Source organism: Polistes fuscatus, unplaced genomic scaffold (assembly GCF_010416935.1).
Source record: "Polistes fuscatus isolate 324 unplaced genomic scaffold, CU_Pfus_HIC Scaffold5, whole genome shotgun sequence".
Lineage (NCBI taxonomy): Eukaryota > Metazoa > Arthropoda > Insecta > Hymenoptera > Vespidae > Polistes > Polistes fuscatus.
The window spans coordinates 6,658,314-6,890,904 of NW_025113129.1; the positions used below are offsets into that span (position 1 = coordinate 6,658,314).

General features: G+C 30.2%; 18 protein-coding genes, 3 long non-coding RNA genes and 1 pseudogene across 46 annotated transcripts in view; 14 read left to right on the forward strand and 8 right to left on the reverse strand.

Annotated features, from left to right (window-relative positions):
* The window catches only part of LOC122522427 (fasciclin-3), a 240,718-nt gene extending 199,652 nt beyond the window's left edge, over positions 1-41,066 (forward strand). Inside the window, exons 2-12 of one of the 5 annotated variants that reach the window (XM_043643517.1) lie at positions 23,907-24,230; positions 24,346-24,480; positions 24,572-24,763; positions 24,854-25,038; positions 26,435-26,576; positions 27,156-27,176; positions 29,125-29,238; positions 37,319-37,349; positions 37,715-37,801; positions 38,617-38,791; positions 39,791-41,066. In XM_043643517.1, the coding sequence (XP_043499452.1) occupies positions 23,907-24,230; positions 24,346-24,480; positions 24,572-24,763; positions 24,854-25,038; positions 26,435-26,576; positions 27,156-27,176; positions 29,125-29,238; positions 37,319-37,349; positions 37,715-37,801; positions 38,617-38,791; positions 39,791-40,009 (1,625 nt within the window). In that variant the 3' untranslated portion in view covers positions 40,010-41,066. Of the gene's footprint in view, positions 1-23,906; positions 24,231-24,345; positions 24,481-24,571; positions 24,764-24,853; positions 25,039-26,434; positions 26,577-27,155; positions 27,177-29,124; positions 29,239-32,262; positions 33,133-37,318; positions 37,350-37,714; positions 37,802-38,616; positions 38,792-39,175; positions 39,415-39,790 lie in introns of those variants that run through there. The other 4 variants (XM_043643521.1, XM_043643519.1, XM_043643518.1 and 1 more) reach the window with 4 other exon arrangements.
* A 10,342-nt stretch (positions 41,067-51,408) lies between these two features.
* LOC122522203 lies at positions 51,409-52,318 on the forward strand. The gene is made up of 2 exons (XM_043643049.1): positions 51,409-51,801; positions 52,212-52,318. The coding sequence occupies exons 1-2, from the start codon at positions 51,546-51,548 to the stop codon at positions 52,286-52,288; spliced, it is 333 nt and encodes a 110-aa protein (XP_043498984.1). The 5' UTR covers positions 51,409-51,545; the 3' UTR covers positions 52,289-52,318.
* Positions 52,319-52,648: 330 nt separating this feature from the next.
* On the forward strand, positions 52,649-72,578 carry LOC122522104 (scavenger receptor class B member 1-like). The gene is made up of 9 exons (XM_043642909.1): positions 52,649-52,839; positions 53,438-53,590; positions 67,269-67,524; positions 67,747-67,888; positions 69,932-70,132; positions 70,498-70,722; positions 71,263-71,425; positions 71,843-72,087; positions 72,264-72,578. Exons 1-9 carry the CDS (start codon positions 52,809-52,811, stop codon positions 72,576-72,578), a joined length of 1,731 nt encoding a protein of 576 aa, XP_043498844.1. The 5' UTR covers positions 52,649-52,808.
* Positions 72,579-74,658: 2,080 nt separating this feature from the next.
* On the reverse strand, positions 74,659-78,563 carry LOC122521945 (ATP-dependent DNA helicase Q5-like). Its single transcript, XM_043642695.1, has 13 exons — positions 78,317-78,563; positions 78,017-78,141; positions 77,765-77,929; positions 77,502-77,678; positions 77,255-77,434; positions 77,064-77,169; positions 76,772-76,883; positions 76,442-76,669; positions 76,149-76,346; positions 75,928-76,045; positions 75,777-75,866; positions 75,507-75,689; positions 74,659-75,413 (listed from the first exon to the last, which is right to left on the reverse strand). The coding sequence occupies exons 1-13, from the start codon at positions 78,402-78,404 to the stop codon at positions 74,667-74,669; spliced, it is 2,517 nt and encodes an 838-aa protein (XP_043498630.1). The 5' UTR covers positions 78,405-78,563; the 3' UTR covers positions 74,659-74,666.
* Positions 78,564-78,921: 358 nt separating this feature from the next.
* Positions 78,922-80,757, forward strand: LOC122521946 (aldehyde dehydrogenase, mitochondrial). Its single transcript, XM_043642697.1, has one exon. It carries the CDS (start codon positions 79,188-79,190, stop codon positions 80,718-80,720), a length of 1,533 nt encoding a protein of 510 aa, XP_043498632.1. The 5' UTR covers positions 78,922-79,187; the 3' UTR covers positions 80,721-80,757.
* Positions 80,758-81,331: 574 nt separating this feature from the next.
* On the forward strand, positions 81,332-108,016 carry LOC122521853 (transmembrane protein KIAA1109). Its single transcript, XM_043642558.1, has 51 exons — positions 81,332-81,605; positions 82,542-82,851; positions 82,927-83,070; positions 83,155-83,474; positions 83,557-85,835; positions 85,945-86,231; positions 86,310-86,613; positions 88,950-89,141; positions 89,229-89,595; positions 89,671-90,174; positions 90,285-90,543; positions 90,616-90,960; positions 91,051-91,127; positions 91,218-91,554; positions 91,656-91,837; positions 91,925-92,150; positions 92,251-92,639; positions 92,706-92,867; positions 92,972-93,097; positions 94,263-94,401; positions 95,246-95,488; positions 95,938-96,197; positions 96,319-96,348; positions 96,536-96,839; positions 96,911-97,303; positions 97,643-98,149; positions 98,222-98,637; positions 98,743-99,181; positions 99,273-99,520; positions 99,608-100,305; positions 100,383-100,543; positions 100,625-100,833; positions 101,054-101,283; positions 101,371-101,589; positions 101,720-101,791; positions 101,881-102,036; positions 102,161-102,340; positions 102,409-102,610; positions 102,699-103,081; positions 103,191-103,603; positions 103,694-104,023; positions 104,116-104,427; positions 104,510-104,702; positions 104,789-105,018; positions 105,102-105,383; positions 105,460-105,648; positions 105,733-105,942; positions 106,203-106,226; positions 106,777-106,907; positions 106,978-107,192; positions 107,284-108,016. Exons 2-51 carry the CDS (start codon positions 82,599-82,601, stop codon positions 107,504-107,506), a joined length of 14,994 nt encoding a protein of 4,997 aa, XP_043498493.1. The 5' UTR covers positions 81,332-81,605; positions 82,542-82,598; the 3' UTR covers positions 107,507-108,016.
* Positions 108,017-111,486: 3,470 nt separating this feature from the next.
* LOC122522209 (geminin-like) lies at positions 111,487-113,138 on the forward strand. 3 transcript variants are annotated; one of them, XM_043643051.1, is made up of 5 exons: positions 111,487-111,828; positions 112,248-112,363; positions 112,454-112,587; positions 112,681-112,853; positions 112,964-113,138. In XM_043643051.1, the coding sequence occupies exons 1-5, from the start codon at positions 111,775-111,777 to the stop codon at positions 113,021-113,023; spliced, it is 537 nt and encodes a 178-aa protein (XP_043498986.1). In that variant the 5' UTR covers positions 111,487-111,774; the 3' UTR covers positions 113,024-113,138. The 3 variants fall into 3 exon arrangements, with proteins under 3 accessions (XP_043498986.1, XP_043498985.1, XP_043498987.1); XM_043643050.1 differs by having other exon boundaries at positions 111,488-111,834; XM_043643052.1 differs by having other exon boundaries at positions 111,818-111,900.
* An 826-nt stretch (positions 113,139-113,964) lies between these two features.
* Positions 113,965-114,084, forward strand: LOC122522679 (annotated as a pseudogene).
* A 4,269-nt stretch (positions 114,085-118,353) lies between these two features.
* Positions 118,354-143,591, reverse strand: LOC122522210 (myelin regulatory factor-like protein). Of its 7 annotated transcripts, XM_043643059.1 has the most exons (19): positions 143,363-143,591; positions 125,919-126,012; positions 123,948-124,163; positions 123,745-123,836; positions 123,603-123,644; positions 123,331-123,488; positions 122,953-123,228; positions 122,702-122,880; positions 122,251-122,467; positions 121,942-122,100; positions 121,505-121,834; positions 121,150-121,409; positions 120,728-121,078; positions 120,483-120,657; positions 120,309-120,384; positions 120,108-120,220; positions 119,744-119,997; positions 119,439-119,658; positions 118,354-119,359 (listed from the first exon to the last, which is right to left on the reverse strand). In XM_043643059.1, the coding sequence occupies exons 1-19, from the start codon at positions 143,409-143,411 to the stop codon at positions 119,285-119,287; spliced, it is 3,336 nt and encodes a 1,111-aa protein (XP_043498994.1). In that variant the 5' UTR covers positions 143,412-143,591; the 3' UTR covers positions 118,354-119,284. The 7 variants fall into 7 exon arrangements, with proteins under 7 accessions (XP_043498994.1, XP_043498990.1, XP_043498991.1 ...); XM_043643055.1 differs by having other exon boundaries at positions 122,953-123,216; positions 123,331-123,644; XM_043643056.1 differs by having other exon boundaries at positions 122,251-122,455; positions 123,331-123,644.
* Positions 124,290-125,107, reverse strand: LOC122522212. Its single transcript, XR_006305011.1, has 2 exons — positions 124,836-125,107; positions 124,290-124,341 (listed from the first exon to the last, which is right to left on the reverse strand). It is a non-coding gene; the product is annotated as an uncharacterized LOC122522212 (long non-coding RNA).
* Positions 143,592-144,816: 1,225 nt separating the features above from the next.
* LOC122522215 (U3 small nucleolar RNA-associated protein 15 homolog) lies at positions 144,817-147,077 on the forward strand. The gene is made up of 5 exons (XM_043643065.1): positions 144,817-145,178; positions 145,268-145,850; positions 145,929-146,149; positions 146,245-146,680; positions 146,759-147,077. Exons 1-5 carry the CDS (start codon positions 145,089-145,091, stop codon positions 146,992-146,994), a joined length of 1,566 nt encoding a protein of 521 aa, XP_043499000.1. The 5' UTR covers positions 144,817-145,088; the 3' UTR covers positions 146,995-147,077.
* Positions 147,078-147,107: 30 nt separating this feature from the next.
* Positions 147,108-148,481, reverse strand: LOC122522217. Its single transcript, XM_043643067.1, has 3 exons — positions 147,698-148,481; positions 147,416-147,617; positions 147,108-147,340 (listed from the first exon to the last, which is right to left on the reverse strand). Exons 1-3 carry the CDS (start codon positions 148,479-148,481, stop codon positions 147,217-147,219), a joined length of 1,110 nt encoding a protein of 369 aa, XP_043499002.1. The 3' UTR covers positions 147,108-147,216.
* A 54-nt stretch (positions 148,482-148,535) lies between these two features.
* Positions 148,536-149,617, reverse strand: LOC122522219 (tubulin-specific chaperone A). Its single transcript, XM_043643070.1, has 2 exons — positions 149,127-149,617; positions 148,536-148,925 (listed from the first exon to the last, which is right to left on the reverse strand). The coding sequence occupies exons 1-2, from the start codon at positions 149,254-149,256 to the stop codon at positions 148,699-148,701; spliced, it is 357 nt and encodes a 118-aa protein (XP_043499005.1). The 5' UTR covers positions 149,257-149,617; the 3' UTR covers positions 148,536-148,698.
* A 131-nt stretch (positions 149,618-149,748) lies between these two features.
* LOC122522216 lies at positions 149,749-153,277 on the forward strand. Its single transcript, XM_043643066.1, has 2 exons — positions 149,749-149,970; positions 151,005-153,277. Exons 1-2 carry the CDS (start codon positions 149,894-149,896, stop codon positions 152,359-152,361), a joined length of 1,434 nt encoding a protein of 477 aa, XP_043499001.1. The 5' UTR covers positions 149,749-149,893; the 3' UTR covers positions 152,362-153,277.
* Positions 153,278-154,871: 1,594 nt separating this feature from the next.
* Positions 154,872-190,488, forward strand: LOC122522214 (GRAM domain-containing protein 2B-like). Of its 4 annotated transcripts, none has more exons than XM_043643063.1 (8): positions 154,872-155,848; positions 160,424-160,733; positions 164,573-164,764; positions 184,425-184,607; positions 186,574-186,727; positions 188,366-188,895; positions 189,349-189,616; positions 189,713-190,488. In XM_043643063.1, exons 1-8 carry the CDS (start codon positions 155,734-155,736, stop codon positions 189,827-189,829), a joined length of 1,869 nt encoding a protein of 622 aa, XP_043498998.1. In that variant the 5' UTR covers positions 154,872-155,733; the 3' UTR covers positions 189,830-190,488. The 4 variants fall into 4 exon arrangements, 3 of the variants coding, with proteins under 3 accessions (XP_043498998.1, XP_043498997.1, XP_043498999.1); XM_043643062.1 differs by having other exon boundaries at positions 154,874-155,848; positions 188,345-188,895; XM_043643064.1 differs by lacking the exon at positions 154,872-155,848 and adding an exon at positions 159,738-159,826 and having other exon boundaries at positions 188,345-188,895.
* On the reverse strand, positions 158,827-159,516 carry LOC122522220. The gene is made up of 2 exons (XR_006305013.1): positions 159,335-159,516; positions 158,827-159,254 (listed from the first exon to the last, which is right to left on the reverse strand). It is a non-coding gene; the product is annotated as an uncharacterized LOC122522220 (long non-coding RNA).
* LOC122522221 lies at positions 171,575-174,431 on the forward strand. Its single transcript, XR_006305014.1, has 2 exons — positions 171,575-171,652; positions 173,873-174,431. It is a non-coding gene; the product is annotated as an uncharacterized LOC122522221 (long non-coding RNA).
* A 3,936-nt stretch (positions 190,489-194,424) lies between the features above and the next one.
* LOC122522213 (hemocyte protein-glutamine gamma-glutamyltransferase-like) lies at positions 194,425-198,821 on the forward strand. The gene is made up of 8 exons (XM_043643060.1): positions 194,425-194,761; positions 195,907-196,381; positions 196,455-196,681; positions 196,739-197,340; positions 197,454-197,551; positions 197,628-197,918; positions 198,221-198,381; positions 198,471-198,821. Exons 2-8 carry the CDS (start codon positions 195,907-195,909, stop codon positions 198,753-198,755), a joined length of 2,139 nt encoding a protein of 712 aa, XP_043498995.1. The 5' UTR covers positions 194,425-194,761; the 3' UTR covers positions 198,756-198,821.
* Positions 198,822-199,214: 393 nt separating this feature from the next.
* Positions 199,215-206,414, reverse strand: LOC122522105 (uncharacterized protein PF11_0213-like). Its single transcript, XM_043642911.1, has 7 exons — positions 204,463-206,414; positions 204,230-204,381; positions 203,735-203,814; positions 203,465-203,661; positions 202,269-202,835; positions 202,045-202,161; positions 199,215-201,960 (listed from the first exon to the last, which is right to left on the reverse strand). Exons 1-7 carry the CDS (start codon positions 205,815-205,817, stop codon positions 199,215-199,217), a joined length of 5,214 nt encoding a protein of 1,737 aa, XP_043498846.1. The 5' UTR covers positions 205,818-206,414.
* Positions 206,415-206,509: 95 nt separating this feature from the next.
* On the reverse strand, positions 206,510-208,230 carry LOC122522218 (40S ribosomal protein S6-like). The gene is made up of 5 exons (XM_043643068.1): positions 208,146-208,230; positions 207,542-207,746; positions 207,309-207,454; positions 206,843-207,043; positions 206,510-206,753 (listed from the first exon to the last, which is right to left on the reverse strand). Exons 1-5 carry the CDS (start codon positions 208,149-208,151, stop codon positions 206,553-206,555), a joined length of 759 nt encoding a protein of 252 aa, XP_043499003.1. The 5' UTR covers positions 208,152-208,230; the 3' UTR covers positions 206,510-206,552.
* Positions 208,231-208,723: 493 nt separating this feature from the next.
* On the forward strand, positions 208,724-214,396 carry LOC122522222 (importin-11). 3 transcript variants are annotated; one of them, XM_043643073.1, is made up of 18 exons: positions 208,724-208,819; positions 209,422-209,553; positions 209,701-209,801; positions 209,955-210,068; positions 210,146-210,552; positions 210,634-210,897; positions 210,990-211,145; positions 211,232-211,272; positions 211,357-211,539; positions 211,659-211,770; positions 211,887-212,107; positions 212,206-212,370; positions 212,454-212,646; positions 212,760-212,997; positions 213,091-213,187; positions 213,301-213,563; positions 213,660-213,801; positions 213,930-214,396. In XM_043643073.1, the coding sequence occupies exons 2-18, from the start codon at positions 209,431-209,433 to the stop codon at positions 214,047-214,049; spliced, it is 2,940 nt and encodes a 979-aa protein (XP_043499008.1). In that variant the 5' UTR covers positions 208,724-208,819; positions 209,422-209,430; the 3' UTR covers positions 214,050-214,396. The 3 variants fall into 3 exon arrangements, with proteins under 3 accessions (XP_043499008.1, XP_043499006.1, XP_043499007.1); XM_043643071.1 differs by lacking the exon at positions 208,724-208,819 and adding an exon at positions 208,831-209,114; XM_043643072.1 differs by lacking the exon at positions 208,724-208,819 and adding an exon at positions 208,831-209,015.
* A 164-nt stretch (positions 214,397-214,560) lies between these two features.
* LOC122522224 (endophilin-A) lies at positions 214,561-230,753 on the forward strand. Of its 9 annotated transcripts, none has more exons than XM_043643075.1 (13): positions 214,561-214,778; positions 220,416-220,510; positions 223,162-223,230; positions 223,542-223,758; positions 224,267-224,400; positions 224,499-224,565; positions 225,003-225,065; positions 225,578-225,663; positions 225,735-225,838; positions 225,948-226,066; positions 226,608-226,700; positions 227,482-227,597; positions 227,718-230,753. In XM_043643075.1, exons 2-13 carry the CDS (start codon positions 220,466-220,468, stop codon positions 227,835-227,837), a joined length of 1,233 nt encoding a protein of 410 aa, XP_043499010.1. In that variant the 5' UTR covers positions 214,561-214,778; positions 220,416-220,465; the 3' UTR covers positions 227,838-230,753. The 9 variants fall into 9 exon arrangements, with proteins under 9 accessions (XP_043499010.1, XP_043499012.1, XP_043499009.1 ...); XM_043643077.1 differs by having other exon boundaries at positions 220,421-220,510; XM_043643074.1 differs by lacking the exon at positions 214,561-214,778 and adding an exon at positions 219,519-219,621.
* The last annotated feature ends 1,838 nt before the right edge of the window (positions 230,754-232,591 follow it).

A 232,591-nucleotide genomic window follows, 5' to 3' on the forward strand; every position in this document is an offset into this window, starting at 1 on the left:
TTGCGAAAGTTCTCGTGGGAAATTCTGCGAACTCGGTGCGATAATACAGGAGAGAAAGGAAATCGTGAATCTCACTGTCGCGAACGTCCTGGTTGGTGAACACGTAAAATAGCTAGAGATGTGAATTTGTGTATATGTATGTGTATCATCGTTAGCAACGTTCATCTATAAAATTGTCCATCTCAGCGTTGATAGAAGCTCTTCGTAACAACCGTTAGTTCGGTCGGATATTATTTGTAATATAATCTCCTTAAATTCTAAAACTTATAAGAGTCATTTTGTTGGATAAGAAAGAGAAGGAGAGAAATCTTATATTTCAACAATAAAGAGAGTAAAGAGTAATCGATCCTCGAAGCTTACATAATAAAAATATTGTTTACCAATAAAATTACGAGGAAATCTGATTCGATCCTAATTATTTCTTCATTTCTTATTATTTCTTATATTCATTCGAAGAAATATTATAATATAGGATAATGAATGGATGGAAATATACCGAAAATATCTTATTATTATTAAACACAAAATTGTTGAAAAAATTAATAAGCATTGATTTTTTCTATTCTTTCGAAGTTTGATTTTGTCAAAAATTAAGAAAAGAAATATTGGAGAATAAGCGAGAAAGTTTAGGAACGTCAGGGATTTCGCGTGGAAAGCGTTCAAATTTGTATGAGATGAAGGAGGATTAAAAAGTTAGTCGTTAGTAAGTTTAGTGTCGCCTTTTGTGCGCTAATTACATGGATTATAGAAGAAAGACGTTGATAGCTTATAAAAAGGACATATCTCCCTCTTTCTTTCTCTTCTCGTGTTGGTGTGAAAACGCGAGTTTGCAAAAAATTGCCTCATGAATATGTAGAAAACACGCCTACATCGAAGTTAGCACTCTTGTATTCTAAAGTTAATATTATACATCATAGAAACTGACTTTTATATGTTTCGAGTATGACGTAGATTTACATCCATGCACGCAGCCGTTAAAAATGTTCTCATTTTAATTAAAAAAAAAATATTAAATTTGTTCAGTAATATAATACTTTCAGTAATCAAATTATTGTATATATAATTTATGTTAATCGTAAAATGTATTGTATTTTTCCAATACTTTATTCATTAGAATAGTTTCTAACAAATTCTTTTATTTTTTTGTTTCAGGTAATGACAACACAGTCAATAATGCAGTAATCAGCAGAGTTGATCTAGTAGGAGGAAACGGTGGGATGATTATTTGTAAGACGATTAACAATTTTGAGAGAGAAAGGTATGCAAGGGATATAAACCTCGCGTTTAATCGAGCTGTCCGCTATGAACGCGAAACGTTTGCAATTTGAGAAATGTAGTAGAGAAACCCTCAAGAGCTTATAATCCGTTGAACTTAGCTGACATAACGCGTTGGACGTGTTACACCTATATAAATAACGAAAACGAATTCTCTTTGATTATGTGGAATTCTCATGAATTCCTCAATTATAATTCTATTGCATAGTTATAAAGGTCAGAAATCGATTTAATTAGAATATTTTTATAATAAAATCCATTCTTTTTTCAATTAATATACATACCTATTTGTAAAAAGAAAATAATTGGATAATCTCTTAGGTATACGTTTACGTTCATTTATTTTTTCTCATTGTAAATACATAGGATAAGATTAATTGAATCGAATGTTTCCTGCAAACGATAAAAAGAACGTTTCTCCGCAATTGAATAGCACCTCTGGAAGGATATTTAAAAGGCACCATTTCCTTCTCTGTTACGATGTCCATTCCGATTCCCAACGAATTACAATAATGGTCTATCGAACGATGCACTTCTCTATAGAAGGGAGGAGATGTGTTGGAAGGGTGAGAAAGGGTGAGAAAACGCGTCGAGCGGTGTTTTTCCACTGAAGAAACGGCAATTCTCGGATGGTTCGGACCCGGGCACGTATCCTTTACTACCACATACATACATACATACATAAATGCACGCATATATATGTAGTGTACACTCTTGGCTATTAGAAAGTCAAAAATGAAAGAAAAAACGAAATGGGAAAGAAGAAAAAAAATTATAACAACAGGAGTGTAATCGAGCGGGAAGAAAGATCCTCGAAGGTTTTCAAGAATACGAAATAAAACTTTAATTAAACATAACCGTGATTATTATCCTTGAAAAAAAGGAAAAAAAAGAATTATCACCGACAAAGAAAAAAAAATAAAGAGAAAAAAGATAATAGTCCAACGTTATCAGTGGTCATTCTCGAAAGATCGAGAAAGACGACGAAACTCCGGGTTGTTACCAACGTTAAAAACTTTTACTTCGTCATTCGAAGTACCCTATTCTCTCTCGCGAAGTATGAATTATTCATGCGTTATACTACGTCGAGGATAGAAAAAGAACGGAGAGAGGTGAAATATAAATCCGGGTATTGAAATTTTTCACATTCTTCCTACCGAAGAGACTTAACTTTCTGCCAGATCAAACATCTGTCGCTCTTTCCAACCTTCTCTCTCTTTCTCTCTCTCTCTCTCTCTCTCGCTCTCTCTGTCTGTCTTTCTAACGAAAAGTTACATTTATCGTTTTACTTTGTTTCAACGAAGAATAATTATATTCAGCAGGGATCAGTTTTAAGAGATCGCGTCTCTTTCGAGAGAGCAGTGTCAAATAAAAACTTTTTGACCTAATAAAGTATTTGTTTTCTAGAATAGACTTATGCAAATCTCCCTGACGAAAAGATGTCAGAGTATATATTATATTACGTAGAAAAGAGATGATATGACGTATGATTATAATAATAATGCAATATTCAAATAATACAAATTTAAACTTTACACGCGCGTTCATTCATAAATTCTTCCAATTATTTTAAGCCTCAAATTAGTGATATTAAACGCAGTTCTTGATTATAAAATGAATAATCTAACGTTTAAATAATAAGCTATATTCTTCAATTAACTTCATCCTTTTATGATTTCTATGCTATCAAATATTTGTTCTTTATTATCGATATGCTCTTTCAATATAGATCCTTATTTACTGACACAACTACCAATCAAAAAACATGTCACTAATGTAAGCGTTGAAATATTATGTACATACATACATATGTATGAACACATATATAAAACAAGTATGTACAAGGTTCCTTTGCTTTTCCGAATCTCTCTTCAGAGTCAACAACACTCGTTGTGTCGTTCCGACTACTACAAACAGTCAAGATCGGCAGCTGTGATTGGATTTCTTTTTGATGTGGGCGTATATAACGTATTTACGTTTCCGTACACGAACGAGAATCTGTGGAAAATACAATCGATCTAACAAAACAATTTGCCACACCTTCCATCGTAGGTACAAATTCATTTACGAAAACACTCCTGTCAATCGATCTAAAGAAAGGTAGAGAGAGAAAGAGAACACCATCGACTAATTGAATTTTCTTAAAACTATCGCTTTCATGTGTGTTTGAACATTCTTGAAATACATAGATCGTTTCTGTAACAAACAAATTGAAATAGAAGAAAAATAAATTTTTCTTGTTTTTTTTCTTTAAAAAATAATTTATTATCTATTCTTTTATCTGAAGGGAAAGAAAGAGAAAGATAAAAATAGCAAATATAAAAGGATAGAAATAGCTTCTAAAAAGATAATCAAATTCTTATATGAAGAAATATGATATTCATTAGTAAAGGAAAGTCTTAGAATATCTTAATGTATTTTGATGAGCTTCTATCCTTTAAACTATGTATATAATTCTCTTTCTCTCTCTATCTCTCTCTCTCTCTCTCTCTCTCTCTCTGCATATATATTTATATAGATATGTATATTCTTGTTTCTGCACTCTACTAGTCACTCCGTTACATCGATATTGTCACGCAGCAATGCTCAAAGTACGAGTCTTGTCATCCTCATTGTATATGTACGTCTATCCATCTATCTATGTAGTCATATGTACGTGTGTAGATTACAAATAAGCCAGTCCTAACTATTCTCTGTCTCTCTCTGTCTCTCTCTCTGTCTCTCTCTCTCTCTCTCTCTCTCTCTCTCTCTCTTTCTTTCTATCTATCTATCTATCTATCTATCTATCTATCTATCTATCTATCTATCTTTGTTCGAGAGATTACTATGCCACATTCACTTATAATTATAGGAACTTTCGTAAAGCAAAACCAAGCTATGAATTGTAAAAGGCATTTCTTAGTCCGTATATCCATAGATAATTTGACATCAACGAGAATAGCTGCTATTTTTGTTAAGTATGTTGTACGTGGGTGATAATATTGGATAAAAATCGATAATCGAAAATCGTTATTTAGCTCAAACCTAAATTGGAAGTTGCTATTGTCAATAATACGAAATTAGACTGATTAGTTTCTTGCCAAACAGACATGACGTTCGATTATCGATTAGGGAGTAACAGTAGGGAGAAGCAATACCTTTGATGAATTACAAGCCATAGTTGGGGTGACAACCAAAGATTTATCTATTTTGATTTCACGGATAGGCATTGGTGTGTCGGAATAGTAAAGCTTAAGGCGTAGATTTACTATAATTTTATAATTGGAAATGAAATAAGCAAATTCTTGTAACAAAATTGAAAGAGTTTATTGAAAAATCTATTAGAATGAATATTATTGTTTAATCTTAAAAATAAAATGATTATATATAATATATAATGTATTTTCTCACCATGATGAAATCTCTAGGAACTCTAATTTCAAATTCGATCGTATTATCACGGTAGACTGATTCGTGAGAATCTTGTAATGGAAGATCGTTTAAGAGGAAGTTGCGAATATCGTGACGAGTAAGTTCCCTTCACGGTGCTCGACGAGAAGCGCGACCGAGAAAATGAAATAAATCGAAGAAGTTTACCTTGAATACTCCTTCCCAGTGGGCACGTACCTATCGAAGTAGAACGAGCCAAGCTTCAAGTCTACTTTCATGATTATTCGACATCTTAATCTATCTGACGAAGGTATCTAAGAGTTTCTCCTTTCGAAGGGATTCAATTGAGAACGCAAAAAAAAAAGAGAGAGAGAGAGAGATAGTGATAGATAGATATTGAAGCTTGACAAATTGCGATTAGATGACTTCTGACAGAAAAGAAATCTAAATATTCTCTCTCTCTCTCTCTCTCTCTCTCTTTCTTTCTCTCTTTTCTTTTCCTTCTTACCTATCTTATTTTCTTTATACTCCTTTGTTTGTTCTATTCTTATATTTTTGTTCTCATTTTATATTTTAGTTGTAACAAAATTACAAAGCTACAAAAGTATAGTTTGAAAGGAAGGAACAAAGAATTCAAGAATATTTTCATATCTCTTCTTTCATTTCTCACGTCTATTTTGTCAGATTTGCTTTGGAAAATATGACGTAATCTAAGCTACGAAACGATGTCAGATAAGATGCAATTTCAATCGATCAAGTTATATGTAGGTAGACCACGACGGTAGACCAATAGATGCAACATAACGTCAAATATTGTGTATACGCTACGTTTTCCTTCTTCATTCGATGGTTTTTTATCGATCAATCTTGAAGATTCTCTTGAAATTGACGATTCGACAAACGTCTTACATAGATGATATTCGAATTTCAATTTGACGTGATTAATTTATTCTTCGAAAGAAAAAGATAAGATAAAAAAGAAAGGAAAAAAAGGAAATAATAAAAAAAGAATACGTAAGCTTCTTCGAATCAGTCGCTCCGTTGAAGAAGAAGGTCGTCCAACCTAAATAAGGTTTCCTTCGTCTGGGTCTTCGAACGGATTCTTCTTCTTTCATACTTTCTTTCCCTCTCCCATTCCCTCTCTCTCCCATTCCCTTTCTCTCTTTCTCATTCTCTCTCCTTCTCGGATTACAAATAACATGGAAATAGGTATGAGTATTCTTCGGTAGATTCCTATTTCTTTATTTTATATTCACTTCGTTTTTATTCGACCACATTGTTATTTTAAGTCAGTGAAATCGTATAAATATCTCTCTTTAACATCGAAATCAGAGAGAGAAAGAGAGGAAATTTTTATTGTTGTGCTTATATAAATTGAGAAATCGTTAAATTTGATTAAATCTACAGGTTTTAAAGTTATTTATTAATTGCATTGTTTTAATTCAAATGTAAGTATTTCGTTTCATTTGAAATAATTACATACTTTATGAAAGCTGATTTATTTGTCGGCACGAGTTAAATTCGATCGAATTTCATTCCGGAGGAATATAACAGTTTAGAAATAATTTTCATGAAAATTTAAATAGAAATATAACCGAGGGGCAGGTAGCAAAACAAATTCGTTCGTTGCTTTATAGTTTCCAGCGGTTTTCGAATATAACGTTTAAACGTTAGGCTGTTACGTTAAATGGAGCCTATCTATTAAATAGAACCCACTAAATCCATCAGAGAACGCAATCAAAGTTCTCTGGGAAAAGTTGTCGCGTACGCTACATGAACTTTCGTTTTAGCGTCATAATTTCAAACGAGAGAGAAAGAAGCAAAAAGAGAAAGAGAAAGAGAGAGAGAAGAGAACCAACTCGTTCGATCGAGAACAAAATTTCCATCAGGAGAGGGAGAGAGAGAGAGAGAGAGAGAGGAAGAGAGAGAAGAGAACTCTGCGAAAAGTCGTCTGCACCTACCGCATCGAAAATTCTAATTGAAATTTAATTAAACGCTGAGAAGCGAGCAATAATTGCGAAAACGTACGAACGATGTCGAGCGTGAAATAATGCATTTTATATAAATATTATAAATTAAAAATGAACAAGAGAAAAACATCGAAATCAATTTAATAACTGAATCATTACAAGATTTTCAATTTCTTTTTGATATCATGCGGTAAGTTTCCTGCAATTTCATGGAGATTAAAGATAACCGATAATATTGTACTTATTACTTATCTATCGACGATATCTCAACAATGAAATAATACATAGGAAACGCTTGGAATTTAATATCTTTTGATATTCATGCGCAATCCTCCGGCATAGTTATTACGTGTTTCTCTCGGATTAGCAAGCTAGGTTACCAAGACATGTACCTTTGCATCTCAACGTTGACGCTAAACAAGGAAACCCGTTTATCCAGAGTCACACTGAAAATTCAATTATCTTCTTGGTAACACTGGTTGCCTGCTTCCTAACGCGTTTTTCGAATATATGCCATAAATTCTATGTATATGTATACATACATATGTATATCTATCTATATTTGCAACTAGGTACCATAACAAGTGGAACTTTGAACTCGTGATCAGAATTCGATTATTATCTTTCATCTTGTATCTCAGGGAAAAAAGAGAAAAAATTGAGAGCTAAAAATACACGGAAAACTGTGCAAATTTCTTCTTTGGTAAAAGTTTAAAATAGTATAGATACTCGGTTGAAAAACCAAATAAAATATTTACGATTAAAATGGAAACAGCAGGTTTACTATTGTTTTTCCTTTTTTTTTTTAATTTCTTTCTGTCTTTTTTATTTTTCCCACGAAGGATAGACTCTTAATTAAATCCATTCGAATCGAAGTGGAGCCAGTTGAATTGGCGCACACAATGATTCGTTAACGTTTTTCACCTGAATGCTACGTCGACGAAAAAATAAAAAAAAAAAATAAAAAAAGCAAGGGAATACCGAAAAAGAGAAACCTAGTGTGAAACCCAGTTCGAACAATTGTTGTTGTTAGCATTCTATCTTAATTCCTGATTATTTAGAAGTCAAGAAAGGATTTGCTGGCCAGGCTGACCAATCTAAAAAAAATTTAATTTCCTTTTCTATCTCTGTTTCTCTCAAGCAACAGGTTCGATTTCTGTCTCTCGTTCTTTCATGTTCCATTGTTTCGAAGCAGAACGTGTAAAGAATTACTTTCAGTGTAATGAAAAAGTCTTTTTCTTACGAGCTCTTCGTTTGCCAGAAATTCAATTATTGGTCTTTTATATTAAACTTATTATATTTACCACTGTTCATTTACTTGACCATGAAAATCCTCGGAACGTTAATTTTCTTTTTGCAATTATCGCACATATATGCATGCACTGTCATATATATAAAAAAAGACAATAATTTGCCAATGATAATTATGAAAGACTTATTACACAAAAACAAAGTCGGAAACAAATGTTTCATTAAAAATAATAGTAAGATATGGACATGGACAAAGTCGATATCATCCAAGCATTGTAAATGCATTCACTTTTCGAATCCATTGATGTAGATATTGCCGTCGTCTTGGAACGATCGCTGCCACGAATGCAGCAGCCCTTTATTATGCTAATATCATTCGGGCTCGTGACGTTGATATCCGCAATCCGCTTTCAATTCGCATTGAAATAAGCTCCGATCTGACTTGCAGCAAAAAAAACGAAAAATAAAAGACTAAGAGAGAGAGAGAGAGAGAGAGAGAGAAGAAAGCTTGTGCTTCTTCTTCATCGTACTTCTCCCTCACTTTCTATGTAGACACGTAGAAAACGTGTATTTCAACGAATGAAGAATCGTCGTCGTACGTTGGAAGGAACACGTATTGTTGACGAAGCTTTCACTGCAAAAATAAATTTTCCTCTACTACCAACTATGATTTATTATTTGACGTTATACACACCGTGAAATTAAAATCCGTTGTAAATGATTTCTCTTTTCATAATTGGAATAAAACGATTTTTAAATTGATAAATAATAATAAAAAAACGAAAAAAAAAACGATAGAAAATTTTATGCACGAACGAACTAATCGTTGATTTAAATTCTTTGGAAATTTTTTTTTTTCTTTTTTCTTTTTAACTTCTCAGGCCAGATTTAAAAAGCGTTAATAATCTTCTCTTCGTTTGTTTATTTTCTACGATCATTCGTAATTTAGTAGTTTGAAATTTATGTAAAATAAATCGCTATGAATTTTTCATTACATCTAAGGTATCTAACGATGTTAGAATGTGTAACTTCAGCTACCAAAGATAAGACTCTAATGATGTTTCGTTGAAATATGCAAAAGTCTAGTGGCAAGGATCGTTGGATAAAAGCATACTCGACGCTTCTGAACATCGTGAAAAGTATAGTACTTTTTCTCTTTTATCTTTCATACGAATATGTACTTCTTTTTTTTCTTTTTTTTTCTTTATTTTCGATATTTAATGAGGAGTCAAGAAAATAACCTGAAAGTCATTCCCCCTTTACTATAGTTTTCTATTTTTATTTATTATTATTATTATATTATAATATAACATATCTAAATCATGACAACATTTTTCTAAACATTTTCAAACTTCATTGTATAATATTAAATGCGTGCAAGATCGCGTTGTCTATCGACAAGGAACGATCAAAAAAAATGTTTCTTATTATATTATAATAGATTTCACTTGTAAGTAACGCTACGAGGTGCATAAATAATAAGAGGCATCCATCCATCCGTTAATTATATTTACTATGTTAAAAGTATGAGAAAAAAGTCTATTGAAAGATGGAGAGTAGAGTAAGTTTCTTTGCTATATCTCGATATCCGTGTCTTATTTTTTTTCTTCCCCTCTCCAGTCACATAATAGGAAGACAGAGTGTGAGTATATATATATATATACCTATATATATATTTCTAACGTTCGAGATGCTGTGCAGCAGTACAAGTTTTAATTATGCCGGATAGTCTGGCGGGCGGATCCTCTCGTTTGCCGTTTCAAGCTGCATCTGGCGGTGCGATGATAACATTCACCGACCTGCATCTCTCTTTCTCTCTTACTCTTGCATCGTGTGCCACCTTCTGATTCAAAAGCCGCAAAGAGAGAAAGAAAAAGAAAGAGAAAGAGAGAGAGAATGAACGAGAGAAGGATGGAAAAAATGGTTGAGGCGAGGCTCAGAGATTGGCGAGAGTCGGGTAGTAGAAGGGAGCATATATATACGAGAGAGAAAACGAGGATCTATAGGAGAGTGAAAGAGAGAGAGAGAGATAAAGAGAGAGAAGGGTTGGAACGGATAGTAGAGACGTAGGAAGAAAAGAAAAAGCCGCCCTCATTAGGAGACTAACCCAGACTGTGAGAGAACTCTGGTGCCGTGTTCAAATGAGATCCACAGCCGGTCGTAATGGCGTACGTCGAGATTTTTGAGGTGTCGTCCTTTTCGTCGTCATCGTAGTCGTCGTAACTGTAGTCATCGTCGTAGTGCCACTCTCATCGGATCTAGGAAAATCAGGGCACGGTGTAAATTTAAAAAGGCAAATCCCTGGTGGCGCTGCCAATGCTATCTGACGAAAAACTTGAGAAAGAGAGGAAAAAGAGGATACTGATTCGATCGAGCGTAAAGTAATCCCTTTGAATCCTTTTGACGAGAAACGATGGAAAATGAACCTCATCCTATCGTTTTAATAAATCGAACCAAGCAAGTACCGGATAAAAGGCGATCGAAATCGTTTCACCAAAAGTCGGATTCTTCTTCTTCTTCTTTTACTTTACCTTCTCTTTTACCTTCTTCTTTACCTTCTCCTTTACCTTCGTCCTGTACCTTCCCACCTCTCTTTCTTCTTCTTAGCCTTAATTAAAATTCTACCTTTTTTTTTCGAAAGGTAAGCTACTGCTGCTTACCTTATTATTTTTCACTTCGTCGAGAGTTACGTAAATTCTATTGCTCGAGGCGTTATATAAGTTTTATTTTATTTATTTATTTATTTTTTTACCTTCTCTTTACTCGAAACCAATTACTTTGACTACGAAGTTCTAGTTAGATTTATATATATATATCAACGTTAAATTGTATAATATAATTCGTAAGAAGTGAATAGTTAAAGTATAAAATTGAAATTTTATCCTAAATATTTATAAGAAAAATATTGTACGATTTCATTTCAATACCTACGTATACTACGCACCGTTGTAAATCCAGAGACAGAAATTATGTTTCTTCATTTTAAGGCATTTCAAGCAAAAGTTATCTAATTTCGAGATTTCGTTGAAAAGGTTGTGAGGCTTTCGTCCAGTATACAAAATTATTATTTTTATTTTTATTGTCAGTCTTTTTCGAACACCGAAATATATAAAAACAATATATCAAAAAAGTATCAAATTTATTTCACGTATACGTGTGCGTGTTTTGTTGCTATGTAAATGATATATGTATAAATATATGTGTGCGAATATTTATACTACTGGCGAATAATTTATCGTATATGTACATACGTGTATATGTAAGCGTTAAATTGTATAATTCAGTTAAATCGTAAAAACCCTAGGTTTCACCTGAAGTAACTAGAAGTTTTTGGTAAAACATAAACAAAATTTGATTATATATTACACTATTGTAAAACTAGTAGTTTTAGAAAATAACGATATTATAAATAAATTCGCAAGAGACGAGTAGTTAAAGTATACGAGATTGAAATTTGATAAAAATATAGGCACGTACTATATGAGAAGAGAGAAACACGTCTGAATTCCAAAGCAACAACAATGAAGGTAACGAACCGAAGACATAGGATGCACTCGCAACGTGAGTCTATAATGCCGAGATTCGGTTTGGCATATGTACCAGGCTCTGCTTTCGTTTGTGTATGTGCGTCCGTATGCATGTGTGTTGTTAGTGTATTATAAGCCTATGTACCACTACTATATCTGTCTTATGTATGTCCCTCTGCATAATAACCGTGTGTCACTTTGTAACACACAAACGCACCGATACTAGAATCAAGCTAGTATAGTAGAATATCTATACACCTATCTCTACCTACCGGAAGGTTCAAAGCAAAGACTAGAATTAACGCCTCGTAGTTCGCTTCAGTATTTCGCGACAGGAGAATTAGAAACAAGAGTAAAGGAAGAGAAACCTGAATTCGCTTAATATTTCCGTTTACTATGTTTTCCAAACACTCGATCGCTATATCCTACATTCCTGTCGATATATGTATATAATGATTGTTGTTATTTATTGTATAGGAAAAATAATAGATTATATATTATTATTATATAATAGATTATTATTTTTCTCTTTGTTAATTATTCTTAAATTAAATTTAACGCGTAAAAGATTGGAGATATTATAATCTAAGCAGATAAATAAATTCTATTGTTACATTATAGATATATGTAAGAAACGTGTATAACAAAAGAGAAAGGGATAAAGGGAAAAAAATAATAATCAAAGCAGGCAATCGTAAATATTACATCTGTTTGGAAAATGTCACATGTATAATATATATTTAGTTTTATCGTATTTGCGAGATTGCAGCATGGAAACCGAAAAAGTGAGAAATAGAAATGGAGAGAGAAAGACATAACGTCGAGTCACAACGTCGCCGTGGCTCAACGTAACGTTTGTAAAATATAATTTAATTAACAGTTTCTGACACGCTTGCATTTCGTGTTAGCTTGGCCAGTAACTCGACGACGTGTAACTTTCCATCTGCCGAGGTCTGGACGTATTTCCTCTCGTTTATTGGCCAGAAAAAAAAGGGAAGATCATTTTTATACGTACGAGTGTGCACATAAGAGGGAGAAAGAAAGAAAGAGAGAGAGAGAGAGAGAGAGAGAGAGACCATACATAGCTTATATTAATTTAATTAACGTTAGTCGACACGCGCTCGCATGTTGTCGAGTACAGTTTAAAAAAGAAGAAAGAAAAAAAATGTATACAAAATTGTTGGGACGTAAAAATTAAAATCAAGTGGGGGGTAAGGATAGAAATATTCTAGGTTGTCGAGATGTCTACGTATATAGATATTATATTTATTTCAAGTGTGCACTCTTTGACTATACATTTTACTTGTTCACTTAAAAAACACCGACGTTAATATATACATGTAACCATTTCGCTCTTTGCTCTTCGTATGGGGTATATCTCATGTATTCACGTATGCATGCATCCATTCGTATAAACCTTTTTACTCGCTTACATGAGACTTTTAAGCTGATTTCATTCGTTCAGTTTTCATCTAATTTTCTCCCTTTTACAACTGTTTAACATATATACTTTGTCTCTTAGATTCTCATGTTTTGCTTTTATAATTCTAATTACCTTTCTTCAAATCGCGTTTTATAAGATAAATGAATAGCATTTGAATAAGATTAGCTTCTATTCGAATTAGTTATATTAATTATTTTGTTGAGAACAAAATACTTTTGGAGAATATTTCGAATAAAATCAATCCGATGTCACGTTGAAGATAAAATTATTAATTAAATAAATAGAAAAAGTATTTTAAGGTAGATGCACATCCATCGATCCCATGTTTCGAGAATGTTTAAGAAGACGTCGTAAAGAAAAGTCGATCGTCTAGATATCAAAGTTAGAGAGTCTTCTTGTAAAAAGCCTCTTCTCTTGATTGTGAGATGTGGAAGGATGAAAATGAAAGTCTCTGTGACCGCAGCTGCAACGGCAAGACTAACGGTTACGTGAAATGGCCCGTCGAGATATATACGACGATATTCCTCTAACCCTTTTCCTTCTTTTCTCCCTTTTAGAAAGCTTTCTAAAAGTCTAGAAAATCCTGTCGTCTTAATGGAACTTCCGTTCAAACTTTCTACACCATTTCCTATAAAAATACTTATTTTCTATGATAGACTTTCAAATTTGTACTATTTCAAAATTATTATTATGCAAAGTAAAATGTAATTGATCTTAAATATCATCATCTAGAAACATTTTACCTTCGCTCCTATATTTATTTATTTCGCAATAAAACATTCTAACGTTTTTGCTACGAGATAGTTTAAGGCATTACAAAATTTATATATTTAAAGGATACTTCTCTTAAAAAAATCTTTCAATTCAAAAAACTAAGAGACTTTAAGAAAACAATCGACAATTTTGGGTATAGCGAATAAGGTAGTAAAAGAGATAGAAAACAGGAGTAATCCTTTGTAACAGGATAGATTAACCAAGAGGATTTTGGGCCAGTATTGTCTTTGTCTGGTTAATAAGATGGAAGTGGGTTGGCAGTAGATCTTAACTGGAATCTAAAGGGGAAGAAAAGAAACTTTTATCCGGATCTCTCGATCGTGAACCTGGATAATCTTCTTAGTATGCAGATGCGTCTTGTCGAATAAGATGTCGACTGATTTTCATATTCCACTCACCCTCTACTTTCTTTAATACTCTTAATTAACTTCTTTCTTTATCAATCATGAATAATTATAAAAGTAACTTTATTCAGAATTTTGTATATCCGATTATTCGGATAGACATTATTTATTGACCAAACGAATAAAACATTTAGGAAACAAATAGTAGAATATTGAACAGAAGAAATGACATTTAGAAATTCTTGTATATAGAAGTGTGTTGATAGGAACATTAAGGGACAATTTATCTCATTCAATGAGGTAACACGTTCGACGTCCCATGTCAAAGGGATCGTCAATATCACGATCATCGGAAAAAGCACGCTTAGCTCTAGCGAGCTTCGAAAGGTAGAGAAGAGTGGGATGAGAGTAGCTGAGGGAAGGGAGAAAGAGGAGGGCATGTGTAGAGAAAGGCATGGAGGATGTGTCAGTGGAAGCGGTTAAAACCGCATCAGGGTTTGTTCCCGTAAGAGGTGCCGCTGTCCTGCATCCAGCAGGCATCGAAAACCCATCGCGTGCTGCTCGACCACGCCTTCCTAATGCTGCTGCCAGCACCAAAAGCTCTTCAACCGCACCTACAGCAAGGACACCGATTCAATATCCTCACCTCTTCCACCTCCCTCTAACGCCCTTCCTCTCCTATCTCGTTTCCTCCCCTTTCTCTCGCCATTTAAAGTTACCCTTGTGTTCTTCCTCTCTTTTCTTTCTTTCTTTCTCTCGCCATTTCAACTTGCTTGCTCTTTCTCGTTTTTTGCGATTGTACCTAACTTCTATACTAGAACTTTCTTTCGAACGGTAATAAAAGCCTTTTTACAATATCGATAATAAATTGAACGTTAATAAATCGTGTTACTTTAGAAACAAATAACGACTGGCAATTCTTTTTGAATAATAACAATAATAATAGTCTAATTGATTAATTAGAAAATTCGATCGATTTATTTTCTTCTGACTTTATATTGGCTCCTTTCTTTTCTTTTCCTTTCTTTTCTTTTCTTTTTCTTTTTTCATTAGTTTTTTATATAAAAAAAAATTCTTAATCAAGTTTCATAATGGAATATATCCTTGAGCCTGATAGAGTCTCAAGTATCATCCCCTAAATCGAGTTAAGAGGATCGTTCGCTTGTACCTAACCCTTTTCTTCGTTGAGTGAAGAGAACACTTCTTATTCTCCAACATCTTTTCGAACACCATTCTTTTCTCTCTTTCTATCTATCTATTCTTTTTATTCCCACCATTCTTCTCTCTACATTCTCTCGCGTTTACTTTCTTCCTTTCTTCCTTTCTTCCTTTCTTCCTTTCTTTCTTTCTTTCTTTATTCCGTTTTGCTTGCTTTTTTTTCTCGTCATTTAATGATTTTTTTTCACTTCCCAACCACGGGAGACACTCCAACGAGAAGTACACTCGTGAACCCCTTTTCTTTCTATTATAAGGACCATCCATTAGAACCGTCGAATGAAGAAACAGAAAGAAAGAAAGAAGACAAATTTTGTTCTACTAATTGTAAGATTACATACTCTTAGGTCATACTCCCTTTTCGGGCCGATTATGCTTTTTGTTTTCTGATTAATTGGATCATAACAGACGTTTATTAATATACAAATTGTTGAATCATATGATTGATAATTGAATCATGCATTTACTGTAAACAAAAATCCTCAATTAAAACCTTTCTCTCTAGCTCTCCTCTCTTTCACTTTCCTTCTTTTTCTTTAAAGAGAAAATTTCTTTGTTAAATATTCGAAATCAATCGTGTACAGGATATTTGTAAACTGACGAGCGCAACGTTCGTGCTCATTAATTCCGTTTATCGATGCAACCCTCTCCTCACACTATGTAATTATGTAGTTTGATAGTAATGTAACGATTGGCAAACGTGTTCCTCTGATATCAAACAAGCTATTGGTACTTTGCACTCGATACATATTCATTTATTATTAGAAACTTCGTTACTTTTCAATGAAATTAATAATAAATCAACAAAAATTATTTTTTTATCTTATTAGAATTAAAAAAAACATAATAATAAAAAATTAATGAATTAATGAACTCTTTTTTTCATTAAAATTTGAATAAATCAAAAGTGTTTGATATGGAACAGAACGTTTTTATACGACGTAGGTAGTAAAGTAATAAAATCGATGATAAATGATACATTTTATCTGAAAATATATGAATACTGACACGATTAATATAAGCTCCCGAATTATTTATTGTCTCGAAAAACCAACACTGGTCGAAGTTTGTGGACGGAAGCGGATTATTAACTAACGAGTCATACTTTAACAATATATATTGAATTTATATAATATCATTGATTAAAATACTGGTATAGAAATACAGATATAGAGAAAGAGAGAGAGAGAGAGAGAAAGAAAGGGAAGAGAGTATAAAGTTTTATCCAAGTATATTAATTAAATCGTTAGAAAATCTTTATTTTGAATTTAATAACTTGAATTAACGTTAAATACCTTTTAACGAATAATTGAAATCGAGATCAATGTAAATGCATAATTGTTTGTTTTAATCAGTTCTGATGATAAAGTTGTGTTCAAAGCAAATTTAATATAGGCAAGCTATTTGAAAGATGTTTTATATATCTATAGTATATAATAAGTACTCTTCAAATATCTATTATTCTTTTATATTTATACCGTTATTTGTATGAAATTTTGAATTAATATGAGAACAATTATTCAGAAATAGAAACACGAAATTGCTATTATTTCATACAAATGTATTTTGTCCTACTAAGTTCTTTTATACTTTATATATATTACCGGAATAGTGGGAAATCAGGCAATGTTAGCAATTCCTCGGTATTGTCTTCAATGCAAAGCATTCTTCGTCAACGTCGGAAAGTAATTCATATCTCTCACATTTCCTAAAAATTCTTGACAATGACAAATGAGAAACTAAATATAAAATATAAGAAACTAAAATATTTCCTTCTAAACCCGTTTATCTTCCGATACGGTAAGGAACGAAAGATACAGATTTTCCATGAAAATCTCTATGAATACCGGTCTAAACGTAATATAATCTTCTTCTACGATAAGTAACAGTAGGCAATACATAATAACACACCAGCATTGACTAAGTTTCATTTTATAAAGGTACGTATAGTATAGCAGCACGCACAGTCTTGACAACTTGCTCCATGCTCGCTTTTTTGTGTGTGTGTTGATTGTGGGTGGGAGGGGGGTGTATGCTGTACGTGCCTGTTGCCTAATATTCTTTTCAATATTGCCTAAATAGCATTTGGTGTTCCATAGAATGTCTAAGTATTATGTTCAGTGCTTAGGAAAAGTCCGTAAAAATTCTTCTCTTTCCGACTTTATCAAAAAACGCTTTGCACTGAAGATAATGCTGGGGTATTACTAACATTGCTGGATTTTCCACTATTTCGGTAGCATATATATATATATCCAGTATTTCTGAACATATTTTAATACAACATATAATTTCAGTATTACAATTATTAACGATACAAATATTACTAAAACAATTTCTAAGCATTTACATTGATTCTTATCGTATCTTAAGTCTAGTAGAGCTTTAGACTCCAGACTATTTCGTAATTTTAATAGCAAAGCTCGTTAGAAATGTAAGATCTTTCGTGTGAAAAGCATTTACTCGAAATCGTTGATAAGCAATAATATAGAAACTTGTAGAATCTCAGGCATTTAATTGTCACGATTTAACGAACTGTATGTGATGTGTATGGGTACTTGGCTTTTGTTGTTTCGAAATGTTCTCTTCTTCTTCTTCTTCTTCTTTGTCGTCGTAGTCGTCGTTGTTGCCGACTTCGACGTCAGCCATATAAGACAAAGTTGTCGAGAATAATTAAGAGGAAGCGTCACTGCGAACATCGGAGTCGTTATAAAGCATCACTATTGTATACCAGGCTCGATAACGCGGATCGTACGTATAATACGATAACAGCCTTTTGATTTTCGAGAAAGCGTAGTTACTTATACAGGGTGATTCACTAACTCTTGCCACCAAGATAGCTCTGAAAATATGAATAACATGAAAAAATCGGGAGTATAATACGACGTCAGGTGTTTTGGTATTTATTTTCTGGTAACGGCTGTCGTGGCGAATCCAACGATGTGCAATATTAAATATAGTAAATATTTATTAAATACGGAGGAATTCATCAAACCTGATTGTTCCGTCCTTTGTCGGACACCTAAAGGATGACGCAACCCTGACGCACGCACGACGCAAGCACGACGCGGAGGAGCTGTATCGTGGTTGGCTGGTTCACCAGAATTGACCTTTTTTGATCTACAAATACCTTAATTTTGCACATTGTTGGATTCGCCATGACAGCTGCTATCAGAAAATAATTACCAAAATATAGTATTCTATTTAAAAAAACAAACTTGACCTTTAAATCTCGGAAGCGACTAAACCTAGCAAAAAAGAAACTGACGTCATATTATACTCCCAAATTTTTCATGCAACTTTTGTTTTATAAACTTCTCTGCTACTATCATACTTTCGGAACTATTTTGATGGCAAGAGTTAGTGAATCACCCTGTTTATTACATATATATATGTACCGTTAAAGACTGAAATTGGAGAATGTTAGATTCACACGGTCGCTTGGTATATGTTCAAAATATTAACATATAAGAATATACCCAAATATTCGGTCGTTCACCGTCGTATTTGGTATGTGTTGACATTCAACCATGTGAATTTTGATTTAATTTTTTTCTTTCATGGTAACATATATATCTTGTATTTTTACGATGACAAATATTACAACAAATATATATTTTTTTTTCATTATCAATGGATTATCATTATCAGACGTGAAAGCGTTTGGAAATCAATGCAAGTAATAGATACTTACTAATTCCAATATTTATTTCTCGGTAATATAATTGCAAAGAAAGTTGGTTATTATAGATCGGAAAAATGAAATTCGATTGCATTTCTATATATTGATTAATTTTCTATGATTTAATATAAAACAATTAGTGCGGAACTTTCAAGTTAAATGCTATATTATAAGGTAATTTTCATTTAATATTACAAAGTATATATGTATTTAATGCATATATTCACTTTGATTTAAATCGTTTAAATTCAGGTTAATTCGCGATCATTTATTTTCGAGATTAAATTCATAATCTATTTCGTGTAACTCAATTTTAGTGTCATCATCGGCATGAGCAAAAGTGATTTGGTCTGGTACTTGACGTCGTTTGTTGAAATCACCCAGAAATCGAGGCCTTTCCTATCCTTCGGTATATTTAGAGTAAAGATGAAGTTTAAGAGAGAGAAATAGAGATAGATAGAGAGAGAGAGAGAGAGAGAGAGAGAGAGAGAGAGATCGAAAGTGGAAAATCACGCGGATGTTGCAACTACGACGAAGGAGAGTTGATTTAGCGTTTCGTGTAAACCTGACTCTATACCTTCTACAAGATTTGTGGGCTGTCTCAGCGAAACTGTTAAACCAACTACGAAATGCGACGTTCCAGGCAGAAAGATAGAGCTCTGGTGAACTATAGGAGGGGAAGAAAAGTAACTATGATTTTCTCTGTCCGCTCGACGAATCACCCTGACCATTATTTGCCTCACAAACGAACACTTTACCGATCCAATATTATGTTATATTTGAAAAAGATTTGGAAGATAATATTTTTGGAAATTATGTTACAAAAAATTGTTATTCTTTATCTATTATTTTTTGAACAAATTTGATGAGAATAAATAAACACACGAGAAAGATTTCCTCGTCCCATATGTGCAACCATTAAGAGACAATTTAATGGATATTACAGTTAAAGAGAGAGAGAGAGAGAAAAAAAATGAAAACCCCTAATGTGGAAAATTTGATAGCTTTGAATTTCATTTGAACAATAAAAAGATCATTCGTTTCAGAGAAAAGAAGCGAGAAATAATGAAATAATAAAAAAACATAAAACAATAAAAAAAAAGAGTAATAAAAATAAAATTGGTTGGCAACGGTCCGATTCCATTGGGAAGACACTAGAGAGAAATATATAACATAGATGAAATATATGTATAGTATAAACTTGCCATCGGCGATATTTTTGCTCCGTTTCGAATTTCACGGGCGAGTGGTGCGATAACGAGTGAGGTAATTAAAATGAAAAATCAGTTCTGTCTCTTCTTTTATTATTCCAACGTTTTGTAATTATTAATGTTAGCGTTCGACTTTTCATCGAACTTATTATTATATTTCATTTTCGAGGTTCGTTATTAAAATTTCATATTTTAAAAAATTAATCTATCCTGATTAAGTACATATTCGAATTGTTTTTTCATCTTATCAAATATCTTATCAAATCTAATATTTCACTATTTTTCGTAAATCATTTTATAATTTATTTCTCTCGTTAAAATACCGTGCAATATAGATTATTATGATAATCCACGAAATTTCATCTTCATTATATTTTTAATAATTTCTTAATTTCAAATAAATCCCAGGACGAGAATGTTAATTTTGGAAAAGTAGAAACTCTATTTCCATCGTCGTAGCTTGACCATTTCGGTGTTTCACAGATAAAAAAAAAAAGAAAGGAAGAAACAGATTTGAAAGGGCCAGAGTGTAGGACTCTCTCGTGAAATTAGTAACGTTAGAGAATATTATCCAATAGTAGAAAAGGGTAAGAGAAAGAGAGGAAGAGAGATCCGACTGGGATTAGTATCTCCCGTTGCATCGTGCAGCTTGCACATGCAAAGCTGACCACAGTGGTTTGCACTCGCTTCCTCTTTCCTATTATACACCACCGTACGAGAGGGAAATAGATGGAAGAAGGTTATAAAGGGAGAAACAGAGAGAGAGAGAGAGAAAGAGAGAGAGAGAGAGAGTGCAACTCGAATGCTGCAGAGCACAGTGAGAAGGTGTCGTTACTGAGAGAAAATTAGATATCACATGGGAAAATTACTCTTTCTGATTACATATAATAAACATTTTACTACAAATGCCTACTATTGTAATAAAAAATAAATACAGTTTCTCGTTAAACAAATTTCACTCTTAATAAAACAAAACAAAGATTATTCTATAACGTATGATTTTGATCGATTGAAAGAGATTGAACAGAACGATGACGCTTTTCTAGATGCCCTTTTCCAACATATCCTTCTTTTTACTATATATATATATATTTTTTTTCCTCTTTCCTGTCGTGGCTTTTTCGACTTATTTCTACATTTTTCGTAGAGACTCTTATTTCACGAAAAATGTGAATCCCCGAAGAGAGTCGCGTGTCAAGTATAGAAGTGTGTCACGGACTGTGCAAGTTCCTCGCGAATTCGATATTTCTTTTTACCTTGTGTGCAGAGATTGCCAAAGAAGACATCGATGTGTCATCCTTCCAAAAAGATACGTCCTTGACGCGTTAGGACGTATATACGTGTATGTCAGATGTTGGTCTTATTTTAAATTCGTGTTTTCTTTTTAATATACAAATTGAGAAAAAAATTGAAAAATGAATTACTTGAAATATTTTTTTTTAAGAGAATCATTTCTTTCGTGAAATTTCAAGTTCCAAGAAACATAAACTATTCGTATTTGAATGCAAATTAGGACTTTCCTTGGGTAGGGCGGCATTAATTTTGGAAGCTCACTGATGCACGCTACTGTCCACAAATCATCGCATCTGTTGCTGTGGTTTTCGTGATGCGCAACGCCGATGGTAACGGCGGAAAGGAGAGGAGAGGAGAGGTGAGAAAGGAAGACAGAGGGGGGGGATTTTGAGGGAGGAGGGAGAGTGAGAGGGAGCAGGATTTGCTTTGGTATTCTACCCCCTGTATACGGGCAAATTAGATCGTGACGTCATCCGTATAACAAATTGATGGCTGGAAAATCAAATAGGATTTATGGCTTTGCGATAGTTTCAAACAGCACCTCTAGGGGAGAGAGAGAGAGAGAAAAGGATAGAAAGAGAAAGTAAGAGTACATCACGACGTTGCTATTGAATATCATTCTATTAACAATCATTTTTATATGCTATTATTAAATTTAACAACGTTGTAACAAAATTTCATATATCCGTAAAATTCAAATTTAAATTGAATTCACATCTATCACTTCCTATTATCACTTTTACATTTAAAAATAAATGTCGACAAATAACGTGTAACATATTTATAAATGATATTTTTCTCGCTTCAAAAGTGTGTCATGAAAATGTAAAAAAAAAATAAAGAATAATAGAAGATAGTGATCTATGTTCGTCCATATGTGTCAATGTGATAACAGCTGGTCCAACATCTGTCATGTTCTAATCTCATCATATTCGAAACTATTCTGATATTATAGAGTAAACGAATGATCGTATTAAAATATTAATTTAATTTGAAAAATAAAATGATTAAAGAATTAAGGATCGATATAAAAAATTAAAGGGAACATAATACTTTCTTTTTATGTACGTTTATACTAGGTATACATATAGGTATTATATTTTACAATAAACATGACACCAAAAGCAAGAACGTATTCATCGAACGAGAAATACTTTGCCCAACAGTTTGTGATGATACCACTCTAGTTTCTCTTTGACCCGTCAAACAATCCTGCAATCACGAGTTTACTTTTGTATCGAATAAAATTCGAGTTAAATAGTTGCCATGTTTAACATCGTGCATACCTAATACTATTTTGGACTCTCTCATGCTTTGACGATTCAAACAAACGAGTTAAACTACAACTACATACATATTAAGGATATTGTGCTCACATATGTATATACATACTTATGCCGAATACGAAACTGATATATATGTATATATATATATATATTTTTTTTTTAATTGCGCATTTACTTTTATATAGATCTAAAATTTCAATTAGAATATTTACTTTTATTAGTTTCTCGTACAAAATTTATGATTAATTCTATGAGAAAAAGAGAACAAAAGCATTTATTTATTTTATTTTATTATCTCAAAGAAACAGGTATCGTTAATTGTCGATCGATCAATGTTCCTTGTAATTAAATAAGCAACTAAAGACAAACATTTTTCTAACCCGAAGTAGCTCGAAGAATTTCGTTAAAAGACGATTGTCTTTCTATTTCTTTCTCTTTTTCTTTCTTACGTAATTTACTGGTGTTCTTCAAAGAAATCTCTTTCGTCTTTCTCTCTCTCTCTCTCTTTCTTGTTCATTGAAAGAGAAAAAGAGATCACAATCGACCTTCTTGAATTAAAGAGGATATTTAATTAGTTACAAATAAATACAACACAGATAAAAAAGAAATAAAAACCGAGTATCGACTCTGTTCATCTTTTTCCTTTATCTTTAAAACAGCTAGACTGAAATGTCTATTTATTTAAAATTACTATGTATAGAATTTGAGATACAATATTAGATATATAAAGTAGTTAACTCAAATGAAATACAAATTATAAAAAAAAAAAAAATTAGAAATTATTTCATTGTCGATGGAAAACAAGGATATTTTCGAAACTAATAAGTCAACAACGAGTGGTTATCCGTACGTCAACGAGTACGTGCCAGGTGAAATATGATAATCGTTGGCTGGAGCACGTTCGATTTATCATATTCCTTATGGTGCATTATCATAATAGCATCGAGCACGATATTCCATATTCTACATCGTCTCGACTTGACACGCTAATTCACGAAAGATCGATGCGAGTTTTCGATGTATTATATTGTCTATATACATATATATATATCAATTTCATAAGCAACGTAAAATGAAAATTTTTATCTTCAAATCTTTAATTAACAATTATAATAATAATAATAATAACAATAATAATAATTATTATTATTATAATTATAATAATAATAATAATAATAACAATAATAATAATAATAATAATAATGAAATAAAATAATCAAATGTACCAATTTGACAATATTATTAATAATGTAATATTATATTCGCAGCTGCCACAAAGCCACCAACGGTCGACATCGAACCAAAGGGTCAAGTTGTGGTACGTTTGGAAGATAGTCTAAGGATCATGTGTACGATGGGTTCGCCATTGCAAATCTGTCGTGTTGAGATCCAAGGTGAAAGCAGCACTATTCTCTCGTTAAATCAAACAGCAGAGGATGGTATAAAGTATTACGGCGAAGGTACTCATAAAGGTCAATGCGGAGTCCACATCTTCAAAGTGAAGGAGAAACACAACGGAATCTTCAAGTGTGCTTTAACACCAGTAGATGGTCGTACAGAAAGCTATGCCAGCGTTGACATCGTCATTGCTAGTAAGCATCATTCATTGTCAATCTTATCTTCCAATTATTCTCACTCACCAATCGAAATTCATCTCGAATGTATTTGAACATATATTTTTTATTTTATTTCATTTTTCATATACAGAACCGCCGAACAATCCAGAACTTCAAACGAGTCAAGGACACTATGGCAGAAACGAATACCAAAAAGGAGAAAAATTAGAAATCAGTTGTAGTGCCTCTGGTGGACGACCGCCTGCGAACATCTCTCTCTATCTCGGTTTGTAGAGAATATTATTTTTAATTAAATGTAAAATAATCTTCAAATTTTTTCTCGAATTCGATATAATTTCGATACGACGAATCCACAGATGACGAACTCCTTGGCAACGACGAGAGACCATCGACATATGACGATTTGAAGACGAACGAAGCATCCGTCGCAATACAAAATGCCTCGCGTAGTTTGGATTGGACTGATAACAGCAAGACTTTAAGATGCGTAACCAGTCACATTGCTTTGGACCAACCCAAAGAGAGAAAAATGCAGCTTCATGTTTATTGTAAGTTTGATTTATTTCTTTTCTTTTTTCTTCTTCAATCGCGTATATAATCTTATATTAACTAAACATTATGTACCGTTATCCATTTAGATCCACCTCAACCGCAACTAACCATCGAACGTTTTGGATACGTCATCGGCCGACAGGGTACAGTAAACGTAACAGTTTATGCTAATCCGAAACCTCGTTTCTTATGGCGAGTAGACGGCGAGAAAATCGAAGAAGGTCGTCCAGATGAAAGCAATCGTCTTGAAACTTCCACTGCCGTAGACCTGGTAAAAAGAACTGCTGCCCTTCCTTTTGCACCATTAATACAAAAAAAATCAGCAAGCAGCTAATTTCTTTGCGGTTTGAATTTTATTAAAACAAAAATATCGATCGAAGAACAAAACGATCCGGATTGTTGATAAAGATAAGGAAATACCTAGAAGGAAAAGTTTGGTGGTGGCGAATGGTGGTATGAGAGAACGAAGAGACTTGACTCTGGAGAAGAGAAGAGAAGAGAGGAGAGGAGGCGAGGAAGGTAGAACAGAAATCCAATATTGCTTTGCGCGCCAGTCAGCCTCGATTTACTGTTCATTCGGCGCGCGTTCTACATGCATCTGTGTGACTCGAAAGTTAACCACCAAGCGAGCATTCTGCAGCGACGTAATGAAATTCCATCGAACTCAGATGCTTAGACACTCAGAACTGGAAGCAACGACGCGTGCTACCACTAGAATATATGCTACCTCTCTCTCTCTCTCTCTCTCTCTCTCTTTATATATTTTTTATGACGGAGGTGTCTCAACTTTTCTTAGACAATTCTTTTCTTAGATATACCGATAAATTTATTAGCTTAAACGTGTCATAATTTTCTATTAATGGATATTTCAAACTTTGAATAAGAGTTGAATTAAATATTGTCGGGGGTTACGCTCAGTTAAAGTGGTTGCGTATATAGCTTGTCCTTTTTTTTGTTTTGTTAATCGTTTAGAAATACTTTCCAATCTAAATTATTAGAGAAGAAAATCAGATTTATTTTAATTATGAAAAATAGAACTTATTTTCGTTGTTTTATATTTCTATATTTATCTATCTATCTATCTATCTTTCTCTCTCTGTTGTTCTCATTCAACGAATATTTGATACTTCTACTAGCAGAGGGATATTTCGATGGTGAATGGTACTCGACGGATTCCGCGGAAAGTTCCAAAGCGCGATGCTCGTATCCCCCTCCCCTTAACGTGGGATGCAACGCTCTGGAACAACACTCCGCGTGCAAGAACCAATAAAGCTCTGGTTGAAATTGCCCGAACTGAGCTTTTGTGTATAAATGGCTTTCGATCTGACGAAGCTTCGCCGGCAAGCGACTCGTTGACTCTCTCCCTCCCCCCTCTTCCTCTCCCCCACCATTCCCCGATCTACCTTTCCATGAATACGCAGAATCAGCCTTTATTGAAAACGCAATTACGAAGTAGAAGAAAATTTGCAAAGAGTTATTAAAAAGTAACGCGCGTGTTGAAATACTCTTATTTTTATTTTAAATATTGTTCCACGCTTATCTTTATATTATTTTTTGGATCGATCGTTTGTTCGTTCGAACGATGTTGTTGATTTTTCTCCTCTTCGATCATTATTTCTTCGTATAAAAAAATCCAATAATTGTTATTTTTTTTTGTTCATTTATAGGGTAACGGCGCGTGGCTTGTTGTTTTAACCATCGATAGTGTTCAAAAGTCTGACACGGAGAAGGAATACATATTGGAAGCTCATAACATAGAAGGAGCTTACGAGTACCGTATTGTTTTGTCAACGTCTCCAGAACCAGCAGGTAACTTAACGATTATACATTTTTAACCCAAAACTATTCTCTTCTTTTATCAACAACATTCATCTCACCGTCGTCATATATATATCTACATATAAATACATTCAATTTACATACAAAAATTTGTATAACAACAAAGAAACATTAACTTCTTCCTAAGAGGTAATATAAAAAAGAAAAAAGAAATAAAGCGTAAAAAACTTATTGTTCAAATTGAGAAGGTTTTAAACTTGGTAGATATATCATCTTCCTTGCACTTTGTTCGTTTGTCACCGTCATTTTCATTCATTCAAAACTGTTCTCTCTTCTCACATGCTTAACACCGACCTTCGTCACGATCATTATCACACCTTTCTACTTATGTACATCACGATCGATCGATCATCATTATCTTTCCATGACGATCGACACACACACACACACACACACACACACACACACACACATATACACGATTTCTTTATAACTAAGTCTACTACTATTACTACTATCTATAACACATGTCACATAATATCTTTCCATGTGTGTATGTGTGTACGTTTTTCTCTAACCATATCGATCCTTCACCGCATGCTCATGCAGGAGCGTTCAGTCACTTCTATGGTAAGCTCTCCGAACACATGCACGCACTAGGTAATGTCATTTTTTCAAATTATTATACGTAAGCCTGTAGTATTCAAAAAAATAAAAACTCTCATTCGTCATTGTAAAAAAAAATAACGTGTTCAAGTGTTCGTCATCCTTTTTTCTAACACCGATCTAATGGTAATGAACGTACAATTTTTCTAATTGCATCTACAATTACTCCTATAGATTTTCTATATCTTTTTGTCGATATTTTCAATACTCCATGTAACATTGACTAAACCGCGAATATTAACTTTCGTAACACATATATATATATATTATGTTGAAAGAATTACGATACTAATTTAACGTTGCCATTAGCTTTGGTTGTATTACTCTTTTTATTATTAACCTTATAATATATCAAAGCAATGATCGAATCCAATTCATTACCATTATTTACTTGTGTTGGATGGCAAACAATGATATATATTAACAAAGAAAAAAAGAATGAATTCAAAATAAACGATTGATTAACAATTTTAATGTCAATTTTCTAATGAATCAAATTTTATTTTGGATTCATTATTTAATGTTTACGAATGAAACGAACAAATATTATTAGAAATTAATTAGATTTGGGAGTGTAATCTTTGATATTGTTTAAATATATTATTGAAATTAATAATATTCGTTCTATGAGAATTAATTTATTAAAAGAAAATACATCTACGAAATATTTCGGTGTATTTTCTTTTATTTCTTTATAGTTTTTGATGTATAGTCGATAGAATTTTTACAAAGATTTTCCATAGGAGATCTCCACTCTGGTTAAAATAAATAAATATATTATAATATGATTCCCCCCCCCAAAAAAATATTTAAAATATAATAAACGATTTAAGATCGAAGTATGATCCATATGGAACTTTGTATTTTAGTATTCATGGTTTATGTAGAAAGTTACTCGTTGTTAATTTCAAAAGAAGAAACGTATCATCTTTTGCAAGAATACGATCGAAATATATTTTTCTGATCATTATATTGTATATGTTACAGGCAAATTATATCTTTTAGAATAAACAAAAATATATATATAATAATTTATTAAGAAAAAAACATCGGGTAACCCGTGAACATTTTCATCATTTGATGCATCGCCTACATATATAAATATATATCTTATGTAATCAAATTTATTAATTTCATTCAGATATGGGCGATGAATGAAAGGTGAAAACATGAAAAAATACAAATGGAAAAATACAATTTGAAATTAATTTCCTTTGCACAACCTTTATAACTGTCACGCCCACGCATATTCGGAATTGCAGCGGAAAAAGTCACCGATTACGTGGAACTTGTAAAACAACGTTTTTCCGTTGAGTCCAACTTGAACAGTATGCATCGTGTAATTTGTAATAACATTAAAGTAGAGGACCTATGTGGCACCCTATATTTATATATACTATATGCATATTGTAAATCCTAGAAAATCATTTAGTATTGTACCCCTTTCATTACTTACATTACCTGTAACATATACGAAGTACATTATATAGCCCATTGTAGGAAAGTTTTCAATTGAGTGCAAACATCTAATCTAATCTCATTATACGTAAGCATGATTCGCGAATATTTACTTTGATTTTTCATTTAAAAAAGCTTGGACATAAATATTATGCAAACGATTAAGCCGTTGAAAATACAACAACGAAAGATGAATCAGTTTTGTTGTATTTTCCTTGATATTTAATCGATATAAATTTAATGTCACAATCCATGTAGTATAAGTGCACCGCTTTTTGTTGCAACCTTTAATCGAATAAATTCAAATGAAGAAAAAAATATAAATAAATAAATAAGAGTTAAATATATATATATAAACGAACGAAAGAAATAAATAATTGTATCATAAATATATACATATATAAATATACATATATATATATATATATACATTTTTTGTTATCAACGATCATAGGTGTCGATCTTGATGCTGGATCAATCATCGGTATCGTTGTTGGTGCTTTGGTACTCATTCTCATCGTGTTCTTGGTGATTTTCGCTCGAGCAACCGGTCGCTGGTGCTTCGCAGGTGAGTTAGAATATAACTAGAAGCAAAAAACAAAAAAAAACAAAAGATAAAATAAGAAATTTCATTATTAGTTCATTAATATTTTTGATTCCGTGTATTATACTATCCATACTATGTACCATGTTCGTTTTACAGCAAGGTAAATTTTGTTCTCCCCTATGTATCCTCGATGGAAGAATTTTCCATTTGTCTATTATTCGAACATACAGTCATTTTCGTCCACATGGTAGAAAGTGAAATTAGTTGGCTATTGTGAGAAAAGCGAGAGCAACGATATATACATACATATATACCTATACATATAGGCGAAACTCATCGATACGAAAGATAAAAAGAAAGAAAGATAGATAGATGGATAGATAGATAGATAGATAGATAGACAGATAGATAGATAGATAGATAAATAGGAGGAAAAAAAAGAAAGAGAAGAGAAAGAAGAGAAGAGCAACGAAAAGAATTCGTATTTTGCCAAGTTTTTAGATGGAGGCTAGTCCTAACGAGTTTCATTGTCCGTTGCCAAGTTTATCCGGGCCCTCGATGAACGAACGGCGGTCTCTAATGTCGGGGGTATATTCTGCTAATTCCGTATCTTTCCATTTTTTCTAGACTACAAACGAAACTTATTGGGAAAATGTAACAGTGTGTATAGGAAAATAGAAAAAAATAAAAAAGAACAGAAAATATCGGCTGAGCTATTTAAATTTTTTATTTTTTTTTTTTATTTCTTCCGATTAGACTTTTACGAATTTCAATCGATGAAATAATATAATGCTCGATATATAGTACACATACTACACACATATACAAAATATGTGTACATACCTACCATACACGCGCATATACATATATATCTGTATAGAGAGTTAGGTATATGTATACAAAAAAAAATGTGTATATAGTGATAGCACGCAAAACGAGAAAGGCGTGTATTTTGAAATTTTTTTTGCGTAGCTAACGATTCCTCTTTTTCTACACGATCTCATCAGCCAAGTTATTTATCAGAGCTACTACTATTCCTCTATTTACTACTACCTATCTTTACTTTATATTATTATGTACGTATACAAATGTCTTGTGTGTTGTGCCGCTATTGATAGGACAGCATGCAAGTCGGGCCAAGTAAAGAATACGGAGATACACCAACAATAACCGTGCGATTCCGTACTCTAGGCATGATACTGTCCAGGGGTAAGTCACCTCAGACAGCAAACAAAACCCCCATCAACAAACCTTTATTTTTTTCTAATCAAAAAAGTGCTCGTCTTGTTTTTCATCATCTCAGACTCTCGTCTCTCTCTCTCTCTCTCTCTCTCTATCTCTCTGTTATCCGTCATTATTTTCTCAACAAATTCATTTATTATTTTTATCAATTATCTATTGCATTCTCATAATATGCATTTGCATTTTTCCACGAAGTCAATTTGCACGTTGATCATTAAATTAGAGAAAAATATTAAAGTAAAACAAAAAAGAAATGAAAAAAATTATTAAACAGATTATAAAATCCATCTTTGTATTATTCACGAATGATACTTTTACCGAAACTTAATAAAATCATTTCTTACTTTTTTTTCCCAACGAGCTGAAAAAAGAAATGAGCATGGTGTCGAGAGTTGATAAATTGATATTTCACAAAAAAGAAAACAAAACAAATAAATATATATATTACAAATGCAGGAGATTAATACTACTATACTCACGTACTATTCGCACGAATATTTCTAAATATCTTCTCATAATTCTTGGTTTCGTTTATCGTAGATCCTTCCCCATCTAATTTTTCCTATCTCGTTAGTCATCAGAATTCTGTTGCCCGAATAAACAAAAAATAAAAGAAAAAACATTATATTATATTGAAATAGAAAAGAAAAAAAGTGTTATGCATGCACTTCGTGCTTACAATTATTATTGCTCATTACTGCATGTGTCAACATAGTTAGATACTTGTTACGTATGTATTATTAGCCTTCTCTTTCTATCTTTCCCTCTTTCTCTTTCTCTCTCTCTCCCCCCTTTTTCACATATATAATATTAATAATTATTATTCGCGCAAAAAAATTATTAACAACTTAGAGACGAATAAAAGACTCTAAGTCGTTTTGCGACAAGCAACGGCAATGGAATCGGCAAAGGCAAGTGCGATGAAACTCAATTAATTTGATTTGTTCATTAATCAAACGTTTTCGTGGTGTCGCAAAAACGTTCCGAAAATAAAAGAAAAGTAATAATAATAATAATAATAATAATAATAATATAAATTAGTCCTTATTTGTTAATTACTACTATTCTTATTATTATTATTATTATTCCCTGATAGATTGTTCAAGCATGTTTGTACGTTTTCTCTCCCTTATTTTTTTATACATATCTTTCTATATATATACATATATAGATACATAGACATTCGTTACATTTGTTAATAAATATATATCGTATAATCTTTGTTATAGTTCGTAATTATTAGAAAGTATATACACTTGTCTTGATACACATATTTTTTGTACCAGTCAAATAAAAATAATTAATAATTAGTTAATATATTATGCATATATAAAGATAAATAAGATGTACTATAGAAAAACAATGGACGAAAAAAAACAATGATAAATCATAAAAAGAAAGAAAAAGAAAGAAAGAGAGAAATGTGGGCGAGATATTAAAAAATCAGCACACAAATATGCACTTTTTAAAAAAGAACACGCATACGTACTTACATATTTTATTTGACCACATTTCATATAAATGTCTAGTAATTTAAAAGAAGGAAAAAAAAATCTTTTAGAATTTCTTGAACATTTTACATACGTACATACATGCATACATACATACAAACAATCATATATACATATATACATACACACATACAAATAATTATATATACATATATACATGCATACATACATATGCTTAAACAAGGACACGTAATAAATACAATAAACAATATGAGAAAAATATGAGACAAAAAAGGGTGTACCAACGCGCATAGGGGTTTGCCTTGACCGATCGTGGCGTTGCTTGTTGCAGCGAGGCGGCGGGGCGACGAGGAAGCTGCCGATGGTGTCGGCGCTGGAAGTGAGGCACACATAACGCCTGCCGATGACGAGGATGAAGATCAAGAAGACCCAAGGATCATCGATGAAAAAATACCGCAAGGTGGCCAGGAAAACCCGATCCATGCGAGCACCGAGTACGTCAATGGTCGTACCAACGATTATAAGGATACGAAAAAGGATGAGAAAACGGATACACCTGTCTAATAATATTTCTAATTCTCCTCGAAATTTGCGATGCCCTTTTCAAGGACACTCCCTCGATCGCCGGACGCTCGATCCTAAAAAAAAACACACGCGACACATATACATATACACAAACCTCTTCCCCTCTCCCTCACCCTCGGACTCACCCTCTCACCTTTTCACACTCCTTCTTTTTTTTATTCTCCTCATTCCCTCCCAACTCCCTACCGACCCTTTCTCCTTCTCCTTCTCCTCCATCTTTTCTCTACTTTCAACAACAAAAATAATATAATCAGGCGCTTTTGTTTCACAAGAAATTCTCTCTTTTGTAATAATAATTAGTAAATTAAACGGACCTAGCGATTGTAGGATTTAGGTACATTTATAAATGTCGAAAATATCGAACGAAACTTAATGTTTGCTCTATGCACTTTGTTCTATTTATCTTTTTTTTTTGTTTTATTATAATAAATCAAGGCTGGGACGACGAATAAACAGGCCTTTTTTTGCCTATTGGCTTTTTTTGAAAATTGTTTTTGCTCTTAGCTTTTTGACGTACGCATTATACATACTCGTATATATATATACGACGATTAATCTATTAGTATTGTTCTAACGCCGAGCAGCCTCAATTTTTACATTTTTCTATGATGTTTAAGAAAAAAAAAAGAAAGATAAAAAATACTTATACATTTTATCAATAGATCGATATTAAACAGTAGATTTTTGACATTTATATTTATTTCATAATATAGTTCAAGATACTCTTAATGTCGAAATATTGTCAAGACTAATATTTGAAATTAGGGAATTCATTAGAAACGAAGTTGAGCAAAGAAAACACGTTCGATTTTTTTAATTGCATTTGTTATGCAATTGTTGTTCATTCTAGATTTTTTCTTACGAAAGAGTAAGTATATATATATATATACCAAGTAATAATAAGGAAAAAAGCAAAACAAAAAAACATTGCAATTACAGATCGTTTTATAATACAAATTTGTCCTTGTAAGAAAGAGAGAGAAAAAGAGAAGGAAGTAAGGAGGGAGGAAGTGAGAGAGAAAGAGAGAGAGAGAGAGAGGGAGAGAAAGAGAGAGGTATTCGCCGGCGACGGTCCTGATTAACTCTACGTGTGTTGTATATATTAAAAATATACATATACATATTAAATATAAATAATTACGCGATATGAGATAATTGAAATAATAGCGGTTGAATATATATATATATATATATAGAATATATATATAGATATATATATTTCTGCATCGAAGCAGTTGGCATGCAACTCGAAAATATAAAATCGATGATATACTTATTTATCTATTTGCAATCCAATTGCCGATGACACATCGTTATACCATCGATTTGAGACAAAAATTATTGGCCAGAGTATTATAATGATAAGATTTACTTAAAGGTATATATAATAATGTAAAAAAAAAAACTAGAAAGAAATATTCAAAGAACGAGATTAGAGAATATAAAAAAAAAAAAATAAGGAAAAGATTAAGGAGATGATGTTGATGAATTATAATGATGATAACGATGATGGAAGAAGGAGTAAATGGAAAATTTTTGATGACACGTGATCATCGAAAAACTACTTGAAAATAATACATCCTGTCTATGTGGATCGAGATTAGAAAGAAAATGAAAAAAAAAGTAAGATTATTATACATACATATATAAGTACGTCGATGTATGTTGCCAATAGGTACTTTGTATCGTGTTCGCGATGTCAAAACGTTGTTTGAGCCATTACAGAGGCTGAAGCTCTCACACTTTCTTCTGGATATATCACAATTTTATTAGTTTAATATCTGTAGGTAATAGAATTTCTTGGAAATAAATATTAAATGCATCTCTCCGGTCACTCGTCTACTTTCGACGATAGATATGCATCTCAACAATGATTTATTTACAAAAGAACAATATTCGAGTGCAAGAGTGAGAAAATGAGAGAATAGGGAAAAGAATGAAAATAAGAAAGAGAAAGAGAAAGAGGGAAAGAGAAAGAGAAAGAGAAAGATAGAGAGAGAGAGAGAGAGAGAGAGAGAATGAATGTAAATAAACGTAAAAAAAATTTCCCTATCCGTAGACAAAATGAACGAAATGAATGAATGAATGAAAAAGTTTTTTGATGATTTGTTTTCTCTTTTTCTCCTCTCCGCTCTCCCTCTCTCTCTCTCTTTCTCTCTCTCTCTGTCTCTCTCTCTCTCTCCTCGCTAATCTTCTTTTAAAATGCGTGGACACTGAAATAAGACAATTGATTTCATACAAATTTCATTTGATTTTCCTTTGATTATTAATTTACTCGGCGAAGTAGATGCGTGACGAGATTTATAAGACTAAAAGAAAAATCAGTTCAAACAGGTCCAACTACGCAGTAATGATTTTCACGGATCACTGCCAAAGTATATACATTGAAAAAAAAACAAACAAAAATATATATAGATATTATACATATATACAGAATTTACCAGAATAAAAAAAATAAAAGAATAAAAAGAATTTAAAAAAAAAAATAAAATAAACTATACACACACACACAAGCGGATTAAACATCCACATACACATATGCCATTTAAAATCTTAAAAGAAAAAAGAAAAAAAAGAGTAAACTGTGACTTCTGCTATCCCTACGACGATGATTTTTGCTAGATCACCGAGATTATACTTTAATCCGATTAGTAAATAAATTTTAGGATTAATGTTTAATAAAAATAAAATGTAATTGTAACTATTTAAAACATCGAACGATATTGATAAAACAATTGATATATTGCAAAAGAAAATGAAAGAGATTTTAGCCACTTTACGTGGTTAATATTAATCTGGGACAGTGGAAATGTTCATGGTTGTTAAAAAAAAAAAAAATTTGTTCTCACCGTACAATGTTCGACAACTATTGTTCTCAGCTTGTTGTAGCAACTGAAATCATTAAGTACGAATTTACGCTTATGGACTAACATAAAGAAAAGGGATATTTGCGTATGAATACGTTTAATGTGTACATTCGTTGTGGTTCATTCATAGTTCTAGCGACAACTTACTATTATAATACTTATTCTCGTAATTGATTTTTATCTATGGATATATTATTATGTATTATTATATATTATTATTAATATTATTATTATAATTATTAATTATTCGTAATGCTAATTACTTAAATTCTCTCAATGATCATGCTACGAGGAAAAGGACTGTATAGATTGTATACTTTTTGTATACTTTGTACTTTTGATATTAACAAATTCGCGTCAATTCATTTTTAATATCGCTCTTTTTCTCTCTCTTACTCTCTCACTTTCGCTTTTTTTCTTCTCTTTCTCTCTCTCGCTCTTTCTCTCTCTCTCTCTCTCTCTCTCTCTCTCTCTTTCAATCTATCTATCTATCTATGTTTTCTATCGCAGAAAAAAGAAATAAAAAAAAAATTAAGATATACTCGATGCTCGCAGTTCTAAACATGAATTAATATGAAAAAATATTTGTGAAACATCGTATTAAACAGATTATTACTATAATGATAATAACTATAAGAAGCATGATCGTTGGCCATACAATGGAATATATATAGATATATTATATATATATTTATGTTAATATATAAGACTCTAGCTAATATAAAAGAAAAAAAAATTAAAAAGAAAAAAAAAATAATACAAGAAAATAAAGAAGACGACCGACGACGATGACGACGACGATCGACAATGATTACGATCAATACCTGAAACTGGTTTTCTTCTCTACAAAAAATTTTTTAAGAGATCCGGAAACGAAATAATGTTTTGCCAAATGATGTCATTTATATTAATTTATAAATTTTTAAAATATAATTCAAGAGAATAAATCCAGTATGTGAGTACATTTAAATACAAATGTCAGGAATCGAGCAAAGATCGAAAATATTTAATTCATTTCACTATTTTTTGTTATTATCTTCTCCTTTAAATACAAATTTAAGAAAAAAAGAAAAATAAAAAACGCTCGATCACATTCCGAGTGAAAAGAGGGCCCAAAAAATATGTAAAACGGCATTTAATTAAAAGAAAACGCATTTAAAAAAAAGAAAAGAAGAACACTTTCAGAGATCGTTAACTTAATTCTTTAAAAGTAATAATAATAATAATAATAATAATAATTGCAAAACGAAACGAAATGAAATTAAATAAAAGAAGAATTTATAAAAAATTACAAAAAGGGGAAAAAAGGATAAATACAATAAACAAGTTTTAATGTTATATCGTGGTCGATTAAACGATACGAGGACAGCACACATAGACAGACATGCATACACATAAATACCTATACCCATAAACTAAAAAAAGACCATCTCTAATGACGGAAATATTTAGATTGTAAGAACACACATTTTGTATCTGTACTTGTAGATACAATGCAAGAGTAGGCAAGAGTAAAACAAAAATCTAACTAAGAATTCAAATGATATTAATATATAGAGATCTGTATGTATAATTTAATCGTAAGTTCATTCTCATCGCTATATTATAACTTAGATATATATATATATATATATATATATATATATATATATATATATATATATATATATATGATTATATGATTTTTGAAATAAAACATTTGTTTTAAATACATGTCCATGATAATATACGTTAAGAAACATGTGGTCTTTCCTGATTTTGAAGTTCCGTCGATTTTTAATAATAGTTTTTATTTTTACCACGTATAAACATGTTGACATGTTTACGTATAAAGAAAGAAATTATTAATTAATGAATTACCAATGATTGATTGATTTATTTTAGTATTAAAAAAAATATTGAGAATAAATAGAAATATTTTTCGATTATTTACAGGTAGTTCAACGACAAGGAACCTTGGCGAATCGTGAGTATTTAGCTATTTTAATACATAACAAATTTTAAAGGCTAGCATTCACTTTTTGCACTATAAATAAATTTTGCACTATTCTCCTTATACTTCCCCCTTTTGGATAAATTTTGTTTATTTCTGCTATGGTCGTAACTAATGCACACATGCGCCTATCTTTCGCTACATTAAAATATGCCTGTTTTATTGAAAGAAAAAAAAAAAGAAAGGAAATATAAAGGGATGCTTCAAATGGAAAAATGTTCCTCTACTACTACTACTATGAGCTTTTCGAAGAAGAAAATATTTATAGATGAAAAAAGAAAACAAACGCAAAATATTTAATGTTCACTAGATTGCAAGCATGATGCACATATTTTCAGAGACTTACTAGCAGATCCAGGAGCGGCTGTTACTCTTCTTCATTTTGGAAATTCGGAAACTACAAACAATGCCAATAAAAGGCAAAGGCAAGAAGTAGTAATTATATTTTTGACAGATTTTTATTTATTTGTTCATTTTTTTTTACTTTAATTCATTCACATCTGTCCTTGAGAAGCTTCATCGTTATTTTTGTCTCTTCATTTTATCGTTTGACATATTTCTAACCCATATTCGATATAAAGGAAAAAAAGGAATTTTCATCCAGTTACATATAAGTTTACTTATTTACACAGACGAGATTTATATATATATATATATATATATATTTATTTTTTCTGATAAGTATAATTTGATTAGAATTAATCTAAGCAAAATTGGAGTAATTCTAAGATTGGACTTTGAAGTATTCTATTATGTATATATGTATTTTAATCGTTTACGATAAAGTAGCATTTTACTCTTACAAACTTTAACCTAACTAAACTTTCCTTATTGCGGTGTTGGTAATATTTTCTAATAAACGTACACACAGCGGTGATGGTATGTATAGTCGTATATGTTTAATAAATATAATTTAGATCATATATAAAACACTGAAAATATGCCACGTGAGAAAAATATCTCTCATCTCTTATCTTTTAATATAAAGCATATGTTTACGTAAAATTATTGAAGTATCACGTGTATTGCTATTGCTTTTCAATAATTTCAATAACAACGTTCACATTTGTTATCTATCTGTGAAATACATCGTAAATAGATTCTCATGTAGATCGATCAATAAGAGTTAAACGTGTGCTGCGTTGTTTTGTTATATGATCTTTTGAGATACCTGCATATATAGTAATATAGAAGTAGCTACGTATATGTTAACAATAGTAAGTAAACTTTTTGTCTTTAGTAGCGACACGGAAAGTGCAGGCAGATATTCAAGGACAGAAGTAGATACTGCTTCTTCAGGACGAGGACGTAAACCAAAACTTAGTATTATTCAACTATTCCGACGTAACAAGGATAAAGTATCTGGTGCTGATACCGATACTATGAGAACTGTCGTTACAGTTGACGACGAAAAGGTAATTAATTAATCAAATTAAGATATTTTTAAAAAAGAAATAAAAAAATTTTATAATTTACGTATATTTATAATTTCTTTATAAAAAAAAAATGAAATTGTATATTATAATTTTATATCGAAAATTTAAAAAAAAAAATTTTACAATAAATACAATTGTACGTTATTTTTATAAACTAATACACACATCTAATATGTCATCGTTATTAAACACAAAAAAAATATTAGTAAGAGATAAACTAAATTTAAATAAAAAAGTTTTCTTTTTATAGATTCAGATTTATATATTACTGGTGTGAAATGGTCTTTCAATTTTTTTTTCATTCCCCCTCTTTATCTCTCTTACTACTGACATGAGATTTAATTGGAAAATTATTTCTGACAGGCCACAATTTCGAAGGCTATTACATAAATTTCCTCACCTTCGTCGAGTTGTCTGGGAAAACGTAAATAAGTCTCCAAAGCTTTCCAACTTTTCCGCCTTAAAACTTTCGAGACTCATTAATACCAAGGAATATTTTCCCAGAATTTTACTATCATAATCAGATCCTAGCAATTAGTATGGATAAAATCAATTTTTAATATTGCTATGCAATTAACATATATATATATATTATATTTTATAAATGAAGAAATAAATCTATGTATTAAAAAAATCTGTATATTAAGAAAAATTTACACTAATGAGCTATAATTTTTATAACGGTGAAGGTTTCAATACTCGTAAGCAATGCAAAACTGAATACAATCGATTGGAGGATACAAAAAGGATATGAAAAAAGGGTATAAAAAATAAAAAAGAAACATTACAAGGTCTTGAAAAATAACATATAAACAACTCATTGGTCGTAGTACAAGCGTTGTGTATCTTAATTAATGTAAATAAAAATTAAACAAAGTAAAAATTGTACAAAGTGTGTTCAGATTTGCTTCTCATCACTGTATATGATTAATGATTACTATAATTGATAATTATTTTGAATTGTGTGAACCATTTTAGCTTCAACCATGTGAACAACAACAGCAACAACAATCATCACCACAAGATAGTAGAATAAATCCAGCAAGCATAGAAGGTGGAATAGTTTACGCGGAGTTGGATTTAACTCAACAGCAACAAGGCGGAACTCCACGGCGTTTGAACGAAGATAAAACTGAATACGCAGAAATCTTGTATACAAAACCAGAAACAACTGACGAGGAAACCCCAGATAAATAATTTCACGTACAAATTAAGAACGTTCAAATCTCAACTTGTTATAAATAAAAAGAAAATCAATCTATTCGTATTAATGTTGCTTAATATGATTATGCGGCATTTCGTGTACTTATCGACAAATTATCTTTAAGAGAGTAGTAGTTTAATGTTATTCTATATTTAGATAGTATACGGAGGTCAAAAAAATGTTTTTACTCTTTTTTTATTATCTTTATTAATCCTTATCGGTTGTTAGCTTTTTTCATACGATTCTCATTAGATTGTAGCTAATTTCAGTTTGTATGCATATACATATTTCGTTTGTCACTTTTATTGTTTCTCACACGAAGCCTATATGCAAGGAAGACGATCGCAGTGTTATAAACGTGTTACGATATACACAATGAGAGGAAAATTTCTATTGCCACTAGAGAGCGCGTCGATTCCCTTGATCTGATTTTTCAAATATGTAAAAACCTACCTTTAACTTAGGAAAAAAATAGATAAATAAATCGACGAAGTAAATAAAAAATTATAAACTAAAAAAAATGGAATAATTGGTTATGATATCACAAAGTCAAGAAAAAACAACAATAGCATGAAAAAAATGTCGATAAATCATCCTATATATCTGTAAAAAAATTGTGAGATGGAATCAATTTATCTTTAACTCAATTAATATAAAAATGAATAATACTGCATGTAAAATGCAAAAAAACATCAAAAAGAACTATTTGTTTCATTTGTTTATTTATAAAATCACACGTACTTAAATCTGAACTTCTGATACCACCGCAACCATTGTGGACAATTATCGTACTCGGTATTTAGTTATTTTCAACAACACAAATTCGACGAAAACACGTATCTCGATCGTCTTCCTTGTATATAGCTTCTTTGTTTCTCATGTGAAAGGTGAAAAACGCCCCATAAGGGTAATTTTTTTTCTCTTTTTCTGTTTTCTCTTCTTTTTTTTCTTTTCAATTAATTTCTAGTCATACTTAATAATGTTTCGAGTATGCATTCGTGAAAGATCGCGAATAAGAAGTAACAAAATAAAGATAAAACTGCTGAAAAATATGACAATTGTTTTAAGACTATACTAGTATGTACAGTAAAACCTCCTATAACGCTCTATTCTCTTGGCGCGATATCCATATAACGCGGTACGAATTAATCGCGTTATAGGAGGTTTTACTATATATACTATCTAAATATTAATCTTTATGTATCGTATTCGAGCACGTACATATGTACTTAACTGAGTACAAGATGCTTCTTCTTTTTATTTTTCTAAACATACTTTTTTAACTTATCATTGTTATTCGATAAAAAAAGGAAAAACATTTCGACTAATCGTTCATATATTCTTAACAAAAAAGTATCATGCTACTCTTTTTGTATGTCAATGATTTTATTTTTTAAACTTTAATAATAATTCCATTAGTTATACGTAATCATTTTTTAATAATAATTTGTACAAATGTATCGAAAACGTCCATATATGAAAGTAATAATTTGTACACACGTTAAGAAAATAATCAATAAATTTTATCTATTTATTGAAATCATAATAATTGATTAGTAATCTCTTATATATATATATATATTAATTTCCAATTTCAATGAAACAACAATTAGTCTAATGATCCACACTCGAATTATTAGTTTTATTAATTTAAACGAAACGTATGTGTATAAATTAAAACATTCATAATAATTAAGTTTTATAAGTTCGTCTAATGAATTCCAATTAACGTACAACATTAAATAAAATTAGTTCGTTTTGTATACCTGCCTTTAATAAATAAATATGAAATTATTAAAGAAAGATATTTTTTAAATCTCAAAAAATAAGAAAATTTAATGTGTATAATATAAGTTTTCTAATTCCATAAATACCAATAATTGTAAAGGAGATTTAAAAGTGAAATTTGTTTTAATTGTTTTTCATATATTATTCATCATCTGTCATAGTTTCGTCCATTATAGTAGTATCAGTTTCTTCTTCCATTATAGTAGTATCAGTTTCTTCTTCACCTTCTTGATAAATCGTCTCTTCATCCGTTTCATCTTCGAAATCATTCTCTTTCAAGAAATCGTCCTCGACGATATCTTCCTTTTCATCACGAGGTACACGATGTTGATAAGTTTTATAAATTTCATCGGTCATATCGGCTGTCAATTTATTAAATTCAATACGACTATCATCTAAAATAAAACTACGTGGCTTGGAACAATCCAATGGTCTACTAATCATCGAAGTGCCTGCACTAGAATTCGGATCGATTTTTGGAATGATCGTAGATTTGCTCAAATGACTCATAAAATCAATTTCATTAGGATAATCATCGCAAACTTTAAGTCTATCAGAGATCGACATTTTCGGAGGATAACGTGCTTTGAAAGTAGCAACCATCTTCTTTTCGCATTCTTCAGAAACGTGTTCTAAGTATTTAGGATCAAATAGTGGATAAGATTTCTTTATACGTTTGGATTGGCCTAGATTAAGATGCCACGTAGTACTAACAAGCATGCTATTCAAATTTTCCTTTTTCAATTGAGGAGCTAAAGAGGGTAATTGAGGATTTTCAAATTCATGGGCTTTTCCCATGCCAAGACCTAGATTCCTACGATACCATAAATAAGAATCAACGTCAGTTACAGTTTGACCTCCTGGAATTGATACGTCACAACCTTCTACTTTTCCTGGAGTAGTTTGTATAGATTCGAAAAGTATCTTCCTTCTTGCGGCATGTCCTTTGCTACCGTTCAACTTAAAGTTCTCTTGTTCGAACGTAAATATCACAGGTGTTATAAAAAATTCTAATCTTTGATTAGTGTTCAAAATTTTCGTAACGGCATAAACAAAAGAGTTTAGATTTTTACAACGTAAAACATAAATAGCACCACGATCTTTATTAAATAATGGTGGACCGATCCAACAAGGATCACCTACGTAATATCCATCTTTAGAGAGCAAAGCACCTAATGTGATTTTGTTACACTCGATTAAAATATTTGGTGCGTCGTCGAATGCACTTTTCAAAGCATTGGCTAGAGTTGATCTGTTACGACCACCATAAAGAATACCGCAAATAGGTTTTGAAAAATTGATCGTCCAAACGTGGGGAAATATTTTGAAACAATGCTGTAAATTGAATCTATTTAAATGTTTCGAACATTTTTTTATTGAACTCTTCAAACTTTCGGTATAATAAGAATCTCCGCATATAACTGCTGAATCTAAGACAGCAGGATTCCATCTCGATGGATGACTTAAATATTGCATAGCTAATACAGCTACGCAAATAGCTGCTTGATTTTTACCAGCACGATTACCAAACCTAGAATCATAGCAACCAATCGTACCCCAAATCGAATATATTAAATCTGTTACTTCTATAGCATAATTGTTCCAATATAATTTCATTGGTTTCTCTTTTTCTTCCTCGTTATTGTAACGTTTCTTCTTTTGTCTCCTTTTCGAAGATTTCTTATCAATTTTAATTATTTCTGGAGCATGATCAAAAGTCCAATGATAATCTAAATAAATCCACATTGGATCTTCTTGAAATTCGATTGATGGGGACACGTTAACTGAATCAACGTGAAGTCGATGAATAAAAAATCCTGTTGACTCTTCTATTTGATTGAAACACATGTTTTTGACCATTTGACAAATATTTGAAAAAATACACAAACAAGCCACGCCATTGGTCGATACTTTTCTTCCTTTATCGTTGCATTGATAAGGATCTAAGTAGTAATAGGAATTTGTTGATCTTGAATACCAAAATCCATAGCAACAATTAGTAAATTGTATGATACCACTACTATATTTTACAAAGTGTTTCTTTAAATATTTCCTTACCTAAAAAATAATATATACTTTATAATCAAGTGATCTAAGTATCTTATTAAAACTTAATCGTATTAGCTTACTTGAACATAGAAATCATTTCGGTCGGTACGAGGATCAATAGTAAGTGGTACCAAACAAGATGCACAATCTCGAAGATCAAAAATTCTATTCATCAAAGTAATGTTCCTCAAAATGTGTTCGGTATGAAATTTTGGTTCGTGATACTCCCTGTAAAGACTTTCAGCTACTTCAATTATTTTATCGATCATTCCTGGAAGAGGACTCTGAACGATATCCCTTTTAAACATGACAGCTAAAATTGCTACGAAATAGCAACGTTTTACTCTAGGCTCTTTAATAGTTTCTCGATCGCTTAGAGCAACGGTTCCTATTATGAAAATTGGTTTGGTTTCTGGAACAGTAGGTTTGAATATTGCTTCTAAGTCATATGGCTCTGCTTCCATTTTGTGTATTTCAGCTAAAGATGTCGTAGGAATAACAAATTCGTGTAATCCTTTAACATCGCTGCAATCAGGATCTAGCTTTTTTGCATAGGAAATTGTTACGACTCTCATAACAAATTGGATCTCTTCAGCTTGATTGATCTCCTTTATGATAATCCTCAAAAATTCCTTTATATTCGTTGAAGTGACTATTCGTAATATTTTAGTTTTTTTGATTACCCACCAAGCAAAATAATTATCGTTAGTCCTGGTAACACCTATGTGACTATCTTCACAAACGATAATTGCACCGGTATAAGCAGGACTATCAAAGACGTATTTTAAAGACATTGCTAAATTCCATCCCTCGATGGCATAAAGAGTTCCATAATGTAAAGGTACAAATACGGGACGAAATACATAATTAGCAATCTCAAATTCAGGTAAAAGACCATCAGACATGTTACTGACAGTCGAATCTTCTGTCGCCAATATACTGTCAAACGTATAATCGCAACTAGCTTCGAACAAGCCTCTGATAATTCGTACAGACCATAGTACAGGATCATGGATCAATGACCAAGCCATTATGCAAAGATCTATAGGTGTAATAACTGAAACGTGTTCCTTAAATTTCCTATCGTATGGTTTTCTTCTTATCATTAATTTAACCAATTCGTATGGATCAATATTCTCATTTACATATCTTTCAATATTTGTTTTAAACGGTGCTAATAATGGCCTGGTTATTTCATCTTCTAATACGATTACGTCTAACATCGAAGCATCGTAGTATCGAATAGGGGAGAATCCTGGTATAGTCATGTTATGTACAACGTCCAATTTACGTTCTGCTGTGATCCATTCTATCGATTCGATTAATGACGTTTCTGAATCACTTTTTCTTATTTCTTCTAAATCAGTTAACTCCTCCTGAGGTACTTCTTCCTTAACTTTTTCGATACAATATTGAGTTTTCTTTTTCTTCTTCCTTTTTCGACGTTTCGTTTCCATATGTGAGATAAACATGGTATATAATCGATAAGGTTGATCTATAGATCCTCCTACATTTTCTTCGATCCTATCTAACATCGACGATAAATCACAAAATTCCATCAAACAAGCATATCCTTCTTCATTGGATTTACCATTCTCGTCACAAGCATAAGGATCGAAAAGATAATATCGATCATTATCTTTCCAAAAACCATAAGAAATATTTGATGTCACCAATATACCAGATTCATTATTTTCCATAAAACTTTCCATAGCATTTTTAAGTTTATCAGCTTCACAGTTTTCAGGATCGGCATATACAGCTTGTTTCATAATTACAGTATACTTTGTGTCGAGTATTTCAAAATTATGGAACCATCTGAGAGGTTTATATCGAAGTTTACCTACGCGTTGATAAATTTTGTTAGCCATATAAATAAATTCATCTAAATTCATTCCACGAAACTGATCAATGTTCAATCGAATTTTTCCTAATAAACACAATATAGCAGCAAAATAACAAGCCTTGAAGTGACAAGATTCGATCTCAGCACGATTTTCAAGACGCATATTCGACCGAAGTATAGCAATGTTATCGTTGACCACCTTTAAATAATATAGAAATAAAAGTTTTAATATTAAAAAAAAAAAGAACGGTAAAAATTAGTTATCACCTTAAATCCTTCATCTTCCTTTTCAAAAAGTACTTTTTCTTTGTGATCTTTCGTTTTTTCAAATGCTTTGGTTTCTATTTTGTCTTCAATATCTATTTGTGGTTTTAGTATTTTATCTTCCTACATATAACAAAATTATTTTGAAATATATTCAAATCTTTCTATATAGAAAATGATTAATTATTAACCTATAAAAAATAACTAACTTGATCAAACGCTTTAAAATTCGGAAACATCATTTCAAGGAGTACATTTTCAGTATCACAAATTATTTTTTTCATGATAGGTTCTTCTTTTTCCATTTTCGACAATAGACACTTACGTTTCTTCTTTTCGATACAAAAAATTGATTTTTTAACATAAGTCGGTGTTTTAATAGTAGGACCAAGTGGTATTAATTCAGGCATTATACGAATTCCTATTGGTATTTCAGGAATTTGTTTCAAATCGAAACCATCACCTTGATCTTTGTATATCAAAGAATCATCTTTTTCTAAATCGACATTTTGAATATATTTATCATTTATAGCTCTAAGTGGCATCAAATAAATTGGTAAAACACGCGAATAAAGATATCTGCTGTCGTTAAGTTTGATCATTTTAGCTGGCTTAACTTCTTTTTCCGAAACAGATAATATAAGAGATTTATTTTGTAAATATATCGCAGAAAGACCAATTTTCTTCTTAACTTCTAATCTAGAATCGATTGAAAACCTAGAGACCAAAGAGTGAACAGATCTTTTAGCACGTTTTGCTTCGAGAAGGATACCAAGTGTTGCTTTTGATGGCATCACGTAAGGAGGTGGATGAGTGTATTTCAATTTTTCTAAAATTCTTTCTGGATGTACGATCTTTTGAATAAGTTCAACGTCAGTTTGTACTTTAACGCTGCCAGTTAACAAAGTTAAATTCAAACGATAAGGAGCATCAGGTTGATCCTTTTCTTCAGTTATCAATAATGGACAAATAATAGGTTTCTTTTCAGCTTCTGCCAGAGCCCTTAAATGAGCTTCGACTTTGTCTTCCTCTTCATCTTCATCTTCTTCCTCTTCTTCTTCTTCTTCTTCTTCTTCCTCACCTTCTTCCTCTCCTCTTTTCTCATCATCCGGTAACACGGTATCTCTCTCAAATGGAACTTCAGTTAGTGTTGGTTTATCATCTTTCTCTAATTGTAATAGATCTTCATCGGTAATCGGTAAGAATTTGGTTTGGAACTTTTTGACCATAGTATCATCTGGAATTTCAATTGGTTCGGAGATCGCATATTTACCAGGTTGGATCGAATCCAATACGACAAAATGAATAATAAAATCATTGTCGTTATATTCTAATACACCATAAAGAACATCAGTAAGTTCGTTAAGTGTGTCAACAACTACGAATGATACAGGATAATTTAAAAGTCTCCAGCCTTCTTCATCACTTCCATAAGGATTAAATAAAAAGTATTTATCACTATCTTTCCATATACCGTACATTAATTTATTATTTTCCAAAACCAATTCCGTATAATCAGCGAAATAACATTCTAATGCTTCGGCTAAATTCGCCAAAGGATGAGCTTCGCCGATTAGCAAATTCATTCTTGATTTAAAAATCACGTCGTTTTCGGCGAATTTTAATTTAACCGGTAGCATTGATAAATCTAGATGACTTGGCGCTGGTAACATTTTTAAAATTCTTTCAGCTTCTTCATCTTCGTCTTTTTCTTCCTCCTCTTCAACAACATCGGTATCCGTGTCTTTCTCTTCTTCATCTTCTACTTCTTCTCCTTCTATCTCTTTTTTCTCACCTTTTAATCTACCTTCCTTTATCCAATCAATAACATCCTCGTAAGTTTTGTTACCTATATCTATAATCTGATCAAGATCAATGTTTCTCCATAATGATGGATTTTTTAATTTTCTGTATGCCAAAGCCACCAATGCAATGATCAAACCTTGTCTTCCTCTATAACGAGCTTTATAATTAGGATGCAAACAATTTTTTGTACCCTGTACTATCAACCGATGAGGATTGATGACATTGTAACCTGTAATTTGTTTTATTTTAGAATCTAAAATCGATTCTTCTTCTTCATCTTTTTGAATACCAAATCGTTTTTCTTCTTCTTCATTTTCTTGAATATCATTTCGTCTGTCTTCATCTTCATCTTCTTTTTCTACTTTTTCTACTTCTTCCTCTTCGATAGTTGTCTTAGTTTCTTTTGATTCAAGGGTCGTAGCTATTAAAAACGTTCTTGGCTCATCATCCGTAAACATATACTGATTTATATTTCTCATTAAATCTGGAAACTGTGTTTCGACATCTTGACATTCGTCTAATTCTAATCGTATTGTAGGTGTCATGTCTAACTTTTTTTCTCCAGTTTCTTTAGAAAGTTGAGTCAATGACGCAGAAGGTCTACGATTAGTACCTTTATCACGATATATCACTTTTTCAAATGGACCATAGCGTACCATTCCAGTTTTCACGTAAAGTACTTTTATACCATGAATCAAAAATGGATCTCTGTCTTTGCTAAGAGTATTTTCTAAAATAGTTTCGACCAATTGATTGATAGAACTATTCATAGTAACGCATGCGGCATCTCTAGCACCATAAACCTTCTGTCGTTCTTCGCTATAATTTATTCGAAATCCTTCCTCGTCGCAAGCAAATGGATCCATGAAATAATATGTGTCATCTTCCTTCCAGATGGCATAATAGCATTTTTTAATATCTAATATACCTACAGTTTGAGTTTCGAAGAATTCACGTATTCCACTATCTATAGCAAGTTTACCTTTTTTTTTACCAGAACCAGGAATTACATTTGGACGTAATTTGATTTTGGCCGAGTAAACACCTAAAATTAGATCACCCATGACATCGTCCAAACGTAATTCAAATTCTTCGTCCTCTAGATTTTTCTCTAATACTCTAACGAGGTCGATTAGATATATATTAGATTGATTAAAGATCAAATCGATCAAAGCGGTAGTCCACTTGTTGCCACTGACCAAACAAGAGTAAACTATAGCGGCAAGTGCTATTATAAGATGCCCACGGCCACGAAGTAATTCAGGTATGGCAGGATGCATCAAATGATAAGATCCTTGTACGACAGCTCGAAATTTTTCTTGAATTTTATATCCACTTGGTCGTCTTTGTGGTTTGCCTAATGATTTTTCAGGTTCGTCTGGATCATCGGCTAAAGAAAATGCTTCAACGCCACTGATCAATATTGGATAAAGTACAAATGGTTCGTTTTTAACGTTACTCTTTTCAAGAATTATAAAATAAACACCTATCAAATCTTTGACTAAAAATAATTTAGCCGAACCATCTTCCCCATCTTTAGCTGGCTCGCAAGTCTCTTTCCTAGCTTGACCATCAAATATATTAAAATATCTTGGTTCTTTCCAAATAGCCAAGTTCAGGATTGACGAGGTCAAAATTCCAGAATTGTGTCTTTTAAAAAACAGTTCCAAAGCTTTGACTAAATGCAATTCTGTTGGATCTTGCGAACGAAATTTGCCTGCGTAAGATGGATCCTTGATCGTTACGTTAACGTTTAATTTATTTTGAACAAATATGTCTCTTTTTAAATCCAAAATCGATAAACGTCGACGATCATCCGTTTTTATATCTGCATAAGATTCACAATAAAACGTATCACCGTCTTCGATTATTTGATCTATTACAGATTCGTTCCAACATCTTGATTTGTATACTGCTGTTGTTGCAAACGCAGTGACTGCTATAGCTCCACCCTAATTTTAAAATCGTCAGTTTTTATAACTTGAATGCAAATGAGCTATCAAATAATTCACGATGCATTTTAAAGCCTGTACCTGATGACCTCGAGAAAGTGGTGAAAATTTGGGCATATTCAGATGAGTAAGACCAGAACGTATGCCATACTTTACGCAAGCTGGTAATTCCGGTTTTATTGCAGTAAGCGAATAAGTGTCGTCAGGTAAGTCGAGAATATCGTTTAGATTTTGATATTCCTCTTCGAGATCCTCATCTAATTCATCACTACTCGGTGCATTGCCATCAGCAGCAACAACATCCTCTGTTACTTGACCAATTGCATTTATCGTTTCAACTGAGACTATCTTGTCGCATTCACCAAGTTGTTTAAGTTTCTTTCGTAATTCTTGTCTTTTTTCTCTTTCTATTTCGGTTACCGATTTTTCCTTCTTTGAAGCTTGATCCATTTTCTTTTATTCCTATAAATTTATTAGATTTATTTACATAACCTTTGTTATAGGTTGTGTGCTATTAGATTGAATTCATTAATTTATAGTAAATTCGTTGCTTGCTTTTTTTAATAATTTAACTTTTCTTCGAAATTATATTCACATTTCTCGATTGATTTTATATAACATATTTATATTCTTACATATATATATACTAGGAATTTTGACATTTGATATTACAAAGATTATTATAATATCGAAGTGAATTTTGACATATTCAACGTACTCAACATATTCTTTGATAAATTGAACGTTTCGTTTATTTCGAAATTTCGTTCATCGTGTTTCAAAACTAAACATGTTTTCATTCAAACTGGACAAATCAAAATTCTAACATGCAATTTTACGAAATTCTAAAGTAATGTAATATTTTAATTATCCAAAAATGCTAACATTTAATGATAAAACATTAATTAATCGATTCAAAATCATGGCAAGATTAGATAAAAATTTATTAAAATGCAGCAAACAATAATATTACGAAAGTAATATATTGAATTAGTATATTTTATTTAATATACTCTAACTAATTCGAATTTCTTATAACCAAACGAGTCAATTAATTAACAAACCCAAAAGAATCATGATAAACATAAAGAATTGTGAAAGATATAAACGATGGAAAAAAGAGCAAGAACCTTTAAATGATCCGAAAAAGCAGGAGATAAAAAAGCGTAAACAAGAAATAACAGATTGTATCGAGGAAGAAAAAAGAACTGTGCCCAAAACTATTACCAAAATTCGTTACCGTAAATGTAAGAAAGAAGAGAAAACTAAAGGAGTGATTTTTAAACCAAAGCTCGTTTCTTCTATCGATTTGTTATTAAAAAGAATTCAACCCTCATTAGAAGTTAGATATAAATTGGTAGATCATCGACACATTAATTGCTTTATCGAAAACGTAATTGCTCTGAAAGAAACTGCGATGCGTCAAGAAAGTAAGATTCATAGCAATTATTTCTATATGAATGAACATCAATGTCATGATAAGTTAATAAAAAGAAATTTAATTCATTATTTATCAACCCATTAATATTATCTATTGGTACATCATTATAATAAGGCTTAAATGTTAAAAATTATCAAAAGCATAGGTTAATTAATTACTGATTGACATTGATCATTAATTTCTTTATACATATTATTGTACGTATACTCATCAATTATAAACTATTATTAACTATTTTTTGCTGACGTTCTAAGACTAATTTATGTTTACATTATCATTAAACTCGCTTTTAAATATTACTTATTGCAGAAAAGAGAATTGCGAAAAGGGATTTCGAAAAAAAGAAGATAAAACGAAAGAAAAAAATTTCTAAAAAAGAGAAAATGGTGAATCTTGAAATAGAAAATGAAGAAAATGCAGCAACAGCTGATCTAGAGAGAAAAAATGCAATTGCCGAGGAAATTACTGAAAATGGAGAAAAGGACGATGAGAATAAAGTTCAACGAAAGAAGACTATAAAAAAAGACAAATTTTGGTGCAAAAAAATAGAAAAAAAAACTGAATCTGAATCTAAATCTGAATCGGAAGTTAGCGAATGCGAAAGTATTTGTTCATTCGACAGTGAAATCTGTCTTAAAAGTAAAATATAATACATGGGTATTTTTTTTCTGATATATTTCCTCGAAATAAATAGAAATAAATGAATCTGTTCAAATGCTATCGTAGAAATTCAACATTCTATTTGGATTTATTTTCTTTTCATTGCCAATTAAACTACACTTTTGTACCAAGATTTCTTATCTCTTTGACATGAACTAGACCTCTCTTATGCAATTCTATTTAACTTTAACTGTCGTCGATAATGTTCCAAACAAAAATCTTCATTTTAATCATTTAAATCAATCGAAATTATTTTAATATATTTCTTTTTCCAAACGATTTTCATTAAAAATACAGAAAATTTGTATGTTAATATATCAGAGACGAATAAATATGTAAAACAACTCCATTTAATTAAAATAATAATATATCATATTATTGTGTTTTAGGATTAGCATTAACTTTAGAAGATAAAAAGAAGATCGAAAAGAATCGTAGACATGTCGAAACCTCATCCAACGCATAATCCATAAAATTTTATAAAAAAAAACACACAATATAAAAAAAAATCTATGAAAAATAAAAATTAAACGTAAGAAATGCAAAATTTGATAAACATTAAAATATAGAATAAAGACAATTGTAAAGGCAGCAAATAAATATAGATAATAAAACTACGTACATATATACATAAATTATTATATATATTTATAGAACCTTTATCGAATATCGTTCATTTGCCATGGAACAATGAAAGTACTTTCTAGATTTAGATTTAAATAGATAAAAGATGAATGGAATAATATGTCTCTCTAATGTATCCAACCAACGTACTGTTTCTTATCAAATTCATGAGTTAGCAACGCGTATTGGTTTTATCTCCTCAACATACAGAAAAAATGAACTTCTCGTTAAAATTTAATAATTAGTACTCTAATGGAAACTGCACTATTACGACTGCGGAAACTTCGTTCAATATATTTACGAAAAAATTCTTCTAAATCTTATAATTTCACAAATCGAGATTACTCAAGAATATTTTTATCATGTTTCCCTTCGCAAGTCTATTACCATCCCGTAAGTACTTTAATATCTTTTTTATTCAATTTTATTATATGTTAAATTCTTTAAAAAAAGACTAAGAGAATTATTAAACTCTTATACAATTTTTGAACCTTGTTTATGTGTCATTTAAACGTACGTAAAGTAATAATCATAAATAACATAACGCGTACCATTTGTAATGTATTCTAAATATTATTTATTCAAAAAACTTCCTTATGTCACGTTAAAACAAATAATATTTCCTTACCTTTTCTGTCACGAATCGAGATCTAGCGCAATTATAAAAATATGCAAAAAATAAAAGTAATATAAATAAAATGAATGTTGCGTTATTTTACATAAAAAATCGTGATATTATCTTGAGATATAATCACACGATCCACTTATAATCGGAGCATATGTAAATGAGTGCATATCGCATAATAAATGCTTGTCGCGATCCGCTTATTATAAAATCAAAACAATTTTTTATCTTTATTTCATTAAACTATACTATACATTTTATTTAGCTTGTAGTACTATGAGATTACTTTTTAATAAAATGATATTTACATCGTAAAAAAAGAACAGGAAAAGAATTTAATTTTGATATATTATGTTTATCTTGCAGGATTCACAAAATTTCTCACTCGAGATCAAATAGAGAGGCTATGGCAAGGAGTCATCGAAGAGATATGTCGTTATCTAAATAGAACGAAAATCACTGTCTATTCGGATTCATCATCGAACATTTCTTCTATCGTTATACCATTGGCTGTTAAATGTAAATATATTTTTGTCTCTTTTTAATAGGATACAATTATTAATTAATTGCATGATATAATAATATAATAATGATATAACAATATATATTTTTAGTCCCTATTTAATAGGGTACAATTATTAATTAATTGCATGAACAATTATGATTTTCTGTAAGAAAAATTAACAAAAAAACAAAAATATAACGAGTGATTTGCGGACAAATAATCTATTAAAATAATTATCCTTTCAATCTTGTCTTCTATGATTTGATGGAATTTCGCAATAACGTAGAGCAGGTATTTAAAAAGTAAATTTATATTTGCATTGACTAATGCTTTTAAGAATATTTATCATGAGACAATTAAAATTAATCTCATATTATCTAATTTTTTAAATTTGCAAATTTATATAAGTATAATATTGGTTTTCTATGTATAAAACTCATAACAATGATTTACACAGCTGAACTAGTATTATGAATTATTGTAAATATAAAGTAAAAGTCATCCGAAGTCAAAAAAACTATAATTATATTCAAATATTTATTTTAAACATTATATTTGATAAGACGTATATTTGTCATTTTAAATTAACGCAATATAAGTACCCTTTTTATAAATAAGTATAAAAACAAAGCAATATAATCACTGTTAATACATATTTTTTGTCAAAGTAACTTTATAAGTTAACTCTAATTTGTTTTCTCTTCTTTTTTACTTTCGTCACAATTGAGAGACGTTTTAATGGCCTATGGACAATGAATAAATCAAATAATTAATATTAAGAATATCATATTTTTTAAAAACATACAAGATCAAGTCTTATTACAAGAGTATTGATTTAAAAGTTATTGTATCTGATATTTTTTACAAAATATATCGTGTGATTAAACAAGAAGTACAATTAATATATGAAGAAATATATTTATAGAGAATATAATCTTCCAAGACGATTAACTTTACAAACAAAAATTTAATTTATTACAGTCGATCTTCATTTTCTAATTATTATACATTCATTTTTAAAATAATGCTATGAATAAATATTGTAAATAAAATTGAGTAAATATACGGAAGAGAAATAAGAAGAATATATTACAATAAGAGAACAACGTAAAAAAAAACCTAACAAACCTTTATTCAGTAGATGTAACTTACAAAATTATTTTATTTCTAAATGATCGGTTATGCTTATACACAAGAGGAAGTAATTATAGCCTATTCGAAAATTATTACTCCACATCTATCACCAACAATTCCGATCAAATCGTAGAGATGATCGTATAATGAACGATCTTGAAATGATTATTAAAGAATATGAAACGAGGTGTATAATTGCAAGGTCTGTCTTTTTTCTTGAAAATTCTGTAGAAAAATAAATTCAAATAAAGTCAAGTAATCATTAGAACAATTCCAGTCTTAGTATTGAAGCTAATGTCGATAAAGTCGCAGCATTTAAAGAAAAACTTTAATCGGCAAATAAATGGAGCTATTATAACTACATGCAAACGTAAAAACAGATTGTATTGGTTTTACATAGACTTTTAGATAATATCTGTATATCGTTTATAAGTGTACGTTCAGGAAAGTTTCCATAATGAAGAATTTTCTACGCAAAAAATCCATATTAATTATTATGCAATCGAGTTTTAAACAAGATCATTTTTCTTCCGATTGATACTTTTAAACTGTATACGTCATTTGCTTTTTTCTATAAGAATATATTCAAGAATATACACTTTGAGATCCCTATTATTTAAATAACTCTGTCAAATTCAAATTGTGTTTACGAATTTACTATAATTTCATAACATATTTGCACTTTTGATAAATGAGTAACATATTTTTTTTTAAAAAAAGATTAAATAACAATTTTTTTATTTTTTTGTAATTTTTTATAATAAAAAATAACTTTTTAAGAGATAAATATAATAAATTAAACAAAAATATACTTTAAATATGCAATGTAGGAAACATGAATACTTTTATAATATTAAATAGATAAACGATATACTTATTAATATATTTTATGATTAAATTAATTTTCATTAAATACATAATCAGCATTACAAAACTGTTCTTCGAAAGTATAATTCTTTTTGAACGTTGTTAAGAAAAATTCATTTCTTACTACGTAATAACTGTCATAGAATATTTTTACATAAATCCATCTATTAACGATCTCTTATGATCTTGATTAATGTTTGTTAATTATCAAAAATTCCTCGAGATTTTAATTTTAAAAACTAAGCTTCGTATATCTTATGATCCAAAATTTTCCGATGAATACTTATCCTTGTTTTCGACGAAACTTAAAACAGGTTACGAAGAGAGCAACAAAACATTGCTGCTTCGAATCGTTCGAAACCCCACCTAGCTTTCTTTTTAAAACCATTAGCGTCGAAACCGGAGGATCCATTTATATTATATTTACCCGGTAACGAAATTTAACAATGCGTTTGTTTTTTGGTAAATATAAAACAATTAATTCCAAAATAAGTCATCGTGCATGAAGGGCAATACGTGTCTTATAAAGAATATGTGTCTTTATAAGAAAAAATATTTGATAAAATTTATACATTTTTTATTTATATTGCTATTTCTCAATTATCTTCAAAAATGCAAATTTTTGTTGTTTTCTAATAGTCTGTATTAATAGATGTTACGTGAATATAGGTATCTCACATACACGATTATTAGTAATGTTAATTAGCTGTTTTATTTATCTGTAGATATCAAAAAGTTTGATCGATAAAAAAAAATACAACGGCATATTCCACAAATTTTCAATGTGTGAGTTAAAAGATCAATGTTCATAATTATATGATATCTACCTATTTGAGAACTGTCTGTTTATATTTTTCATGTAAATCACATCTTCATGATCACTTGTTCCTATATGAACTTAAAAATTTAAAAAGTAATAAATAATTTATTCTCATTGAAGTTTTATTTTAATTTCAACGAAATAATTAGTTTTAATAAATAAATACTCACAATACGCGCGCGCTGACAAAAAAAAACGAGAAGAACAAAATTTTAAAAAGACTTTTTAAAGTTTAATTAAAAGATAAGTATAATGCATTGAAAAATATAATACTTTATATTAAAGAACAAAAAATAATTTATTCTCTAGGCAAATTAAGTGTCATCGATAACGTAAGAATCTTATTCCGGCATACTGACCTTTCTCTAAATGGAAAGATGTGATCCTACATTTTAATGAAGTAAAATTTATACGCGAATGATTTAATCATGACTATTACTTCCACGAAAATGTACACCTAAGCTATCTATTACTTATAATAAACATAGAGAAAATTTAAATGATAAAATTAAATTCACATATATTGTCACTTGTATGTTTCATAGAACAACCGATCACAAATACTATTACCTTAATTTATAATATTAATTATACTTTTATTCTCCCTATAATGAATTCAAGAGTCATTTCTCCTGAATACTACCAAAGAGGTTGAATCTTTTTATCATTTCTTTGAAATCAACACAGCACACGGTTTTTATCTTGGGTTTTTCCAAACAGGTCACCCCATCTATGCTACTAAACGTGCTCATGTTGCTTGACTATAGTAATCGTCTGGAAACTACAATATAGTATTTCAGCGTGGCTAAACCGTTAACTTTTATTTGAAAATATAAATTATTTATTACGAAAAAAAAAATTTCGAAGACAACGATATAAAATGAAAATAATCATATTTTTATTTAGCCATTTCTGTCGATCAATTTAACGATCAACGTTTGTCGACTTACGTCATGTGCTTACCTCTTTCTTCTCAATCCTCCTCGTTGCTCCCTGTTAATCTACCAGCGAACAATTTCGGAATACATAATTAGTACGACTTGGAATCCGCGTTTATAAAAAAAAGAAATTTAAGAAACGCAGAAGAAAGCAAAAAATAGAATAAAAAACGACTATAAACTTTTTTATATTTCGAGAATTTCATTGATATCGAATTTCTGAAATAAATTATGAAATCTAAGTCAACCTAAATAACAAAATTTTATCAATAAATATATACAAGTATATTCATAAATTTTCAAATCGTTTTATATTAGTTCATACATTCTGTCTTTATAATTAAGTATATATCAACGTGTTATAATAAATTGAAAAGGCATTTAAAATGGAACCAATTATTAAGCAAACTAGCCACTTAAATGTACTTTAAAAAAACTACAAGCTATATAGAACTTTAACAAACTTTTCCTTTGCTTACAAAGATTAATGAAGTTTTACTTCCTACGCTAATCGTTAGGTCAAAGCATAAAAGCAAAGAAGGAAAGATTAATTAGAAATTTATGGTAAAACATCATAGGGATACAATTAGGAACCGACGTAGCTAATAAATAATAACATCTCATATAAAATACCATTTGTCTTCTAATTAAATATTACAATTATCTTAATATTACTTTTCTCTCAAAGTAAATTCTTATTTTTCTATAATCCTTCTTCTGATTATTTATAGATTATATCGTGTTTAAAGATTCACTAAAATACGAATACATTAAACTACAGTATTTCTTCAATGATTTATAAACTATAAACATTTACATTTTGCCTTAAGCCGGACAACTTAAATTCATTTAAATGTAAAAAATATTAATTAACGTATAGAACCAGGAAGAAATCCTAGATGATTTTTAAAGCTAAACACATTTTTCAGGCATTTTAAAAGCTAATTTTTATTAAATTATAAAACTACATATCCTCTAACTTTTATCTTATCTAGGAACTTTATATATTGGAAATATATATTAGGCAAGAAATGAAAAGTATGCGAAACTTAAAAATGTTCGCATGTTAATAAATTTTATACCATAAACACGTACAAGTATTATAATTTATAATAACGTATTATCATAAATCATTGCGTCATGGTAGATCATCTACATTTTTGTTATGTATAAACCAATTAATCTTTACGATAAAAATTATAGTTTTTGAATATTCCGTTTGAGTTTCGATTTATAAGCAAGTATTATTATATCATGAAATAAAAAGATAATATCCTAATCGACGGAAAAAAACAAAACGTAAATACAACGTTTAATGGAGAAATGATTTGTGATTATTGCATAAGATAATATAAATGACATTAGATTGCTTCGCAAATTACTATTTGGCAAGTTCCACGATGATTTTACCGAAGACAAACAAGTAGTTATAATAATCCCAGGAAAAGACAAAATAAGGAAAATTGTATCAAGAAATTTCTCGAGGATTACAAGTTGATCTACTTGAATTCAGAAAAAGAAAAGTTCATCTGTACAATTACATACACATTCCAAAAGAGAGAGTGTATAATCAGTTACAAGGTTAAAATGATCTTGAAAGAACTCAAAAATAAACTCTACAAAATAATTTTAACTGTAACGATTTATAAAATATTATTGATCTTAACATGAAAATACCCTTGTAAACAAAAGCATGATTTATGAAAAAAGAATTATTACAATAAAATATGGAAATACCTCAACGGAGCCAACAATGAAGTAAAATCGAAGAACGTTATGCAAATAGCAAATATTTAAACGAAATAACATAATTTTCGTGAGATATAATTTATAATAAATTAAAACTTTCTCTTATACATATGTATTTATATATATATAATTTTATAAAGAAATCTATATCTCGGTTCAATGACCTTGATATTTGGCATTAGGCAACCTAAGTATAAAGTTTGAATTTTTTCGAAATTTATAAAATATTATTAGACAATCAATTCGTCTTATTAATTATTTTATTTATCTCATATCCAAAGAATCAATCAAACTTGTATATTATGAATTCATAATTAAGTATTTTAAGTAATATTATATGTCGGGAAAACAATCAATAGAGAAAAAAAATTAAACGATATTCACATCAACAATATATGATCGTGAAAAAGTAATCACAACAAGAACAAATAACCTCGAATTGTATATTCTAGAAGAATCATGATTTATTCAAAAGAGCATGAAAAAGAGAAAGAGAAAAAAACAAATATATCTCCAGATTATTACGTAATTTATTACCTCTGATTAAAAGACAAATCATGCATGCTTGGATAGATTTTCTATTTCAAAGAAAATATTAATGAAAAAAATTTAAAGATTAGATCAAAAACATTTATATAAGAAATATCACTTAATAACATTATTTCCCGTTTCAAGGATTTATAAGAAAGATACAATAGTACTATGGAATTTACCATGAGGTTATTTTGATACAGTTAAAAAGTAGAAATGGAGTGTAAAAAAATGGATAAAAAAAACATCGTTGAATGTAAAACTAGCCCGTAAAAAAAATAAAAAGGTTGCTCCCTTTCTTTCGAAGAATCTAATCACTAAAGACAAAAAACGAGAAGAATATAAAAATACTGGAACGCAAAAAGGACTAAAACAAAAGAAACAGGATTAAAAGAGAAAAAAAAGAGAAAGAGAGGGAAGATATATAAATGGAAGGAGAAATCGGCACAACCTGATTGGTCAAAGTTCCACGTGCTTTGAAAACACAGAGAAAGAAGAGAGAGAGGCAGGTATGAAGTTCCCATACGGGGTGGGGACAGTGGTATATTTTTCAAAGTCGACTGATCCACGTTTCTATCACTTTCGCATGGAATTGCATGGTATGCACACCAAGCAAGATTACTATACAAATTCTTCTAATAGTAAAAGTGGAAGTTAATCGTGATTCACAGGATCACTCGGACGATCCTGAAAAAGATATTATTGAAATTATCACAAACTGATTATAATTGAAAGAAAAAAATTGTGGAAATACATGTGTAAACACATATTTGAAGATTATTTTATTTTATTAAAATATATTCTTTCATTGCCAGTGATTTCGATATCAATCGATCGAAAGACAGATCGATATTATTAATCTGGTTGTGTCAATTATTTAAAAGAAAAATTTGTGGTGAAGTGTATACATCATGAAGGATATATTAATAATTTGGAATAGACTGACTGAGCGGAGACGTTCTACAGTGAATAATAATAATTTTACTGCTAACGGTACGAATGAACATGATGAGCTAACGATATCGCGAAATACAAGAAACCGGAGAAAGTCTTCGGTTTTAATGAATCAGTTTTTCAATCCAACGACGACCTTACCGATACAACGTAATGACACACAGAAGCGATTACGAAGTGAGTAATAATATTTTTTTATTTTTTAACAAAACTGAATAAAAATGATAATGCGTTTACTATATTCGACTACGTTCACCACTTACCAATTATTTATTATTTTTTAAGATAATAAAAAAATTCGTTTTATAAATATGAATATTTCCTAATAATCTCTCTTTCTCTTTCTCTCTCATTTATCAAACATCTACTATAGTATTCCTCAATTAGGTGATAAATACAATAAACACAAATTTTCAAGCATTAAAGACTTAATGTTAGAGATTATAATTCTTCAATAGTGATCAATAATGTCTCGCTTCTCAATTTGTAAAAATGGGACTACGTTTATTCGATGTTACTTTTAAGGCTTTCCTTTAATTTTTCGAATATCTAAAAATAATATAGAAGATAGAGAAACATACGACGATTCTTGAATATCTTAAACTAAGGAATGTTCTCTAAAACAAGACATGTTTTTTAGTTCGGTATGCGGAAATTGCTTGAAAAATGTAGAAAAAGGATAGTAGCAAGTTGTCTTACAATTAGCTACATTTTCTTAGCTCACAATTAAATTTCATTATGCATTGTTAGAAATATTGTCAACCCTTAGAACGAAACAATCTCTCAGAAATTCATGTAAAACGCATCTAATACATGTAATGCGTGTAAACGCCTACACATTGACATTATGTCACAATGACTGCATTACAAATTTGTTCCAAATAATTAACTCTATGAATAAATAAACAAAATAAATAAAAGGTGAAAAAAAGTAATCCAGTTTTCTTGAGAAAGACGCTTATGAGTGTAACTTATAATATATTAATAATAACACACTTATTATGTAGTAAACACTTCGTTAACAATAATATATTCTCGCACGATATTAACTATTAATACGCATTACATGTAACTTATAGCAGACATTTGTAGTGTTCAAACAGAATTAAAAAAAAATATAACCAATCATTATATCTTAGATGATATTCTAATTTTTTTCTACTTCTTTTTTATTTAACAAAAGAAAAAAACGACACATTACGAAGATTATAGATCATTTTTCTAGATAAAATATAAAATATACGTCTTAACGCTTTTTTTCTCCGACGATCCTTCTGTCTTCTTGTGGATTCATTGTCACTTCTTTTGTTTATTTCTACAATAAAAACTGTGTCGATAAATATGATATTTTATTGTCAATATAGAACGTCTCGATTATCTCAAAATATTTTAAACAATCTACAAAATTGCAAAGTATAAAAAGTTTATATTTATCTAAGATGATACGTTTAAAATTGCGCGATGATCAAACCGCAATGATTCTAATGAAGCAATTAAAAATCGAACCACGCTCATCATTTACAAAAGCATTATCCTTCCGAGATACATGACTGAGACGAAGTCCTTGTAAAAAAATATATAATACGTATATATAAAACTTTTTTGTCCCATTTATTATGATAATTGATCACATCCTCGAATGTTCAAAGATACGAACATAAACTTACATTAATCTTAGTAAGAAAAAATTAAATAAGAGATTACACATATTTTAGATAAACTTAAATTACAAGTAAAAAATAAAAAAAATATTGTTTTCTATCTAAAAATATTTATATATATATATATACTTACCAATTTTAAGCTTAATGATTGCAGACTTTGTTTGATCTAGCACATAAAACATATTCCTTCGTTCTAAACCTTTCACCGTCTTGAATACTTATTCGTTTTATCATTCGATCGAATACAAAAAGAAATCACTAATTATTGCATATGTCGCAAAGTCGTATTTGTCAATTAAAAAAAAAAAAAAGTTATAATCGACTCAATTATCTCACACCAACATAAAACCATATGTACAATTTTATAAAAGAATCGATAAACGATCGCAAATAAAGCTACTCGAAAGTATTCCAATGAAATCGAATTCTTACTTGTAAAGTATAATTTTCTTATTAAATATGTATGTTCTTTTATCTCGTGTAAATAAATAAATAATAATAATAATAATAATAATAATAATAATAATAATAATAATAATAATAATAATAAAACAAATACAGATGTTCTTTTTAAAAAACATAGAAATTTTTACAGAAACACGATGAACTCCGGAAGAGTAGACCTCTCGGGAATAATAGACTAGACTTTAAATAGGAATACGATTATTATATATTTGTATATATAGCATATCTTTGTTCAGTATCGTAAAGGTTGTTATATTATTCGTAACACATACACTAGCGTTAATGGTCTAATGGTTAGTTTAATACATGCCTAGAATACGTTATAGTTCTTTCTGTGAGACCAGAATATAATTTAATATGAGAATGTTCGTATAATTCTAGATAAATAATAAAAAGTTAACTATACCTAACTATTATCAATATATCTTTATTACGAAATTACATATTTAAAAAAAATAACATAACAAAAATTAAATAAAAGAAACAGACGACAACTTGATCTATTCAATTTTAATTTGTGCATCAAAGCTTTTAAATACCTATAAACGAATGCAATAATTATTAATTCATATAAAAAAAATTTCGTGTTTCTTTTATTTTATATAAATATATGTTTCTGAAAAATTTCCCACAAAATAATTAATCGTCGGAATATTAATTATTATAAAAAATGAGATACATATATTAAATATTTTAAACGAATATATATATAATAAATATTTTATACGAAACTTATTTTTTTTTAACTGTTGCGTATCCGAAGAAAGACATAGAAATTATTCGTGGAAAAAGAATTATTCTGGTTTTTTCGGTAAACCGGTTTAAAACGAACAAAAGAAGTATAATTATCTGATCAAAAATTTCCACTCTTCAATGCTGATCTTATTTACTCGTGTTATAATATTATATATATATATAATAAATAATTTACTGATTAAATTAATCAAACTAAAATAATAAAAATGGTCTACTTTAAATCGCGTTCTTATAAGTTTTGTACAATCTATCAAAAATAATTATAACTCACTCATAATGTTACTTATTAAAGTATTAATAACGATCATATATAGAACGTTCTTATAATAATAAGATCGTTTTGTTCATTGACAGGACAGCGAACCGTAATTGCGTCGATTTTCCGTATTATAACCCTTGTTTATTCGATAGGAATAATAGCTTCCATTGTGGCCATAAACAGAATTATTCGAAACATTCAGATTGCTTTAGTACCGCATAAGATAAAATATCAGTCGATGTTTTACTTCGCATTGTTACTCGTTGGAATGCTTCACATGATAGATTTATAATCTCTTATTCTTTTCCTGTTTTATATAATAATTTAAATCATAATTTTTTCGCTCTAAAAAAAAAAGGATATCAATCCAAAACTTATTCTCGTTTATTATTATATATATATATATATCATATTTTTATCGTTAAATAAATAATAATAATTCTTCAAAATATTTGGGGAACAAATATTGAAAGAAGCAAGAAGTGGAAAGTGTTTCCATTTTCTCTTCTATGGTGCAGAGGAGCGACTGCCATTCAAGCGCGAGATTATCTCGAAACTTTTACACTTTCACGTTTGATCATTGTCCGTCATTGTGACTCGTAAAGACATCGAGATTGAAATTAGCATTCCTTCTTTACTTCGAGATATAGTAGGTATCTATGAATTATGCAAAAATCGAAATATCAGTGTTTTATTAGTTTCTTATATATAATTGCAAAAAATAATAAAATGAAATGTTATTTTTAAAGAAAAATTGGATAATATTATATAGAAAAAATAAAATAGGGGGAGAGAGAGATAGGGCTCTTCTTATATCTCTGCATAGAATTTTTAAACAGAATTTATTCGATTTGCGATGTCATTGTCGGAGTCATTGGCCTCGACGTAATAATAAATCAATTGTAACATAGCAAGGAAGCCTAATCGTAGAAAGAAACAGGCAGGGAGACATTAAACCTGTTGTATCTTTTGTTCTTGTACAATGTCAAAACATAAGTAAGACATTTAGCTTCAAAGAATTGCAAAACAACTTGATTATAATTATGATCACGTATAGTTTATCAAATTTTCTTTAAAACAAGCTTGATCGTTCAATATTCCAAACTTTATTTAAAAATTCGATCAGATTACTGTTGTGGTCTATGCCAGATTACAATTATACTTTCTAATAAGATTAAACTCTAATGTCAAAAGTATAACAATAAATTTTCTTCTATATCCTTTATCCATTTGAATTTCATTACATTTCTAAAAGGAATTTGACATTTCTTAAGTAAAACTCTTTACTGTGAATTTGACTTAAAAAGATAGATACACAGAAGGAGATAAATATCGAATAATAAAAAAATATCGTTAAGGAAACGAAGGTAGAAATTACTGAAAGAAATAATTATAAGTTTCGAAAAATTCTAGTTCAAAATAGTATGGTACAAATAATATCAAAGCAAATCATGCGTCGGTACGCTTTCTATCTGTATCTACATAGTCGTAAAGTTACGGTCGTGCTTCGATTACCAGCCGGAAAATTGTTACAACATCACTTCTGGAACCACACTGGTAAACGGATCTTGCAATCGTTGGAGAGTAAAAAAGGGCAAACATGTTTCCTTAAATGAATAAAAGTATTCGAAGGACATTAGTCTCTTCTCCGTGTGTGTAGCCTGATCGAAGTATGAGTAAGATTCATCTTGGTAATCAAACATATACTAGCGGCACATACATATATGACAAAGTATTTTCATTTTTTAGGTCATTATTTTTAAATACTTTTAATTAGTATTTTATTAAATAAATGGTTACTACATATGAATATTTTCTTCAATATAAGTTATTTCAGGGTTATAAATACTGATCACTTATGCTACATACTGATATTTTATTACAAATATTGAAACAATTCATTTAAAATACTGATCCAATAAATAGCAAAAACAAATGGAAAAATCCAAATATATGTGTCGTTTTTTTCTTCTATTTTTTATCTAACAATAAGTAGAATCTTGTATTATCAAAATAGGTAATAGTAATTATACTATGATTTTCCACAATTCAATTGGAGATAAGTTTCCACGATCTATCGACATTTTTATGCGGAGTAATTTATAGCCCGATTATTTAACAGTTAGACACAGGGAATTGGTTATTACGTCGTTATCGACGTATGTACATGCAAATGATAAGAATAACTTTTTCTCTTTCTTCTTCTCTCTCGAAGAAACGATTCGTTCATTGTCGCGTCGAATCAACACAAAGCATCCAGGGAAGAGATAATATTAGTCGTAATAACGAAGACATAAAGAAATACTGTGCTTTTAGTAGTTTCATTGAATATTTTTTTGTAATCTCATCATTATTCTTAAATCATTTCTAATATCGTTCTAGGTACCTATTCGATATTATTAAATGTATAATTAATAAAGTCGAGAAAACTTTCTTCGTTATTTCAAACTTTAATAACCTTTTTGTAAAACTAATTTATTGATTATTTATTTATATTATTTATTGTAAAACTAATTTATTGATATATTTATTAATTATTAAATTATACTTTACTAATAGTAAAGTTTTTTACAATAAATGAAGCATATAATTTGATTTAAATATTGAGTAAAAAGATGGGAGCCATTCGTATCGAAACAATACGATCGAAAAATGCAACAAGTAGTTAGTATAACGCCATGCAAGGATGCAGCTACGTGTACTGTTTTTTAAATCGTTCAGTTAAACCTTACCTTTCCGATCGATTTAAATTGTAATTTCGACAGAATTAATCAAATCTTTTCTTTGTTCACGCACAACTCTGAGTTTAGAGTTTTAGTTTAATAGTAAATGTTAAATTTTTTCTAAGAATCAAACTCCCTCCCTCTCTTAATACGAAGAAGAAACGATAGCATTGTCTTTTGTAAACACAAAGCTTCATCTCATTGAAATAAAAAGAAAAAAAAATAAATTCAATCGTATGTTCAATATATTATATTTCTTCGCTATTACGTGCGTACACATATATCAATTACGTGACATTAAAAAAAATAATTCTCTCTCTGATGCATCTGATAAGACAATCACAATTCCGTACTGCACGGTACGACATTTTAAATTCAACTTCAGCAAAAGAAAGCAAAGAATTTTTAATGCAATTTCTCGTAAGTTCGGGAACTTGACCAGTCAGAAAAAAATAATAAATTTTAAACGATTTTTCTCTTTTGTGCTGTAAAAACCATAAGATTTGCACTTTTACAACTATGTAAAAACGTCTTTAAAAAGTTATTCACTTTATTTCAACGATAAAATTCGCAATAAAACTTGTATAGATCAAGTTTAAAATCATACACGAATGGCAAAATATTTGATTATTCAAACGAATAAAACGTGTTTTTTAGGGAAAAAAAAAACAAAAAATATCAATGAAACATCTAATTGTCTAATATTTATTATATAATACGATTAATTACTTTTTCGCAATTGACATTTACCAGTTATTATTCATGTTAATTTGAGAAAAAATAACATTGCAACTCATGTCCTGATCTTTTTTGTTGTTGTTTTAATTCACAGGTATTTTTATGCTAATGGCATTAGGATTAATTGGACTCGCAACAGGCTGCTTTATTCTCGTTTGTCGACCATACGATTTACTATTCCAATTTAAACTCATTTTTAGCGAGGGTGGTGAGATATTTGAATTTTGGAGAAAACCTGACGTTGACATTTTTTTGAAAATCTACCTCTTCAATATCACTAATCATGAGAAATTTTTATCTGGGAAGGACAGCAAGCTCAATTTCCAAGAAGTTGGACCTTACGTGTACAAGTGAGTAAAAAGAAGTTTAATATTTATTCAATTTTTTGTCTTTATAAAAAAAAGGAATTACAAGTCTTTCTAACCAATCTCGAAAGATAAGATAGGTCTAACCTCACGTATCCATATATGCACATATATATATATATATATATATATATATATACGTTTCTATAGACACCCAGCAAAGCTAACATGATTTCATATTATGATATGTTAATTTCTATAATTTAGAGAACAAATGGAGCACGGAAACATCAAGTTTAACAACAATGACACTATATCCGTTACACCGCTTCATCCTTTAGTATATGTACCGGAAATGAGTAATGGCACCGAACAAGATATTCTCATCTTACCCAATATCGCTCTTCTAGTAAGTATATTAATTAATTACCACATTATCTCTCCAATTTAGATTGGAATAAATAATATTTGAAAAAAGTATTTACAAATATACACCTGGAAATATTTCATTCATAAAACAATACAAAAAAGGTCGCAAAATGAAAATGATAATTGAATTTAACATGTAAAAAAAAACTAAGAACAGATGATATTAACATGTTTTAGAAAAAGTTATCAAAATTATGAAAATATTTGGATCATATAATTTACACATAAAAAATATTCCGTTGACGAATAAAATATTTCTCTTCGTTTGATTCTTCTATCGTACTTCGTGTTTAAACTCGTAAAAACTTTGACCTTGACAATGCCATGGACTCTCCGTGTTTTTGACCTTTCGAAATCGCACGAACGTTCACGTGTAAAGGATGCACGGAATATGAATATATATAAAATACAAAAATAAATTTAAAAAAATAAAATTTTATTTTTATTTTCAATCTCTTCCAAATTAAATTGCTCGTAGCATCAAAAAAGCGTAGAGAAAGAAAAGTAATGAATAGAGTAATGTTGAACGATAAATGATCATTCGTAATGTTATGCTAAACATGTATCAGGATATTGATTATTCAGTCAATTCACATACTCACATAAATTCACACATACCACAAATACCTCCCAAATTTTTCTTTTGGATGAATCATCATCCAATAACGGAAGATCTTTGTAAAAGTATATACGAAAGAACAAAGATAAAATTACCTTAAACCTTCATTTACAAACAGCTAAACATTCCTAACCGTAATGTATTTACGAGCTTTGCACGTAACAGACGCTAACGTTTCACTTTCCTCCGAGGTTGTGCACATCCCTCCTCCTCCACCACCTCCTCTTCATCTTTCTCCTTCTTCTTCTTTTCGTCCTTCTTCAACTACTACTCCTTTCTAGTACTTTCCTACGCGAAGAAATTACGCGAATTAGTATGAGGTAATCTAACGTTGCGCTCTTGAGGAATTACGAAAAACCTCGAGGAAAATATTCTAATGCTTCGTGACATAAAAGAGAGAAAAAAAGAGAAGGAGAAATCTCTTTTATTTAATTGATACATAAAAAAATTCATAATTTTTAATTAAATGTCAATTAAAAAAAGAAAAAAATATAAATATAAAATATTTGTCATATCACAATAATTGATAATACATGACACGAACTGCAAAAATTACGTGTGAAAGTGGTATCATCATACATATACTACATTATATATATATGTATGTTTGATATCATTCCATGGACCTATCAAATTTTAATCCAAATAAAATTCCGCGATATAAGTGTAAACATATACGTCATACTAACCATATCATCAAAAGTGCAGAGAAGTTTAGAAACGTAACACGTTTGAACAAAAAATTAAATGATAAATGAATCATTAAGTCTCTTTTAATATGAGAATAATTTGAATCATAATAATGTGATATATTAAACTTTAAAAAAATACTTTTGTAATTCGGCTTATTTTTTATACGAAATGAAATTTTTTGATAATAATTTTATATCATAACTGTGTATTCTTATTAATCATCATTTCTGAACGATTTTCAACGATTAAATAATCAACTAAACTATCGATCAAAAACATAATGCATGTTCGCTTTTTGTGACGAAATATTACAGGTCATGCATAAAAGTAATTTCACGTAGTGTAACATGAAGAAACACTTGACTTTGACACAAACTTGATTTCCTTGTGAAATCTCCAAGGTAAATTTCATAAAAAGATGATCTACCATTGGTATCATATAACGATATTCCAATGACACCAATCTTAATTCCTTTTAAAGGAAATAATATTAATTAATAAAATTAATTATATTATCAATATAATTTAACCCTCTGACAATGAGCGTCAAAGAAAATTCCATTAAACTTCCATCAAATTACATCCAAACTTCAATTTGATAGGCTGTATCTCCACTATCGCTTACACGTGGATTCCTGAATACTGAAGCTCACAATCAGAGGGTTAAATAACTTACTGTTAAAATATACATTTATAAATTGTCATTTTCAGAGCATAACCAATGTGATGAGAGAAGCATCGTACTTTACAAGATGGGGCTTAAATTTGTTGATAATTCAAACAGATACGAAACCTTTGGTTCCAATGACTGCTCGAGAATTCATGTTCGGTTACGAATCCACTCTGGTTACTCTAGGAAATAAATTCATGCCAGCTTGGATCAAATTTGATAAACTTGGTCTCATCGATAGAGTAAGTTACATAATATTTCTTTAATTCATTCTAATTTGCATTTAATACATGAGCATATTAAAAAAATTCTATAGTAATGAATCAATTAAAAAACCATTTACTTTTTACAATAACAAACATGACACATCAAAATAGCGAACCTTCTCGTTCTAGAATCGTGACAACTACTGTATAATAATAATATTGAATACCAATTCGTGGTAATGATTTTTCAAGAACTGTGTCATTTCATCGTTTTATATATAATATAATCATGACTTACATAATGGAAAATTTTTCATCATCGCGAAATCTCAATCTTTTTCTTATTTTCTTTTGCTTTTTTGTTTTATTCTTTTTTTTATTCTTTTTTTTATTCTTTTTAGATGTATGACTTCGATGGTGATTATGAGACCATTTACACCGGGGAAAAGGATATAAAGATGACTGGTTTAATCGACAAATACAATGGAAACGTCGATCTTCCCTATTGGAAAGGGAAATGTGCGAATATTCATGGTGCCAGTGATGGAACTAAATTTCCAACTTATATTCAACCTAACGATACTCTTCTTTTCTTTCGAAAAAGTCTTTGTCGTAGTGCTCACATGGTAAGTTTAAATTATCGCTATCGTTAATCCTTTCATAATTTGTTGTATATATAAATATATTTATAGTTAGTATAGTAAAATTACAAGTACTATACTATTATTATTAATATATTATACGATAATAATTATACTAAACAAATAATGTTAACTTTTAAACTTAATCAAATAAATAATAACTTTTAGACTACAGTATCACTGAAAATCTTATTTTCGCATTTGTTTAAATAATTAAATATTTATATAATTTATATAATATAATATAATTTATATATAAATATAAATAATATTTAAGTATGTAATAAAGGTATACTAATATATTTATCTCTAAATTGTCTTTTCTATCAAATACTCTATGTCAATAGTTTTCAAGCAAAAATCTAATAAGCATAACTGCATACAACTTTAAGTGATACTATATATAATTTTTTGAAGACATAAACAGAAAAATATGGAGTTATAGAAGATTAATATTATTCCTACATATTAAAATATCATTTATAAGGAAAATAATTATTAACAACATATACATATATATTACAGACGCGGACTGGTGAAAAAGTTGTAAAAGGCTTACATGCTTATAAATATAATTTCATGGAGAACGAAATGGACAACGGTGCTTATAACAAAGAAAACAAGTGTTTCTGCCGAGAAGGACGTTGTTTACCACCAGGTTTGATAGACGTAACCGCTTGTTATTACGGTAAGCTAAATGTCTTTTTTTCTTTTTCTTTCTTGTGTTTCCCCCTAATTCGATCTAGAAATTTCAATTAAATCTATCATCATCGTAGTCAACATACTGTTTTTATTTGCATCAATTACGTATTAATAAATTATGTTATTAACATTGTCAATGACAATACATAGACAGTATAATAATTGTTGGATAATTGATTATTTTATTATTTCATTAGATTTAAAAAATATCATGCGCAACGATCGTAAAATTCTAACGAGCAAAAAAATTAAATAGAATTTTATTTAGTTATGAGTCACCTTCTGATGTCACAAAGTATCCATTTATCGAGTTTTCTTTACATAAAATAATATTCTAAAATAATCCATAATAATTAGAAAACTTGTTCTTTTTTTTAACTTGTATTTATCTGATTTTTTTCAGGCTTCCCAATAGCATTGTCTTTTCCACATTTCTACAAATCTCATCCATCTCTACTCGAAGCGGTAAACGGTTTGCAACCAAATCCAAAAAAACACGAATCTTATTTTTATATACAACCAGAATCAGGCTTACCAGTTGATTTAGCTTTCCGTTTTCAAATTAATATGGCATTCCAAGAAATCGGACACATGGCCAGAGTAGAAAAATTTTCTAACTATGTTCTTCCTCTTCTTTGGTTCGAAATAGTAAGTACCGATATCAAAACAATATTAAAAACGAACTTACGAGGCGGGTTTTGATTTACACAAATGATGTCTCTAGCACCATCTACAAGCAATTATTATACTGACTCTTTGCCGAATATGTTAGCGTTTTTTATGAATCGTAATAATAATATAAAATTTTTTCTTTTCTTTTTTAGGGAATGTACGAATTACCATCGAACAGAAACGCATTATTTTATATATATTTAAATGTTTTACCAGTGTTGCAAGAAGTCGTTATATATCTCCTGTTTATTCTTGGTACTACTTGTCTTATTTGGAGCGTCGTTAAAATACTTCTTTATCGTCCAAAAGAATCAACGATTAATGGTGAATGGTTCGAAGAAGAAATGCAAAGAAAAAGATTACAATTTTTAAATGACAGATCTTCCTTCGCGAAAACGAAAGAAGCAGAAAGTTATTACAATACTCTGCTTAATAATTCAGAAAACAAAACAGCATCCAATATATGAAATGAGTTATAATCGTTTGATCATAAACGCATAAAGATTGATTAGAGATATAGAAAGAGGCTATCATTATCAAGGATTACACTTATACATATATATATATATATAATAAATATCTAATCAAAAATCTAGTATCCTTTCGTAACGAAATGAATATCGAAAAGGAAAAAATATGTACAACAATAAAGGTTCAAGAATTCGATAATGCTAAATATAAAAAAGTTTCTGTCTATTTTTTTAAGTAAATTATGAAGAAAAAATAGGAAAAATCCTACTGAATCAATCGAATTTGATATTCTTATAAATTTTAAAATACGAATTGTTTGGTTTAACTAATTATGATTAAATAATTTTTAATAACTTTCAATTAGTATATCAATGAATGATAAATAGTAATTGAATTGACTTTTATCTATTAAGAATATTTTTTCTATTAAGAATATCATTATATTCCTACTTTGAATTAAATACGTATTGTAAGCATATTATTAGATATACATCTTTACATTTCGTATACAAAATGATTGCGATTAATTTTTAAAGAAGTAAATATGTAAATATGTAAATAACATTGTAAAAAAAGTAAGACGACTTTCCGTAACAAAATTAATAATTGTTGGTGTACTTATTGCGTAATGGATATAACATGACAATTTGACATATGTAGGTATATACGTATACGTAAATTACTTTCTTGAAGTGTTATTATTTTTAAAAAGTAAAAAGAATTGATATTTGGTAAGAAATCAATAATTATAATGAACGACACAATTAAGGAAGGTATTTTAGTATCTTGTCAAAAAAATTTAATTTTTTTTTCATATTATTATAGTTTAGAATCTTAAAAATAAATCTTAAAAAAAAATTTTTAAATGAAATTTTCAATAAAATATCCAAGATATGAAGGTTTAGCTGACACCTATAGAAACAACAAGTGCATGAGAAACATTAAACGCGTTTTTTTTCCAGGCAGCATTTTTCTAAGAAACTACTTCGATCGACTTGCAATTTTGCAGACATATAAAATACATTTCAAGCTATCGTTGGACTGGCTATTTTTTTAATTTTTTTAATATTAATATTTTTCTGAGCCGTGAGAAGTGAAAATTTTTTAGTAAAAATCGAAGTTCCCTATTTTAAGCGCTGTCATTTGGTCAATCTTTTTTTTTATTTCCCCCCCGTCCAACGATATGAATAAAACGTTATGAATATAAAACAAAAAGAAGTATGTTCGTTTAGAATACCCAGGATAGTCGCAATCAATACACACGATGATAAACATTTTTCGTTACATGACCTGCGCAACATCCTGTAATATGTACAATTTGCAAAAATTATTACATTGAAATATTTTGAAAAAATTTGAGATTTACTTCAAACATGTATTAATATAACTGCAAAAAAACAACACTGTAGATTAAAACGTTTCTTTAAATTAAATTCCCAAAAATCACTTCAAAAATGGATGTTCATACTAAAATACCCCCTTAAATGATTACTATGATACAATGTATGTATTTTAAACAAATAATCTTAATCTGTGATTAAACACTAGCGATCTTGCCAATTGAATAATCTTAAAAGCGTTGATAATGATAAGCATTTAATTTTTATTAAAAATTTCTATAAAAATATTCACAATGTTACTAGTCTATTAATATTTTTTTAATTTCTATTAATATTTTTTTTTATATTTTCGGAAAAAAGATTCAAGAAGAATTCTGAATAATTGGAGAGATTTGGTTTTTTAATTTTATTATAAATATTAAAAATAGTTAATGGTAATATGTATGAACCAATGACAAATAAATAAATATAATCCTTCGTATAAATGTACTCATACAATTGATATATATATATATACACTAACAAAACTTTATAGACTTACATGGCAAAAATATTTGATGATATTACCTTCAATAAGATAAGTGGAACAACACTGTAAAATGCAGTATGGATGATTACCGTACCTTAGATTAGATTATTTTTTAACTTAGATTACTATAGTAATATAGATTATTTCTTTAACGGTTCTATAATTAAAACAAACAGTATCTGTTATATCTTTGTTCTTATTTCTTAATTTTGTTATTATTCTTTGGCTGCTATGTTTTTTCTTTTTTTCTTATGAGTATCGTCAAATGAATCATTAACTTTACGCTTATTTGTTTCATTATGCACTTTAACTTCACTTAAAAGCTTTTCATTATCGCTTAAAATTTCTGATTTATTATCAAATCTAGTTTCTTTAATCGTGTCTTTACTAATGGAACTTCTAGAAGGTAGAGGTTGTTCATAAAAAATTTTATCTTTTGGAACGACATTTTTACTAATTTTCTTCTCTTTAATACTCTTTTTAGGCATACTACGCATCTTATCCTTTGCAGTTTGAACATTATTTTCATTAATTACTCTGGCTGAAATGAAATCAACACTTTTAGAATTGTTACCAGCTTTTATCGTTGTTCCTCTTTCTTCATGTTCAGTCATCATTATTTTAATTTCGTTATTAATACCAGTCAAATTATAATTTTTATTAGACTCATCCTTTTCGCTAACTTTTTTTTGATTTTTATTTTTGATTTCTAAAGCTGTCTTAAATGCGGTATCATGAGAACTATTACTTGAATTAATTTGTAAATATGACATGATACTGCATTGTTTATTTTTTTCCTGTTTCATTGTATTATTACTCTTTAATTTGTTTTGACCATCATTTAAATTCATATTCTCTGTTCTAGATGCTGTTTTTTTAGAGTTATCTTCATAATTAATACTATATTCTTTTAATGCTTCGTGTGCCGTATTGTTATCAGTACATTTTCGTATGGACGAAATCTAAATACAATATATACATCTTTTATATTGTAAATATAATACACATATAAAGATTAAACAATTTCATTCACGTGATTAATATATTATACATACCAATTTAGACATATCAAATTTGTACTTGTTAAGAAGTGTTGTACTACAAAGTTTATTGTATTCTAATTGATAAGCAATATTATGCATGTCTTTTTCTTGAAAATCTTTCTCCAGTTTTTCACATACATGTTTATAATTTTCATATAAAACCGTTTTTAACTTATCATAAAAATATTCTCGTAACTAAGTCAAATTAAAAGGAAAAATGTATTTATTAAAAAACAAGATCTTCTATTAATTCAAAGCATGTCTAGTTTAATAATTACTTACTTGTACAGTCAAACCCTTTATTTTTATATCAGTACTCTCAGCAGCGCGAACATTAGCTTGCTCAGCATCTTTATCATTTTTTTTCCTGACCTAAAATAACGTTAAATGAAAATATTATTATATGTGCGCGTACTTAAATACGTATACATACTTCTTCATTACGATTGTTATTTCGACGCAAAGAAAACTGCTTTTCAATTAATTCTTTAGTTTCTCGTTTAGCATTGGTGATTAGTCTTTCTCTTGAACTTGATTCTTCATATTCACTCCTATAAATATAAATTCTATTTATATTAAAGAAACTGGACATTACAGCAAATCAAATGATACAAATATATACATGTTTTTTTTTAATTTCTATTCAGCACTTACATATCATCATATTTAGAAAGTGCAAAACCATCTATGCTACTCGAAGATTTTTTCGAATATGCACCCGATCGTGGTCGATACATTTCAAATTGAGAAATTCTTGCTTGAACGATATCTTTATTTTTACATACATCGCAACGATTTTTGCACGCAGGTGGGCTATCTCCAAAGTATTTAGAAAATACACCATGTCGACATCTGAAGACAAATTTTACATTAAAGATTAGATCAAATATTATATATATATATTACTTAAATAGATTTTATAGAAAATTAATTTTTAAATATTTTACTTGGCCTCAAGACAATATGCAACACTTTTTTCAAAATTCTTCCATCGTACTTTTCCAAGTTCTGTATTTTTCTGAGAATGTTCTTCTTTTATTAGAAATGATATAGCTCCAAATTCTTCATTACTAAAATATATCCTACAAAAGGCTGGATTACCATCTCTACCTGCTCTACCAGATTCTTGGTAATATGCTGCAATATTTTGTGGAACTGTCCAATGTACTACAAATCTAATCAAAAACGTAATATATTTAGAAAATTCAATACACATATACATACAAGAGCAATGCAAGATATTTGTTATATTTATTATATTGTACTTATGTATATACCTTACAGTAGGTTTATCAACACCCATTCCAAAACTGCATGTCGCTGCAATAACCGGTACTTCACCTACTGTCCACTTATTCTGAACTTCATTACGTTCTTGATTTTTCAAACCTGTATATTGAATATTGAAACATAAAAAAAGAATAGATAAAGAATTTGGCAGTATGAAATATTTCAAGGATGGATTCGTTAATTTTAACACTATAAATATAAAATTAATGATAATAATCATATATTATATACTTCATGACACAGAACAATTATTAATCTATTTTAATTATTTCCACGTACCAGCATGATATGCCAAAGTTGGAATTTTAAACGTACTCAATTTATTAGCTATAATTTCTGTGGCTTCTTTTTTTCTACAATAAATAATGCCACAATTTCTTTTAGCCTGTAATCATTGATATTCATTATTTACTATAATAACATATAAAATTAGTAAAAAATAAATAAATGATAATAATGATTCTAATTACTTTTGGCACAGAATCATTTAATGGACCAAGGACTTCCACAATGAAATTTTTAAGATGATCAAATGGTTTATCTAATGTATCTAAAAACCATACATCGTAATAAAGATTAGAACGAAAGACTGGAATTGAAAATTTTAATAGATTTTTCATGTTCAATGTCTGTAATATGTCATCTACTACCTGAAAAAACATGAACATATATAAATGTGTTGTTGTTGTTTAATAATTTGTTAAATAATATATGTACCTCTTTTGCAGCTGTAGCAGTTAAAGCAATTACAGGAATTTCAGGACAAAGTTTTTTAAATATACCTAATTGTCTATAACTAGGTCTAAAATCATGACCCCATTGACTTAAACAATGTGCTTCATCGACAACAAAATAAGATAGAGCCTTAGCTTTTCGTAACTTCATTACAATCTCCTATAATTTGACAAGATAATATTAATAGAGAATAATTATACTTTTACATTAAATTACGCAGATATTTCCTAAACATAACTTCTTACTTGAAAATGCTGTTGTGCTCCCATTTCAGGTGTAACATACAATAATTTAATTTTTGGTGAATTAGATGATAATTCTTTCATTATTGCATTTCTATCTTTAACAGATGTATTTGAATTTAACGAAACTGCTTTAATTTTTTTACTAACTAAAAAATCCACTTGATTCTATATAGAATATTTGTTAAGATCATTTTTAATCCATGTATTTCAACAGTATCATATATCTAAATATTTTTTAAAATACTTATTTACCTTCATGAGAGCTAATAGCGGTGAAAATACGATTGTAACTTTATCTTCCTTCATTATTGCTGGTAATTGAAAACAAAGTGACTTGCCTGATCCAGTGGGCATACATACGTAAACATCTTGTTTACCTAAAATTATTTCTAATTTATTAATTATTTCTTTTCTATTTTTTAGAGAAATATCTTTTGGCATATTGTATTATAAATTATATAAATATTCACAATCTACACACATTGACACTTAGTAAAATGTTTGTTATTTATAAAAAGAAATTTATTTACACATGCAATAGAAATTTCCAACCTTTATAAATAGCAGTAGTGGCACGTTTCTGAATATCACTTTTAAAATGATCATAACCAAATACAGATTTTAATACGTTTGATAACATTTTAATGTTAATTATTAGGATAAAGTTAATACATAAAATATATTAATAATACTGATTATCATCAAAACAATCACTCTTTCGAATGAACTTGAAGACGAAACAGTGGTTGTCAAACTTAGCTCCATTCTTCCATTTTATCATAATTCAGAATATTATTCCTTTGAAGAAAATCTATTAGATACAAGAAATGAAAAGAAAAGAGAATTATTAAACTATTTAATTTATTTTCAAGAACTATAAAAATATAGACCCCAAACATGATATTATTTTAATTTAACGGTAATTACATTATAATGTTCCTTCTTTATCTAATAAAAATTCAAATTACTATCAAAAATGCGCGGGAAATCTACTATTGAAAATATATCAATTGATGATAATCGATAATGATTAATATCTTCCATATTTTAAAAAAGTTCTTCGACTACGATACAAAAAATAATGTAATATTTTAAAATATTTTTAAAGAAATTAATAAAAAAATGCACAAATGAATTATTTTTTTTATCGACATTTTTGATATATCATTGGACTACGCGATTTGATATATCAATGGCTACGCGAACTACATTTACTACACAAATTAAAAAATTCATCTCGTTACGTTTCTAACAAGGTGACATTCAGAAATATACACAGAGATAATAGTTTTTTATTTCGTTGATAAGATAGGATTTGCCGCTATCCAACGCATATTATTATAGGACATAAAATACTTTGAGTGATATACGCAAAGATCGACAGTAGAAATATTGAAAAAATAAGAAAAATATTGATTGAACAATGAATCGTTTTATAAGTAAAATTCGTCCTTTCCGACTATTTTCAACAGCGAGTCTTCCTGTACCTGATACAAAACCACCAGTTTTATATGCTGGTATATTTGTTGACAATGAGTGGCATAAATCCAAATCTGGAAATACTTTTCCAACGATAAATCCTACTACTGGTGAAGTCATTGCAGAAATACAAGAAGGAGATGCAGCAGATATTGATTTTGCTGTATACGCTGCTAATAAAGCATTTCGATTGGGTTCACCTTGGAGAACCATGAATGCATCTCAAAGAGGTCTTCTTTTGAATAGATTGGCAGATTTGATAGAACGTGATCAGATTTATCTTGCTTCTTTAGAAACATTAGATAATGGAAAACCTTATTCAAATGCGTATGCTTTCGATGTTGCTGCAACTATTTCGACCTTAAGATATTACGCTGGATGGGCAGATAAAAATCACGGTAAGGTCATTCCTATGGATGGAAATTTCTTTACGTATACTAGACATGAGCCTGTCGGTGTATGTGGACAAATTATTCCTTGGAATTTTCCTATGGTAATGATGGCTTGGAAAATAGCACCAGCTTTAGCTACTGGAAATGTTATTGTCTTGAAACCAGCCGAGCAAACTCCTTTAACAGCTTTATATATTGCACAATTGACACGAGAAGCTGGTTTTCCTAATGGTGTTGTAAATGTTGTACCAGGGTATGGAAAAGCTGGAGCTGCATTAGTTGCACACAAGAATGTTGATAAAGTAGCTTTTACTGGTTCAACGGAAATAGGAAAATTGATACAAGAAGGTGCTGCTCAAAGCAACTTAAAGCGAACAACATTAGAATTAGGTGGAAAGTCACCAAATATTATTTTTTCTGATGCTGATTTTAAATATGCAGTTGAAACAGCTCATTCTGGATTATTTTTCAATATGGGTCAATGTTGTTGCGCAGGTTCTAGAACATTTGTAGAAGAAAAGATTTATGATGAATTTGTAGAGAAAAGTGCTAAACGTGCTCAAGCTAGAACAGTTGGCAATCCATTCGATGAAAACACTGAACAAGGTCCACAAATAGATGAATCTCAAATGAATAAGATCATTTCTATGATAGATACAGGAAAGGAGCAAGGTGCTAAATTAGTTACAGGTGGAAATCGTGTAGGAGAAAAAGGCTATTTTGTTGCACCAACTGTATTTGCAGATGTTACAGATGATATGACTATTGCAAAAGAAGAAATTTTTGGGCCTGTTCAACAAATTTTGAAATTCAAAGATATAGATGAAGTTATAGAACGTGCTAATAATTCTGATTATGGATTAGCTGCAGCAGTTTTCACAAAAAATATAGATAAAGCTAATTACTTAATTCAAGGTTTACGAGCTGGCACTGTTTGGGTGAATACTTATAATGCAATATCTGCTCAAGCACCATTTGGTGGTTATAAAATGTCAGGTCATGGAAGAGAGCTTGGAGAATATGGTCTTGAAGCATACACAGAAGTTAAAACGGTTATAGTTAAAATGGATAAAAAAAACAGTTAATATAATATTTATCCTAACATTTTGTATTTCAATATATATATATATATATATATATGTTTATATTTTTTAATTTTTATATATACATCTGTATTGTAAAAGTAAAATATCATTTAATAAAATTTAATACAGTCTAATATAAAAAAAAGATTCTTTAGGTCATTTTTATTTTTGATAATTTAATAATTTTGCATACTAACTTAGAATCTAATCCAAATTTATTTTAATTACTTTTTCGGTATTTAATAAAATCAAGTTCAATGAGAAAATGTTTTTTAAACGATTGTATCTGTCAACTAACAAACTCATTAGTTTATTATTTCTTTTACACGATATATAAAAAGAAATTACCAATTATTAATAAATTTGTTTAATTTATCAACGTAATCGCATTATTACTATCTATTGAAATTTTCTTTGTTAATAAATAAATTCGTACATATATTTTTAAAACATGTAGGATATCGATTACTTTTTACCTAATATTTTGAATATATTATATAATTTTTAATAAGATATTTGTAAAGTCCATTCAAAATATGCGTCATTTTTTGAAACAGATTGCTTATCTATTACCAATGTAAGAACATTTCTTTGGTTGGTATGCCTGAATAGAATGAGTCCAATACAATTCCGGATAAATTATAGCGTTACGTACTGTTAACCTTATCTTCTGTGAAGATTTCTCTCAACCTGTGAATGTTCTTTTAGAGTGCATTGGTCAAGTATGGAGTGGTTGTATATCTTATTGGCCATTGATGACAGTTCTCTGACATCTTTTTTGAAACTGATGTAATGATAAACATAAAATCATGAGTGACACAACAGAAATTTAATATAGCTTAAGACGCAAGTGTTCACACATAAGTATACATATACATGTGACAGGTAAATTTATATAATATAATTATTGATGGATAATAGTTTTAAATATAAACCAATAGATTAATAATGTGCTATATAAAAAATATCATTCATATTAAATAATTTATAAAAGATCATATCGACACAATACATTACGTTGTTCTCAGTAGGTTAATTTGATATTGTCATTTTTTTAAATACCTACATAATAAAATAATAATCTTTTTATATCTACATAATAAAATAATAGTCATATCCAACTAGTGATTTGCAGAATTTTCATTGATTGCTCTCTACAGAGATAACAACTTTTCTAAAAGTATCATTATTATAATTAAATAAAATTTAATCTTTTAACGAGCAACTATACTTAGAAATAATATTACGTATATTCTATTAAATAGGTTATGTTTACAAAATTCATAAATGTACTAATATTTATGAATAAAATTTATAGAAATTTATAGAAATTTCTTATTTTATACAATGCAATAAATTTATCATGGATTTTGATTAATTTTCAAGAATTTATAATTGTACAAATATGTATAAAACTATTTTCAAGAGCAATTACTCTATAAACATACTTTTATTATATATTTATTAGAATAAAAAAAATGATTGATATTTTAATCATTAGAGTTTTATGGATGCATATATGCATTTGGTAAAACTTACCAGCATAGACTATAGATTCATATATGCATTTGTCGCATATTGATAATTGTTTCTAGTCTTGTCGCACCAAAATTATGTTTGGAAAAACTTTCTTATTTCATTTGGGAGAATAAAAGTTATAATTTACTATTAGCTACATCTAATATAATTCATCAATGGATCTCGCACTAATAATAAAGTATTCCGTCTCTTTGAAGCACTTCAGATAAGAGTATTCAACATTCTAAGAATTAACTAAATCAAGCATTATTCATAAAGTGATATATGCTATTTATTTTTCAGCCTACAAGCCATGATGATTCATATTCCTTGATTATTGAAAAACTTTAAAATATCATCATGGAAGAAAATGAATTATACAATGTTACAGTTCCATTTTTGTCTGGTATTGAACCAGCATTTTGGAACTATTCTGATCATGTTATTCTTGATGATCTTAAAATGGATAGCAACTTTATATGGTTGCTTTGTTCATTAGTATCTGCCATATTTTGGATCATCTATATAGTTTATTATAATAGCAGAGTTATTGGTTACATATTAACAAAATTGTTGAATCGTTTTGTTATACGTGATGGATATGTTAAAATTGGTACATACAATAATGATTAGATTAGATTATACATATATGTTAAAATACATAATACTTATATTGTTCCATTTTTAGGATCATTTACATTAAGTGCTCTAAGTGGAAAAATAATGTTTAGAGATATAGTTTATATTACAACAGATTATAGTATTAGAATACAAGATGGATGGCTTATATTTAGGTGGTGGAGGAGTTATGTACCAAAAGATGTATCGGAAGGTAAAATTGATATATGTATATTTGGCATCAAATAAAATACTAAATTCAATTTAAAAAATCCAATTAATTTCTTTTATGTTTTAGATCTTTCTCATTCAGATACACGACTTTCAGTAATGTTAAATGGATTTGAATTGCATGTATATAATCGCTGTCAGTTATATGCACAATTGGAAAAATTATTCGGTCTCACACCTCAAATGTTTGCAGACGAAGAAAATTTTTGCATGAATACAGATAATCATGATGCGACATCATTAGGCAATACTACTCATGAAAATCGTCAACAAACAAATGCAGTGGATGTTTCACGTCATGTTGATAACATTAGAAAAAAAGAGGCTCATGTTATTGCTAGAACCTGGAGAGATTTAATACCTGTTATTAAATTAGATGTTTGTACGGTTAGTTGTAGTAGTTATATTATTTGTCTACCCAATTAACGTGAAATAGATATATGTTTGTTCAATGTAGTTATATTTTCAGGGGAGATTAGTATTTGGTAATCGCTTAGTACCAACAACACTTTCAATAACCGTAGAAGAAGCACATTTTGTATACTCTACTAAACCAGCAGCATCTCGACATGATCATTTTATGCATTTTTCAAAGTGTAAAGCAGAAAATTTTAAAGTCATTTTAGCACCTAGTCCCAAGTATACAGGAATGGTCGATGATCCACCTAGGTATATGGGTGAAGGTTTTGTTGTCTTAAGTTCTAATAATATGGAAGTATATTATTATATGGATGAGCCTGGATTCGTTCCTGAACATCCAGAAATGATACAATTAGTTAATGGTGATATGGTCGAAGCAATGCCACCTATTTGGGGTATAGACATTAAATGTGGAAAGGGTACAGATTTTAGTTATGGTCCTTGGGCTGACGGGCAAAGAGAACACTTATTCAAGTTTTTCTTTCCAAATGATTATCAACCATTAAAAGTTACAAAAACTCCAATCCCAGGAGAGAAAAGACAAGTGCAATCTTTCGATATTAGATTATCAACACTTAACGAAGCAACAGTTGACATACTGTTTAGTAAAAATAGAGAAACTAATGCTGTTCATATTAATGTAGGACCAGGATCATATTTGGAAATTACCATGCCATGGATAGTTTTACAAGATGGATATACTACCAAAATAACTGGCCAGCTATTACATTTAGAAGCTACAACAAGCTTGCAATATCGTAGTTTATTTGAAAGTGAAACATTAGAATTTGGAGTAAAATGTCATTATCCGATAAGATGGAATGATCATCAAGAATGGGCTCTAAATCTAACTGGATGTAAGGCCACGGCTAATTTAGTTTATTCGCACAAAGAATTTTTTCAAGATATGATTAATGAATGGGCCAATAAATCAAGGCCTGATATATTGCATTTTGTTCCATATACGTGGAAATTCAGTTTGTTATTGAAAGAATTTGAGTTAATCACAGTTTGCAACGAATATAATTGGATCGATTGTTCATCTCAAAATCAAGAAAACGCACATATTGCTTTCTGCGGAGAATTTTTTGATTTATCATTTGATCTTCCTTTTGTTGACTTCCTACCTTTGACAATACCTTTACGTTTCTGGATTCAAGGGGAAAGCGTTGATCTTTCGTTTTATTTGCCAGAAGTTAATACAAACCGTGCAATACTATTAGCATTAGATAAGAATGCAAAGATTATGACACGTGATGGATCTCATAAACATTTAAACGAATTACATAAAGGTAAAAAGTGGAGAAACATATGTCAAAAAGGATCAGGATGGGTAGACTGTTGGTCTGTTCCAATTGTAGCATTAAGTATTAATTATACATATCACCCATGTCCACCATTAGGACCTACTCCACAAGCAAATATAACAACCCCTGAAAAAGAAGAAATTTTACTTTCTCCCATAAGAATTCCACGTTGTAGAAAATCACCAAGTCTTCAATGGACACGGAATGGTACACAAAAGTTTGATCCACAATCTATACCTCCGGATAAAGTGAGTTTGGAACTTGAAATTGGACCATCTATATTAATTTTATACGGATCATTATTAAGAAGTTTTATGCATTTAAAAGAAAATTTATTTGGAGACTATCAAACTTTCACTGATATGCAACAGAGTAGAACTAGCCCTACGGTTGTAAGTACTGATAGAAGTAAAGATCGAGATATGCAAAACAGCAGTGTTGAAGCATCAACGGAGGATGAAGAAATCAAATGTAAACCATTTGATCCACGAGATTATCGACCATTAGAAGTTACAGTAGGTATTACAATGCATGATATACAGGCTCATCTTATTAAAAATTGCGGTGAAAATGATCCACCCTGTCCTGTTATACTTCTGGAACGATTTGGTTTTGAAATGAGAAAAACTTTCAAAGAAACAGAATTGCAGCTTCTTCTATCACCTGCAATAGCATTGCTTATGGATAATGTACCAAGATCGAGTAAAGAAAGACATTTAAATCAAGGTCACTTAATGTTAAGTGCATTACAAGTAAGAGGCCATGCAATGTTCAGTAATGAAGGAAGAAGTTTGGATCAAGAAACATTGGAATATGCATGGCTGATCGAAATTCAATTAGGAAAATTAAGTGGAAAAATTAGTTCGCCACAATTACATCACCTTGTAACCTCTCTGGAAACCTTTTTATTAATGGTTAAGAATTCGGAAAATAGCTTACGTCCTCCAGATTTACCTCATCATTGTCATCATGGTGTTCCTCCATTACAATGTACAGACAGTGATCTTGACAAACATTATAGGTGATTATTATTTTTTATACAATTGTATTAGATGCAAAAATGCTATTAAATTAGGAATATTAATATATGAAAATATATATATATATATATATATATATATATGTTTCAGGTGTCCTAGTTCTGAAGATATCAAATATAGAATGACAAGGTTGTCTGTAGATGCTATTGATTTATATTTCCAAGAAGTGGGCACAGTAATACAATTGTGGATATCTCCAATTCGTTTATCAACTTGTAATCTACATGGACAACAAGTCAAATCTGGTGTAACAGGAGTACTACCTACAATATTGATTCGTCAATTTGTATCTGCAGCTGGCCATTTTGCTAATACAAGTAATACTAATACAACTGGTAGTGGAAGATCATATAATAATACGAGTAGTAGATTGTCAGGTATATGTTGAAAGAATATTATGAATAATCGTTAATTGTGCAGGCAAACCTATATGATGAATTTTATTATACATACAGGTGATGGAACTGACATTTGGCTTGAAGTAGGATCAGTATCTTTGGGTCCAGTTATTCTAGAAGCTGCAATTTCTCTCCCTACTCCAGAACATGATTTGCATTTAGTACAAAATAAATATTTAAAAATGCACGATGAATTAACAAAAAGATTGTGGTTTCTTTGGCCCCAAGAAAGTGGTGTAAAATTAACGAAATGCGGATGCATTGGTGGATGTGCATTTTTTGGAAATAACAGAAATGGCTCAAGATTTTTTAAACCGAACTATCACGATCTACAAGATGGAATTAATATCGCTGCTTATAGGTAAGATAGACCACTTTAATAAATAAAATTGTTAAGAATTTTGTTATACATTGAAAGGTAAATTATAAAAAATATATATGTATGTGGTTAAAAAGTATTATAATTACTACTTTTGGTTATAGAATAACTTTTCACGCAGTTGCTTAATCCTTCTCTCTTGTTTGTTAATAAGCAACTTGTACATTTTACTTCGCTTTCTCATATTTTCTATTGTTGATTTTATTTCCCATGACTCATCTTTTTTATCATTTTCCTGAATTGAAAATGTCCACATATTTGCTTCAATAATTTTCTCAATTAATATCTCTCCAAGATGAGCTTCTTCCATAACTAAGTTCTCAGTTTCTTTTATATCGGCTATCATATTTTCTAATATTCCTTCTTTTGGTCCTAATATTTCACCACTTTTTACAATTTTATTTTCTGCTTCATACATCATACTTTCAATTGTTGACAAAATTTCATTCCATTCTCTAATTTTAGAGAAATGTTTTTTTAAATATAATATTTAACTTATATAAATGTTTAAGAGTATTCTAATAGAAAAAAACAATAATATACCTATATGTTTCTCGTAATTTATTATATATTGCTTTGTCAGATTGAATTTCTTTGTCTATCTCAGATTTCATTTTTTCTATCATTTGTAATTGTCTCCTTTTTCCTCTTTGTAATATTACTTGTCTGTCAGTAACAAGTAAATCTAAAAAGGTAGAAACAATCTCTTCGGGATATAAATCGCATAATTTATTAATATCATTATCTGTTAATGGTTTAGTCACTGTCAATTCCCACATAGATTCGGTCCCTTTTTCCTTATAACTTGAACAACATTTAAAGTCAACTGAAGATGTTAAAATATGTTCTTCCATCTGTGCTACTAAAAGTCTTCGCTTCTCTTTTTGGAGTCTATATCATGATAAGAAAATGAAATAATATAACAGGATACTATCTATTAAAAAAATTAAAGGTGTTTTATAATCGATTCAAAAATATTTCTTGTATTTTTGATTGAAAATACCTAACAATAATTTTTTGTCTTAGTATTTCTAACAACTTCAAGTTTTTCTGCTCAGGAGTTAATTTGAACATGTATTTAATTTCGGGATCTTTTTTTAAATCTTGTTCTAATCTATTTAATAAAAAATTTATTACGTCATCATTCTCATATTCGATTCCTGTTATCTTCTTATCAATTTGCCTAAGTAATTTATTGTAAAATTTCATTCCATCTCTTTGTTTGGAACTTGCTGTTTTTTGTGGCATATTTAATGATTGATACAGTTGAATAATATCACCTATACATACAACATGTACCTATAATAGGTTTATCATACTATTTAATAGATATTTACGAATCGAAAAATTTCTATTATATATTTTTATTATTTATCTGATAATGTGTGTACCAGATATTTTAGGTTTTATATTATGTTTGTAAAAGTCTTCCATTTGAGCTTCTGATAGATGTTTCCCCAATGCAGTAATTTTAGATATATTGTCTAAAGTTTGTGATTTAGATGTGCTACTAGTACATGAACAACATATGCTACTAGATGTACGTGATATTTCTTTATTAATATTTAATCCAATATATGCATATGTTCCTTGATCATCTGGTAAACAACGTATTGCAATATATGTTTGACCATCTGCTGATTTTTCTTGAAAATCTTCAGGCATTTCACCTAACATTAAATTTAATTGTTATCTATTTTTTATATAAATATTATTTTTCTAAAGTATATTTCAATTATAATAGATAATGGATTGGAAAATGTCTTACCAATTCCAGTTTCTATTTTTGATAAGGAGATTTTATCTGATTCTTGTGAAATAAAAATATTTTTTGCAGGTGGCAAAGGTTTGTCACCTGGAGGCATTAAAAATAGCCTAGTCATTCTTTTATCTTGCATATTCATAAGTAACTGCGATAAATATATATTGCGATTACGTTTAGATGTTATTCCTTTAACTTTTTCTCCGCATAATTTTGTAAGCCATTGCATGCATAATAATTTATCTTTCTCATCAAGAAGTTCAGTGTAATAAGTTTTAGCCAATGATATAAATTGAAGAAAATCGTAGTCTAAAACTTCTTCAATTTCTAATTTTTGAGCCATAATTAAATACTATTTATTATTATTATTCTTAATGCACAATATAAAAAAAACTGCTTTTTTTTTATCAAAAACATGAAGAAGAAATAACAACTAATATATATTTACAATTTTGACATATACAAAAACAAAATACAACTACTATATTACATAGATTACTAGGCACAATAATGTTTATTTATAAGTTATATAATGTATTATAACATTTTATTTAAGGATCTACGAATCAGGAAAAGATAAAGGATTTGGACAGTCTATTTTACACGATAATCAATTAGTTTTTCATACACCTCCTTATAGTTTACAAGATGTATCTTTGCAAGACTCGTGTTATCCTGTCACAGGTGTCAAAGTAACTATTGTTCAAGAAGGATTACAAACTTCAAAGAAAAATATTGATCGTCCAAGGTCTGTGATACGAATAAATATTTATTTATAAGTTATTTACCTGAATATAGAGAAAGTAAATTTCACATTCCTTTTTTTTTGTTACAGTGCATCTAATATAAAAGATGTTCCATATTCTCGCCTTGTTGATGCCAGTCCTGTTGCACAGCTACCACAAAAATTAGATTCTGATTCAAAATTAAATACTGAACGTAGTAAATCTATCTTAAGTGTTCCAGAAATTGAAACTGCTCCAAAAAGTAGTGTATCTGATTCTAAATTAGCGGTAGATTATTTTAATGCAACAGATGATGATACTGCAGAACAAAGTAGTAGTCCTCAATCTTTACCTGTAGAAATGGCTTTTTCTGGATCTACAAGATCAGCCACAAAAAGTAGTGATCGCGTCAATGTATCTGATTCTCACCATTCATTGTGTGTAAGATCAGATTCCGAGGAACGGTTCAAACAAGAAGTAAGTAGATGTATATCCTTTAAGAAGAAAACATTTGTATGTATAATAAATGTTTTAATTAATTTCTTTACCTAGGTTCAAAGAACTATTTCAATGTCATCAGAAAATCATTCAGAAGCATTTTATTCTGCTGATGAAGATATGAGTCATGGTTTAAGTGGAAGTAGAACGTCTAGTTTACGTCAATCTATCGTTGGTTCTGGATCGGTCTTAAATCGTAACGATAGTATGAAAAAAAAATTTTCATCCGATCTGTCTATCGTGGAAAGTTCAACAAATGTAAATCTTTCTGCAGCAGATAAAGCTCATACTTTAGAAAGAGCTAAAACTCAAACGCTAAATTCAAAACGCAGTCCAAGAGTTACCAAAAATGCTACTCTCCAGAATGATACTGGTGCATTAAACGATAATGGAGCTTTACAGGATTCTTCTGATAGTCATTCCGTTTCATCTACCAGTTTTATATCTGCTGTATCATCTCAAGAAGATGTTACACTTGTGAATTTGCATATGCAAGTGAATAAACCAATAGTCGATTCTCCACTTTTAATGTCAAGTTATGTCAGTCATTTGACACAGGTAAAACGATATAAATATGTTTCTTTAGATTAAATTATGTATTAATCTTGTAAAATAAATAATAGATCCGTGTGTATATTTAATAACAAACAAAAAATGTAAAACTAAAGGTAAAATGCTCTAATTGGGCACAATCATCATTACCTTCTGGTGGAGATGCATTTACTACACCAGTATTTCAACGTACAGAAGATGGTAGATTGGTTTATGTAGGAGGGAAATATGTGCCAAAACTTGAAACGATTAGCGAAGGATTTACATCTTTGAAAATGGTAACACGTTGCGATGGTTCACCTATTGCAGGATCTTCAAATAAAACACCCACGCATCCTTACTTATGGGATAGTACAACACTAAATCAAACGGAAGGTAAATATATAAATATTATATTAAGATATTACCTTAAAAAGATTATTTTACATTTATTACATTAAATATTAGGTGAAGATAATAATGCTACTCACGATGAAGAGGAATTATTGACAGCACACGAAACAGGATCTCGAACGACGGTTATCATAAAATTCAAGGGAGATATTGATATCATGATAAGTCCCATGGTATTAGAGTCTCTTCAACATTTCATAGAAACTATCGTACCAACTTTGGCTATGTTACATCCATTGACTATTTTAAATCATCTCCATAATGAATGTATAGAAAAAGTCAAAGATGCTAACATTTTAAAACAAGATCAAAGTTTATCTTATTGGAGTCAAGTGCAAACCAGCTCTAAACGATCAACAGCAGAAAGAAATGTTAGGAATGGTCAGGGTGATGATAAAAGTTGGTTTATGCTCATTAAATCAACCTCTTTCTTTTTTCTTTTATTTTATTTTCATCTACATCAGTTCTATTTTAATGTATTATGTTTAGGTAAAATTGCGTTACAAACTAACGTTTATGAAGAAAGTATTACGACACAAGTACAAGGTAGCATCATTTTACCAAAGGTATTGTATGCACACCCACATACACAAACGTTTTAACTAAAATATTATATATATTAAATAAAAGTAATTATAATAACATTATTTTTATAGATGAACTTAACGTTATTGCAAGCGTCTGTTGTCGAAGAAATAATATCTTTTTCTGCACTTGAAAATATACGAGATCTTACATGTGTATCACTATTTGCAATTTGTTTTGACGATGTCACCGCAAGATTTTATCTTGGAAAGCAAGCAAGAGAAGTCGTTCAAACGTTTCACAAACCTGCCGTTTTACCAAATCAAAAAAAAGTTAATAAAATTAGTAAAGCTTTTTTACCTGGTCACCAAACTACAGCTGTAGTAAGTGATTTTGGTGGCGGAGAAACTGTATATATTGAAACATCTGAGAAACAACAGGAAGAGATTATAATTACTTTAAATGTTGGTTAGTATATACGTATATATAATTTAATTATATTAAGTAGATAAATAACTTATAACTTTATTACTTATTATCGTATTATTGTATTATTGTATTTTTTATAGGAAAAGTTCATACGCAATTGCGTAGACTTAGGAATGAATCTTCAATATTAAAAGATGCCGTTATAACAGCTATACCTGCTCATTATTCAAGAGTATTGTTTACATGTACAAGAATGACTTCTCCATTAAAATGCATTGATTATTATCTTTTGCAATTACCTGATGAAAAAGATAAACAAAATGTAATAACTTTAATTTATTAAGATACATATTATTGTAGTTTTTAAAAATAATATTATACGTAAATTTGTATGCATGCAATTTAATAGAAACAAACAGGCCCTTCTCAAGCTACAGAAGAATTTACTATGGGTAGCGGGGAAGATCGATTAGGATTCATTATGTTCGAATGCGGTTTGGAAGGGATTAAATTAAAGATTGTAAAGAGATCGCAATTTGAGAAAGGAGAAAACGGACGTGATGATAAAAAAGCAGATACTGAATTATTATACACTGATAGTATAAAAAGTCAAGATGAATTAGATAATGGAGCTGGTATGTATAAAAAAATCTATACAAAACTTGATTTACTTTCTATTTTAATAACAAGTGAGAGGAAAAGAGAGAGAATACAATAAATATTATTTTTTGTCAGCTTCTACAACTCCAGCTGCTGAACAAGAAACAAGTTCGACAAACGTACTAAATGGAACGCAAATAAATAATAGTGCTACTTGTACTAGTCTTCATTCCAAAGCAACTAATGGAAATACTGTTTCATGTATTATAGAATTAAAAACTGTATGGTTTAATTTTGCAGCACCGCCTCGTACTCCGATAACACGAAAAATAGATTATACACGATTAGATTGGAATTTGCTCAGCACTGCATCTCCAGCCATTAATGCTTGGATGAATCCAAGTAATAAATTTGCTATTAGAATTGTTTATATGTTTAGAACTATGTATCGAAGATCAACAGCAATAGTTGCTTGTCTCATGGCAGAAGCATTAGATGTGCAAGGAATCCACATGCCAGTTAAGGTAAAAATCTATTATATTATAAATAAATTGAACGAACGTATGTATAAATCAGTGATGTATTCTTAGAGTCGTTATGGAAGATTGACACCGCTGGCTAAAACTCTACAAGAAGATCCATCGTGTCAATTATGTACAATTTTGCAAAATTATGTATTACTATCTGATTTGGCTAATATAGAGACCAATCTTAAAGAATCTGATTTACCTCTTTTATCAACGCTTCGACAGGTAATAATAGTTATATGATATTTACATTAATATCGTGTTACATTAATATTATATAGATAGATATATTTGTAATCTATTTTTATATGTCTACTTTATATTACAAGGGAGTAATTGTATTAAGTAGACAATGGAAAAATGTACTTTACACCCCATTACTTTTGGAACACAACTATAAAACTAAACATGTCAAACCTTTGAATGTCACATTTGCTGTTTCTGATCCTGATGAGGTATGATTATACATATTTCATTAACATTTTTATATGTTATATAATTATAATTTAATATATTATTAATACAGTTTTAATATAGGAAGTATTATTAAGTATATAATAATGCAATATTTATAATTTCAAACATTGTTATACACTCTCCATGAGAAAAGCATAAATCCAGTGGCATACAAATCAAAATACCATTAATTTTAATTTAGAAGATTCCGACATCATTTTGCATCTTTAATAAATAAACATAAGTAGTCAATATACTTTTCATTGTGCGAAAATGTTAATTCTGTTGAGAATTCTTCTTTCAGCAATTGATCTACGAAGATTTGGAAGGAAATAACAATGTAAAAGAGAGTAAGAAATATTTTTTTTTATATACATGGGACAAATTAAAACACCATGCAAAAGCTTTATAAAATCCTCTCTTCACTATTATTAATTAATTATCTTTGTGAAAATATGTGCGCTGTGCTGTAATTTTAGTTCCAAAAAGATTTCTATAGTCAATATAGCATTTTTCATTTAACTGATTAATACGTTTAAAACAAATACTATTGTAGATATATCTTTCATAGAAACGAAAGTGCTTTTTCACATGATATATAATAATATGAGCTTCTAAGATACACACGCTGTCTCTCTCCAAATGTCATAATATTAATTAAATAATGCTATTTTTATTTTATTATATAATACACACATACACACACACATATATGAATGTGCCTAACGCAATGTGAATTTTTTCACTCTATGCTATCATAAGAGAAAACTTGTTTGTACTGCCATTGGTAAAATATATTGATGCTTATGGGTTATATGTATAAATTGAAAACAAATGTTAAAAACATTTAAACTATTTTTTCAAATACTTTTTGCACGTTAAAATAAAGAAAAATTCTAAAATAAACATAGAAAAACTTTAAAATATATATTTGATATGTAAATCATTCAATATTATGCGGTAAATACTATTAGCTGAAAGGTGTCACGATATTTAAATAATTTGTTACATTATAATTTTGAAGAATATAATATAAATAATTTATTCATTATTGATTATATATTATAAATTTATTATTATTGCATTCTGCAACTTTTGTGAGAGAGAGTGGAGATAAATTTTACATGTTAAAAATATGTAAGGGTTTGGCGTATTAATGTGTAGGAAAATTTGCTGACGGATGGGGAGGGTAGTGCAGGAGATGTTGATGATCAGGAAGTGACAGATGAATATGCTATGCTAATCCACACGGACCATATGAACAAACATATACATGTCAAGAATGGACAAGATAAAAGCTCAGGTAGTACTTATTCAAATAAACAAACATCATATATTATAATTCATATAGAAAAAGGCAGCAGGATCTCTTATGTTTTTCTTAGCTTTTATAAATCTATATATTTAAGTTACATTGTATAAAAGTCTAATAACATATGGGTCATAAAATGGCCAATTTGGCGTGGAGTGACCTATGTGTAATATAACAATTTTATCAGTTTTACATATGTCTATAGTTGGTATAAAGTTATAAGGTTTAAATATATTTTTGTAATTTAACTACATATCAAATAATATAATAACTTTGATTTTCGAATATTATCAATATAAGAAAAGGGAAAATTTTTTAATAACTTTCTATTATTTACCGTGTAAAATCATTGCTATTGAATTAATGCTTTTTATAGCTTTGCTCTAAATTTATAAACTATTTTTATATTTTAATGTACTTTAAATGAGTAAACTACAATGAAAAATTGTAATAATTATTTTTACAAATTAATACTCTTAACAAATTATCAATATAATTGATTAAATTAGCATTGCTTTATTAACATTTATATAGTGAGAGATTGGTAGTAATTAAATGCTTACACACATTCATGCTTTGTTGCTTTGTTAAATAGTCCATTAACATCATTAAGATTTGCACAGCTTAACAAAATCTGTTCAATATTTCATAGCTTATTACTTAAGAAAAGCGTTAATATGTACAATTGAACAATTATATCTACTAAACAACATTCTAAGATATAATAAGAATTTTTATCAGTGATTAATATTATTATAAGCTTTTCTTAAGTACTTTTGGACATTGCAAAGATATTTTTTGTGTAAAAAACATTGGATTAATATGAAACAACCAGGCATGTGTGGTGATGGTTTGACGGTTCCTGTAAGTTCTCCTCGTGGGGAAGATACAACCCCATTACCAACACCGGTTCCAGGCCCGGATTCACTAACCTCTCCCTCTCCACCAGTAGTTCTTCCAAAGAGAGGAAAATCGCTGCAACCTACACAAGTGCCTGTTAGTACACGAGCAAGTATTGTCTTTCCCTTGCTTGCAAGCGGTGGCCTGTTCAATCAAAATCGAGAACAGAATAATATAAGTAAGTGAGACATCTCAAATGTTTTGCTAATGATAATTTTTAATCATCAGACTGAAGTAATTACTCTTTTACAGTTAACAGATAAAGAAATAAATATAAAAATTGTATATTCATATTTTTAATAAATTAATATATATTAGCTTCACTATTTAATATTTTCATACTTTCTAGTTATTATCATTCTGATGAAGAAAGTATTGTCTTAATTATTATCAAACATATTAGACTGTAATATCTTTTATTCTTAACTTCTTAATTGTACATATTCTCTTGCTTCTGACCTATATTTTAATTAAATCCAAAGCTTTTCTATACATTGCTTATACTAATTTTTTTTTAATATTTTATATGAATGCTTTTTAACTTTTAATGGGTATTTTAAATTACAATCTAAATTAAATTTGTAATATTATGTTGTATAAAAGAAAAAGAAAATATTCTTTTATCAGGCTATGGAGCATTACGAGAAGAGAGACCACCACAAATTCAAGTATCCCATTCTCATCAACTTGGTTCTAATCCTAGTATATATTCTGGAGGTCTAGGACATGGAAGTCAACATAGTACTGGGAGTTTAGATCAAGTAACTTCTCCAATAAGTCATCATTCAAATAAACCTATTAACACTGAAGAAGATTTATACAACTGGATGGCAAAACAGCAAGAATTTATAAAAGATAATGAGAAAGGAAATGTAAAAGGACACTGGGTAAACTTTATTATCATATTATTAATGATCTTTTTGTATTAAATTAATACATATGTTTAGAAACTTGTTAACGTTTCTAAATATATACTATACTTTTGTTTACTTTCTCTCACTTTCTTAGGTCTTTCGTCCAGAACAAAAGTCAATGAAGGTACTTCAGAGTAAACTAATTTTATAGAAAAACATTAATTTTATTTTAAAATTATTTTTAATCACTTTTATTTTATAAATTTCATTACGTTTCATTGACTTCCTATGCATGTAAATATTTTTTTATGGTATCCATTCTTAACAATGTTATCAATCTTATAATCGTTATGAATTTTTAATGCTTTTAGGATTCCAAGATTAATACTATGACAACAGACGACACAGAAGATTCGGATTTACATAGTGGTGCATTTTTATACCCAATGAAGGATTCCCTTCGATTATTGGATGCTCATTTAATTTTTGAACCTCTTTTATCTTCATTATCTGTTATGCCTCAACAAATGTTATCAGCAATTGGTTCTGGAAACGTAAACAATATGTCATCCTTAGATTGCTTAGGAACAAATTTGTCTCTTGTAGGATGTATGGATACAATGCGTATCGATATTGTTGTCAGTGAATTTGGAAAAGTAACAGATAAAAAGAAAAGTATGTTTATTCATTTTAATGCTACCTAGTTAAATTGTTTGAATAGTACTAATTTATTTGTATGATTCTAGGTAACAAACAGAAAAAAGGTGTTGGATCGAAATTTTATTTGGACATACCTCCTGAAACACCAGCATTTTTATGTGAAAAAATTGGTGTTGATATAGATATTAAAAAAATGGCTGATATGACAGTAGATGATATGATACAAAAACAAAATGTTTTATATATATCTAGAGGCCAACTAAAAAAGCATACTAGTACAATAGTTAATGTCAGTCTCAATATACGTTATATCAGTCAGCAAGTAACTATGCCATTACTCAGGTTATTGCACCAAATTAGTAATATGTATCAAAATGTTAAAGAAACACAAATGGAATTAAAAGAACAACATCCTGAAGCCAAACGAAATACAAATTTACTTGTCAATGATACTGTCACAAAAAATGGCTCGTCATCAAGTAAATATATTTTAGCTCAAAATATTAATTATTTGTGCTCATAATTATGAAAGTGGTCTAAGTCAAAATTAAAAAAGAATAAGTTTATTATTTATTTCACACCACATTATTTTAAACTAAATTAATTCAATGTAATTTTCACGATATTGTCAAAAATGAACCGTTAGATAGTGTTTGTTATTTCAATATATTATATAGAATTCATTTAATGCTCAAATGTAATCCTTTAAATATCTCGAAACAAGAAATATATTACTTAGACCATTTTCATAATTATGAGCACATTTGTTTAATTATAAAACTATCATGTTAAATGAAATAATCTCTTTGAACTCGTAGCATCTGATTTACAAGAGCATCTTCTTATTGGAAAAAAAGCAGAAATTCCATTACTTCGTAATAGTTTTGAACCAAATCAGCAAAAGATCATATCACCAGGAGCAAGTATTAGGTCTCGACCACAAAGTTTTGCTCAAAAATTACGCAGTACAGGAAAAAGCGTAAAAGGCTATATTAATTTAAGCGAAGGCGTTATTACACCTAGTTTTGGAGCGAGTCCTAGTGGATCGGGTCTTGATAAATTTAGCATATTATCGGATAAATGCAAAGATACTGTCAATTTAATACCCAGATGTTGGAAAACCATCTATTACCTCTTAGATCTATATGCGACACGTCCAGAAACTAAGACCATTACTCATCGATTTTCCATTCCCGCGGATGCGGCTGAACATTACAAAACTAATAAGAAGTACGAAGTTTTGAACGAAACGAAAGATGGAGATATTGAAAAAGGTTTAAACGCAGAGAATAGTTCTACACCAATACCACCTCCAAGGGAATTAAGTAAGTATTATATTTATAGCTAACTAAGTAAATTTATACATATCGTCATTTAAATTACATATTATTGCATAGGTATTGTAGCAGGTGAAAGGACTAGGTTAATTATTTTTGGAATTGCAAGAATACATAGAACTCGACTTTTAGCTACATTAAGTGGCTTAAAACTAGAAGCTGAAATTACAAGTTTGCAAGCAAGTTTTACGTGCCGTAAGAAAACTCGACCTGCTAGTTTGGAGTGTAGTTTGACAGGACAAATTGGCAGAACTATGATCGTTTTACTGGAAGGTGTAGCACCTAGTCAACAGACTGTTGTCAAAATTACAGTTGGAAAATCACAAGCTTTGTACTCTAGCATCACCAGACGTCAGAAAGACAAAAACAGTGGTTTATTAACTGTTGGAGCTGTTAATATAGATATACCGCAGCATCCTGTTGCTCTGCATGGAATGATGACTAGAGGTAGTAAACAGTTATCATCTACTTTACAGGTAAGATTCAAAATATATCCTTATATATGTTTTGTACATGTATAATTAATAATTTCTATATAATATAGAATATTCTAAGCACTTTTTATTTTTTCAATTAAATAGGAATTAAGAGTTACAAGAACATCTTCAAGAATGTCGAAAGGACAGCAACCGGATGAATTAGATGCTGGACCAAGTAGTCCACATCATGATGCACCAGCATCTACTATTGATGAAGAAAAATCCCAAGCTATACCTAGTCTTTTGGAACCAATTGTTATGCATTTTGATATTATACTTCAAAGTTTAAGTATAACAGCAGCATTGCTTCCTTCTTTACAAGCACAATATAAAATGGATCAAGTACACAGTGCAGGTGTAACTGGTAGTAAAGCTAAGTTTACCATAGAGCTGCCAAATCATAGTTTAAGTTTTACAACAAAATTACAAGTAACTGAAGCAAATCTACCTTCCGAAGCAAGTATTGAACTTCCTAAAGTACATGTGTCAGCAGAATATATACAAGATGGAAATAGTAGTTTAAACGATAGTAAAATTGCTGGTAAATATCTCACCTTAATATTACTTAATATACAGATAAATATTAATTCAGTTGAATTTAAGTTCATCTATCTGTTTGTATGATTTTACAGATGGGGTTGTTTTAAGGCAGGGCAGTTATTTGAATGCCACTGCAGATATTGGCACATTTGAGCATTCTTTAACAACAGATCTGTTAAATCATTTAGTATTTGTACAAAAAGTATTTATGAAGGAAGTTAATGAAGTTGTACAAAAAGTATATGGTGGAGAAAAACCAGTTCCACTTTGGCTTGAAGATGACGAATCTACGAATTCAACTTTAAAAAGAATATTATTTTCATTGGTCATTCGTATTAAGGTAAAAGTACAATGCATTATTTACACAACTCCTTTCGGATATTTATAATATATATTTTTAATTAATAATTTTTATTATTTTACACAGAGAATACAATTGACTGCAACAACTCCAACAAATTCCGCAGTTCGTTTAGAAACAGGTACAGTTGAATTTCAATTATCTAACAGAGTACAAAATGTCTCTGGTGCGACTCAACCAAATCCACATATGAAATTATTTGGGAAAGCACAAGTTGATATTAATTTGAGTCTTGGGCAATTACTTAAAAATGCTCTATTCGAAGAAGCGGAACCTGAATTTCAACAATTCGCATTTTTTAATACCAGAGTAGGTTTACGAAATGCGTTTCAAGAAGAAATGGTGCAGGGTGAAGATAAGGAAGTAGTTTTAATAACTTTAAAACGTCCATTAATTTACATACAACCAATGGCTATCGATAAAGCAATACTAGTTTGGTTGAATTATAAAAATGCATATGAATATTGGAACGAAAAACGAGCTAATTTAAATAAAGAAGTGTTAACAGCTACTCAGCAAGTCTTTGAAAAAGTTCCATTTGGTCAATTGACTAGTCAACTCAGTGCACCGCATTTGGGAACATTATTCTTACAATTAACAGTAGACGACATGGGTATTTGTTTACCACTGAATCCCTTACCGCCAAATAATTATGGATTAAGTAGAGGATTATATGATGGAGAATTAAGGGGTGCAGTTGTTGTTACATTAGAAAATACCAGCATATCAGCATGTAGTAGTGGTAGTTTAGTTAGCAAAGCAAGGTATTACATCTTATATTTCTCTTCAGATTATATATTCATTGTATTCATTTATATATTTATTTTTTGCTTTTTCCTAGGTTTGTAGGATTATGTCTAAGATTTGCAGAAGATTTTGAAACATCTTTAGACGATTGGAAACCAGATATGACTGATAGTAGTATAATGAATTTGTGTGTAGTTTCTGAAGGTACTTACGAAGTATGCAGTAGAACAATTGCACAGAAACAAGATAAATCAGGTAATATATACAACTTTTATATAAAAAATTAAAAAGACGTTTGTTACAATATCATGTATCGTATAAATAAATCTTTTTTAGATAATGCCAAATGGATATTAAATGTTCAATGGCAAATGGAGGGAGTTGATATTCATCTTGATGTTAATGTAGGACGTCAATTATCAGCACTTGGTCACACATTAACAATGCTAACAGGTTTTGAAGAAGATGATATTCATGTCCCAGCTGATTATGATAGTGACGATGCAGATCAACCAGATAATAGTACTAGTCAGGTTAAGAAAAAAGTATGGTTTAATTAATTTTATTTTATTTATTTCCTATTTTTTATGCTCTATCTTGGTTTTTCTGCTCAGGTAACTTAATATACAAGAAACGTAGTATTTGTTCGTAGTTTGTATCCGCTAAATATATAAATATTTAATAAGATTACATTAAATATAAATATTTTTTACATACATTTTTTTCTTACATATATTAAAAAATAACTTTCTATATATTTTTTAGGAGAGTATTTTAATGAAGAAGTCAAAAAATTGGACTGACAGTTTACCTGCATTTGTCTTCGATCCTACTTTAGATGCAAAGAAAAGATCCAAATTAATTGAAAAGGAAATGAACGAACAAGCTAAGATAATAAATGATTTAAGATCATTAGGTGCATCTCATGGTACTATAGAACAAGAAATGAAACGTTTACATGAATTGGAAGCTATGGTATTTAAGGACTTCAGAAGGTAATACTATTGTAATGAATGTTAAATTCAAGAGGGAGATGCGTTACATTTATTAATATTTATAGGATTGTTATTCTTTCTTTGCAGGGATATGATTCAGAAATTACGAAGACAATCGGTTAAGGCATCTGGAATTAAAGGTAAATTAGGTCTTGGGAGTAAAACTAATGCGTATCGTTCAAGATCATTTATTGTACCCTCACCAACACCAGAAAATCAACTTGAGAGTCCAGAAGATATGAATATGGAAATAAATTCGGCAAATTCTGCTAGTTATGAAAGTAGTCCTAGAAGTGGTCCAAGCAGGTGAAATATAGTTCTATACATTATAACATAATGCACGCGTGTACAGTTTCATTTCCCACAGTTTAATCATTAGTATATACACATACTTGTACATATATGATAGCATTCCATTTTCATGCAATTATTGTAGATCTGCTTCTCTTCGTGTTAGAGGACTTAGCGGACAACGAGTTACATTTAGTGATACTCATACAATGTGCAGGTGAATTGAAACTGAATATAATGTTTATTTAAAGGTTAACAATTGTATTTATCTCGATCAGTTATCCTTCATTTCTTTGGTTAATGTAGGCAATCATCCTTACCTAGTGCGGGATCAGAGTTCAGTTTACCTGAGGGAGAATTAGAGTGGCCAGAGACCATTGAAATAGAAGGAGAGCAAGTTGAATTAAGAAAAAAAAGTAGAGACACTAGTTGTACATCTAGTTATGATAGTATGGAAGGAAAGTACGTAGAAAAAAGAGAGAGAGGACTTTTTATTTTATATATTTATTATAATATATTATTATATTTATATATCTTTTTTCTCTTCGTGTGTGCTGTATTATTCATCTCAATATATTTTTAATAGTGCACCTTTGCTCGACTCGTTTGGAAAAGAACAAACCTCTTCTACTTCATCGCCATATATAACACCTCAAAAAACTCAAGAACCTAATATAGACTTTGAACTTGATGTAAAAGTATTAATAAACAGCGGCAAGTGTGTTCTCCATACAAAAGATCCAACGAGGGAAGACGAAATTAAGCTGTAAATATTAGCATTAAATTATAGTTTATTAAATTTTTATATTGTAAATTTATACTTGTTTTTAATAGTATGAGTAAAATGAAAAAGGAAAGATCCTGTTCCGGTGGAACATTTGAATTTCAACCCAGCAGTCCAAGCAGTAGTAGAAAGCATTTAAGTAGTAAGGAGAAATCGTCAACTACGAGTACATCACGATTACGATATTTACAACACGCGAGTGTACCTTTAGTAGATTTAACAATTTTTCGTATTCCTGGTCTAGATGTGAAGGTAAATTTTTTAATTTTTTAAATATTCATACATATATAAATCTATACTTGAACATAAACTAAATGAATATTATTATGTTTGTTTATAGGTTCATTATGAATCGAAAACTCTTCCCGAAGAAACTATGTCTCCGCGTATTACAACAGAAAATACTTTATTAAACCCTACTCCTTCATCTACGCTTCGAAAATCTAGCACTAAAAAAGCTAGCCTTTTTGCTTGGATGACTCTTCAAAGTATTCCAGAAGAAACTATAATAAGTCCTCATATTTTGGAATTTTTCGAACAAACGTTAGAACCAATTCCAAGCAAAAGTAATTTCCAAAATAACACTCAAACAAATTCTGGCTTTCCGTCAGAAAATATAGAAAGTACATCATGGGCAGCAACTGCAGCTAGTAGCAATTATGTTTATGCTAGTTTTCCCGTAGACGTAATAGTATATTTTCATATGCAACCATCTACTTTTAGGTATAAAATCATTTTTATTATGTGATTATTATTTTTTTAATTATATATATATTTATATTTATGTATTTATAATTTAATAATATTGTAAATATTTTTTTATATTTTTTAGATTTTCTTGTCTACCAGTTTCTAGAGTAGAATGTATGTTACAATTACCTTCTCTTGACATAGTGTTCTCTTCAAAACGAGCAGAAGAAGAACTTATTGAATTTCGAGAATATAAATCTCCAGTTACACAAACTACAGGAAAGGAAACAGGTTCGGCTATCGGTGGATTGTCCGTGACAGGATGTCTTGCAGATTTTTCTGTCTATATCTTTCATCCTTATGGAGGTGGCAAAAAAACAGGTTTAAAAGAAGCTCAATGGTCACCTTTATCGGACAGCGAAAGAAAAGATTCTTTAAGCATTAACGTTGAATTTGTGAAATTTCATTTGTCGAGGATTAAAAAATTGAATTACCAAGGTGAACATATAAAAAAAGTTCCAGATGCGAGTAGTCGAGCTGTTATACGATTTTCGAGTACGTAGATTTTATTTTAAAGAACTTTTATCTATCTTAAATAATATCCCTATCACACTTTATTATATATTTTATTCATATAATTTACAGCAATCGTTGATATTGGCTCTGCTTCATTCAAATATGATATGCGTCGTTTGACGGAAATTCTTGCATTCCCAAAAGCATGGTACAGACGTAGTATTGTTAGACGTCTATTTCTTGGTGATCTCAGTTCAGGTACAGCATATTCTGAGGGAGATGGAAGTCCTCCATTAAATCAAGAAGAAGCAGTCATGGGTAGTTCGTTATTAAAACATTATGACAGACATGCGGGAGATGGATTATCAAAAAGTGCACCTGAGAGAAGTCCTACATTAAATAGAGATAAATTAAGACTTAGTTTGGAAAGTGATATACCAAGACATGCACGTTTAAAAGGTTCGTTTAATAGCTATTATTCATTTAAAACGATCATTCTATAATTACAATATAATACAATACAATAACTATCGATGTATATGTTTCATAAGATATTGGACGAGGATGGAGTTTTAGCGCAGAAAAAAAAGTAACGTCCGAAGTGAAATTAAGAGAATCAGCATGGGAGACTTTAGTATTATTTGCAGTCAATTTTACTCGTTTGAATGTACATATGAATATGGGTAATGTTATGGGTAACGTTACTTGGATGACCAAAGACTTTAGATCCGATGGAAGATTATCTATAGGTAGCACTGGACATAAAAATTTATATATCGGCATTGGATTGGGCGGTTCCAGTCTAGATGCTAAGGGTGGTATTGTTGGTGGAATTATTGAATTGAGTAAAATTGATACATACAGTTTAGTATATTTTTATTTACGTAATACCAATTTCTTTTTAAATAGAGAAATATATATTAATAAAATATTATTTTCATGTAGTACACATTAGAGAAGAACCTGGAATAGAACCTGACCATACAGTTGGATTAAAATTATTTGCGTTAGAGTTGCGACTCGATTATATGGGAACAAGTGTACTTATGTCTAGAGTATCTTCCTTGGACATTACACTTCGTGACGAATGGAAAATTAATCGTCATAGCAATGGAGATGCATTTATGCCAACTAGAAGGTAATCATATACACATATGCATATATTATTTTATTTTGTTCCTAAGTACTATTTTATTATTTTAATACTTGTAATTAATATTCTAGACCAGCAGTCATTTTTATGCATGGTGATTTGGGCTGGGACCAACTTCAACTTATGATCAGTAAATCGACAACAGCAGATTTATTAAAAATGTTTTACAAGTTAGACGAGTTCTTTAGTCAACAATTTAAAAGCAGTAAACGAGTATTCAGTTCTTTACAACCGAGACATCAAAGAATAAATAATAATAGTATGAGGAAGAGACAACAAAAGAAGAGATCTGCTGCAGATGGTAAAACTTATTGTTAGATATATTGATGTATCCTATTTTTAGATTAAAAGATATATTTTATAATTAAAAGTAATCTATTATAGGACCATGGAATTTAAATCAAACAGCAATATCTGATGCCAGACATCATAGACATTGGCAGCGTGTATTGGCTCAAGTAGCTGGCCTTCAATTAGGTAGCTTAAGATTTTCTTTACCATCAACTGGAACTGTTCTTGGAGGTACAATGGAATTACATGGGTCAAATATTAGTTTGGCCTGTTTTCATGGTATTAATTTCAAAAGCAAAAGTTGGGCGTTATTCTCATTGAAGGAGCCGTGTATCAGTTTTGCTACAGAGGCTCAAGAAATTCCAAGCGTAGAATGTATGTTCAGTAGATTATGCGTATATAGAATTAATATCCAATATATCCAATATTTCATTAATTATTTCTCTTTTAGTACCAAATACATGCGATGTACATGTTGTTCAAACTTTGACTATTAGCTTAGGACAACAGCAAGAACAACACGCGAGACATCACTCTATGGCTACCGTTTGTAGACTAAGTCGTAGCGTGCTATTTCCTCCGCAATTTAAATCTTTACAAGAATGGTTTCACTATGCTTTTGCAAGTAGTGAAATTGATGGTAAGCTGTAAAATATATATATGTATGTATGTGAAATATGTTGATCATATTTTCCTAATAATGATATCATGTATTGTTATATAGCAGTAGACAGATTTCCATGCGTTGAGAAAGATAGAGCAGACACTATGGTTGATAATAATAATCAAACAACTCGAGGAAGAAGTACATCAACTACTTCAGGAAAATTGCAGGAGCATTCTCATACAAGAGAAGTGATATTTGCGCTTCCTTCATTGCAGTTACATTTAAAAACTGAACATTTACAGACCGCCCGTACTCCAGATGTTATAGGTATAACCATTTTTTTTGTATGTTAATTGTGTTAAAAACTTTAATAATAATATAAACATTTTTATATTATGTGTCTTATATATACACGTGTGTATATATGTAGTTGTATAGAAATTGATACCAAATTATATTGATCTTTTACTGCCTTTCTTACGAAATAATTTATTAAAAACTATTCTTTAAAATAATTTGAATTTCTTAGAAAAATTACTTATCTTCATATTATATTTTGCAATATTCTTCTTCTCATAATTTTTTAGGACTTCCTAAGCATATTTTATATAGTAAGTATACAGTAAAACTTTATTCTCAATATAGCCAAAAGCGGAGAGTTTATATATAATAATATCTGTACATGTAGTGTGTATACTTTTAGAGTTCTAGTCTGCTTCTAATATACAAAAAATATCCCTTAGCTATATTTCATTGAATCAAATTTATCGAGCATGTTATCTACAAAACTGATACATAAATGCATTAAACATAAAAAGTATACATTTCAAGGAATTCTTCTTTTACAATAAGTAATCTAATTCGCATGTAGTGAATTAAGCTCTTACAATAATATAGCAAATTGTAACAAATATTAAATGCTACAAACATACATGTAGTGATCAGTTATTTATTCATTTTTAATTGTTTATTCCAACCAGACATTAATTGATACGTAATAATATCATGAATAATATTGATCATAATTGAATTAAACGAAAATGTTGGGATAAGCGTCCTTTTATGTTAGAATTGATATCTTTTATAACATTTCATAACTTTACGATTAAAACTTTGTAAAAGTTTGTGCATATTGATTATTAATTATTATTTACTCATTAGGTGAGAAGCCGTTAGTGGAATGCAGCTTCATTACAGAATTTGAAGATCATATTTTTGTTACTGTTGATGCAGAGGGCTTCTTCTTTCTGCATGATCTTATTACGTCATATGTAAAGGAAAAAGAACGAGTGGTAAAGATTCTTTTCATATGTAAATTAATTATGTGCATAATTACACATATTTTATTAAATTATTTTTTAGCATACAATGCAAACCATAAATGCACGCGCACATAGTCCAGATCCCCAAGAAAAAGAAAGTGCAAGTGCTAGTACAAGTGCAACTAGTGTTCCTACATCCACAACTATCACGACGGAAGATGAAAGAAAACGCAAGCAATTTGATCCAGCAGAGATGTTTATTAAAGATTGGCGATCGTATAGATGTAAAACGTGGCATTTAGAACCCACTGTTAGGTAAGAAATATATAATATACACTATATATATACAAAAATAATATTAATTATATATTATAGAATAATATTAAATATTTCTATATTTATCAAGGTTGCTTTCATGGGCTGGGAAAAGTATAATAGAACCATATGGTATAGATTACATTCTTCAAAAATTAGGATTTTCTCATGCACGTACTACAATACCTAAATGGATCCAAAGAGGATTTATGGATCCACTGGATAAATTGCTTACTGTTCTTATGTTAAGAATGGTATTAGCTGTACGCGAAGAACCATTAGATGAACAAAAGGAATATAAAAGGGATAAATAATTTGTCACTTTTTCGTTGCGTTTCTTTTTTCTGTGACTTTTAACGAATATATATCAAATTCGCGTGATCTCTATTTATTTCTAACAGTCCATAAGATAAAGTAATGATTCGTTGCTACAACTGCAATGACAGTGCGTAGCAGAAACTTTTTAATGAACTGAGATAATACAAATTTAGAATACTAAAATTTTTTTTTATCTTTCTCTCTGTAAAGCAATGACACATCGTTATGCAAAACAGTTTTTGCTTTCCTTTACTTTGTGGGAAGAAATACAACATTAATATTCTAATTAATGAAGAAAACGAACCATAGTGGTTGTAATAATCGTTCTTGATATAAGAACTTTGATCTTGTACATGTAAAGCTGATATATTTCAGATGTATATGATATGATATGATATGATATAATATGGTGTGTTTCAATAGGGATTTGTAAGAATATCTGAAGGCATAATAAGAGATGTAACCAAATACAATTGTACATTAAAGAAATTATAGTAGCTATTAAATTACATTTCTATTAAAAAATATGAAATTATATCAGTGAGTATACATAAATCAGCACCAGTAATATAATTATATATATACACATGTACATTTATATGTCGTGTATTAAAGGGGACGCTGCAGCATATATATCTTAATTATCAATCTGTTTAGCATTTTGTTCAGAAATAATACACACACGTATATATAAAACTACGTGCAATAATTCAAATTTATTCTTTATTATATACAAAGAGATAGTACCGCTAATATTGAGCATCGACACATATTTCGTATATATATATATAATCTAAAGATCACCAAAAAATGCTTTTTATATACAAATAGAGACAACTTATATTTCAAATAGGAAATGTTTATCTAAAAATGCAAAGATATTTTTAAAAGATTATTAAATGTTGCAGCAGCAATAATAATTTGTTAAATACTGGTGCATTTTCCTATATGTGATACTTTACTGTTAATATTTTGTAGTTAGGAAAATTTTTATTTATGAAAAGAATCTTTTTTGTTTTTTTTTGTTTTTTTTATATGAATATAAATTCTAGCTGACATATGAATATTTTTAATTTACAGACTACTGTAAGTGTATAAATTATTATTATGCTTGATTTATTTGTAATATGTGATATAGGATAATCTTTAAAAGGGAAATTATTAATTAGATATATGTACCAACGAAAAATGTCATTTAAGCTAGATTTTTCATAAACTTGTCCAAGTTATAGCAGTATTTGTATACCTGTGTCATAGTTATTAAATGGAAAGTATTAAACCGAAATATTAAGCGAATAAAAGAATACTAGTTGAATTAAAACAGTTGTCTGCAATTATCTCTGTCCAAAAGAATTATCTGTAAAATGCTAACATATTCAAATCGCGATATAATAAAATTTAATTGTTTATACCAAAAATTCACGATCATTTAGGAAAGTATTATAAAACCAAGTTGTATTTATTTTTTCTCAATTTAGTATGTGTGGTGTAAATATTATATTGGATTTATAAGATACGGAGACATACTTTTTTATTACTATATGTGTATGCGTATGTATATCTATACAGATTTCTTATAATATTAATTCTGCTATATATTTAGTATTTTTTCTTTTAAAAAATAAAATCATCTTATATATATGTAGCGTGCAAGCAAGGACTTACGTAATTATAACTATCTCCCATAAGTTACATAAATAATATAATTCTATAAGTATTTTGTATTTATTTATACTTTATTGTAAATAACGATGCATCTCGTTTATATGTAAGATTTTGTGAATTAGTAACAGCTTATATAGAGTAAATCATTTTTCTTGGCTATTTTACAAAAGTCTTTCTTTCTTTATTGAAATGTATATTTACTTTATATATTTAATTATGAAGAGCATTTTATGTAGTCTAATTGAATAAATCTATCTAATTAAATATATATATCTGCAAACATACATATACAACTCCTATTATAAATATAATATAATCTATTTTTTCTGTTATTAGAAAATTTACATTTGAATAACTATTTCTACGAAATAGTTAATCAATGCAAGTATATAGAGTAATTTGTCAATGTGAGGTTCAATCATTGACTAACTACTTTATAGATAAATTATCGACTGAGGATTGACAATCAGTGATAAAATAATTAGTAAAAAAAAATGAATAAATGCTCTTAATTGTTCAATCAAAATCCATAATTGCTCACTTTATTAATTAATTATTAATAATTGAAAAAACAAATACGTCTTTTCTCATTTCTAAGCAAAGTAATGAAGTTTTCTATTGTTTTTTGTTTTCAATCAATTGCTCACTTTTTGTTTGTCGGCTCTTCAACTTTATTTTATTTAATACTTTTTATTTATGACGTCATAAGTGGGAAATACGTTATACGCATGCACTTCAACAAATTCAAGGTGCAAGAGCACTTTGAAAAAAATGAAAATAAAGTTGGCATACCTGCTGTTGCAGTTCTATGCCAACTTTTTTGTGGTACATAGAAGCTCACAAGTCCCCTTTTTTATCTATCCAGTTTCATTTTTGTTACTACTGGGACCACCAGTAGGCGATAGTAGGTTCTTAACACGATGACGGTACAATACTATGAAAGAATACTGTATTCTTACAGTATTCTTACAGTATACAGTATTCTTTGATAGTATATGATAGTATGTGATATATTCTTTGATAGTATATATGTTACTGGAATAGTGGGAAATCCGGCAATGCTAGCAATACTTCGGCATTGTCCTCAATGCAAAGTATCTTTTGACAAAGTCCGAAACAGAAGAATTTGTACGGACTTTTCCTAAGCATTGAACATAATACTTAGACATTCTATAGAACACCAAATGCTACTTACATAAGGCAATATTAAAAAGAATACATTATCGGGCAACAGGCACACACAGCATACGCATCCCCCCCCACAAACAACCCACACCCCGCTCCCACACACACATACACAAAAGCGAGCATAGTGCAGGTGTTGAGAGTGTGTGTGTCGCTATACTTTGCGCACTTGTAGAAATTGCAACTGACCTTATACCGATATATTATTATGCAGGGTCTATTATTACTTATCGTAGTAGAAGATTATATTATGTTTAGACAGATATTCATAGAGATTACCGTAAAAAATCTGTATCTTTTGTTCGTTATCGTATCAGAAGATAAGCGGGTTTAGAAGGAAATATTTTATTTCTACTTTTTTACTTTACTGATTCCTCATTGGTCATGCCCAAGAATTTCCAGGAAATGTGAGAAATATGAATACATTTCCGACTTTGTCAAAAAACGCTTTGCATTGAGGACAATGTCGGGTTATTGCTAACATTGCCGGATTTCCCATTATTCCGGAACAGATATATTTATAAATTGTAAATATTCGAAGAAGACTTGATAGAAGTCAAACAAGAGAATCAATATATTTCAAATAAGATATTTCAAAATTAGAATCTAAAGATATATAAAATAATTAACGCTATATTATGTTTATATTTATATTTAACAATAAGTAACATTAACGAATAAATATGTGACTTTTCCAAATTTTAAATAGAATTTCGTAAGAAAACATATTATATGTTTTATTACTTGGTTACAGATAGATTCTATGATGTATTATTCGTTTGATTATTTTATCTGATTAATTTTTTTACCTACTTTTCGCAACAATATTTTCTAACGAAAAATGATTATACAAACTTTCCTAGAAAAATGAATAGGGTTATTTCTTAGAACTCATTGTCAAATTAAATATTCTGTAGTATTGCTTATATACGAAAATTGCGCTTCAAAACTGAGTTTATAGATGAGACGCATCAATTACTACAGCATAGGAATATTTTCATAGTTCAGAATAGCCAACTGTAATCATTTTTACTTTCAAAGTTTTTTTATTCATTAAAACTGTAAATAAAAAAAAGTCTTTAACGAAATACGCGAAAATAGTATTTTATTTATTATATAAAAAGTATTTCTATAATCCGTCATGGTTTTTATGTTTTATAAGTGTAACTGTTGATTTTACTATTATTTGTACCTTGGAACTTGAACTATGGTTTCTAGACGGTTGTGATAAGCCTATAAAGTGTCAAATATTTGACCAAAATTTGTATTACATGTGAACAGTGGATATATATTCGAGGAGTATCGGATAAAATATACCGTCGTATTTAATTTATTTTTCATAAAATAAGATATTAAATAGTTTGAATATTATTCTTTTGAAACATAAAGTTAATTTTATATATATTCATGAATAATGAAACCTACGAGTGATCCAAAAGTTTCTGGCGCCAAAACTACCACATCAGAGGTTAATGTAAATGTTTATTCTATTTTTTTCCATTAATTCAAAAATGTCACGAATAAATTTTATCATTGAAGTGTAAGTTGAAGTACACTTTAGTGTGAAGTGTAGTTGAAGTGTAGTTATGAGTACAATTCTATAGAAAAGAAATATATTTTAAATATATATATATTAAAATACATTTTAAAAACAACACACAACATTTGATTAAAGTCCATTCTTAATGGCAGTTAGTTCAATTTAAATTATAACATAATCGAATTTTAGTAAAAATATTTTTAAGAATTGTTTGTTGATTATAACATTACTGAAAAAACGTTATCGTCAAAAATAACATGTTTTAGTAGAAGAGTAGATAATTAATCATTTCCTTGAACAATCAAAGGAGATGATATAAAACTATTTACTTTATTTTACTTACACAGGCTAAAGTTAGAGAATCTTTGCACGATTTGCAACCAACAGCTATGGACAAGGAAAATCTAGTTGGCGGTGGAAGAACCCTCAAAACAGATTCATCGATCAAAGATGCCTTAAAGAAGTATTGAAAATATATTTACTTTATTTGTTTTGTATGTTAGATGAATGTATTCCGCAAGAAATAATATTATTGTATGATTTTGTACAACAGAGATATTGAAAGCACAACGGAGAAACCAAAAATAGCAAAACAAAAGCACAAAAAAGTTATTTGTAAAAATAAGGCAGTTCAAACAAGTAGAGGAGAGCTGATTCAAATCGAAATAGAAGATTTAACCTCTGAAGGTATATATCAAATTGTGTTCGCAATAAATGTGTATCGAATGAGGAAGTTACACAGATCTCTAATTAAATTAATAATGTGTTTTTGCATTGCAGCTGGTCCAAGCGAGAATTATTGGCAAGTACTAGCAGAAAGACGACGAATAGCACTTAATGAAACGCTAGATGAAAATAAAATATTACATGAACGCATAGCATCATTGCAGGAAGAAAATCGTTTGTGTAACGAAATGTTGAACGAAACACGGGCATTAGTTGAAGTATTACAAGTAAGTGAAAGGAAAATTTATTGCAATTAGTAATTAACGAATGATTTTGATAATGATGATGTACATATAAATATATATATTTATATATATATATTATGTTTTATTTACAGGAAATGATTGAAGATGATAGCAATGGCATACACAATTCATTGGAAGATAGTGCTCTTTAATTTTATATTATATTTTCAAGAGTGATTCACACAAATATTATTTTTATACAGTAACTCCATATTGTATAAAAGCCTAAAAAAAATTAAAGATTATTAAACAATTTTGTATTTAAGTTATATATTGAGTTTAATGATTTAAACATTTATTATTAATTTAAATAAATATAAAATATATAAACGTTATTTTTGTCTAAGGCAGAAACTTTTAGATCCCTCATAGATTTCATTATTCATGAATATATATAAAATTAACTTTATGTTTCAAAAGAATAATATTCAAACTATTTAATATCTTATTTTATGAAAAATAAATTAAATACGACGGTATATTTTATCCGATACTCCTCGAATATATATCCACTGTTCACATGTAATACAAATTTTGGTCAAATATTTGACACTTTATAGGCTTATCACAACCGTCTAGAAACCATAGTTCAAGTTCCAAGGTACAAATAATAGTAAAATCAACAGTTACACTTATAAAACATAAAAACCATGACGGATTATAGAAATACTTTTTATATAATAAATAAAATACTATTTTCGCGTATTTCGTTAAAGACTTTTTTTTATTTACAGTTTTAATGAATAAAAAAACTTTGAAAGTAAAAATGATTACAGTTGGCTATTCTGAACTATGAAAATATTCCTATGCTGTAGTAATTGATGCGTCTCATCTATAAACTCAGTTTTGAAGCGCAATTTTCGTATATAAGCAATACTACAGAATATTTAATTTGACAATGAGTTCTAAGAAATAACCCTATTCATTTTTCTAGGAAAGTTTGTATAATCATTTTTCGTTAGAAAGTATATCTAATTAAAATTCTTAATTTGATGTAAGCTTAAATATTTAGTTATTTCCCTTCTTATCAAATATCTTAATCTTTCATCTATCCATAATGAAATTACATTTACTATTTTAAATATGCTTCTATGTCAATGGCCATACCGCGCTAAAAGCACTAGTTCCCGTTCGATTACTAAAGTCAAGCAGCGCTGGGCACGATTAGTACTTGGATGGGTGAATCGCTTGGGAATACCGTGTGCCGTTGACGCCAAGACTCTGCCTAGTTACTACCTAGAAGCTGGTGCCAAGCACAGGCACAGGAGAGGGTTCGAGGGTGAGGCTAGCAACCTACCCTCGATAAAAAAACAATAAAGTCGCTCCCAGAAATAGCAATAAAAAAGCTATTATAACAGGACGAAGTCTTAATAAAAAGAAGAAGAAGAAATATGCTTCTATTAACAAGGTTGATTTTATCTTGTTCATAAACAGATTACATTTTTACTTTGGAATATAAATACCAAATGATAAAACCAACAAGTGAAACGAAAGTTCAAAACTTGGTATTATATTTTCTTTTTATTCTTTTATCAATGTCGTGGAAACATTTAATAATTGATTAGATATTTTCTTTGTTAGACTTATTGTAGAATTGGATTAGTATGAAGCTAAATTTTTTTAAATAGTCTGAGCAACAAGTTATAACATATGATAAAAGCACACCCTAAGTAACGGTTGATTTAATTTACATTATTTCGCAAACGAATATTAGTAAATACATTTAAATAATTATTCCTTTATCAATACATGCTGGGAAAAAATTATTGCTAAAAATAACATAATTTAATAGAAGGTTACATTAATCGAGCATTAATTCAGCTAAGGGATGTAATATATCATAGTTTTCTGTTTTATTAAAACAGGCTAAGGTCAGAAAGTCATTTGCACATTCTATAGTCAGAACCTATGAAAAAAGGATCCTGAGTGAGACTGAAAATAGTGTTACGACAGAATTACCAATTCAAGATACAGTAGAAAAGTATTTATACAAATTCATCAAACATACAATACAAATAAAGTAAATATATTTTCAATACTTCTTTAAGGCATCTTTGATTGATGAATCTGTTTTGAGGGTTCTTCCACCGCCAACTAGATTTTCCTTGTCCATAGCTGTTGGTTGCAAATCGTGCAAAGATTCTCTAACTTTAGCCTGTGTAAGTAAAATAAAGTAAATAGTTTTATATCATCTCCTTTGATTGTCCAAGGAAATGATTAATTATCTACTCTTCTACTAAAACTATATAAGTACTGTAAAACTTATAACTATATATACTTATAGCTTATAAAGTTTTTCCCTTATTGGCGGCTGTTATTGTGCTAATGGTTGCATGATGTACTTTACACCTGTGTGTGCATATTAAGTAGTGTGTACTGTACATCGCTTCGTGATAGTTTTTAATTAATGCATTATTTAATATTCTAAGTTCTACTAATAATTAATATAGCACACCTAAAGTTAGGTGTGATATGTATGAAAAATACACATGATCGTATTTTTCTATTTTTATTAAATTTTTCTAATTTTTTTTTCGTAATAAAATCGTTTTGATTAGTAGAGTCCCCACATTTATTTGTAGAAATTTGACAATACTTGTATTAAACTAGTATGCTGATATATACTAGTATGTACCAGTATTTTTGATTTAGTCATATTTGCAATAATCATTAGCTTTGGCAGTTGATTACAGCAAAAAGTACGTATACCCATTAGCATATAAGTTTAGAAAATACGTGGTTGAACTAGGGTGTCAGAGGTGCCCCGGGCATGTTTTCTAGATTAGGCTTTTGCACTCTGGTAGTATACAAGAGGACTGTGGAGTGAATTTATTAGTGTGTATAGTTGTTCTTTTTAAATATGTATAATAAGCAAGCAGGTAGCATACTTTTGTGAGCAAATGTGAAAGCTTTAATTTTAAGTAGGTAGGATTCAGGAAATGCATTAGGCTTGCTTCCATTCCGAAGTGGAAATTCTGCCTCCTGGTTTATACAGAATTGTTACAAAATTATATCATTTTATTCTATTATGCTTGCTTTCATACATAATATTGTTAAGGGCTTTACGAAAATAAACAAAAACATAACTTTTTATCCTATACAAAGATAAATGTTGTATTTAACAAATTTATGCATTTACGGTTTATTGGAAATTGATGCACTAAATTATTAATATCATAGGCTGGGTCATAAAAAATTTCCACCATTAAGATATTCATTATAAAATTATTCATTTTATTAAATTTTTATCTCACTTATTACAATAATAAAAAATATTGTCAATATACGAGAAATTTTCTGAACATAAACAAATAGGTTATGACACTATTAAGTAGCAAAAGATAGTGTGTCCACGGAGAAATCCGCAGCGATCAGACGCTCAGAGCAAAATTTTATTTACTCTGACTAACTTACTAAGTTTACTAAGGACTTAGTACGGTCGAAAACGTCCATTGATAGTTAAATATTTCAATTGTTAATGGTAATCGTTCATTAAATTAATATTATCAAATAGTGATCAGATTTTTTCTAATAAGGTATTTTATAAGATAAAGTATCACTGTGAATTATTGCACTAACTTAAAAGTCATGGGTTTAAATATTATTGAAAAATAAACAGCAAAATTATAAAAGTGCTCGTAAATAAAATATCTTATCGTATTTCATTTTAGAGTGCCTTTATTTATATAGAGTTATGCAAATGTAAAGTGTTAATGTGTTATATAATGTTCTTCATTTTCACAAAAAATACATGGGTATCTATGCATTTTCTCTATATTTCTTTCGTATATATATATATATATTATTATATTATAATATAATATATATATATTATTATATTACGGTTAAATAGATAGAATAAAAATATTTACCTAGTTACTATCATTACATTTGTATATGTTTGTGTGAATATTATATATAATTATTGTGTGCATAATAATCTAATTATTACTTAAATATTGAGTTATCATTATACCTTACATAATATAATATATTTACAAATACTTATTTATATCGCTTAACAAAAAGAAATAGAATAATTTCCTTAATAACAAATAGAAGTGCATATTTATTTGCACTTCTTAAAATTACATATTTTTGTTATTAATCAAATTGTAAAATCGAACTATTTCATGATTGTATTTATTCGTTAATAAGATATTAAAAGAAAACAGTTTTTTTTTATAATATATATATTAATAAAATGAGTAGTCATTGAGAAAACAAAGACACGTCGATTTGTTAATTACAAAAAATGTACATATATGTTACGAGCAATATATTACTGCGGGCATTGTATAGAATGTCCGCAAAATATATATTGCCTGTAACATATATATGTTAACGTAAATTAAGCTGTTCAGATAATATTGTTTTTATATATATTTATCATACATAACTTCATACTTATATATTATATTATTATAATGTAATAAAATGTAACATAATTAAAATACAAAATGATAACGAAACAAATATAAGTGGTATAAGAGAGTTTAGAACGTAAAATTACAGAAATATATGTGTATGTATAGGTATCTATCGAATGTATCGATATAAATATCGAGTCACTTGTAACAATGATTTACGAAGAATTTTAATTGAATTTGTTCGTGTATACTGTTTATATTCTTATTGCATATGTTTTTACGTTACATATGCATTATTCTCTTTTTTAAAAATCACTTACGAGTTTTGTTAATCTTATCATATATGATTTGTACCCTGTTAATTATTTACTAATGTGTCAAACATAATTTAAACTTATGTAATGAAAGAGTGCTTACTATTCAATTGTAATAGAATAATGATATTGTTTTTTTTTCTTTTTTAATTTTAAGGCAAGTAAGATATACAATAAAAAATGTTTATACTATATTTTATCCTAAAAGCACACAGTCAATGATAATTGTACAATAATATGTTCTCTTTTATACAATTTATGTATATGACGATATATAGATAGATAATATTTCTTATTACTTTAAAATTATATTCATTTTTTCTCGTTTACTACAATTCATCACAAATTTGTGCACGTGAGTCTCTATTGCATTGGTATTCTCATATAAACCATAACTTTTATCATACAGAGTGAAATACCTAATAAATACTCTAATTAACTTCTAAATTATGTATTATATAAAAAATCATATATAACTTTCTCTTTTTAATACACAAATTTGATACGATACAAAATAATTTAGAAGTTATTTACAGCGAGCATGCAATTGTCTCATCCTGTATTATGCATACGTATTTGCCCCCCAAAAGTAAAAATATATGGACGGCAGTAAGTGATACAATGCACGTAACTTTTTTTTCTCGTGCTGCTTTATTATTAAATTAGAAATAAGCAATAAAAAATAAAAATAAAAATTGTAATTTAAAAAAAATACTGATCATAATGAAAATATGTTGTAAATAATGTTTTTTTATTTTGACACTTAATGTTTTAGGTACTGGCATAAAAAAGAAAATGTTTTTAAATCATATCTTTTACTATTTTCTTTGTTCTTTCGTTTGTCTACAATAAGACAGGTGTAGCATATATTAATAAATACATTTAATTAAAGCCCAATGTTTCTAAGACAAAATTAGGATCACGTATGAATGCATTACTAATTGTAAGTATCTTAAAATATAATATTTGTTTTAAAAACAAATTTTTATTACATAAATTGTTTCTAGGAACTTGAAATCCTATAATATCAAAAGTATTTGATAATGATGATATTGAATATAAGTGTGTAATTAATAATAAATAATGATATTATATGAAAAATTTGTCCTTCATTAGTAATTCATAATTGTAAAGGAGTATTGGCCAAAACAATAAACATTTAACATGATATGATTTTACAATTGCGCTTAATATATTAGAAAGATAACTAAATATATGTAATATCAAATTAATATTATACATAAATATTAATGCAAGAATTTTCTTTCCGTAATATTTATAAATAAAAACTTTCGTTTTTTTAGCATACATTCATTACTTATCATCCAACTTCTATTAAATTAAAATTAAAAGTTTTGAACAATTATATTTCATTGTGACAATGATACCTGACACATCTGTTATAGATCGTTATGAAAATATATAAAATATATCACTACTTATAAAATACTATGTGCAAATTGCTCCAAAATTTTATGCCATTTATTAAATATTTGTTTAAACTTTTAATATGAGAAAGAGAGAGAGACAGAGACAGACAGACAGACAGACAGAAAGAGAGAGAGGAGATAAAAAAAGAATTATAGAGTATGCTAAGGCACGGGAGAGATTTACAATCAGATTTATTGTAAATATTATCACTTACTGTTGAGATTGATTTTAAATTGTACACCGAATATTGTGTATCACTCTTTCTAGATCAAGTAAAACATATCAATGTGTGACCAAATTATTCATTGCAGTCTCGATAAAAGTGCAATGTGAATTCTAGATAATCAACACCATGTTGATTCTTACAAATATTCTGTAACAGAAAAAAAAAAGTTAAAGTATTATCATTAGGAAAAATATCTCACTTTGAAATTATTTTGAAACGAACTTACTTCTTGAGGTTGTACAGTGGGTACACGAAATTTTAACGTTTTCCTGAGATAATGTGCTACATCTAAAGGAAAAGATTGATCGCCTGGTTGATTATTATTTTCAATATACTGTGTTTGTTGTTGTTGCAAAGTATAAGTCCAACCACATATCATCGTCTCGTCAATAGAAGTTGAAGATACGGGACATTGTTGCACCGTTTGCCAGAACCAAGGCATACCGCTATAAAGTATATACAGATCAATTATTAAATTAATCTTAAAGGTATAGAAGAGTAAAAATAATATTTTTTATTAGAATTACATACAGGAAATGTAATGTAAGATGCATATCAGGCATATGTTTAGATAGCGGTATAATACAACTTATATTGTTGGGAGTATTTGGTGACGCGGCTGAGCAATATCGTTGATCTAAGGAGACATTAAAGCTTTTGGCAACAATAAACAATTGGGGTTTAGGTTCAGGTGGTAAAGAGCCTGCAGCGTTACTAGCTACTTCTCCCCAATCTGCACCAACAGTTTCTCGTTTTGTCCTTTTATGGAGATATTTGTAATTGTTCTAGAAAAAAAGAATATCATAATAATATATATTTATTATATTTCGATAGCAAGACTTGTGGGAAGAAAAACATATTATAGAAAAACATTGTTCTGTATATAATGAGCTACCTCTTTTACGAGAGTTTGTGTGCTAGGATCAGATGGATTAATGCCATTTTGAAAACCTTTGCTTACTTTACGCTTCTCTTCGTGGATATTTAAAGGTTGCTCCAGATGATCTGCTAAAAAGAATCAAATGATAACTGTAAGAATAAAATATATTCATAACTTGTATTATTTAAAGTATATATATCATATAATTAAACTTACAAATAGATTTTTTCTCTGGTGGATGATCGGGTTGCGGATCTTCCAATTGATGAATTTCAGCTGAGCAACAGTAAACCTAAATATAAAATATATTTTATATAAATATCATATCTCTTTGTAATTTTAGGTAGAAACACACACACACATGCACATGTTATTTATATAGAATTCTACCTGACATGGACTTTCGAGTTCACTAAAATGTGCAGGGCAATCATTTGGCCTTCCTAAAGGAATTGGATCTTTGTTCGAAGATGTTGCATCAACGTCTGTTCCTTGATCATTTTCATCTACGTTACTGGGAATAGCACCTGCGCCGTTTTTACTCAACCAGTTCCCAGGAAATTCGCTATAATTATTATTTCTCTTATTAAAAATATATTTTCGATAATACATCGAGCGTAAATAATTTAACATACTTATTTTTATCGAGCTTTGGTTGTGGTCCCGAATGATTTATCGGATACCACGAAGTTATTTCTTGAGAATATAATTGCTGTTTCGTATTAGGCGATTGTGTTGTTAAAGAATTACTTTTTAAAGGTAATCCACCGTCCAATCCTCTCGTATATGGACCATGTTTTGTGAATAAAGAAGATATTGTACTATGTAATAAAGAATTCAATCTAGGATCATATGTTGGAGTTGTTGATAACATGGTTGGATGAACAGGTTTCACAGCAACCATATCTTTGCTTGCCATTGTAGACAATTCAAGGCTACTACGTTTTTGATACTCCAGAAAGTATAATGTTGCCATTGCAACCAGACTATAACGCGTAATAATCGTAAGTTTGTAAATAATTTAAAAGTTATAATATGCAAAGATAATAATAATTACCAAAATGCCATGATCAGTATAAGTATAACAATAATAATTTGTATAAATTTATTACTGCATAGAAGTTCGTCCTCTCTTTCAATCCTTTTTGTTTTACCAAGAATAGACGATTTATTATTAGTAGGCGATGAATATTTATTACTCGAAATACTAGACACCGTACTGACGGAACTTTTAAGACTGTCGCCTCTTTTTAATTTAGCAAGGCGTTTGTTTATTCTTTCTAGTTGATCTATTCTAGTTTCTAAACTGTCCGTTACCTAAAAAAAAATAAAATAAATAATGATAAATATATTGACATTATATCAAATTCAATTCTTTAACAAATACAATCTAAGAAAATGTGAGAACATACTTTGCAAAGTTCTTTTACAGCTCCTACATTTTCCATGAATATTCGTTCTTTATTAACGACCAAAAAATTTTCAATCCTTTGACCATTGGGAAGAACAATATCACCAGCTGGAAGTACAGCTTCCGGTAAAATTTGTTGTACCTCTTGAGCTATTACACCTGTATCTTCTTGCGGTTTTATTCCCAAACCTGAATGCAAGGCAAATTCTGGAGCATATCGATATCTTACTACACGAAGCTGTTGTACATTTCTCAGTTGTTCACGTGTATCTACTTCTTGAACATTTTGTTTAGCTCTTGCATCACTTGGTTGAACAATATGACCAGTAATCTACGATTACATACATATATACGTTACTACGTATCTACGTACTCTTTTGAGAATTAATAATTATTTTACTATTGTTGTATCATAGAGACGATGATTTTAGAAATTACCTTCATATTGCCATGAATTACAAGAGCTTCGTCTGGTCTATCCGTGTTAATGCCAACTCGGCCTGCATGATAAACGCTATCAGATGCTGCACCTCTTTGCCATCCCCCTTCAGCTCCAACGCCACTACCCTCAGATTCAAATTGTCCTGGATTACTTGCCTGTACAAAATGTTGCTGGTTCTATAGAACGTTCTGTCCTTTAATATGTTATATTTTTACAAAAAAAAAAAAAATAAAAAAAATAAAAGAGAATAGAAAGAACTTGGAAACAAAATTGGTAATCATTTTGTTAAAACAATATTATCTTACCCTAACGATTATTCTTTCGGAAGCATGTGCCACGACTTGATAAGTAGCTTGATCCGCTGTATGAGCATGGAGACCAACAACTAAATGAAAATATCTTTGATCTGGGTTTGGCTTTCCTTTCTTACGCATATTATTACTCGTTGTTTCACTAAAATGTAAGCGGCCGACTGTTACTTTCGTAACACGCTCGCCGCCTAAATCCACCCTGGAAACAACGCTATTTTAGTGTAACATAGAGAAATGCTATTTACAAAGAACACATTACATTAATTGTACGAGGTGCTTTCAATTAATTTTATTTTTAAAAAATTATTCGTCAAAAATATTGAGAAAATTTCAGGCTTCTAGTGTAAGTAATTTCTTGGAAAAAATAAGGAAAATTTAGAACTTGAATGCATATCTCGTATTATTTACAATTAGTAATTAATCTCATTTCATTTATTATACTCACGTAACAGGATGAAAAGGTTTCTTGCTTCTGTCGCTTTGGCTTTGTTCTACTCTGATCGTTTGCGTCGGCGATTCAACTTTAACTCCATAAAAATGTAACTGAAAGCTATTTATTTTTTTCAGACCTTCACCAGTTCGAACAAATACAGCCTCTCCTTGAAGTTGAGCATGACAAGTGATCTAGAAAAAAGAATACGACGAACGATCGATATGGCTATCCAAAATGCATATTTTAACATTGTCAATTCTTACTTGAAAATGATTTTTCTTTTGGCAAACAAAAGCATCGTCGGAATTACTGAAATTAAATCCTTTATCTGCATCGACTCTGTAATGCGGTACAGGAAGTTCTTTTAGATTATGATCGCAAAGTACGTGCCAAGAAGTTTGTTGAAAAGGATGAAATCGAATACATTGATAACTAGGATCAATGTAATTGCTGTCAGCAACTTCGTCACCATCGAGAACAGCACTACTACTGCTGCAACTATGTTCCACCGTTCCCAGTTCCGGTTCCTTATGCGAAGACCATACGAAGAGTACAAAATGTGATTGAAGGAAAAAAGGAAGCGCAGGCATTAAAAAAAAACAACTATTTGACGATTACTATATTATAAGGTAGATATTTACCTGTTTGACGTGGACGAGTCCATCCTGACTAAGTTTTCTCTTTTTAGGTGCTGACTGAAGAGACGAATACAAGGTGTTAATACCATCATTAGCATGTTCGTGCGACAACGGTACTAAGGGTGGTGCAATTTGTTGTTGCGTCGACAAGTTCGTCGTTCCTGACGTAAGATGAGGAGTTAAGACCGGATGTGTCAACAACAAGGAATCGGTAGGTGTAGCCAATGTTCTTGGCGAGGATGGTAACAAATTGCCTGGATAATTAGATGTACTACCTTGGTGATGTAAAAGTATTTCTTGTAAGGCTGCCTTTTGATCTGGGATATATGATAAATTTTCATCAAAATTACATTTTATCTCAATAATAACCGTTATAAATAATAATGAAATAACAGAAATACACAAAAAGCATCTTACGTGGCGAGTGAGCGTGTTGAGGATCATGGTGTCCAGGCGGAGAATATGGTGGTTCGCTTCCACTGTCCGGTGGACTTTCTGGCAACGGATGTCTACCATATACCATAATCAAGCAGTAACAAGAGGTATATCAATTAGAAAATACATGATGTGTGTGTGTTCATTTTAAATGATCAAAAGATACATAATTGTCGTCAACTTACGGATGAACGTACGATTGTGGATCTTTGTAGGTGGTACCATTTGGGACGGTGGTAGTGGTGGTACCAGAGGAACATGCGTTCGACACAGCATGGTTGTGAACGATTGGTGAAGGTAAACGTTGTGGTGTTTGCTGACTACCCGTTGCTTCAACTCGATCACCATGATTCGTCGGTCCACTTCCGTTTTCTTCTGCTGCGAGAGTGTCCGCGAAATATCTGAATAGAAGAAATAACAAATAAAGATAAGTATTATTTTTTTTGTTTTTATTATATTTTAAATAAGTCAAACATATGCAACAAACGTATCTTTAATGTCCATTATTTTTCTTCATTCTTATTTACTTTCTTAGACTTGTTAGAAGTCTACTACTTTACGTGATAATATAATTAGAGTCTAGTTAAAGCGGAAAAAATAATTTACTGTATAGTTTTCATAAATTAAAGGCGGTATTTATAAAAGTAGATGTATACATGAATGCGAACGGTGCAATGGATATGCGGAATTTATAAAACATGAGATATCGTTATCGTTTGCCTCGTTACAAGACGAAATACCGACTGGCATTTGAGCGTTGCCACGATTTGGGTTCGTTTCTTTATAATTTGTAAGTATAAAACACAGATATTTTCATGTTTTTCTTCTTTACTCGATTTTATTTGTATTAGAATCATAATACTTTTGTATTCGTGTATTTACCTATAATGTTCTCATATTCTAATTAGAATCTTTCTAAGTTTCTTTGTTTGTATTGCACTTGCGTTAAAGAGATGAGTATGTAATATATTGATTTATTAATTTGCTAATACTTGTTTTTTTTTTTTTAAATTTAAAGAATATTTTCTAAAGAAAGATAATATTATAGTCGATGTAAAGGATATTGTTGAAACCTTTTAATGCTAGAAGCACACAACACACAGTGAATTACCAAGCCTAACTCAGCATGCAGTGATTCCATCAATTCCATCCAGTCTGTCACTGTCATTATATCATTATACCTCTCTGCGATCGTTACTACACGATATCTGTCTGCTCGATATAAATGTATCTGTCTGTAGAGAAGAGTTTATACGTTAGCAAACGAGCCAATCCAATGTTCTCTATCTATCTCGTCTACAACATGAATTCAATTTTATTTCGAAAGGAAACACATAGACGAACATTAAAAAATATTAATAAAAACTGTCGATTTCAACTACCTTCCTCTTTAAATCTCGACTCTAGACAATATGCAATACCTAACATTTGACGATGAATTGTGGCACGTGCTGGAACAGCGGTAGTATGGATCGTGTCGAGACCGTTCAATTTAGAGATTTAACGTGATATGCGTATGTCGACGACAGGAAACGCGTGCTCATTACTTCGAATAATAAGAGCATATTGTATTTGAATTTGTTAGTCCTTTGCGTGGATATCAATTATTATTGAAAATTAACGCGAATCTTTCTTTTTTAATTGCAAAATTTTTATAAAGTTTTTTAAAATTAGAATATCAGTTTGAAGACAAAAATCAATAACGGTAAACAAAATATATTGTACGTATGTACCAGAGCCATATTTTCTTGTTAAAATGAAAAATAAAACAAATAAAGAGATTTGCGAGCTTAACAAAAGTAGCTCTCGTAAATACGTATATATATATGTGTGTATGTATAATGATGTATATATATGTTGAGACAAAACACAATAGCCTTGTTCTCTCGTCGAGTTTGCAACGCACATTGTACACGTGCTTGTACACGCGGGACGTAGGCGTTAACGATGGCTTCCCACCAAAGTTAAATTCACTCGTTAATCTGAGAGATGGTAGCAGGAGGAGCTTTTTAAATTAGTTGCTTCTTTAAAAACAAAAAACCCATGCGCGCGCGCACACACACACACACATACACGTGCATAGAATCGAACTCCTCGATGATTTTCTTTCGAAATACAAAAATCAAACGTTTACGAAATCAAAAAGAAAAACTCACGTAGCTGGTTGTTCGCTGTCGCTGTTAATGAAATCCTCCAACTGCGAAAAGTCAAAGGCTTCGTTGTCAATTCCTCCAACGAAGTCACCTCGACCTAAAAAAAAGACCAAAAAAAAGAAATTCGCATTTTTTTACTGGCATTGCACATCGCTCGTTTAATGTTTATAAAGAACTTTGTCGTTGCTGTCGTTATCTTTTAACGTTTTACATCATTTATCATTTTTTAACTTTTGTTTTTTTTGATTAAAAACATTCAAATTTGATATTAAATACTTAAATTATTAAAAAAAAGTTACACAGCTGTTTACAATCGCAATGTTGAAGAAAAGTAAATAAAATCTATACCATAAATTTACGATATTTATTCTAACTAGATAACAACAGTATACGATTAACGGGAATGTGTGAATGCATTATTATGAGGATTAGATAATAAGAAGAACATCAATATAACGAGAAACAAGACGTGATATCTTTGACTTAAGTCTCTTAACAAGAATCGATTGGTTGGTAACCTTTTTAATCTATTTTACAACATAATCGAGAAAGCGTCGAGTATACGGACAAAATCACGTTGTCTATCATCTTGATAATTCGTTCAAGAGACTAGAGAAGTTTAGAGAACAGTTTAGATGTAAGAAACAAAACGAGAAAGTAGAGAGATTTATTGGTTCGAGGAGAAGTGATTTCTTGGGCTATTGAATTTCGAAGATGATATCATGCTCGAGTGAACAGTATATTGTTGATACACTTGCAGAATACATATTCGTTTTCTTTTAACGATAAATTCAGTAGAATTTTAAGAAAGTACAGTTTAATATTTTTATCGTTATACAGGGTAGGCCTAAAGTTCCTAGATAATTTTAATAATCATTTATTCTCTCTTTTTTTTGGACACGTAATAAAGAAATTGAGACATGTATATATAATGACATACATATCTCGGATATTCTTAAAAGCATTTAATCCAGCGACTCAAGTGTCATAACTCGATGCTTCCGGTCTCTGTCATATAAGTTATATAGCGTTAACCAAACGTTAAAGCGCCTTTAAGACTTCGCAGAAATCATCATAGCAAGCATTTACACTATAATATCCTTTCCATTGATAGATGTAATGTTATCATTTTTAATCGAGCCAGGTAAAACGTCATCCCACGTCCCATTGACATTTAATACCTTGTAAACATCAACATTTTACATATAATCGATGCGAATAAACATGAGCTTAGTTAGCAATTTAAAAGACTATTGTATCTTGAGGAGTAAAATAGGCAGATCATCTCTCTTGTATAAAAGAGATTTTAATCTGTCCTTTGAAAAAGAAAGAGACGCTTTGTTGATCAGAAAAATAGAATCAATAAGTTGACCATAATTATCTAGGTAATTTGAAATATTAATCATTTTTATTTAGTACTACATTTTTTGAATCCTACATGCCTAGTTTGTAATTGTACGATTTGAAAAAAATGGAAAAATTAGTTTAAAATGTGTCAAAAAAGAATAATTAATAGTTCAAATTAGTTCGAAATTTTTAATTCATTTTATAGTTAAAATAGAATCCGTTTCTCTCTTTATTTTTTACTTTTTTTAAATAATCGAATAATTGATCAATCTCTCTATTAAACGTATCTTATTGTAAGTTGCATTTATGTATGTAAGAAAGAAGGAAAGATCGCGATTCTTCGATTATAATCGATAATTATAAGTGAAAACAGTTATCGATCGAATATCCTGTTTTACGAGATACAACTACAAAATCATTCGACATCGCGAACACGTTATCTTTGTATTTTCTGTACAACTAACATAAGCGAAAATATAAGATTTTGCAATATGTAAACACACGGTTCGAGTCTTCCCGTTTAAATCTTATCCTCTATGTCAATCTATACTTTGCCGGAAAATCCCAGACATTCGTGGAAGGTGAAGAAGGATATATATTCTCGGTGCACGTGACTTTACTTGCTCGATACATCGCATTTATATAATTAGTATTGGTATATAATGAATGATTATTCTTTTTGAAGCTCGGTTAAAAGTCTTTTATAGTCCTTAGGAATTACGAATAAGGAAGTTGTGTAATATTTAACGCTACGACTACAAGATGCCTCAAAAAAGATTAATATAAGTATTTTCAAGATTTTTTCTTTTACAATTATCAAAATAATAATTATCAGAATAATGTTATCTAAAAGATTTTTTTTTTCTTTATTCATTATTGTAGAGTCAAGAATATCATGTTATTTAACTTGATTATTTTATTATAACATTTGTTATACATATGCTCTTTTTTATATATCATTATCAGTATTGTACGTTTGCAAGATATGAGAAAAGAGATGAAATTTAAAGGGTGAGTCGTTGTAAAGGTTGGGCCGTTGCCAACCAAGTTACCGGTAAAGTATCGACCAAACACTATTCTCTAGCTTGATGCTTCGAATATACTTTGAATCTGAATATCTTTACATTTCAATATAGATATATATCTTGAACATAGATGTAGATGCTCATAAACACACGTTATGTTTTTCTAGAATATTTTTTAATGCAAAATAAGTGTGAAATTAAAAGAACGAGCACATACAAAATTTCTCTCGAACAATAATGCATATATGTGCACATAAAAAAATGTATGATTTCAAAATATTATAAATTATAAATTATAATCTCTTTGAATAAATTTGCATGGTAACGATCGTCTTTAACAATAACTTATTTCTTCCTCTTTCTTTCTTTCTTTCTTTTTCTTCATTTTCATTTGTAAAACATGGATGTAGATCTTTCTTAAACTTTCCCACACGCAGGGTAAAGTCAAGAAAGGTAATATTTTTCCACGCTGTATGTAAGTACGCGTGTCTTTGACGATGAGTTTCACCGGGTTTCTGTCTTTTTGCGTAATAATATGACGTAGTCATTAAGAACAAAGCCGAAAGGAAGTTGTTAATGATCTAACAAAAAAGAGAGAGAGAGAAGAAAGAAAAGTTTGAAAGATCGTTCATTAAATCAAACGATTAATTACTATATTTTATGAATGATAAATTTGATGAAGTAAATTATTCTTCTTTTTTGTTTGTTTTAGATAAATATTTGAAATTTTCAATTGGAATCTTATAATTAGAATTACATTATCTTATAACAAGATAATAATTGTCTAATTAATGATATAATTTTATTCGAATTTAAATTATTCGAATTAGTTTACCGAATTAATTCGATCTATCAAAACGGTTTCTTTTTAAATATCCGAGTTTAATTGTACGTTCGATTAATTTAGAAAATGAATGACTGTTTGGAGAGTTAGTTGAATTTAAGTTTTAAAAATAAAAACGTGTCGCGGAAATGATCGGTTAAATAGAGTCAACATAAACGTACCATAGTATTTATTTATTACCGTGAATAACTTGCATAAAAACATTTGGTACGAAATTTATAGAAAATAACTAGTTAACTTTCACTTGTGTGGAAGATCGATATTCTTATAGTTTGCTCCCTTTTTATAGTAGATATTCGATATAAAGCGTGAAAATGATCGAAATTTCAATTCTCGGGAGTATCGGTGCATCCAATCGTAAAAGAAAACAATCATTAAGTATAATAAGCTTATGGCCAATCAAATACTGAATGATGAACTAACAAAAACTTGCATATATATATATATATTACTTCCTTCATCTACTTTCACCTGTAGTGCAAATAGAATAAAAATGAATCGCCTAGATATTTATATCTATAGATAAAAGTAATCTAAGGAGTCCTTCGAGAAAATAAACTTGCTTTCGTTCGATATTCGAGGGAACATCCTTCCTAAAACAATTGTAACTTAAGATACAACGATCGATTTTGTGATTAATTATCTTCTGATATCATCTACTATTTTATTACAGATTTATTATATCGATCGTTATGCAGTAACAAGGAGATCGATAAAAAGTTTTCTTTGACCTTGGGAAATGTACAGAATTTTATGAATTTTTATTAATATTTATTTAATAAGTGGGAGCGAAATATTTGGAAAATTCTAATCTCTTTCCAAATATTCGAATATTCAAGAGGAAAATAAATGCGTATGTTTGAAAATGTGAAAAATTATCAAAAAAAAAGTGATGCGGAACGTGCGTCGAGGGTGTAGTATCATAGTATTTCAAACCGGAAGAGAAGGGCAACTTAAACGGAGGAAGTTAATCGTGTACGAAACAAAATCGTCGATCTAACTTGATCGCAACGCTCAAAAAACAGGGGCCAGAATGCAGCTGTCCTATACATTTTTGCTTCTTATTGGGACCTAAACGATTACGGTGTGCAAGGTTTAGCTACTGCTTTTTTCACGGTAATTAACCCTCTCGTTTGAAGGGGACAAACGCTGTATGGACACGGTCTTGCCACCTTCATCGCGTACGTCAGGTGTTAAAACTGGTATCACGCAATACCAACGTGTAATCCGGATAACAATTTGACATTTCAAGATGATCATATTTGTCCAAATTGTTAAGAATTTCGTTCGTTAAAAAATTATATTATTTCGTTTGGATCGCGATATTCTTTAGTTTCTTTTTTTTATAATTATTATAGATTATTAAAATTTACCAGTAATGTTAAGAAGTCTACGAGCCGAAACTTGATTCAAAACTACAGTGTCATCGTGATGATCACTGGTATGTCCCCGTCCCGTTTGAACAGGATCAGAGGATTGATGCTGTTGTAATGCCCATGAAAATTCCATACCGAGAATAATTAATTCCTTTTTCGAAACAGATCACAGAATCACTTGGTCGCTACATAGCGTCGTACTTGATGTTAGATCACTATTAACGTCCCAGATAAAATATTGTTGTCAATGACGTCGTTAGAGTCATTCTTTTTACACAAATGACTCTTGTATTATTTTCTTTTTTCTTCTCCCTTTACACGCTTGATTTTGGTCTTCTTGTAACACTAACGTTGACAACAAAATGCAACTCGCATGTGTTAGGTGTGTGTAAAAATCGTTAATGCGATTAAGAGAAAAAACGTAGAAAAGTAAAGTCCATCGGAGAAACAAACTATCGGTTGAGAGTTATCCGTTATGATTCGTGAATAAGCGGGTTGTTCGTGTCTCTTTAGTCTTCTGGTGGGGGAGTTGCAGTTTTCTAGGGGGTCGCTCCTTGATCCTCCATACTTGTAGAATATAACAGTGGGGATTTGCCCTCTGCTACTAGGGCGGTGCTTAAAGCTCTAAGTCACCCTATGTGGAGGGTGGTTTCCAACGATTCCATTTTCTCCCCCCCCCTCCCCACGATGTGCACCGTGAATTAACAGTTTCTTATTTTTTCTATTTACTTTAGTTTTTGTCATTTGAAACAAACAAACATGAACAAAAAATTTCTACGCAATTTTAAGAATCAATCAATGTTTTTTGAAACTTTCTCTACAAAAAACATTTGGAATTTTTGGCCTGCTGAATATATATATGTAATAAGACAAGTGATCAATAAAACGGTAACGTTGTTAATAAGAAATGATAGTTGTTTCTAATTATGGAATAAGAAACAACGACAAAAGAGAGAAAGAAACAAAGCAGACGACATCGATTACCAATTAGGCTTTTTGCAAATGGCCTGACATTTACCTTATACTTATCCGCAGTTCTCCAAGGAAAATAAGTCGACGACACGAAATTCACAAATGAATTCAAAGCTTACCCTAATTTGCTTATTAATAACGGAACTCTTTGTGGATGGATTGATTGAGATAGAATAGACACGATGTTCGTTATCTTCTATTTACGTCGTGTGAGTAATACTTAGAAATAAAATTATATACAGATATAAATATTTATTAATTTTATAGCTTCTAACATGAAATTGTACTCTCTTGAAAATGATTGTTTTTATCTTTGACTTAAAAAATATATAAAAAAAACTATTACGAAAATTCGAACTGTTAAATCAAACTTTTTCTTTATAAATCTTAAAATTGAAGATTTCATAATAAAAAGTACCTGAGTTTAACCGAAGCGTGTCGATTAACGTCTCGACTTTACAACTATACTTACTACCAGTAATAATGATCTCGATTTAATGTTTATTTTTCTAGTCTTCTTTTTCTTACGACGAAATCCATCGAATCATGCGATATTAAAGCCGGAAATAAGAAAGATAGAAAAAACAAATAATATATTACGAAAGATTTAAATAATCAATAAACCGAACGCTTCTAAATAATTGATAAAAGCAGAATAGTTTTCGTTTGCTATAAGTAATAAAGAAGAAAATATTTGAAGAAGAGTATAAAACTTGTGAAAGGAATGAGAGGGACCTACTTTCTGAAAAAAAAAAAGAAAGAAAAAACATTAGGTGTCTACTAAAATAAATATCTTTTTAGAGCGTTTCTAATAATTTCTTATTAAAATGATCATTTTTTTTGTTCTAATCGTCATACCAAATGAAAACTTTTTACAATGTTATCATAAGATGAAAGTTGAAGTAAATATCTATATGAAGTATGAAACGCGGAAATAATGTAACATGTGAAATTATCTAAAGATAATAATTTAAGGAAACATACGGAGAGGTAAAGCCGATGTGCTTTAACGGATTTTGCCAATTATTCCATCAGAATTCTTTTAGCAACCACCTGCTGTCCAGCGGTCCGTCAGACCTTTGGACATACATATAATACAACCCTCGCGATACCGTTTCGTCGCGTGCATGTTCACGAGTGCGTATAATCGTCACTTAAGTGCCCGTGTGTTTCTATCGAACCCCTTTAATTATATCATCGTCACACACCATGTACCACCAAATGTATTCCTGCTTACACATTTTTTCAAGTACAAAATTGAATAAGAAAAAAGAAATTCTATTTTTTTTTTTTTAATAAATCTAATCAGAAAAATAAAGATAGGAGTAGTAATTAACGACATTTTCGTTCTCTCGGATCTATGAAAATATTATTTAATGAAAATTAATTAACGAATAAACAAATGATAAATGTAAATCACATAAATATATTTATAAATCTTGTACGAAGATATACGTGTCCACAGATTATGATAAGCTTATCGAATTTGCATTTATCCGTGTATTCTGTAATTGCATTCACTGCATCGAACGTTGTAGTAGTATATAAAGAAAAAAGAAAAGGAAAAAATGAAGAAAAAAAAATATTGTGCAATGCGTTCAGCGTTGACATTCTTGCATGCCAATTGAATCAATTAAAGGCACGTTAATAAAACCCGTTAACATCGTGCACATTATCAAAATGATAATGTAATATGATTTCATATATATCATAATTGATTTTGAAAATCACGTAGGAAGTTTTGGCTCACCCTATATATTATATAGATCTAGAGATCTATAATGTATATGATTTATTCTCCAACGCTTGTTAAAAGATCCGAGGTCCCTGGCGACCCACACTAATTAGTTGACCCGATGTAGGTTCATGTCTAGAAAGTCAAGCGTGTTTGATCACTGACACGGCCTCAAGCGCAAAGCCTTAAAGCCGTGACCTCGGGTCACTTGGATTAACCAAGTCACGAGCAAATTATCACGGTCATTAAACCATCATCTCTTATTTTATGCTATCGTCTTCCTATCTTGAACAATACAAAAAATATTTCAAGGATCTCTTAGGATGGTTCAAATACAAAATGTACAAATGAATAAGAAATGGAAAAAAGAAACAGAAAACGAAATATTAATTGGAAAATTGTCGTTAACAAAGAAACTATAAGGGGTATCGATAAAATTCTTATAAACAATGAGAGTCTGACCAAAGAGAAAATAATTTGTTTTTTATGACTGGAATTTCCAAGTTATTGCCGGAACGACGACACGGCTTTGCTCGTGCACAATGAATTATTGGCGTTATTAACGTCGTTGTTAACGTCAGTGGCACGATCATAGGACGCGACGTACCTGCAAGTGCATGCACGCATGTAAACCATATTTCTCAAATGCTCGTTTCGCTTTTGCATTCTTTCTCGACCTATCAAAGTCACTGAAAACTTTGAAAAATCGTGAAATCGTGTCTTAATATACGTACCTCTATACAGATATACAAACATAACGTTAAACGTGCTGATATATCAGAGACGTTATTTGGAGTTAAATCATTTTTACCTTTAGACATTTTTCAAAATAATAATTTAATTATAATATTATATTTTTGTGCGTGTTCAATAATTTGTTAAATAACCCGAGTTAATTTTATCAGTAATAAATTTTATACCTCCTCTAATTAAAAATAAATTCAAACAGTGATTATAGAATAAAAGTCTGGACGATATGGTATATTAACACTTTTAATTGGAACTCTAGTAACAAGAATTATTTAACGTTTCTCGATTGTGCATTGTGGATTGTGTTATGTTTGCCACACCTGTACACCTTTCACCTAGCTCATTGGAGTGTACGTAATTGAATGGATTCAATATATATATAAATCGACAATATATATATATACACAATATATATATATATATTGTAGACTAGAAATCGGTCAATCGTGAGATACAAAATGGTATGGCGTGCTTTGTGAGAATGTATATTAACCACTTGTGTTCTATTTTATCGTATTCATAATACGACATATAGATACATAAAAGCAATGCGACGAAACATGAAATGATTTTCGATGATCGATACTTTTGTATGAGTTTGTTTTGTTCAAGACGGGTGTATCGGAGAAGCACAAAGTTTCGAACTTATTTTCTTTGGAACATGTGTCAGAACCATATTATCTATCATATGATCGAAAAGAAAATTTTTTTCTGACTATAAACGAAATATTTCGAGGTTATTTTTTTTAAACGACATTTCACCTGTCCCTTTCAAAGAAATTTTGCGTGTGTCTACGTACTTATTCTCATCCACACATCATTTATCCGTGACGTGCCTACCTATGAGAATAAATATTACCACTAAAGCTATAAATATGATAATACGTCTAATGTTGCTATACGAACATACATACATAGGTACATATATTTTTACATTCGTATATTTAGTAACATAATATATATATTTACATACACCTATACACGCAGAACTTATAAAGAACGAAGAAACTCGATATTTAGTATTATATATATATATATATATATGTATGTATTGAACGTGTTTCAAACGTAGAATCGAATAGGAATGAAAGAAAAAGAGAGGACAGTGATAGCGTGACTCAAAGAAAAAGCACGACATCGGGACATCAAGAGGAACGCTGGAAGCCATTTTTCTTTTATAATAGTCACCCCTACCAGCTTTTCTATGACCGATGGAATCAGCCATTTTGGTACATCGTTACGTTTCAACAAAATCAAAGTTCTTATTTCAAAGTGACATTAGATTCTATTCGAAATTTGTCACCTTGAAAATATCTGTATTTCTCGTCCAATCATTTTTCATATCAATCTAATAACTACGGATAGTAAGTATAATAAATAATTTAAACCGAAAAGTCATCCGATTCCCACACTGATAGTTTTGAACTTTACAGCCTGGAATTTATCGGCTTTCACTGACTTCATAGTTGCGTCACTTTGGCGATGATATAAATACATATTTGGCCATTATAGATATAAACGTAAGATCGATTACTATAATCTTCTTTTTTATTTTTTTTCGTTACGTTCGACATAAAAAATATTTGGTTTGTTTAACGTTTGCGTTTAGAATAATTTTATATAGGAAATATATTCTACGCGAAAACGTTTTCATCAAATACTTCCGCTTATACATTAAAGTACTTATTTCTCTTTCTTTCTCTCTCTCTCTCTCTCCCTCTCCCTCTATATATATATCTGTATAGACACAATCTAAGAACACGTGCTTAATGACGTTTCAAACACGCAAGTATTGTACATCGTACAAATCACAAATAATAATAAGTTTCATAATCAACGTGTCAGTGACACACGTACCAAGTTCTCGACAACAACGCAATCATGATTTATGAGAAATAACTATTGAAAATAAGTATTTACGATGAAAAAAATTTAAAATAAATTTTGAACAAAACAAATGAAAATGTTAACTACGTAAAATAGATGTTAAAGTGTCTATAGATCGATTTCTTAATTCTTACAATGCAAAAGAAAAAATCTCTATATTTTTGTTCGAAACGAATTATCCAGAAAAGTAACAAATATATTTCCAAGTTTTCTTGACAAACGATCTCTCTCCGTCTTTCTCTCTGTTTCTTAATTTGACCACAATAAAATCTTTCACGATAATATTAGCAAAGTTTTTATAATAATATCTTTCTGTACAATAGAACATAACTTTGCTACTATGTCGCAAAACAGTACGCTATCTATATCTTTTTGTTTTTCTTGTTACTTCTTCTTTTTTCCCGACCGAACACGAGGTAAAGAAATGTTCGTTTAAAATGACCACGTTTACGAGCGGATATTACTACGTCATTCTATAAACTCGGACTTGTCATTTTCGAGGATGTTCATCGAAACGTAAAATTACAACGATGCAAGACGTAAGCGGATCGCGGCGATGTTTAAATAACCGCACGATCTTAAACACGCTTTTAATTCTTTCAACCTACTTCTACTACTAGTTTGCTAACGTGTGGGAGAATAAAAACGTAAAAGAGTGAGTGAATAAGAAAAAGAAAGAGAGAGAGAGAGAGAGAGAGAGATGATGTATAAATACTCTCTCACATATTAATTTCATATACTTAAAATATATATATATATATATCTATTATTTCAAATTTCCATTATCATTCATTACAAATTTGTTTATTCATAACGATCTCTTAGAATGTGATCTTAACAGAATAAAAAGATAATTAATATAAAAATGAAGGAATTAAAAAAAGAAAATAATAAACGTTAGTTGCGTTTTACATGCGGAACGTCTCAATGCACGAACGAACGCGGCACGACTCGCGAGTTACAAAGTAGTCCACACATCCTCTCTCTCTCTCTTTTGCTTTCTATCTCTCTCTTACATTACAAACAATCTCCAATGAAAATCTAGAACAGCCGTCACTGTAAACCCGCTGTTGGCAAGTTTGAACTGCTAGAATGATAGGAAGAGATCGTTAATTCTTACTAGTCTGATGTCGTATTAGTATAAATATTAGTCGGATTATAGTACTCTCACTCCCTCCCCCTCCCCCACTCTCTCTCTTTCTAGTTTTCTATGTCCTTTATTTGTCATAGTTCTCTGAAGAATTCAAACAAACATGTTCGTTTTCACGTCATAGGAAACACAATTATGTTCCCCACCAATCTGCAATCATGATCGTCCTTCTTTTTTCTGTTTAAAAATTATTTTGTTATTTTTTTAAATGATCTTTCAAAGAATTCAATTGGACATAGTGCATAAGTGCAATTTGCAATTAGATCAACGTGTATTGATTCGTTTCACAATTCCTTTTCGTGTCATAATACATAAAAAAAAACACGATTACGTAGGAAAACATTTTTTATCGAATATTTTTTTAAGACTTTTAAAAAGATCTTTGAAGAAACATTCAATTGGACATGGTGTAAAAGTGTAATTAGATTATCGCGCATCAATTCATTATACAATGACATACTCGCGTCATTAGAGTAATTGATGTCCAGAACAATGACGGAATTATCCAGGATAATAGGTACTGCCAACGATTTTCGTGTCTTCGGGACAAGTTGGCCGTCGTACCGTTCCAAGATTGTGCAACCACGATTCGTCAAAGATACATGCATATCTAATATATATGTATAAGTGAAGTTATTCCACGAAAGAGCATACTGCGAGGTAAAACGTGTGATATTATATACGAATGAATGTAGTATATACATATATACATGTATATGTACTTATACGGTGAATACACGGGGCCGATATTATCGGTAAATGCCAGTCGTCCAACGCTCGATTAAGTTGCACGAACTCGACGAATCGTATGCATTTGCTATGAAAAATAAAGAACGAAGAAGAAAAAAAATCTTTTTTGAAAGATTACATAATCATTTATTTAAATTAGAAGGAAAATCATTCTGCTAAGAGTTTTTTCCAGTATATATGTAAACATAAGTAAATATATATTATATATGTTTAAGTGTTGAATCCTTTAAAGATGAGGAGGAAGAGTAGGAGGATCAGAACGTATCCTTGAGATATCAACTATAGTCTACGTTTCAAGATTCCTTTAACGATTTATTCTCGAGCCGGTTTATTATTAGTAATTCATGTTTTCTTCTTCGTAGAAAAAAAAATAAGACTTTATAATCTATCTCTAAAATGTGTAATGTAATTAAAAAGATCGTTATTAATAGATAGAAATTTATAATGATCATTTGTATTATATACACGAATGAGAAATTTTATAAAGAAAAAAAATAAGTATTTATTTACATACAAACATATTATATAATACTTATTTCATGGAAAATTATTAACTTTTTTTATTTTCTGTTTCTATGTTATCATTTTCTCTTATGTTTTTTATCTATTTATTTTTTATATACTATACATTGATATTATTAAGTACTTTCTTTGAGTATTTATTTCGTAAAAAATCTTTCTTTATTTACTTTATCCGCCTTTAACTATGAAAAAATTAATGATCACGTTTGATCATTGATTATGAGAACAAACATAGAGCAAGTGGTGAACGTAAATACAAAAGCATCGATTAAACAAACCACCCTAATTGTCTTTCCCCCTTTTTCTTTCATCAAAACGAGAAAAAGGACTCGTCTCGAGCACGTGGACGTATTTATGGATACACTCCGCCCTTTTTCCCACGCACACCCTTTCAAAAATGGGAGGGCGCGTTAAAGGGCAGTTTATCACCCTTTTATGCAGGTGGTTGCTAGATCATATGTACTTACTAAATATTTCCCTTTCGGAAAGGGAAAGGTAACAGGTACAATCGGTTTAAATAATCACTCGAACCAAACGACATTGATTATTCTTAAATCGAAATTGATCGAATAAACGTAAGAATTGTTTTTTTGCATAAACCTTAACCGTGATCACGCGATGTCGTTTTAAACAAATTTTCATGTAATTAAAAAGAAAAATAGTCTTATTTCGTGAGTTAATGTAAAACGTTTATATAACGTACGAGTTACTATAACGATACACAAATCAATTGTACAATTGCATTAATTTCAGTAAATATAAAAAATACAAATAATTGTAGATCAATTGTATATGTTACGGACAATGTATATTTTGCGGGCATTCTATAGAATGCCAACGTAAAACGAGCAATGTGTGTAATGAAATAATCTTATTGTCGAATTACATGATATAATTAAACGTGAAAATACAAAAAAGATATTTAAATTACGAGATACATAGAGAGAAAATAAATAAATATTTAAATTTCCTCTTGTATCGTTTCGAAGAAATCGTCTAATTTTCTTGTTTATCTTTCACGCATAATCAAGTTCTACTAAATGAACAGAAAAAGAAAGAAAAAGGAAGAAAAAGAAGAAATTGCAGGAACTTCCAAAATGAATGAAAAGTAAAAGGGTGTATACCGTAAAGTAACCAATGGCACTGTTATCTGACGTATACTTGCGAAGAATGCGCATGCTCTTGAGCTTTTCCACGCAAGGCGGGTCCTGAATGCTTTTCACCGACCAATGTGCTTTCGTGGGTGGTACGAATCGACTCCAGCTTGCTTAACTTCGTGCTTTTATACGAATGGCTATGTCATACAACCAAATCCCATAACTTATTCTTACCATTGTCCCAAACAAATCTAACCGATGAACCGAAGAGTTCTGAACTCTCTCTCTCTCTCTCTCCTTCTCTCTCTTCAAAGAAATTTCGAAGTCAACTTTGAGAATTATAAAATAACGGAAAATAGATACAAATTTACCAGATGATTTTAAAAGTTAAATTATGAGTGCGTTTTTAGTCCACGTAAAAACTTTTGAGTCATGTAGGTACATTTGACTCATCACCTATAAAAATGTTCCCGCGTATTCTGTCTTATTCGATCAAAATATGTATAAATCTTTAGAACAATTCGTAAGAGACTCAAAAGGACGTAAGTTGTAAGTAGTAAATTGGCTCGTCGTGACGACATCGTTTGTTGCAATTTATAACGATCATTACTATACCGGAGTATAACAAACCATCGCTGTAATATACTTAGGTATATACTAACTGTTTGATACTATTTATAGAACTACACGATGTAGGTGAAATTGAAGCTAGCCGATAACTATCGTATCTGTACACTTATGTGAATGAAGATTTCTATTACTATTCTATATATATATTTTTTTTTCGAGCAAAATCATTTTCATTTCAACGATACATTCATGAAACACAGACACACATTCGTTGTCATACGTTATACGAGCAAAAGACTTTCTCTTTGAGTTTCTCCAAGAATTAAAGAAATAAATAAAGAAAAAAGAGATTAGAAATTTATCTTTACGAAAAATAAACGACAAAACAAACGAAAGCTCTTGAATCTCTTATCTGTGCACATGGCGGTACATTTAGATATGCACAGGCGTCAACATTCTCCCGAACCTAGAATTATGAGTTTGATAGGACAGTTAAAAGCTTTGCCTGTAATTAAAAGATAAGGAATATTCATATATATAAAGATTTCTCAACGATTAGTATTGCTATGGTATTTTGGAAGAAAATCTCTATACTCATGCATCCATATTTTTATGAATACAAAAGCAGATAATATTTCTGATTATTGATCACAAATTTTGTGTTAATTATTCATTAATTTTTATTCTAACAATTACCACAAACTCCAAAGAAATATACTGCAAAGTTCTCGATCATTCTCTTAGCCGATAAATGAACAAAATTCATTTAAATTCTTGACTGCATAACTTGTTTGTTTCCATCATCGTCAATGGTTCTATGATGATCGGAGGCGAACCGCAATGCACCGACCTGCGTTGCTAATAAACTATTAACAAGGGGGACATGTTTTCCTGTATTGAGTCGAAGCGCACAGGCACACTCTGCTACTTTAAAAGCTTATCCGCCTTTCAGCGAACTCGTTAATTCTCAATAGTTAAACAAAAAACTGAACGAAGAACAGTCGAGTTATTTGCAGCAAAAGGCAGTTTATCTCGAGATTAACATAATAGACAAGATTCAAAGCAATCGATCATTAAGACATCAAGGTATTGAGACATCATTCGTTAAACATTTCTTAAATGTAATTTTTATTGCAAATATCTCAATTTGCGATACGTTCCAGTTTACACAATGTTTCCTCTTCTAAATGATTTCATTGATTACTTATAAACAATGAAAAAAAAGAAAGAAAGAAAGAAAGAGAAGAATGAGCAATGAGTATACAACGTGTCGGACCGTAAATAATTTCGTGTAAACGGAAAAGAACGTTCTCTAAGTTACTTTCACTACCAGACGAACGGTAGAATCCAGGAAAACCAGAATCAAAATTGCTATAGTTAAATGAGCCTGTTAATTCTAAGAATATCTCAACAAGATGATATTTATTTCATTATACATTTTACTGACAACTTATATGTATTATAATTAGAAAATTCAAACGCGATGAAGTTTATGCTACTAATCTTTGACCCAAACCGAACGATGTTATATATTACGTTAAATCTTAAATTTAATGCGGGTAAATGTGTTCGATTTTCTTCATTAGGTATAATTCATAATATTTTATTGAAAATATTTAAACAATCCAAATAATATATTTTGGTAAATTTTTGTAAATTTGATAAAATTGGAAGATCTTCCGGAAATGTTGATGAAAATAAAGTATGTAAGTACTATATACCGAGAGCAACGTTGACTGCTTTCTACCACGGCATATCCGATTCGAGAAAATTCCGTTCTCCAGGTCGATCGTGCCGTATCCGCGAGAGAACGTCGCCAAGCAAATATCTCATCGGAAAGATGTACTTATGTATGTATCATTTAATGAACGTTTCAAAAACATATACACACATGTGTAATATAACGCGAATAGAAGAATGAGACTAATTTCTCTTACTTCGAATGCGTGATAATTATCTCAACGACTCGATTACATGTATTACGTGTCAGTTTAAAAATGACAATATGATTTATATTTCTTTTATTCTCTTTTTATTAATAAACATTAATAACATGCGTGACTCAAACAAATAACTTTAGTTCTTTCATTCCGAATAATTTTACAAATATGTTTGTTCTCAAAATCGATGAGAATTATTATGCAAATATAAGGAAAAAATGAAAAACAATTTTTGTCAACCTCCTATTGCGTCATTTTACGTGCATTCTAATTAGACGCTTATACAAAATTTCTTAAATAGGCTTTAAGCTTATAGATGATTTTAGAAATTCATTTTTTCTTTTTTCTCTGAGACTTTTTAAACTCGTAGTTAGGTTTATAATTGTACATAATACAGGCGTATTAGTAATACTATAGCTTTTACATATAATTTTTGTGTAAACACAAAAACAAATTAGGTTATAAAGTGTTAACAAGTTTTACGATACATCGATCGTTGTGCGATCATTTCACGATCTGTCGATCTTCTTCTTTCTAGGCAAGGCATTCACAAAAGTTTATCCTTCCAACGAACACAAGAAAAAAGAAAAAAGAAAAAAGAAAAAAGTAAATTGTCAATACGAACACGTTTAAATTACAGAAGAGATTGCTCAAAGAAAATAAAAGAAGAGAAAAGGAAAGAAGACGCACATTCGGTATCCATGGTGCGTTTTAAGGTCAACGTACGAAGCAACCAAGTGAGTACTTCACCTTAGTGTTTTCTTTCTCTGAGAATAGAGAGGAAAATATGAGAAATATGAAATGTTAAAAATATTCTATAGAAACGATCAACTATATCGCGACTTCAAAATGACGTTATAGCGATTCTCTCCTTGAACGTTCAACGATCCTCCTCCTCCCTTTTTTATTTTTTGCGGACGAACGCTTTTTCTCGCCATTACATTTTCTTCGCACGCGAGGCCGTGTAAAAACGTGTCGACGGTATCATTGGCCACGTAACTGGAACGGAAAACAAATGTGTGGCCCTTGTTTTCTTTTTATTCTATTCTTTTTTTTTATGAATAATGAAAAGAAAAAAAAATCCTACCAAAAACACGTGCATGCAAAGAAATATCTAACTTTCACGTTACGGACAGAGAAAGAGAAAGAGACATTAATGCGTCGAAGATAATAATCAAAAAGTTGATACGAATACTTAGCAAAAACATTTGAAAAAAAAAAGAAAAAAAGAAAATGAAGATTCAAGTAAAGATTTAGCAAAAAGATTTAGCAAAAGAGAGGAGAAGCGGTAAAACAACTTGTTAATTCACACGAATGCACTACTGATTATATCTATATATCTCTATGTACATATATACATATGTATAGTTACGTATAACATACACACACAACACATAGAGGTATACATACGCCACTCCTAAATCGAGATCGTAGTAAAGAAAGAGAAAATGCAATAACGAGTAAGAAAAAGAGAGTACTCACCTAGAATCGCCTGGAGGGTCTGCTCGTCCCCGTCCCCGATGACATCCATACCTCCGTTCGTGATCGGAGCCCAGCACTCTTCCGGGCCCGATCAACGGGCCCCATTTTGTCTCGGAGCTCGCTTGCTCGACCCAATGACGTCCCGCATATTAGACGTTCTCTTTCTTTCTTTTCTTTCTCTCTTTCTCTATCTCTCTTTTTATCGTCCTATTCTTCTTGTAATTAATTATTATTATTTATTTCTTAAAATAACAAAAAACAAATACACCAGGTTAATTTTATTCTTCTTTCTTTCTCCTTCTTTGGATTGTTCTGTCTTTTTTGTACTTTTTTCTTTACTCACTTTGTCTTTTTTTAATGCATCTACGACAATGTATTTGCGGGAAAGTCTTTAAAACACAAATTTTTTTTATACACATCAATCCTTTCGGAGGAATGTTAAAACGTAAAAATAAACAAAGAACAAGGGCAAGGATATTGTTGGTGGAAAATTAGAAGAAGACACGAACAAAACATCCTGTAGAAAAGCACTAAAAGACCTCGCTCAAAGTAGTACTTCTGCTCTCGTGAAATACCGTAGACAACTCGCGCGTAATCTTTGAGACGCGGAGAACTAAACTCTTCTTTCTCTCTTTTTCTCTCTTTCTCTCTCTCACTATACAAAGAGTTTCGTGGCTCGAAGAGGAACGACATGAGCGCGCGGGCGCGCAAATCGTTATACATCGGCGCCGCGGAAATCATTGTCACGTGATCGTCTCTCTAGATCAACTAATTGCGCGCCAAATCTCTTTGAATTCGTTAAACAATTTGAAGAACATTTTCTTTCACAGAAATTTACAATGATTTTCTTCTTTCTATTTTAAATATTCTACATGAAAATAATATTTATTTCGATCAACGTTTCATGTTAAGTCGATATTTCTTGTTTCCTTACTATGGTTATACCACTGTCTACATTATCGGTAACATCATAGTACTAAAGAATGCAAAAGTACATTGAAACTCACAAGTCTACTTTTCGCTAAACTACATTTATCTTAGTTACTAACCTGACCACCAGTAGGCGATAGTAGGAATTTAACGTATCAAAGAATATATCACGGAGCTTAGATAGAAGGAGCACGCACGGCATAGGGCATTTGGTATAAAATGTGTCCCCAAAAACAGCATCAAATAACATGTACATATTTTCACCACCAGAGTAGCGCAACAGGCAAGTAAATCTCTGTGACGTCACAAAAAACCGTTGAGATGTTGCGGTGTATGTAAGCATAAACAAGTATAGCTTACTCTGTGTTATAATATTTTTAACCGCTAAATTTAAAAACTGGTTCGAGGCAGTTGCAGCGCACTCTGTAATGAAACTTTATTTGCTCTACTTTTCGGGGACACTTCTGATACTATACGTTCGTGCTCCTTCTATCTAAGCTCCGTGGAATATATCATATTATACTATCATATCCTATAAAAGAATACTGTATTCTTTGATAGTATTGTACCATCATCGCATTAAGTACCTACCATCGCCCACTGGTGGTCAGGTTACTAACTAAAATGATTGAGGTTTGGCGAAAAAGTGGACTTGTGAGCTTCTGTATTCTTTGGTACCTTGTTCAAGATTTCTGTTCTGGCATTGGTAAACATGTGCTTTCAAAACACGCAAAGAAAAGTTGTTTCTCATAATAATTAGTAAATATATCTATTCTTGAATAATAATTCGTACGCAATGGCGTCTTTTAAAAAAACAAATACAAAGATATTTATGAGAGCAGGACCTGAAATAACACCTGATAGTATTTATTGGAAAAAATATACGGTAAGAGTTTGTATATATATAACCTATAAATCATTGTATCTCTTAATTTAATATTTTCTATATTAATAATATATGAATATATTTAACAGGCACCTGTCCTAGTAAAAGAATTCGGTCCTATCGATTATATTGACTTTTCACCCGTGGAACCACATTATTTTGCTGTTACTTGTTCCGTAAGAGTACAAATCTACAATCCAATAACAAAATTGGTTACAAAGAATTTTAGTAGATTCAAAGAAGCTGCCTATGGTGGTTCTTTTCGTAGAGATGGCAACTTATTATGTGCTGGAGGAGAAGAAGCTGTTGTACGATTATTCGATGTTAGCACGAAAAGTCTTTTACGTCTTTTCTCAGGTCATAAAGCTGCCGTACATAGAACATTTTTTACAGCAGATAATCTTCGCATTGCCTCATTTTCTGATGATAAAACTGTAGTATTATGGGATATAGGGTCTGAAAAACAAATAATTACTTTTAATGAGCATAATGATTATATTAGAGCCGGAGCTGTAAGTCCCATATCATCTGATTTATTATTATCGGGGGGCTATGATAAATTAATAAATATGTACGATACTAGGACAAATCAAAAAATATTTACTGTGAATCACGAAGCACCTGTTGAAAGTGTTCTTTTCTTACCTTCTGGAGGAATCTTTTTATCAGCAGGTATGTAATCATGTCAAACATTGTATTTAAAGATAAATTGATGTATACTTAAATTCATTTTATTTAATAAAAAAACAGGTGGAACAGATGTCAAAGTATGGGATGCCCTTGCAGGTGGAAAATTATTAGCAAAAATTTCTCAACATCATAAAACAGTAACCTGTTTAAAAATAACTTCTAATGGTCATAGAATATTGTCTGGTTCGTTGGATAGACACGTTAAAATCTATGATTCTGGAACATATAAAACTGTTCATACATTGGATTATCCTAATTCAGTTCTTAGCATGGGAATTAGTGTAAAGAAATATTCATTATTAAAATTACAACTAAATGATTTCATCATATTCTATTCGATACGAATTTATTATGAAATCATTCTTTTTAATTATAGGCAAATGAAGAAACAATAGTGGCTGGTATGGTGGATAGTTTAATTTCAGTACAAAGAAGAGAAGAAGATGTCAAAGATATCAAAGTTCAACGTAAGAAAATGTCATATAAAAATGAAGGTGGAAATACTTATATATCAAGCGTGGATACTGTGGTAGAGGAAGAAGTTAGAGAAAAAATAAGCAAACACGATGTTTGGTTAAGAAAGTTTCAGTATTCTAAAGCTTTGGATTCCGTTATGGTGCCGTATATTGTTAATAAAAATCCACACGTGACGGTTGCATTATTACAAGAACTTAATAAAAGACAAGGTCTCAGGCAAGCTCTTGCTGGAAGAGATGGAAAACCTCTTTCTAATATTATTAAGTTTTTAATTAGACACATAGGTAATGTTCGATTTGGACGAGTATTATCGCATGTGGCCAACATTTTAATGGGTTTGTTAATATATATTATAGTTTTATTTGATATATAAATATGCCATGAAATATGCTTTATATTATTTAATATTACAGATATCTATGAAGATAATCTAGATGAACTGGCAGCAGAACCACGAAACATGTTCAATCTTCTAGCAAATAAATTAGAGGAAGAAGAGGATTTAATCACATCATTGGCTCAGTTACAAGGTACACTTCAAATTATATTATCTGGTGCGGAGGCGCAACATATTATGATGGCTAGAGATAATCAAACTTTAGAACCTTCGAGTGCCGCACAAAAAAATCTAATATTTAGCATAGCTTGAAAATCAGAATGCTATCAATTTATTACTGTAACATATTATGTACATTTTCCGTATAAATTTTAATAAAAAATGATTGTATATTATATACCAGGAAACATTATCGGACAATAGGCTTCTATTACAACATATCACCATGGCACTTTATTTAGACTAAACAAAATCCCAAACTTATCTTATTTCCATTACAAAAATGCTCTTATCGATCCTAACTAATAAATAATTTCAAGATGTATCATTTTTAAGATATTTTTGCCATGCAGCAGATGATGGTTTTTTAGGTATTATCCAACCAATTGGAATTTGCGACGAATCAGTATCGAAATTGATATATTTATCCCAAGCAGTTCTGTAACATACAAACGTAGCTAATTAAAAAAAAAATTTTTTTTTATGATAGATAATTTCTAGTTACATCACCTACCGAATTATTACAAGATTGACAATATCCGTTTGATTCTGATCTAAAAGTTTTTTCCCAAACAATACATTTTGCCATTCATCGAAAATATTTCGTTTTTGTTTCTCTATTAATTTTTCATTATCCGTTTTTAACATTAGTTTTAAGCCTTGTTCTTCAATACAGTATTCTCTATCTAATGTAGACCACGTTTCTGACAATTTGCCTGTAATTCCAAAATTGTTAGTTTATCTAATAATTGAGCATTGCATCATATATGTATGTATGTTACACAAAAAATATTACCAATGATGTTATTAAAGGCTGTATTCGCTGCCGTAGATATCGTTTCTCCTCTTGCTTTGGCAATGTTAGTTTTGACATTTCGTAAATTTCTTAATTCTTGTAAAATTACCGAATACTTTTTCGCATCGTTTCGTTTATTTCTTACATCTGATAATATCATATCTGCATCTTTACGTAGATTTTCATCTTGCTTCTCTTTTTCTATTACTGCTTGTTCACGCCTCAGCCATGAATCTGCTTCTGCGTGTAATCTAGCTCTTCTTTCCATTTTAGCCGACTTTTCTACCTTCGAATTTTGTCTTTTAATTTGTTCTCTTAACCTTTTCTTTCTACGTTTCGCTATATCTTTTTTTAATTGATCAAAAAAAGTGTTTTCTTTAAATTTGTCCATGATTTGAAGTATTTGATTTTTTAACATAGCACACGTCTTAATTTTCTCCTGCCATTCTTGTTCTGGTATGCTTAAATCGCATTGAAGCTCTTCATGAATAGTCTCTATCTTCTTATTTAATTTAAACATTGTTATTAAAGAAGTTCTAGCTTCTCCGATCTTAGATGGTCTCTTAAAACTTTTCACCTCTACTATATCCGAATTCTCTTCCGCTTCTTTGAGAAAGTGTTCAATTTGTTCTTGATCTTCTTGTCTTTTTTTAATAGAAATATTTAACATTCCATCGGTAGAATTAACATTATAAAAGTTCCAGTTAGGTGGATAGAAATTTTGTTGATAATGTCCACTGTAGTTGATGTACATGAATTCGTTATAATTTGCTGGATAATACATGTTGAAATGAGAAGTACCTATTAAGTTTGTCAAATCTACTTGTGACTGAAATTCTTGATTGTTAAATGCAATTCTTTATATTGAATAAATATAAAATCCAAAAAAATAGCTTAATTCTATCTTAGCCTTAATAATTAACACAAATGCAGCTTGCTTTTTAAAGTAAATACATAAAAATATGAATTGCGTAGAAAAAAGTTATAGGACTTGTTGTCTTCTAACACATTTGCAAAATTTCTCCTTCTTTAGGAAGTTGAGCTTCGGCTTCTTGCAATACTTTCTCTGCCTCTATGTAATCTTCGATTTCTTTTAAATCTTGTTCGGTATCCAAAATACTCTTTAATTCTTCGAATGCCTTTACAAGACGACGTTGGCAATCTGGTACCATCATTAGGGATTCTTGTAGAACTTCTTCTTGCTTCTTAATGTCATATCCATCCTTATCTATAAATGCACATAAGATACTATTTGAAAGAATAATCTATTTATATTTTTTATGGATGTAATTACTTAACGTAGCAATATTATTTCTGTTGATTACTTAACATTGTTGAAATTAAATTAAAAGCGTCGCTAATCTAAACTAAAATAATATTTCAAGTTCGTACTTTGTTTATGTTTTTTAGAGTACTTTTTTATTCTCACCCTGTTCTTTTAATTGCTGTATTCTTTGGCGTTGTTGCGCCGCTTCTTTTTCGTAAGTAACTTTTTCTTTTGCAAGACGTTTTACTACTCCGGTCTTAATTTTCAAAGTTCGTATACGCGGATCAGACATTTCGTATATTAATTTAATTAATAATACCTATCAATATAAATATCTTGTATTTTTATACGACGAACTGTACAATTATTACCTTTTAAGGTAAGATGATTGGCTTGAAATGAAACGGTACGACAGATTCTTAAGTTTATAGGTTAGACTGCAATTTAGAATTGCAGAGTGCGTTCAAATATAACACTTGAAGTTAAATATAAGATTATATTATAGAAGTTTGATAAACGCCTTAGCTTTTTCTATACTCTATGATATAACCCTAATTAAGTTTCAAGATTACTATTAATTAATGTTGTCTTCTCTCTAATTTAAATAAAACAATTTTTATTTTCTATTATACATACGTACGACGATTATATATGTACACATTTAATATATACATTCGATCAAATGATATTTTTATCCTCATTTCAAATTCATCCTAGACCGTATTTAATTTGGTTTATATTCTTCTAGGTGGCAGCACCATATCGAAGTGCGATAAGGACGAGGACATTGAGCATCTATATTGTTTGTATAGTACGAGAGAGAAATACGAAGAATAAAATCGCGTATGTTGGCTTCACGCGTTTGTATAACAAGAAGGAAGTAGTCGAGAGATGTAACGAAAAGAAGTGTCAGTGTCATTATTGATACAATGCAAGAAGATATATTTCCAGCTGCAGAGAAAATCCTTTCTGATCTCGAGAACGTACTAAAGAAGAATTCTTCTTTGTGAGTAGATTTTTTTCTCATATATTTTTTTTTCTTTTAACTAATGAATCGAGGGCGGAGTCTTTAGAAAATAATCGAGATTAAGAGTTTGTAATTTTGCTCTTTCATAAATAAAGAAAAAGTAAAAAAGGAATAGAAGAAAGAACTGAAGGTGTTGACAAAGTGTTCGAAAGATAATTTCGTATTTTATCATTTTTATTTTATTTCTTTTTCATTTTTCTCCCTTCCCTTCTCTCCTCTCTCTCTTTCTTCCTGTGCTTAATATCTATGTTTATTTTTTTTTCTGTTCTCTTTTACATATACAAATGAAATTCCCATCGATTTTGATATCTATGAAACGAAGGAAAAGTTCTACCTACTTCATATGCCTTAAGAAATGTATATATACACGTCCTATATGTATGCGTATATAGCACACCCTTCTTTTCCCATATCAGCATACAAAATATGACGACAATAATAACACTCCCCTGTAATAATATTTTTAATAGCATTTATTTCGTGCAATAATACAAAATTCTGTCATTCAATTTTTTTCTTTATATCTTTTCTATTCAAATTTAATTCTATCGAAAATATTTTGAAATAGATGATGACTAAAAAGTATTTAATAAAAAGTAAAAGAGCTAAAAAAATAAAAATATATATATGCTAGATATTTATATATAAATATGTAGATTAGGTTTTAAAAAAGGCAAAGAAAAAACGTGTTCATAGATAGCGTATATAAATAGAAAAAAAATACTGAAAAATTTTTTGCCTGAAGATTCCGATTGGAAAGAAATTTTATTTTTCTTTCTATTTCATAATATCTTTTTTATTAATTTGTTTATTTGATTTTACTTTTTCTTTCATAATCTCTTGTCAAAGTTAATTCCTTCTAATTGGTTAATTATTTCATCTCTGATTTGAGAGATTTATATTAATATATTACTTTGAAAAGTAATTTAAATTTCAAATTTCTAAAAGGTGCGCATAATTTTAAATATCGATCCGTTTAATGTATTTTCTAACATATTCCTTAATGTTTTCAGAAAGAGTTTTGAAATTATACCCTGCGAGGATAATCAGAACAAATCGCCGGTGTTTCATCAAGAAGACAATTTGGGCTTAGCATCATGGTGCGTCCAACCACTTTATTGTTACACGCATCGTCGTTTGTTTGAACATCGGGGAAACAAACATAGACGAGAGGATCCAAGCAATGTAGCTAGATGGCTGTCAGGTGCATTGCTCTTAAATCCAGAGGTATCGACATTTTGGAATATGAGAAGAGAATTGGTTAAAAGTAACAAATTAGACGTTATTGAGGAATTAGCGTTCACCCGACTGGTGCTTTATAAAAAGGCTAAATGTTTCGATGCTTTGGCTTATCGTCGTTGGTTATTACCATATATATTGAATCCCGAAGGAAAGAATTATGATCTCACAATAGTAGAACCTACATTGTCAACAGAAATGATTGTTAGTACTATATGTGCGAATAGATATCCGACTAATTATCACGCCTGGAGCCATCGTAAATGCGTTATGATTCTTAAAGAATCTCATGGATATACAGATCCTACTTATGAAAAAGAATGGAAGGATTCGTTAGCTTGGTGCCAATTAAATGTATCCGATTATAGTGGCCATTGTTATCGACAATATCTCTTAGAGAAATACCTACTCGCAACCGATGTTAACACCAAGGATAATCTCTTTAAATGTATTAAGAATAGCGATTATCAACTACGTTGTCATATGGTAATGGATTACGTTGCAAACGTTTTTCATCTCACTCATGATAATAATTCTCAAGGTAATCAAGAAAGTAATGATGATGAAAAAGAAAATGATTCCACGACGAGTCAACACTGTATTACGTCTCGTACTCTTGATCTTCTTCATGGTAAAGCACGATCTGGCATTTCTACTACAACTACTACTACTTCTACTATCACCAACAATAGCAGCAGTAGCAGTAACTTGCAACTTGAGCCGTGGCAAATATGTTTTCTAGCTTTATCCTATTGGGTAGAGGAATGTAAAGCCAATGAAGAGTGCATTAAAATGTACAACGATCACGAGGCTCTTTGGTATCAACGTAGATACCTCGCTCATCTTCTTTTACGTCTCATTGAATCCTACAAAACGTATTCCTATTATAAATCTGACATTATTCTTGATTATCGTCGTCGTCCTACTGAGCAACATGAAATAGATGAGATCGTTTATAAACAAAGTGATGACAAAGACCAAGACAAAAATAAAGAGAAGGCTCCTCTTATTCAAGCCTTTTTAAATCGTACACGTGAAATCACCGATTTAGCCACGAAACGTGACTCTCACGAGCAATTTGTTGTTGAAAAATTTATCCAATATCTCGAAAATATTTATTTACAATTTTAAATTATTTTATGAATCCTTTCTTATTTTCGCTTCATTATATATTCATAATTTACATGCGATTCTTATATTTTCAAAAGAAAGTATTGTTACATATTGTTACATTTATTAAGAAGCATTTCTTTTCTCTTTTAAATTATTTTTGTGAGTTATTTTTTTGTAATATTCGTTCTTTTTCTCTCTCTTATACATTATTATAAAAAAATAATGTAATATTTTACAAAAAGAATTCGATGCTATCAATCAAATGATTACAAATAGGAGAATAATATGTATATTAATTTGAGCGCGTTAAATTATATTCTATACGAAAAAATATGCAATAATATTCTTCCTTGTTATATTTTATTTTGTTATTATTTTTTTGCCGAATATCTTGTGATCTCGCAGTGAAGAATTATATAAATAATAATTATTATTATTATTACCATCACTATTATCGTTCCCTTTGATCAAGGTGCTAGAATGTTCTTTACTGGGTTTGTAAGTTTCTTATTATTAGGTATATTTATAGAATTTTGTTTTCCTTTGAACTATCTATAATAAGGGCACATTTGAAAAGTTGAATCAATTCAATTTGATTCTATGATATAATACCAAAATACACATATATGGATAACATTTATTGTTTATTCATAAAAAATAATCTCATCGCAAGCATACTAAATATCATTAATGTCAAATGATTAATTAGTCGAATACGCGTGCAATCTTTCTGATATCAAATGAATGATAATAGTTATATTTGCGGTAAAAAAGAGACAAAATAAATAAATATATAAAATAAGGCAGATTAAATGTACGGCATTGTTTGCGATGTACGATTACAGGGAAAGTTTAATAATAATAATAATAATGTATGTGTATAGTAATACCCTGATATGGAAAGTGATAAAAGAGAAGATTAGTTTTCTAAAAAGATTGTCTACGTACAACTTTATTTCTAACACCTAGACTATTGTGCGATCAGGAAAAGCAGTATCTCTTAAAAAAATTATACTTTTTAGAAACTTATATTGTAATCTCCAAGAAAAAATCTAATCTTTTAATTTAGTTACACTTTTTATTAAAATAATAGTATGCTTGATAAGATTTTTTTTTACTAATTTTCTATATATCTCATGATAGAGCTTTTCAAGACAAATTTAACGATATGAATAAGCCTAATAGAGTCAAAAAATTATAGATACTGTCTTTTTTTAATTGCACGACAATAGATTAGGTCTAAACATTCGTATACGTGTAGTATCTTTAAGTATCTCTCTTCCTCTTTTTCTTTCTATGTATAGTAAATATATGTGTTTTCTAATCGTGTGACGTGGCTGAGGTAAGGTCCTGTCTCTTTGGCACAAGAGGAAAAACGAAAATAAACTACTGGCAACGACTTTTGACGCTAAGCATGTCGTCAGTCTAACGCGAACTATCGTTTAAGAAAGTCGTTCTATAAACTATCTTATTCTTGTGGCTTTTCTTTTTTTTTTTTAAACTTATATATACATAAACAGATGTATGATTTAACTAGTTTAAATCTCGTTTCTTTACGTACAATTACAATTATATTAGTAATTTTCTTTTAATTACTGTGAGAAGTGAATTTTTTAATAACGTATTTATTAGAAATAGAAAGAATATTTTTTTTTGTTTCGTTTTTTTTTATTCGTTGTATCAACTGCATCATTAAAAATTTGAAGATCTCTGACGACCGGAGAATAGTAATGTGGATGAAATATAATAATTATTGGTTGATAATAAAAAGGAAGTTGATATTAAATGAGTCTAGTAAAACGTGAAATTAAAACAATCGAGTAATCGTAAAGTGGTCAGCTTTGTACGCGTGTTTCGATGAAAACCAAGCTAGAATTTTCTATGACGTATGTATGTAACTTGCTTCCTTTTTTTACGTTTTATTATCTCCAATTAAATAATTGAACGAATGAAACGAGTGGTTTCGTATTTCGATCTTACAATTAATTTTAATTATGTTGTAATCTTGTTTTCCTCTTTCTCTTTCTATTTTATATATTACTGTTACGGTATGATATATATTTACGTTAAGTACATTATGTATTAATCGATTGCTTAATTAGTATTTATAGGTGAATTGTGAGTTGTTATTAAGTTAACAGGAAATCTTCAAGTGATTTCTAAACATTTTCTAATCAGCTTAATATCATAAATACTCGAATAAAATTAAAATGTGATTCACGTTGATCTTTCAATCGGTTAGATCGAATTCAGTTTGTTTCACAGAATTATTTAACATTCAAAAAATGATCTCATAGAACTGTTTTAATCATTGATATTATTCATATAAGACATATAATATTATTGTAAAGATTGAAATACGAAGTATCACCCGGTATAAAAAACAGGCAATTCAAATGAGAAACGCTGAACGCGTTTGCCTTTTTGAAACAACATAAGTAATTACAAAAATAAAAGAAAAACACGATTGAACAAATTTATAAATGAAGTTCAAATTTATAAAAGAGTTAATTTAATCTCGTAGAAAATTAAAATACAACAAAATAAAATTATTCAAAAATTCCATGATTAATACAGATTTGAATTTGATTCACGTAGTATAGAAGAAGTCAAGAAACGGCAGTCAAGATTTCGCGCCAATAGCCTTGGACACGTTATAGTAGGCACGTCGAACTTGGACTATAACTTATTTCAAGTAAATTAATTTTGTTTAACGAGAAATGTTACGTGTATAATTATATTGTTTAAATAATTAACGAAATGTGTCGATGAAGTAACGCGTCAACGTTTGAATGAAAATCTTAGATCGAATCGATCGAATTGAAAACGAGGAAGTGTATGTGTGAAAGAGAGAGAGAGTGAAAAAGAAGGAATGTTATGTACGGATATGTTTGTATATACGATAATCGATGTTACTGTACAATGCAATGATCGGTCGGAAGCGGTCGAGAAATACAAGGACGTTGCTCGGAAGAGAAGGTTAGAAAAAGAGAAAAAGAGAGAGAAAGAGAAGCAGTTCGCGTTACTTCGTAATACGGCATTGACGACGGATTACGACGAGAATTCGTTGTTTCTCGATAGGCCAGGAACACGTGACCATTTGCTCTTCAATTTCATTGGTGAATCTGTTCGATCGTGTGTACTCTAAGAGAGAGAAAGAGAAAGAAGAATGTATAAGAAGAAGAAGGGACGTGTTTAATATATTTTCGACGGTCGATAGAGAGAGAGAAAAAGGTATCCTCAGAAATTTTTACCTGTGTGCTGCAGTTGGCGGGTCGTAAGCCGATCTCTCTCATCGTATCTCTTTATTCTTCTATTTTCCTTTTTCATAGTGAATTAAACTTTGTATATACTTTTTCTTATTTAATTGTAAAACAAAAGAACGAGAGAATGGCGTTAGTCGAAGGTGAAAGGACTACCGGTGAGATAAACAATTCTAATGTTACCAGTAATCTTCGACGTGGTAGCAGTTTACGATTACTTGCTGCATCTGCCGGTACTGTAGGTAAGATATCTATTTAAATTTTACATAAAATGCATTTCTCTAATTCGCTATCATTTATATATCCTTTAACATTTCAAACATTTCGTTCGAAGCCTTCCTCTACAAATTTGATCGAAAAGTGGCGGGAAACTGGCATATACGTTATTTTCAAATCGCCTGCTTTTTGATTTTTTATTTCTCCTTTCTTCGCGATATGTTTCATTATTTCATATAATCCATAACATCATACACATTTATATACATGATACATTTCTAAATATAGTTTCCTATATTTCATTAATGAATTTACTTGATGTTTTAAGTCACATACATATTTCGTAGCATTTATTTATATCGTATTGTGTAACATTTTTGATGACGACTTTTTCTTCTATGTTTTCTTATCCTAAAGTCTGTAATCGTGTGTACAAATGTTTTTATATAATTACGTAGCTGTTTGCTTTTTTTCTTCTTTGCTTTTTCCATTAAATTGATCAATTTTTTACGATGATCGTTATAGAAAAATACAAAGACGTTGAAATTCGTAACTTTTCTCAATAAACGATTATATCTGCGCGATTATCCTTTAGCATATTTTATTTTTTATTTCATTTGGAAAAGAAAGGAGGGGATACTACACATAAATTTGAATTTTTATTTTTCTTGTTTTTTATCTTTATTCTTGTAATAGTAAAATTGGAGAAGATTTGAAATCAACCGACATTCTACTTAACGGAATCCGAAGTAGCTTTTGAATTTTGCATGAATCACGAGTTTGATAGTTTCCTGGAAGAGGTTTGACCTCGTTTTACTGTGTTAACGGAAATCCCAAATACGAAAGAATGAGGATCAAATTCTTCGTAATTATATGAAATTCTTGCGTCATGTATTTTTTCGTGTAATTACAGATGATAGTTTAATGTCAGACCTTGGAGATTATTAATCAACCTTTTTTAGGATGAATGTATGAATTTATTTTTTATTTTTTATATTAAATCTTTTTTACAATTTCACTTAGTGACTTGGTTACAACCCCAAAACCTTAACGCAACCTTGATGCTAAATTTTGCCCTAACCCTAATGCTTGCAGCTATGACATTACTTTCCCCTACTACTTCAAAGATATATAAAAAAGGGATGACGTATCGATCAAAAATAAATCGAATAGTTTCTCTGATCAAGAATGAAATGTTCACTTATCTTGGCATTCACAAAATTTTGATGACACATGAAAACACTCGACATGAGATTTGAATTGCATCCAATTTATTTACGTATAGTAGATACACTTAAGTAAATGTATACGTACAGACGAATCGCAGACATTGCTATTTATTTCAAAGGAGTAATTTATGATATAAACTTATGAGATAAATTTCCTATCCTATAAACGTAAAATTGAATACAATTTTCTTTGAAAATGATGATTGTAAAATGATCGACGAAGATTTATATAATTATAAAAAGAAAATGATAAAACTTCGAAGAAATGATCTATCTCTCGTATTAATGATGACTAATAGATAAAACATAATTGTCTATTGTTATTGTCGAAGAACTTTAACTCTTTCTAATCGAATTTTTATTTTTAATTTATCTTTAACATATATATATAGATAATATAACTGACTAACATTACATATAGTGTATCTGTTAATACACAAATGTATTAGTCTTCGGTATAATCAGGAAACATTTGTTTGTAACGTTTATCTAACATATTTTCCATCAGCTAACTCGCATATATTCTTATTTGATCTTAACGCTTAAATTATTTTTTTGAACGTAGTCAAAATAATAGATTCTTTTAGTATGAAAACGAATTTCTAATTTTATTGTAAAAATATTACTATTTAATATTATACAATATTATCATATTCATATTAGTTTGATTAGATTTTTAATATAGGCTAGATCAAAAGTTTTCTCTTAGGCTTGTAGTTTTATTATCTGAAAAGAATCTCGAAAAAGAATGTATATAATTAATTGCTTAAATCACTAAGGAACGCTTTTTTGTGTGTGGGCTGCTCATTAATTATTTAGAGATTATAAGAATAAATAAATCGTAGAATATAATTCTTATTTTGATTAAAACAATATAGTATATTACTATTTAGATTCGTAACAATTTTATAAGTAACTATTAATAGTTATTTAAGTCTACGTTTTCGTTTTCGTCTGAGTTTGAAGTTCAAATGGTTAGACAATTTTACACGCAGAAAGATAGGGACAGAGAGAGAGACAGTTTATTTTTATGTGTTTTTCGTATATAATAGATATATACATATGTAGTTTCTTACAAATGAGCTTGACACGAACAGAACATATTTGGCTTTTAGTCTTAACGATTACACAACCTCTCTAATTTAATTTAAGCAAGACGTATTTCGAATATAAAGGAATACTAACACAAACAGATACATAGTTGTGCATAATGTATATACATATCTAACGTAGAAAGGGTGAATTAAACGTTCTTAGTAATAAGGTGTTATCTAAATTTTTTATTCATCTTTGAGTCTTTTTAGCGTCATTTTTGTTTATATTATACAACTACGATCCCAATGTATACAATTATAAGTCTAATTTGCCTCTATAAAGAGCAGTAATTAATTTTTACAATCGCATAGGAAATATTGTTTGATCCTTTATATATTTAGAAACTTGTGTACAATTTTGGTATATGAAAAGAAAACACATCGTTCTAACGTAACGATAGGAAATGAAAGTTTCATAGACTTTATTACTAACAAACTTGTCTTAAATAGAATCGCTTTTGTACACCATCGAGAAATAGATCCGAACTTGTGACCTTCTCAGCTAAAAACCAGGCCACACATGTGAGAACACTTAATGACGAATAATAGTACATTGCAATAACAAACGTGCTCGTTATAATTAACCTAATCTTCCTCGTTTATTGTTTTAATCGATCTAACATTTAGTTTTTCACGATGTTCTAATTTCATTTTAACGTACCCCTCTTCTATATTTTTTAATTTTTCAAAATAACCTAAATACTAATAAACCTTAAAATTTAAACCCAAGTATGATCGATACACGAAGCTAAATATAAATTGCCATCATAATTCGTGGATAATATTAACACTTCCTCAATTACTTCGACTGAATCAAGTTATAGGTATAACGAATAATTCTGAAAACGAGTAATCACTTGAAGAGAATACATGGTGGATCAACAATTCTTAAAAACTTTTAGTCTTACAATGAGAACATAAAGAATTGGTCTTAAACATAAGAGTGTACGTAATTGTTTTTTAAAATTACTTGAAAAGCTGAGATTTTTAAATTTCTATAGTTTGTTTCACTTACAATTGTTTAAAATCCCCCTCTACTCCCTCCCCCATGCTTTAAACACACACCACTGAATCGCATATTATATATTGACCGGAACCCTCTGGGCATTCTATAAAATGATCAGACAAATTATAAAATACATGCTCATTATATACATTACCCGATTTACATAAGCATTCTGTAGAATACCCGCAAAATACACATTGGTCGTAACATATGCACAGGTGTATATATAGATAGCGTTGAATCGAGTTCGATCGTAACGTGTAACATATATATTTACTTAGGTACCTATCTAGGTATACGAATTTAGGAAGCGTGTCGCGCGAATTTGCCGAGAGAAATGCGGCAATTCTCGAGTAAGATGCGCATGAGTTTGCCAAAAACGTGATGCCGTTGATACGACGATAGTATATGTATGGCCCCGAGTTTAGTATAGTGTCAGTCAGTTGGCTTACTTGGCGTACTTACGACGGTCACGAGTTCGTTACTCGAGCATTGACTTTGACCGGTTTACAAAAGTACATATCTATTTATTAATTTTGATTTCTTTTTTTTCCTTTTTATTTTATTACAAATTTATATTAAATCTCCAGAAACATTTGTATTTGGGAACGAGAATCAATCAATCAGGGCGTTAAAAATTAAATCATATGGCTCTTAGGATCTATCAGATTCAAGGTAAGCCAGGAAAGCAAGCATTGCATAGTAATAGTTAATAGTAAACACGAAACCAATGACAATCGCTCGATCGGTTGTTCGTTTGTAACTCGTTCACGTAATGCAGGTAATAATACGAAAGAGACGTGATGATATACCTATAACGGGTTATAAGCTGATGTAATATAAACATAGGGTTTTAAACGAATTAAGAAGTATCGGTGGTAGTCGTTTTCTTCTACGTCGGAGACGAAGATCTATGACTTTGTAACTCTCAAAACAGACTTTCCATAGTAAAGTGTATTCATTCAATGAGAGGACGTCCCATAGGAAGTTATAGTTACATGTTCAGATGGTAATTTTTCTGATAACAACAATTACTTTCGCATTTCCCGCCTAAACGATCGTACTTTTTGTTCATTTTTCTCCTCCTTTATTTTCTTTTGTTTTTTACCGTATGAGTATCTATTGAAACATGGGAACGATAATAAACGAAAGCCCTAGTATATATAATAGATACGTGATGATCGAACGTGAAGTATAGTTAGTTGGTCGTGCGCGTACATTGACCTGGGAAGTTGGTTTAATGGTATCACAGGCGTTCGCAAATCGTTTCAGAGAACGAGTTGGGAACGCAGTTACGTCGTGGGGGTTCCCTGAGGATCCCACGAAATACAAGAACGGAGGATGGAAGGACGTTAGTAGTTGATAGTGATCATTCGTTGAAAGTACCCCGTGACAAAAGATTGTCCTCTTCGTCGCTATCAAATAATTCTTCATCATCTCTGGAAGTTAGTGGAAGAAATGGGGGATGCGAGAGACCGGTACGACCCGCCAGGCGTTCAGCTTCCGCATTGGACCAACCAGCACCCGAATATCTTGCTCGAAGTCTTCTTCAATTAGGATGTCCTGTTATCTCTATACCTACGTAAGTCTATTCATTTTTGTTATCGTAAACACATTTTCCAGAAAATAATATTAGTACGAAGTGTGTTAAACACACACCACATTTTGTCAAATCTCTCACTTAGGAATCCATTATGTTAGTACTATATTATTATATATTAGCAGCGATCAAGTAATTATTATGCTACCATTTTAATCGTGATACGTGACCTTCTCCTCTCTACTCCTATTTTCATCTTGATTTTATTATATATATATGTATCTATATTCATACCGATATATATTGTGTGTGTGATATATCGATTTTATTTATTTTTATAACAAGTCATTTGCGTGAAATATTGAATATAACGAATAAATGAAGTTTTTAGAAGTTAATAAGTGTGTCTATGTAAGTTTATATGGAAAGTATGGACTGTATCTATTATCGAAGTTTTCTGCGAGGTCTCCGCTGAGCAAATAGGAAAAGAGGGAGAGGAAAAGAGAGAGATGATACGCGCTGCAATCACGCTTACGACAGATTTCAAAGGTTCGTTGAGAAGCAAGCGTTAGTACACGTACGACAGTACGTACGTACGGTCGGTTCCTTAACGAGGAAGTAGTTTTAAAGTTGCACTATTTCATTTACGATTAAATTTAGGTTCGCTCATCTCTCCTGAACCTCTCCTCGTCGTTTATAATATATTATATTGTCATTTTTTCTTATTTATCTCTCTTTTTCTCTCTTCGTCTCGTTCTATTTCATCGAGAAAACGTACATTCCAGTGATTAAAATATCATTTTGTTTAAAAAAAAAAAAAAAAAAGAAACAAATATATAACAGGATCAAATGATCATTCGTGATTGACAGAATTAGTTTCAAATTCGGTCTGGAAATCTTCCAATACCTTGTTATCTTCTCTTGGCAACTTTAGTCCGATTTATGAGTCTAATGAAAATATTTCCATGCGCTTGCTTCGGTGTGGATGTGTATATGTGTCTGTGCATGTTTCGATGGTAACACACAATTGATTTATTTTTTTTATATATATAAAATAGTTTTATGCGAAATTTTAATGTATCCAATGGAAGGGGAAGAAAAGTTACCGCATTATCCGACATAAACTGTTCCTTGATAAAGGAATTCTACTTGATTTAAATCATACGTATATATCGCACTGATATAAAGGCTTGGTAAATCGAATTAATTGTTACTTATAAAACACAATGTTTCGATAATATCGATTTATAGGAAAAGAAAATGAGATTTCTTATCGGCATAAGGTTTCCATATCTATGATTTATTCGTCGAAATATGTTTTGTAATGTTTCTGAACCTTTTAAACAGGAGACCAACTTGATAATAGAAAATCGTGTAACGATCGAATGGAACGATGGTGCGTTGTCGATCAGCTGATCGCTCAAAGGAGATCGAGTTAAGCCTGTCTTTCGAGTATCAAGCTACCATGAAACAAGATTATAATCAGCCTGTTCTAATACACATAGTATTTACACTTACTTGTTAAAAAATTCGAATATTAATCGTATTCAATTTCGACAACGTCCATTTTCTTCGTTTTCATCTTTCGAAAGATTCCCTTTGAGTTTGCGCAGTGAATTTCAGCGCAGTCGTAGTGCAATCGAATCCATTCGGAGTTTCCACGTGAATTTGATCAAACAAAGGTAGAGATAGAAATAGAAATAAATAGATATGGAGAATAACGGGAGAAATAGAAAGAAGGAAATAACGTGTCTTTCTTTTAATGATTATTTTTCAATAATTTTATCTCTACCTGGAGATATATTATTATATATATTTTTTCTAGAGGATATATAATATAGGAAGCACGATGCTCTGATATTCGGTCAATAGGTGACTCTCTGAGCGCAGACGCAGCAAATAGACGGAGAGAAAGAGAGAGAGAGAGAGAGAAAAAAAGAGAGAGACGAGTGTGAGTGTGAATGTGAGTGGTTCGTTCGTACTTACGTATTTGTACGTACGTATGTAAGTACGTCCTCGTCGTCGTTGTCGTCGTCGTCGTCGTCGTCGTCGTCAACGTCGTTAACGTCGTTGTCTTCGTTGTTGTCGAATCGTGGTTTGTTCGAAGGTAAAACGAGCAAGGGTTTCCATACGAGAGCATGGACTGCTGTTGTTGCTGCTGCCGCTTCTGCAGACACGCATACCGCAACATTGCCGCATAATTTTTGTTTCGAGCAAGAGAGAGAGAGATAGAGAAAGAGAGAGAGAAAGAGAAGAGATAAAGAGAGCGAAAAGAGGAGAGAAAAAGAAAGGAGAGAGATTTCATCGTTAGGCTTCGTCGAAAAAACGTGAGCTGAATCTACCCAAAGCTGCAGCGACCTTTCATTCTTTTTCATCTTCATCTTTATTTCCTTTATCTCGTAGCTTGCCTTTCCTATAGATAACACAGAGAAAAAAGAGAGAGAGAGAGATCAAGGACAATTTCATGTAGACTTCCTGTGATTATTCTCATCATTTTTAATCCTTCTTATAATTATTCTTTGTCATTATCGTTGTCGTCGTCGTTGTGAAAAAAGTGACAGATAGGAAGATTAAAGAGAAATTGGATGAGATAATGTAAAAGAAAGAGGTGTTAGAGAAGATTATTCTAACTGTTCCAGTACGAAGATATACATATATCATAGTATACGAACGACACAGGAAATAATAGTTGATATCGTTCGGATTTGGCGATCGGGTGACGAAAGTGATCTGCAACGCAGGACAGTGGCGCCCCTTTATTGGACCGCCAGCTACGACAACGAACATCGCAGGTGTGATTTGAAAAAGAAAATAGTGTGTCTTGTGTATTTGTATCGTGGGGTGGAATAGGTTCAAATATCTTTCTTATATTATATTGTTATCTGTTTTTAAAATCATTTGGAATCATTCCGTTATTTATTCTCTCAATCAATTTGATTATTTCATTTGATTATTCGCGATTACAATGTGAGAAGAGATTAGGGATAAAAGGGGGAGCAAAATAACTGGGGATAAATAACTCATTATCGTATTTTATTTTTTTACGACGAATAAATAAGTTACTTGTGCGTTGAACTATTCATATCAAAAAACAGCTGATTGTGACATCTGTCAGCCTGACTACCGCCATTTTGCTTTTCCTCTATCTATATAAAAGAGAGAAACGAGAGAAAGGGAAGCATCGAAGCGACAGAAGGAAGGCGTCTTTACGCTCGTGCAACCGGATGACTCGTTCGTAAAGCGCGCTCAGCTGTGTGGTAGCGATTCTAAATACATCGACTTAAATATCTGATGCGCTCGCGTGTTTAACCGATTACCTTTGACCGATCAACTCTTCTCTTTCTCTCTTAAATGTTTCTTCAAAGTGCATTACTTACATTTCTCTTGTTTTCCCATGAAATAAAGAGTTAGCTAAAAGTTTTAAGCCTCGTATTTTTGCAATCTGAGAAGTAGAATCATTAAAAACGGAGTCATTCACATTTTTCAAACTTATACTTTGTAATACTTTTTTGGTCAAATCTGTATAAATATTATTTACCATTAATTTTATTCAATAAGATCTTGTATGTTTGGTCTCGTTAGAAATTTAATAGTTCGATTTGATAAATTTCCTTGTTGTACGTTGGGTAAGATAATTATAATTTTACCTTTTTATTTTTTTACCATTATTTACTTTTTTCTTTATTAATAAATGACGTTTACGTTTTATCCTTGTGAAATAAATATAGAATATTGAACGATGCGAAAGTAGCTGGATCAATGAAAGTTTCAATTTTAGAGATAGTGAATTTAAAATGATGATATTTAAATTTTTATTGTAATAATAATATTAGAAAAAAAGATGGAAAAAGTAGAAAAGGATTTGATCTATTTGTTCGCAGACCTCGTGGCGGCGTTGGATCGGAGCATCCGCAAAGTAGCGACAGCGATGACTCCACCGCGACGCACAGCCAAAATCAGGGTCAAGGTTACGGGCATGGACATTCTCATGGACAGTTCGACTCTTATACCGTGCCCAAAGTCCAAGTGTCGGGACCACCGAACCCTTCTGAATCCTCCTCCGTCATCAATGGGCAAGTTTGATTCTATTTTTATGTTTCTTACCACACACTCAATTTTGATTATCTGTACATTTTGATATTCTTATCTAATTCTAAGATTAAAGTTACTTTATTCTCTCGGGTAATCCGTTTTTTCATGTCAAGGTCGAAACAAATGTTCATTATTTTCTTCCAAGATAACATTTTACGATCGATTGATCCAATAATGTAACTTGATTATAACAAAATAGAAGATTTAGCCGAAAATCGAGGTGACTTAAGCTCGAGAGATTAATGCTTGTCGACGAAGGAAGTAGGAAGACAAACTTTCTTGGCTCGAGAAAAAGCATGGCAAAATTATTGAGACACGACGACGATTAGTCTCTCTCTTTCTCTCTCCTTCTCTACTTTGAATTAGAACAGATTCTTGGAGACTATGACAGTGGGCTGACTAAGTTTTGACCTACAAATATATTCTTGAAGTTCCTAAAGCATTTTTTTGTTAACTCTATCGACGAATCGTCAGAGAAGAAGGTGGCCTGGGGAGGGGAGTAGGCAGGATAAACGTTCGTTCGTTTGACACGTGAGAACCGATAAAGATATTTCTGCATGTTTCTTATCGTTCTCTTTCAATAAGTTGATTATTTTACTTTAGAACGTTGTTGTACGCGCTTCGCGAAATTTCTTTTTTTTTTTCCTCTTTATTTTATTTTTTTTTTTTTTTTTTTTTTTTTTTTAAATTATTCTTTAGAGTCCGCCATTGGAAGTTTGCAAGTGAAAAAGAGAGACACATAGAAAAATAGAAGATAATAGAAAAAATTAAACCTTCGTTATTCAAATATTTAATAAAGTCATAGATCATTTATGAGTCTATTAGGATCGATGATTTCAGTGAAAATCATGTTAGAAACAACGAGTTCAACAAAGTATCCATCATCTGACGAACAGCTGGTCGTTGATAATAAGCTTGCATCTTGTTCAAAGTTATTTCGTGTGACACGTTATTTCAAGACTAGTTTTTATAAAAGTTATGGTATCATTTTCGGTTACGTTAAACAAAAGAATTCTGTAATATCGTGCGTTTATCATCGTGAGAATCGTCAACTCGTAGATCACGATCTATCATGGAGTGTTCTTCGGTAAGTTTTCTTCTTTTGTTTCTTTTGATAGATCGAAACATGACTGACGTATCGAATATCTTATTATTTTATTATGCTAGTTATCTAACAATAAGCATTTTCTCCGTTATCAAATAAATTATAACCTTTTGAAATGTTTTACTCTGTCTTATTGTCGTGTTACGTCAACGTAAATAATTAAATTCCATGACACTTCAGAACGAAATCTCAAAGTAAGAAAGTAATAGAGGCTAAATAAGGAATATTATAAAAATGCAAATTTGTATCATTAACTGCTTCGGAAAGTCTATACTATTCTCATATCGTTCTACACGTTAAACCTTCTTCCACTTTTGAACCTACATAGAATATCTATAAATTTTATTACGTTTTTAAATGACTATAATGATTTCTGCACTTGTTAGTTAAACATACAAAAAGATATCTTGCCATATCTGACTTAGTTTTTTATTTTGCGATAATATTCTTCTTTTTTTGTCTATATATATTTTTGCCTAATATTCATTTGTAAAAAATAAATATATTTAATGAGTGGAATATTTTTATGATTTAGCGTTAAAAAAATAAAATGATACGCATACATTTTTGAATAGATTAAATCGAATTGTTTTCAATTCAATTCAATCCGTAAGATACATACTCTACCTTAAAAAAGAATACGAATTCTCTCTACTGGTCAGTCTAGTGATTATTTTTAGATCAATTTCAAGGCGAATCTGTGTACATTAATTCGATAGCAATCTTGTAGGAATTTCTACTTCGAGATATCGTTTATTTTTCGAACACATTGTAAGTAAGAACGCATATACACATGCATATATATATGTATGTATTATAGATATAAGAAAGAAACAAAGTTTGCAGATTTATTATTTTTTAACAATATAAAGATAATAAATTTGCTTTGTGATCGAATGCTTAGTCACAGGTGTTTTGTTAGCTATCTTCGATTCATATCGATCACGTTTCCGATTTGAAACAATAAAGATTATATTAAAGATCGTTTCATTCTCTTTAATACATTCGATGAAACGTGAAATAGTACTCATTCTCAAATAATTAGACTTTATATGGATATACATAAATTTTCTATTACGGAAAATGATTTAACGTTTTAATCCCAGATATTCAAATAAAAACATATTTTAATGAGTTTTCCTTTTAATTGGTCAAACGTGCTTTATCCTTGTTGAAAACAAAATTATCAACGTTAATTTGTAATGCTAACTACAAGTATTACATATGCATATGGTTGCAATGATTAAAGTTTCTAACTTATTGTTAGAGATTCTATGTAAGGCAAAAGTTTTTAAATGGTTACATGGTTTTAATTAATTTGGGTGTATCTACTTGTTACAATATTTATGATCAAGTATTATTTATTGATTAAAAATTACATAATTAATTATTAAAGAAACGAAAATATTGTATGAATAGTAAAATTTCATCGTTCATTCATAGTTCATTCTTATTCTTCTTTTATTGCGTAATGAACTTTGTTAGGTTTCGCAGAAAATCTTGATGCATGTGTCACGTTTACTAGAACCGTGCAAAATTAACTGGGACATTCGTATCGTTATAGGATTTTCCTTTCCTGTTTCTCATCGCTTTCTTTCTTTCTCGTTTACTTCGCCCATGAACAATAATGTTTTAAGGTTTCTAAAGGTATAAGCTTTTGATATTAAGGTTAATCTTTTTGATCTAGTTTTACTTATACTTCTCTTATATTCGATGAAGTTTTCTATACTCGCAAGATGATGTTCGATTAGTGTCCTTCATTAAACAGATTTAATGATCCTTTGACAAATTTTTAATTCTTCATGTAAATTTAAAAGATACATTCTATCGCCTAATTATTTATATTTAATGCAAATTATTAGCATCTTCGTTCTAGATATTTTCTATAATATTCAAATCTATTTTGTAGTAAATCAGTTAAAGATTTTTAGATGGGTCATAAGTTCCTCGTTGATAAGTATTCACGACTAAAGACGTAAAACGTCTCGAAAGATAAAAATGCTTCGAACGTTTTTCTACAGACTATACGATATATCTCTAAAGAAACTCGAGAAAAATAAATTAATAAATATCTGTTATTTTTTTAGGAAACACCGATAAGATAATACAGTTTTACACTCATTACAACATTCAATGTTGACATTCCTTAATTGATGTTTCTCATTGAAATATTCTTACGTAAATAATACAAGAAATATCAATTTGGTCAATTCAATATTATATTTTTTAGCGTATGTGAAATATGGGAATAAATGGATGAGATAACAATGATACCATAAATGTATATGAAACTTCTTGTATTATATAACTTATGTATATAACTTATTCTTATTTGTTTGTAACATTTTTATTTATATTTTTATTTATTTTAAATGGCTCATAGCGTTTGGAATAATTTTAACTTCCAAAATTTAAAAAGATCAACAGAAGAGTTCAATAACAACGAGAATTTCTAAGAATATTTCATATCAAGATATTTATCTTCTTGATATAACTCGTGCATACTCGCGAATAAGGAATTTTTATCTCTAATAATTTACGATTGTTAGAAAAAGGAATCCACGTGACTGGTTGTAGCGTATGTCAATAATTGTCACGAAGAAAGAGAAACATGAATAGATTTTTTTTTCTTTCTTTTTCTTCTTCGTACTTGCTATTAATATCATTACGTAGAGAATTTTCCTTTGAACGTTGTCTTCGTTGTGATCATAGTTGTTCGTGTTGGTATACGCCTTGAAATTTTACGACATCCTGAGTCGGAAACAAACTGTAGTTATAAACTTCAAAGTTTAGCCAACATTAGCGGGAAAGAGAGAGAAAGAGAGAAAAATAATGATATTTATGTATTAAATCGATCACGTGAGGAAATTGAAGTAAAAAGAAAATGATACGCAAAAAATATACAAAATATTATAAATGAGTTGTGCTAATTCGACCTACATATTTGATCTATTATTTATTTGATGATAAATTGTATAACTGTGTTAGATTATTGAACAAAAAAGAATCGGTATGGAGAATTTTTGTTCTGAGAAATCTAATCAATGCGAAACACGATAGGAAGCCAATCTTGTCTGACGTAAATCTTCTAACATGAGTTTCGAACGAGGCTTCCATAGGATCGCTTTATCTGTCGGATTAATTGCTATTACATATCTCGTACTCCTTCCATTTCTTTGTGATTCTACGTAATAAGATGATCTTTTGGATTTACAGATTCTTATATGATATATTTATACATATGACCTACATATGCATTATAAATATATAGTTTAGAAAAAAAGCGATTCACTTTCAAAAATTACCTACAACCTTTTTTCTGAACCATCCTGTATATTTTATTCAATAGAATAAAATTGTATTCTGTTTGAGAAGATGTACATTCATCCTTATAAATAATAGATAAATGTGAACGTGCGTGATTGTGCTACATGATTATTTCAGGTCAGAGTACACGTTCTTCTCGTAATAATTATTGATGTTACAACATAACTCTTCCGATAAAAAATATTTCTGTATGAAGATTTTTATTCTATTTATTTCTGCGTATGTATCTATTCAGTCAAGCTGATAATAACTAATGTTAATATAACAAAAATGCTAATCTTTGACGATATTTTTAAAAGATATTTAATATCAATGTATTCGTCGCTTGGTCGATGTAAAATTACAAATCTTTCTCGAACGATATGAAGATTTTTTTTCCTTAATTTCTTATCGAAGAAAACACAACGACACAGAGATATAATGTAAACTGCAATGAGATTAACGTTTTATTTTTTTCCTTTCAATTATAAGTTCTAAGTGTTTACGCAACTCTCAAACATTAGAAAGAGGTGCAATCTTTTCGAAATATACACTAAAATTTCTCAAAAAAATACAATGCTTACACATATATGCATATAAAGCTAATATTAGACATAGATCTAATATTCTACATCCTAACTGAAATTCTCCTACCAATCCAATAAAAACATATATGTTAAAGAGAGTTTATGGATATCGAACTTTGTAGAAGGGCAAGGGCAAAACCTTTTTCGTGTAAAACATTGCACATTTTCGTATATGCACCAGAGACAAAGTGACAGAAAAACGCATGCGTGTCTGATTTCCTCTAGCGAAGAAAAATGGATAAAAAGAATGAGAGAAAGAAAAGAGAGAAGGAAGGAGGAGGGATATGATATTAGAAATGGTGGGAGAATGAAACGATGTGGTGGGAGTTAGAAGGAAGACAGTATAGGCGAAAGCAAGAAGAGGAAAGGGAAGGTATCGAGCGAGTACCACTGACTCGGCTCGACTCGGCGCGATTTCACGAGAGGACGCGGAGAGGAACGGAACGGAACGTGTGCGGAACGTGTGCGGACCGTGTGCGGCACCGTGTGCGGCACCAAAACGGAACAGAACAGGAACGATACGCGACAGTACGGATAAAGACATGCTAACATCGAATCGTCCGCTTCCTGTGTGACCGTTATCTACTTCGTTTCTTCTTAATATCTTTTCAAATCTTTCGCTATTTATCTCTATTTTTATATAAACGCTTATACACATACACATATGTATATATTCCATGTATGTATTGAAACAATTTATTAGGCGTTAAGAAATGTGAAAGATCAGTGAAATGATAATAAGGAACAGAGGGAGATTATTATTATTATTATTATTAAGACCTTTACTTTGATTTTCTTTCTTTTTCTTTTCTTTTATTTTCTTTGTTCTGCCGTCTCCTTGCTCGTATAACACAACCGAGCTAGTGCGTGACCGGCATCAGTTAATTTCGGAGATATTCCTAGGGGAAGTTTTAGATCGTTACGTAGCGACCACGACAACGATCGATCGATACGCTAAGGGCATCGGCCGAAGCCGAGTTATATACATGTATGTACTTATATACATACATACTTACTTAGGATAAGGTCAGACCAGAGAGAGAAAGAGAAAGAGAAAGAAAAAGAGAAAGAGAGGGAAAGAGGAACCCAAACCCAAACCCAAAAGTGCTTGAAGTCTTGTCAGGATAAGGAAGAAGATTGAAGATAAAAAGAAGGAAGGAAAGGATTGATCGATCTGGTACACGCGACAACATTTTCCTCGTTACGTATCGACTCGTATTTTTCCCCCTTTTGTCCTGGTCGGCCTGGCAACCACCCTTACCGATGATATACCTCGACTGTAAGCGTCGTCGCCATCAACGACGGTAAAGACCAAAAAGACAACGACAACGGACAACGACAACAGCTTCGTAGAAAGCAAGCTGTCTTCTATGAAGAAACAGAACATTTCATCATCTCATCTCATCTCATCTTGTGGGAATTCATTTAATTCGACATTCATATTCGAGATAATTAAGAAGAGTTTTGTGTGTGGTGTATAAAGATATCAGTGCCTTCACCTGATGTGTTCTAATCAATGGGAGAACCCTCCGATTGATCATTAACAAATCGATCGATATTAAAGACAAAATATTTCGGCCTAATCAGAGAGGCCGAATTAATCTTTGTTCGCGTTTTTTCTTTTCATTTCTTTTCCTTTTTTTTCTTTTCTTCTTCTTCTTCGATTCGCGAGATTTCAGAATCATCTAATCCGTGGAAAGATTTTGTCCCCCAAAAACATTCTCTTTTTCTTGGAAACAAAAAGCTCTCGATATTAGCGAGAGTAAGTGAATGGGAGAAGAGACGATTATTACAACGAAAGAACCTATAATGCTTTGCTTCGTGCAAGGTTTTACGAGCCGGGAGGACTCGAAACTACGTCGATCTAAAAGGTAACACATTTTTTTTCCTCTAAGATTTACCTTTTTTTGTTTCTAAAAGGATATTAATATAAGTATATATTATCTTTTATACATTTACTATATTACTATAATTATTACAACGACGAAATTGATTAAATTTTCGTTATAATCGTCGTTATTATTCATATTGGAAATTTTGCTCTAGATTTAGTTCTAATTTTGGTACGTTCGTTGATTAAAGAGACACACGCTCTTCAAAGTGAAAAGTAGGGGAAGAAGTGAAGGCGCCATAAAGAAGGTCGTAGCACGTGCTTTATCGCATTGTCGAATAAGAGAGATTCGATGAGCGAGACTCGCTTTCAAGAGTACGAAGTTTTTCATGTCCGGTCGCGTGTTTTCTTATTTGGGTCACAGATTCTAGTCTACATATGTAACTATTTAGTACGACTAGCGTATGAACATTCAGAGAGATCATTACGAACCATCCTCTTATTTTCAATTCTCGCCTTATTTTTTCTCAATTCGTGTAAAATCCTTCGGTATTAATTTCTTTCATTTCCATTTTTTTTTGCACGTAAGATCAATATCTTTTATCCTCATTTCAAAATAATATTTATCTATGACAATTTAATGCAACGATGAACAATTTAATACGAAAAAAAAAAACAAAAGTTCTAGTACAGTCTTCTTCGAGACTTTTTAGGCTTATTTTTCCGTTACGAATTGTGGAAGAATTTATAAAGAAGATAATTAGGTAAAAAAAAGAGAATGCTTCTAATGTGTACCATTTTATTTATTCGAGTCTCAATGTTATTATTATTCAGGACGCGTGTGCCAGCAATTTTCTGTGTTCTTTTGTCAGTCAATAAACTTGCTCGGAGCTGACTAATGCTCGAATTTAGGAAGGAATCTAAAAGAAAAATAAATTCTTGAATACAACGTATAACAGCTTCTTTAGCAGCTTTTCGATCGATCTATTCTAAGGGAAATTTTCTTAGCTCCTATGTGTATTTAGTTCTTATATTTTTCTAATAACCAAATCAAACTCTATTTTTATTTCTCGTTAATCATAAATAATAAATATTATGATAAATATACGCTCAAAAAATGAGTTCCATTTCGCGCTGGATTTAATGTCTATCGATCAATTTGTACAATACGTTAAAGATAAAATATTAAAGAAAAATTCGTTGTCAGCAAAATTTATCGATAAATGCATATGTCATGTTACGATGATCGAGTCACTCATTTCAAATTTTCCATTCTATTCTCGAAGCACGAAAAAATACCTGTTTATTAAACGCTTCTCTATTATTATTCTTTTTATCCTTTAATTAATGTCACGTTAAAAAAGAAGTGTTTTCGCAAGTTTAAAAATGTTATAACGTCATAACGGCCGCTGTTATAAGTTTTTTTTTTTTTATATAAAACACGTTTCTCTTTCTTTTAATTTAGTTATAGTTGCATAGATGTTTATTTACATTTTTATTGATACGAACTGATTTCCTTCGCAAGCCGTCAGTTGAACAACGGTTTAAATCAAATTTCACTTATCATTTGATTCAAAACGAAAAAATGCAAAAATATTCTAAAATTTTTAAATGATAACAAAACGACGATTAAGTTATTAAGAATTGTTTAAATACTAATCGAATTATTGATAATTAATCATACGTTCAAAGAAACGTTTGAGAAATAGTTCGATTATTTCGATCGTCTTGAAAAAATCAGTAATCGTTTCCGAGATGTTTTTCTTTTTTTTTTCCACGTGACGATTAAACTGAATAAACAGGAATAAATTTGTTTAAAATGTTCCTGTATCATATAAAATCTGTTTGTTTTTTAATATTTCAAAACACGCTCGACAAATCGACGATTATTTATCAAAGTTGTTTTCGTTTGTAATCTTGTAAAAAGTAGAATAATAATAATACGTTTTCAAAAATAAATTTATTCTTATATCAAATAAATTTGCATTTTTTAATATTTTAATTATAAAACGTGATCAATAAACAGCCGGCGAATCATCGAGTTTTTACTAATATACTGTGTATTATATTATGTTATATATATTATATTTATTATATTTTTATTATACACAGTTTTGTTCTAAAATTTAGCCGAGAAAATATTCACTGTGTTAAAAAATATCTTTTTTTCAATGTCTTTGTAAAGAATTAGGCTAAACATTTTTATAATCATCAGTTAAGTAAATAACTACCTTGATGAATCTACATAAATTCTTTCTAGGATTTACGTCATGTTCCTAATAAACTTATTTAAAAGGAAGAGTAAGAAAGTTATATTCTCATTGGCAGAGAATCTAATTGTAAGTTAAGTCTGGAGAGCAAGCTTTTTATTTACGAAGCAATCTAAAACCCACATGGACTTATGAAATTCAACTATGAAGAACCACTGGTAACTCAAACATTGAAATTCTACAAAGATTTCGATCGAAAGCCTTGCGGAACATTTGCAATGCTCCTTGGTATGTTAGAAATAAAAGAGTCCACAAATATCTCAGAATTCCTATAGTAAAGGAAGAAATTTCTACAACATTCGTTTAGCTAACTATCTAGAAAATAATTTGCTGAAAAATTCTAGACTAAAAAGGTTCTATCTTTCTAATCTAGGAATAAGATTTAGTTAACTTATAATATGATTATTCTGTTACAGTTATGTATCATTGTAATTTTCTCTTGAACTTATAATTAATATTAATGTATCACGTCAGCAAAAATTACTTATAATTCTTACCGTAAATTGATTGTATGTTTCTTTATTAATAAAAATATTTTTCTAAGCGAAATAATCGATGTATCAATTTTTTCTTTTCGTTTTTCTTCTTTTGACGTATTATCAAAAATAAAACGTCAAGTATATAACTGTAAAATAATAATCAAAACCTGGGATTATTACAAATTAAATGACATCTAATATATGCATTTTGAGAGTATTAAATCAATGATGACGCTTAAACTACACATTTGTATTATGATCATTTTATATGGTACTTTTCTAATTCGAACGTAGATATATTCATTTCAGATGTTAATGATCAACACTTTACGTTAGAATATATTTAGAATTTGTTATTAAAAAATCGGTGAAATGTCACGTTAGATCATACATCATAGATCGTACATAAATTGAAATTTAATAGTTAATTTACAATTAGCGATTACTGCAAACTAATTGAAATAATTAATGGTATCATATTTTCATCGTAAAATAATAAAAATTTTTCTTTTTTATTAGTCCTCAAAGATTTAATAAAATTTCTTTATCTTATAAAATTTATATGATTCGTGCATGTGCGACTACATATAAGTTGAATACGTTGCTGTTCGCTTTTCATTTTACGCATATTCACAACTATTCGTTTTTATCGTGCGAAAGTACAAGATAAGAAGTGTAAGACTATCTACGCTCACAACTTCCAATGAAATACGTAATACTTTCTTCTATATACTATAGCACGAATCGCTTAAATATTTAACATAACAAATAAATAAAAATAGTCATGCAACTGGATCTCGTTGGTCGTAAAATTCATTGCGCGTGAAAAAATTAGAGTGTTCATTTCTTAAGAATAAAAAAAATGATAATAAATATCTAATAGAGAGTAAACAAAGCAATTAATTAGTGCGTTTATTAGAAAGATAATGGGCTTAAAAAGTAGTAGTAAAAAAAAAGAAATGTAATTTCAATGAGTTTAGAAACGGTTACCACAGTGGCGACGCGTATTTGTCGAGAGAGTACCGATGAACGATTTAATGAGCGACCGTTTGAGGCAGAAGTACCGCTAAACTTGCTCCTACGACGGTCGGGAAGGCCGTCTTTTAGAACGTCGACCTCGCGAACAGCAAGTCGTGGAAGTCGTGGAAGTCGTGCCAGCTGCCAACAACCCTCCTCCTACCTCACCATTCCCTCCGTCCGCGCCTTCCTCCCCCTCCCCCTCACCTCTTTCCTTAGAGTTTATTCAGCGTACACATACCGTGTTAAAGTATAATACGACCGACGTAACTCCCCTTCTCTTTCTCTTTCTTTTCCACATACAGGGTAGTCCGAAAGTTCTTGAACGATCCCGACAGTTCCTATACTCGACTCGGTCGATCAGTTTCAAAAGTTCGCGGCCTTTTTATTTTTGCGAAATGAAAAAGAAATGAAAGAAAATTTCTTTTTTGTTTGTTTTCTTTTTTTTTTATAAATTTATATAATAATATAAATTTAATATATAATAATATATATATATTATATAATAATATAATAATTAATATATATTATAATATATATTATAATTATTATATAATAATATAAATATAATATATGTCGTAATTTTTAAATTAGTATATGGAAAAAAAGTCAATTTGAGAAAAAAGACTCCTATAAATTGCGTAGAAAAATTTTTTTGATCCACTATATATATATATATATGTATGTAAATCTTTCGGTTCGAAAATCCATTGAAATACTAATAAGATGAAATATCGAAGTTTATACCTCGGATAGAATGAAAGCCCGGAAATAGATCGAAATGGTTCCAGTGCCGTTGCTAAACATTCTTAGTACCCTTCTAATTTACTATCATACTATTTTAGTAAAATTGTTGGTTAGTTTAAAACGTTTAGTTACCCGCTCGGCGCTATTTAGCTATACTAATACCAACGCTTCGTTTAATCCAACATAAATCAAGGAACTTGTGAACTATTGAACTTGTTCATAGTTCGGGTCAAGCGAAGCATTGAAGTTAATTAACATAACTTACGAGTTAAATGTATTACGATGAGTACATGGTATATGGTAAAAATCTATTACGGCATACGAACTTACATACGTAATATGTGTGCGCGTATTTACCTACATATATATACATTTATTTCGATGATCGTTCGTTTGCATTTACTCGAAAACATATTGGTATTACGAGTAAGTATTACGTGTACCTATAGTAGCTACGCTCGCTCAAAATTATTTTTCGCTTTGCGAAGCTTTTTCGTTATCATCGTATCATCGACCTTGAGAACTTCGTTTGCTGCTTGCAAAACTTTGATATATCAGCGTAAGAGGATACGCATCCTTGAGAAAATCTTGTCTATCTCTCGGTGAAATGTTTATTAAAAGAAAAAAACTCAGTATCGGATGGTATAAAACGTTTTATGTGTCTCTTATGTAATTGTCCTTGAAAGATTTCCAAAAGCAAATAAAATGTCCAGTTCTCATTTCACAAGGAAATGAATTCGAAAGCGTGGGTGTTCGTTTCTTTTCTTCACCTTCGATATACTTTTCCTGCGCTCGAATTGTTCTCAAAGAAAGAAGCAAAAAGTGAGACAGAGGGGATGAGAGAGGGAGAGAGATAAAGATGACCTTCTGTGCTCGCTGACCTCTTTACTTAATGGATTTTGCGGCCAACCTCTGTAAAGTCGAACAACCGATATATACACTCCTCTCTTTCTATCCCGATTATCCTATTTATTTCCCTTCGTTTGACCCGAACGTAAACCTAATTCTCTTGAAACCATGTGCCAGTTAACATATCTACGTATACCGTTTATATGCATATCTTCATCGCGTCCTTACAAAAGGAAAACCTTAATTTTCATTTCCTGTTGAACATTTGTTAAACAAGTCAAAGAAATAATAAACAAATTGTACGAGTATGTATCTTTCTTACTTGTAATTAATAATCTTAATCACCCTTGCCTACTTGATCTTTAACTATCGAAGAACTACCGAGAAAAAACGAAGCTATTTCTATCAAAACTAATCAAAATGATTGATCTTTATAAAATACGTAATAATAAAATATTTGTATATTTATCGTTTTATTACTTTCTTGCACACAAAACATAACTACTATGTATATATATATAATGAAAACTTTAATAACTATTATATAATAATACGAATAAGTATAAAAAGAATATTTGGTAACAGAAATATTCAAATAAACTTACATCAAAGTAAATATAAGAAGTATAATATAATAATATAATGATAATAATAAGTGTAATAGAAATATAGAAATAAAGTAATTATTAGATATAAAAAGTTAAGATTCGATTGAAAAAGAAGCATGATCCTCATTTCGTTCCATAAATATGACAGTTTCAAATTTTTTACTTTGTATGTTCCCCGTGCATACAAAATTTTAATACAAGCTTTCAATTTTGGTTTTATTAGAATCAATATTTTAGCTAAAATTCGAAGAACTTTTAATTTCAAGTGCGTATATTGCTGTCAATTAGTAATGAAAATGCGTTACTTACTTCACTTTCCATAATATTTTTTTTTGGCACGTCCTATAGAGCCGCGGATATGTTTTTGAAAATATTATGTAGTGATAATATTCCAACAGTAGTAGATTTTTCTTTTATATTTTCCCCAACTTGTTTCCTTTTGATGATCTTATATACTTTCATTTTCATTTTCAGAACTTAAAAGCACACGAGCAGCACGTTTTCTTTAACGTAAATTCAAAATATTTTCTAATTAACTTTTCGCAAAACTTCTGAACATTTACTTTCAACTTTATTTTCACTATAATGTTCAATTTAATTTTCTTCTAATTCACTTTCTTCGTGGTCATACAATTCACTATCCTCGATATCAGAACATTCCATTAGTATATTGTTCAGTTTTTGTAATAGTTTAGAGATATTTATTCGTTTCGTTATTTTTAGAGCTTGTAAAATATCGTTATATAAAAGAAAATCGAGTCCTATTCCAACGATTATGGTATACAGAATGATCGTGTGTAACGGTATCGACAACTATGTTACGTTACATCATAGTTATATTCTTGTCTTTGTGGTGATACGGGTAAAACGTACGATAAAATTTGCTAATGAAACACGAATAAATTAATTTACATACCCAATTAACGATTTCGAATTTACTAAACAGATTATAGGATACTTTTCCCTTTTGAAAAGTACCAGTTAAAATGACTGGTATTTTTATATATTATATGTAATATTGTTATAATGCTATGATATGTAATTATTTTTATACTGAATAAATAAAATAAAAATAAAATTCATTATATATTATATCTTTAATTGTCACTGCAAAAGTCATCATTATCGTCGTGGAAAAAAAATGTAACGTGAAGTAGGAATTTTAAAATGAAAAATTGTGAAACCAGTCATTTTGACAGACGTGGTTAGTTCTAATGTTAATTATCGTTTTTTAATTCATTTTCTCTTTTTGACATTTATAGAAGATAATAAAATTACGTAGACGGATTAATTCGTCGATATTACGTCTAAAGCACTTTTCTTAATCATTTTTTTTCACCTTGAACACTTTCAATATTACTGACACCTACATACTTATATCGATCGGTTCGATAATTTTTGTAAGTATTTCAAAAATGTATGAAACCATTGAATATATGCGTCATTCATTATGTATCAATCAGTCTCATCGATTATCTTTTTCTTGCAATTTCATTCATTTTTTTTCATTTGTCCTGTTCGTTATAAGTTTTCTATCATGATAGATTATGAATTATTCATTCGATTACGTTAAAGTAGTTTCATTAAATTAATAATATAGTTATTAATCTTTAATAGGATGACAGTGAATTTAAACGTTTCCATTTCTATAGATCAATGATGATAAATATTTTTGAACGATAATTTAGAATCAAGTAACAAATTTCATATTAATCAAATATGTATTCACAAATATTCGAACTGTGTAATTTAAATGATGGAAACAATTTTGTAAACTTTATTTCTTAATAAATTGATAGTAGAGCAATGAAGTACTATAATATATATAATTTATTGTTGTGAACAATTTAGAAAACTCTGATTGAACATTTCTCTCACGTACTTAAACGTCTGTCGCGAGTCAGGAATTCGCATTCGTTGCTATACAATAAAGTTCATGTTACTTTTTCGAAAGTTTCGATCAATGTTAGATTCGCACTTGAACTGTATAGGACTCGGACTTTGCGATCTCGTCATCATCACCGGAAATGAACGATAATGCTCGCTATTACGTTATGCGATACTCGTGCGTACATAGTTACTGCTCATTTCGCAGTGGATATAGGTGAAAAAGAAAATTCTATTTTACTATTTTTTTGGTGAAAAATCTATGCCATTTGATATCTAATCATAGCGAATATTTGTAAATTTGTAACGATTGTTCATTATTATTAACCTATGGGATTTTTGAACGCGATTAAAAATAAGAACGGTATCGAAAGAGAAAACAAAAAAAAAGGTCATTAATATATTGAAATTGGTTATTTTTGGGGGTTACTTAAAAAATGATAGGACATACGTGCAATTGATAGGGAAATCAACCAAAAACAATGACCCCCCAATTATAATGATTATTTGATGCGAGTTCAAAAGTTAGCACGCGAAAATATGTTACCGTGTAATTGTATACGCCGTCTATTTTAGTAGAACACGCGTTAATATTTGAAAGGCAATTTCTCTCTAGAAAGGAAGACCAAATAAGATCGAATCGAATCGAATTGGATCGGATCACTGACCGAATACTAATAATATTTACGAATTATTTCCTTTTTTATTCTTTAGGAAGAAAGAAGTACAATTATAAAACAGGAAATACCGGTGTATATAATCTAAATAATTAGATTCAATCGCGTCCTCTCGACTATTAAGAATAATTATCCAATGAGAAGAAGAACGATGAAATTAGGCCAGCTGTATATCGATATATCGAAACATACATCGCGAATTTTTCGATTTATTCAAAGTATAAATATAAAGATGTTTGTTAATGTAAAAAAAAAAAAAAAGAAAAAAGAAAAAGTAATAGAGTAGGAAAAGCAAGGTGTATGGAACAATACACTGGTCGCCAACGATAAGAAAGAGAGCAAGTTTAAATTTAAAGTCGAACTATCGAAACGTTTACGAAAGTCGAATGCAAGCACGCGTTACTTGGAAAATGCTCGTTATTCCAGGTAAATACATAAGCTTGTAAAAATTGCCCCAAAAAATAAGCTAATTCTATTTTAAAAATTGTAAAACTATAAGTGTAGAAAATATTTGATAAAAATGCGACATTACAATATAACTCGTCAATAATTGTTGGAGTCACGCTCGACATTTAATACGATCAAAATATGTACGATTATAAAAGAGAACATCATCATTCACGAACTACCTACTTCATAATCGACTCGGCCGATGTATACAAGCTGCATTTGGAGACGAACAGATAGATAGTACATTGAGATTAGGCTGAGTGCATAATGTAGTAGTAGTCGCTGTTTTTTTTTCTTTTTTTTGTCTTCTTAAAAGGTCGACCGATCAATATCAGAATAAATTTGTTCGAGCAACGCTAAGGCGACGAGTAGCTGTTAATTCGATTCCATCCCCATTGGATCATGATAATTCTTTTGGTGAAGAAATCTGAATAATATGTGGATTTTGTGTGTATTCGTTCTTTCTTATCGTATAGTCAACGCATGCATAAGTATGGCTAAATGTTCTTCTCTTTTTTCTGTTTTCTCTCCTTCCATCCCTTTTCTTCTTCTTCTTCTTCTTCTTCTTCTTCTTCTTCTCCATAACGTTGTACAAACGTTGTATCCACGTGCATGCGTTAGACACGAAGCGTGAATTCTAAAAATAATGCATACGCTTAGCCAACCGCGTATTACCCATGCTTCGTACCGAGTTTAAACATTTTCTCGACCGTCTCGATCATTTTCAAATTCATTTTCTTACGATTTCTTTTCTTTTCTTTTCGAATAAAGAGAAACAATAATAATATATTTGCCGGTATGGTAAACGTTTCTTAATTCATCTAAAACGATAAATCAAACTTTGTTTATCGTTGTAACGTTGACACGACGATAAATCAATATAATAGTTCGTCGATATTATTTAAATAAAAATGTATAAATTATGTATGAAAAGATAGTATATAATACCTTACTTTGAATAATTTCTTGTGATTATAAAAAGGAGAATATTTTTCTAAGAAATCTCGATCGATTTTTCATCTTCCAAAAAAACGTCGAATACATACTGCAAGCTGTTCAGGGATCATCGATAAATCGAATCTCTTATGTCCCAGCTCCTAATGTCAAACTAAAATATAAAAACAAGATAGTTAAAGTGAAAAGGAAAATTGCATTAGGAAAAAAATATTATAGATTATGGATCCAAAAAGAACATATGTACATATATAGTTGTAGCATATATACATACTTATTTATTTCTTCGATTATCTGTCCTCCATTCTTTGCGTCAATGCATTCTCTGTAAATACTATTATTATTGAAAGAAATTAAATGTAACTTTTGTTCGTGTATAAAAAGCCAGAATTAAATCATCAGTGTTAAGATCAATAGAGTTTGACGTAATAAAACGACGATAATTTCCTAGACCTACCTGTATTTGATTTATAAACATATTATCGAATGAAATCGTTTCGATAATTTGTTTTACAAAATACCTGAAAATGTAGAAATCTAATTCGAACTCGAAAAATAATTTATCGTTCGTTGTTATAATCGGTTTATTTAAAAAAAATCAAATACATATTTATTTTGCATTTAAAAGAGAGAGAGAGAGTTGCATTTAAAAAGTATTTGTTAACGTTTAAACGTAGAAATGTAAATTGAGCTCTAAAGATATTCCAGTACAGTTTTTATAATAGATTTGTTTATTTTTTATTGCCATTGCTTGCATTCTTTATACATATAAAGTATTTTGTATATGCTACAGAGAATTCGAAAATTTCGCATGTTACTTTTTTTTATATTTACATTTCATTCTTAAAATGGAAGAAATATTCAGTTATGCAGGTTTAGTCAAGTGTTCCAAAGTAATTTAAAAAATCACTTACTCCTTCGAGAAATTAATTTTTCGACTATTTTTTTATTAACATTGTAAAACTTTGATCCCTCATCATAATGCGTCAATATCAGTCACGAAAATGATATTACAATACGTTACGGTTATCAAAAATATTCATTTTTTATTTAGTTGCCACTTTTATCGAGTAAAACTGCTCTGCATTTCTCATGACAGCAGATCATTTCTATATTTTATTATAAAAATGTGGGCGGAAACAGTTTCGAGTTACTTCGTGCTTTATCACCAATCATAAATATTCTATCAAAATAGTAACGATCGTATCTTTAGTTGTTTATCAACAATACTTAATTATATATGAAAGAGAAAACGAAAGAGTGATTACTTTTAAAAAAGAGAATAGATGTTATTTAAACAACATATTGTGTCTCCAACGTTTCACGAACACAGACTGAACGTGTCATGTAAGTTATTTTACGTAAAACGTGTAACGTATAGGTATATCTTTTATATATCCTGTATTGCATAAAAATTGATCAAATTTGTCGATATATGTCATATATGGAGTATTACGTCATTTAATAATGTCCTTCGAAAGAAAGTCTAGAAAGAAGAACACCTGACGTATCTTAATAATGTAAACGAAATGTTATGGACAGGGACGAAGAAAGAAAAAGTGACAGAAAATAAGAAACGGAGGGAGAGAGGGAGAGAGAAGGAGAAAAAGTAGACTTTCAATGAAACGATAGAGAAAAGGCAATTGATTTCTTAGAAATGCCCGTGACCGCCACGTGGTATAAGATAATCATAAATATAAGTAAATATATATGTACGTATATATATTCTATATACGCAGATATGTAATCATTACCACATAGGGTGTGTCCAGTGATCGTAGATACTAGATTTCGATCGATCACTTTTTTTGATCGACTTAATCGATTTCGCAATTTTAATTTCATTCGATTTTATTTTCATTTTTATTTTGTATTATTTTTTCTTTTTTACACGAAAGTAATAACTATTAATTGAATTTCACCACTCATATCGTAGAATAAAAATAATACGATGAAAGATGATCAGAGAATGGGTTTTCTTTCCTACACATTTTCACAAAATACCCTGAGAACCTACAATACTTCGAGAACTTGGAAAAGGAGTTAACGAAAGTGCGTGAATTAATAATTGAAAAGATCGAAAGGTCAGAGCTAAGGTGGTGGTAGTTATTTTTTTCTTTTTTCCTTTCTACGTATGATATAGGTCGAAACTACGTATGTCGAAATCGAGTCAGTCTTATATCCCGGCTGGTCCGAGGAAGGCTGAGTGAGCTGAAACAACCCGTCTCCTTTCAATTATTACAATTATTTTCATTACAATTATTTTCTATCGCATATTTAATCACAATCATTAAAAATGAGTTTCATTTTTATTGCACGTTTGGCATTGAAAACTTTGGGAGCAAGAGTCCGTTCGTCTAAAAGAATGATCTTTAAAAAGTGTCGATACGAACGTGGTTTCTATTAATTTACATGATATTTCTTGATATTATAATATTAATTGAGAAATGTCTTGATTTAATGTTTAGATTAATAATTAGATCTCGCGTCGATTGTTGGAATTTGACAATCGCCGTTGAGACGAGTAACTTTAATAGGAGAATTCGAATCTTCTTTTTTACATAGATATCATATTTTCATCAAACGAACTTGACTAATTGAGAAATAAAACGACATGATGGAGTTCGAAACTCGTGCTTTGATTGATCTTTGCCTATCTTCTGGTACAATAACGAGAGCAAGGTAAAATTTAAATCGTGCATTTTTTTTTCTTTTTAAATGAAATTTCGAACGTTTCGCAAACGTTATCTCTCGGTGTTTATTTACATTGTTAAAAATTAGTTATTTACATTGTTTATTAATATTTTTTCGAAAGATTTTCTAATTAACGCTAATCGATCGATAATAATATAATTGATTAAATTTGATGATTAGGTCTGCGGGGTCCATAGGAGCACGTTCGGCACCAAGTACACCATTACAAACGACAACGCCTGGAGTACCGCAAACGAGTCAACAATCAATCGGTGGTACTTCTCAGCTTACTGTTGTTGCTAATACTCAAATTTCCCAACCACCAAGAAGTCCGAGTCATGCAGCATTGAGATGTAACGATAGGTAAGATAAACGTTTAAACATTTTCTAAGAAAACTCATCGAACTCATCGTACTTTAAAATGATTATCGATCGCGATCGATAAAGATCTAGAAAGAGATAATGCGATAACGAGACACCTGTGTGTTCTTATGAAAGCGTAGTATAGCTGTTTTTATTGACACAGCTGTCGGAAGTTGATAGGGAAAAAAGTGATCTTTACGATCATATATATAAATCATTCTCATCCAGCAATACACAATAAAATGTAATAGTTATCAGAGTTTTCCGATTTATTCCCCTAAATCGGTTTATGATAAGAAAAGAGAGATAGATTTTCCAGATAACTTTATTATTTGTTCATCAACAAGAATAGTAATATTGATAGGTATCGATAGAGATCGATAGATCTTACTTCCGTTAGTACATAAATAGAAATCTTCATCCTCTCTTCTCGTTATTAATATTTTTTTCGAAAACATTTTTATCATTGCTACAAAATAAAATCTATATCTATCTACTTAACGCGGTTGAAATTTTTTGTTCGTTTCGTTTATAACGATATCAATCGAGCGTTGATCTAGTTAGATAAAAGTTAGGTCTTCCACCTGCAACTCTCTCGATAAGCTTCGCAGATCTCACTTTAATCGTGACCGTGTCTTATCGAAAATCGTGTGCAGACCCAACGCAGAAACACGCGTTATTAACATTTTATTAACTTACGATGCTATAAGTGTTGCGGATTGGGGCCCGTGTCGAAGTGGAAGTTCTATTTAAAGAATCTTTATAACACATTAAGAGTGTATTATTTGTGTACACGCGTGTTTGTGCGTATTTTTGTGTTTATTTTATTTTCATCTCTTTCCTTTAACGTATCGGAAGAGATACGATTGAAAAAAAAGGAAAAGTTTTACCAATCGACCTGATTGCTCTTTCGTTTCGATTAATCGAATTAAATGCGAAACAACAAGATGCAAGGAATCAAATTCGACGTTTGGAGCAATGATTTGTGGGGTGCTACTGTCAAAACGAAAACTTCGAGGCGTAATTCAGTGACGAACACTATCAACAGTGGCTTAAACGAGTTAAATATACTTTCATTTTCTCCTATATATATCTTTTTGATTATTTTTTATTCTTTTTCTTTTATACATTATATATAAGTATACGTACAAGTTTAATATATATGAAGGTCGAAGTACCAAATTTATTAGTAATTGAAGAGTATGTTTCTATGGAAGCATCATTGAGAGTGCTTGTATTATAGTACTGTCTATTGAATCTATGTGCACTATACAGGGTATGTCATTTTAAGCGTCTCAATTGAGCACGATGAAATATCAATAGAAAGGTACACTATAGGTGCTCATTAAATTTGTATTGATATTCTTTACCACTTTTATTAAACCTAAAGTATCGATTTCCATTTAAAGAAAATTTGTTGTCTTTCGTATCTCGCTACTTCTGCAAAAATAACTGCAATAAATATTAAATTTTCTATTAAATCCGTACAACTTTTAATGGAAACATTTTGTTGTAAAATCAATAGAATCGATTGACGAGAAAATGTTCAGATTCTTATCGTCGTGGTATTAAATGAATTTATTTACATTAGCAAATACCGTAATATTTACATATCCATTGTTTTACAAGGTATGGATCTTGATCGAGACCAGAATATAATTTATTGTGGAAAATACCTACATGATTCTACATATTTTCGTTGTTAAAATATACAACATCAAGATAAAGATTGGATCGATAATGTTTGATTACGAAGCTATCGGCGTATACTTCCATTGTGTAGTCTTTCTTGTATCTCTGTAAAGAACCTTGAAAAAGATTATTTTATTTGGGAATCAGAAGGAATGTTAAAAAATTAAAATGTTGTATATGGGCTATATACAATATACTGAATTCTTTCAGTTAAATAAAACAATTATTTTGTTGTTGTTTTTTTTTTTTATAATGTTTCTCTTTATCATTTCAGTCAGCTTTCAAAGCCATTGAGCAGGAGTACTCCATCGATGGCAGCCGGTGGAACTGTTCAAACTCCAGCGAAGATCAGTAGATCTTCATCTAGATCCTCGCCATCGTCCACCAGCAGTGCTAGACAGAAAAAGTTTCATCGGCATTTTACTCAGGTAATTAATGAAATAAAGATATCATTTTCTAATGGGGCAAAGCAAAAGAATATGAGTTAAATTTGAATAAAAACGGGATAAATAGCAAGCAAATGCATTGAACTATTAATTGTAATTAAATGTATATATGGGGCACTCCACGTCAAATCGATCATTTTTCGATTTGGCTGAAACTTTTTTATCATTTTCTATCCCATTAAAAACCTTTCTAAGAATTTGTTCAAATTTTTTACCCAACTCAAAACAAGTTATGAAGTTTTCAAAAAAATGGCTTTTTTCTTTCAAATAGCCGTAACTATGTCAAAAATTGACTTATCAGGACGTCTTTCTTCTTAAATTTTTTATTTTTAAATGTACTTTTTGGAAAAAAAAATATTTGAAGTCAAATTTTTTAAAAAATTTCGTTTCTTTAGAAAAAACGTCAAATTTTTCAAATTCCGGTATTTTTTATGTTTTCCTTTTAAACTTTGGCTCACTCTGAACTTAATTCCGAGCTTCGTCTGATGGGTCGAAAGGTTACAATGCACCATGTGTCAATTTTTCAAGTCAATATAATTAACAATTTATTTAGATTTTCTTGATCGCTTAAATAATTTACATATTGTTCTTTTATATAATATATATATATATAATAAGTTACATATTGTTCTGAATCAGAATAATTCCTTACAAAGAAACACCATATGAAACCATAACGGTGAAGTTTTCGCCAAGTGAAAACTACAATAAAGCTGCAGATGATCTAGTTGACCAATTTTTAAAAACAAATACCATTGTAGGAATTGAGCAGTTGCATAGTATTATACCAAGCAATGATAGATGTTTGTTTATAAGGAATTATTCTGATTCAGAACAATATACTGTTTGTAAATTATTTAAACGACCAAGAAAATCTAAATAAATTGTTAATTTTATTGACTAGAAAAATTGACACATGGTCCATTGCAACTTTTTTATAATTATAATTTTCGATATTATATAATTAACCTACGGTCATTAAATAGATTTAAAAATATTAATATATGTATATTTATTTAGGTTTATTTTAATATAAAAGGAAAATTATATTGCGAAAAAATAAAAAATAAATTTTGAAAGTAGAAAAAAAAATAGAAAGAAACGTCGGCCTATCAGACGAAGCTCGGAATTAAGTTTAGAGTGAGCTAAAGTTTAAAAGGAAAAAATAAAAAATACTGGAATTTGAAAAAATTGAGTTTTTTTTCCAAAGAAACGAAATTTCTTAAAGAATTTGACTTCAAATATTTTTTTTCTATTTTTTTCCAAAAAGTACATTACAAAAAAAAATTAAAAAAAAATGTCCCGATAAGTCAATTTTTGACAAAGTTACGGCTATTTAAAAGAAAAAAAGCCATGTTTTGAAAACTTCATAACTTTTTGAAATGCCCTATATATATTCCAAGTCCGATAGAATACAAAACATATGTCATCAATTTTCACTTTCAAAATGTAATATGTTGAGGTATGTCTTTAAAATTAAAGAAATAATTCTGATTCATATTGTTTTGTTTGCCCACCAAAAAAATATGAAGTATCATTATTATCATTAAAATTTAATTAGACTAAGCAAAAGGACAGTTTGTCAGAGCTAATATTTAGTCTTCAAAATTTCGACATCAGGTAGCCGCAGATGAACGTGTATTAAACTACTACAGTTGTGCGCTGGTGGGCGATATCCTACTTCAAGGTCATCTTTACATAACACCGAATTACTTTGCCTTTTATAGCAACGTTTTCGGTTATGTTACAAAATTGTTGATACCGACAGCCTCGGTATTAAAGATCAGTAAAGAGAAAACAGCTAAGATCATTCCAAATGCGGTCGCAGTAGCGACGGAAGATGAGAGACACGTATTCTGTTCTTTACTCTCGAGAGATTCGACCTTCAAGCTGATGAAACAGGTTTGGGATGAGGCATTATTACCGAGAACTTCACCGGATGTTTTACCTCTTCCCGATGAGGTTAAGTTATTACCACCGGATACGTTGCTGGTCGACGATTCGGAAGTTAATCCTGAAGAGGATGATTCGAGTATGTCAGAAAGTGGTACCGATCAAACTGCTTCAAGACCACCGACCGTTTGTACGGATACCGATGGCTTGTCAGCTACTGTTTCTAGACCAAGTCATACTCCTGTTCCTGGTACGAGGTTGGTAATCTTCTTTACACATCTATCTATCTTTTTTTACACACACACACAAAAATACAAGTAAACTATCATACACCAGACCTACTTACTTTAAAACTAATTGTAAGTACTTCTCGCGGATATTGGATTGTATAGGATAGGTCAAAAGGAATCGTTAATCAATTATTATTCTCAATAAAATTACTCTATTCTTTGAATATTTTTCTAAACCAAATAAGACTTGTATAATTTTTCGATCCAAAGGAAAAATAATAATCCTAAAGAGTCCGGGAAAAGAGTGTAAATGATTCATTATATAATATCACCTAAAGAGGAGTTTTTAACTTATTCTATAGAACATAAAATAGGACACGAATATTGGAAAATTTGTGAGATTTTTTGGCGTCGTTCCTTGTTGTTGTTTTTATTTTTTTATTTTTTGCTTTCTAAATAATTTCTTTTTTCTTATTTTAGAATGGATTCAGTGACACCATCGATACCAATCTCACCAGACAAATCTCGTTCCTTTGGCACATTGTTTGTTGGTGGATTGAAGCCTGGTACAGTTATTGCTATATTGGTTGTGGTTCTAGCAGCTTTGTATATTTCGGCAGCCATGATGATGTTCCGCATTGATAGATTGCATACGGCATATCTGAATCATCCTCTTGTCTCGCCGGAACACTTTACGCACGATCGACTCTTGCATTATCTTAATTCAAATCTCGATCAGATAGCTAAGGTAAATTTGAACATTTCAACTTATAATTAGTTTCTTTTACGTTTCTCTCTCTCTCTGTGAAAGTGTGCTTTTACTTAATGTGTTTTCATTTTCTAGGTCCGGCAAAGTTTGCAAACGTTGTCGCAACAATTTGTAGCAATGAGCCAAGCTGGTGAAACAGGATCAGCAGCTGTTTCCGGAGGCCCGATAGAACCTGAAGATGCGCCGAGTTAGCCCCCGGAGTGGATAAATAATAATGTCATTAAACCAAATAATAATAATACGAGTATCCGTCGCCTTGCTAGCGTATGAAACGTGTCTCTTAATCTGATGCAAGACAATTATGGCGATCACCACATCATTAATGACGATAAAATATCGTTTAGCACCCCATCACGATTAGAACTTCCAACAACAAGAAAAAAGAAAAAAGAAAAAGAAAATGAAAAAAAAGAAATCAGGGATTGTGACACTCGTAGGCAGCTCAGTCATGAAAAAGGAGAAGAGTGAATTTTACGCTTTTAAGATGATCATCTTCTCTCTTTATATATATATATATTTTCTCTCTCCCACAATATCAACCCCCTCTCCTTCTAGCCTCATCACGAGAGTCTACCACGCCTTTTATTTTTTTTCCGCATTTGCGTTTTCTATTGTTCGTTGTTAATCGTAGATGATTTCATTAAATGATTTAGAAAAATTGTTATTAATAGGGATGAAGATAGAGAAAGACGATTTTTTAATAAAAATTGAAATGAATTGAAGGATGAGTGAAGAAATTATGAGTATGGAAGTAAAAGTTGCTTTTTAACAGCGAACGAAAAAAGTAATTTTGTTCGAAACTAGTCACGCGTAACCAAGGCTCCCTGGTGCGAAATAAAAAACATGAACAAGAAGAAACAAAATATAAGTATATATATATGTGTATGTATATGTACATATATATATTTATATATATACATATATACTATGCATATATATGTATAGAACAATTATGTACATGCACTTATACAAAAAAAAAATGTACACACACACACATACACATATAGTACATGTATATTGATAAAAAAGAAAAACAAGTATGTATACATAAAGATAGAATTAATTGCATATTTCGCGATTACTTATGTCCGTAATTTATATAATTTGACAACTGGTCGAGCATTAACGTTGTTTATTTTCTTTTTAATTTTGTGATATCGATAAATGTGCTCGATAAACACTAGTAATAGAATTTATAACACATTTTTGCCAAAAATAATGCCATAATTCTATGAATTCCTTGTAGCGCACTACAATAGCTTCTAAAAGTTGTTTTGATATTCTAAAGGAAAGGAAAAAAAAGCAAAATTAAGAAAGAAAATGGAACGATGATGAAGCGGGTTCATGAAGATTTTTCATAACCAATCTAATTTGAATATTGTTAAGAAAAAGAAAAAAAATGAAAAAAAAAGAGAAAATAATAATGATAAAAGGAAAGTAACTATGTAGTAGTTGCCGTATTTGCGTGCACACGAACGTTCCTATTATTATTATTATTATTTTTATTATTATTATTAATATTATTATTATATTATCGTTATTATTATTATTATCATTATCCATGGAAGTTTTTCTTATTTTTAATGTTTTTGTTATATTTTATTTTTATGGAAAAATCGAAAAACACATAAAAAAGTGCTCGCGAAATATATAATGTTTTGCATACCGAGAAAACATAATATGTACTCGATCTATCGCGTTCGTTGTGTTTTTTTTTGCTTTCAATGTTTGGGATATGAAAGGGATGTTTCAAAATAGTGTTATGTTATTAATTATATTTCCAATGGAAAATAATTTTTCAACAAAATTGATAATAATATGTGGTACGAGAAGAAGAAAAAGAAGAGGAAAAAAAAGTAAAAGAAGAAAAAGAAGAAAATGATGATGATGACGATGATGATGATGATGATGATGATGATGATGATGATGATGATGATGATGATGATGATGATGATGATGATAAGATAGGAGATTGACTGTGATAATAGGATCGAGGACGCATCTCGTTGAATGCACGACCGCGTTTTCATAACTTATAAATTTCGTTCTTCTTTTTGTTCTTTTTTGTTCCTTTTTTTTATCATCCCCGTAATTGCGTCCTACGGGTTTTAATTAAAAGAAGAAAATGAATATTTTTTTTTGTAATGATAATAATATTCATTATACCAATAAAAATGATTATTAAAAATGTTTCGTAAAATTGAAAAATAAAAAAGGAAAGGAGGAAAAAAAAGAAATAAATAAATAAAAAACGTGGTCGTATTTTCCTCGAGCACAACGTGGGATCTAACAAAGAAAAGTGCAGTTATAATAATTATTATATTATTAGCTACGTATGTATATTTATAAAATCTTATATGTATATTATATATGTATAGGCGAAAAATTAAGAAATTCCTTTATATATTGAGTTTCGTGTATGTATTTGCATATGTATAATTATTTGTTGATTATTTCATATAATTATTCAGGCGTTCCAAATTTAGAATTAATGACTGTTATAATGGTCGATCGATGATCTTTCGTTAGATTTCGGGTAATCCTCGTTTTATTGTTTTATTTTTAATGTTAGAATTTAACGAATGCCTGTCTTAAGTTATCTATTTATTTATTACAAATGTTTAAACAAGGCGTGAAAAATAACATTCATGGCCGAACGACGTAGAAACGAACTTTTTTTTGTTTGACCGACGTCGTTGAGGTCCCAACGGAAATGTGCAATGAACATATTTTAATTTTTCCCTTTTATAAAACGAGCAACTCAATTGTTAACTTAGCTCGCATAGATCTTTTCAATATGATCTATTCGAATCTTTCAACAATTCCAAGGTAAATCGAGGCTTCAAAATAATTACACGTGCCATAGAAGAGACGGAAAACAGGTGCGTTCGGATAAAATTCGATTTTTCAAAAGACGCGAGCTAACGCATCGGGACTAATAAAAGAAAGAAAGAGAGAGAGAGAAAAAAGAAAGAGTGTGTGAATGCGTGTATCGGAATATGATTGTCAGTATGTTTATCGTGTATGTGTTTAAGTATATCGCGGGTTCAAAAATACACATATAGTAACATGTACCATTACTTTGAAGAGAAAGAACTGAGTAGCGATACAAAATTTGATAATACTTGAACGGTTTATAATAACTCAATGAGATAGAATATGTTTATTTGTCTTTCTTTTTCATTAATCTACAGGTAAACAATTTCATTTACGTTATGCGAACTTATCGTCAATTTATCAAGAGAGAAAAAAAGAAAAGAAGAAAAATGAAATTAAAAAAAGTAATAAAAAAATATACAAATATTTGTAGCAATGTCTAAAAAAATTTAGCTAGCAAGCTTACAATCGACGATGGTAGCCAAGTATTTTTGTGCCAAAAAATTCGATAGAAATTGAATAATTAAATATCGTTAAGGGAGGAGAAAAATAAACTCCTGAAAAACGTCCTAGGATCAACAAAATTTGTTCGATGCTCAGATAGAAAGAAAGAAAGAAACAATTTGAATCCGCGAAAGCCGAATATGCGTTAGCTGCTGCATTCCGTAGCGAACAAGTTACCGATTCCACGTTCTTATTTATAATAATAATATATATATATATATCGTCTATACTTGCCTTAATCTAAATATTTTTAGACTTTTTAGGTGGGTGCTCGATATAAACACGGTCCATTTTACTTATTAGATCAGATAAATCTTCTAATATCTATATTTCACTAATTCAAATTGATTGATTTTTGAATTGAGTATTAATATAAAAAAAAACACATCACGCGATCGATTCGCGCATTCCGAGCGTCGACTAATTTTATTTAAATAAGTTTTAATTGATCTAAGTTTCTTCAGATCATTGTTTAATTATCATCATCATCGTCATTTTGATCTCTCTCTCTCTCTCTATCTCTCTCTATCTCTCTCTCTCTTTCTCTCTCCTTTTGACCTTGTTGATTTAACTTTGACATTCGGATTGCGTTCGTCGATAAATCAATATGAAGATACATATATCGAAACTATTATCTTTCATTTCTTACATAAAAAAAAAAACAGATTATGTCGTTGATTAAAATGATCGATTATAACGAAAATTATAAATAATGTTTCGTCGAATATCGAAATAAAACTTTCTGTGTTTTTTTGAAAAGAAGTAAAAAAGGAAAGAAGACTTATAAATAATTGGAAAAAGAGAAAAGGGTGACCAATACTTTACAACATAAATCGTCTAAATCACTTACACACACACAGACACAAGAAAAACGCAAAAATAAAATTTATGAAAACTTCTCTCGGACTCTTTTTTATCCTTTCAACGATAAATAAATAAATAAGCTTTTCCTTTACGATTACGATAAAACATGCGGGAAACCGCAGCATCCAGTGTACGTTGTTATATTATAAACCTAGTATTATATGGACTTCATTATGATTCTATTTATCTCAACAATAAGATAAGTTTTTCTAGCAAATAGTGCTATGTCCAAGAACTCGAGAATTAAAATGCTTATTAGCTTATTTTTAATCGTCAAAATATACTAATAAAATATCTATAGATTATTATTAATTTTTAATTTTGCCTTTTTTTTACATAAAAAACAAGAAAAGTCGATTTTAATCTATAGATTAGGTGAACATTTTGTCTTTCTTTAATATTTATTATAATAATTTATAAATTACTTTTTAATTTCATGAAGTACAATGTAAATTATTTTATGAAATAGAGATTATGAATAATCATTATTAATATTAGAAATAAAAGTAATTATAATGTAAAATAATAATAATAATAATAATAATAATAATTAACCAAGACATCAAAAATCCTTATAAAAATGGAAGAATCTAACAATAAGTAAATGATTCGACTTTGATCAAACGTTTACACGCTTATAAAAAAATCAGAAACTCCAATTAGGATGTTAAAAGATAATAATTAAGAGTGACCGAGGATGGCAGTTTTTATCGTGGTAGTAGGGATATTGCGGTCGGAGAGGTGGATATTGCAGGTTATATAAAAACATGTAAGACGTCTTTAATTGTCAGTCAGAAGTTAACTTAACTTGGAAATTGATAGCTAAAAGTGAAAGTTTCTACACACGTTCTACAATTTTCGAAAAATAAAACACTCAAGGTTAGTCTTTTACTATATAGTATAAAAAAATAAAAAATGTAACATTTAAATTAATTCCATTTATTTTGTTTAAAATCAGAAAATAAAATATTAATCCCATTTTTCCATGGAATTTTTCTAATGAATTTTTATAACGATTTTTATTTTGAAATATATATGAAAAAATGCGTTAAAAGCAATCGTACATCTTAGGTTTCGATTTTTAATTTCTTACGTAGAAGAAGAAAAAAGATAATCTCATAAGAGAAATATTTCAAGAAAAAGGTCCACCATGGGTTTTCCTTTCTTTCTCGATTACTTTTCTCGTAACATTTCTTATATCAAAAATAAACAAATCATAAAGGAATTTTATTCGATACTATCGACACAAAAGCCGAATTTGAAAAAATATTTCGACGAAGTAAAATGAATAATTTAACACAAAGTTTAATAAATTACAGTGTATTTTCTGTAGTGTGTTTTTTAAATAATGCTAAAGATTTTGTAGTATTTTTTCTATGTCAACATACCTTCGATACACTGAATAATCTTTATTAAAAATGTTGACAGAAGTAAAGTTCAATAATAAAAAACATGTGAATCCTTTTATGCTTATTGGGTATCATTTTCAGCTACTTTTAATGTGTTTTACATTTATTCAAATCAGAAGGTTAACAAATTTTTTTTCTAAATTCTTTTGAGATCTCCCACGTAATTTAAATATCATTAAAAAGTATTTAATAAGAAAGATGTTAGTTTAACCAAATGTATAGAGAAGAATTATTTTTGAAGCTTATTCACATTCTCGGAATGTGAGATTTCACTGTAACAAAATGATGGAATCGATGAATCATTTAAGAGGTCATGTTTCCATTCCATTCGGGGATGTAACTACTTCGTTGACAATTCGATCACGCAACATCGATCTTTCTTAGACTTATCCTTTCATGCGATGACGTGATTTTTCAAAAGCGGATACAATCTTTTATTTCTACTCGTATACAAAGTATATATGATGTATGTTTACTTGTGGAGTTGAGTGTTATTATGTAAAGAACAAATGTAAAACAAGAGAACTTTGATTTACCTTGGAAAAATGGATTTACATAGGTACACAGATTAGTTGACAAATATAAATCATAAAAATATATTCACCTGTGAATTAGATGTCGAACCAGGAACCATTAATCGTGGACATGGTGTATATGTACGAAAAGGAGAATGCTGAACACCATCACACAAATAATTACGAAATGATTCATTCAGAAAACCCAACACCGGTACTACGACGAGGTCAAGCTTTCAATATGGCATTGAGATTTAATCGTGAATACGTCGATGAAACGGATATCGTTAGACTCTTGTTTAGTTTTGGTCCAAATCCAAATATAATGAAAGGTACTAGGGGAGTTAACACGATAACAAATCGAGACTCATATTTAACGGATTTGGAAGCATGGGGTGTACGAATGGTAGCAATTCGTGGAATGGATTTGTCTGTGGAAGTTAGAAGTCCTGTTGACAGTCCAGTAGGTGTGTGGCAATTAAACGTTGAAACAACGACTCTTGGAAGAAAAGAACCTCCAAATACGTACAATTACGAAAATGATATATACTTGTTGTTCAATCCTTGGCTAAAAAGTATGTAAGCAAGCATTATTGAGTCTGTAACAATCGTGATTTAATTTTTATTAACATAGGAAACTTCTTATAGAGGATCTGGTCTTCATGGAAGACGAACAACTTCTCGATGAGTATGTTTTGAACGACGTTGGAAAGATTTGGGTTGGTCCATGGGGAAGTTCTCGAGGTAGAGAATGGATCTTTGGTCAATTCGATGCATGCGTTTTACCAGCATGTCAATTATTATTAGAAAGATCAGGGATCAAGGCTGTATCCAGGGGAGATCCTATTAAAATGTGTCGAGCGATATCAAGAATCGTAAGTGATTAATTTTGATTAAAAAATAAAGGCTAAATCGAGTGTTACATTTCGTAGGTAAATTCAAACGATGATAAAGGTGTGGTAACTGGTCGTTGGGACGGTGAATACGAAGATGGTACAGCGCCAGCAGCTTGGACTGGAAGTGTTCCTATATTGGAACAATTTTTAGAAACAAAAAACGAAGTCAAATATGGACAATGTTGGGTATTCGCTGGTGTCGTAACAACTATCTGCCGTGCTCTTGGAATACCATCAAGAGTTGTATCAAATCTTGTATCAGCTCACGACGCGAATGCCTCCTTATCGGTCGATCGATATTACAATGCGGACAACGAAGAACTCGAATATGATCCAAATAATTTGGAAGGTGAAGATTCCATTTGGAATTATCACGTTTGGAACGACGTTTGGATGGCTAGGCCTGATTTACCCAAGGGTTATGGGGGTTGGCAAGCTATAGACGCTACTCCGCAAGAACCATCAGATAATTTCTATCAATGCGGACCAGCATCGGTTGAAGCTGTAAGACAAGGTGCCGTTGGTTATAATTATGACGTTACTTTTATATTGGCATCCGTCAATGCTGATCTTATGAGATGGAAAGAAGATCCAGAAAGTGAATTGGGATACTCCAAAATTGACTGCAACAAATATCAGTCAGTTGAAATATTTATTATCAATTAATAATAATAATAATAAATAAAGATTCAATGTGTTTTTACAAATGTGTCCACTTATAAAAATACATTTAATTTTTATTTTTTTTTAGTATCGGTCGAATGATCTTGACGAAAGCACCATGGATCTTTGATCCAAACGGTGATAAAGATAGAGAAGATATAACATCTCTTTATAAAGCTAAAGAAGGTCAGATAAGTTTATTCATTTATTTATTCTTTGATGTTTTGTATTCTTTTTTCTCTCAATACGTTATTTTGAACAGGTACGGAAGCAGAGAGATTGACCTTGTACAGAGCAATACGTAGCACTGAAAGAGCCAAGAGATTTTATTCTTTGCCAGAACCAAGCAAAGAAGACGTCGAATTTGATTTAGTAGATCTTGAACGTGTTAAGATAGGAGAACCATTTGCTGTTACCGTCAATATAAAGAACAAATCGAATCAACCAAGAACAATTCAAGCTATATTATCTGCGGGCAGTGTTTACTATACTGGTGTCAAGGCAAACTTGGTGAAGAGAGCCTCCGGTGATTTTATTCTTCAGCCTAATGCAAGTAAGATTAAAATAATTACCGAGACTACGCGTCGTTATATCAACATTTCATTTCTCATTTGTTTTTAAGTATGCACTTAAATGACAAGAATATGAAAAAATCTTCGCATACAAACCGCATCATAAGCAACAGCATAAGGCATTAACATATCTATTACATAACGATTTATGCATGTAAATCGATTAGGCTATGCGATTTTTTTCTTCTTATTTAGAAACATTTAGAATTATATTTCCTGTTTACTCGTCATGCTATAATTATTTTGTTTATTCTTCTCTTTTTCTTCTTTTTTTCTTTTTCAGACGAACAATTAAGACTTACAGTCACCGTAGATGATTATTTGGATAAATTGGTAGAATATTGTATCATGAAACTCTACACAATTGCTACTGTGAAAGAAACGAAACAAACTTGGGCAGACGAGGATGATTTTCAAGTTCTCAAACCAAATATCACTGTCAAGGTTGGATATTGATAATTAATTAAACGAAAATAAAGTATCCATCTCTAAAATCAAAACTTGTAACGAATTATTATTAATATATATTACAGATTGAGGATGATCCAATCCTTGGAAGACCAACTACCATAACACTTAGTTTCAAGAATCCTTTGCAAAAGACATTAACTAATTGCAAATTTAATTACGCTGGTCCTGGATTGGCCAGAAACAAAATTTTACCTTTCAGGGACGTTGGACCATTGGAAGAGGTTTATGTAGAACATCAACTAGTTCCGCAAAAACCAGGAGAACAAAAAATCATTGCTACGTTTGCTTCGAAAGAATTGGTTGATATCACTGGATCAGCTACCATCGAGGTCTTGGATGAAAATTGAAAATTTATCGACAAAAAAAATCATATTTTTACTCTTATAAATACGAAAATAAACTGAAAAAGAAGAAATAAAAAAGACATCGTCGCAATAATAATTATAATTTTATATATTTTATCAAAGTTTTATAACATAAAATTAACAAAAAATACAAAGAAATCTCTTAATTTTTAGTAGAATATAACGTATACCTATTTGTATCAACACATAATTGCAATTGCACATATAATCTTTGTTAATATTATTTGTTTAAATGATACTTTTGTTTAGTTTTGAATAGTTTTTGAATATATTACTAATATACATATATAAACTATGTTAATATATAAAACAATGTAATTAAATTTTGATAAATTTTATTAAGAAACAAACGTAACGAGAAAATACCTGGAAAAAATGCACGAAAATCTAACGAACATGTGTAATATCAACTACGCGGAGGAAGAAAAATAAAATTTATTATTACTTCATAAACGTCTCGCAAGTAATAGAAAAATTCAAACAAAAATATACAAAGGAACACACAGTAAAATAGATCAAAAGAAGTAATCCTTCTCTAGTGATAGCTAAATCGTAAAAATCATTACATTCTTCTTCTTCGTTTTGAAGATTAGGAGATGAAATCTCTTTTTTATAGTATTTAATCATTTTTAAATCTTGATTTCTTATATTCAAAGCACTTGATTGACTTGTTCTTGTAGAATTATTAGTGTTGAAAAAAATGGAATGTTGAGATTCTTCTGATATTATTTTCACTTTTTTCTCCTCCGTGTTGTTTGAATTTCTGATTGAATCAAAGACGAAACTATTGGTCTCGTCAGATTCATCATTTGATAATGAATAATCAGTTGGCTTAGATTCACAAAAGATATTTTCGATAGAAAATGATTTAATTTTCATATCCAAAGTATCCTCGACTTTGTCGTTGAAATCATTGAGATTGTTATAAAAATGATTACAATTCTCATTAAAATATTCACAGGATAATCGTTTATCACGTTCAATAGATTCTCCTTTTTCAAAGAATTTTTCTAAAGAATCTTCGGATAACGAGTTAGATTTTGTTGAAAACCTTTCTTTACATTCTTTTGATTGATTATCATTCGAATTATCTTCAGAAATTCTAACAGTTTCGTAGAAATATGTCGAATAACGAGAAGTCGTTTGCAATGTATCCACGTTATCACTCATTTTATTAAGATCTGTATTAAGCAGTTGAAAATCTTCTTCTGAAATTTTCGATGATCGTTTGGAAGAATGACAAGAAGATAACGAGGCTTCTATTATAGATTTATGTAAATCTTCATAAGATCTATCGTCGTTCTTTACTTGCTTTTCATTTGATGATTTTGAGAAATCATTCGACGATACAGTCATATCTTTAAAATTAGAATCATATGGGGTAGTAGTTTTTCCAATTCGATAAAATATATCGTTAGCTTGAATTGCGGTCGCCTGTAATTTATTCAATTGTATATCAACGCTTTGCAATTGTTCTTTGATACCGTTTAATTGGTTCGTCAGCGATTCGGATAACGTAGATCTTTCAATGTTATCATTGCCATTATTTATTTTTGCTAACAATTCGTACGATTTGTTCAATTTAATTTTATCTTCTTTACATTCATTTTCATCGTTAGGTTGTTCACAATATAACTCTACAGTTTCCTCAACCCATCGATCATTAGGAAGATCAGTATTTTCTTTCTGATCCTTGTCTACTGTTTTCGATAGATTATCGTTGGGTTGTTCACAATATAACTCTACGGTTTCTCTTACCCATCTATCATTATGATTTAATTTTTCTTCATCGCTCGTTCCTATTGATTTTGATTCAACGTTTACAATAGTATCAGTTTCATCGCAATTGTTTATTAAATTTATATTTAGATTAGTAGCATTATTTTTCATTACTTTATAGGAATGTTCATTCGTTAGAATTGAAATCATTTGAATTGGTAGTAGTATCGATTGATCTTGTGAAAGAACTTTGGTAGCAACATCTTTCAATGAAACATTTAAATCAATTTTATTAGGAGATGAAGAAATAATTGTTTTATAGAATTGCTCAGAATAATTAGATTTGACATCATCGATGTAAGTAAAAGCATCGCAACACGATCTTAAATCCGATATAGTTTGCGAAATTTTAGATTTCTTTTCATCGATCATGTGATCGATCGATTCATTATCGTTAGATCGAAGCTTTTCTATTATCGTTAAGTTCATTGATTTTGTCTCTGTATCATTATTGTTGTTTAATGAAGTATCAATGGGAAGTTTGTTTAAAGGATTCTCCTCAATATCATTTGTTTTCGAAGAATATAAGACATTTGATACCAAATTAGGAGAGGTTTTATCTTTCTCATTATTGTCAATTACATCAGAATCTTGTTTAAATCGATCATTCAATTCAATTAACTCCTCCAATTCATTCTCCTCGCGATTATTGTCCATCAAAGTTTCGAAAGAATCTTTATCTATCTCAGCTGATTGATTTGGCTTAATAGACTGATTAAAAATCATGTTGGTTTTTGATTTTGACGAAGAGAGAGATGATACTTGACATTTTGATGAAGCGACCGCTGTCATTAAATTGGATACTGAACTAAGGTCAGTTTTATAGCTATTATTTGTAGAAGATGTTAAACTGGATTGATTCTCAATTGGTGTATGATGATCTAAATTTTCATAACTCTTCAATACTGACTTTAATAAATAATTGGAATCGTCTATCTTAATAATCTCTTCATTAGATGAATGTAATTTTTCTTTAGATGATTCTTCTTTCATCTCTTTCTTCGTTGACTGTTCAGTTTCTTGATTTTGATACGTTGATGATCGAATTGCAGGAAATTCATCAGGAACTTTTAATAAATGCATCAACGACTTTCTTTTATCGTTTCTTTCTAGACCGTCTAGAATTTGGTCCTTTACCTCCTCATTTTTTTCATAATCTTTAATGAAAATATTCGTAGGAATATTTGTAGAAGAATTACTTGTCATTGGTAATTTACCATCGCGTTCATTTTTAAACACAATCTGCGATGTATTCCTTGATGTTAAACTAGATATACGCGGACGCGATTTAGGTTCAGATTTGTCTTTCGTTAAATTCAATTCTCTACTCTTACCCCGAACACTCGTTAAAAATATATTCGATGAATTTCTATTACTTTTTAGTCCTTTCGATGATATTTGTGTTTTTCTAAACAAAAAAAATATCAATGAAAATATATCTACATGACTATATTAGTTAATGCAGTAATTAAACCATAATAATGTTACTTACGCGAATAATTCGCATAAGTCGTTTACACGTTCCTCGACCAAATTCTCATTTCTTTGATTATCCTTGCAGAAATGCTTTCTTTTCAAGACTGTTGGCTCTGATGGATTAGCAATTGATCTGAAAATATTGTATTTTATTTGGTTATTATTATAAGTAAAATAATATTTTAATTATATATAATTTATTTAATATATATATATATATATATAACATAAACAAAGTACCTTCTTATTATTTGATTATCTTTATTAAACAACATCTGCGAGCGAGAATTAATCGGTTCATTACTTAAAAAAGTCGGATTAGAAACAAAAGGTTTAACAGCACCAGCCGGTTTCCAAACGGGTTGAACGTTGACTTGCCGATTTAAGCGAATGTCATTATGTTTCTTTGTTCGATCAAGATGTCTGCAGGCAGGATAGATCGATGGCGAGACCCTTCTCGTTTTTTTCTCTTTAATTATTTGAATAGTTTCCAAACGTGGTCCAACATTATTCTTAATCTTTTCTTTCTTATTACCAAAAGAAATATTTGAAATTGTATCCGTTGATTTCTTCGTCCTATTGGAATTTTCTAATAATTTGTACTGACAAACGATCGGCTTCTCTGAACAATTTTGCTTCTCTCTTAACGTTTTATCTTTCTTCGAATTAATCATTTTATTTTTTCCAACATTCGAAGAAGGATTCATTCGAGATTTGGATACAACATTTATTTCATTTTCCATTTGGTTTTCTTTTTTTATCGTGCTTAATTTTATATTTTGACCTCGATTCTTTGTACTTTCCATTCTGAAATCATCGTATCGTTTTTATAATACTGTTAGAAAAACTATTTAATTAAGCAAAATTATAAAATTAAAATCCATTTTGCATATTTATACAATTATATATTGTAAAAAAATTCGAAAGTATTAATGTTTACGAATATTGTATTTGTCCTATTGTTAAACTGTTAATCAAGAAAATTTAGTACTTGAGGGTTTTGGGGGTCGCTAATTGTGAATTTGATATTCTTTTTTAGAAAACAAAATACCGAACACAAAATCAAAGATAATTTAGATAAAGACAAAAACATAATTTAATTGTACTTACTGTCAAGCGAATATTTCATATTTATATGTTAAAATCGGACAAATATTAACTGTATTATGCGCGTTTAAAATAATCGTAACATTCGGGGAGCTGTAAGTCATACATGCAATGCGTTCGACGTTCATGTTTCAATTAATAATTTACAAGTGTGCATAAGCACTTATCCATAACAAATGGTTGGTCAAAGACTCTACGGAGTCCACTAAATATACCCCTATGATTAAAAGTCCCCAAAAAATAACTTTTCTTTTGAACCTCTTTTCACGTTTTTATCCTATCCACTGTCCCTTGTATTGTATTACATAACAATATTTAAATAAACTAACCTATTATTAGATGGTCTCCTTTTCATATTATCCCAAGAAGTCTTTTGATGATGAATATTATGCTTCTTAATATTTTCTTTATTATCTTCTATAACAGAAATATCATCGGTTAAAAGCAACATATCGTTTAACAATCCCTTTACTTTGTCTCTTCGATCGATTATTTTCTTTCCAGTACTTAATAACTTTTGCTTGTCCTGCAAAAAATATAATAATGATTATACATACGCATATATTTATCAACAAGAATTTAGTACTCAAAACTATTACGTCATCTTTTGAAGTCCTCATCTTTTGAAAATCTTCTTTTTCCTTAATAGATTTCAATTCTAAAAACGTAGAATCTTGTTCTACAAGAAAAAGAAATAAAAATGATAAATCTTAACTCTTAGCGTGCAGGCCTCTGTAGCGAATCATTAAATGCATATGTGGTAAATTCGACCCCAGACAATAATCGCCTTTGAGTATCTCGGCAATTATGCACTTTTCCAAAAAAAAGGATCTGATACTTTTTATAATAAATTGATCAAATTTTAGGCCTGTGTAGTTAAATTTGCAAAAAGCAAAAAATGTAACTGTCGAAAAACGTACTTAAAATTGACATTGGATATTCAAGTACAACAAAATATTTAGTGTCAAATTTACCACTAATGCATACTGAATATAACATAAAAGAACAATTAATTAAAGTATACAATAATTATATATATAATAATTATAATACTAAATATAATAATTATATACACAATAATTATATATATAAACCTTCCATAGATATTTTTAAGCTTTTCTTAGACAGAGAGAGCCTTTCTTCTTTCAAAACTTTTTGAAGATTATTAATGTTTTTTCTCAATAAACCATTTATTTTTGTAGTAGCTTCTTCGCGGTAATTATTATTACAAATATAATCTTTACACCTATGTAACATAAAAAAGAATAAGAAAAAAAGTATATCATTGATTGAAAAAGTAAAATTCAAATAAATAAATAAATAATACCTCGTAATAAGTTCGTTCAAAGTTTCCTCAACTTTCGATGTAGAAATAGAATGAATAGAATTCGGTAATATTTCACGAGATTTTTTTCGTGTGATCAACGATAGTTCTTTTTTAATTCCCGCCAAAATTTCACAAACGTTTTTTCTCGAATGATTTCTTTGACGAGAAGTAACCAAATGAATTTTCCTTCTATAATCAGCTCTTTTGAAAGTTCTTCGTCTAATGTGACTAACTCGTGCACCTCTTCGTAGTAATTTAGTTAACTTTGTTATATCAAAAAATTTTTTTAAATGCTCTGATGATAAATAAATATAATTGTTGTATACATTGATTGTATTCGGAATAAAGTGAGTTGAATTCGTCAAATTCAAAGATGATTCCTTCGCGATATCTAAATCAGAAATATTTTCAACCATCCAACTACTCAATTTACTTTGAGAATTTGTTTTTCTAATATTAATTACTGCGTCTTTGCAATATCCTTTTTTCAAAGATTCGAAACAACAAGATTGGATATCTTCGGTTACATTCGATTTCCGAAAGTCCTTGTTCGGACTAGTTTGGTTCGTTTCGTTAAAATCGTTAGTGTCAATCGCGCAGTTTGAATCTAATAATGAATTTCTCAAAGAATTTTGTTTCAATTTATGATTTACAAAATTGTTAGAAGAACGTTTTTTTCTTGCTTTTTCTAAATCAATAATCCAATCCAATGTTTCCTTTGAATCTTCTTCTTTTCTTAAAAATTTCGATAAAACAAGCTTATTTGTTATTTTATTATCATTTTCTAATTCAGGCCGATAAAATGGTAATTCGAAACGCTGAAGAAAATCTTCATCTCTACCTGAACTTGTTTCAACATCTTTTAACATATCCAATTTGTTAACGTCATTATTTTCTTGAGTTGGGATAATAAAAGTATCGTCAAGTTTCGAATGATCAAAACTTACGCGACGACAACCTCGAAAAATATCATTGTCGTCGTCATTACCAAAAAGTTGTACGAAAGTTGCAGAATTTTCTTTGTTGTTACATTCGTCGGATTCGTTGAAATTCTTTGGAGGTGTTCGAAAGAATTGTTCTCCTGAAACCCAATATTTCGAAAAATCAATGTCATTTGCATTTTTAACCAAAGTCGAGGATTTATCACATTCCCTTGAAGGTTTCCGATTACCATTCGAAGAACTATCTCTCAATAAATGTTCACATTTACTTAACAATTTCTTTCTTCTGTCGTTTCTACTAGATTTAAAATCGAAATTTGAATTTTCGTCTCTCGGTGATGTACATATTAAACCGTTACGAGTTGACAAAGTTCTTTTTTCCGAAATAGATTGTCTTTCTGCACTGTTATACATCTTTTTGATCTTTTTTCTTCTTTGTTGAAATATAAGTGTTGTACACGATATGAATATTAAGAATAGACTTTTTTACATTAGATATAAAATATAGAACATAATACACACACAGTTTTGATATAACATCACACACAATATACGATAGACCTATTAATTGCAAGATTAGAACTTATTTCAGTGTTTTGCATGGTTAAAATTTCGTCAATGCGAACATCGTTATGAGTTAGGAATACCAGAAAGTTCAGATTTGTTGGTTCATTTGTTTCATGTTTGCCCGTTGATTGGTTAATTTATAAAATATTTGACAATATTTAATTTGTTTTTTCAATAAAAAACAAATGACTCTATTTAACACTTGGGATGCGGGTATACTTCGCCGCAGACTTACGCGTGCAGCAGGCGTTTTTTCGTGAATCTTGAGGGGTTTGGTCAAATGCAAAGCGTTGCCTAGCAACATAAATACCATACTATACGTATTTTTACGTGCCTGCGACCCAGTGATAGACTGCAAAAAACGTAAAAGTATGTTGCCCGCATGCAATGTGTTAATATCGCTTTTATATTTACAAATACATCCACATAGTATTAATTTACTTTTAGATAGATCCTTATTATTACTTCTACTATTTTGATCATTTAGATTATGCATATAGTTAATTATTCATTGACGGGTAAAGAATAACATAGAAAAATATGGAGAGAATTTTTTATTTTAAAAACATTTTAATTCTCTTTTTATTTTTGCGTTGCAGTCGGAGCAGATTGATTAGATGATTTAGAGTCTCGCATTGAAGCACTACGTCTTCGTTTGATCTCTTCTTGACGTCTATTCTTCGCTTCTTTTTGCCTCTGAGCCAGCAACTTAGCATAATCTGCAGCTTGCTCTTTGCGAGCCAAGCAACGCCTCTTTTTCAATGCACGCCTATGTCTCCTTCTCTGTAAGTATATAGAGCAAAAATATTAGTATCATTTAAGTGATTTGATAATGTCTCGATACATATTGATAAATGTTTCTTTAATTATACCTGCAATGTCAAAGGTGTAATCAGGCGTTGAATTTTAGGAGCTTTAAGACGCTCCTTCTTGCCTTCTTTCTGGATGGGTCTTCTGACGACGAATTGACGTACGTCGTCTTCCTTTGAAAGATTAAAGAGCTTACGAATTTTGCTAGCTCTCTTTGGTCCTAAGCGACGTGGAACTTGCGTATCAGTAAGTCCAGGAATTTCCTTTGTAAAAATAATTATTAAAAGTTAACTAATTCAATTAGTGGTACTGTAATTATTTAATCTGATAAAAATAATTCAATTGAATTTGTCATTGTTTCGTTCGTACACTGAGAAACAGTAAGAAATAATGTAACAGTTTCCCAAATTAAAACGATCTTTAATCTACCATGTCTACGATAGTATTTCAAGATTATTTGCTATTCTTGCATACACCCTAGTAACATGGAATCAGTAGGAAACAGTTGGAATGTCAGGTTTATCTTACCTGTTCTCCCTTCTTCACAATTACCAATGCAAGTACTGACAAATTTGCATCGACGATGCAACCACGTACAGATTTACGTTTTCTTTCCCCATCACGTCTGGGTCTGTAGCAAGAGTGTCCCTTTGATAGCAATAACCGTACACGACCTATTTCAAGTATCATTATAATATCATATTTAAGAGAAAAGAAATAATACCTTCGATTGCTCGAAAATAAAGTTAAAAAATACTTACCATTAGTCAAGATACCCTGCTTCATAGGAAAACCTTGTTTGTCATTCCCACCAGAAATACGTACAACATATCCCTTCCATTCATCACCAAGAGAATCGGCTTCTACCTCTGCTCCCATGCGTTTCTCATAAAACATTCGGAGCTTGTGCTCGTCCGAAATTTCGAATAATTTTTGACATCCTGTGGCTGGAAACGATACGTTCAACTATAACAGAATAATCACTAATGATTAACATTACAAAAATTTCGATTTGAATGTTGTTACAAATATAGAGGTTAGGTTGTATTCCTAACGCGTTAATTCGGTAATCATTTTCATTCAAAAAATACTAAAATCGAAATCTCATTATTAAATAAACATAACATAATATTATATGAGAAAAAATATATATAATAATTGCTTTTAAACACTAATAAACAATTACAAAAAGTGGGGGCAACACGATGTTGACGACTCGTATATAATCAATACTAAATATAAATATATAAGCTGATGAGAGAATTGTTAATGCAAACAAAATATCTGCGAATTTTCATAGTATTTGTAAAAGTTATTAAATTGTTTGAGTAAAGAAAGATTCCAAAAATATTATTGGATTTTTACCTTCATCTTGAATTGAATAGTAACTTCCTCGTAGCCATGAAGTGAAAGAACGTCCGACTTGCTCAAATATATTCACCAGAGTGCGCTATCCGGATATCCTGTGAATATGGAATCCTAATAATTTTGAAATCAATTTCTTGTAAACATTATATTTGCATTTCGTTGAAGAAATTAAATCCATGGATTAATATATTCGTAAAAAAAAAAAATAATATTATAATCTAAATTTTTAAAGAAACGTTAGAAAGTACAAAATTTTATCTTCATAAACATACATACATATTTACATACACATGACTTCGGAGTTTAGTAAAATATGTATTTCTTTATAAATGTTTAAATGTAATTGACGATTATAGACTGTTCTCATAATTATATTTTTATTTATTGAATAAATATTAAATAGATAATAAACTTTAGCAAAGATATTAAAGAGAAATGTAGAAGCAGCGATATTTAATAGGTAATATCATGCGAAGAGGATTAATAATGTATAGTTGAATTACTTGTAAGAAAAAATAATCGTTATTGATAGTATATAATCGGTATATAACGGTAATAGATATTTGGGAAACATTCTAGACATATAATAGACCTCATTTCCATAGATTTGTTATTTTTGTTGATATATTTTTGTGTAAAATATTAGGGATGACCGGTAAAAAAGTGAGGCGGTGAGTAAACCGCGGAGAAGAAAAATAGGCTAGAGAGTGGCAGCACATAGAAATGCCGATTTGCGGGCGTGTGTAACGATTCGATATTAGAAAAAGTTATTTTAGAGTATCTTACGTTATGTCTATTAAATGCATCAACTCGGTAAACAAGTATTTCGGATAAAAGGAACGTACGGAATGCAATTTAAGTGTAAATGTAGGTTTCAAATCTAGATCGTAGCGAAAGATGCGAGCATTTGGACGTATATAGGTTATAGACGTTGTAACGACTAAACCTTCGCACGAGGAAAATGATGTAACGTCATTTTTCAAGATTTATTTTATTACTTAGGAATATTCAAGCGAATTTGAATACTATATAGATCTATTGCTAATGAAATGCGTATATTATTACGATTGTAATAAGGGATAGAAAAAGACTGTTATTATCTCGTATGTCTATCGGTTGTTTTCAAAGACACTGCTTTTGACAAAAAAACAAAAAACAAAAAGAGAGAAAAGAAAAAAGTTTTATTAACTCAGGCGTATAATACGAATGTGTAAACATTTTCGTAATGCTCTGTGAACTATTTCATGTGTCTCTGAATGTTTATGATATTTAGTGGGAAGAAATGGATGCTGCAGTGATAGAAGTTCTCCAGCAAGCAGGTAGTCAAAATCCTAATGTTTTAAAACCAGCAGAACAAACGTTAAAGCAATGGGAAACTCAAAGAGGATTTTACACTGCTCTATATGTAAGTTATTTGTCAAAGGAATACGATTATATTAATCTACAGTGTTTTCTATCTCATCATGAACGTAATTTATTTCTAAGCACGTTTCATGGAAACAATTTTTATACGTATTAATTTACAAATTTAATTTTTCGTTTATTATTTCAGAATGTATTTTCAAATCATTCCTTGGATGTTAATATTAGATGGATGGCTGTTTTGTACTTTAAGAATGGCGTTGATAGATATTGGAGAAAAAATGCACCAAAGTAAGGATTATTGCACATATATTATGATACGTTATATCTTATACCTTAATTTCTAAATTTCTATCTATATTCATATTATATTGCTATCATAAACTAATCATATTTAAGTTTAACTTCTTTATCCAACGATCTAATTATTTTCTTTTATATTAGTGGAATAGAAGAAGACGAAAAAGAATTTTTACGACAACGTTTGATAAGTAATTTTGAGGAACCTGTAAATCAATTAGCAGTTCAATTAGCAGTTCTCATTGCTAAAATAGCAAGGTAAGATACTAAAATATCTGATACAATAGATGCTCTAAAAATCATAGTTATAACTTTTGTTCTATTTTTTCTTATAGATATGACTGTCCCAGAGAATGGGATGTATTAATTCCTACGCTTTTGGAAGTTATTAGAGGTCAAAATTCTTTAGCACAGCATAGAGCGCTTCTTACAATGCATCATGTTGTCAAATCGTTAGCTTCTAAGCGTTTATTGCCAGATGTACGACTCTTCCAAGAATTAACAACCAATGTGATTACTTTTATTCTTAATACGTGGAATACATACACGGAATCATTTCTTATAATGGCATCTAATGGAGCAGATGCGAATCAAATACAAGAACCTTTAGAAAAAGCATTACTGTTATTAAAAACACTACGTAAGCTTATTGTTCATGGGTTTAGTAAACCATCTCAATCTCAAGATGCCATGCTATTTTTAGAAGTAATATTTGAGCGAGCACGTACATGTCTTGAATGGCGTTAGTATGATATAATTTTTATGTCTTCTTTTTATTTTTTCTTATCATTTAATTCAAATAAATTTACTCTTCTTATTTTAGGTAAAACGTTAGCTTCAAGAGGTATACAAATGGAGGTTTGTGATAAATTCATAATTAATTTGATCAAAGTGTTAATAGAGGTATTAGAAATGCATCCACTTTGCTACGTCGAATTGATACCAACAACTTTAGAATTCTCAGTTTTTTACTGCTTCACGGAAGCTGGTCAAGCATTAGCTTTTGAAAAATTTCTCATACAATGTTTAAATTTAATGAAATGTATTTTATTATCAGTTTGGTATAGACCGGCTAAAGTAATCGAAGGTACATATATACCATTGTTCGTTCTTTTTCATCTAAATAGAAAATGTGATATTTTTTAATTTATTATTCATATTTTTTATTATATAAAACAGAGACTAAAGATCCATTGACATTGAGAGCTTATCAATTAAGGCAGAAATTTTTTGTGCGCGAAACCTTAACCGAAATTTGTACAAGACTCGTTACTCATTATTTCCTTCTAACGCCCGCGGATTTGGAATTGTGGGACACTGATCCTGAGAACTTGGGTAAACATTAAAATATTTATATATATTCTATATATCTTCATTTTTCGTACTCGTCTTATAAATAAAGTAAATTCTTTTTCTTAAAGCTTCCGACGATGGAGGTGAACCATGGAAGTATAATTTAAGAGTAAGTATAAACTAATGCATTCTCTCTCTCTGATCATAACTTTTTCTTGTTATATTCATAATAATAATAATAATTTCATTTCAGGCTTGTACTCAACTTGTATTTTTGGCAGTTTTCCATCAATATAAAGATGTTCTTGCCTCTGTTCTGCTCGACTTGATACGCAGGTATCATCAACCCATTGAACCAAATAATCTACCTGCAATTCTGTTGAAAGATGCGGTGTATAATGCAGTTGGTTTAGCAGCTTTCGATCTGTATGACGAAGTAAGTATAACATAGAATATATATATCAATACATATAATCTACAATGCAAATGTAATTTAATAGAAATAATATAAAAATACCAATGTTTTATTAAGTCAATATGTTTTCTTAACGTTAGGTTAATTTTGATCAATGGTTTTCAACAACTCTAAAGGACGAATTGAAAGTGAAAAGTAATAATTATAGAATTATTAGAAGACGTGTATGTTGGCTTATTGGTCGATGGGCAAGTAAGTAAAGACAATGAAATATAATATGATGATGTGCGTGATAAAAAAGTACTATTAATTATACAAATTATAATTGAAAATTTATATATTCATAAGATAATATTATTGTTACATAGGTGTAAAATTAAGTGCTAAGTTGAAACCAGACTTTTACGAACTTATGATAGAAGCTTTAAGCCCAGAAGAAGACTTGGGTGTCCGTTTGGCAGCAATCGATGCCTTAAAACTTGGAATAGATGACTTTCAATTTAAAAAAGAAGAGTTCGCACCTTATTTGGAGCCTACGTTTACCTTATTATTCGCTTTGCTAAAAGAAGTTACCGAATGCGATACCAAAGTATGATCTCTCTCTCTCTCTCTCTCTCTCACTCCTTATATTTTTATTATGAAATTATTCTTTCATTTATTTAATTAATTATTTTTCTTATACCATAGATGCATGTTCTTTATGTATTATCCTGTGTAATTGAGCGAGTGGGAAATGATGTCAAACCATATGTTAGTGCTCTTAACTCATACTTATCGCTACTATGGCAACAATCTGAGGATCACAATATGTTGAGATGCGCTATAGTTACAACCTTAGTTCACTTGGAAAAGGTAATTATAAATCAGAGTTTATACATAAATAACAAAATAAACCATGTATAAATAAATTTAATGAAACAAATGTTCTTTTATAGTCTTTAGGCTCGGAAAGCATTATGTTGCAACCATTGGTGGTGCGTGTTGTTGACCTAAGTTGTGACGTCAATCAAGAAGGACACGTTTATTTGTTGGAAGATGGTTTAGAACTATGGCTAGCTCTTTTGGAAAATGCACCAGCACCGACACCAGAAATAATGGATCTTTTCCGAAACATGCCACCTTTATTAGGTTGACAGAATATAACTCTATGCATAGAACTACATACATTGGATATTATATACTCGTATATATATATATATATATATACATATAGATATATCCTTACACATTTTATTTTACAGAATCATCGACAGAGAGCTTAAGACTATGTTTGTACATACTTCAAGCATATGTATTATTAAGTCCTCAAGAATTTCTCTGTCAAAGAGGAATGGTAATAATTGAAACATTGAGATCTCTTCTAGGAGACTTAGGTTGGGAAGGTATTGTTGCGGCAATGAGATTGTTTGAGACATGTCTTAAAGCTTCTCCTGAACAAGGTGCAGAATTAATCAAACCTCTATTAATGAAAATATTTGAGTAAGTTTAAGCGGAATTAAATTATTAGGAAAGCTTTACATCCTAGTCTTCTCAATTTAATTTAATAAAAATAATAAAATATCTATTTTTTAGAAGCGTTTACAAAGGCGAAGAATATCCAATGGTTATGACCATGTGTTTGTCTATTGTTGCTAGAGTTTTACTCTGTTGTAGAAATATTTTTGTACAGGTGACAGACAGCTCTATACTATTTATTATGTCTAGATATATGATATTATGCCTATATACGTATGTATATGCGGAAATATGTATATAAGAATTATGTAAAAGAAATAATTACAGGTAATCGGTGAATTATCGAGAAACATAGGGGGCGGTGAAACAAATGAGGAAGCTGTACTAGGACAAATAGTACGTATTTGGGTAGACCGAATGCCTCTTGTTACTCAACCTGAACAACGCAAGTTATTAGCACTTGCACTTTGTTCCCTTTTGGAGGCTAACAGTTTACCAAGCGTTCTTCAACATTTTCCATCAATTATATCTAATATAGTTGAAACTCTTAACGATATAACGAAATACGACGATGCTGGATGCCCTACAGAGTAAGAATTATTTTTCATTTGTAATATAATAATAATTATACTATCAATTACATAATATTTAAAAATTTTTTTTATTAATAACCATCATTTTGTCAGTTCTCTATTGTTAAGCGATCAACCTAGTCCATCTCAATACGAAGATGTAGATTATGAAACTGAACATGGACAAAGAAGAAAGAGACTCGCTTACAATGATCCAGTTCACAATTTGTCCTTACATAATACGCTCACTAACCAAGTAAGAATCATGATTTAAATTGATAACAAAGTATTGTCTATTGATATTTATATATATATATATAGAGAGAGAGGGAGAAAAAGAGAGAGAGAGGGAGTGTCATTACATTAAAATAATATTTATTTTAGTTTAATAAGTTACGAAGAATGATGGGGAATGATCAATTCGATCAATTGTTTAACACTCTTAATCCTGACGTCAACGAGGAACTTAATTCATGTCTTGGATTGCGAGATCTAGTACTATGAAGGAAAAACGATAATAAAAAAAGGAAATCAGAAATAAAGACGTGGTCGACGAAAATAAAAGATACTTTCTCAAATGCTACACACATACACACACATACGTGCGCGCGCGTACACACAAACTGACCATACCAATACAACATGTAAAAAAAGCTTTACGATGCTCTACTGTAAAACGGCACTATTTTACTGTATGATACTACCTGTTTCACTGTATTAATAATGTTGATTATAAAAGGACCTACTGTCGCCATTGAAAAAATATTAACACGATCATAAAATATCGTGTTGAGGATAGACCACAAAAATGTGAATATAAATAAAATTGTGTGATTATTAAAAATACGCAATATAATATGTCTACATATTTTTAATATAAATATATTTATTTTGCAATCGTTGATTTCAATGAGAAGAAGAAATATAATACTACTTACTTGTATCGTACAATTAATAGAATTTAAACTTTCCCGGTGGTTTTTGAGGGGTCACGTGATCCAGCGCTCGCAACGCTTTTATCGCAAACTACAAACAGCTGTAGTTGCTCTGTGTCAAATCCTCGGCAGGGGGTTAGCCCTGTTCCAGTTACTGGCGCTCGTAAATCGATTTACGAGCGAGTGAAGTAAATAGTTAGGTTCAATTGGTGTGTGCCAAGAATCGAAAAGTTTCGATACTTTGGAAATATAATATAATTGAGAAAAGGAAAAGAAACGAGAGAAAAAGGAATTACATGTGAGTGATTGACTTAGTTACACACAAGAGATCTTTTTTTATCTAATGATTCTAAAATCAAATCTTTTTTTCTTTCTGTCATTTCATTTGGAATGTTTCGAATGTATGAGTAAACGCGTGAATGGTTAAAAGATGCGTCTTTTGTATTCGTCAATTTTCGAGTTAAATTGAAAACAAATGCCCTCGCGAGGACGCCATGTTTTGTCATCGACTACGCACCGCATCAGTATTTGATTGGTCAAGTTGTACCGCACCGTTGCTTCGGGATTTTAAATTTTTACTCTCATCTCGTTTATCTTTCTCTCTTTCTCTCTGTGTATCTTTCTCTCTCTTTTCTTTCACTCTCCTTTCTGTCTCCACGATCATTTTAATCGTTCCCTATATATTATAAAGATTATTTCCATAATTATTTCATTTTCGAATTATTTTCTAATGGAGACTTTACAAACGATACTTGTCTCACAAGGGGGAAATCGATTTAAACGTTTGGTCTTTAAAGAGAATATGCCAGTCCAATGGTCTCCTATAGTAAATATAAAAGAATTAGGTTACATGCACCTTTACTTTTTAAATATATTTTATTTATACTTACAAATAATTCTAATTTATTAATTTATTCATTTCACATATTGAGAATATTTTATTTTTTTTTGTTTAAAAAGGATAAAATACTTTTCTTTTCCACGACATCGTTTGATTTTATAAGCATTAATGATTCACGCAAGCATATCCCCTTCTCTATAGCGATTAATAACACTCTAATGACGAATTATTAAATATTCACCGGAAAGGCATGCACTCCGATACACTAGTTGCAAATCAGTATTTTCTGATTTTCACATTCTCTGTTGGAACTACATTTTTATCATTATTTTTCAACTATACAAATGTTTTGTGAATCTTTTTGTTTCCTTAAGCTATCTCGATAAAATCTCGATAAAGTTATCGATATTTATAATCATTTTGATCTACAAAAATTATCTTGAGAAATTATTGTTCGATCGAAGATCAATTTACTCGTCTTTTTAATCACAGTTATAAATTATTCATCGTTTTCTCTACAAATGTATTTAAAACAAAAAATAATTGATACAACAATTGAAACTTTTTTAAAAATCAATAATATTCGATTGAAGCTAGAAACTGTTCATCAATTTCCTAAAGATCGATATATTTGATGTATTTGTAAATTATAAAGAGAAAAACAATTTCCAAGATTTGTCGTTAGATGATTATTATTTGAGCAAGATGCTGGGGTAGTCGGAGAAAGAGAACGGATGTAAGTTCGGATTTACGGGGGCGTTTAAAACGACAAATTTTATCAACCGATAATTTTCTATCATCGTGAAAGTCATGAAACGTGGGTGAGCTGGCGATCATAGAACTTTTACTAATTCAAAGTCTTTTTAAAAATAAGCGTATAGAAAGAATGTATACAAAAAATAAGAGAGAGAGAGAGAGAGAGAAAAAGTATACAATCTCTTTACATATTTTTCTCACATTTTGTATCCATTGTGGACGACACTAGGTCGCTTTTGCGAATTCACTTTCTTTGACTTTTTCTTTTAAGACAAATAGATAAGTAGAAAGAGAGAAAGATAGATATAGATAGGAAGAGGAAAAGTGAGACGGATTTTCTAAGGCGTGGGCGTCCTTAGGAACTCTTTTTTGCTTCTTTCTCTCTCTCTCTCTCTCTCTTATTCCCGAAGATATATTCTATAATAATATATTAAACTATATATTGTCTAAAACGTCAGATATACAGGGGTCGTGACTCGTCTCTCACAATATTCACCGACTGCCAATAACATTTTCATATGAACTTTTAAAAGAATAGATAATTGGAAAAGACTGAAATTATTTGATTTCAACCCTTTTAGCACGTTAATTCATTGTACCCAAGAATACGGTTCCTTTTCAATGTAGATTTTCTTGATAATTAATCTTTTTGATGGTAATCAGAGTTTAATTAATTACTATAGACTATTTATTAGTCAAATGATCGTTTATTTCGATCGAAAGAAATAAAAGAAGAAAGATCTTCAAGGGAAGAGTTTTCTTTTCTCTCTTTTCAAGTCCGATGCCTTTTCGCATCTAATTCGCATATTGATCATCTCAGACCTATTCAGAGCTACTCTTTTATTTTTTTCTTAGATTTTTTTTTTTCATTTATACATATTCATATGCATATATGTATTTGTATATATAGAAATATACAGTGGTAGCAATAATTTAAAGGGGAAGATAGGTGTAGATTCTTCAAAAAATTTAATCTTTTTTTTTCATAAATCGCTTGTAAAACTATTAAAAAATAAAGTCATAAAATTTTAAGTCAAAAATCTAAATCGTTCAAAAGTTATAAGCGATTAAGTGAGCGTCCGTCGTTCAAGTGTCGGAACGCGTGGCATCTAATACGAAACGGTCGAGCTTTTTTCAAACGCGTTTTTCTCAAAACGACTTTTTTCGGATTTGTATACACTCTAGCTTAAAAAGTTTTCAACTAATCATTTTGAAATTTGGTATGATTTTTCTTTATATAAATGCGCTTTATTTGAACCAAAATGGCAAAAAATCATGTTTTATGTTCACATCCATTTAAAAATTCTAATATTCAATTTTTTTTAAGAAAATTTAGTTCACATGGAAGAGATACATATAAAAAAAGGGAAATTCTCTGTGTGATTAAGTTTTGATAAAAATTGCGGTTTCCAGAATGTACACAAACTGCTCAGTCAAGTGGAGACCTGAAATGCGCGGCAGCTGATATCTCCGTTACTTTTTGAGGAAAATTTTAGAAAATTTCGAAATATATTCTCAAATATATGTGTAAAATAACCTAACAATATTAATAAATTATATAAATTCCTTATGTATTAAAAAAATTCATGAAAATCACTGTAAAAACACCGTTCTACACCTATTTTCCCCCTTAAGGATAAGATAAAAATACATTTGGAAGTTACAAAGAAATTATGTAAAAATAAAATAATTGTAATCTTTAAAATTTGTATTCATAATTTAAATATTGGAGCACACATGTATTTTTTCGTGTTTTAAGAAATAAGAAGTAACGTGATTGTTTTGTTTGTCAAATACTTGTGGACACTACGCGTATCGTACTGTATGAAATAATAAATCGTCTTTATATCAGTCTTGATTGAGTAGTTCGTGTAGTTAGACGCATTAACATAAAAGAGCATTAACATGAGTAAGGGAAGAAATATCACATCGTAACAACGAAAACAAATGCAATTTTTGCGAAAAAGTTCGATTTCTTTGGAACTTGGAATATTCAGAGTCGTCTGTTTTCAAACCGTAAAGTATATTGAACGTTTTGAAACCACAGATAATGTTTCTCGTAAAATTAAGCAACGAAAAACCCATGCCAAAACTGATCGAAGAATCCATATACTCTCCGAGGCAGACAGATTTAAAACTGCAGTAGTTATTCATTCAGAAATTAATCCTGGTTTAGATAAAAAAGTAAGTGTTCGAACGATACTTCGTCGTTTAAATGAGTTTGGTTTAATAGGTCGAGTGGCACGGAAAAAAACTATTCATCTCGGTAAAGAATCGACGAGCGAGAATTGCATTTACCAAAGAACATTTTTATTGCACGTTGGAACAATGGTCTAAAGTCGATTTAATTCTTACGGAAAAACATACGTGAGACCCCATATAGGAAAAAAATTTAAAAAGATTTATACAAAATCTATAGACAAAGATGGTAGAGATTCTGTCCTTATTTGGGGTGCAATGAGTATTAATAGTATCGATCTCATACACCACATAGAGAGAATCATGGATCGTTTTAAGTATTTGTACATAATTAAAGATGTGTTGCTCTCATAGTGTTGCATTTAATAGTTACAGTAGTGTTTACACTTACTACATATGTAAGTGATTATTGTATAATTGCATCTAACATTGCAATTCGGTTATAAAAATATAAATTTTTCAAATGACCGTAAGTATATGGCTGCCACTGCATATACATATTTATTTGACGATCTTTGATTCGAAGTACACGAAGTACATGACCATTTCTATCGAGAAAATCTTGTCTAATTATTTAGCTGGTATCTCGTTCCTATTATCCAAAGCTCCATCTCTCTCTCTCTCTCTCTCTCTCTCTCTCTCTCTCTTCTCCCTTTCTTTATTACGTTTGTATAAGTGTGGGAATGAGTGAGGAAGAGGAAGAGGGTTGACTTTTAGTCCTGCGGGTTCGCGTCGGCGCTGTATTTCATGAATACCCGGTAGACTCGCAAAGGGGTTGGTGTATAGAGAGAAGTGGAAGGGAGAATCGAGCCATGGCCACGTATCGATCGTCGAGTAGAAAACTACCCTTGGTGAAAGAAGAGGGGAGAAGAGGGTCGAGCGAGAGATGGAGAGAGAGCTGGGCAGTAGGTGGTGGTTCTATTACTGGTGCTGCTATTGGTGCCTGGTGGTTTTGCTAGTGGTGGTGGTGGTGGTGCTGCTGCCGCTTCTGCTCTGCTTCTGCTTCTGCTTCTGCTGTTTCCATCGATGGTACCTCGGTGGTAGAAGAAGTAGTAGTAGTAGTAGTGGTGATGGTGCTGCTGTTGTCAGCCCACGCGGAGAATCTCTAGTCTCTTCTCTCGGACGTGTTATACTCTACTCTTCATTTTCTTCCTTCTCTTTCTGTCTTCCTATCTCTCTTTCTTTATTTCTCTTTCTCTCTCTCTCTCTTTCTCTCTTTCTCTTTCCCTTTCCCTTACCCGGTCGGCCTCTATCTCTTTTTGCGATATAAAAAGAGAAGAGGAGAATATTATTTAATCGAGAGGATTTTTCTATTCGAATTTCTTTGTATCAACGAAACTTTCAGGTGAGATATTTATTCTACTGTATCATTTATATCATTAAGTAGATTAAATAGATATAAATATGCAGTCAACTTGCTTTACTATAATTTACACCGATTTCGTAACACTCTCTCTCTTTCTCTCCTTCTCTCCTTCTCTCTTTCTCTCTCTCTCTCTCTCTCTTTCTTTCTCTTTTTTTAATATCCGCGGAATATAAGATTAAAAAACAAAAATGTATAATACGAATAATATTCTTTAGTTATTTATAAAAGTGATTATAAATATATTCGCGAATTAATGTTGATATTATGATAACCTTTACAAATGCATTTTTCCCTCTTAGAGAAATAGAAACAGATAGACAGAAACAGAGAGAGACATACGTTCGACTAGATGTAAAACGTTTCTTCTCATTAAGAGTACATTTACTCTCATTAGAGTCTATTACAAGAAGGGAACCGAAGTTGTCGAGGTATTGAGATTAAGATACAAACATGCTTCTTCTTCATTTATTCTACTTGACCGTATATGTATATGTGTATGTGTGTGTGTGTGTATGTGCGTATACATTTTTTAATTGTTTTTTTGTGGGATATAAAAGATTATATCAGAAATCGAATGTATGTGAAAATGTGGACGATCGATAACATTGAAGATCGTGTTCCAAATCTCCTGGCTCTTAGCCAGACATTCGATATTTCATTTCTCTTACATTATTTTTATAATCAATGATTAATTATTAATAATCGCATTTACAAAAAGAAATCGTAAGACATTAGTAGTATTTCATGTGATTTTTTCTTATGTTTGGTTTTAGAACAGCTTCTTCGTTTAGAAATTTGACAGAGAAGCTACCGAGCCAACACCATGGCGTTCGCTGGATTAAAAAAACAAATCAACAAAGCTAATCAGGTAATCCTAATTATTTTCTTGTTTCTTCCTTAACCGTTATCTAAAATAAATCATTTTTAATAACGTTTATATATATATGAGCTAGCGATTATGTAGTCTAACTATAAGTATCGCCTAACATAAGTCAGAAATGGACAAAAATTGGTTTATCGTCTAATTTGTATGGCAATGATCCAACGATTATATGAGTTATACGATAAATAATTGCTTTTTTAATTTTTCACTTAATCCTTACCCTCAATAATCGCTTGCTCATATATATGCAAGTATACATACATTGTCCATGCTCATGTAAGAATGGAAAGGAGCCATCATCCTACTCGGTCTTCATTTCGTGGAACTTTGGTCGATACAGAGGCGCGAGCATCGCTGAAATTTTAATCGGCTACGTAACCAGCCAGCTTCAAACGATATTCTTTTTACTAAATTTATTACTTTTCTTCAACGACATTTGATTACCATTCTATTCGTTCAAACAATTTGAATATCCTTAATAAGACGAAATAAATATTTCAATTATCAAATAACATTAGTATTTAACAATTTTTTTCGTAATTGAACGATCAAAGGGGGAAAAATGAATTACACTCATTCATTTTGTCAACGTATGTGGCAAAGATCTCGAAGAAATTAATATGGAAATTAGGGGATTTTGTTGAATGAATTTAATGATATCTAATATATGTTGGAGAAGGTAGATAATAGAAAGAGAATACGAACGATGAAGAGAAGCGATCGAAGCTGTCGACCTTCGTCCTTTAATTGCATCAGCAAACCTTTAATGAATGAACGACTAAGAGTAGAGTCCAATGGACGAACCGGTGTGTAGAGGAGAGAAAACGAACTTAGGTGATCCGTGTTAGGTGCATAGGTAACGCTTCACTTTCCGTTCCCTAATTGTATTTTATATACTTTATACAGATAGCAACTCGAAGAAGTAGATCCGACCTATAGCTTATACGTATATATTATATATTCTCTCTTCGACCTTTTCTTTTCTTTTTCTCTCTGATCTTTTTTCTTTTTGTAGTGGATAGTCTGTCCATCTGTAGGTCTCATTTTAGGTGATATTACTAATTAAATAACTCTTTGCCGAGACATTTCGGAATTATCTTTTTTTTCCAAAATTTGTATCTATATTATAAGTAATATATATATAATAGGAATAATAAATGCATTTAATAGATATATGTTTTCCGCTGACCTAAGTTTTTCGCATTTCTCGATACATAGAATATAAGTAATATACAATAGAGGATGATCAAATCAAACATCGAAGTAGACATTGCATCGAATATATAGGTCAAATTTACGTTGAGTTTACACGATGGCTACGTTTTCGCGTAAGCTTGAAGGATCTCTCTCTATCTCTCTCTCTCTCTACCCCTTTTGCGATCTAGGTCACCGATGGATATAGGTCACGGCCACACATACGAGGGAGAACTTTCCTGAACAATTGTCGTCGTCGTCGTCGTCGTAGTAATAGTCGTCCTAGCTATACTACGTGTCAAACCTCCCGGCAATATATTCCTCCTTCCTTTCTTTCTTTATTACATAGCATACGCATTTCTTTCTACTAATTTTCAACCCTTATATCGACTTTTATTCGATATACATGTAAATATGTATGCACTTAATATGCATAACTATTTACCTTGTGTATTTTTATTTTTATTCATACTTATTTGTATGTATAATATATGCAAGAAATATTAGGAATATGTTACGGATTAACATACATGTATGATGCAATTCTTTGATAAGAAAAGGAAGAAAGAAAGAAAATATACGACTCGTATGTCCGATTTTCTTTGGCACAAGACGCATCGTTCTTTCTTTTTTTCTTTCTTTCATTCTTTTTTGTCTACCTTCTTTGCTGGCAAATTTTCAAGAGCACGTCACGACATTAGATCAATCGACTGACTATTACTTACTACATAAGTTATCGATCCGACTCGTCCATTATGCTTGTCACCGATATTTTCCTCTCCTTTTGACCTCTTCCATTCCTCCCGTTCATCGTTTACCCTTAAGAAAGATATCCTTCAAGCTCTTAGCAAAAAAATATTTCCTATCGTCGTCTATCGAGGATGATCTTTGTTTATAGTACAATTAAATTCCTCCACAATTTCTTCTTTTCTTCAAGCCTTCCTTACAAGTACCACTTTTTATGTGTATAAATTACCAACGATAACCTTTTTTCTAAATCCTTAACTTTTTCTATGGTAAATCTTTCAATCGAGATAAGGAAGAAATATTCTCTTTGGAAGCATTTTTATTGGAGTCATTCATTTGTGATATCATTTTACAAGAGTCTTGTAACTCTTGTAGTTTTCAAGTCCTACGTACTTCAATTTATAGGAGAGTACAAACATCTAATGGTACTTTATATCGTAGATATACGAGTATGCTCTACTCTGGGGACGTCTGTAGAGTTATGTTACAAAATATGTATGTTGTCTTTGCTGCGCTTATGCAACGCAAGTGTTTAGTGAGAATATCTAGAATAAGTGTCGTAATCATTAATAATGGTATATGTTTGATTATGGTTTTATAACATATCATCAATTATATCATTTAGAATGATAATTAATAGATTTATTTGACGCATGTTAATTTGTTTTCATTTTGTTTCGTCTTTCTTTTTCAAGTATATGACCGAGAAGATGGGCGGTGCCGAGGGGACTAAGCTCGATGTCGACTTCGTCGATATGGAGAGGGTGAGCGCATATTTTCCTTCCTTTAAGAGACAGACTTTCATTTTCGCCAGTTATAAAAGTCAAGCGATTATGGGGAGCCACGAAAGTATTATGAGACTCTAACGCTAACAATGTTATTTTTACACCTTTTCGAATTATCGTTACATTTTTCTTATTCATCTTTCTCTAAGAGACAACTTGACTCGTATTAATCGGCAAATAATAAATTGGCTTCTTTGCACGTAGCAATCATCGGAAAAGAAAAAATAAATAACCAAGTAAATGACGTAGAAAAAGATTATTTCATTCGAAGTTTCGTCGTGAATTTATAGAAAACAGACGTGACTAACGAGCTGGTGGAAGAACTGCAGATGAAAACGAAAGAATTTCTTCAACCGAATCCAACCGCGAGAGCAAAGATGGCGGCGGTCAAGGGCATTAGTAAACTCAGCGGCCAAGCAAAGGCCTCGACCTACCCTCAACCCGAAGGTGTTCTCGGCGATTGTATGCTCATGTATGGCAAAAAATTAGGCGAGGACAGTATTTTTGGTAGGTCAATGGTTTTTTTTACACATCAGAGTTTTTCTTATATTTTTATCGTAATTAACAAATTTAACGAACAAGTATATTCAATAATAGTAATAAACGTTATTTTAATCACTAAAATAACTACTATTAATGGAAAAATTAAATTTTTCGAATGTAAAACAAATTGCGCCTGGAAATATACAATATTTCATACTTGGTCGATAATTGCGTCATCTTTCGGTATAAAACAGGAGTGTAAGAAAGTTGCATACTATAAGGGCATTCGCTGTTCTCTTATAGTAGGCATCACGTAATACAGCCGGCGGGGGTATAAAAAAAGTTTCTTACCAAAAGACGGCATCTTAATTACCGACTGGATATAAAGTGTTGCATATTTCCAAACGCGCGGAGTTTAAATATTTGAATGGTTTCTAATATGATTAATAATAAAATTTCTAATATTTTTATTATCTTTGATATTATATTTTATGTCAAGAACATTTTTTATTCTTATGATAATCTTATGTAGCTCAGGCTCTTATTGAAATGGGTGATGCAATGAAGCAAATGGCCGACGTAAAATATTCCTTGGACGATAATATAAAGCAAAACTTTTTGGAACCGTTGCATCATCTGCAGACTAAGGATCTCAAGGAAGTAATGGTACGGGTGCTTTTAATACTACTTTTACAAAACTTGGATGTTCTTAACATAATTATTTAACTTTTGTTTCTTCTTTGTTTTTTGTCATCTTTTTGTAGCACCATCGGAAGAAACTTCAGGGAAGACGATTGGACTTTGACTGCAAGCGAAGACGTCAAGCAAAAGGTATTCTATGATGACTTTTCTGATCCTTTCGCTTATATTTTTCAGACATCATCATTGATTATTATTGTTAAATTTACGCGACTTCAAAGATTAATGATCGTATAAGATACTTTTTACAATTCGAACCGATGGGAATATTTTGAATCGATAGATCGATATATTTCATTTTAATAGTTTAATGATATTCGATCAGCCACATTCGTTCATTTATAATAGATACTTATTTATTATATTATTTTAAATTAGATCAAACGAATGCAGCATGCGACTAATGTTATTAACTCGATTAACTTGAAGATTATATTACGCGAATCACATACATAATATCATTTTAATTATGTTTTTCCTTATATTTCTTTCAAGTTTTTCATATTTTTTTCCTCTATTTCTTTCTTTTTTTCTTTCTCTTTTCCTTCTCTTCTACTTTGAAACGATAGCTGTGGGAAAGAGATCGGGAAGCCCACACTTTGGAAGTCCAGCAAAAACTGCACCCTATGCTGGTACGTGGTTCTATGCTGGTATACGCGCCAATGCGTATATTTTTATTTCTTTATTTCTTTATTTTTGTATTCTTTTATTTGTTTTTTGTTAATATAGATTAATATTTGTCGAGTGTGATATTATATATATCATTTCATGATAATCGCTTGGTCGATAAGCATTTATTTAGCTAGCCAAACTCTTCAGAGAAAGCTGATGCCAGTGACAATAATGCAAATGGTACAATATACGTGTATATATATATAATACAAACATAGCTATTATCGCTTTAATAATTACGCCAATGCACCGTTTCATTTACGAACACCACTGTAATAATTGTATCCATTCACGTTTCATATAATATGCACTTTTTCATTTTCTTCTTAACATTCATCTAATTTTTCCTTAGAATTAAGAATATTTATGTTGTAATAATTGATATTATGTAATATACATTAAGCAACCCTGTAGTGCAACTTTTTAATAGACCAACGGCGCAACTTTTTGCGAACAGGTTCTCACTTTTCAGACGACGAGATTAAGCAAGCCGAAGAAAAGTTTATCGAGAGTCTTCATCTCGCACAATTGGGCATGTTCAATTTACTCGAAAACGATGTAAGTGATGGTTATGTACGTATTCTAAGCATTATATTTAATAAGATTGTTTATTTAATGCCATTTTTTAGATTGAACAAGTGGCTCAATTGGCGACTTTTAGCGAAGCTCTTTTGGAATATCATCAACAATGCACCGAGATTTTGCGAGTTCTGACTGAGAAACTTTTAGAGAAGTACGTAAATGTAGTATTAATCATTACAAAAGTACAGAGATTATGTAATTTTTAAAATTTATTATTAATTATTTATATCTAATCATTTTGTTCTATTTATTTTTCTTAGGAAAGAAGAAGCAGCGATCAGACCAAAAATGGAATTCGTTCCTAAGCCATTTGCTGATCTACACGTCGAAGGTTTAACATCTTCGGATGCCATGAACGGTGGGAACTTCTCCCTTCACGGTAAAAGCCATTTCACAAACATACATAAAACTACGATCGTACAATGATTTAACTAAAACACGTGTCTCAGGGTGATTGATTTTGATGTGTCTCTAATTGTTTTTTGTTTCCTCTCCTATAATGTGCAACGTGTCTGCGTGTATTTTATGCAACTACGTTTACTTCACGGACGAACGTAAAACGTTTTTCTAATGTTCTATTATCAGCACGTTTATACATCTCTATACAATCCGTACAATTCATACGACATATATAAATGCACACGAATGTTTTACACATTTCTCTCTATCTTTTTTCATTTATCTTTTTCTTCTACTAATTCTAAATACATTCTCTAAACATAAAAGAATTATCCTGAAATAAAAGAAAAAAAAATAGAAACCAGAAATTTTGTTAAAATCTATGTCAATAATATTAAGATTACATTTGTATAATAATTAAATGGCGATACACGAACACACATGTATCATTAGATCGTTCGGTGTGTAAGTTTGAATTATTTGTGGCATACTTGAATGTCTGTCCTTCTGACACGATGTAGGATCAAGTCGAGCCGGTTCTCCGATCCATGGAGACGGGAAGCGTTCGCAGCTCGAACTATTCCCAGCCGGAAATCCGCCGCAATCCGCCAATGGTAAATTTTGCATGGGGTTGCTTTCCTTCTTTTTCTATCATCCTAAAGCGTACAATCAATCGTCATATGGAAGTTAAACAATGATTATCCTTTTGCTTTTAGCCCTCCATTATTATTCTTAATTTATCATTTTATCGAACTATTAATTAACGAGGAAGCAACACGAAAAAGTATAATATATTTTTTATTTCGTCAGCATGCTAATTGTTTTTTGTGATCGTTAGATGTCTTCTCGTTAAATTCGTTCTAGATATATATATATATCATCTTTTCCTTAAATTATTACCCAATTGATTTTTTCGGGCAATATATAATCTTCCTGCCATTTCTTCATTTTCTTGCACTTTGTATACGTAATCTATCACTTAATGTTTTACTTTTTTCTAATACCAATTTACACTAACTAAGATGATTACGATAATGCAGCATATAATGCAATCATTCAAAAGTGCATAATCATGAAACACATTAATCCTCTTTAACCCTATTTCTTTCTGGCAATAGAATAATCTTAAATGGACCTTGTAATCTCTTTATATATATATAAATACAATATTTATAGGATATATGCTATGGAAATGAGTGACTTCATAAGTTACATGACGTTACAGAGGGTTAATTGTCGAGGCTAAAAAAAGAAAAAACTACATTACCATGTGTATATATATATAATAAAAAATAATCCGGAAAAGTTATAGGTTTAACATTATTATATTATTTTATTATAATTTATATATTATTATATATTATTTATTTATTATTTATTTATTATTTCTTTCAGCTTCACCGTTGCCATCACCGAGCAAATCACCAGCAAGGACGCCAATGGCAAGACAACCATGTTGCACGGCTCTTTACGATTTTATACCTGAGAATGAGGGAGAACTTGGATTCAAGGTTAATATATTTATGTCTTAACATATAATAGGATGATTTTTCCAAAATTCGTGATATTAGTAAAGAATGATATGATGTTCATATTGCACAATTCAAGAAAATATATATATATTTTTCTAGGAAAACGAAACGATCACCCTGATTCAAAAGATCGATGAAAATTGGTATGAAGGTAGCTTAAATGGACGCAAAGGATACTTCCCTGTAACTTACGTTCAAGTCGTAGTACCGCTTCCCTAAAATTAAGCGGATAACTTGACTTACCAAAGAGAGACCCTTGCAAAGTCATTCGTTAGCGTCTATTAATCACGACAAATTATTAATAATAATAATTGTTATTATTATGTCTCTCTCTCTCCCCTTTCTCTCTCTCTCTCTCTTTCTCTCTTTCTCCCTTTCTTCTTCAATTTAGCCCAAAATTACGCCAAGAGAGATTAGAAAAGGTATTATCCATTGCATTATTGTTATGATTTAACGAGCCTTTCCTCAAACGATCTTCAAAAAAGAGTTTCTATCTCTATCCCTATCTTTGACTATATTTCTAACTCTATTTCTATCTCTATTTTTTCCTCCCTCTTATATTCCATTCGTTCTCTCTCTTTCTCTCTCTCTCTTTATCTTTCACTTTCTCTTTCTTTTTTTCCAAGAATAGCTTCAATTATACGCATGTTAATAATGTACATATATATAACGTTATAATAGTGTCTTTTATCGACATTCAGAAGGACCTTCGCGCGCCCAGACGAACACGGGATGCATATTCACACAAAGTATATATATATATATATATATATATATTATATATACATACAGATTATAAAACGTATATATTTACATATATATATATAGATCTATGCAGATACGTTATTATACACGCTATTAACTAAACACCGATCATTCATATACATACATACGTACATACATAAGTGCATGCATTTATGAAAGTACCTACTACGGTTATAGTCCACTGCGATAGGGGCGGCTATCTATCTCCTTCATTTTCTTTACATTCATTTTATCTCTCATGTCTGTCCTCGTATTCTCAACGATAATACAAAATAATAATAATAATAATAATTTCCAAAAAAATAGAACAAGTTCAAAATAACTCCCGCGATTCGACCGTACAAAAAATCATCCTCGTTGGTCATTCGTAGATTTCGTCATTTGTTTCAAGAATAAATTTATCTATTCTAATCTTTCGATCATCGATCATGTCCAAATTGATTTCATTCGTTTTCATTCCATTCATTTTATTTATTTATTTTTCATTCTCATGGGAAATTTCGTATGGCTTGCGTTGGTCCATGTCAATGCAAAAAATCATTGTTGTTGAAAGAAAAAGGAAAGAAGAAATTGAATGAAAACTTTTTCATTTGCATTAATGACACTTTCCGTGGTATTTTCCTTTTTCTTTTTCTTTTTAGTTTCATCTTCTAAATATTGAAGTGTCCCTCCTCTAATGTCCTCTGTCCTTCCTAATCCTATCTTTTTCTTCTTCTCTTCTTCTTCTTTCTCCTTTTTTCCCTCCTCTCTTTGCTCGTAAGTCGATTGAAACCCTTCTTCCTTGATCGTTTAGCACGACTTTTTTGTAATAATCCTTTTTGTAGAAGACGTGTTTAAAAAAAATCACGGTTAGAGTTTAGTTTAAGCGAAAACCTCGAAATGGCGATTAATCTTTCTTCCACGAAGTCTTTATTTCCATATTGTCATTACAATTGACACAAGATTATTTTTATTACGAAAGAAAAATAATATATAGAGAAAATATTATCTACCATATGTATGTATTTGGCTAATTTAATACTATATACATTATATCTTTTTCTTTTTTCTTTTGTTATTTCATACGTTCGTAATAGCTTGTTTAACGGGATAATGTTTTTTAAACATATATTTAAGAAGCATGTGGTTTAAATTGCATTAAATTAATTAGTTTCGTCCTTCCATTTTTGACTTCGATGTACGAGAGTAAAACCGCCATAACAATGAAAGTAATTAAAGAGGAAAGAAAGAAAGAAAGAAAGAAAGAAAGAAAGAAAGAAAGAAAGAAAAAATATATACAATTAAAAAAAGGGAAGAAAAAGAAAAGTAAAGAAAATAAGTAAATGATGAAAAACTTGGTTATCTGTTGCCACACGTGGATTTTAAGTAATCTTCGAACGATATTTGCTAAGCATAAATCTAATGATATTAGAATATACACACATATATATATATATATATGTGTATATTATATTAATTCTACTTATAAGTAGCCGAAATACGGTCACACAAGACGGTGGCATTTAAGGATGACGCTTGTTTTAAATTGTATCTTTTTATATATATGTATATATATATATTTTTTTTTTCTTTTTTTTTGTTATTACTATTATTCCATTCTTTTTCTCTTTTCAAAGTCGTCATCGTCACTAGCCGTTTTATCATTCCTGTTTGCGTTTCGCATATATATATATATGTATAATATTTAGCAATGATTTTGAATTTTGTGCCGTATCTTCGGTTTTACAGAATGAATGATCTCTCGTTTGATCTAGCAGTAAGTTTGGGAGAAATGAAAACGCAAAAAACAAAAAATAAAATAAAATAAACAACAAATCGTAATAACCGTTTTTCGACTCTAATTTATATACTCATCGGAAAGTTGATTTTTTTACTTGTTCTCCAGTTTACCTTACGAGATTATTATCATGACATATGTATATATTATATATGCATAGATATATGTAGGTATATAAAGTACATCTTATATATTAGGAGTCGAAATTCGGTTTAATAATGTATTCCTCTTTCTCTCTCTCTCTCTCTCTCTCTCTCTCTGTCTCTCTCTCTTTTTCTCTTTTTCTCTCTTTAATTTGTTAATTAATCAATTAGAAAATTAAACTGCTAGCTCTAACGTCGAGTACTCGATGATATTCGTAAATTCTTATTTTACCGTCACCATACTGTTCGATCGTTACAAACGATTTAAAAGTTGACACGAATGATATCTAACAATCGATACATTTTTTCAAAAATATGTGCAACATATCTATGAAAATCGCGAGATATGTATGTCTCATTGACGCTGTGAATTTAATTCTAATTTTAACATCTTTAAGATGAAAACGATTGCTAGAAATATTGCGTTTGTGAATCAGTGTTTCTCAAAAAGAGGAAGAAAATAAAAACAAAAGAAGAATTTAGGGAATTATAATAATAATAATAATAATAATAATAATATAATAATAATAATAATAATAATAATAATAATAATAATAATAATAATAAAAATAATAATAATAATAATAATAACGATAATAATAATAACGATAATAATAATATTAATATTTATAAATATTATAATATAATAATAATATAATAATATTAATAATAATAATTATAATAATAATAATAATAATAATAGTAATAATAATAATAATAATGAGACGATGACTAAAATGATGATAATGATAAAAAAGAGAAACAATGACCGGGAAAAAAAGAAGATAGGAAAAAAATTTTGAAATATAACGCGGGACTTTCGGTACGCACTATTTTTTTTTATGCGAGCGATAAATAGATTCTTTCGATCGGTCTAATATATATATAATATATATATCTCTTTCTAATACCTCAGGGGCATCGCATACAAATGATAAGGATTTTGTTAACCCTCTATAACAGTTTTCTCTTTTTGTCTCTACACAAGAATCACATAATGCTAAAGTTTGGCTTTTACTTACACTAATAGACAGTCGGAGCCAAAAGTTTTGAGGTGATTTTCAAAATCCATTACTGTTTTTCGAGATTTTCAAATCTTTCAATTTTGTTTTCATATTGTAAAAGTAGAGTTGAAGCCTAGCTTGTAAAACTACAAGCCTAATTATAAGCCTAAAGAGCCTCGAAATAGAGTAATTAATTTTTTAAATTACCTAGAAATGTCTGGCCCAATTTGAAGAACTTTTAGCCCACCTGTTATAATTTTACTATATTATAACAATAAATTCAGCTTATACTCAAAGTATACGAAATATATACATATGTATATACATACATATGTGGCTTCACAGTTTGCATGCCGTTATAGAAGGGTTAATATATTATTATAAAGAAATAGTACTTTCAATTTGTTTTCTTATTTCGTGGCATGTGAAAACGTGCACATTAAAAGAAGATCTCGCTTTTGGAACTTGGCTTGTCCAATGATATATGTATACAAGGAGGGCCTAAACTTTCTACGTGATATTAAAAGTCTATTACTCCAGCTCGAAAGTTTTTTTACACTCGTATTGGGCTTGGTAGTTTTATAATCTTAAATAAACAACAAAGAAGTTAAAACTCAATTTAAAAAGTCTCGTAAAAGAGTGTAATTGATTTTTAAAATCACTTTTGTGCCACATAGAAAGTTTAAGCTTACCGTGTGTATATACATATGTCAGTACCTGTCCGAAGATTTTGTCAATTAGCTTTGAATATACACAAATGGAGTAACAAGATTTAAAACTTAAAAAAAACAAACAAACAAAGTAATTATGACGATTAAAATGATTAGAAGGGCATCGAGGCTCGAGTTTTATCTCGAAAGTATATTTTCGAATGATTTGAATTGGTCGTCAAATTCGTATATATACACACACGTCTTACAATATATATGTGTATGATAATCGACCCATTCGAATGTTTATGCTTTTATTTTTTAAAAAAAGAGAAACTCGCAACCTCGTGCGTACGATAGCAATAAAAAGACAAAAATCCAAAAATACGAGCAGAAAATTCCAAGTTTTCTTGTTGAGATTGTCAATTTGATTAATTAAAATTATTCTACGACGAATGAGCGAATAAACGCATCATTATCTCGCTTCGTAATTTGAGAAACACTGTGGTACGGTGACGGAAAACGATTTTGAGAATAAATAGTTCAAGAAAAAAAGAACAATTTTAATAAACAAAAAAAAGACAAGAAAAAGAAAGAAGTAATTAAATGTATGATATTAATTGTTTCGTTCTCG

Bases quoted from the DNA above. Each gene is read 5' to 3' on its own strand.
- LOC122522213 (XM_043643060.1), top strand. From the start codon at position 195,907: ATGTCGAACCAGGAACCATTAATCGTGGACATGGTGTATATGTACGAA. The intron at 196,382-196,454 runs GTATGTAAGCAA...AACTTCTTATAG, and splicing joins GTTCAATCCTTGGCTAAAAA to AGGATCTGGTCTTCATGGAA. The intron at 197,919-198,220 runs GTAAGATTAAAA...TTTCTTTTTCAG, and splicing joins TATTCTTCAGCCTAATGCAA to ACGAACAATTAAGACTTACA.
- LOC122522209 (XM_043643050.1), top strand. From the start codon at position 111,775: ATGAAACCTACGAGTGATCCAAAAGTTTCTGGCGCCAAAACTACCACA. The intron at 111,835-112,247 runs GTAAATGTTTAT...TTACTTACACAG, and splicing joins CTACCACATCAGAGGTTAAT to GCTAAAGTTAGAGAATCTTT. The intron at 112,364-112,453 runs GTATTGAAAATA...TTTGTACAACAG, and splicing joins ATCAAAGATGCCTTAAAGAA to AGATATTGAAAGCACAACGG.
- LOC122522216 (XM_043643066.1), top strand. From the start codon at position 149,894: ATGCAAGAAGATATATTTCCAGCTGCAGAGAAAATCCTTTCTGATCTC. The intron at 149,971-151,004 runs GTGAGTAGATTT...TAATGTTTTCAG, and splicing joins CTAAAGAAGAATTCTTCTTT to AAAGAGTTTTGAAATTATAC.
- LOC122522218 (XM_043643068.1), bottom strand. The intron at 207,455-207,541 runs GTAAGTATTTTT...TACTTGAAATAG, and splicing joins GCAGGGTATCTTGACTAATG to GTCGTGTACGGTTATTGCTA. The intron at 206,754-206,842 runs GTATAATTAAAG...ATATACTTACAG, and splicing joins TTACACCTTTGACATTGCAG to AGAAGGAGACATAGGCGTGC.
- LOC122521853 (XM_043642558.1), top strand. From the start codon at position 82,599: ATGGAAGAAAATGAATTATACAATGTTACAGTTCCATTTTTGTCTGGT. The intron at 94,402-95,245 runs GTAGTACTTATT...TGAAACAACCAG, and splicing joins TGGACAAGATAAAAGCTCAG to GCATGTGTGGTGATGGTTTG. The intron at 101,284-101,370 runs GTAATACTATTG...CTTTCTTTGCAG, and splicing joins GTATTTAAGGACTTCAGAAG to GGATATGATTCAGAAATTAC.
- LOC122521945 (XM_043642695.1), bottom strand. From the start codon at position 78,404: ATGTTATCAAACGTATTAAAATCTGTATTTGGTTATGATCATTTTAAA. The intron at 77,679-77,764 runs GTAAGAAGTTAT...GTCAAATTATAG, and splicing joins GAGCACAACAGCATTTTCAA to GAGATTGTAATGAAGTTACG. The intron at 76,347-76,441 runs GTAAAATATTTA...ATTTGTCTTCAG, and splicing joins GCATATTGTCTTGAGGCCAA to ATGTCGACATGGTGTATTTT.
- LOC122522203 (XM_043643049.1), top strand. From the start codon at position 51,546: ATGGTGAATCTTGAAATAGAAAATGAAGAAAATGCAGCAACAGCTGAT. The intron at 51,802-52,211 runs GTAAAATATAAT...ATTGTGTTTTAG, and splicing joins CAGTGAAATCTGTCTTAAAA to GATTAGCATTAACTTTAGAA.
- LOC122522210 (XM_043643053.1), bottom strand. From the start codon at position 143,411: ATGGATGTCATCGGGGACGGGGACGAGCAGACCCTCCAGGCGATTCTA. The intron at 121,410-121,504 runs GTATGTTCTCAC...ATTTTTTTTTAG, and splicing joins CTGTAAAAGAACTTTGCAAA to GTAACGGACAGTTTAGAAAC. The intron at 119,659-119,743 runs GTATGTAATTCT...TATACTTTATAG, and splicing joins CATCTTACATTACATTTCCT to CGGTATGCCTTGGTTCTGGC.
- LOC122522224 (XM_043643075.1), top strand. From the start codon at position 220,466: ATGGCGTTCGCTGGATTAAAAAAACAAATCAACAAAGCTAATCAG. The intron at 223,231-223,541 runs GTGAGCGCATAT...GTGAATTTATAG, and splicing joins ACTTCGTCGATATGGAGAGG to AAAACAGACGTGACTAACGA. The intron at 223,759-224,266 runs GTAGGTCAATGG...AATCTTATGTAG, and splicing joins AGGCGAGGACAGTATTTTTG to CTCAGGCTCTTATTGAAATG.
- LOC122522215 (XM_043643065.1), top strand. From the start codon at position 145,089: ATGGCGTCTTTTAAAAAAACAAATACAAAGATATTTATGAGAGCAGGA. The intron at 145,851-145,928 runs GTATGTAATCAT...ATAAAAAAACAG, and splicing joins AGGAATCTTTTTATCAGCAG to GTGGAACAGATGTCAAAGTA. The intron at 146,681-146,758 runs GTTTGTTAATAT...TTAATATTACAG, and splicing joins TGTGGCCAACATTTTAATGG to ATATCTATGAAGATAATCTA.
- LOC122521946 (XM_043642697.1), top strand. From the start codon at position 79,188: ATGAATCGTTTTATAAGTAAAATTCGTCCTTTCCGACTATTTTCAACA.
- LOC122522105 (XM_043642911.1), bottom strand. From the start codon at position 205,817: ATGTATAACAGTGCAGAAAGACAATCTATTTCGGAAAAAAGAACTTTG. The intron at 203,815-204,229 runs GTTTATATATAT...TTTTTCTTGTAG, and splicing joins CTTAAAAATATCTATGGAAG to AACAAGATTCTACGTTTTTA. The intron at 202,836-203,464 runs GTTAGTTTATTT...CGATGATTTCAG, and splicing joins AGGAGACCATCTAATAATAG to AATGGAAAGTACAAAGAATC.
- LOC122522222 (XM_043643073.1), top strand. From the start codon at position 209,431: ATGGATGCTGCAGTGATAGAAGTTCTCCAGCAAGCAGGTAGTCAAAAT. The intron at 211,771-211,886 runs GTAAGTAAAGAC...ATTGTTACATAG, and splicing joins GCTTATTGGTCGATGGGCAA to GTGTAAAATTAAGTGCTAAG. The intron at 212,108-212,205 runs GTATGATCTCTC...CTTATACCATAG, and splicing joins TTACCGAATGCGATACCAAA to ATGCATGTTCTTTATGTATT.
- LOC122522219 (XM_043643070.1), bottom strand. From the start codon at position 149,256: ATGTCTGATCCGCGTATACGAACTTTGAAAATTAAGACCGGAGTAGTA. The intron at 148,926-149,126 runs GTGAGAATAAAA...GTGCATTTATAG, and splicing joins ACAGCAATTAAAAGAACAGG to ATAAGGATGGATATGACATT.
- LOC122522214 (XM_043643062.1), top strand. From the start codon at position 155,734: ATGGCGTTAGTCGAAGGTGAAAGGACTACCGGTGAGATAAACAATTCT. The intron at 164,765-184,424 runs GCAAGTTTGATT...TTTGATGATTAG, and splicing joins TCCTCCTCCGTCATCAATGG to GTCTGCGGGGTCCATAGGAG. The intron at 186,728-188,344 runs GTAATTAATGAA...GCTAATATTTAG, and splicing joins TTCATCGGCATTTTACTCAG to TCTTCAAAATTTCGACATCA.
- LOC122522104 (XM_043642909.1), top strand. From the start codon at position 52,809: ATGTTTCCCTTCGCAAGTCTATTACCATCCC. The intron at 53,591-67,268 runs GTAAATATATTT...TTTAATTCACAG, and splicing joins TATACCATTGGCTGTTAAAT to GTATTTTTATGCTAATGGCA. The intron at 70,133-70,497 runs GTAAGTTACATA...TATTCTTTTTAG, and splicing joins AACTTGGTCTCATCGATAGA to ATGTATGACTTCGATGGTGA.
- LOC122522217 (XM_043643067.1), bottom strand. From the start codon at position 148,481: ATGTATTATCCAGCAAATTATAACGAATTCATGTACATCAACTACAGT. The intron at 147,618-147,697 runs GTAATATTTTTT...TTGGAATTACAG, and splicing joins AGCCTTTAATAACATCATTG to GCAAATTGTCAGAAACGTGG. The intron at 147,341-147,415 runs GTAGGTGATGTA...TGTATGTTACAG, and splicing joins GTCAATCTTGTAATAATTCG to AACTGCTTGGGATAAATATA.